This window comes from Diplotaxodon limnothrissa, linkage group LG1 (assembly GCF_057381915.1).
Source record: "Diplotaxodon limnothrissa isolate DT_005_m linkage group LG1, D_limnothrissa_male_GT1.1, whole genome shotgun sequence".
NCBI classification, from domain to species: domain Eukaryota; kingdom Metazoa; phylum Chordata; class Actinopteri; order Cichliformes; family Cichlidae; genus Diplotaxodon; species Diplotaxodon limnothrissa.
In genome coordinates this window covers 40,588,993-40,852,388 of record NC_140596.1, presented here as the reverse complement: position 1 = coordinate 40,852,388, position 263,396 = coordinate 40,588,993, and the positions used below count along the sequence as shown (strand labels likewise).

General features: G+C 42.3%; 2 protein-coding genes across 3 annotated transcripts; one reads left to right on the top strand and one right to left on the bottom strand.

The window, feature by feature from the left end:
• The first annotated feature begins 4,864 nt into the window (after nucleotides 1–4,864).
• On the top strand, nucleotides 4,865–21,021 carry cttn (cortactin). Of its 2 annotated transcripts, XM_085350388.1 has the most exons (16): nucleotides 4,865–4,989; nucleotides 7,064–7,172; nucleotides 7,285–7,358; nucleotides 7,461–7,590; nucleotides 8,503–8,613; nucleotides 9,076–9,130; nucleotides 10,222–10,332; nucleotides 10,907–11,017; nucleotides 12,091–12,201; nucleotides 13,476–13,586; nucleotides 17,098–17,153; nucleotides 17,227–17,296; nucleotides 17,398–17,639; nucleotides 18,448–18,574; nucleotides 19,017–19,085; nucleotides 19,260–21,021. In XM_085350388.1, the coding sequence occupies exons 2-16, from the start codon at nucleotides 7,089–7,091 to the stop codon at nucleotides 19,394–19,396; spliced, it is 1,599 nt and encodes a 532-aa protein (XP_085206514.1). In that variant the 5' UTR covers nucleotides 4,865–4,989; nucleotides 7,064–7,088; the 3' UTR covers nucleotides 19,397–21,021. The 2 variants fall into 2 exon arrangements, with proteins under 2 accessions (XP_085206514.1, XP_085206507.1); XM_085350381.1 differs by lacking the exon at nucleotides 13,476–13,586.
• Nucleotides 21,022–39,374: 18,353 nt separating this feature from the next.
• shank2b (SH3 and multiple ankyrin repeat domains 2b) lies at nucleotides 39,375–261,662 on the bottom strand. The gene is made up of 22 exons (XM_085358502.1): nucleotides 261,459–261,662; nucleotides 251,786–251,989; nucleotides 250,211–250,282; nucleotides 247,646–247,754; nucleotides 235,024–235,181; nucleotides 234,251–234,418; nucleotides 229,298–229,414; nucleotides 213,244–213,321; nucleotides 193,828–193,894; nucleotides 164,655–165,093; nucleotides 151,549–151,688; nucleotides 148,536–148,649; nucleotides 134,172–134,253; nucleotides 120,837–120,919; nucleotides 118,196–118,320; nucleotides 64,121–64,256; nucleotides 63,050–63,130; nucleotides 57,969–57,992; nucleotides 56,332–56,444; nucleotides 55,687–55,792; nucleotides 51,388–53,890; nucleotides 39,375–39,915 (listed from the first exon to the last, which is right to left on the bottom strand). The coding sequence occupies exons 1-22, from the start codon at nucleotides 261,660–261,662 to the stop codon at nucleotides 39,375–39,377; spliced, it is 5,664 nt and encodes a 1,887-aa protein (XP_085214628.1).
• Between the last annotated feature and the right edge of the window lie 1,734 nt (nucleotides 261,663–263,396).

The following is a 263,396-nucleotide window of genomic DNA, read 5'->3' as shown; positions in this document are numbered from 1 at the left end:
CATGTCCTGGATCTGCCCCCGACCCTCCTCCCGGTGGGACATGCCCAGAACACCTCACCCAGAAGGCGCCCAGGAAAACTGCAAATCGCTACCTTATCGTGGTGGAGGGGTTTGTGTGTCCCAGGGATCCCAGGGGCTATGTAGTCCGTCGGGGCTTTTGTCCGCTGGTAGGGCCCTCTATGGCAAATTCATCATGGGTGAGGGACCCCTATGAGTAGAACATCAAGGGAACAGTTCACCCTGCCCAGGATGGGCTTACTGAGGCCCTGCCCTGGAGCGTGCCTGATGGTGAGCGTCTGGTGGCTGGGCCTTAGTCCATGGGCCCTGGCTGGACACAGCCCAAAAAAGGAACATGGGTCCATCCTCCTGGAGGCCCACCACCCGCATTAGGCACTGTAGGGGTCGGGTGCATTGTGTGCCAGGTGGGGGCTAAGAGTGGAAGCCCGGGTGGACTAATCCCTGGCTACCAACACCAAGACCTTTCTGCCCAAAACACAAATTCTAATAAAAATGGAGGTTTACCAAAATAATTTCACCTAACTACAATGGAAGTAGTTGCTGCATCGTATATTACACCACCCTACATCAAAAAATAAAGGTTCTGCTGTTTTCCAGAAAATAGTTATTACCTAATTCAACGGTGAGCAATGTTCCCTCTAATTTTTCATGTGTCTGAGCAAACGCACAAACTCCCTGAGCGATCCCTTGGACCACTGTGAGCAACAGCAGACGTGTGCACTGTGGTGACGCCAGCATCGAATCCATGCAAGTTACATGGTTTATTAAAATAATAAAATTACAGCATTTACATTTCTGTTAGACTACTTTTAATTAACTATTTTAGCCCACTTACAATGAAAATTAAAAACAATTCTTGTTCATGACCTGTGTAGTATGTTAACACTATTGGAAGTAAAAATAACTTGAACTCCAATTTTGAAAACACAAGTTTCTTTTGTTTTTTTTTCATAAAGCTCTGACTTGTATTATGAGTCTGTGGTCTGGGAGAGAGTCTGTAACTCTGTCTGCAAAATACAGTAAATAATGACCAATGTTGGGTAATTAATTATATAGTTACTTCTTCAAAAAAGTTACTGAGTTTTGCAAACAACAAAGTTTTTTGCAGCTGTTTACCTAAAAATGCAGCCAAGGCATTTTTTAAATAAACATTTCAAACTATTTACAGAACAATCAGCTGTTCTGCATCAAATCTGATGCCACACAAATTATTTGTGCCACTCCAAAAAATAATTTCTGTCCACTATGAGATGAAGGAGAACAACAGCCTGATACCTGCAGGCCTGACAGCAGCAGATGTGTCACTGCTGTAACACCTGTAACACTCAGCAGTCGCCTCATTGTTCTGACACACACAACAAAACACGCCGTCATTCCTAAAACTTCCCACTTCCTAAATAACTAAATGCCATGTTGCCATATCATTTTTTGATTGGTCGACATGGTACATTTTTCGACCAATAGGAAAGGGTGGAGTTTTTTTGGGTTTTGTTTTTGCTCACAGGCTTTCGAGCGTTTTCCTTATAAAACGCTGTTTTTACCGTTTCTTCCCGCAGTAAATATAAACAACGACAGTATTCAGGAAGAAAACCAAACATTACAGATATTTTTATCATAACTCTGGTTTTACGTGGCCGATCAACACAATTTAAAAACTGGTATAAAGTCCACACTTTTTATGTCAATTGTTCCGTCTGTCCTGCTCACATCTCCAATGGTTGTACACGTTGTCATTAACGTGGCTTCACTCCACATCCAGGCTGTACCTGCTGCGGAGACTCAGGTCGTTTGGAGTGGAGGGCCCACTCCTGAAGACCTTCTATGACTCTGTTGTGGCTTCTGCTATCTTTTATGGCGTGGTCTGCTGGGGCGGCAGCATCTCTGCTGGGGACAGGAAGAGACTGAACAGGGTGATCCGAAGGGCCAGCTCTGTTCTAGGATGCCCTCTGGACCCAGTGGAGGTGGTGAGTGACAGGAGAACGGCGGCTAAGCTGTCATCCCTGATGGACAACGTCTCCCACCCCATGCAGCAGACTGTGACAGCACTGAGCAGCTCCTTCAGTGGGAGACTGCGGCACCCACGGTGTGGGACGGAGAGATTTCGCAGGTCTTTCCTCCCCACTGCTGTCAGACTCCACAACAAAGACTTTAACTGATCAAGCACACACATCCATACATATGCAATAATACTAAGTGCAATAATCCTTTCTGTCATCGTTGTATTTTTACTCAGTTGTATATAGTATTTGTATTTGTATTCTATTTTTATCTTATTGTATATTTATTTTATTTTATTCTATTCTGTACAGTTGTGTACTGTATTTATTCTTATTGTATCCTAATTTTTGCCTCATAACTTTTGCACTGTCCACTTCCTGCTGTGACAAAACAAATTTCCCACGTGTGGGACTAATAAAGGTTATCTTATCTTATCTTATCTTATCAGCCGCGCTGCTTTGCTCGCTAAACACCGGTGTCGGCACATAAGGATGCTGTCATAGCCTGACAAAGAAGCTGATTAGCTGCGTATATGCGAATGTGAATCGCATCATTGGCTGGACTATGGGATAAGGTGCCATCGTTCTGATCCCATACGGGAGCAGCCAGTCACTCACTGACTCACACTGCAAAACAGAATTGTTAAAGTTTTCATTTTAATTTCAATTCAGGTTCGATTTTTTTTTGTGCGCAACGCAGATTTTCTGTGCGCAGAGACCGTGCCAGCAGTGCGCAATTGCGCACGCGCGCAGCTTAGAGGAAACGTTGACAGTGAGTTCAAAGTTTATTCAGTTTTATCACAAAATGCAAATTGGTGGGGGTTTTTCACATATGGTGAATTTATGCTCAGTGTATTTCAGCTTCTCCAGCACAGTTAGCATATTTTCACCGGTTTCTTTTAACTGGACAGAATGACCAGTTGTCCCAGATGCCAATTGCTATTACACCATAGGACACATTTTAGGCTCTTGTTTGAGCAGTCAGTCAACAGCTTCCACTCATCTCCATTGCACTAAAACACTTTCAACATGAACACAAAAGAAAGTCCTCATCCATTTCAAGGAATGGAATAAGATCCTCCTCAGATGAATGAACAACTGGGGTCACAAGAGCTACTAGTAGATGTCGAATGCTGTTCATGTGGAGCAGTGGCGGTCCTAGCCTGTTTGGCGCCCTGGGCGAACACTCCCTCTGACCTGCCATTATCCAATGACACATCTGCTTACCTGCATCTTTTGCTCATTTCTCCTCCTCTTCTTTTCTATTTTTTCTAAACTGAGCACCTGATGGCTTTGAACTTTTCTTGTTCATCTTCCATTGGTTTTAATTTTGCACTCCAGTATGAACACAAATCCCCCATATCGAGGATCACCACAACATAACCTAACAGACCTACACCTTAGTTCACAGACTCGCTTTGTCTAGGGTGCATTTCTTGGATTTCGCACAACCCAGGATTCAAATCATGAATACATAATGGGCTTGGATTTACAACATTATGAATGAAATGTGCTCTATTTGGAAGCAGCCTGGTTGTGTGAGAGACTTTAAATCATCAAACTGTAAATTATACATTTTAAATTGTTATTGAGCTTTACTGATGACAATAAAGTTTTACTTTGACTTCAGCAGCGAGCAGGCGCACAGAGAGCTCTCGCGCTCACTTTTCATGTATAGAATTTAGAAAAAACATCGGTGCAAATTATAAGTCTGTATCATGATGTCTGGTGTTTTTGTGTTTGTTGTTTTGTTTTTATTTTGTTTTATTTTGCGAGTTGGTTATTAGACGCTGCTCCAGCCAGCCAGAGAATCCCCGCCGTCCCGGGGATTCTCTGGGGTTTTCAAGTTTTCCAAAAAACTTGAAAACCAACATTCTAAAATGAGAAAGTGGAAAACATTCATGCATCAGGAGTGAACATCCCAGCAAATGCACCTCAAAAGTCCGAACATGCAGTGCTCAGAGAAATTCAAAAAAAAAAGAAAAAGAAAAATCAAAGGACATAATCAAATTCAAAATTGTTTGGAAGGATTTTTTCTCTCTAAATAAGATCTATTTATAGATGTGACAAGAATAAAAACGAATAATTTGCACAAATAATTTCAGTAAATTGTTGAGAAAGTTGTGATAACCAAACAGTAGAAAATCAACGTAGTTACTGAAGAAGGGCTAACTTTCGTTTCAAAAAAGTAAACCACGACCAAAGGTTTATGGTTGGGTTCCCTCTAGTCCAAGGGTGTTCAACCTGAGGCTCCTGAGCCCATCTCTGTGCTCGATGTCCATCAGAAAAATCAGTAAACCGTGAAAAGTAACGTGGGAAGACATTTTCTGCACAAACACAGCATCTACTACAGAATATTATAGATGTGTGTGAGAAAATCCATGACAAAGAGAGCAATGAACCAGCAATAATTACTCGGTTGCTATAAGTTTGTTTGTTATCAAAGCACAGTCGTTTTATTAATTTTGGACAAACAGCGGGACTCAAAGCAGGCTTATAGTGTTTTTCCTGACTTAAAATGCGTCTTTGGGGTGACTGTAGGCACAAATGATGAAGGTATAGTTAAAATGTGACTTTAAGTCTAAAGTGCTGTATAAATGTGAGGCAAATCCAGGCAGGCTCTTCGTAATTTCGTATCCTAGCACTGATTTTATTGGATACATTCCCATGTTAACAAAATGAAAACACCAGTTCCCTGCGGCTTTATTAAGCTGCAGCATTAGAAGAAATCTGTTTTTCCACTAAATTCCATTTAGAAAACCACGAACAGGTCGCGCAACGCCCTCTTGTGACGTTGACGCTGTGGCGAACAGGACGGGATACTGGGAGAGCCGGAAGAGTCGCGCGGATAGATAAGAGGGAGCGCGAGCTGATCCACAAACGCTTCTCCGTCGAAGCTACAGCTGCGACAGGACCATATCCTACCGGAGGAGTTTTAACACTCAATTGTTCGGAGCTAGCTTTGTAGCAAACGGTGAGCATGAACTATTATTTCGGTGGAGCACGTTAACGTGTCCGCGCGAGCCGAAGCGCTTCATCATTCCAGAAGGCATGTTAGCTTTAGCCAGCCAGCTAGCTGGAAACTGGAACAGGAAATACCACAGCTAGACTGACACAATTTCCAGTTATTTAAGTAATTTATAGTTTTCTTACCGCTCTTGGACATCTAACTTTGATTCGTCGTGTGTCAGTAAGCATTGATGAGGTGTACATCTTATTCCATAGCCTGTGTCCCGGTTCAAACCGTAATTAAAGCCTGAATCACTGACAGTTGTGTTAGTGTTCCCGTTGAGACCATCAGCAGAAACACGCCACATAATTTCATTACCCGTTTTTATGGCAAAAACGGGTTCATGTTTGAGTCCTGACAAATGAAGTCTGGCCTACTTTACCGAGGCAAGGAAAACCATTAAGGTCAATGTCACAGAGAGCTTCAGGGAAATTTCCTATGTGGACTGGAATAGTCAACTGTGCCAACTGCTCCCTGTTATCTGCATTTTATTTGCACCACAGTCACACCTAAGTGGACTTTCGTGTCTCAGGCCTGGTCAAGGAGAGTAGCAGCTCGATGTGAGCAGCAGATGGGTGTGGTTGTGTTGTGGGACACAAATCACACATTTGGTGTAGGGACTTGCCAGGTTACAGTTTCCTGGTCCCGATGCCTTCCCTCTGTTCTCTGTACTGAGATGAATGGAGCCACGTCTCCCGCAGCCTCTGATTGAACACAGATGCTGATTGCCCACATGGTGCTGAGTCAGGAGTGGGGACTGCCACAGAAAGCGTTTGTTCCTAACAGATGCGCGATCACAGGCCGCATGTCATAAGCGAATTTACAGATTGTTAATCGTCCACTTTATATAAGCGTAGAGGACTTGGTGTAGTCGGGTGTCTTGCTTCGTTGTACCAGCAGTCATTAATTTGTATTCAGTCAATGCTGAAATAGAGAAATGCATTTAAGCTTAACATGGATCTTATGTGCAGCTACTTTTACGTAGTTATAAGTAATCAATGCAGCTTTTGTCAGACTAGTTGATGAGTCGATCGATTTGATCATTTATTAACTCAGAACTTACACAAAACCTCCAAAAAACAGCATTGATTGCATACTTGGGCTTTTCTTTAGTTTGATTTAAATACAAATAATTTTTTTGTCATCATTGGATAAAAACAACATAAATTCCACTGTTATGTCTTTTTGGGTAAACACAGAAAAATTGAATTGCAGAGCAAACATACTGTTCAAGTTCCAAAGAAAAGCAAGTTTATAAGAATTTTTTTTTGTTTGTTTTACTGCTTTTCAGTTGTTGCTTGGTGGTTTGTTTCAGTTACTCCGACAAGAAAATTTGGCACATCCACCCACTTAAATTAAATATCCTTATGGAATTATGGAAAGGGCATTTACCTGAATTTACAGCTAAGTGATAAAAGAATTTGAATCAGATGAAAAGTAATTGTCAAGTAAAATGACAACATGTATGGTAAAGGCCACAGTCCTAATTTATTACTAACATTTATTCACAAGTCCAACTTAAGCTCATGTGAGGATCCAGATTTCTGGATTCGCCACATCAAGCTCTTTTGACGTTAGCGTATTTTCAATGTAAAAGTAAAAAAGCTTAAATCCCAAACCTTTTACTGCAGAAAGGTGTTAGAAAATACTTACAAGTTATAAATTTACTTTCTGCAGAGCATGCAGAGATAAATGTGCATCAGTGATGCCCTGCAGACTGATATCTGCATATCTGATAATAAGGTGGTGTATGCTGGGACTGAGCTTTTGTGGAATAGGTTTTGCGCTCCTTAATAGAACTAATGTTCTCTGGAAGAAAAGTGGGGGAAACAATAATAAAATGGTAATACTGAAATAATACTCTAGTTGTGCCTCAGAATGTCAGTGGGCTCAGATGCGACTGAAATGTTGATCTGTATATTTTTAAGTTTCGTTGTTTCCTGAACTTTAGCCATCAGGTCGCTTCAAATTTGAGCCTGTCCTCAGACGCCTCTACCTCTTCAACTTGTGTAAAATATTTGTCTTTAATTTATTTCAGTGTGTGTGGCATACGGTTCACAAACATGTGGAAGGCAGCAGCTGGACAGTCAGTCAATATGTCTGTAGACGATGGAGGCGACGACTGGGAGACTGACCCCGACTTTGAGGTACCTGTATTTTCTCCTGTTTCTAGTTCCTCTTGGTTCACTTAAATAAAATCTTATTTTGCTCACTAGTGTTCTTGGCTTTGACATTATTACTCTGTTTTTAAAAAACTAGAATGATGTGTCTGAGAAGGAGCAGCGCTGGGGAGCCAAGACGGTGGCTGGCTCAGGCCATCAGGAGCACATAGAGTAAGGATGCGACTGTTTTAGGTTTTTTTCCTCCTTTTGGGAATAAATGCACTGTGGGAAATCTACAAATTGTGTGTCCTAACCGTGTTGTCTTTGGTGTAGTATACACCGTCTGCGTGAGACTGTTTCTACGGAGCATACCAACCTGAAGCAGAAGGAGTTGGAGAACATGCCCAAAGCCTCGCATGGCTATGGAGGAAAATTTGGAGTGCAGCAAGATCGAATGGACAAGGTGAGGGAGGCAGTAAGACCTGTGCAGTCGATCAAAGACACAAATTCTGTTTGTTGTCGTTTTGTTTTTCTTCTTATAGATTGGTAAGAATTACATGAACTATCCTTTACAGTTTGTATTGTAGGAACTTGTCTGTCTGTGAATCATTGAAGACATTTGAAATTGCTTTTCATTGTAAAGAGTAGGGATCAGTGTTCCCCAACTGCAAATTCTAATAGGTCTTGCTTAAAATTGTGCATAAATGGAAAACAAAGATGGCAAATTCTACTGCAGGGAATGACCCTACCTGTTGCATAACAGGTCTGTCTGCTTTCACATGACATCCAAAGATTATTGTTGTTGTTAAGGGTTTAAGGGTTGATGCTCGCCACAGACCAATTCTAATATAAGCACGTCTGGCAAGGTGAGGGAGTGTGCTGTAGTCTGAGGCTGCAGAGCTTTTTCACTTTACAACTCCAACTTGACAAAATTGTAGAATTTGATGAAAAGATGAAAACCACGTGTAGTTACAGTCAATGAAAATATGGAAACAATTTCCTAGTAGTCTGACTGATTTGTTAAAATAAGTGTAACACATTGTTTGTGTGCACAGCTGTACTACAGTGTTAATGTTTTATTTTGTTTCTTTGTTTGGAGGGTTGAAACTAGTAGTTCCTGTAGTTGTGGTTTTTCATGTAGCTGAAACCAGCCAGCTTGCTACGTGCTTTTGCAGGTGTGTGTCTGCGTGCGTGTGTGTGCGCGCTAAGTCAGTAGTTAGTGTTCCACAGTCGATACACCTCCTGCTGGCTGTGCCTAGTTTTCCTTCTATTTTCATGTTTTTTGCCATCTTTCATTAGCGTTGTCAGTCTTCTGCTTTATGCAGCATTTTAAATATCTACATGCATTTACGTTTGCGTCTTTGTACCTTGACAGTCTGCTGTTGGACACGACTACCAGAGCAAACTGTCCAAGCACTGCTCCCAGGTTGACACCTCTAAGGGCTTTGGGGGGAAGTTTGGAGTGCAGGCTGACCGTGTTGACCAGGTATTTCCTGTTGCTGACCTCATTCGAACAGTAGCACAACACCTTCTTAGACACTTTTTATTAGTAATGTTCCTGCTGTGTAAAATGAAGCCCCGCCCCCCAACACCTTCTTTTTACAAAAATGAAATGATGCATTGTATTGTATGTGTCATGTTTTGTTTTTAAGTTTGCTAAAGAACGTATCTCCTCCACATCAAGAGTAATTGCTCTACTGCACAGCAGTGTTCATGCACATTTGGCTGGAAGTAAAACTACAGACCTAAGGTTTCAGAAGGAAGCATGCTGTGTCACAAAACCTTCTCCATAAATGACAAAAACGAAGATTTGAGTTTAATCAGCCATGGCAGCCTTATTTGCATGTCATTTACACAACTTCGACAACATTGCACGCTACGAATGCAAACCTTTTAAATGCGTCTAATCAGTAGAATAACTGCTTTGCTTCTTCCTGTCTCCTTCCAGTCAGCTGTTGGGTTTGAGTATGCTGGAAAGACGGAGAAGCACGCGTCACAGAAAGGTGATGTCCTTATTTGTTATGTCTTTGCAAAACTGCTGGTTTTGACTTCTTTAGATATGCAAAAGTGTCCTGGACATGGAACTAAGGCTTTACTCAGTGGACACATTAGTAATAGATTAGATGGATAAAAAAGAAAAAATCAGGTTAAAGCTAGAATTTGAGACATAATAATGGCGTTTTTGTTAGACCCAGTGTGCTGGGATAGAGTCAAAACAAACTACAGTTACAGACTGCAGTGATCCTGCTACTCAGGAAGGCTTCGTGGCTCTCAGTGCTGAGGCTGCTTACCCAGGCTGTCAACCTTTGTTGCTCTCATTCCCTCAACAGTGCTTTGAACCACAGTCCTGAATATCTGCCCAATTCCAATGCTTCCTTATTGCTGTCCCTTGTTGCTACAGTAGGTGTACATAAGATGTACATGGCCCTCAATGAGTAATTAAAAAAGCATGATATGATTGCATGATAATCTTGTTAGTTTGTCTTTACTGTTGTGATTCTGTCTTAGCTGTTGAGTCATCCCATGAAATGTCAGTGTTTAGCCACCTGAGCTTGTCAGAATTGGTCTGATTTTTGCAAAATAACTTGAGTAGATTCAATGAATGCATTTCAGCATGCAGGAGCGATCTACGCGAAGGGTTCAGCACTAATGAGCAGAGCATATTCAAGCTCTGCTTAAATTTATTTATTTTTTAAAAAGCAACTAAATCAATTCTACACCAACTCTCTCTCTGAAGCCAAAATCTTGTTTTTGTTTCTAATATTTTATTTTTTTTATATTCAAATTCAAAGGTGCCAAATTTCAGCCCACCTTCCCATGTACTTGAAGTCTGTAATATGACTGTTTCATTAAATAGACTCAAGTTATTGTTAAAGTCAATATCTCAGCTGATTCTGCAGAGATCAAGTGGAAACTTTTCCAAATTTTAAGTTTTATAAAGTTTTTATTTTTTGAATGGAATGACCCAGAGGCTAGCACCCGGAAGTGTCAATAGGGAGTTTGGAATTGGGCTGCTCCACGATCACTGCTCCCATACTGCTTCACCCTGATCTCTGAACCTTGCCCCTTCCCTCCTCCTTGCTCTGCTATGTAGACTACACCACAGGGTTTGGGGGGCGATACGGAGTGCAGGCTGATCGAGTCGACCAGAGTGCCGTGGGCTTCGATTACCAAGGCAAAACCGAGAAACACGAGTCCCAGAAAGGTTTGTCGAGGTTTCCTGCCGTATGGCATTCTCATTAATCTGCAGAAAGATGGCAAAAGTGAAGACAGACAGACAGACACTAGAGCTGTAATTGCGCAGCAGCCTGCAGGTCCTGGCAGATCATGTTTGTTTTTGCATTTCTTCATTCCATCATTCCTCAGCCTGCTTATTTGAGATTGCACAACAATAACTTTACTGCTTTGAGCTGCATGTTTGTTTTGTTTTTTTGCCCTGGATCAAAATTCATTCTAATTAAAGACTATAAGTTATCTTACATGGTGTTTTGTACATACGATGTTTTCATTCCATGGCTCCAGTTTATTTTTTTTATTTTTTGGGGCTGGGAGGCTGTTTCAATTTGGACTGCTGTTTTTGTTTAACACCTTAACATCCATCAGGTAGTCAGCATCTGTAGGGGGGTTTTGTTTTTTGTCTACATTCTCAATAAGCACATTTCCACTTGACACAGAAGACAACATCATACGTTGAATAAACTAAACGTACTTGATGCATAAGCAAAATTAGTTTTTCTGTTTTGAACTTTGTTTTCTCCTCTCCCCTGGGCCTTTGGCAGATTATGCCAAGGGCTTTGGAGGCAAGTTTGGCGTTGAGATGGACAAGGTGGACAAGAGTGCCGTGGGCTTCGAGTATCAAGGCAAAACAGAGAGGCACGAATCCCAGAAAGGTAACAGCAGTCGGCACTCGCTGTGAACATTTTATTTTCTTAAAAAAAAAAAAGACGCTCTTATTTTGATCACGGTTGAAGCGCGTGCAAACAAACTGATGGCAGATTATTTTATTGACACAAGTGGTGTTGGTCAGATTACAAACAAACGTTTAACCCAACAGTCACACAGGCCTCAAACTTGTTTTGTAATTTTGGCTGAAAAAAAAAGTCATTAATTTGAATTTTGGGGTCAGAACGGTGGAGCATGTGACGCACAGATGGTGACATCTATGCAGAGCTGATTCTTCACACAGGGGAGTTACTGTCTCTGATTTTAATTATTTATGATATAATTTGTGACTGAAGTTTGAAGGGTGTAATAATAGGATGAGTTTTGTTATTATAAAAAAATCACATACTAGTTGTTGTTGTGTGCAGTGACCTTGTTTTCACTGCTTAGATTCCTTGTTACCGTGAAAGAACGAGCGACAGAGTAAACAGCTTTTGTTTGCTTTCAGCTCGTGCTGTTAAACTCGCGCTGCTGATGTGTTATTAGCAGCTTTGTGTCCAGAGGGTCTCAGTAGGTCACACCCTCATGTCTGTCCTGACTTGTCTGTAATTTTGCAGTTTCAGCACAGCAGCTGTGTGTAGCTGCTTGCTTGTCACGCCTCATTGGCCAACAGCAGATAAGACTCGTATCAAATGCATAAACGACCTCCACAATGCCCCGACTGTGTTTGTAACCTACGTTTGGGTATAAATCAGTCAGGCGTTTTAAAGCATCATTGTTGGAATAGGTGGGCAGCAGACAGAGTTTAATACCGCTCACTGTAATTCCTGTTTGGAACGAATGATGTGCAACATGCAGCTGCCTCCGCTGTTAGGATTGAATGAGTAAACGTTAAATAATGTTTAAATATAAAGTTTGTCAAACAAAAAAACTAGTGTCACACTGATAGAAGTGACTAAAGCACTTTCTCTGCTGTAGCTTGTAAATGGTGCAGTGTTGTTTTTTTAAAAGTAGCATTACAAGATTGTCATTAAACATTTTATCTTAGACACCTGCGTCTGTGTGTCATGTTTCCCTGCAGACTACGTGAAGGGCTTTGGGGGCAAATTCGGTGTGCAGACTGACAGACAGGACAAATCGGCTCTGGGATGGGACCACCAGGAGAAACTGCAGCTCCACGAGTCCCAGAAAGGTACTGGTGCCGAGTTGGTTTCTGTGTTTGAGCGTGACACTCGCACGGATGCACTGCCGATATGAAATAATTAAGGGTTTATTAAAATGGCCACCTTTACAAGTTTGAGTTTGGCACAAATCAACCGTGAAACCAAACTTCCTCCTCGGCCGTGTACTCGATCTCAGATGTGGTTTTGTTGTGGCTCCAGTGCGGTGTTTAAAAATTTGCCAACTTCCTCAACTAGCATGCAAAAATGGCTCAGAAAGCGGAAACGAAACCCACAGCTCAGATTTATATTTGCATGTCGGGTCTTAAGCTGATGCTGTGTTCAGGACATTACAAGCATGTAAATGAATCTAAACTAAAAGGCATTCACACAGTGAGTTCTATGCAGAGCCTGTCAATCAGATGTTCATGCAGCAAATGAATGGGAGCAGTTCAAACATTACTCTTATGTCTGCTCTCATACTTTCATTTCTTTGATGGGAAGTGGGTCCTTATCCTAAACTGAAAGATTCCAATCAATCACATGCTGTGTTCTGTTTCTGTGGGGCCTATTCCTCCTTTACCTCCTCACCCTAACCTTCATTCGATTCTTTCTTCTCTTCCTTCCTTCCTTCTTGTGTCCTGGTTCTTATTCTCCTTTACTCCTCCTTTCTCTTATTAACTACTTCTTTCCTTCTCTTCCTCCTACTCTTTGTTCCTTTCCTCCTTCATTTTTATCCTTTCCTCTTCCACCTTCCTTTGTCCTTCTAAACATCTTCCTCCTTCCATCATCTCCTTCCACTTCTCGCTTATTCTCTTCCCATCTGTTACTTGGATGGATCATCATACACGGTTCCTATCTTAAACTATAGTTTTCATATCCTTAATAACCCCTGGCTACAAATTTGTCGAGGTGCTTTTACCATTTCTGCAGCTTTTGGTAGCAGACGTCATGTTACTCAGTTTTCAAAGTCATTTCAGTTCACAAATATTCCTTTCTCCTAAAACTGAGGAAATATTAATGTGCAGAGGAGACATTACTGAAGACGAAGGTAACGAGGGAGCAGACCAGCTGAAGAGGAAAAGCCTCTTCATAGTTGTAAAAACCATTCGCAGTGAATCCGAACATTGAGTGCTGAGTGAACGGGCAAGAACACGAAGGCCTTTTCTTTGTCGTTCTGTTAGCACGCAGCCTGGTGGGTGCATCATTGTCGCTATATGTGTGTCTTTTACATGTATTCGGTGTGTATTTTGTAATATGTGTGTGATGTTTGTCTGTCCGTATATGTGTATATATTGTGTTGCAGACTATAAGCGTGGGTTTGGAGGGAAGTATGGGGTAGAGGTGGAGAGGCAGGACCAGTGTGCCCTGGGCTATGAGCACAAGGAGAACCTGGCCAAGCACGAGTCCCAAAAAGGCACAGATACTTTCCTGAGCACGTCACCCAACCCCACCCTCCCTTTTACAAAGCTCCTCCTGATCCTTCCCTTCCTATGAAAAGTCCTCCCTCTTAGCTTCTTTGGCTGGCTCTGACAGAAGCCCCTCCCACTCCCACAGTGACACGCCCACCTGTGCAGCACTGACTGAGACTTTTAGTTTACTGTCATCAATCCTATTGTAAGGCCTTGGAGGGGCAGAGGAATCTATCAGACTGTTATAACAAACAAATGTAGGCAGTAGTGCAGGTGAGTGAGAAGATGCAGTGTTACGCGTTCAAGACAGCCGTGAACGGGCACCGGCACGCCAGCCCCAGAGGCCTGTTCTGCAAAGTGATTTACTTTCAATTTTATCTGATCTCCTTGATATAGTGATCCCAAAGTGGCGCCTAGGACTAACAATCACTTAAAGTGAGTCTGCTGGTCACCAGCTGGTTTATTAGACACATCTTGCCAGAATCAGTTGGGGCCTCTTGTAAATGGTTCTTATAAAGCGCTTTACCTTCAGAATTGCTTCGATTGTCAGATTTGCCAGCTGCCCTTTACGTGAATCTCCTGATAATAGTTGCTCCATTGGAGTCTTGTGACCTCACTCTAACAGCACCCTGAACTGTTGATACACGCCATGATGCATTCCTCTGGCCTCAAAGTATTTCTGCCCAGAACTGCTGCTCAGTGGACTTTTTTTTTTTTTTCATTTTGTTTTTGGACCACATCTCTAAACTCTCGAGATGGATGTACAGGGAAATCCCAGGAGATGAGCAGTAGAGCAGGGCGATAAGACCAAAAATATTTATCATGATATACATTTGAAAATTTGCGATAACGATGTAATTGACACTAGACAAAATACTTTACGCCATGTGCGTATGAAAACAAAGGCACTGTGCATGCGCGTTTTACCCATATTCTATCGCGATATCTCATTTTGTTATCGTTGTCCAACATTATACCGGTATTACCGTGAACGGTATGATATGGCCCAGCCCTAATGAGCAGTTTCTGAAATATTTGAGCACCAAAAAGCCATGCTGGTGCCAGACAGGCACATTTGAACCACGTTCAAAGTCATGTAAATAGTCTTCCCCATTGCGATGCTCTGTTAGGACTCTAGCTTGTCTACATGTCTTAAAGCATTTAGTGTGTGATTGGCTGATTCGATATGAACAGGTGTACCTAATAAAGTTGTTTTTGTTTTTTTGTTTTTTAGCACCAACTAGTCTTGCATTAGAAAGCATACCAACAATTTAACAACAAAGCCTGTCAGTTGAGCAGAAAACACAACTGTAAATTCATATCCAATCCTCCAGTGTCTTCAGACCTTTGTGTGTGAATGCTCTTTGTAGTGAGGCATTAGAAAACAGTGAGTCTCAAACTACTTGACTCAAGTTGATAACCGCCTCTATGTGGCGGCTAAGCCTCATCGCTGATGTTGGGGTGGCTGTAGCCTGATAATATATGCATATACTGAGTATGTTGAACTTTGTAGTACAGGCCTCAGGTCTTAGTGGTGCTGCTGGTCGCCTGCCTGGATCCTCTCCATTAGACGGCCAAAGAGTTTTCACAATATGAATCCTTTCCATCAAGTCTGCACTGCTCAGGTGCCCCCGGCCTATTATTATTATTATTATTATTATTATTATTTATTTATTTTTATTTTTACATAACAGGAAAGCACTTGAATGACAGTTTGTTTGAGCTTCTGCTACCAGCTGCAAACTGCCTTCACTTTGGATGAAGTGATATCAGTCACTACATGGACGATACGCTGTCATAGATGCTGGTTTATACAGAAAATGTAGTGCGCTTATTTTTGGCATTTATAAATTCAATTTATGCAGTAAGTATATCTATAACCCAGTGTGACACATTAATAATTCAGCATTATGAATACAGACAGTAGTTTCCCAGTAGGCTGTGTGCTAGAGCAGGGCGATATGACCAAAAATATTTATCACGATATACATTTGAAAATTTGCAATAACGATATAACTGACGATATAACTGACACTAGACAAAATACTTTACAACTCCACAACTTTATTAGTGCAAAAAACCCCATCAATGTATTTTCACTTAAACAAGCAGCTGTTTTTTTATGTCCATTAAAGTTATATAAAAATGTAACAGTGCAAATTCCTCGCTGACAGTTTAACCAAAAGGCATTTCCAGTGGAAACTGGCCGACATATCCTCAGCATAACCATGTATAATATCCACAAAACTTAAAAAGAGGTTATACACACACAATACGGTAATATCATGTTGAAGCACAGTACGTATCGCTCCGCCTATGATAGCCGTAATGCTCCGACAATCCATCGAGCGGTGCGGCTTCGTAGCTTAGCAAAGTCGTACTAAAAAATTTGACAGATTTTCGAGCGCCGTGTACATAAAACCGTTTCGAGGTCAGTAAACACAACCAGAGTTCATACATAAGGCCCACGGGATTATAAGGGGCTCTGTCGACTTTCAGAAAATTCAAAGGATTGATTTTAAGTGTGCCGTATTTTCCAAACAACACGGTAATAACGACGGCCCGCTAGCATTCTCTACCATAAATAGTGCTTTGTTGTGTATCTGACGGACGAAAGCTAAACCAGTTCCACACCACTGAAGCTGCAGCATTTTACAAACCAGTTCTGGTTCATCCATTTCATTCTACAATCTGCTTTCACCCTCCTCGTTCTCCGTCGCCGAAATGCTTTTTCCACCATGTGCGTATTAAAACAAAGGCACTGCGCATGCGTGTTTACCCATATTCTATTGCGATATCTCATTTTCTTATCGTTGCCCAATATTATACCGGTATTACCATGGACGGTATGATATGGCCCAGCCCTACTGTGTGGTTTGCAGCCTGGATCTTTTATCCAGCTGCAGGAACGACCCTACGAGGATGTCTGTCAGGGGGACGAACAGCAGACTGCTTCTGTCAATCATATCAGCAAATTCCACGTAAAAGGCAGTGAAACCATAAACGCAGCAAACAAAATGTCCAAAGGGCCAATTAGGGGGCAGTTCCCGTGAATAACTTGAAAGCAGCTATCATATCGCCTCGGCCTTCCCTGTTCACCACCCCTGGCTGTTTGTGGCACTGCCGTGATGCTGTTTGTTTTGCTTATGCATATATTTTGTGCATGATTCTGTATGACCACACTGCATATTTCTGATTTATTCTTTAAAACGAAGGCTTCCTGCTATTGTTGCACGGACACAGCTCTTCTTCATTGCAGAGATTAAGCTGAGTTGGCCGCATGAACAAATGTTTCCTTGTGTCAGCATTCTCCTGTCAGCCCGTTTCGTTTTCCTCCTGCTTCTTTGATTCTTGCACATCTTCAGTCGGCCCAGTCAACCTACAGTGTGCTTCAGCTGAACTCGGACCAGAGAGTGCGTTTCAGCTCTCCTCTGGAGCACAGGCTCTGGTGATGCACATTGTGGTTGAGTCCTTAGACACAAAGTAACATTCACTTTTTCTCCTCTTTGTTGCCAGATTATTCTAAAGGCTTTGGAGGGAAGTTTGGTGTCCAGAATGATCGCATGGATAAGGTAAGGACTCCGTGTTTGTGTGTACTTTTCTGTAGAGGGCCTTGTCTTACATGTTACGTCTGACATTGAGCAGAGCGCGAGCACATTCGAGGATGTGGAGAAGCTGACTCCAGCTTACCAGAAAACCAAACCTGTGGAGGCCGGTGAGCATCGTTCATCATCAGCCGTCTGTTAGTCACAACTTGAGGAAACTAGGTAGTCGACGTCACTTTGTTTCCTCCCCGTTCCCAATCGTTCTCATCAGGTGCCAGCAGCACAGGAAGCATCAAGGCCCGCTTTGAGAACATCGCCAAGCAGAAAGAGGAGGAGGACAGAAAGAGGGCTGAGGAGGAGCGGCTGCGTCGTCAGGCCAAGGAGCAGCAAGAGCAGGAGGCAGCGCGCCGCCAAATTGAAGAGACTGCCAAAGCCCCGTCTCCTGTCCCTGCTGCAAGTCCCAGTCCGACCCCAAGCCCGACTCCAGTGGTTCAACCAGGTAGAAGCCACGGGGTGAGTCGTAGTGATTTTTGAATGCTTAGGTTTAGGCCTAAAGCTCACTGTGACGCTGCCCATGACGCAAAGAATGTTTTTTACAGGACTTGATTGCGATTGCAAAGTTTTTATACAAAGACTGTTTCCCAGGAAGAGAACTCAGCACATAAATGGCCTGGATTTGTATAGTGCTTTACTAGTCCCTAAGGACCCCAAAGCATCCAGTCATCCACACATTCACACACACAGACTGGTGATGGCAGCTACATTGTAGCCACAGCCACCCTGGGGCGCACTGACAGAGGACCCTGGCATCACTGGGCCCTCTGACCACCACCAGTAGGCAACGTGTGAAGTGTCTCGCCCAAGGACACAACGACCGTCCAAGCTCGAACTGGCAACCTTCCGATTACAAGGCGAACTCCCAACTCTTGAGCCACGATCGCCCATCAACACACAGACACTTTTGCATCACTCTTTGTGGCACCGCTGTGTTTTAGACCAACAGTGGATTATTATTGTTATCATCATCATCATCGTGTTATTATCCAGGAAAAGCTTGGATGCATGTATGTAGTATACATGACACCAAACTTTAAAACATTGTCTTCAGGTCTTGTTTTTTTTAACATATAAAAACCTAATTTGATCAGGAGAAACTGTAACTTGTTGGGACTGGAGTTGTTTCAGACGCTACTGTGTCTGGTAAACCTTACTAATACTATTACAGTATAGTTTGGCAATAGTATAAGCTAGCTCTCCAAATCAGCGCGCTCTCTCTAACATGAGTGCTGCAGTCTTTAACATGCTGTGTTTACTGTGTTAGAACACGGAGGAGGAGGAGGCCTACGACACCGCTGAGAATGGAGGGCAGCTGTATGAGGCAGAGCCACAGAGCCACTACACACCGCATGATGATCTGTACCAGAACCCCAAGGAGTCTGCAGCAGAAGGTGAAGCTCTTTATTTTATTTATTTTAATTATTATTATTATTGTTGTGTTGTGTTGCTTTTCCCCTCTGGCATTCACACAGGAATGCTTACACTGCATTACAGGACGGCATTAATGCAGTGTAGCTTTCTACTTTGGACACAGCAGCCAAGAAGGGACTAAAACCTGTTACACTCATGATTCTTTTACTTACATTTCATCTGACAAACTGCTGTTTGCTATGTAATTGTTTTTTTGTTTTATTTTATTGTCTAAAGGTAGAAAATGACACTTTGTTTTAAAACAGTATTAAACAGAAAGATTTGTGTGAATAAGGAATTAGTTGAAAAAACAACATTTATAGCACCGTCATGTCTTTGTTAATCTGTAGGTTAGAGTTCCTTGTAGTGTAGAACCACCTGATTGCTCTGTAAGCTTTTATTTAAACTACTGTTCAATTGCAGACACGCAGCAGTACGACTACGGGGAGGACCTTGGGGTGACAGCTGTGGCCCTATATGACTATCAAGCAGGTAGAGTTTATGTATATATGTGTATGTCCTTTTATAGAAGAATCAAAGTGCACTTTAGATCCTGGATGAAATTATTTAGAGGATCAGTTTTTTTTGTTTTTGACCATTATCATATCAACAGTAAGCTCTTGAGACATTTAGAGCTCCTTCTTCATGAATGTCTTCCCATTTCAGCGGGCGACGACGAAATTTCGTTTGACCCCGACGACATCATCACCAACATTGAGATGATCGACGAGGGCTGGTGGCGAGGCGTGTGCAGAGGTGCTTACGGCCTTTTCCCAGCCAACTATGTGGAGGTTCGGCAGTGATGACGATGATGACCCGTCTCCCCGTGCTTTTGCAAAAAAGGGGAGGGAGACGTTTTCAGATACTGTCCTTCTCACACCTGGGTCTTTTTTTTTTCCTCTCTTTTTTACTTTTTCCCTCCCTCTCTTCGCGTCATCTTAGTGTTCCGACACAATGCTAGATGTCTGAGCTCCTCACAGCTTTTCTTCTTCTTCTCTCCTATCTATTCAGTTATTTTTAAATCGGAGACAAAATGGAGAACCGGTTATCTGACTGAATACTCTGCTTAACGCGGCACAAAGCTTTGCACCTCTGTTTAGCAGGAGTTAAAGCTACAAGATGCAACCAATAGTTTATTTGGAGACTGAGCTGATTTCACTTTTTAACACCAGTCATGCAGTCCCAGCTTGCATTTTGCAGCTTTCAATATTTTTTTTTTTTCATGTTCAGCTTCACAAGGTGTTGATCAGGCATTGTTGCTTCTCCGTATGTCAGTGAATAATTATTGGCTAATTATTCTCCCCCCGGTCCTGTGGCCTGCAGATGGTTCCCCCTCCAGCAACATCTTCCAGCCTTAAAAGCAGCTGGAGGAGTTGGTGTGAGGAAATGCAGTGATTGCATCATGAAGAGTACTCTCAGTCTCACCAAAGAGCAGAGAAATGGCTAAATCGAGCTTATAACATCTGAAACGATGTGCACAGAGCTCAGGGTGCTCACTGTGTAGTAGCTCAACCTTAATTTAAGCAGGAGAAGTTTGAAGTGAAACAAATCTCCCTTCCTCTTTGGATTATCATGTATATTAATGGTTATATTCTGTCCAGTCCAATGACCCAATGATCCCATTTGCTTCTTGGTGTTTGTAGTTTGCGGTGTTGCACAGGAGTCCAAACCCCCCTTCCAACTGTAACTGTGCACGCTGATGAAATCTGAGGATGGTTTAGAGCTTCGTGTAGTACGAATAAGTCTTTTTGTGTCTGTTGGAGAAAACTTACCTTTATTAAGTTGTTCTCAGAATCACAGGGCCAACAACACCAGAGATTCATTTGTGCTACTTGGGTGAATCACCAGATAAAGACACAGTGTTATTTGAATTCTATTCTGCAGTGCTGAATCATAGACTTCATGCTTTGAATCATGTACATAGAGCTCATACTTTATAATGCTTGAAAGAAGTCCTAGATATAAAAGCAGGGTTTTTGTTCCGTCACTGTGTTCTTCTGTGGAGGTGGACAGGACTTTTATAGGGTTTCTTTTCTTGTCGCTGGGAATGCTTGGAGGTTTTTGTGCGTCATGTTGATATACACGTGAAGCTTTGTGATGACTGCTCTGGAGCCTAACTGACATCCTTCGCTATGACCCAGCGGTGCGTGCGAAATCTCGTTGTCGGCAGTGACGATGACCTGTGGAAATGTATCCAGCTGATGTTGAGGGACAGGGCTTCAGTCTGTTCTCCAAACATGAATAATTCCCAACAGGCAGCAGGCTGGACAAACTGCTCGTCTGTGGAGTGCAGTAGTGTAGCTTCCACAGGTGTGTGCGTGCGTGTGAGAGTTTCTTCGTTTATCCATCTTCTGGGTTTTATAATTAAAAAAGTGACCTTTTTAAATGTATTATCTGTACCTCTGTTTGCTTGAGTCACATTATTACCTGCTTGTTCTTTTTATTTTTTAGTTTCAATAAATAAACTAAATAAGCTTGTTTATGGTTTTGTTTTTTTGCCCTCAGGCTTTTAGTTAGTGTTAATTTTTAAGTGAACGTCTCGCATTCATTTAAAAATTATCGGGGGTTTAACAAATTGCAGTGATGTCATGATATCTGTAGACTATTTTGGGCAAATGCATCCAGTACTGCTGTGACTGCAAACAAGGACAGGTTACATCATTTACAGTATCATACATATTATTTTGATCTTGTGACACTCTTGGAAAATGTTGGTTGTATTAAAACTTAGTTTCCAGATGGGACTCATTTACAACTTGGAAAATAATTTTGTTAAGTGTGTGCAGAGTTCGTTCATCTCCAATTTGCTTACATTTTTATGTTTCAAAGTGTGGACATGTATATGATTGCTAATAGATTTTAGTTTCATTTATCACATTTATTTATTTTTTTGCACACTGAAAAGACCGTGCACCAGTGTTTCAGATTATCACAAAGACTTAAAAGCCTGAATTTCACTGTTCTTTTTTTATCAAAATGAATTGGGATCTGAGACACATGCATTAAAAAGGTATTGAACATTTCACAGTTGAATAGGTTAAGCTGTCCTGCAAATTACTGTATTTGAGAACACAAGAACTTCACATTGAATTTGTGTTCAAAGCATACAGAATACTTTGCACCTAGAAATTCTTAGTCACCGGCGGACTCCATATAATTAAATATATACTATCATTTTATGCCTTATTAGGATTATACATTATATTTTGCATTTATGTTTGCTATACTTGCACGTTTTAGTAAATCACTGCACCTATTTCTAAAGAAATGAAGGGTCAGTCAGACTCTTGCACCATGCTGAACAGGTGAATGTGTTATAAAGCAGCAGTCTTCTTGGAACAGCAGGAAACTTATTTTTCCGACACGACGTGAAGGCGCTATAACTGCCCGGATGCGTTACCAAGATGGCGGCTTAGTGGACTTCAGTTTTTGCAAAATCAAATGTAATTGTTGTATGAGCATTAGTTAGTACAACGTGGATACAATAACAAGTTGGCATGCCACGTTTGTGTGCTTTCTGCGGCTGTAATAATCGAGTGGGCTGTGGGCTTTCGTTTTTCGCATTCCCAAAGGACAGTACAAGGTAACTTAGTCACAAAATCACAATGTTTTTAATGACGTGTTTTCGTCAACAGACCAGTCATTAAAGACTTACATCAGCGGAGATACGCAAGGTTTCTTACTCTGTGGTATTTAATCACATCAGCTCAGTCCCGTTAGGTGATTCATCCTTATAGCAACCTCGCCACTCGGCAGCCATCTTGGTAACGTCTGCAGGTACTTACGTAGCATTTTGATTTAGCTTTCGTTTATAATGTTCACGGAGGGCGAAAAACTCCACGCACAGTCACCAGTCAAGGGTTATAAAAGGTCAGTTTACCTGGTTACTGACCTTTAAAAAAAGAGACATCCAAATTCGTTTTTCTTTAGCAAAGGTGCCTCGAGGCGTTACCAAGGTAACTGTCACATAGCAATACTTTGGTTTAAATCACTTCTGATTTTACGTAATGACGTCAGGCAGAAATGTGGCATAAGTAATGCGCGAACAGCTGTTTCTTAAACACGTGTAAAGCGAAACATGCAGAAGAAGTCTGTGAAGCTGATCTGATTTGTTTTTGAAGCAATGTGAATAATTAATACAGGAGGCGGAAATGGCTTCTTAATTTGATGAGGGCAGACTTATCCCCCGACATGACGAGAGAAGAGTCCGACAGAGCTGGGTATGTGGTCTGCGAACAACATTTCAGGCCAAAGGACATAAACTCAAAGGTAAACCCTGTTTCTCACAGATGTAGGTCAGGAAGGCAGAAAGCAGCCCATTGTTTCTTTTTGCTTCCAAGTATTTCTTGTAATAAAGTTAACAATCGATCTCCAGGATTTCAGACTCAGTTACAACACTTCATTTCAATTTTATTCCATTTATATAAAGCTAAATCAGAACAACAGTGCTTTATATTCTATGAGAAAAGACCCTACAACCCCTATGAGTGAGCACTTGGCAACAGTGGGAAAGAAAACGTCCTTTTTAACAGGAAGAACCGGCTGGAGGAGGGGCAGCCGGCCCAAGTCTCTGTGTGAAGCATGCTGTCTTAGTTTCATTTACAGATGTGAGTTTTTTTTCACAAGGCCACTATTCACCTGCACGTATTAGGCAGTAGCACATTTGCTGCTAGCTTGTAACCTGCTGTCCTGACGGTTTATATCACACAGGTGCCTTCATTTAGCTGAAAGCACCCTTTTCTTTTGTAATGGGTGCAGCATACAGACCAATTTGTACATACAGATGTTATAGAAGTTTATTACTTGTTGGTGCAGACTCTCTTAAAGTTGCACTTTGTTTTTTAAGGGTAGAAGAAAACGTCTGGCTCCTGAAGCCGTCCCCATCCTTCTGCACACTATAAAGGAGGAACAGAGAGGTACAGACATTCAGTGAGAATAATGGTTTACATTCTTTTGTCTCTGACAGACAGTTTTTAAAAACATATTGTGCGTAACTTTTCTGGTGCTGTAGTAACATTTGGAATTGTGTTCTTCTAGATTTGGAGATGCCTTCTACTGATGTTCATGCTCCAGTGCCTCTGCAAGACACACCCCCATATGAACAGGTCGTGGCAATGTTTAACAAGCTGCTGGCAGAGAAGGATGAGGTCAAACAGAATCAAAGAATCCTGCTTTTCTATTGAAATATGTTGTTTTCATAGAAACTATAAATATCTTTTAATACACTTTTAGAAAATCAAGGATCTGAAAAGCATTCTGCAGAGAGAGAGGGCCAGAATGCGGCTGATGAAGTTCCGCATGAACAGCAAAATCAGAGAACTGAAAAGAAAGTATGTAGCAGTTCGGTTATATGTGTCATTGCAGTAAAAACAGTACATTTAGTAAATATGAATGTGCTTCATTTCAGACTCGAACAGCAGCAGAACAGTAGCAGTGACCAAGGCGATCAGCTGACTGCTGCCTCCGACTGCCTTCCACAGGCAGCAAAGGAGTTTTTTGACAAGCAAATAGCCATGGCCAAGGTGAGGAAACACGGCCAGAGATATGACAAGAAACAAAAGGACATGGCAATCCAGCTGTACAAACAGAGCCCAAGCTGTTACTCTGAACTCCAAAAAATGTTTCAGTTACCGTCTTCAACCACTCTGAGGAGGCACCAGGTGGTCAGTCAGGAAGCGAGTCCAGTAAGTTTGAATGTACTAACGAAAAAATCTGGATACTTTAAAGAAGTTCTCTTTTTTCATGATTTAGTTCCAGGAGGTCAACTTTCACATATTCTAGATTCCTTAGATATTTTCAGCCTTTTTTAATTTTAAGATTTTGGTTTGTAGCTTATGAAAATCAGAACTCCAGCACCTCAACATTAACCAACAGATTCTCAGAGGGATTCATGTCAGTCAAGTTGGCTGGCCAATCAAGCACAACAATAACATGGTGAGCAAACCATCAGGTCATAGTTGTAGCACATAAACAGAGGCTAAGTCCTGCTGCAAAAGGAATCTCCATAAAGTGTAATAGCTGATGAAAGCATGAAGTCCTCTGAAATCTTCTGCATTGACTTTGGACCTGATAAAACAAAGTGGACTAACCACTACCCACACCAGCAGATGGCATAGCATCACAAACCATCACAGACCGCAGAGACCTTGGATCCTGTACCTCTCCGGTCTTCCTCCAGACTTCTGAATCCGAATTACTGAGCATGGGTTCAGTTTTTTTCTCCTTAGTAGATCTCTAAGGAAGATCTCTCAAATGTCATTGACAATCCTCTGACGGTCATCCCTGTGCTTGAGCACCTTTTCCTGCTGTATGTTCCTCTTCCAGTCTGTTTTCCATTAATATGCTTTGATCCAGCACTCTTACCTACTAATGATCATCAACCAGACAACTGTCAAGTAAGCGGGTCACATTTACTGAAATACAGTATTTCTATTGTAGTAATTCTACAGTTTAAATAGTAAATTACTCAAACTTGACATCAGATATTCTAATAATTTGAGATACCAGATTACTGGGTTTTCTTTTGATGGGGACTTGACCCGGTATACTTCTAGTGCCGGTCCCAAGCATAGATAAATCCAACATACTGAGCATTTTGGAGAGAACGAAGTTTGATATTATTATGTGTGCAAGAGATGAGGTGGAAGGGAAGCAAGGCCTGGAGCACTAGAGGTGGATTCAAACTGTTCTATCATAGTGTAGATAGGAAGAGTATGGCAGTAGTGTTCTGAAGGTGAGGACAGGATGCCCCACACGTCTGATGTTAACAGGGACAGAGGGATTCTGGAGTAAGTTGGATGAAGTGGTAGAGAATGGTGATTGGAGCACACATCAGTGGACATGTAGCTGAAGGGAACAAGATAAGATAAGATGAGCCTTTATTAGTCCCACTCGTGGGAAATTTGTTGTGTCACAGCAGAAAGTGGACAGTGCAAAGTTACAGCAGCAAAAATTAAGAAAAACACCGGATTAGGATAAGATAATAAGAATAAAACACTATATACAATAGAATAAAATACTACGTTGTCAGAAGAAAAAAAATTACTTAGTGTTATTGCACCTGTGTAGATGTGTGTGTTTGGTCAGCTGCGAAATCTTTGTTGTGGAGTCTGACAGCAGTAGGAAGGAAAGACCTGCGGAGTCTCTCCGTCCCACATCGTGGGTGCTGCAGCTGCCACTGAAGGAGCTGCTCAGTGATGTCAGAGTCTCCTGCATGGGCTGGGAGATGCTGACCAACAGCGATGACAGCTTAGCCGCCATTCTCCTGTCACTCACCACCTCCACAGGGTCCAGAGAGCGTCCTAGAACAGAGCTGGCCCTCCAGCCTCTTCGTTCTCTTCCTGTCCCCAGCAGACCACACCGTAAAAGATGGCTGAGGCCACCACAGAGTCATAGAAGGTCTTCAGGAGTCAGTCCTTCACTCCAAAAGAGCAAAACAGCCTGCTCTGCCCTTTTCTGTAGAGAGCATCTGAATTATGAGTCCAGTCCAGTTTATTGTCCAGATGAACACCAAGGTACCTGTAGCTGTCCACAGAACAGAGGAGAAGAGGAGTACCGTATTTTTCGGACCATAAGGCGCATTAAGTGAAACAAAGCAGTCAGATAAGTCAAACTTTACTCAGCTCATTCTTCTTGCTTCCTCCACTTCTGTACCATTGATTCATTAATGCTGAATTCTCTGGCAGCTGCTCTATTCCCATGTTGTTGCAGTATATTAATGACTAACCTCGTATTGTGAATGGATCATCTCAGTTGTTCTCCTGACTGAAGTTTGGTCCATTTACAGCATAGGTGTCAAACTCTGGCCTGCAGCCTAATTACATTTGGCCCGCAAAGCCACACCAAATTACTATTAGAGCTGGCCTACTGGTATTATACAGCTAATATATATATTGTTTAGTATTAAGCTTTGCTTGTTACATATTCAGTTTTCCAGCAAAACTTATTTGAGTCCATAAGAAAAGATTCATTCTTATATCTGGAGGAACATTTTTTTTTCAATAAATATTAATGTTAGCCCGCGACTTTGTTCCAGTTTTGAATTTTGGCCCACTGTGTATTTGAGTTTGACACCCCTGATTTACAGCATCCTGCCATGCGATTGCATTTGTCCCTAACCATCGGGAACCCTCAGGTTAACATTTATTGAGTGGAAAAAGCGAGTTCATCCTCCAGCTTCACTGCGTTTATGTTATGCTAACATAGCTGTGTAGCTAGTGATCACGTAGCAAATGTAGCTTCGGAGTTGACGTAACGCCGCAATGCATTGTGGGAGCGCGGCACCATTTGAGAAGGCCACGAATCAAAACAAACACAAGGGTCGTGTCCAAATTCATGGGCTGCATCCTCCTGAGGACCCGGCCTTCGCGGTGTACGTGGGCCGGGTCCTCAGAAGGTCGGGTAGGCCGGAAGTGGACGGTCTAGCCTTCTGATTAGCGTCACCGCTGTCTCGGTGGAGTTTAATAAACTCGTCCGTCTGCTCCTTGCTATCTAAAATATAACAGGACAAATTCTCGACCATCTCATACTTCTGTTTAATGAGTTTTCTGTTTGACATTTAGTCAGCTGTGTGAAAACCAAGGAGGAACCCACCAGGGGGATTAATAAAGTTTTATTTTATCTAATCTAATAACTTTAATCTCAGCCAAACCGATTTACTCACGAACAAATAAAACACTGAAAAAAGCCCAACAATAACATTTTTAGGTGATGTATATATTACGTTTAACCTGAGTAGCGAAAGTGATCTGAAAATGATGTACCGGGAGTTGTGCCGTTCTCGGCGGCTTCAGTGACCCTCAAGCTCCCGACTAGCTATCGAGCTGGTGGGTAGCAGACGTCTCCGAAAATGTCGAAGCACTTTTGCAAATATGCAATATCTTGATAAACCGAGCAGATATTTGATGTTTACACAGCTACTTTCTCGCCTGAAAATATGTTAAAAGTTTATTTTGTGACCCAGAAAGATTAGTATGAGTAATTTTAAAACTTAGCAGCGGCCGCCATTGTTGGAAACTGGAGTTTGGCTGGGCCGCGCTATGAATTCTGGGATATGGTAGGCCACGAAGGACACACCCGGCCCATCCTTCAAATTCAGCGAAAAGGAGGACGCATTTGTCGGCTGCATTCGGAAGAGTCTACGAATTTGGACAGCCTTCGTCGCGTTGCTGTGACGTAATCGGTCTACAAATGTGGCCTCAGGAGGATGCAGCCCATGAAACGACGTAATCCAATAACAACTGATGTCTTTACCCGTCGGCTTCCCATGGCTGTCATGCGACCGGCTATTGCAGTCAATAATACAACAGCTTCTTGCCATTTTTTGTATTTCTTTTTATCGCTGTGTAATGTAATTTCAATTGAAAGCCTGCGTGCGCTAGTACCTCTTGCCATGAGTTCTCAGAATCCTTTGCAGTTTTACCCCTGAATGACGTCACATTATCAATCTCTATACCAGCTAGCCCAACTTCAGTAACCCTACAAACGTCACTGCTGTTTAGTTTTCTGTCTTCATTTATGTTGGAAGTGATAGCAGAGCTGTACGTTTGAATGTTGTCAGAAATCTCTCAGTCAGAACATGCTATATCGTGCTTAGCTAGTGAGCTAACTTCCTGCTAACTTTTACATTTAAATTCTGTTTTCATGGATGCCTGGATGTTAAACTTAATTGTTACACCTGGTAAAGCAGCAACATCGATCATTTTATTACAGATGAAAGAATTTAGACAGTTTGTAACTCTCAGTGTTTGTTTGACTTTGAGACGTGAAGCCGACGGAGTTTAGGACCCAGATTACTCCGCGAGGCTCCTGACTACGGTAGCCGTAATGCTCCAACAATCCATCAAGCGGTTCGGCTTCGTAGCTTACCAAAGTCGTACTAAAACATTTTTGACAACTTTTTAAGCGCCGTGTACCGCATCAAAAAAGGTTCGAGGTCAGTAAGCACAACCAGAATTCATACATAAGGCGCACTGTCGATTTTTGAGAAAATTAAAGGATTTTAAGTGCGCCTTATAGTGCGGAAAATACGGTAGTTAGGTAGTTAAGGTAACGACCCTACAGATGGTAGTGGATTTTGTAAAAAGAATGGAAATTGCTGTGTTAAACACTTCAAGAAGAGGGAGGAACACAGAGTGACAGAGTGGAAGAAGGTGAAGTCTGAAGGAGACACGAAAACACAACGTGGTGTCAGGGGAGAATAATTACGAACGTTGGTGGGACAGGCTCAGACTGAGCAATTTAGATTTCAGGTAGCATAATAAAATGGGAATAGCACATTGTGCCAAATGACATTATCAATGACCATATGGTCATGGCTGAATGTAAAAATGTTCACTTTGTTAGACTGTACCTGGTCAAAGATGCCACACATATGTTCCAATTGAATGCGTGTCTGAGAGAGACTTTTAAATGTCTTCAGTAAAAGAATGAACCTCACTTCAGGCCATTGTGTGAATGATCACGCTGTTATTACTTGTTTGTGAATGAAACTGTATTTCTTTCTTAAAACTAGAGTGAAGAGGAGGATCGGGAGCCTTTGGGATGGCCTGCCAGTCAGAAGGTGATGACAGTAACAGTGAAGAGTGTGTTTTTAGCAAATCAAGGCAATTGAGCTGTGCATGTTTTAATTATTTATGTTTGCGCTCTCTGAGCTGAAGAGCTGAAAAAAAGTCGAGGCTCAAACGTTCTTGTGTCTGTATAAGAAAAAAAATGTGAGGGCAAAACAAAGATATGAAACCTTTTTTAAAAAAAATTAAGGATCAGCTTTAAGATTTCAGTGAGTTTTGGCTCTGAGACTGTCGACGAGAATAAATGCCTGAGATCTTCAAACACCCTCACTTGAAGAGAACCATAGCTTCAGACTTTCAGACGGTTTACTTTAAATGACTCGAACTGTAGTAGTTGGCTCGGTCACCTCACAATAAAAAGATGCTGCGTTCAAATGCAGTCTGGGACCTTTCTGTGAGGAGTTTGCGTGCTCTCTGTGTCTCTGTGGGTTCTCTGACTGGGGTTAGGAGAAATGGTGAACATGGTCAACACATTTTTGTAATAGTTCAGCTTTCACTAACGGTTCTTTTTTTTAGGACACACCAGGTGACCCAGAGAGAGGTGAGGAGGTGAAACTTGCTGATGTAGCTGGATGGGTGGTGCAGAAAGTGGCTCAAGATCCAGAAGTCAGTGCTTGTACCGAATGTGAAAGTTTGCTTGTGGAGACCAATGACACAGAGCACAACTATCACACACGGATGGAGAAGGATGCCGTCTCAGCTGTGAAGAAAAGCCCAACCTCTGCCCGGCTGCTTCATCCATCCGAAGCTTTCAAAGAATGCATTTCGAAATGTGACAGCGTCATCCAAAAAATCCCCCCAAATGCAATGGCCCCGAAGAAATTAAAGGCCTACCTCAGAGCCAGCGGTGCTTTCAGTGAGCTCCACCGCATCCATCCTGCCCACTCAAAGGCCATCGAGAGGGTCGCCGTGAATAAATATGTGATGTGCAGGGTGGTGGCCGAGCTGAAGGAAACAGCACAAAACAGAAAACGCACACATGAGAAAAAAAGTGCTGCGTGTCAAGAGCTAAATGTTAGCACCCTTGAAGTAAATCAGGACTAAATAAATATAAAATGTTGTTAATTTGATAATAAATTATTTTAGGCCATTCTAACTTGTCTGTGTTGTTTCAAGCTTTCCTCCATTTGACCTAGACGCATTTAGTTTTTCAATTTCAGTTCAATTTTACATAGTGCCGTGCCCAAAGGCACTTATTGTAAGGTAAAGACGCTGCAATAATACAAAGAAACCCCCAACAATCAGCTGTTTCAGTCTCCATCGCTGTATTCTAGCTGTCCGGTGCGTGTACGTGGGTGTGCGAAGAAACTCTAGCCAGAGAAAACATGATATAAATGATTTAAATCAGTGGAACTTTTGGTTGCTTCCTTATTCTCCTTATTTTACCACAACACACAGATCCATGTATAATTTGACACCGATTTTCCATTGGATGCTATTCCTGACACAAGCCTCCCATAAACCCAAGCTTGGGCCTGGCACTGGGTCTAGCTTGTGACCCCTGAGGTTCAGTTTGTGTCTCCTGTTCTTGCACTGGGGTTCTCTTGGCTGTAATGTGAATGTGGCAACTACCAAACTAGATAACATCCAACATTTTAGTGCTACATTGAATCTGCTGGAGTGAACCAAACGTAAAGGGATCAACTGTAGACTTGGGAAAAGGAAGCTTTAACTGATCTGCTGCTTACAACTGCTGAATTGTGACTGTAAATGAATGATGGACACAGCCACGCCAACCACTGGTTTTGGCTGCAGCCTGTACTAAAAGCACAATTTCATCTTATCCAGGTAGCTTTGGGGTTAAAACTGGATTTTCTGTACTACAAAGGTGGTTCTCTTCTTACTGGGGCATACCATCTGGTCCTAGGTAACAACACATGACTTGACTTTTTTCCCCTTTTCACTGCAAACAGTTTTGTTGTTCTATAAGCATTAACATATAAACCAGCGCACCTGTTTGTACTGTACAGGTAGACTATACCTGCGTTTGAACTCTGGTTTTGTTTTCGTGCTTTACTTGCTCTCAGACTATGAAACATTGGGGCTGCAGCTTTCCAAGAATAAAAACTGAGGCGACTGCTGTTATGATTTGGTGCTGCATAAATAAAATGGAACTCAATTAAAACAGTCTAATGCAAATATAAACATTAAATTAATGGACTGGTCGATGAGAACAGATCAGCGCGGTCGGTTTTTATTCCTACCTTTAACTTGATGACTCTTCTCAGTCTCACATCACTACTTTATCTGCAGCAGCTGGATTACTTTCATTCTCCTTTCACGTGAACAAGCTTGTACCTAGATCAGGAAACGCTGGGTTGGTGAGTTGGATCATGTGATTCTTATCCTGACTGCTGATGTTAGCGTGAAGTCACTAAATGGAAAGATTCCCCGGGCACGTTAAGCTTTGTATTCAGCCCAAGGCTGCAAAACAAGCTCAGATCACCACACGTCCAACCACCGTTACAGGTTACAGTAAGTTTGACCTCACCTGTCCAAAGCACATTGCTACAGAAGTCTTGTGGTTTATTCACATGCAGACTTGAGCAGACAGGGATTGAACCACCAGCCTTCCAGTTAGCAGGTAACCTGTTCTACCACCTGAGCTACAGCAGTAGTCTGTCTCGCTGTGTTAGCCCTGCAGACTGGTGACCTGTCCAAGGTGTACCCCACCTCTCGCCCAGACTTACACAGCAGTCTTAAATGAAAGAAACAGATGACTCACAGGTGTGCGGGGCAGGCCAGGTAAGAATGCTCCACCCAGAGGCTGAGACTGACTGCAGCCTGGCTAACGAATCCACCTGAAAGAGAGAGAACAGGAGAAACAAACAGCCCAGCCAGCTTGCACCCACCTCATTTAATGGATGCCCCCAGTTGGCCTACCAGGTGTATCTGGATGCTGCTGTACGAGGAGGGAGGGGTCGAGGATGAAGGAACAGGGAATCCAGGAGCACCCCCCTCCAGCAGCTGGAGGCCTCGGCCCAGTGACACACATCCAAAAAAATCTTTGGTCTGTGTTTATTCTCATGGAAACAGAGTAAAATAATTTCTGTTTAACTGAACAATGTACTAAATAAATACTGGAATTTAGAAACTTTGACGTGGAATTGGATTAATATATTTTAAAGTTTAATCACTCAATACTTTAGAAGATTAATATTGTACTCTGTTTGTGGCTCCATAATGTAGTGGTTCAAGCGTTCACTTGGCAAGCAAAAGGTCACTGGTTTGATTCCAGCTGGAGACACAAATCCATTGGTAGATGTTGTAAGGACAGGACACATCACATTTGGAGCTTCCTGCTGTGGTGACACGTGACAAAGGAGCAGCTGAGTTCAGTTTAATGGAGTTAGTATGTAAATCATCTCCTGGGAGGGTCCCTGTGCATCTGTGATGCAGAAACATCATCCAACTTATTCTTCATAACTACTTTTACCTCACTGCTCTCCAGCTACGTCTTCATCCATACCAAGGTTGCTAAGCACTCGCTGTTACTGTGCTTAAGTAGGAATTTTTACACAATTTTTCTGATTTTCTCAGTGAAAAAAAAGGAAACGCTCTGGTGTAATTGTCTGATTATTCTGGCGATGCACACGATTCTCAGCCAACATACCAAAAACAAAGAGACCGTAATTGTGGAACGTACAAAGCAGGACAACAAAACGCAGTTATATGAGCATTCAGCGTCTGCGTAATAAAGAAAAGATGCTTCCTGTTATTCCAGATGACGGAATTTAGTTCATCCCCACAGACCGACTACCTCAGGTGTGGCTGGCTGCTTCTTAGCTGACACACAGACACTTAGACCCACGCACCAGGCCTGTACTATAAGGACTGAGAGGGATACAGTAGTGCAATATTATATTTATTTCTTACAGTGAATTTTGGTTGCCATACAAGAAGTTTTGAGGAATTGAGGGGGGAGGGGGAAGGAAGAGTGCAGTTACAGGAAAATTCTCTCTCTTTTCATTTCAGTAATTAGTTGACTCTATGATGATTTAATAGCACAAAATTACAGCAACATAGAAAACATGAACACAAGTCTTTGCACAAATTACCGAAAACATCTTAGCCTCTATGAAGACTTAATCAATGAGTAAAATCTATTCATGGAAAAAAAAACAGAACTTAATTGATCAAAAAGAAAAGAAAAAAAAGAAAAAGTTACCCAAATGTTGGACAATGAAAGAGTGGGAGCAGTGTTTTGACGGGGAGTGGAAGTGGGTTAGTGAGCCATGCCTGTGGTGAACACGGCCCGGTGAAACGCCACGCTACGGTGATGCTCTTTAAAGATTATTACTACATCTACTCAGCTCTACATGTCCACAGATAAAAGTGCTGAGTGACCCACTGATCCACAGGAAGGGATCAACAGGCACCGCACATCTTTTTGGTGGATCTCTGTATGTATACATACACACATATATATATATATATATATACGTTTCATATAGTTTCCTATCAACATGGCCTGCAGATATACTTTTAGAAATGTAACTTTTGTGTTTTTTAACAAAAAACCCAGACTCGGGGATTTCAAAGCCTGGGTTCAGTGGTCACTTGATTGGCCAAAGTATTACTACTGCAGTAGAGAGTGCATCTATTTTAGGCAACGCTTAATAAAACACTGACAAGTGATTGCATCATGATATGTAACTTTAAAATGGCAAAAGAAAACACAACCAAGGAGATTCAGTTAGAATAAATATTGCTTCTTACATAACCCATAAGTTTAATAATATCCACATCGCATCTACGTATATATGGTATTTCTGTTTGGCAATCCACACATCAGTGTTGAACAGTTTTTGTTCAGGTAACCTCTATAAAATTTCATAGAACTCTATACAAATCTTTAAAAATACTGTGCTTTTCTACCCCGCCTGGCACGCCACTGTACGTGTTTTGAAAAGAAGTTCAAACAGGAACAGGATTGTAGCAGCATTGTCCCGTGCCGGCCTCCGTACGGCTAATGTTCACAGAACACAGAACTTGTGTATGTTTCATTTGTCACCTCAAAAAGCAGCGCCTACGTGAAGCTGTGGAGTGCGACATGAACGCAAATAAGGGCAGAAGAAAACCAGATATATTTCCAGACACTGCTTACTGTCAAGCACATATCAACGCTCTATCTAAGAGTGCTCTGAAAAAATCTACTTGGAGAGAGCGCCTTCTATCTACGGAGCTGTGTGACTGACGGAGGTGGAGGGCGGAGGGGGGCGAGCTGGTTACAGATGATGACGGGGCAAATGAGACCAGTGCTTAGGTCATCAGGTCAGCTCTGACAACAATAAATCTATCTTCTTAGAATTTTTTTCTTCTAAACATCTGAATAGATCTATACATATAATCTAATAGACATTTTAATCCATTTAAACACTCTTATATACACGACAGCGCATACTGCACTTCTACTTCCGACTAACCCGTTATCACTGCTGGCAAACGCACCGTCTGACTTGGGTTTAAACTGGATCCTCGGTCTGAATCCTGCCTCTGCTGCGGTGAAACTATGGGACTCGAATCGAGCAGCAGTTTTCTATCCCTGTCTGCTCTCACGCCGGGCTCACACTGATGACCGCGTGCTGGCTTGGTCAAGTGATTATTCTCCGTTTCTTGCACAGTGGTTAGAATGTAGGAGACGGCAATGTGAACACATAATTATGTAAAACCCAAAGCTCGAAAATGGTTCAGCGTGATTCGATGACATCTGACTCCAGCTTGCAGTTAAGGACGTTTAGAAGAAAGTGTCCTGTTACGCCCTAAAGACAAAGAGTCTGCTTTCAGAGTCTGTGACTATTAGTTTGCTTTAGTGCTGCTTGCCACCACGAAGGACTGTTCCAGTTTTTCCATTTTGAATCTGGTCAGATTTGAACTCAAGTTAACCAAATGCACACAGTTTATTATTATTTTCCTCATAAGCAAAAAACAGCATACAAAATGTTTCAATGATTCTTTTTTGCTCCATAAAAATGTTACTTATCGTAGCTTTTGAAATACCAATCACTGAACTGAAGTTCTTAAACGTTAGTTTGCTTAAAGCATTCTGGTATATTCAAACATGTAAAAGTTCAAAAGTAAACAAAAGAATGTTTGTAAAGGATTTCACACTGGAGTCAAACGCAACAAAACGCCATCCAGTGAGAACCTTAAGCAGCTCAGTATTTTGGGAAATACACACACCGCTTTCTTCCAGGAAGAAAATCTGCACCAGTCTTCTGTCTGTGAGTCGAGCTCAGGGAGAAATATCCACCTCAATAATCAAAGACAAGATAAAGGTCCTCACCAACAAATCTTTTCACAACCTGTGGCTCGACTCGATGCTAAGCTAACCTACTTTGCACTCTTTGCACAGAGAACTGCATGAACATCTCAGTTTTACCTACTTCTATAAGTCAATGCATTCTTCAACTGAGCAATTTAGTTAGTGTACCTGAGTTTGACTTTTTACTGTCTACACCTTCTAAAGCTGTAAATGCAGTTGTAAAAGAGAAACATTGTTTCTAAATGAGTGTCCTTTTCTACACGGAATCACGTGATATTCCAACCGATTATTATTGGATACTAACGTGTTGTGTCCGTGTATGTTTTGTCCGATATGTACGAAACCTTTTTTGTTTTATAATACAGAAAAAATGATCCTTCAGTGATCTAGAAACACGTGTGTGCTCTAAATAGGACTGACGTTTAAAGTAAAAATACTGATATTCACTAGTAACTGACGTGAGTGGCTGTAGCTCAGGAGGTAGAGCAGGTCATCCACTGATCGGAAGGTTGGTGGTTCGATTCCTGGCTTCCCCTAGTCTACATGCCAAATATCCTTGGCAAATTGCTCTCCGATGCATCCATGTGAGTGTGTGAATGTTAGCTATACATTCACGCACATCTTAGAAAGGTGTGCTTGGGTGAATGCACAAGTTGTGTAAAGCACTTTGAGTGCTCAGATGAGTAGAAAAGCGCTAGAACCAGTCCATTTACCATTTACTTAATCTTTGGATTAAGCGTAATGCTTCCAGCATGTCTGTCTCATAAAGCAAACACTTTACCAGACAGATGATTTACCAGTCCAGTATCTGGTACTGAGTTAGAACACCTGGGTCCTGTACCACAGCAAGTTCTACACAACCAACTTTCCATTATGTGGATTCACTCATCCTAACATTAGCAATAAGGATAAGTGGTCACTCAAAGCTGGTTATCAACTCCCAAAACTAATTTAGGGTTTCATCAGCACGGGTATATGAAAGGAGTGGTGTTGGCAGCATTTGACCAATCTGAAAGGAGCATTTCACTGGTCATATATGAGTCTTCTTCCACACAAAACGATCCCTGTGAGTGTCACCCACACCAATCAGATGATGATAAAAATCTAACAGCAAATGCAACATTGCTGCAAATAAGATGGGACAGCAGTGCTACAAAGCATGAATCTGGTGATTTCTCGCACACAGCTGCAACATTTATATTATTCCTGAATGCTCTCTCCATGCTGCTGTTTGTTTTTAAGGTGCACTTTAAAGATCTGAAACGTTAAACAGGAGTCATTTAAACATTAAATGTTACTGCCCACAGCCTGATAAAGGAGAAATGAATCTGACTGGTTGAACAGGTGCTCTTGTTGGGCGATCTTCATCCCAGTAGCTGCAAAAGATATCTCGCAGCAGATCAGAATCAAGTATAACAACATTTTACACGTTTTCTAAATCACCAAATTTATATGCGCACATTCGGGGGAAAGTTTACGCTTCATTCTGTGGTTGTAGGTCCAGCTTAACAAGCTGCACATGTAAAATGTGTTTCCCCAGCAGAGAATCTACAATCTGTAACCTTCTCCTGACAGTTTTAGTTTTTATTCTTTCAGCTGCAGACTCAGTGCTGTTTAAGGGGTTTGACAGATTAAATATAAAAACAGTTCAAAGGCTTAATGTGTGCAGAGATGTCATATGAGGACAGCAAGTACAGTGTAGGTGTCCTGTTTTAGGATGCAGCTGACGGATAAAACATTCAATTATAAAGTAATATCTACAAATCTATATTTATTTCTGATAATCATCAGGGAAGCGCAGAGACATTAGGCACTGCTGAAAGACTTTAGTCCCTCCTACTCTGCCTGTAGAGGTCAGAGGGATCCTGCTATTTTCTGGAGAATTGATTGGTCAGTAGCCAATGACTTAGGTGGACATCGTAAGTTACCATAGCGATGTACCCCAGTATGATGTCAACCACCTTTGCACTACAGAAAACCAAGAGTTAACCCAGAAGTTACTTGGATGGCCTAAAATCCTGCTGCACAGTACAGGCCTCTGGTGGCCTTCTCTCATTTTTGTGATTTAACGATGCAAACAGCCTGTAGGTGCATTACTGCTGTCCGGTGTTATATCCTGCTAAGGACCAGGAAAAACAAGGGAAATGTATATAAACAAACTACAGGATGATGTCTCCTAGCTTGGATCCAGTGTAAGAATCCTGTCAGCACTATCTGCAGTACATTTATCAAAGTAGCAAAGCCGAGTAGTTGGTACTAGTTTGTGAAAGACAGTCTCTCTCTTGAAATGACAAAGTTCCAGTTGAAAGTCAAACTCATGTGAAAAACTTGACCATCTTCTCATCATCCCACACAGTGGAAGCTTAGTAAGGTTTAGACCACCTTACATTTGGGGCTAGATTGTTGGTTGATAGTTTTCCTTTGTTTGAATAAATGCGTGTTTATGCGTATCGATGTGTCATATCTTCTGCTCTCATTGAAAGTGAGCATAAAACAGGTGGACGGATGTTTTGCATTTCACTCCAGCTCTCAGCGACCAGTAAGAGAGCGATATCGATCTTTCTATTTCACAGCAAGAAAGCGAGTAAGTGGATTTCCCAAAATAATGCACGAATGCTAGAAACACACAGTGTAATAACCACTCTGTTCTACCACTTACACACAGGGTGTCTGGTACGTTAGCGTTACTGTGGGCAGGTGCCGACCTGCTGTAAGTGAAGAAGATTTGATGGTAAAAATACAAAAAGTAACACTTTTAGTTTCCCTATAAGTGCCCTATATAGCAGATTCATAGAAATAGTTAAATGGACCTTAATGATATTTTGGGTGAACTATTAACACACACACATGCACACAGAAGTAGGAAAGGAAAAACCGAGAGAGGAGAAGGACGCACTCTCAGCGAAGCTGGCACAACCATTTTCCTGTTCCAACATCTGTACGTCCATCTTGCATCCTCACCTTGGTTTTTCTTGAGTCACGAGGTGGACATCGAGCAGGTGCGGACTGCCGCAGGACTTCACGGACCCAGCTCGGGCGCAGCTCCTCCTCTGGTGACCACCCCTCTCCACACTTTGATCTTTGTCAGGGAAGAAGGCCATCGCAGTAACTACACGTGTGTAAGTGCTCAGGATGTAAAGACTGTGTGAAATCTCATTCGTCAGCTTGTGGCACTGTGCAGAAAGTGTGTGTGTGTGTGTGTGTGTGTGTGTGTGTGTGTGTGTGTGTGTGTGTGTGTGTGTGTGTGTGTGTGTGGATATGGTTTAGTATTAGTTAAACATGTCAGCAAATGCTGTTGTTTTGACACAAACAGGTGAAAAGCAAAAAAGAACAAAAAAGAACAAAAATGAAGTCTATCTCAAATTGTTCTCTACAACCTTAGATGCACCCAGAAATATAACTCCGGTAGGACTCTAGTGAAGAAATATTCTCTGAACAAACTCTAGCAAAGATAGAAAAGGAGCAACGACCAGCTCAGCTGGGTTTTCATGCACCCACACCGGGGTGTATGGAAAAAGTCTTGAGTATCCAAAGCAGTCAGGTGACCACGAGTCTTTGTGTGAAGAAACTTCCAGACAAGTGTTTTTTCCCAGTGTTTCCAGAATATGTTGTTTTCTTTACAGTCCCACATACTGTCCTCCTTTCTCTCGCCTTGATTTGACATAGCAGCTATTCTCTTCTTTCTCCCCCTGCAGTTCCCCCAAACATCCCATGATCCCCTGATGCTCAGGACAGTGGGAAGCAGGAAGAGGGCGAACAACACTGGAGCACTGAGATGAGGCCGACAGCGGAGGATGGGAGGAGACATACACAGCAAGAGGCAGCATCAGCTTGGACAAAACTTCCACCCGGTTCCACGTCTTGAGATTATGTCTGATGAAGAGATTGGTAAAAGTGATTCGTGACACCTCCCTCTCCTTGGCCCTGACTCCACACGTCGCCAGCCCGTCACCTCGGGGCTTGTCTGTCCTGCAGCAGCTTGAGGGCCCTCTCAATGTTCATGCGGTGGCCCACTCTTGTCACGCCCAGGTCTATCAGGTCCTCCTTCTGCAGCGAGGGCAGATGAGCACCCTCGATCTCATTGTCCAGGAAAGCGTCCCTGTGCTCCCCCAGGTTGAGACTCTCCAGCCAGTCCGCCACGTCGTGCTTGCTCCACAGCTCCATGGGTTTGGAGGCGAAAGGCTTGCCTGAGGCTGCCACGGCCTGCATCAGCGTAAGTGGAGATGGAGAGCGCGAGCTCCCGCTGCCGCCACACGAGGAGCTCAGGCTGTAGCCGCCGCCGCTGCCCAAAGGTGGGGTTGGCAGGCCGAAGACATCTGTGAGGGTGGGCGACACAGAGGGAGGCAGTGAAGAGCAGGGGGTGAGGGAGGACGCCGAGTCTGGAGGGCTGCAGGGGTGCGTCTGGGATGGGAGACTGCTGGGAGGGGTGGAGGTGAGGGTGGTAGCGGCGGCAGCATTGTTACGCATTCCTGAGTCATCGGTAGGAGGCCTAAGAGGGACAAAGAAGAGATGAGCGGTTAGTTCGGGTCAGACTGAGCCAACATAAAAGCCTGACATAAATAACACAGCAAACACTTTGCATTTCTTTGGCACTTTAAGGAAACGTGCAATAAATGTGCAACTGAAATCATAATTTAAAACCTGGATTAGATCTTAGTCAGACTCTATTCAGTCCAGTTCTACGTTTACAATAACATGTGGTTGCCACAGGTTGCTAACAGAAGCTAACAGCAAAGGCTCAAAGTATCACAGATTAAGAAAAACCACTTTGCAACATGAAGGTAGGTCAGGACCCTTGAGGATGCAGGCGTATCACTGTCACAGTCTGCAGTGTAGAGACTCCATGAAGGGAGAGTTTACCACAAAGTGCAAAACACTTATTATCCTCGAGGCCAGGAAGGCCTGGTTACACTGTGACTGCTGGCGCTCATGCTGCAAAACTGACTGAGCAATGACTCAAAGCAATTCTTCAACGGCATACTTTTCAGTCACTAAAGACTTGCAAATAGTGGAATAGTGCAATACTCCAAAAGACCACAAGGTGGCACCATATGCAAACAGCAGGTACACAAAGTCTGAGGCCATTTTCCAGTTCTCTGGTTATTTAGTTAGCTACTATGAACTTGTTAGTGTATCTTTGAACTAACACACCATTATTGTAATATGAGCACAAGATGTGATCATTAAGATCAGGTGAAAAATCCAGATTTTCTTCTTCTGAAAATGATTTAATGCAGAAATATTAAAAGTACATCAGTAATGCATTTCTCTTTAAACTGCGTATCTCTGATGATTTAACGAGTATTTAGTAAAGCATTAAGAAAATAAAGAGAAGCTGAAGTGAAACTAATAGTAAATACACCATAGTTGTGGGTATGAGCTGGACCGGTAAGCTCACCACATGTAAGCTGGAACAGGTCCCGATGACCAGCTGAAGGCTGCTTACAGCTAATGGATTATTCTCACTTTTGCATTAAATTTGGGATCTTCGAATAACATTTCTTTCGGCTGAAATTCATTTTTTAAGAACAAGTAATTTCATTCAACCAAAAAAGCCCATACAGCCTTCATTCCTCGTTGCAGAAAGGATTTTCTAGGCCTCTTAATATGTATGTGCAATGGCTTATCACATGATTATGACATAATTAGTATAGCAGCTTTAATAACGAGTGAGTGCAGGCTTCAGCATTCAGAAAAAGATGCTGCATGCTGAGAGTGCCGCAGCCCGAGGGAAGCCGGCAGTGTTCACACCACCCATTGGCTCTTAATGGATGGATGTCTACCACAACAATGTGAGGAGGGGAAAGGTTAGCCACTCTCATCTTTTTATAGCTATTACAGCATGAGAGAAGCTAAAATAATAGAATAATGAAGTTGCCTTTTCGACCTGAAAAATGTACACTGTCAGCAAAGAAATATTAATCAAATTTCCTCTGAAAGAGGCACAAACATTTCAACTTGTTAGTTTCAGACACTGTGCTCCAAAACAGTCACAGGAAATTGAAACAGGGAAGCTTAATGCTAATTCTTCTTGGTGTTGTGGCTTTATTTAAAGCACATAGTTGAATAAGCGTAGACCTCATTATCCTAGTAATAATCCCGGCTGTCACAGTACTGGAAGATGGGATCATGATACACTATAGCTCACATTTGTACCATGTTTTCAGTCTTGGCTTGAGAATTGCTAAACTTTACTTTACAGAAAGTTGCAGTATAAATTGACAACTCACAGCTGAGAAAAGTGCAAGAAGGTCTTTACACAGTCTGCGGTGTCTTTCTTATCGTCACCAAATTCCATCAAATGACCAAAAACAAAGAACGCATCCCACTGTGTGTGTATCAAACCCCGCGCCCTCCCGAGGCGTAATATACCAACGATTTGTCAAGTCCCAAGGTGACCTTCTGCGTTCTTATGCTACGCGCCGGTTTATGGATGAAATCCAATAGAATGACGCTCCCGCGGTTTACACGTTCCAGCCTTGTATTCCAGCCCTAACCTTAGCCAGCACTTTAATGACGTTAGATAGTGTTTTCCAAAGTGATTTAAGTAAAACGAACATACATATGTGGGTTCATTCCAAACGGTTCTCATGTTTCCTCATTTTCCCGATCTCGTAATAAAGGGACTAGAGTCGAGGCTCAGGTGTGAAATGTATAGTTTTCAGGGTTTTTATCGGTTTTCAGCGTTATTTTGTTATCGTTTTTATCGTTAGCTCTGTTTTCCTGGGTCTTTTCATGTGTGTTATGAATAAATCTTCTTTTTTTCGGTACCGGTACTAGTTTCATTTTGTTGTATTTATCCGCGACACCTTAAAGGCCGGTCCATGAAAATATTGTCGGGCATAAGATCAGATCAGATCAGATCAGAAACTTTATTGTCATTGTCATGAGAACAACGAAATTAAGAATGGTCCCCGATCATTGCATCATCCCTAGCAATATCAAAATATAAATAAAACAATAAAATTCAATAAATAAAATAGATAGAATACTTAAAATACTAATAAGATATAACAGTAAAACATTCACATACATTCCCACACACATGCTTCAGACCGTGCATAGATTAACACAAGAGTGGCGTGATGGACATTTTTTTGTAGTATTCAGATGTGTTATTGCAGTTGGATAACAGCTGTGTTTGAGTCTATTAGTCCTTGCTCTGATTGCCCTGTACCGTCTGCCTGAGGGCAACAGTTCGAACAGGGAGTGGCCAGGATGTGAGGTGTCTTTTATGATGTTTTGGGCCTTTTTAAAACAGTGGGCGTTGTGTAGAACTTCCAGTGTGGGGAGAGGGCAGCCAGTGATCTTTTGGGCGGTGTTAATGATCCCTTGGAGTGCTTTCCTCTGAGCCCCTGTGCAGCTAGTGTACCAGATGCATATGCAGTAAGTTAGAACACTCTCAATGGTGGCTCTGTAGAAGGACACCAGCAGTCTCTGTGTGATGTTATTCCTCCTGAGAATTCTCAGGAAGTACAGTCTCTGTTGGGCCTTTTTCAGCAGCTCGGAGGTGTTCACACTCCAGGAAAGGTTCTCCTCTATATTGACTCCCAGGAAGCGGAAGCTTGCCACCCTTTCTACACAGTCCCCATTTATGAATAGTGGTTGGATCTCTGCCTTTTTCCTTCTGAAGTCTATTATGAGTTCTTTGGTTTTTGAAGTGTTGAGGAGGAGGTTATTGGCCTTACACCATGACGTCAGCTGCTCCACCTCGTCTCTGTACGTAGACTCGTCTCCCTTGGAAATGAGCCCCACCACTGTGGTGTCATCTGCAAATTTCACAAAGATGTTGCTGTGGTGGCGAGGAGTGCAGTCGTGTGTGTAGAGAGAGTAGAGCAGTGGACTGAGCACACAGCCCTGGGGTGAGCCAGTGCTGAGACTCAGGGCTGAGGATGTGTGATGGCCAACTCTGACTCTCTGTCTACGGCCCGAGAGGAAGCTGTTGATCCACATGCAGGTGCTGTATGGAAGCCCCAGGTCTTGTAGCTTGGCCACCAGTTTGTGTGGAAGGATGGTGTTAAAAGCTGAGCAGTAATCCACGAAGAGCATCCGCACATAGCTACCATGCTCTTCCAGGTGAGTTAATGCAGCATGGAGTGCTGTGGCTACAGCGTCTTCCGTGGATCGGTTTGCTCTGTAGGCAAACTGGTGTGGATCCAGGCTGCGGGGCAGGGCTGCTGTGATGTGTCTGCGGACCAGCTTCTCGAAGCATTTCATTACCACTGGGGTGAGTGCCACCGGTCTGTAGTCATTCAGGCCGGTGATGTGGGGCTTCTTAGGCAAGGGGACTATGGTGGAGGACTTCAGGCAGAGTGGGACAGTCGCCTGTGCGAGGGATTTGTTGAAAATCCTGGTGAAGATCCCAGCCAGCTGTCCTGCACAATCCCTCAATATTCGACCTGGCACACCATCAGGACCCGCCGCCTTCCTCGGGTTAACAGCCTGCAGCATGCGCCTCACCTCGTGCTCTTCCAGGGTGAGGGTGGTGCTGCTATGGGTGGCGTGTTGCTGCTGTGGCGCAACCGGTCCGTGGCGCAAAAAAGGTTGGGGGCCGCTGATATAGCAGCATATAGGAGCATTCCTAGACTTCTGTTAGCCAGCTGGTCTGGTTATGGTCGCTGAATAAGTCTTAACCCTGGCAAACAGCCAGTGTCAAAGAATTTATCAGCAAACTCACCTTAAAAACTAAACAGCACCATACAAGAGTCATTGAGCAAAATACACAAAAATAACAGCATAAGATAGAAACTGTACAAACAGGACAGATGTGAAGTGATCGTTGCTGCGTGGATAACAGTGGTAGGCTTCTGTGCTCACCCAGAGCTCCGTGCCTGAGATAATCGTATCATATCCTCTACGTCTGAAGCCGGAGCTTTTCATTCACAGGGATCATTTGTACATTTACTGGCCTCGTTATATATATGTATATGTTTAATATGAGCATTCACTACTCACACAGCATATATACATGACAGAAAATGCGACCCTTTCTGCTCAACTTTCTGCTTCACGTCTGTGCAGAGCCTGAATAATGCTGTGGGAAAAACGATGTAAGACTGTCACACAGCTGTGTACCAGTGTCTTAGACGTGCAACAAAAGCCCTCATTTTTGCACAAAAAGTAGGCGATGGATTGGCTGATTCTCTCAGCCTGCTTTGAATTGGTGTGTTCATTGTTGCCACTTTTTCCCCTGTTGTGCTAATTTGAATGAACAAAAGCAATTTTATTGTTCCTGTACTGAAGAGAAAAACAAACAAAGAAAAAAACAATTTAAAAACAGCTTCACTGGCACCCTGGTTACTGAAGGCAGTCATTGATCCACATCTTTGATTTGGCCAAGACTTCGTGCTGGATGCCTGTCCTGAAGAAACCCTCAGCATTTGGCCTCGCTTGGGTCTGCCACTAGGAATATACCGACGTATGCCTCCTTGTGACTGGGCCTTTCACATGACACCCTACTACTCTGACATCTTTTACTTCCTACATAGTAAACCTGATGAGGTTATCCATTTAGTTGATGCAATCAGTGAATTGTGGTAGATTCTAAGACTTGATTTTCATCCACAATAAACTGGAAGAAAATTTAGCTACCTGAAGCAACAGCTGGCTGATGCTCCTGAAGTGGGAATGGTATTGTTAATATGCAAACTGCCGTGACCAGTAATCAGTGGCCATGACAATTTGCCTATTAAAACTGATGAAACTGAGCTCATGGCGCACTCTTGGTTATTGGTGTAAGTTTTGGTCATTATGCAAATGTGCTGTTGAAGAAACCTGCTGTCAGCTGAGACCGAAGAAGTCGTGTGGAGGAGTAATTAAAGATTCCTCTCACTGAAAACGCTGCGTCCAGATGAACAGAATGAACTTTCTGGAATGGTTGAAGCTAGGCTGAGAAGAAGGTGAGGGTCAGTGAGCAGTAGTGCGGCTTCCAGCTGAAAATAAGCACTGCAGATGTAATGTTTGCTTTGAGAGTGTTGACAGAGAACTATGTGGATCTAGAGAAAGCATACGATAGGGTGTCAAGAGAGGAGCTGTGGCACTCCAAGAGGAAGTCATAGAAGTACGTGAAGGTCTTGCAGGACATGAGGACAGTGAGATAATGGTGACAGAAGTGACTGATGAGTTCAAGGTGGAGGTGGAATTACATCAGGAATGATCTTTGCTGTTGGAGAGACTGACAGCTGAGGTGAGGCCAGTGTAGCCGTGAAGCTGCAGCGAGCAGAGCTGCGCTGATTACAAGGAGCTGAGAATCACACGCAAGATGTGGTGCAGTGGGAATGTATATTAAGTTATTAAGTAACCCGACATCACAACAACCAAAAACAAACACACACAAGTGTGTGCTGTGTAAATCTGAATGAGTAAGAAGCATCACCATCACACATTACCTGAGGCTCCAGATGGAGGGTTGTGACGGCCATGCTGGACTGTGGAGCAGTGAGACACCCCCCACCCCCACACCTCACCACCACAGCACACAAACACACATCAATCCATGCAGAACCATCATACCTTAATTCAGTTTCCCCTGAGGATTCAGTTTCCAGTTGAGTCCTCTGCTAATAGATTGATTGAATTGTCAACACACAGTTTGTGCGCACACTGACTGACTGCACTGAGAAACTGCGCCAGGAGGCAGAAAGCAGTCCAAATCTGACCTCTGCCCTGTCAGACGGACTTTTCCCATCAATTTCTCTGTGCTATGTGTAGCCTAGATATTGTTCTTTCCTACTTGTAGCATATGGAAAGGCCCGAGGGGAAGTGAAGTAGACTAAGGGGGTCCTTCTGCCAAAATGGAACTAGGCCAAAGTTAAAGTGCTGCTTCCCTGCTTCTTAGTAAATAAAACTTTCACTTTATCACAGCGCATGTTGGATGGATGAGATGGAAACAGAGGACACCATGTTGACCACAGAGAAAACTGCACACATGAAAGACAAAAGAAGAACATGGGAGAACACCACATGTTTTAGAAACAGGTTTTACTCCACTGAAAGGTTAAAAATACTTCATTCGAAGCCTTCCCAGTGTTTCTCTAATTGCTCCTCTATCATCTGTGAAAGACTTTTTGTTGCAGGTGTTAAACTGATGTGAAAAGCATGTAATTGGCTGTTAAGGCTGATTAGCGCAGGGTCTTCTTTAGCTTCGCTGACCTTAATTCCATTTCTTGCAGCTACAAAGAGTAGCACATGAAAAGCCGAGCACAGCGCTCTGCTGTGTAGCAAAGTACTGTGGATTGCATAACCTCGGGAGCCATCCACGATTTATATAGTCCAGATTAAGTTATGAATTTTATATTCTGAGAAAGCCGGACATCACACTTCCTGTCACAAGTCCCAATAGCTCCATCATGGGTAGAATCTGGGGGCACTAAATAGGTCTAAATTCCATACAGAGGCATTGTTAAGCCAAGTCCAGCCAAGTAACTGACAACCATATGGAAGCTAAGGTATTTACTCTATTGTTGGAAAAAAGGTAGAACAGTGATCACTCCCTAAACATGACACAGAGAAATCGTGCATTGAAGAAACCTCACCCTGAGCCTGTAGGCCAGGGGTGTCCAACTCCAGGCCTCGAGGGCCGGTGTCCTGCAGGTTTTAGATCTCACCCTGGGTCAACACACCTGAATCAAATGATTAGTTCATTACCAGGCCTCTGGAGGTCATTTAGCCATTTGAATCAGCTGTGTTGGATCAAGGACACATCTAACCGGCACTCAAGACCTGGAGTTGCCCCCCCTGCTGTAGGCATGTGGCTGAAACATTACACCAGGCACTTACAGTCCAAAGACATCAGTGTTAGGTTGTTTGGTGGATCGTAACTGGCTGTAGATGTGAATGCAAAGTAGATGAAGTCCTGTGTGGATTGAATAAATTTCTGTATGAATATTTGTGAACAAAGTAATGTGGCTGGGCCCAGAGAAGCACTATAGAAATGCAGATGTTCAGGTTATATTAACTAATGTAAGTTAATGTAACCTGAATGTCTGTGACCTGTTTGCCCAACGATCACTCAATCCAGCCAAATACAAATCTTACACTCTGCATTTCTCCCCCACACATAAGCACCACGAACACGTGGCCTCTGCTGAGCACAGGGACAGTGCTTGCTTCCCATCAGCTGAGTGACTTTGGTACAAGATGATGCAGTGCTATTGATATCGGTGGTGGGAGACCTCACCTTCACCACGCCCACGCATCGCATGACACCCTTCGTCTTTCTAGCACACACCGGCTCGTGCATACAGGGTCGCGCTCACTGCCATGCACAGAAGCCTTTTATAGAAGCCTTTAATACGCGCTCTCACACACAGACTGACACGGGTTACGTAAGGATGGCCTACAAAAGCAGCGCAGCACGTGACCTGTGTGAGATGATGCTGAGCTCTGCCGAGGGTTAGGCCTGCCATCTCTTGCTCCATCTCTCTCTTACACACATGCACGCACACGCTCGCATATAAATCTGCACCCCTCCCCCGACTCAAACTGACATCACTGCAGGCCTCAAGGCTGCTCTCATCAGGCGGTTACTAGGCAACCGTTTCGTCCACAGGCACAACCAACGCACATTTAATCTGGGAGACCAGGAGAGAGAGAAGTACAAATATCCAGAGAAGAAAATCTGATGTTATCACCGCTTCTTTGGCTGATTCCAACATACCAGAGAAGACAGAAAACCGAGAGAGGGAGAGAGCTGTAGAGTGTGCACAAGAATGAGCGAGAGAGCAAAGGATGCAGTGACAGAGGGAGAGCATGTGTGAATCTAGGCCATGTTCTGTGCATTTCTGTTGCCATCTGTTTGACGGTCACAGAAACAGGAGCACCTTCACCCTCCTCGGGCTTCTTCAGATGACGAGGCGCTCTCTAGCTGCCTACAACCGTATATTCTGCTGCGGCGCTTGGCAGCCTTCTCCACCACACTAAGTAACGCAGGCAATGCAGGCAGATAATCAGAGACCCTGGTGTATACAACAGAGCAGGGTTTAAGCTGACACGAGAAACAAATGCATCGGTGCGACGATTGAAAAGCAGTTACAAATAACTCACTGACTTTGGCGAGAGCGCTCTGCAGTCACCTCTAACCGAGGAAACATCTGGCTCTTAGATCCAGTAAAGGAACTGATCTGAACACATTTAGGTTTTTATCTTGTAGAGAAGATAAAGCTCATCCTGTCTCATCCACAGATATCATCTCTAAATGCTGTTCTGTAAGTATCGGTGTTTTTGCTGATGAAGGCTTTAGTGGACCTCTGTGTAGCCACTGATGTGATTTTATAGGAATAAACGAGGTTTGCTTTTACATTTTAGAGACATTTTAAGGAATGCAAGATTCATTTGGGACATTCAGCCCCTTACATGCTGTTTCATCATTCTGCATTGAGTGGCTTTTCACCTGTGCAAGTGGTTTTTAACACAGGACATTTCTACATTTGTAGACCAATACTTTTAGTACGAAAGTACGAAAAAAAAAAGTGTCTTACCTTTTCTTAACTTTGATCTCTAGTACCTTACTGTTTCTATTGTTCAAATGACAACTGTACTTAGTTCCTCTGTTTGTCACTAACAAGCTCCATGTAGACCAACCCTTTCTGCAACTAAATACTCTACATTTTAAACAGCATATCATTTTCTATACCATGTCACATGGCAGAAATACATACGATCACATAAGTGAAAACAGGCCTTTGATGGAATGTCGGATGATGAGGGAACCTACCTGTGAGAGTGGGAGACACAGAGGGGCATGAAGAAAGGAGAGGTGAAGGAACAACGGGAGACTGGAAAAAAATGGAGATGAAGCTGGAAAGGCGTGAGCTGGAATGAATACAGAAGTTAAAGGTCAACAAACACGACTTTAAGCTGCAGAGGATGACGATGAGGATACCACGACAGCGTGTGGAATGAAGCATGAAGGGAGGAACACAGAGCTGGACCTACTGGACCTGCTGCTGGGCATCCTGCTGCAATTACCCCAAATGGACACCGCTGCGTGGAGCTAATAGTGTTTATTAAATCAGAAAGCACAAGTGCCCAGAGGAACAAAAACCTTCGTGGCACTCTCTACAAGTCTCTGATGAGTGATGGGATTGTTCATACAAAATGCATGCAAGCAGTGAATTATTTATCGTGCTTTTTATTCCCTCTCACAGGAGTGAGATGTGGGTTAAAAAAATGAAAAATGAAAAAACATGAGGTTGGCTGATTCAGGCGCAGTTTCCATCAAAATGTTGTTCCAGCTTGTGTCGAGCACAACGCTTGCTTTGCTAACTGATCATTCTTTAACCATCAACAGGTACAGCTGTGGTCAAATGTTTAGGCAGCGGCACCACTCACAAAACTAATTTTATATTTATTTGCCAACTAATGCCTTTGTGGCTGTTCAACAAACGAGCTACGTGCACGGTGCTCTGTGTTTCTCACATGGACATTTACTGTAAAATGTGCCAGCAAACAGAAGAAATGTGACATAGAGGAGGATTAAGCTAAATAGTGAAATAAATCAGGTAGTAGAGGCGTCATCTACTAACGGGAAGGTTGGTGGTTCAATCCCTTGGCTGCTCCAGTCTAAATGCTCAATATCTTTGGGCACGATACTAAGCCTACGTTGCTCTCTGATGCATCCATCAGTGTGAATGTCAGCTCAAAAGCACTTAACCATAGAAATAACTGCGTGTGTGAAAAAGGCGAGTAAAAAAGCACTAAATAAGAACCAGTCTCTTTACATTCCCAGTGAGGAATCCCACAGTAACTCTTCCATTAAATCTTCAGAAAATTCCCACTGCTACCACAATAAAGTGAAATCTCACGGTGACCAAATATTATCACAAGAAATGTTCAACATGGCTGACTGACGTCAGCAGGTGCTTTATTCTGGAATGTGATGCATCCATACATCATGCACGGATGAACAGAGTGTAAACCAGAACAGGCATACTACCATTTCAAACAACACATGTAGCAAAACCCTGCAGCCACACACAGTTCACAGAACAAGCTGATGTTCCTCCCAATCCCATAATCCTTTTGGGCTCTTCTGACAAACACAACAGCTATAATCAACAATGAAAACACAGGTAACAGCTGGAGTCACCGGACTACACAAAACCAAACTTGTCACAACAAAAACAGAAAAATGAGTTCAAATTTTCACTAATCACTAGTGCTGCCAGCGTTAAAATGACGTTAGCGCCATAACCGCATTAACGCAGCAAATGTCCGTTAGCGAGTTAGTGCAGATCGCCCGGTGCGTGGGGCTGGACAGCACATGTTAACGAGCTAACTGCGCTATCGTGTTGACGCCGTGCAGCCCCACACACGGGGCAATCCGCGCTAACTCGCTGACGGAGATTTGTCGCATTAATGCGGTTATTGTGTTAAGATCATTTTAACGAGACTAACGCTGACAGCACTACTTTTCACATATTCTTTTCACCACTTACTCTCTACTCACTGTCAAACTCAACACTGACATCATCATTCTACTCCAATTATACTCCTGCTCGCCTTCTACAAGCCAATCAGGGTTTATTCTGTGTGCCTTGTGTGTACTGTGGTCATCATCCAATCCTCCATCTTCATCATGAGCAACGTCTAGACTCTGGGGGGGGGGGGTTCTTACTTATCAAATACTGCATCTTAATAAAGCAACTTCATGTTCTTCCAAATTGTCTTGGACTACTTCGGACTATTTTCAGATTTAGCCTAAGCATTCATGGATGCCTGGTTATAATCAGTGGTGATCAATAATTAGTGGATCAGCTTATAAGCCAATATGCATGAAATTTTACAGCTTTCTAGAAGCTAAATTAGACAGAAAATGTGTTTGCTCAGACTCTACAGTGAATAAAGTTCTTACGTAACTAAGCACTAACATGAAAAAGGTGCAAAATAAACAAATGACACATGAACAAAATCTAAACAACAGAAGATAGGAAAAACTAAAGTAAGGAATGACTTCACATACCTTGTTCCGAAGCCCCCTCTGGTGCCTGTTGGGGAGTCAAGGCTTTCTCCTGGCTTGGTTGGCCTGTCGCGATTCATATGCTGTAGAATGGTGCTCAGCTCAGTGATAACTGTGTTCTTGGAGTCTGGTGTGGATGGGGGGCTGCGTAGCTCAGGGGGCTGATCACCCCACAGCTTGGAGGTCCTTTGAGTAGGAGTCCTAGGAGGTTCAGAGGACGAGGGAGGAGGGAGAGGGGCCTGAGGCGGTGACCCATAAGACTCTGGTGGCTCTTCAATGAGAGCATCGTGATAAAGTGACGTTCTATTAATGACAGACTTGCTCTTGGGCTTTGGTGGCACAGGGGGCCGATCCACCAGGAAGGCGTGACCGTCTGCAGTGGCATAGAGGCTCTCCAAAGCACTGTCACAGAAGCCTCCTTCTGATGACAGGGTGGAGATGCTAGACACTGTGCTGGTGGTCTCCATGTGCTGAGGATCCCCACTACTGCGGCTGTCCACCTCTTCAATGCCTGAGTCACCTACCCCTGATTCTGGGTCAGGTGGAGGGGCATACGAGGGGGGCATATTGTTTGCCAACCTTCTGTGTTGATCAGTGACAGGTGGTGGGGCATGAGGGTGGTATGGGGGTAGAGAAGGCCCTCCATTCCGTCTCTGTTGCTGAATCATCTCTGCAATGGCACTAGCCTGGTCATCAGGAATGTCAATACTGTTTGCAAACTCCAGAGGTGGGGGGAGGGGTTCTGAGAACTCAAATTCTTCATCAATGTCAACTGAGGCCAGAGGGGGAGGAGGGATGCGAAAGGGCAGTTTTACAGGTTCGTCCATGGATTCGCCTAAAGGAATGCTCCTCCTCCTTAATGTGGGTGGCTGTGGAGTGGACAGTGTTGAAGAACTAAGAGGATCAGGCTGGTTTGGATCTTTCAGCTCAGACGGTCGGTTGCTGTCCTGCCCCTCGGCCTCTTGGTTGTTCGCCTTGTTGCTTATGTCTGTGCTGGTGTGAACCATCAGTAATCCAGCTGACTTGGGCTGTGATGTGTCTGCCACATCTGCTGGTGCGCTTTTCCTCTCTTCAAGTGCCTGATGCTGCCGCTCTTCCCGTGCTCCATCAGACTCGTACTTCTGCTCTGTCATTTGTCTTTGAAGGCCACCTCGGCCAGGCCGTCCCATTGTTGCCGTGGAGATTGCAGCAAAACTCGTCTCGATTCCAGAGCGGAGTTTGGTGTCAATAAATAGAGGCTGGTTGAGGTCAGGTTTGTGACTTTGCTGAACTGGCAGGGACTGGGCTTCATGCTTGGGGGTTTGTTGAACCTGAGGATTATTTTGAGACTGATTCTGAGGATGGTTTTGTTGCTCTTTCATGGCCCGGTCACGAGCTGCAAGGGCCAGAGCTAGTGGAGAATTAGGGTCCAACGGCTTGCCAGTGACAGGATGGAGGTAGGTTCCATTGGCCCTGTAGTGGCTCTTAGGAGGAGTGGCTGGGAGGCTAACAGGACTGTCCAGGTTGGGACACTGCCCTGTTCTAGTGTTTAGTGGCTCCCGAACAACTGTGGGCTCAGGAGTGTTGAAATCTGTCATATTTCCACTACCGCCACCAACAGGGCGACCGAGCTGCTTTGCCAAAGGAGGGGCTAATATCCTTTGAAGACGCTCGTCGCTGCTGAACATGCCTTCATCGATGGACTTGGACTGGCGAAGGCGAGGGGTTGGCGTGGGACCACTCAAGTCATCATCCCCGATGTCTATTGACTGGAAGGCAATCGAGTTCTTTTTTGCCTCGAGCCTCTTTTCGCGGTCCCGTACTGCTCCAGCAATAGCTGCTGCAAAGGGGTTGCTTAGTGAAAGGGGGTCGTCAGGGCGTAAACCTCCACTTCCACCGACAGCAGGTGTGAGAGGCGGGTGTTCAGGGGTTGTAGGCTCAATTTCCATGCTGCTACCCTGGCTGCTCTTGCCACTGCTGCTAGTGGATGGCTCCTTTACAATGATGGTGGGAATAGGGATAGAGGAGCATGTTCTTTCTACAGGCGTAGTAGGCATGGAAACTGGGCCTGATGGACTTGTTGGCATGTGACACGTCTTCTCTGGGCTGTCTTCCACGTTAGACTGCTTTACTAACATACCCTTCCTTCGGGCTGGTTTTGCTGGCACATACAGCGTCTTATTGCCCACCTCTGAATACGGGTTCTCAGGCACTGGCGTACGCCCCCGAGTTCGTGTGCTCTCAAAGTGCTCAGAGCTCTGACGGAAATAGCCACGCCTCAACGTACCGACGTCGGTGGTCCGGCTTATGGTCGTCACTGCATTGGGCGAGTTTTGGGTAAAGCTTGGTCGTGTTGTGCCATAGCTCTTGGGTGTAGGTCCAGCAGCTGAGTTGTAGGCAGGTGGTGAAGGGGGTGAAATGGCTGGGGGAGGAGGGATGTCCTCTGAGGTGTCAGGCATAGAGAGACTGCGTGAGAACTTGAGTAGGGGAGGTGTGAGGAATCCCTGTTTCTCATCCTCCGATGTACCTTGAAGAAATGGAGCAGAAGGAATAATTATCTCAGGACCTAGGGGAAACATCCCTTTGTTTCACTTCCTGCTTGGCCCCCTAGTTCCAAAAGAAATGCCTTCTTTAGCTCTCTCTGGATTTATTTATATATGCAGGAAAGGTTCCTGAAATTTGTGAGAGGCCAGATAGATGTGAAATGTAACTGCTGTTTCGACAGTAAGTAGGAATATTCTCACCAATTGAAATGTTCAATCTGGAAATCAGGACAGAAGTTATGTAGCTGTTATTACAGAAATAAGGGCAAATGGCCTGCTACTTATCCAGGCCTTTTCCACGCTGAACACTCAAAGCACGTTTTCAGTACAAGACTCATTCACCAAGCACACAAGCACCTTTTTCTATACCTTAGCCCGCTGTCTAATGGTCGCAAAACACTCACACTCTGATGAATGCATTGGGTGCAAACCAGCATTCAATAGCTTGCATGAGTACACGCAGACTGGAGGACCCAGGAAGTGAACCACTGACCTTCCAATTAGTAGAAGACCTGCCCTACCTGCTGAGCCTCAGCCACCCAGAGGAGCTGATGGCTCAAATTAGCTCAAAAATTCACATCAATTTCCTGTTTTTGCTAACATATAATACCAGAAATAAAGGTCTATGTGGGTAAAATCTATGTCTAGTCCAGTATCCAGTTTTAACTTTTACATTAAGATATAAAATTTGCACCAGAGTTTTAAGAGTCTACTCTGTAGGTACAAACCACAAAGCACCCACCGAGTAGTACCATTGAGTACCCTTGAGGATGCAGCCTCGTGACAAGTCTCTATACCGTTAACCCTTTCACGTTAACCCTTTCAGTGGTCACTAGGGTTGGGCGATTGGACGAATATATCGACTTTTTTTTAGTGCTGTCAGCGTTAACGCGCCGTCATCACGACTAACGTGATTAATAATTAACCCATCTGGAGCGCAGACGGAGTCAAAATCCCTGAAATGTCTCTGCCAACGCATTTGGGGCAGTTTGTCCAGAGCTTGTTCATTCTGCGCTCCAGATGGGTCGAGCGCATTAAAAAATTTAATCGCCTTAATCGCGATGAATGCTTTAACGCTGTGTTAATGCTGACAGCCCTAATTTTTATAATTTATAAAATTGTAAAAAAAAAATAATTTATTTTTTAAATTATAATAAAAAATAATAATTTTTAAATTACTTTGTCCATGTTTTCTTGTAATTGTTACAGTATTGATGGTATACTTGCACATAAACCACTACATTGGACACTGATGTGCTGCTCCATGCACATCAGTGTCCAATGTAGTGGAAAAGTACATGTTTAAAAAAATGAAGTTCAAATAAAAAATCCTGTTTGAGGTTGTCATAATTCATGCATGAAAGGGTTAAAGGGACAATAAGGTCCTTAATTTTCAGAGAGTGTAGAGAAGAGTATGGCTATGCAGTTTGTAGATAGAGCCCTGAATGGATTACTGTGCAAAAAGAAGATAAAGAAGATAATTTCGTGGTAATTCTGATGGCACTGCAAGTCAAAAAACCTGAAACCAACATTAGCATGTATGACATCCCTCTAGTTCGGGAGTGAGAATGAGGTTTGAGCACATGCTTAATGACCTCCAATATTATCGCCTGAAAGCACACTTTGCTGACTGGCTCACTCTAATTTATCTATAATTAGCTTTAATATTGCTAGACCACAAAGAGCAAGTCCTCAGAGCATTAATAAAATATTATGACAAGCTAAAAGCACAGGTTACTGGACACTCACACACATATTTTTTACTGTATATACATCATACCTATGGACTTTTGCTTTTTCATAGTGCCCTTCTCAGGTATCCCCAGGAAGGCTCCTGGCACAGTGGGTGGCACCACAGCTACTCCTTGGCGGTCATGATACAAGGACTGAAAAGTCAATTGTAAATTATTAATATAACTAGGAATATATAATTGTTTCATTAGATCTCTAAATAACAATAACAGCATTTGCTTACAGGAATTCACACATTAGGATACATAACATATCGGCCAGGTCCAGGCATCACCTGCCACTGGCTGTGTTGACTGCTACTTGCAAATAGGAGGACAATTTTTCTGTTTTGACACTAGCTACTGATTTCAGGTGTTTTAAATAAAGCAAACTTTCAGAAACGGGAAGATGTTATCTTTCAAATGAATTCTCTTACATGCACTTTAAGATCAGCTCTACTTTTATAATATTTTCTTACACGTAAACTTAACCCTAACCTTAAATCGGCTGCTAAACATCAGCATTAGCCCTGAAGCTACAGGAGCTCTAAAAGGACAAACAGTTTTTCATCATGGCATCCAGTCTGGGGAAGCAGCACAGGGTACAGCCACACAACCTGATACTGAACAATCTAATTTACAGTAACAGCGATCTGAAACAATGATCACCATAAAGTGAGTTTGCTTATGCTTACATTCATATCAGTTGGCGTAACCAAGCAGCGACTGGATGGGCGTGGTTTAATTGTGGCTATCTTCATGTCAACAGGTGATGTCTTCTGGGCATGGGTCATCTCTTCTACTTTGTCTGCAAAGCAAACCAAGTCATAATATGTCAGCACTGAAAAACGCGACAAGGGGCAGGAGTGAACTTGCAAAGCCTTAGTTTCAGATCTGATGGGTCAAATGCAAGCTACTCATTCAGTCATTTACAGTGACCCTTCCTTGTGTTTCCACACCGAATTGTGAATGAAACTGAAACCAAAAACAGTTGAAACTCTTTTTTTTGTGGGTGTGGGGGTATGAGGGAGGAGGAGCAAGGGGAAGGGGAGAGAGGGCAACTTTGATGAAATGCGCCTGGCATGTCCAGCCTTGGAAGCCGTGCAAGCTCTTTCCAAACAGCCGACTCAGCAGCATCATCCAGCTCTCAGGGTCGTTCCCTCGTTAAATGTAAAATGAGCAATGGATGTGAAAGCCTGCCAAGCTTGCCATTACCTTTCTCTGTGTTTTTATTGTTTTTTTATCTTATTTTTTTACTCTGCCTGCAACACGAGAAAGCTATCAATGGCAAATTTGGCAAACCTGAACTTCCCTCTGGTGTGTGATGATGCCATCAAATAGAGTCCAGCTAAAGGGTTTTGCTCAGAGAAGCTACATGCTAGCCCTGATCTCTCCTCTTACTGTGTCACCTGCCTACAACTGTCTAGGATGTACAAAGCTTCCATGCATCAGCGGAGTGATTACTTAGAGTGACTTGGAAAACAATCCTCTTCTTCTGCGCATCTATACACAGAGGAGAGGAAAGGGGAGGAAAGGAGCATCAATGACCTTAACTACGGTTAGAGGTAAAAACCACACAAACACACAGAAATAGCAGAAAGACGCACATTCCTTTTCACTCTCTCTCTGATCTGTCTCCCAGTTGGATCGCAGCTACAACCTATCAAACAACATGCAACACGGTTGCCCTGGAAACCTATGTGTGAGTGAAACATTTCCTAGAATAAACCTCCTCCTCCTCACACGAACACACACACTAACACACACAAGTAGCTTACAGAAAAATGCACACATGAAGAAGAGAAACATGAAACTTTAAAGGTCAGGTATAGTGAAAAAACACTGACTCACACTCATTTGTAATTCCTCATTAAGCCTCTGCCACTATGTATATTTTTGTGTTTAAAGCGTAAAAAGATTCTAGAAAGTAAACAGTGTATGCTTACTGCTGATAGTGTTGCAAATTAGGTTTGTGGGTCTGCCTGCAAAGAAGCACTGTGAGGTGACATGCCCCTTTAATCAAAAGCAAACCCTGGGAATGCCCAGCAAGAAGAATCTATAGCCTGTGATTACTACGACATTTAACCATGCACTAACAACATTTAGAAGACAGAAACAGCTGCAATCAAAACACTTTGTAAATCATGCAAATGCACTATGGGCGTAGCTCCATTTGGTTTAATTCGGTCGAAATGGAGCGAGTCAGAAAAGGAATCACTAAATACAACAGTGTTAGTTAATCACAGTGGGGTGGACTGTGTGGGAAATACGGGACAGAAATCAATCACTGGAGATACTAGATCAGACTGAAAGCATGCCCGCTGTAACTTACCACCTTTCTTTTTCCTTAGAGTGGCTTAAAGGATGACAAAAAAAGAGTCTTCAGAGCATATACACAGACTCAACGCTTTTCCCCGGAGACATGAAAAGCTGCCCTCGTCCCAAAGCCCTGTGATGAGGGCGGCTCATGAAAGATGTGAGAACTTCTTATTTTGGTCGTTTGATTAACAATAATAAGCACAATTCAAGGATCCTGTTCAGTACTATTAACTAAATGCTACTCAGTCGTCTTTCTCTAATATCTTCTGAATGTCTTTTCTGGCAGCGGTCCCCGACCCCCGGGCCTCGGACTGGTACCGTGAGTCCGTTTGGTGCCAGGGCTGCGAGAGCTGAGGCTCGGGTGTGAAATTGATGGTTTTCAGGGTTTTTATCGTTAACTGGGTTTCCCTGGGTCTCTTCTCGTGTTGTAGTCGTGCGTCTTATTTTGAAAGAAATATTTACGTGTTACCATAGCGACCAGAGAGCATAAAGGGGCAGAGAGGAGGATGTTACTCTCAGTGTTGTTGGCGCATTTCAGGAGGACGCTGCTAATAAAGTTACACAATTACACAGTGAATTCACGTTTATTATTATATTTTCAAAACACCACAGTTTTTGTCTTGCTCGTATCATTTTATTTTGTCGTATTTATCCGCGACACCTTAAAGATATTATCTGACATTTAAACCGGTCTGTGGCGCAAAAAGGTTGGGGACCGCTGTATCAGGTCACAGTTCCTTTTCCAAATGTCTGACCCAGTTCTGTGCTCCAAATTTAAGCTAATTCCTACAAAAGATATAGTGATATAGTCACGTGGCCAACTGACATTGTTCCTCCTAACTTCATGAAAGAGGTTTTGCCTGTCATCTCCCCCAGCTTCTCTCTGTCATAAATAATTCTCCTTCATCAGGCTGCATTCCAGATTACTTTAAAGCAGCCAGTGTGTTCTCGCCGCTTAAAAAACAAACCCTAATCAGCTCCTAAATCTTAATCTAGAATTTGGCTGAGGTTTTTAAGGTAAACATGGGAGGGATAGCATAGGGATAGCATGCTTTTTCAGGATGTGGGCCCAAGCTCGTTTAAAACAGTCTGAGATAAAGAAGAAAACTGTCCTATCATCTGGCCAAGAGAAACTGAAATTATTATTAGGAAATTATGGAAACAACTTCCTGGATATGATGACATGATGGTGTGATCATATTCAGTTTAAATGCAGTCAACTATATATCTGTATATATAGTTTTTTTATTTGCATGTGGTAGCCAATCAGAAGAGTGTTTGGTGAGTGGGAGGTGGGAGCGAAAAAACGACTTCATTAAGAATAAATAAACTGATGCAACCCAGCATCACAGCAAAACGTGTATTCCACAGTGTCCATTTCACACTGTGCCTCTCCAAAATGTGAAATGGACACTCATGCATGCACACATGCAAATGCATTATACATTTGAAGTCAAGAAGTCAGCAGTGAGTAAAAAATGTATGAAGTAGATTCTAAGGTTCGTAATTGGCTGAAACGATGAAGCTAGGCAGCTAATGTGTATTTACATTAGTGCTGTCAGCGTTAATCTAATTAAAAAGACGTTAACGCCATAACTGCATTAACGAGGCAAATCTCTGTTAACGAGTTACCGTAGATCGCCCTGTGCGTGGGGCTGCATGGCGTCAGCGCGGTCCAGCGCCACGTCCAGCCCCACGCGAGGGGCGATCCGCGGTAACTTGCTAACGGAGATTTGCTGCGTTAATGCAGTTATGCCGTTAACATCTTTTTAACTAGATTAACGCTGACAGCACAAATTTATATGTAAATGTGTTAGTTATGCCTGTTTAAACACAAATAAAATATCCCCCCCGTGCTGTTACTGCAGCTTAGAGCAACTTCTGCACGGACACAGTGGACATGTGTGTCTACTGCACATTTTGCCATGATATCTGTCTGATGAGCTGCACATAGACCAAGTGTAAGACAAATAACAATTATTTTGGACCATGTGCGATGCTGCTTTAGTCCAAAGATTAAAAAAAAGGTTAAAAGTTCTAACAGGTCTCCTTTAACATGTGTCTGCCTAACAAGTCAAAGTAAGTTTGGGTTTGCCAGCAGATCAGTTTGAATCGAGCAGCTAGCAGCAACCACAGCAAGCTTTAAAAAACCACATGCAACAAACTGCATGTATCCACGTCCTCTGCAAGCAAACCAAGTTCAGCGTGACATCAGTCACAAGTTATTACTTCCTAAATTCTGTTTAAAAACCTTTGGCTACAGTGGAAAGAGATCCACCTGCTGCTGTTTGTTGTTTGTCTACCAAAGGATCAGCTCAACAATGATTTGTGTCATCACGGTAACGACAGGTGTCATCACCTCAGACTATAATAAGAAGGGTTACAACTTTAACATCAGGTAAAAATCAAACATCCAAAAACCTTTCTTCACCTGGGAAAGGTAGGACATTTATGCGTGTGAGCACTCATAAATTGATTGTTTGTCCTCTTCTAATGCTCCTTTCACATTTCATGGCTGCCCTCCTTTCAGGCCTGTGTCTCCTTTGAACGCATCATCTCAGAAACTCTAACTCTGCTGTTTGTCATGAGGCGTCAGGACAACACAAAACACCTCTAAAATGTACATCGTACTAGTGCTGGGCGATATGGAAAAAATATTTATCACGATATGAATTATTTTATATCACGATAACGATATATATCACGATATACCACCTGACCTGTGGTCATCTGGAAAGTACGCAGTCTGTAAACGAGCGCAGAGGTCTTTGTTAATGACATGGATGGTTACGCTCATGTAGGGCTGCGTATCTCTGCTCGTCCATATGTCAGTCGTCAAGGCATAATGCACGATACTGCAAACATCCTTCTCTACTTTGGCAACTCGACTTTACTGAAGTGCTTAGGACCGGGCATAACATACCTCTGATCAAGGACTTTGACGAGGTCACGAAAGCTGTCCTTCTCAGCTACATAAACAGGGGCCATGCCTTTAGAAATGTATAAATGCCGTCTTGCATTTATAAATGCGAGACGGCTCCTGTGATTTGTTTATGGCGCTGGGACGTTTTCTCATACGGCGTGCCTTGTGCGAAAGACTGCTGTATCTTCAGCTGGTATAGTTTTTCTTTTCCCAACTTGCTCCCGTCGTTCCACAACTTGGTTTAGCTTGGATTTTCTGATCTTGAGTATTCTTTTTCGTGGACCTTCTGTAGGTGATAGAAGAGATTTGTTGTGTTGCCATTGAGTGCAGGAACAATTTTATAGCATAGCTTGCAAATGGGCGTCTTCTGCTCTGTGTTGGTGCTGTTGAACTCAAAATGTAACCAAATCACAGACGTACCCCCTCTTTTCGGTAAAAGTGCTTCTTCTTGGGCTGCTTGTGTAGCTGTGTCTGCCTGTTGCATGTCCGGGCATGAAACTGCAACCTGTCGCTCGTCCATCGTTTTGAGTTACCTTAAAGCATGTTGCAAATCCGGGTGCACGTAAAGCAGCACCATGTCGCAAAACCACAAGAGGGAGTTTCTTTGTGAAAAATATAATTTTTTATACTTTATTTCTTCTTGCATAAAGTTAAGAGTATGTATAGTGAGAAGACAACACTAATATATTTGCCACAGGCTATTTAACCCTTTAAGACCTACCATAGAACCAAGTCTGCCAGAACTTATCTTTATATTTTTACATGCTGTAGTGCCATTTGTGGGAGCATTTCCAGTTGCTATACATCAATACAACCATTATAGCCCAAATTTTAATAATACGTATGCATTAAGTCCATAGTAACTACATAAATTGCAAAAAAGTGCAAAAAAAAATTGAAAATTGTTTTTGGGGTTTTCTTTACATATATTTCTAGTTAGAGAAATTTAAGAGGCTTATCCCTCAAAACTGCAAATACAAAAAAGTTGCACAAAATAGTTTCCCACCACAGGAAATTTATTTTGAGTGTCTTCATAGTTTTATTTTTGAGATACACTAATTTTTATATACTGCAGGAAAAATGAAAATAAATATTATAGTGCAAATTTGCAAAAAAAAACAGCATGTGCATCAAAATAAACTATTTCCAACAGCATAATTTGAGTTATAAGCGATACAGAAAAGCATAAAGTCAAACATGACTTTAAAAAAAACTCCAGCATAGGCTTATAAGGCCCTAAAGGTAAATAAAAAACATTTTCTGTGAAAATGACGTCACTTCCGGTTCTGGCCAGTTAATGGCGGACATGTGATAGTTCGCGCTGACGTCTATTCCAACGTAGGAAGTGTTATGAACAACTGATCGGATCGGCAAAGCCTGTTTCTGGAATATTATGTTTTTGTTGCTGCAAGTGCTTTTTATGCAATTTTTGCAAAGCCATATGTGGAAGGAAACCGTGACCGAGGACAAGCTGATGGCATAAGATGTAAGTACAACTCCTCCGGTTTCATATGCAAAAAAAATTATTGCGCTAGCTTACGCGGTTCCGGTTTTACAGGGATTTACGCAAAACGGAGCGTGCTGCTCCGACCGGCTTTAAAGGGTTAATGATATATTTTATGTAATAATTTATAAAATTAGGTTAGAAACGATAGAAAGGCACAATAGACACTTTTCTATTGTCCACACAATATATATCGTCATATCGCCCAGCACTACATCGTACACACGGACAAACAGAAAGACGAAGACGATACAGTCACACTAATGCTCTTTTTACTCGTTTGCTCTTTGCAGCAGAAGCAACAAGTCATGAGTGTGGATGAGTGTGGGCATCCAGAAGCAAGAGCACTTCATGCAACGGAGGAGAGGAGATGAGGGAGGAAAAGCGTTTTTCTTCTATTTTCTTCTTTAAGGCAAACTAAAGTGACCAGATGATGGAAACGCATATTGCATTAGTCTGAACGAAAGCCTCAATCAGCCACTGTGAGCAAATGAATATGAAGTTGGGCATAATGGATGGCAGAAGGTTATACAGCATTATCTGCTTACCTTTATCCACTATTGAGAGATTAACCAACCATGAGAAAGAGGTACAAAAAAGATCTTCTGTGAGACACTTGCTCCCATTTGCCATTGTGAGTTACCAGAGTCAAAACTGCAGCTCTTACCGAGTTCCTCGAGTTCAGACGTCATCGACTTTGAGCGCATTGACAGGGCTGTGGTGGGGGCTCTCTTTGGAGGTGGAGGAGCTGAGCAGAGAGAAACAGACATGTGACCAAAAGCAGGCAGGTCATCTGCAGTGATCTGGAGGCGTCACACCTTTTCAGGTAAATCTTTAATCGATCAGTCAAATTTCACTGAGGGAAAAGGATCAAATTAGAAATATTTTCTGATGATAGGAAAATATAATAGAGTATCAGAAAAACACAGAGACAAAAGCAATATTCTGATCAGAGATTTTTGACAAACATTTAAAGGTTTGCTTATTTCCATGTGTAGATTTTGTCTAGTTTGTATTAAAACCACCTGGTCTGACCTCTCGTGTTTGCTGTTTGTATCCTAAGCACAGAGTTGGTCCGGTTTCTCATGGTCTTTGAGGGGTATTATTACACAGTCCTTCTTTCCCCCCCAACCAGTTTCAGTAGATGACCTCCCTGATAATGGCTTTGTTGGAGGTCTCTTCCTGTTGACCTCTAGCTGACCTCTGTTGGTCTCTAGCACTGTGACCTCACATCAAGGAGATCCTGCTTGGAGTTTTCATGTTTTCACCATGTCTCTCCAGCTTCCTCTCACAGTCCAAACACATTAGCTAACTGGTGATTATAAATTTATAGTAGGCATGAATCTGAGCGTGACCGGTCTGTCTCTATATGTGTGCACCCTGCCTCATGCCCTGTGACAGCTGGGATAGGCTCCAGCTCCTCCCGGGACCCTGAATTGGAAAAGTGGGAGCAAATGGATGGATGTTTGGCTATTAAAAAGGATTTGCTTTACAACACATAGTGCGCTGAGATTTCTTCTAGCTATACAGATAATAGTGAACTAAATCATCAGTCAGTGTGTCACTTTAATATTTTAATACAGGAGGTACATCTGTGATCAGGTTCACACAGCACTGTACTACAGCAGGCTGTATGCTACAGCTGTGCTCTGCTGCTCCTCAGCTGAAGCACCTCATGACGATTATATTCTCGAATCCATGTCTAAACACGACTGGCAGCCATTTTCAGTCTCTGTACCTTTTTTGCGTGCTGTGTCCTCGGGGTCCAGATTCCGGCTCACTGTCACCACCTTAATCAGGAGCCGGTTGCCTCCCTGGCGGATCATGTTGACCACCTGTCGATGGCCCACCTTCACCACATTCTCCTGGTTCACCTGCCACAAACAAACCAAAAGTTTTCTTATCCTGCATCTTTGCTCATGTTATTAACTGCGTATTTATGAACAGCACAAACATGTAAACACTGGACCGACACCTCAGTTTTGTGTGGGAGAAAACTGCTGCTCATTTAAATCTGAAGATGCAAAATTCAATACAAAAGAAACTGTGAAAAGTGCAAGTATGGCTTCACAGTGCAAACCAGCATTTTCTACTGGAAACCAACCAGACTGGTAAACTGTCTCTCCAGCCACCACATCCACTAGTTTGATTTAAAACGTTACTAAAATGTATTTTTATTGAACACACTGTGTAGACATATTTCAAGCAGTTAAAGCGAGTGAGTCTCTGTGCTAACAACTGTGCCATGAGCTAGTTTGAGTCAGATGTTCTGTCTAAGGACATAAATGTATAAATGAAGATCTACAAAGTTCAGTGACTGACCAGCACTGATCTTCTCTACAGCTGTGGCCAAAACTAATTTATTTATTTGCCATTAAAAGATTTTGAAACATATTAAATCCTTGTAATTCTTCTTCACAATATCATAGAAACGTGTATATAATGTTCTAAATTAAAACCTGCAAAGTGCATGAAAAACAAACTTGTGCCGTTGTCAAAACCTGTTGAAAGACCGGCTGGTGTGAACCATTCCTCGATCACAAAAACTTTCATAGAATTATAAAAGCAGCTTTGAGACGCATGGAGCTGAAAAATGTTGTGTTAGTCTGCAAACCGAGAAGCTGTCTAAATGAAGGAAATTTAGGAATGTTGCTACTTTGCTTTAGGATTTGGAATCTGCAAAGATCACATAATTACAAAAACCACTCAAACACCTTTGGAACAAAATTCTGTTGAAAGCAAAATATTGAGCTTTGTGGATAAACGCTTGTCATGAGAAAACAAGATACAAATCCTGGTAATTACCCAGGGTTCACCCACGGGCTGCATACAATTCTGTTTACACTTAGCCTTAATCAAAGTGTCTTGATGCATGCTCAATCATCCAGGTAAGTAAATCCCAAAAGGTTGATTCTGTTCATCTGGACGTAGCTCGTCCAAAACCTCCAAAAAGTTTACATTTTGTCTCGGGGACTTTTGTCACAGATAATTTCCCCAAAAGTCTCGGTGATGATCAAGATGCTTTTGACATCTTGCCAATTTTTGCCAAAATCTCTTTCTTATTGCTGAATCATGAAAACTGACCTTAATGAATTAAATAATCATTCTGTATTCACAGGGGTTATTTTTAATGTATATTAAAGCTAGTTGGATGATCTGAAACATTCAGGAAAGGACAAATACTTTATTTCACAGCAACGTACAGGCCAGAGTTGTACAATCTCCTTCTACATAACAGTGACAGACAAGAGAACAGACTTCTTACACCTCTGTACGTCCAAATAAAAGACAATGAAACCAGGAAATTGATTAACAATTTTCAAAATAAGCAGCTGAAGGAATCAACAAAATCTTCATGGCTGCAATATTCATAAAGGAGCCTGGCTGCTGCCCTCTATGTTTCTCCATGTATACGTCATAAACATCAGCTCATATAATAATGGCTCAAGGACACGGTGAGAAATCTGAAGCTTCAATTAAAAACAAAGAAACAATTTGGACTTTTTGTTCTTGGAGGAAAGCTGTGATGTCTGTGACACAGCTGTGATGGTGGCTGTACAAAAAAGTTGGACTTTTAAAGTGGATTGTATTATTATACCAAAACCGCTAACTCCATCAGGGCAAGAGTACTGAATCACAGTTTGTTGCAATTTGTTATCGAGCACTTTAAGTCGGTATCAGTGCTGGATTTTCATTCTTCTCTTAAAGAGGAGAACGTTCCATACATCAAGAGAGATGCCCAGAAGATGGCTAGCTTTATATGTTAGTAAACATTCCCAGTGATGGATTTTGACCTTTTTATTTCCACCTAAGACACCGAGCCATGGGGCAGCATGGCGGTGGGGTTGTTATCTGTTTCTCTGTGTTAGCACTGTGCCAGGGTGTTCCCCAGCTCTTGCCCTATGGTAGCTGGAGTAGGTGATCCTGATAAGGTTAAGTGGAAGAGAATAATTGGATAGTGAACCTGACTTTTATGCACTTGTTCAAGCACAAAACCGACTAGATTTCTCTCACTGAACATTAAACTATAAGCAAAAGCAGCAATAGTAACTCTACTATGTTAAAAGTGTTCAAAACTTTGTAAAATATGCAAATATATCTTGTCTGATTTTGAAATGTTGATTAAATAGTGATAAGTTATGTTAGCATTTTTACACTACCTATTTCACTGTATCTGTAAAATCACACTGATGATACTTTGATGTATACCTAACAACTAAACACAATCATATCACAAACACCCCAAGATGTCAACTGAGCCTCCAAACTCCTCAGATCAGACTGCTCCCCTACCCATCTCTCAAACACCATCATAAAGTTTGCGGATGACACCACAGTGGTTGGACTCATCTCAAGGGGGGAGGAGTCGGACTACAGAGATGAGGTCAACAAACTGACTGAGTGGTGTTCAGTTAACAACCTCCAACTGAACACCACGAAAACTAAAGAACTTATCTTGGACTTCAGGAAGGGCAGAGCAGACCCGGCCCCACTTTACATTCACGGGAACTGTGTGGAGAGGGTACACTCCATGAGGTTTCTGGGCGTGCAGATATCTGATGACCTCTCCTGGACTGCAAATACTACGGCGGTGGTTAAAAAGGCCCAGCAGCGTCTCCACTTTCTGAGAGTGCTCAGGAGGAACAACCTGGAGGAGAGGCTGCTGGTGACATTTTACAGAGCCACCATAGAGAGCATCCTAACGTACGGCATAACAACATGGTATGCAGGGTGCTCAGCTGCAGACAGGAAAGTACTGCAGAGGGTCATCAACACAGCCCAGAAGATCACTGGCTGCTCTCTGCCCAGCCTGGAGGTCACTGCAAACTCTCGGTACCTCAGCAGAGCTGGCAATATCATCAAGGACTACTCTCACCCCAGCAACCAACTGTTTGAACTATTACCGTCAGGCCGACGGTACAGGTCACATAAAACCAGGACAAACAGATTCAGGGATAGCTTCTTTCCCTGGGCCCTGTGCTTCGTACGTCGCTTACTACATCCAAGATCAAATGAAACATCCAAGACCAAACCATCGCGCTAACCGTGAGCTCGCTAATCCGGTTCCCCGAACACACCTGTTGTTGATGATTAGTACAGCTGGACGCAGTAATGTGACATCACTGGGTGTCGTAAAAGGGGCTACGCATCGATAGTAGAAACATTGATCGGCAACCCGCTGATTGGTCGGCGAAAATGTCGAAGGAGTGCGCTCGGCTCGGTATTTTTCGGCAGCAGAGCAAGAACTCATGAGTGCGGGATTTCAGGAGTTTCAGAGTTTAATTAAAACGCAAGAGAACACTGCAAAGGCTGCAAAAGCAAGGAGAGAGGGCTGGCAGAAAGTTGCTGACAAATCAAACTCGTAGGTAATTTAATAATAATAATAATAATAATGGATTCGGTTTATATAGCGCTTTCCGAGGCACCCAAAGCGCTGTACGATACCACTATTCATTCACTCCCACATTCACACACTGGTGGAGGCAGCTACGGTTGTAGCCAGGCTGCCATATCGCGCCATCGGCCCCTCTGGCCAACACCAGTAGGTGGTAGGGTAGATCTATCATATGACACTATATTGTCCAATATCATATGGCATTATATTATATTATAATATGTTATATTATATCCCCTTTCACATTAGAGCCACAACAGGACCCACAAGAACATGGGAACAAGTAAAAGTGGAATACAGGAGTATTCTACAGAATGGTAATATTTATCTCTTAGATTGCTTTTCGTCTCTTGGCAAGGTAATACTGGCCTGTAATACTCTGTTAGTTTGTTCATAACAGCAACCAAGAAAAGGGCAGAGGAAAAAAAGACAGGTGGTGGTCCTGCACCCCCTCGTCAACAAGTTGGTTAAGTAAATAATACCCTCACGGGAATATCGATATCTCTCAATGAGCACACTGTCGCGCTGAGCTAAAGGATCCTGTCTATCCCGCAATATACGCTGAATTCTGAGGACTCTCCTTATCAATCTTGCACCTTCCGCAATGGGTTGGTCGCATATACGGACAGGACATGGCTGCGACAGACTTCCCAAATCCACCTTCGCTTTTATAGCCGTGGTCTCTCATCTTGATTACACGAAGTAATTTACAATTACTACTCTGAAATATGAATTACATCTGTAATAATCACATACATGTAATAGAATGTTAGTAGTACATTTCCCTTTTTTAGGAAATGACCTGTATGTATCTGTGTGACATCAATAAAAGGATCAGGTGCTGCATTATCTTTAGTTACATTGATAATATTTATTTATGGTGGAACAGTGGTGGAATATCGCTGTTGCTTTCGTATAAATGAAGCGGACATACCTGCGTGGCCGCGATCTAATCCTGTTTACATAAAGTAAACCTGCTCCCGGGCACAAAAAGCACATGACTGTCAATACACTACAGAAACACAAGACAAGCAACAGGGGCGGGTAAGGGTAAGAGAGAGCCGGTGTAGACAGCGCATCCGGTCCTGCAGCATGTCTGTGCTGGTCCAGTCGACCCGCCATCTGTCCCGGGAGGGAACAAGCATCGAAGGCGTTTGAAAAGGGAGGGGGATGAGTGTGTATCAGTGTATGTGTATGCGTGTGTGTGTCCTGAGTTAGCTGATAGTGTCCTTCGCCCTGCCAGGCTAAGTAAACAGTCTTCCAGCAGACCCAGGTAGCCTTGCATGGAATGGGGGGAACAGTCTAAACACAGTCTGTTATTAGGGTGAGAATTTGTTATGTTCAGCTCCAGCCTTGAGACCACAGCTGGCACCAAAATGGTAGCCGCATGAAATGATGGTGGTTTTTACTTTAGTGCGAACAACTCATGTAAATTTCAAAGCTGTTCTAGCAGTCCGACACTGGTCTCTCAATCTCCCGTTGGACAGCCGTGAGCTTCTCCAAGATGTTATCCATCTTACACTCCATGATGTTATCATTCTTGCGCTCAAAGAGCAAATTCTGAGAACTCACGACCGCTGTGAGTTTCTCCAAGATGTTATCCAATTTTCGCTCAGAAGTCTTAGTCTGAGTGTTCACGGCAGCCGTAAGCTTCTCCAAGATCTTATCCGTGCTGCGCTCAATGAGCCCATTTTGAGAACTCACGACTCGTCCCATCGTTTCAATCCCAACGGGCAGCCTTGTGGTGTTTTGAACAGCCGATTCCGCTTTCTTTAATCTTCGATTAGCCAGGGCCAAGCCAGCTCCGATCAGCAAGAACCCTGTTATCATGGTTCCGAAAAGGTAGATATCTTCAATGTCCTCGATCGACAGTACAGCCAGGCACACGACCCTCCAGTTATGCCACCCACCCATCGTGTATCCAGCAGGGAACGTCCCTCCAGGACACTCAGGCTCACCCGAGCCCAGGCTTCTCGTTGAGAAGAGGGTGTCAATTGCATTCAGGGACCAGTTGATCAAATCCATAATTCCTCTTTTAGGTTTTAGAGAACAGACTGTGAGAGAGTGTTCCAGGGCAAGAGTAGAAAATAGATGAGACTAGACAAGGACACAGAAGCTAAGCAGGGAAGATAAGGGAAGGGAGAGGAGAAAAGTGCGACGGCCTTCGTCGAGAGCCAAAGCGACGAAAGCCCTACCACTGGGGCAGGTGCCGACATTGTGGAAAACATCCCGTACTGTGCTGGTACCAAAAATAAAGCGTCCACCCGAACTGAACGACTATAGACCCGTGGCCTTCACATCGCATATCATGAAAAACTTGGCTGATTCTTCACCGACTGAGACTTGAGATCAAAGACAAACTTCCTCTGCAGTTTGCATGCAAACAGAGCCCTAGCTCATCTGGAGCAATCTGGCGCTCATGTGAGAGTTATGTTCTTTGATTTTTAAAGTCCTTTCAATACCATCCAACCGAAAAGACAAGCTCACAGAGATGCGAGTAGATTCCTTCTCTGTTTTCTGGATTACAGACTACCTAAGAGAAAGGCCACAGTTTGTCAGTTTGGGTAACTGTGTCTCTGGGACATGAATGAGCAGCATGGGGGCTTGACGAGGGACTGTCCTGGGTGTTCCTTTTCACATTGTTTACAGCAGACTTCAAATACAACTCAAATACAAATACAAGTCCTGCCAAATCCAGAAATACTTGGCTGACCCTGCCATTGTGGCGTGCATCAGAAATGGACAGGAATCTGAATATAGGGATCTTGTAAAAGCCTTCAGCGACTGGAGTCACAAAACCAACCTCATAGTGAACACCTCTAAGACAAAGGAAATGATATTTGATGATCGTTGCCTCCTTTTGTTAAGGAAACAAAGATCTCTTGACATCTGGAGTAACTTGCTGCAGATGTTCTATCAGTCTATGGTGACAAATGTGCTGTTGTATGCTGGGGTCTGCTGTTTATGCAGCAACAGAAGTAAGACTACAAGAGGACTGGACAAACTAGTGAGGAAGGCTGGCTCTGTAATTGGAGCCAGGCTGGGCATGCTGGGGTAGGTGGTGGAAAGATGCATCCTGAAGACATTAGAAGCCATCCTGAATAAGTCTGATCACCCGCTTTACAACATCTTTATGGAACAGAAAACATCAGTACTGCAAAACTCCTCTCCTACTGTTGTTAAACACAGAGATACAGAAAATAATTTGCACCCACAGCCATCAGGCTTTTTAATACCCATACAAATAGCAGGTGAGCTATGACAGACACATGAATTTCCCTCTTGGATCAATTAAGTTATTCTTATACTTAAGGACATTACAAACTAAGCACAATGCATAAAAACAGCACAAAATTTTACGGATCCAAATCTACACACACTGTTGCGGTTTTGCAGAGATTCGTCCTCAGAAAAAAGAAACAAAAATTAAGTTGACATGAAGTGATGATGTGCTGGTTCTAAAGTTCCTCAAAAAACATTTAGAGAAAAGGAAGAAACAGAGATTGTGGTTCATCCAGTTCACAGGAAGAATTGCATGGTTTGATCCAGCAGTTGAAGCTGTATTAGAATTGCTTTCATACATATATCAGGATGTCAGTGGGGCAGAACTGGGAACACATCTGAGGAGGCAGAAGAATCAGTTCAGTGAGCCAGAGCGGAGTTTATTTGTGTGTCTTAGGTACAATAGTGTCATTTTACTATTTCCACAAGGTGCACTTAAACTCCTTTAATTTTCTTAAAAATCGACAGTGCGCCTTATGTATGAATTCTGGTTGTGCTTACTGACCTCGAACCGATTTTATGTGCTACACGGCGCTCAAAAATCTGTCAAAAATGTTTTAGTACGACTGTGGTAAGCTACAAAGCCGCACTGCTTGATGGATTGTCGGAGCATTACGGCTACCGTAGTCAGGAGCCTCGCGGAGTAATCTGGGTCCTAAACTCCGTCGGCTTCAGGTCTCAAAGTCAAACGAACACTGCAGCATCACTGAGAGTTAAAAACTGTCTAAATTCTTTCATCTTTAATAAAATGATCAGCGTTGCTGCTTTACCAGGTGTAACTATGAAGTTTAACATTCAGGCATCCATGAAAACAGAATTTATTAAATGTAACAGTAGAGCTGGGCGATATATCGAGTTTTAAAAAAATATCGATATATTTTTATACGAGATATAAGATGTGACAATATCTTTTATATAGATATAGTCTATGTTACGTTATAACTATACTTGTGGAGCCTCAAGTTTGCCTCTCTTTCGTCCACTTTTGTCTTTACGCAACGTTACTCGGCCTCGCCCCTCCTTCACTGAACACAACTCCCCCTCCTCCCCCATGGCTTCACCTGCAGGAAGTGACAAGATGGACACGGCAAATCTCCGTTAACGAGTTACTGCGCATCGACCCGTGCGTGGGGCTGGACGCTGTCAATGTGTTAGCTAGCTAACCACGCTAACGAGCTAACCACGCTAACCACGCTAACGGCATACAGCCCAGAGGCGCGGCACAGCCTAAAATCCTTGCATTTTCTCAAAAGTTGACAGCGCGCCTTATGTATGAATTCTGGTTGTGCTTGATGGCCGCGAACTGATTTTATGTGGTACACAGCGCTCAGCAATCTGTCAAAAAATGTTTTAGTACGACTTTGGTAAGCTACGGTGCTGCACCGCTTGATGGATTGTCAGAGCATTACGGCTACCGAGGAGCTTCGCGGAGTGATACGTACTGTGCTTCAACGTAATATTACCTTACTGTGAATAAGGACCATAAATGGCACCTGTTAAGAGACGTGGTTACGAAGAGGATTTCAAACTCCAGGCTGTCAGTCACACAGTAGAAGTTGGGAACAGAGCAGCTGTGAAATCTGTCTTTGTTACTATGCTCAGCGTCTGTTAGGCTACGTTCACACTGCAGGCGAAAGCGCATCAAATCCGATTTTTTTGACCCTATGCGACCCATATCCGATCATGGTATGACAGTGTGAACGGCACAAATCCGATATTTTCAAATCCGATCTGGGTCACTTTCGTATGTGGTACTGAATCCGATACTAGGGGTGCAACGATATTCGTATCGATATTGAACCATTCGATACAGTGCTTTCGGTTCGGTACGCATATGTATCGAACAATACAACATTTGTAATTTATTTTATCAATTTTCCTTCTGACGATGCTGTCTGTGTTGAGCGCTCAGTGAATCTGTGTTCGACTACTCCGCCTAGGCTGCACTGTCCAGCGCAGATCCACTGAGCGCTCAACACAGACAGCATAGTCAGAAGGAAGAGCGCAGGGCAAGCTAGCGAGACAGAAGTTAAGCTCTCCTTTTAACATGGACCTCCCCCACTCTCATTCAGATCTGGCGTTTGGAATTATTTTGGTTTTCATGTGACGTATGACCCTGAAGGTAAGCGAGTCATGGACTAAAGTAAAACAGTATGTTGGATGTGCCATGCAATGCTCAATTACATTGGTGTGAACTAGTGTGTTAGCGCAGTTAGCTCGTTAACGTGTTGGCCGTCTAGCCCCATGCACGGAGCGATCGGCGGTAGCTCGTTAACGGAGATTTGCCGTGTTGTGGCGTTAAGGTCATTTCAACGAGATTAACCTGAAAGCACTAGTGGGAACACAACGAATATGACTGCACATTTACGCCGACATCATCGTAGTGCAAAGACAAGTGGAAGCAGACAAAAAAAAGCAAGCATGCTACTAACTTTAGCCGAGTCATTTAGACAGCTGTTAGCACATGATTCTCCTTATGCTGCTGAGAATATAGCCCAGAAGAAGCGGATAGTATAGCTTTTATTTTGGAAAGAGCCATTTCTCTGTAATAAACTCTCTTTTCCAAAGATGAGTGATTCCTCAATCAGATACAGGGCTTGCAATATCGCTAGCCCGACGTCCTGGAGCTAGCGATTTTTTCAGTCGGGCTACCAAAATCTATCTCTTCCCTGCCCGTCGGGCTATTGTAGGAAAAATATATGTCAATGCTTTTGCATTCTTTCGGAAATGTAGCTGGGTAATTATGTCAATATGTGACATATTGAAGTCGCGTTTGAATTTGCGCTTGTTTTTTTGCTTTCACTTTGCAATTGTGCGAACTGTGTATAGAGAGCGACAGCACTGATCTGTGAGTGATGATAATTTGTGCACCAATTCCTCTGACATCGTCTTATTAATCGTTAGCTTACTATGCAAACATGACAAGTGAAATCTCCCGCAGCAAGCTTAAACATGTGAGAGGTTGATCGTGCAGAGAATCGCTGAGCTTATGTGAGTGCGTGTGTAAAAGCATTTCAGTTCTGCTGAGCCAAATAAGACAGGTCAGGGTGAAGAAGTGACAGCCAAAGAAAAGCTTACCACAAAACGGAGAAGTTATGACAAATCAGACTATAAGGCAAAAAGAAAGTGCAGCTTTATGGTTTCATGGACAAAAGAATTTCTGTGGCTGCAATATGACGAGCTAAATAACCAGGGCTGCACATAAGTGGTCCGCAGGTGTGCATTCGCTGTCAAAATAAAAAACACGCACAAGGGTTAGGGTTAAATTTAAAAACTGTACTTTTGAGTTAAAATATATATTTATAATTTTAATAAATGACAAATTAAAAATGCTTGAACATTTTTTTGTATCGAAAAAATATCGAACCGTGACACCAAAGTATCGAACCGAACCGAACCGTGAATTTTGTGTATCGTTGCACCCCTATCCGATACATATCCGATGTTTTAGAAAGCGACTGCTGTGTGAACCGTCAGGTCGCATTAAATCCGTCTTTTACGTCACTGACACAAGACAGACGCCAATTATCAGCGCCAGAGAAGCGCCAGAGAAGACATCGCAAACGCTTCCTGGCCATCCAGTGTAGATATCAGTGAAACTGTTGGGAAGACAATGTACAAACATTTTATTTGTACTGTATAATCTGCAGATTCTGACAGAAATCTGCAGCTATCCTTTGAAGCACCGCTCCTCTAAAACAGCAATAAGGATCATTATTAGGTTATTTACATTATTATGTCAATAACAAAATAACTTAAAGCAAAAATTGGGAAATGTAAAGTCCGAAGTCTTTATATTAAGGGCCATCAGTCAAACAATACTGTTTGCTCTGGGTCTAAACAGAGCGTGTTGTGTGTGAAGTCTTCTTTTGCGCATGCGGGCCGCTTTGAGCGTTCACACTAGAGCGCCTTTGCTGTCGCATTTTATTTGTAGTGTGAACACGCTGACAAAAAAATCGGATTTGATCAAAAAATCGGAATTGAGCATCAAGACCTGCAGAGTGAATGTAGCCAGAGTTTACATTTTGACTGCACAATTGTGAGCTTTTTGTTATGCACAAAAACAACATTGTTTTCTTTTATTTATGGAGCATTATTATTTAATAAATGCTCATAATTTATTTTTGAGTAAATTTTATGTACATCTATGCTCTATGTTAATAAAAGTGCCTGTGTGACATCTGGGACACAGCTTTGACTAAGAACTCTCTTTTTGTTAAATATCGAGATATATATCTTATATCGCCATCCAGCTAAAGAATATCGAGATATGAATTTTGGGTCATATCGCCCAGCCCTATGTAACAGAGTTAGCAGGAAGTTAGCTCGCTAGTTTCCACCTAAACATGATATAGCATGTTCTGACTGAGAGATTTCTGAAAAATTCAAACGTACAGCTCTGCTATCACTTCCAACATAAATGAAGACAGAAAACTAAACAGCAGTGACGTTTGTAGGGTTACTGAAGTTGGGCTAGCTGGTATATATAGTGGTGTGCTACGTACAGGAGAACAACTGCGATAGTCCATCCACAATACGAGGTTAGTCATTAATATACTGCAACAACATGGGAACAGAGCAGCTGCAGAGAATTCAACATTAATGAATCAATGGTACAGAAGTGGAGGAAGCAAGAAGAATGAGTTGAATAAAGTTTGACTTATCTGACTGTTTGGTTTCGCTTAATGCGCCTTATGGTCCGAAAAATACAGTATATTTGGTACCAGTGTGCGATTTGAGCTATGAGTGCACTTGTTGCTAAATGCAGTCTTCCGATTGGTCAGATCTGTTTATTTGGACCAGAAAAATCAGACAAATTGAGCTTGGTTTAAAAAAACCTGTATAATCACGTTTATTATCTTAAAAAAAAGACAATATATAAAAAATATTATAGAATTCAAATAAAAAAAGAAGGAGTAGGTCATTAATTTTCCCTACTGAAGCTCTACTGTAATAGCTTTACTTACATATAAGTATTCTGAATGTACGTCTCTGAGGCTGTTTTTACACCTGAGCTCTTTAGTCAGAATAAAGTGAACTTGTTTTCTACCTTGATCTGTTTCATTTGGGCAGACGTAAACATGCTAATCACACTCGAGCTGACCCAACCACCAGGTGTATGCTGCAAGTTTGAGCTAAACACCTTCCCATGGCCAGGTATCCACTGCATACTGGAATCCAGCAGTGCAAGATGAATGTGCGCAGTATGGTTTTGGTTTTGGTGCACCAGCTGGGTGTAACTAATTATCCTCTCCTCAGCAGTGAGCTCAGCAGTCAGCAGTGAGTGGCAGCCAGGAACAAAGAGTACAAGAGTGTGGATAAAGAAGTGTGAAAAACAAAAGTGTGTGTGAAACTCTGCATTTTCACATGTCCTTACTGGGGACGACTCATGGGGGTTCGGGCAACTGCTACAATACAACACAGCAGCTTTTTTACTGTGTCTCGGGCTAAATAAGATAGTAACACTACTATCTTATGCTTAATGGACATTGCACAAGAGAGGCAAAGACGATAGTGAGGGATGCTTTGTGACACAAACGCAGCAGCAAGAGTGAAAGGGAAGGTTTAGTTGGTAGTGAGACGCACTCTGATGTTTGGTTTGGAGACGGTGGCATTAACAAAAAGACAGCAGGCTGTGCTGGAGGTGGCACAGTTCAAGATTTTTATTCGGAGTGACCAGAGAGGCAAGGCTGAGATGGTGTAGTCATGTACAGAAGAGGAATAGTGAATATATTGGTCAAAAGCTTCCAGTCAGGAGAAAAAGACCATAGACAGGATGAATGGATGTAGTGAAGGAGGATGTGCAGAGGGTGAGAGGGAGGCAGATGATCCCCTGTGGCAACCCCGAAAGGGCACAGGTGAGAGAGAAAGAAGAAGAAGAGTGAATAGTGTTCTTTCTGGTCCTCTTACATGGAAAAAGACACAAAAGAGATTTGAAATCGGAAGACCATAAACTGGCAAAACAGTCCAGGAAAACAGCAACGAAGCAGCAGCTTTATGGCTGTAAAATTAGCAGTTTAATCATTGGTACACAAACACACACAAGCAGCCAAACACATCACATATGGATGCAAAACACTCAGGGAAATCAGAGCCTCCATATAATACGCATGTAAAAGGCAGCAGATCAAGCAGAAGGGCCTATTTAGAAGTCATTATCATAACCATTAGGCATCATCCAGACCATTTAGCTGTACACGGGCTGCCCCGAGCTCTGATCGCCCAATCCAATCTCTTCTAATGTAAGTATTGCTGCCTCACTTACTGACAGCCACAAATCTGATTAACCAATTATAATCTGACCTGTGCAGACCGTGATATGATGTCACCCGACTAATCCAGATGCCGGAGTAGGCAGGGATTAACAGGCCCTCACTGAGGTCACCTGACTTGTCTTCACTGTATATACAGTAGTGTGCAAAAGCTTCGTGTTTATAATTTTATACATGCAGTAAGGGAGGTGGTTGATGGAACTAAATTAAAAATAAAAACTACTTGCGGACCATTTTTCTTGTAGCATCAAAAACCTCTGAGCAGTTGTGTGTAAACAGAGACAAATCAGCAGCAGACATGAAAGGACATGACATGCTGATGGACCTGGACATAACATTGTCCCTTCTAAAAAGCTCAGGGCCATCGCAGTCCAGCGGCAGCAGCTTTATGTCCTTGACTGAACCAAAAACAGGAAGTTAAGGTTGAATGCAAGCTAGGATTAAATGACTAGCAACAGTGAAGAAGCGGGGATCATGACAAGTAGCTAACTATGAAATACTGTACTTTCCTTTTTCAATATCTCACTTTAATTCACCAAATCTCTGTCTGTCAGTCTGCAAACGCGCCCTACACAACCTGGAGTCGAACAACCAAACTTGGCACACACGTACACATACTGCAGTCAGTCCTCATTTCTTTATGTCTTGCTTCCAAGGAACTAGACTTTCTTCAATGTTTTTAAATTGTTCTTGAACAATATTCAAAGTGCTACACTGTAGCACTTTGAAGAAAAGAAACATTTTGTTCCCATTTCTTTAGTTGAATCTATGAAAAATGCCAAAGATAACACAGTGTAGACATTTTAAATAAAACGGACCTTGTTAGGTGATTCTCAAAGAACTATTAGCTAAAAACGTAAATCTTGGCATGGTGTGCAGCGTGTCCTTAAAAGATCCCAAGAAGCTGGACAAGTAGAGGACAAAAGAAGAAGTAGCCCTCCAGCTGATGAACAGTATCTGACAACAACAACTGGAAAACATCCATGATCAAGCCTATGGGTCAGCCAGCAGCAGTAGCACTAACATACTGCTTGTACTACATATTAGAGTCCGACCAACACAGGGTTTTAAAACTGATAACACTATTAATGTTTGGTGATCTAATATTTCCATTTTATTAAATAATATTTCATCAAAATATTTATATGTGAAACAGCATATTAAGATATTTATATATTACTATATGATTTCATATTTATTATAATATATTATATATTTCATTATATACTTTTTTTCAGAAACACAAAATATAAACAGACGATTTGTTCTGACTGTTGGTTTATATATTAAGCTCAGATTCTTTTATTCCCTAAACAGCCGTGTAAGCACTCTCCCCATCAGGCCAGTGTCGGCCAGGCTCTGGTTCAAAATAGGTTCAATTCTGCGGAAAAGTTGAATCTCAGCAATGTTTCAATAACTGTGATTGAAAGACCTGACATGTGACAGGTTTCAGTGTCACTGTTTCAGTCCAAAAACTGCTTCTTTTTGCTGTAAAGGTAGGCCATGTTAGTATTAGTTACAGTGTGAATGTTATTGGAGGTGATTTTTATAGAGAAAACAAAAGGAGACCAGTGACGGCAGTACTTCTGAAAATGATTAATTGTAAGTGTGCAAATAAATCTTGCAGTATTTGGCAAGCAAACCAGTACACCCATACTGGTATGGTGGCCAGTAAGGGTATACTGGCCATAATAGTAGAAGCTATTCATGCATACTTAATTCTATACACCTAAAGCACTTTATCTACCTTACATCCTTGGCTAATTTAGTATCAACATTTAAGATGACATCCTGCAACAGGATCAGGCAGCACAGTGGTTAACACCTTTGCCTCACAGCAAGGAGGTCCTGAGACCCTCTTTGTGGAGTTAACTTGGGTTCTCTCTGGTACTCCAGCTTCCTCCACACTCCACAGACATGCAGTCAGTGGGTATAGGCTAACTAGAAACTTTAAATTGCCCATAGTGCAAATGCGCTTTTCTACTCTGAGCACTCAAAGCGCTTTATACAACTAATTCATTCACCCAATCATACCAGCACTTTTTGTAAGTGCCTATCTAACATTCACACACATTCACACTCCGATGGGTGCATCGGAGAGCAACATGGGGTTAGTATCTGCCCAAGGTTATTTGGCATGCAGACTGGAGCAGATTGAGATCAAACCACCAACCTTCGGGTTAGTAGCTGACCTGCTCTACCACCTGAGCTACAGCCACCCCAAATGGTTGCGACAGACTGGCGACCTGTCCAGGGTGTACCCTGCCTCTCGCCCTAAGACAGCTGGGGTAGGCTCTGAAAAAGGATAAGCAGAAGTGAATGGATGGTTTTCTTTGGAATGTAGAAGGGAGCCAGAGCGTCCAGAGAAAACCCAAGCACAGGTGGAAAAGCTAATCAGCTGCACCTTGTTGCTATGGAAGGGAAACTGTCCAGATAGACTAAAACTGTTTTTGAGAACCCGGACATGAAAATGCTTTTTATTGCTGTGAGGAAATTAGTTTTTTAACTAGTCTCAAGTGGACATTAGAGGAGCTGCAGTTTGTGGTATTTTTGGTAGTCACACACAGTGGCATGTACGTGTACTTGCCTTCATATCTTCATATCATGTTAAAAGCAGCAGCGTTCACAGAAACTTGGACCCTGATCTGCCTCTGCGTCTTTACCTCCCAGCACTCACGTAAGACTGAGGGCTGGGTGAGAGCTCTCTGAATTCTGTGTGTTTTTCCCCCTTGTAGGAAGCTGCTGTCTGTATATCAAAGCAGACTCATTAAACACAGAAATATACAGGCAGAAAGTGTGTGTGTGTGTGTGTGTGCGCGCGCGCGCGCGCGCACGTGTACGAGAGATGCAGGACAACATCATGAAGCAAATGAAGGTTTGAAAGAAGATGAGACGAGTTTTACTCTGATGACTCAGAGTCCTAGTTAAAAGAGTCTCGACTCTGAATATCAAACTGACGATGAGAGCGCATATACGTGTGTGCACACACATGCTACACGCACCTCGGTGTGTTCAGCAATGCCCTGCTGCCTTCAACCTAGCACATCAGCTCGACGCTGACTGTATTTTTCCTGGAAACACCCACACAAGGTCAGGCTCACTCCAGTCCCCCTGAAATCCACTCTGACTGCAGGTACACTGACACTCACTCCAGTCACTGCAGTTCAACATTTACGTCCCGAGGATGAAAGACAAACTGTTGCTGAGCTGTTTTGCAGCGGAGAGGACACTAATTGATAGTAGGGGTGGGGGAAAAAATCGATACTGTGTAGTATCGTGATATTTTGTTTGCTAATAATGTATCGATACAGGGACGGCAGAAATCGATATTTTGTTACAAAAAAAGTTTTTGTGGACTGGAACTCTGACTTCAGAGCATGTTGATCCTTTTTCTGAGCAAGAATCCTGACATTCCTTCACTGTCCAAATGTATTTAACTTGTTTTTTGGCAGCAATAAACATGACAGTTTACTTATTTTAATTTAAGACATGTTTTATTTTAATTAAGTTTAAAACTTTTTTATTTAATGTAAAATTATATTTTGTTTTAATTTACTTTCAAATTCTTCAGTTGCTGAAGGGGCTGCATAGTTTTCATAAATTGCATAGTTCAGAATAGCTATAATTGTACCAGATGGTTGCATTCAGTTAAGTTGGACTAGACTGTAATACAAACCGTTCAGTTTGTCAACAATAAAACTGACTGAAATGAGAGAAAGACTGAGTGTGAGACTTTGATATTAGATTAAATGAATATTGATAAAGTTTACCTTTATGTACAGAATCTGAATATCGCAAAATATTTTAAAAAATTGTAATAATATCATATTGTGCGTTAAGTATTGTGATAATATCGTATCGTGGGATGTATGGTGATTCCCACCTCTAATTGATAGTGTACGGTGTTAGCTACCACCCTGCCCAGGTGGTGGAGAGCCAAGCAGTCAAACAAAGCTTGCATCACACCCTGAGCTCACACCCGCTTAGCCTGACCCAGAGCATGATGCTAGCACCATGACAGCTGGTGCAGTGTTCTTAGGACTGAAAGCTGCTCCAGACAAAGCTCCTGTCACTGTGGCCAGATAACTCATTTTCTCTAGAAGGCATTTGTTTGTCCACAGCAATGTAAACCGTGGACAGTGACAGTTCAGATAACACTGAACTGAAACAACGTTATTATTGGGCAGCTTTATCTACAGTAACAAAGCATCATACGGATCATATGCTAGTAGATTCATAACTTAAAATCTGCAGAAATAAATGAAAGTAGAGAGCGTGGTGGACACTCTAAGCCCTTCTGGACACGCCCCTGGCACTGTGTAACAAACCATCTGGCATGCCAGGGTAGTTAAAGCGGGGATCTTTGTGACTTCTAACACTTTAATGGCCTAATTCTTCCTACGTGTGCGACTCTAATCAGACATTTGTAGAGATTTGTAAATGCGAATAGGAGGAAGATGTAATCTTCTAGTAAGCATGAAAAACAACTGGACACAAAAACTGTGATACGCCTAGACGAAGACGGAGCTGCACAAGATATTTTCATTGATTGCTGCAAACAAAATCTATGTAGACTGAAAATCCAATCAGTGGATCCTCTTTAGCCGGAAACATCGTTCGCTGCTAGAGCAGGGCGATATGACCAAAAATATTTATCACGATATACATTTGAAAATTTGCAATAACGATATAACTGATGATATAACTGACGATATAATTGACACTAGACAAAATACTTTACAACTCCACAACTTTATTAGTGCAAAAAACCCCATGAATGTATTTTCACTTAAACAAGCAGCTGTTTTTTATGTGCATTAAAGTTATATAAAAATGTAACAGTGCAAATTCCTCGCTGACAGTTTAACCAAAAGGCATTTCCAGTGGAAACTGGCCGACATATCCTCAGCATAACCATGTATAATATCCACAAAACTTAAAAAGAGGTTATACACACACAATACGGTAATATCATGTTGAAGCAAAGTATGTATCACTCCGCGAGGCTCCTGCCTACGATAGCCGTAATGCTCCGACAATCCATCAAGCGGTGCGGCTTTGTAGCTTAGCAAAGTCGCACTAAAACATTTGACAGATTTTCGAGCGCCGTGTACATAAAATCGTTTCGAGGTCAGTAAACACAACCGGAATTCATACATAAGGCCCACGGGATTATAAGGGGCTCTGTCGACTTTCAGAAATATCAAAGGATTGATTTTAACCCTGGAGAACCCATGGGGTCAAATTTGACACCATGGTTTCCCTAGAAAACCAATGCGGTCGGCTCTGACCCCATTGGTTCTCCAGGGTTAAGTGTGCCGTATATTCCAAAACACACGGTAATAACGACGGCCTGCTAGCATGCTCTACCAAAAATAGTGCTTTGTTGTGTATCTGACGGACAAAAGCTAAACCAGTTCCACACCACTGAAGTTGCAGCATTTTACAAACCAGTTCTGGTTCATCCGTTTCATTCAACGATCCGCTTTCGCCCTCCTCGTTCTCTGTCGCCGCCATGCTTTTTCTGCCATGTGCGTATGAAAACAAAGGCACTGCGCATGCGCGTTTTACCCATATTCTATCACGATATCTCATTTTCTTATCGTTGCCCAACATTATACCGGTATTACCGTGAACGGTATGATATGGCCCAGCCCTATTCGCTGCCAATGTTTTTGGGTGTTAAATCCCAAAAAGGATTTTCCGACTGCATTACAACTGTTTGAAGATGTCACGCTGAACCAGGATTTCAGACTGAGATCGCTCTGTGCACGGTCCTGACCAGGAGACCCAGAGCTGGTGCCGTCACCGGTCCAGTCCACCGCTACAAAGCCCCAACCGCGGCGCTGCACTCAGCAGCAAACTGCTCTTTAGTCTTTCGAGGCTCTGCTAAGCTTTACTCTTAAAAACTGCATTTCCACCGTGTACACAGCGAGGCCCAACATTCTCCCGTTGCTAAGCGACGGTTACTGTGTGATGTCACTGGATGTGGGAGTGGTACTGAGAACGTTATCTGTGGCTTAGGTTCGGGGGTGCATGGATCATACCACTCATTCTTAAATACGGATTTAATTTGATAGTGAGCTTCTTCTGTCAATGAACTGCTTTGCCAAATTTCATCCCTCTTTCTCTCTCGCCTCAGTGCAGCCATCTTAAAAGGTTTTACTTTCATGCCATATTTTGATAGTGGGCTGCGCTGTAGTTGTTTCAGAAATAAAAAGCTGCTCTCTGAGCAATGTGGGCTCAGGCACGCTGCTCTTTGTGTGATGTACCTATAAATAAATTATTTATAGGAAACGATGCTTCCTCCCAGCGTTATTTTAAGACTAAATATCACGTGACTTTCTTTTTAGTGCGCCTGTGTGTTGACTTGTGGGGTTTGTGTGCATACTGGTGCCTATCTGAGCAATTCTCCACTGAATGATTTTGATTAGAGTTAAAGCAAAAACACCAGACAAACACGAACTTGACCATTTGGCATTTACCCAACTAGTCAGTTTGCAGTTCTGTCCAGATTCATTATTATTATTGTTCATTCTTATGCATATGGGTGACTTTTCAGTACCGGTCCAATAAAGGACTTCACTCTCCTCATGCAGGCTTCCATGTGGTTGCTAAAGTTTTCAGACGTGGGAGGGAGATCCTTCAAACTGTGGAACCAGCTTCCAGTTTGGATTTGGGAGACATCCGTACTGTTAAAATTAGGTTTCAGACTAATCTTTCGACAAAGTTCATAGTTAGGGATGAATAAGGTGACCCTGAATCATCCCTTCGTTATCTCCCTTTCTGTTTCTCTCCTGTTCCTGTTTTAGGTGACGGCCAACAGCTGTACTCAGATAATGTTTCGGCAGAACAAAATCATTTGTGTGAAACTTTGTCGTTTAATTCTGAGCTATGGTTTGTAAGGTCACAGTGACCTTGACCTTTGATCAACAAATTCTGATCAGTCTCAGACATTATGTTTAAGACAATCCAGAAACATCATGTCTCTTTATGTCTTTTTATGTGTCCCGCTGTTACCACAGTGGAGCCACTGTGAAGCACAACAGGGAATCATACAGAAAGCCACAAACTTTTTCCTATTCCAACTGCTTCTCCTTGTTTTTAAGAGCCTGAGAGTCTCTACTGTGTATTCTAGTAATGTAGAATCACACAGATTCTCTCATAGTTTCTCTCCTCTGCCATCATCATGTATGCGTAACGTGACAGGAGTGTATGAGGGAAAGGAACTCATTAGCCTACTTGAATATAAGGCGTCCAAACACATGTTAAGATAACAAAAGAACGGCACAAAGTTAAGCAAATGTCTGTTACATCAGTCGATCCAAAAGTGATGTTTGACTTGTTTTCAGTATTTGGCTCAATGTTGCTGCAGAAAAAACATAGGTCGTGAATTACACACTGCGTTTCTGGCTAATATAATCCACTACAGTGAAACACCTGGTGGGAAAAAGCACGCTAAACACAAATGTACTTCCAAACCCTGTACAAACAAACTACACACACAATCTGAGCTGCACTCTGAGGAGCTGTGGGCTCTTTCTTTTCCCCTTTAACTTCACTCTGGGTTAACACAAGTCTAATTCATCACTCCCAGGTCTTAGCTTTATATCTCTCTAGTTATGCCTCCTGTGGGTTTGTTAAAACTCTGAAAAGAGGAAATGCAACAACTGCAGGATCACTACTTTTATACACTTCATATCTTTTTGTTTTTGTGTTTGCTGCTTCTTTGTCTTCTTTGTTTGCTACTTGCTGTTCAAATGTTTCAGATCATCAAACATATTTTCATATTAGACACATAAAAAATGCACTTTTTAAATGATGATTTTATTTATTAAGAGAAAAAAATTCCAAACCTGTGTGAAAACATAGCTGCACTTTAACAAAACTGTATTCAAGTGTCTCTGATAAGTGGATAACATTAGGAAAGCTGGCTCACTCTTCTTTGCTGAATTGTTTTAGATCATCCACACTGGAGGCCTTTCAAGCATGAAAGGTTTGTTTAAGGTCGTGCCAACTGGATTCAAGTCTAGACTCTAACTCCAATACCTTCTTTTTTAATGAGCCACTCAGAGGTGCACTTGCTGATGTGTCAAAACATAACGCTGCTGCTGGCACCTTGTGGCACCAGATTGACACTTTGCATTCTGATGGTTTAGCTCAGTGGGATGAGCAGGTGCCATAAGCCTTGAGGGCAGTAGACCCAGTCTGACCACATGTCTTCACTGTTGAAATAGGGCTAGAAAATGCCCCACATCTGATTAGTACTAATAAATGTTGCTGACTATAAGCTGCATAAGAATATTGTTCAGCTTTTTTTTCTATATCATTGTAAATATTATCATTGCAAATTTCCTTGAAATATGATAATATACTTCTGAGGCTATGCTGCCCACATCTGCAGAACACTACATCATTTATCACTGTATGTGAATGAGGCTTTCCTACATGCACAGCCAGCTTCTTTCTCATCCGGTCTCTAAGTGATGACATGATGAACCCTGCTTCCGGGTCCAAACTACCTCCCTCCTCTCGCTCATGTGTAGTGCTGCTGCGTGTTGTTCTAAGGTGCATTTAAAACACGGGAGAGCATGGTGCTGCTGCCAGAGAGCAGCAGGTGTTAGCACGGCCCCTCCCTTCCTTCCAACTTCTAACTATGTTACATTTAATAAATCCTGTTTTCATGGATACCTGGATGTTAAACTTCATAGTTACACCTGGTAAATGGCCTGTATTTATATAGCGCTTTACTAGTCCCTAAGGACCCCAAAGCGCTTTACACAACCAGTCATCCACCCATTCACGCACACATTCACACACTGGTGATGGCAGCTACATTGTAGCCACAGCCACCCTGGGGCGCATTGACAGAGGCGAGGCTGCCGGACACTGGCACCACCGGGCCCTCTGACCACCACCAGTAGGCAACGGGTGAAGTGTCTTGCCCAAGGACACAACAACTGAGACTGTCCAAGCCGGGGCTCGAACCGGCAACCTTCCGATTACAAGGCGAACTCCCAACTCTTGAGCCACAATCGCCCCTCGCCACACAATCTTGGTAAAGCAGCAACGCTGATCATTTTATTAAAGATGAAAGAATTTAGACAGTTTGTAACTCTCAGTGATGTTCGTTTGACTGAAGCGGAGTTTGGGCCCAGACACGGCTAATGACGTCAGACTTAAAGACCGGTTTATGCTGGAAGTAGGAAATAACTTCTAGGCGTGCCTCTTTCTATCAATATCAGCACTGGTTTTGTTTCTTGTGTTTGAGCCACACAATCTTGATTATGGATGATGGATGGCACTACTTTACAGTGAGAATGTGAACAGCATTGTTTTAGTTCCAGCTTACTGCTAAAAAAGCTTCAGGTTTGAAAGGGTTAAGTCCACCCGAACATGAAAGTCTTTGTAGTGACTTTTATACCAACAGGGGATATTAAAATTTGAATCAATAAAGTCATCAGACATCCCTGAGCAATCCCATTCCTCTAACCAAATAAAGCGGCTCTCTTGCTTTTCATGTCTCACTGATACATTTATACTTGCCCTGAATTAAGGTCCACCACAAAACCCCCTTTCAAAAAGCAATCGATAGAATGAATAAGGCGGAGATGTTCGGAAAACGTTTTGTGGTACTCTCACGGTTCAGAGTCGCCAAAGCAAACAGATTTTCCAACAAAACTGACACCTGCAAAATTCATATAGTCATCACGGCAAACAAAATTGCTCCTCTAGTAATAAAGTTATCGTAGCATTAAAAGTACTACGACCATAAAAACTTGATCATTCATGTCAGAGTTGTTCTGTGTTTTATGTACACTCTGTACACACATGACTGTGTTAGTTCCCACCCAGACAACACAGTCATCAAGTTTGCAGATGATACCACTGTGGTGGGGCTCATCTCAGGGGGAGATGAGACTGCATACAGAGCTGAAGTTCAGAGGCTGTCAGATTGGTGTGCAGACAACAACCTGGACCTCAATACCACCAAAACAAAAGAACTGGTAGTTGACTTCAGAAGGAGGAAGTCCGAGCTGCAGCCTGTCAGCATCAACGGGGAGTGCGTGGAAAGGGTCTCCAGTTTCAAGTTTCTGGGTGTGCACATAGACACAGACCTCCAATGGAGCTCTAACACCTCTGCGGTCTTAAAGAAGGCCCAACAGCGTCTCCACTTTCTGAGAATCCTCAGAAAAATGGACCTGAAGAAGGAGCTGCTGACCGTCTTCTACCGCTGCTCCATTGAAAGTGTGCTGACATATTGCATCGGTGTGTGGTTCTCCAGCTGCACCACAGCACACAGAAAGGCACTCCAGAGGGTCATCAACATGGCCCAAAAAATCATTGGACATCCTCTTCCCTCCCTGAAGGACCTGTACAGCACTCGCTGTCTCAAGAGGGCACGCAGCATCCTACGGGACTGCACACACCCAGGACACCGGGTGTTTAAGCTGCTGCCGTCTGGCAGGAGGTTCAGGCTGCTGAGGTCCCGAACAAATAGACTCAAGGACAGCTTTTACAACAGGGCAATAGCCCTGATCAATGTAAATAGCTGACCTGACTGGATACCTCCCTGGACTTTTTAGGGGGAGGTAACAATGTTTAAAACGATAACAATAATATTTATATTTATAACAAGGTGCAATAATAATTAATGTGCAATAATAACAGTGTGCAATACACATACACTTATTCTTCTTTTTTATACTAAGTTAATATACTGTGTTGTGTTGTTTGTTACGTTGTGATGTGTCATATCGTGTCGTGTTGTGTTATATGTAGTGCCGACGTAGGACAGTTTTTCCAATTTCATTGTACTACTGTACTATGTATGACTGTGCAATGACAATAAAGAGTTATCTTATCTTATCTTATCTTATCTTATGTGTTTGTACAGCCTTTTGTGTTTGTGTATCTGGACAGGAGTGAGAGAAAGTGTCTGCTTCCAGTGGTATCCTTAGGCTAAATAATATCCTAAAACAGCTGAGCACCATCACTGTGAAAAAAAAGGATAAACTGTGTGTTTGAAGGGAACAGATTTAGAGCTCCAGTGAGCAGCAGATGATGAGCAAATGACTCAAAATAAACCAAAAATAAAGGAACTATATGGCCCAGAGGAGGTCTGCAGGGTTTTCTCTACAATAATAAACACATTTCAGATCTTTGGATTTAAACTGTATCTAAGACTAGACTCAAGTCTAAGACTTGAGCAATCTTTGGGGCACTCGGCATTGAAGACAGACAATACCGAGTGCCTACACTGACAACTATATGCAAAAACTGCATAATACATCAGTGAAGGATAATCAGACAACCAAGTACAGATTCAAAATCCTTGATGTGAAACCTATGGTGCTCTGTTGGTATATGTTTGCCCTGCTCCTTATGCAAAAAGAGAGACTTTGGATAAAAATAAATAAAAATAAATAACATTTTATTTATATAGCACCTTTCTAGGACAGAATCACAAAGTACAAAGCACATAACATAACAAATAAAACAGGCAAAAATTAAGCAAAAGCAATAAAAAGGTGAGTTTTGAGTTGGTTTTTAAAAACAATTACTGAGTCTACAGTTTTTAAGCTTTGGGGGAGAGAGTTCCAAAGTCTAGTGGCAAAAGCTTTATCACCCTTAGTGCTCATCTTGGTTTGTTGTACAGCAAGTAGGCCCTGATCAGATGATCTCAGGGACCTGCTAGGGACATAGGGCTGTAGAAGATCAGAGATGTAAGCTGGTGCCAGTCCGTGCAAAGCTGTAAAAGACAGAACCAGGACCTTAAAATGGACTCTAAATTCAACAAGAAGCTAATGTAATTGTGATAGCAACGGTGTCACATGTGATTACTTGGAGGATTTGGTCAGAAGCCTCGCTGCAGCGTTTTGCACAACCTGCAGCCGACCCAGGAAACCTTTGCTTAGACACATAAACAGTGAGTTACAACAGTCCAAGCGCGAGAAAATAAATGCATGTATAGCAATCTCCAGTTCAGAGCGAGATAAAATAGGGCTTAACTTAGCCACATTTCGTAAATGATAAAAACAAGACCGAACCAGAGATTTAACATGACCATCCAATGTGAGAGTCGAGTCAAAAGTGACACTTAAATTCCTGATAGAGGATTTAACACACACTGAGAGAGGACCAAAGGGTAAAAATCTGTCAGGAGCGCATACAAGGTTTTCAGTTTTCCCCTCGTTGAGTTGGAGGAAATTTGCAGCCATCCAACGTTTGATAGAATCAACCTTTACATATGGAATATAGACACACTCGCATAAAATACTCCAAACGGCCAGCAGCATGTTGTGCCAAGGCAATGACTCTTTGCATGGGTCAGTGTTGGTTAGTTGAAAAGTTAGCTTAAAGGGAAAACCATCAGAATATAACACACAAAGTGCAAAAAAAGAAACAAACAAAAACCATGGATGACAGCACAGACAAAAGTTTTCATGGCTCTTTTTCTCAATAAAAAAGTTGTTTTCCTGCTATGACTTATGCCTTCATGACAGGGATAACCTAAAGGATCAACAACAACACAACACAACACTAGCTACATTTCTGGTGGGGTTATATGTTTTGGCATTACCACATGGTGACAGTACTCAGCTAAAAGTTCATGTGACTAAAGTCCTTGAAGCAGTGCAAAGGATAGAACAAGAGCAAGAGAGATAACATCTCAACCAACAGTGACGTCACATGCTAAACAAAAATGCAGTTTCTTAGTTCCAATAAGTAGAAGATGTGGCTCTCCATCTAAAAGAATACTCCTACATGTATTTTTGCCTTTTAAGTCTCTCTTATCCATCCATCTTCTTCCATTTTACCTGGGGCCGGGTCGCGGGGGCAGCAGCCTAAGCAGAGAAGCCCAGACCTCCCTCTCCCCAGCCACCTCCTCTAGCTTATCCGGGGGAACACCAGGGCGTTCCCAGGCCAGCCGAGAGATATAATCTCCCCAGCGTGTCCTGGGTCTGCCCCGGGACCTCCTCCCGGTGGGACATGCTCGGAACACCTCACCCAGGAGGCGCCCGGGAGGCATCCTTGTCAGATACCCGAACCACCTCAGCTGGCTCCTTTCGATGTGGAGCAGCAGCTGCTCTACTCTGAGCCCCTCCCGGATGGCTGAACTTCTCACCCTATCTCTAAGAGAGAGGCCAGCCACCCTTCAGAGGAAGCTCATTTCTTGTATCCGCGATCTTGTTCTTTCGGTCACTACCCACAGCTCGTGGCCATAGGTGAGGGTAGGGACGTAGATCGACCGGTAAATTAAGAGCTTCGCTTTTACACTCAGCTCTCTCTTCACCACGACGGACCGGTGCAGCGTCTGCATCACTGCAGCCGCAGCACCAATCCGTCTGTCGATCTCCGGCTCCCTTCTCCCATCACTTGCAAACAAGACCCCGAGATACTTGAACTCCTCCACTTGGGGCAGGAACTCATCCCCGACCCGGAGTGGGCACTCCACCCTTTTCCCTCTGAGAACCATGGCCTAAGATTTGGAGGTGCTGATCCTCATTTCCGCTGCTTCACACACGGCTGCGAACCGTTCCAGTGCGAGCTGGAGGCCCTCACCCGATGAAGCCAACAGAACCACATCATCCGCGAAAAGCAGAGATGAGATTCTGAGACCACTGAAGTGAAAGCCCTCCGCCACTTGGCTGCGCCTAGAAATCCTGACCATAAAAATTATGAACAGAATCGGTGACAAAGGGCAGCCCTGGCGGAGCCCATCACCCACCGGGAACGAGTCCAACTTATTGCCGGCAATGCGAACCAAGCTCTTGCAACGGTTGTATAGGGATCGAATGGCCCATAGCAATGGGCCAGACACCCCATACTCCCGTAGCACCTCCCAAGGGACACGGTCAAATGCCTTCTCCAAGTCCACAAAACACATGTAGACTGGTTGGGCAAACTCCCATGCGCCAAGTATCCTTGAGAGGACAAAGAGCTGGTCCAGTGTTCCACGACCAGGACGAAAACCGCATTGTTCCTCCTGTATCTGAGGTTCGACTGTCTGCCAGTCCAGGGGTACTGCCCCTGATCTCCACGCAACATTGTAGAGGCGTGTCAACCAGGACAGCCCTACAACGTCCCGAGCCTTCAGGAACTCGGGGCGGACCTCATCCACACCAGTGGCTCTGCCACCAAGGAGTTGTTTAACTGCCTCAGTCCAATAACAACACACAGCTCGGGTTCAGCTCAGGGAGGCCGTTCCTCCCAATCACGCCCCTCCAGGTCTCGCTGTCGTTACCCACGTGAGCATTGAAGTCTCCCAATAGGACAACAGAGTCTCCAGGTGGAGCATCTTCCAGCGCCCCACCCAGGGGCTCTAAGAAGGCTGGGTACTCTGAACTGCCACTCGGCGCATAAGCACAGATGACAGTCATGCACGTTCCCCGACCCTAAGACGCAGGGAACAAACCCTCTCATCCACCGGGAAGAACCCCAACGAACTTATAGTTCTCCTTTTTTCCAATTTCTAGTTGAGTATGCCGTATGGCTGAGAATTCCATATAACTGAGTAGATGTGAACCCAAGACTAGCCAGGTCAGTGGTGACCTGGTGGATGCACCAAAGCAATTTAAAATCATATCCATTGAAGAGGAGTGTACTATGAATGACATGCAAAAAGCTCATCACATGTCAGACTTGTCCTCCAATTCCACATCTGATCTAACACCTGGACGCACCCTTCAGCTGAACACAATGTGAATGGTAAATGGACTGGTTCTTCTTATACAGCACTTTTCCACTCAAAAGTACTGAAAGCACGTCATACAAGTATAAGTATTTTCTATCTAACATTCACACTCTGATGAACACATCAGAGAGTAACTACAGTAAAGTAACTTGCCAAAGGACATTTTAGCATGCAGACTTGGTCGTCTGCACCCTTCGATTAATGGATACTCTGCTCTACCTCCTTAGCTACTATCCATGTCTTAAGATACACCTGGATACCACTGAGTGGCTAAGTACATCACGATTTAATAGTCTCCTTCACAAATATTTCATTCAATTCAAAAACCTTGGTAGGCTAATAACAAAAGCTAAACATTTTATTATTTGTTCATAAAGGCTTTTGAAACTTATGAAATAATTGGGATTTTTCTTCACTATATGGTAGAATTACATGAAATATAATTTAAAAAATGAAGCCCTTTATGGCACTGCCTAAACTTTCTGACACAAGTGTAATCCTGTCAGTAGTACAGCATGTGTTCAGTTTTTAATGGAAAACCGGGAATCTCTTTTTACTTCTTTATTAATCTGCATTTCCAACAGGACAACTAAAGTCAAAGGTAGATTATTTTTATCTGCATCAGCACAGGAGGAAGGTCCAGAGTAGGGGTGGGCGATATAAACGATATACGATATAAACTATATAAATTTGGCCAACGATAGAGATTTTGACTATATCGCTCTATCGTGATAGCGCATGTTGATGATGTCATCAAGCTGCGCCTGTTTTGGTCGAAAGCATCGCAGCGGCTAAAACCATTATCATCTGCAAATTATGGCGGGCGACAGTCATAGCAAAGAGATGAAGCACTTTTGAAATATGGGGAAAGCCAAAAACTGCGCTTCCTCCACTTCCGTAACATTGATTCATTAATGTTGAATTCTTTCGCAGCTGCTCTATTCCCATGTTGTTGCAGTATGTTAACAACTAACCTCGTATTGTGGATGAATAATCGCAGTTCTCCTGACTGAAGTTTGGCCCGTGTATAGCATCCTGCTATGCGATTGCATTTGTCCCTGACCACCAGAATCCCTCACGTTAACTTTTATCGTGTGTTGGTGGTCCTTGTCGTCTGGGGCTGGGCGCTCATGTATGTACCGGCTCACTCCTGGTGGCCGATTGGCGGGGCCGGGCGCCTGTGGCCCGGCTGGGCTCCTTCCGGGGGGTGGGATGCCCTCAGGCCTCTGGGCCTGAAGCTCGGTCCTCTCTGGCACAGCTGGCTGCCGGCAGAGCCCGCGGGCACGCCACTGCAACCCCCTCTGGTCTCTGCTCCGTAGCTGCTGGATGACCTCTCCTTTGGGGCTCTACTCAGCTCTTCCCAGGAGGGTGGCACGGTTCCCCCCCCTTTAGTGGTCCTCCTCGGGTCCTTGTACTCTGGGGCCTCTGGATATCTGGGACCTGGATCTCCTCCATACCTGCTTCATACCCTGGTGGACGGGGCTATTGCTCCCCACACTCCCTAGCAGATCGTTACATGGAGAAACCTTTGGAATACAAGCATGCTGATCCACACAGGTGTACACACAGGTGTACACACGGGTGTTCAGACGCGGACTACACCTTTCTTGGCTGCTGCCTCAAAGCACATTGTGCGCTGTCTATCTTGCGTGCTGCACAATATCGTTTATTATTTAGTATCTACTGTTATCTACTGCTAGCTAGTTTATTGTGATGGTGCTGTTTTTTTTATTATGTTGCTCTTTGTTGTTTGCTTTCTCTTCTGTTTTTTTTTCTCCATACAGGTGATCCAGGTGTTTTGTTTTTTTGTTTGTTTGTTTTTTCTCTTTCTTCCCCCCCTTCTCACTGTCTCTTCTCCCCTTTGGTTTTCTTTCTCTCCCTCTCTTTCTTTCATTCTTTCTCCCTGTCCTATCCCCCAGTCATGTCTGTCCCGTTTGTAGCAACTGAAAATAAAATAAATTAATAATTATAATAAAGGTCAATCAAATGGACCAATATGGCAAGGCAGGGCCGGCCCGTGGCATAGGCCGTATAGGCAAATGCTAAGGGCGCCGTCCATCAGGGGGCGCCACGCCAGTGCCACAAATGTTGGAAAAAAAAAAAAAAAAGTTGGTACTATTATTTCTAAATACAAAAAATAATCCCACGTTAATTAAAATGCAAAGTAAAGCTTATTTAATAGAAATATTATTTGTTACAACATTACGCCCCCCCCCCTCCCCGCACGGTGCGCCCCCTCCCTTCCCGTATCATGGTTCCTTTTGGACGTCACCACATCAAAAAATCAACACAAGATGTCAAAACGGCCAAAACTGTCAGGTGCCCAGGGAAGAAAAAAGAGAAAAGAAGAGGAGGAGAAACGAGAAAAAGACAGAGGTAGGTAACGTTAGCCTACATGAAATTATTTGTCTGAATGTGATAGTAACCTAAATTTTTAGCATTAAGCTAATGTTACATGATTCGCTAATTGCTAATCAACAGTGTTGGGAAGGTTACTTTTAAAATGTATTCCATTACAGAATACAGAATACACGCCCCAAAATGTATTCTGTAACGTATTCCGTTACGTTACTCAATGACAGTAACGTATTCTGAATACTTTGGATTACTTAACATATTATCATGCTTTTTACAACAACGTGAATGTACTATTGCTGTGTGATTTATTACCATTACTGAAGGTCCGCGACTCCGAACTGTAGTAAAGGGACCTCTGACTAATACGGCGGGGTCCCTGTCGGCTCGTAGCCGAAAAATAGCTTTACTTTGTTGTGTGGGTCAACTTTTCTGGCGAGAGACAGAGAGAGGCGTTGAAAGACTGCTCCAACGGAACTTATTGTTTTTGGAGGAAAACACGAACACGGTGTACAGTCGAGTCTTAATAGCTTACTTACAACTGGGCTCGTCAGGCACTCTTCTTGGCTGAAGTGGTTATTATTATATTTACATGCTTCCAGCTCCCGTTTTTCCTCGATGACAACTCGTACCTTTCCACTCCCTTTTTTCTCCCTCCTCGCGCTCACAGACACATAACGTGTATGGCAGTCCATTCTCCCTGCAGCACGGACTACACTGCCCATGATGCTACATTCTTTAGAGCTATGCTTGTAGCATTCTGCCTGTTAGCTTAGCACAACAACAACAAAAACGAAAAGGCGCTCTCTCACCCAGGAAACACACAGTCGCAGAGAGAGAGAGAGAGAGCGTCGCCCTGTAACCATGGCAACCGTAACGCTGCTGCCTGGAACAACAGAACGTAGCTGTCAAATAAAACCCAAACAGTCCTGACCCGCGACAAAATGAAACAGGAAAGTACCGCAGTGTAATCCATTTATTTCAACAAAGTAACTGTATTCTGAATACCACCTTTTTAAACGGTAACTGTAACGGAATATAGTTACTCATATTTTGTATTTTAAATACGTAACGGCGGTACATGTATTCCGTTACTCCCCAACACTGCTAATCAATAAATAGCTAGTTAACTGTTTTAACGTCAGTTAATATTGTGGAGGGGGCTAAATTGTTATGGAAAATAAATAATTACAGTACTCCCACCTTTCCCACCATTCCTCATTTGTATTCATCTTTTAAGCAGGTGTTTCTTGTTTACATTGTTATTGCCTTCTGGTTAGCTAACGTTTACCCTGCAGGTAATAGTCACTTTTCCACCCCTGTATATATTATAGTTGTAAGCCTAGTTGTTAAAGTGCACATCATTAATGTTAATTAAGCAATATCACATGAGAGGGAATGCTGTTTTTTAATATGAGCACTGCTGTGATTCGGTCAAAGATAATCATAACATAACATTCTCATATGATATTATACTGTTACTTTGCATTCTGCTATTCAGCATTTCACTGTAATGATGACAATAAATTGAATCTAATCTAATTTGCATATCAGTTAACATCATACATATATCTCTTTGGTTTTTCATTTATATTATATCATTTCATTTTATTGCTGGAATCATATGTTTCTATTATTAGACTTTAATACTCAGTGGTGTCACATACTCCTCTCTTCAGATGCACTGTTGAAGTTTCTTAATCCCACCCCTGGGCCATCTACCACATCTACCGCTGCTGCCTCCACTTCAGCAGCACAACCCACCAGTGATGCAGCATCAGCAGCACAACCCAGCCATGATGCAGCAGCATCAAGCGGCCTTCCTGTTGCCTCCACCTCAGCAGCACAACCCACCAGTTTTGCAGCAGCATCAAGCGGTGCAGTCGCCCTCCATGCAGCTAGATGTGGCTGTCGACTTGCTGAAGAAAACCAAAGATTCCCTCACCAGCTACAGAAACACTGGATTTTCTGATGCACAGACAACGGCAAAGGAGATGTGTGAAGAAATGAATGTGGAGGCTGAACTCAAACAAAAGCGATTGAGAACCACCAAAAGGCACTTCGGTTATGAGTCTCCAGATGAGCCCATACAAGATGCACTTAAAAAAAATGGAAACCACATTTTTTAATGTGGTAGTGGATACAGCCATCTCTTCACTTGATGAGAGATTTCAGAACCTTGGAGAGGTGAATGACAAGTTTGGAGTACTCCTCAATTTCCACAACTTACAAAAAGAAGAGCTGCTACAGCAGTGCCAAACACTGAGTACTACTCTGACCCATGACAGCCAGCCGGACATTAATGGCACAGAACTTGCAATGGAAATGCAGAATTTCCCACCATTGCCATCAAAGAACATGACAAACATGGAACTCTTGACCTTCCTGCATGAGAAGAAGCTGGCAGAAATTTACCCCAACATGTGGGTTGCTCTGAGAATCTTTGCCACTCTTCCTGTTACAGTGGCTGCTGCTGAAAGAAGTTTCTCTAAGCTCAAACTCATTAAAACCTACCTGAGATCTACTATGATGCAAGAACGTCTCAGTGGACTTTCCATCATAAGCATAAATCATGTGGTCTCAAATCAGTTGTCATATGATGATGTTGTAGATGACTTTGCTGCAAGAAAGACTAGGAGAGTAAGGCTGTAGCAGGTGATGTGAGGTTGATGAGGGGGTGGTGTACAGTAATTTGTAAGTCATTCTAGTTAATGCAGTATTAAAAAGCACAACTAGAGAACTCTGTAGGATCCCCTTTTTTGTAATATAGTTGTTAAAGTCATACTGGTTTATTTAATATCTTGTTTTGTGCAGTGCCTTATTTATATTGTATTTTTAATTTATTTTATCCAACTTGTTGACACGTTTTATTGTGTTTATGTATGTAAAATTTATTGTATTTCATATATTCATTTTTTATTTTTTGTATTCATTTATTTATTCATATATTTTTTTATCTTGTTAATTATTCTGATTGTGAATTTGCTTTCTTTAAGTAAAAAAAAAAAAGGTCAAAGACAAAGCTATTCGGTTTCTTGTGAGTACATACACTACACTGCCGATGTAGGGGGGCGCCACCTAAAATCTTGCCTAGGGCGCCAGATTGGTTAGGGCCGGGCCTGCTGGCAAGGCCATGATGATCCACTTGGTAAAATAAATCCGCTTGGCATCTTTCTTGGCCTTAAGACAACAATTCTGATGGCTAAAGATCCAAACGGGACACAAAAAAAACCCAAAAAACTTTTATCGAGCGGAAAAAAAGTTGGCGTTCATCCTCCAGCTTCACTGTGCTAATGTTATGCTAACATAGCTGTGTCGATAGCAATCACGTAGCACAACATTATATGCCAGGTAGTCCAACTTCAGTAACCCTGCAAACGTCACTGCTGTTTAGTTTTCTGTCTTCATTTATGTTGGAAGTGGTAGCAGAGCTGTACGTTTGAATTAGTTTCAAAAATCTCTCAGTCAGAACATGGTATGAAATGTTTAGGTGTAAACTAGCGAGCTAACTTCTTGTTAACTTCTAACTCCGTTAAATTTAATAAATTCTGTTTTCATGGATGTTAAACTTAATTGTTACACCCGATAAAGCAGCAACGCTGATGATTTAATTAAAGATGAAAGAATTTAGACCGTTTTTAACTCTTAGTGTTCGTTTGACTTTGGGACCTGAAATGGACGGAGTTTTGGACCCAGATTACTCCGCGAATCTTTTCACTACGGCAGCATCTGCTGTAGTGTAATAAAGTTGTACTAAAACATTTTTTAACAGATTTCTGCACGCAGAAATCGGTTCGAGGTCAGTAAGCACAACCAGAATTCATACATAAGGCACACTCTAGATTTTTGAGAAAATTAAAGTTTTAGTGTGCCTTATAGTGTGGAAAATACGTTATACAGAAGAAAAGAATATATCGTGATATATATCGTTACCGCACATGCTTCAAATTATATCGCGATATGAATATTAGGCCATATCGCCCAGCCCTAGTCCAGAGTCTGACTCCACTCCACCTGGTCGGGGTATTTCTGCGTGGAGTCTGCATGTTCTCCCCATGTTTGTGGGTTCTCTCTGGGTACTCTGACTTTCTCACACAGTCCAACGACAAGCAGTTAGTTAGGTTAATTGTTGATTCTACAATGCTCATAGGTGTGAATGGTTTTCTGTCTCTCTGCATTAGCCCTACGTCTGACTGGCGACCTGTCCAGGGTGCACCCGGCCTCTCACCCTATGGTAGCTGGAATAGGCTCCAGCCCGCCCACTTAACCCCACCGTGACCCTGATAAGGATAACTAGAAGAGAATGGATGGATGAAGGCAATAAACTATATTTTTTAGGGTGCCTCCATTGTGAGGCAAGCAGCAGCAAAACACCAGACAATAGATACACTATTAAGTTAGATACAACATGAAGGGTGGAGGTGGGCTGACTATAGGTAGTAAAGTGGCTTGCAGAAGTGCAGTAACTGTGGCCAGGCTTAAGCAGCTGAAATAGCAGACTGAATGTGCAACTGTCCGGTTGGATGAGTGAAAAGTATCAAGATGGCACCGAGATCAGCTGATCTATCAAGACTGCAGTTCAGCTGAACGTCAGGTCCTGCTTGATTTACCACTTTGATTTACAAGGAAATGCAAAATTCTATAATTCTGTATATTTTTGACCATTCCACTTGTAAAAGTAGACCTTGTAAAATATCAATGCACAAACATTCTTAATATTGTTTTCTCTAACAGGGACGAACACTCGAATCTCTGCTGCTGTGAATCAGGTTATACTTCATGTACTTTAATGTTATCCCTGGAAACATAAACAACCAAGCTTTGATTTTCCAGAAACCAAAGCCTCTGCAAGGGTAGCTGGGTTATGAGATTTCTATTCAAGATAAACTCAGTAAGAATGCCTGCTGCACGGCAATGAAGAAGCCCTCCTTTTTTTAAGAGGAAGAAATGGTGAGGACTGCCTGTGCTAGTTCACTGAACAACTGACAGTTGTGTGCTGTGCTGCAGTCCTCTGAGATGCAGAGGCAGGGCTCTGACAGGACAAGTGTGCACGCACACACACACGCACGCACACACACACACACCTGGAGGTACAGGAAGTCACATGCATTTGCATGTTACGCTGGTCATACAGACCTTCCCTTGGCTCAGAGTTGTGTCTTATATAAGCTTATAAATACTTTACTTAATTTACCTCCACTGTATACACACAATTACTGACACAGAGGAACAAACAGAAGGCAGAAATCTACAGGGTGGAGAGAACTTTACATAAATTATGTAAGAAAGTCTTTAATGTGTCTATTTCATATATACATGTGAAAATTCCCAATAATTTATTACACGTCTCCAAAAAATACTTTTCTTTGATAAATTACTGTCCACGAATGAATTGCCAACATCAAAAACTACCATTTAAAGCTCACTGTATCATGTAGTAGCAAACTAATACAAGTATACTAGAGCCACACTGTGGCCAATAATAATACAAATTTTTAGATAGAAAAAATTCTGATATATATGCTTGACACTGCACAAAACATCTGTTCAACAGAGAGTGTACTTTTCTACTTATGCTGCAGACAGGATGGTTTGAACAAGAGAGCTGGGTCACTTCCTTCACCACTTCCCCACACTGGGTGGCTTGAAGTGAGCAAATGGAGTAAAAAACTCTCAAGCTGTGTCGTGGATTTTTATTAAAAAAAAAAAAGAACGTTGTGACGGTGTCAGGTTCAACGGTGCCCCGACCGGCGACCTGTGTGTGTGTGTGTGTGTGTGTGTGTGTGTGTGTTTGTTCTCCCGCTCTGTTTTTGTCTCCGTTGTAGTTGTTACGCGGTTGCGTAGCAACGGGAGATGTCCGACCCGGAAGTTCCGCCACTCTGAGTGGTCCCACCTGCAACTGATTCCTCGCCAGCTGCTGCCAATCATCCACCATTGTGACAGAACTATTTAATGGTGTGGCTGAGTGACAGACAGCGCTGGAGTATTCCACCAAGCCGGGCTACGAGTGAGACGGAGATACGAGAGGAGAGACGTCACTGTTTACGAAAGTCGTATGGACACACGAGGGGAGCACGGAAGGGACTTAGCACTATGGATTACTTTGGATTTGCTTCACTGTAAATAAAGACACTGTTCAATCTTAACGAGCGATCCGCGTCTGGGTTCTCTTACTCATCACTCCCGTAACAGAATACTCCAGCCACTTACTGCGAGAACTCTCGATTCAAGGTGAGATGTTGGAACGCCATGAAAAAATGATGAAACATGTTGTTGAAGAACAAACTGTGTTACGGCAGCTGGTTGCTGAATTAAAAGGGATTTTGCTAACTCCCCCTGGGGCTGCAGCTGATGCTCCGTCGCCCGGGCCGTCTCTCAGCACAGCCGCGGCTTCTCCTCTGCCTCCTTCCCCTCCCACACTGCAGCGCGAGCACCCGCTGCCGGCCCCTGAGAAGTTTAGTGGGGATCTGGATAAGAGCCGCGGGTTCTTAACACAATGTTCGTTCATTTTTAGAGAACAGCCTCGGTCTTATTTCTCAGATGGAGCCAAGGTGGGGTTAATGGTGGAATCAATGACTGGACGCGCTTTACAATGGGCCCAGGCCGTGGTAAGCATGCAACCTGCTATCTCTTATGAAGATTTTTTGTGCAAATTTCGTTGTGTTTTTGACAAAGGCTCCAGCGCCGACAGCGCAGCACATCGCATGTTTTCCCTGAAACAAGGATGGAGGAGTGTAGCGGACTTCTCGATTGACTTCTGGATTTTGGCCGAGGAGACCGGCTGGCAAGAAAATGCACTACGAGGGGCTTTCATAAACGGCCTGAACGAAAATCTAAAACAGGCAGTTCTCTTGAGGCCAACTCACAAGTCGCTCAGTGCTTTGGTGAATGTGTGCATTCAGTTGGATGAGCATAGGCGTGAGTTTGGACGGCGACCAGCGGGCGGCAGCAAAACCTCGGCAGGGCCCTCTCTCGAGTGGAGACGGGAGTGGGAGGAACAGCCGTTGGAGGAGGAGCAGCCCATGCAGATCGGTCGAGCCAGCTTTAGGTCTGTGGCCCGACGGAGAAGACCTCAGGGGGGTGAGTGTTTCACTTGCGGAAAGAGAGGACACTTTTCTGATAAATGCCCAGAGTCGGGAAAAGACGCTGCTCGTCAGTAGCCGTGGGCATACTGACGGGCGTTACCGCAAACATCTTGCCCCACCTCAGCTGTCCTGCCAAATTGATTTTCCAGTCCTGTATTCACCCATGTAGTGCTTTAATCGATTCGGGGGCCGAACAAAGTTTTATTGACGAAGCCCTGGCCCAGACGTTGGGCATACCTGTTGAACCCTTACCTGAGGTCCTCCAGGTGGCGGCGCTGAATGGTGCCCCCTTGGCCAGTATAACACATCGCACTACTGATTTGACTCTTTCTCTTTCCGGAAACCATGTTGAACAAATCAGCCTGTTTCTGTTCAAGGCTCCTCACACTCCGCTAGTTTTGGGCTACCCCTGGCTCGAACGCCATAACCCGCAGATCGATTGGGAGAACAGCAGGATAACTGGGTGGAGTCCTAAGTGTCATGAACAGTGTTTACGTTCTGCTACAGTTAGCCAGACGTCCACTAGCCCATCTTCACCTGACGCTCCTCCCGATTTGACTGCAGTTCCAGCTGAATATCACGACCTAGCCCAGGTGTTCAGTAAAGAAAAGGCCCAGTCTCTTCCCCCCCATCGTCCGTACGATTGTGGGATAGACTTGCTACCCGGCGCTCCCTTGCCCACAAGCCGTCTATACAGTATTTCGAAATCAGAGCGAGAGGTAATGGAGGGCTACATCACCGACTCGCTGGCGGCCGGGATAATCCGGCAGTCCACCTCTCCTCTCGCGGCAGGTTTCTTCTTCGTTGAGAAGAAAGACAAAACGCTCCGCCCCTGCATTGACTTTCGAGGTCTTAACAAGATAACCATTAAGAACAAATACCCGCTTCCTTTACTCACCTCTGCTTTTGAACTCCTTCAGGGGGCTGCCGTCTTTTCTAAACTGGACCTCCGCAGTGCTTATCATCTGGTGAGAATCCGCCAGGGGGATGAGTGGAAGACGGCGTTCAACACGCATCGTGGGCACTTTGAATATTTGGTGATGCCTTTCGGGCTCACGAATGCTCCGGCGGTCTTCCAAGCCATGATAAATGATGTTTTACGGGACTTCATTAATCATTGTGTTTTCGTTTATCTAGACGACATCCTTGTGTTTTCTCGGAACCCGGCTGACCATGTCAAGCACGTGAGAATGGTGTTGCAGCGCCTGTTGGAGAACCGGCTGTTTGTAAAGGCAGAGAAGTGTGAGTTTCACGTGCAGACAGTCTCCTTTTTGGGGTTCATCATCGAGGAGGGACGGCTGCGGGCAGATCCGGCCAAAGTGAGGGCAGTGGTGGAATGGCCTGAACCCAAGAACCGTAAGCAGCTGCAGAAGTTTCTGGGATTTGCCAACTTCTATCGACGGTTTATCCGCAATTTCAGTCAGGTCGCCCTGCCTCTCACCAACCTAACCTCTCCTAAGCAGCCATTCCAGTGGTCTCCCGGCGCTGAACGGGCTTTTGTGAGACTCAAGCACCTCTTTTCCTCAGCTCCGGTGTTGGTACAGGCAGACATCAGTCAACCTTTTTTTGTGGAGGTGGATGCTTCAGACGCAGGTGTGGGGGCAATACTATCCCAACGAGTGAATGCAAAATTACATCCATGTGCCTTTTTCTCACGTCGCTTATCTCCTGCAGAGTGCAATTACGACGTTGGAGACCGGGAGCTCCTCGCCATTAAGTTGGCACTTGAAGAGTGGCGACATTGGCTCGAAGGCAGCGAGCATCCGGTGGTTATCTGGACAGACCACAAGAACTTGACCTACCTCCAAGCGGCCAAAAGACTGAATGCCCGGCAGGCCAGGTGGGCTCTGTTTTTCACTCGGTTTAACTTGACCATCTCTTACAGACCTGGCTCCCGCAATCTTAAAGCAGATGCTTTATCGCGCCAATTTTCCCCGGATCTCGACCCAGACGAGAAGGAGAGACCCATTCTGCCATCCTCGTGCTTCGTGGGGGCTCTGACCTGGGACATAGAGCGGGTTATTAAGGCTGCCCAGCGGTCGGAACCTGATCCGGGCACTGGGCCCGATGGGAGGATGTTTGTTCCCACGGCGGTCCGAAGTAAGGTCCTTCACTGGGTCCATACGGCCAAGTTTGCCTGCCACCCGGGTAAAAATCGCACTATCGCCTTTCTGCAACGTTTGTTTTGGTGGCCGACTCTAGGGAAGGACGCTCGGGAGTATGTGGCCGCTTGCCCCGTTTGTGCCCGAAACAAGGTCTCCTGTTCACCCCCTGCTGGCCTCCTTCGTCCATTGCCTGTGCCCAGCCGCCCGTGGTCTCATATTGCACTGGACTTTGTTACCGGTCTTCCCCCCTCCTCGGGTCACACAGTCATCTTGACCGTGATCGATCGCTTCTCAAAGGCTGTTCATTTCGTTGCTCTGCCGAAACTCCCTTCGGCCCTGGATACTGCCAAGATTCTCACGCAGCAGGTGTTCCGTCTCCATGGGGTTCCCCAAGATATCGTGTCCGATCGGGGTCCCCAATTCACGTCGCGAGTGTGGAAGGAGTTTTGTAAGGAACTGGGGGCCCAGGCCAGCTTGTCGTCCGGCTTCCACCCTCAAACCAACGGGCAAGCGGAACGGGCTAATCAAGAGCTCGAAGCGATGCTGCGTTGTGTGGTCTCTTCGAACCAGTCATCATGGAGCGATCAGCTGGCGTGGGTCGAATATGCCCATAATGCTAGCACGTCGGCGGCTACTGGGGTTTCCCCGTTTGAGGCCTCCCTGGGGTATCAGCCCCCGCTTCTCTCTGTGTCGGAGGGGGAATTGTCGGTTCCTTCAGTCCAGCACCACCTGCGGCGCTGCCGGCGGGCATGGTGCGCCACCCGGACCGCCCTCTTGAGGACCGCTGAGCAGAACAAGAGACTTGCGGATCGCCGCCGTGCTCCGGCCCCTGCATACCAGGTCGGGCAACAGGTATGGCTGTCTGCGAAATATGTTCCTCTGAGGGTCGAGTCTAGGAAACTGGCTCCACGCTTTATCGGGCCCTTCCCCATCCTGGCCGTGTTGAATCCTGTGACTGTACGTTTGTCTCTTCCCCATTCCATGAGAATTCACAATGTCTTTCATGTGTCCCAGGTGAGGCCTGTCCGGACCAGCCCTTTGTGCCCGCCCTCCGGGCCCCCGCCACCCGCCCGGATTATCGACGGCTCGCCGGCGTATTCCGTATCGCGGATATTGGATGCCCGGCGCCGCGGTAGGGGCTTTCAGTTTTTGGTGGACTGGGAGGGGTACGGTCCGGAAGAGCGTTCTTGGGTGCCGCGGTCCGCGGTTCTCGATGCTGCCATGGTGAGAGACTTCCGCCGCAGGCACCCTGATAAGTTTGCTGGGTCGCCGGGAGGCTCCCATTAGAGGGGGGGTACTGTCAGGTTCGACGGTGCCCCGACCGGCGACCTGTGTGTGTGTGTGTGTGTGTGTGTGTGTGTGTGTGTGTGTGTGTTTGTTCTCCCGCTCTGTTTTTGTCTCCGTTGTAGTTGTTACGCGGTTGCGTAGCAACGGGAGATGTCCGACCCGGAAGTTCCGCCACTCTGAGTGGTCCCACCTGCAACTGATTCCTCGCCAGCTGCTGCCAATCATCCACCATTGTGACAGAACTATTTAATGGTGTGGCTGAGTGACAGACAGCGCTGGAGTATTCCACCAAGCCGGGCTACGAGTGAGACGGAGATACGAGAGGAGAGACGTCACTGTTTACGAAAGTCGTATGGACACACGAGGGGAGCACGGAAGGGACTTAGCACTATGGATTACTTTGGATTTGCTTCACTGTAAATAAAGACACTGTTCAATCTTAACGAGCGATCCGCGTCTGGGTTCTCTTACTCATCACTCCCGTAACAGACGGAGATTTTCTGACCAGAAGAGAAGACACTTGAAACTGAATGTTCCCATAAAATACGATGATAGTCATTAGGAAATATCATCATCATTACTACAAAGTCCTAAACTGTTTGAAAGACTAGAAAAACAAGTTAAATTCTTTAATCATACACTTTCCCTCTTTTTTGAAATGTGCTTCCACAGATCATCAACTCAGCATTAGGTAATTAGGAAATGCACTTAGAATTTAAATCCTATTTAAATCCAACAAACTCTGTCAGTTTTTGATAGTTTCAGTTTAAGAAGACAAATGCATCTCATGGCTAAACTTCAATGTACAACCTAAAGTTTTGTGATAACAAAACTTTGGCTGGTACGTATTTCACAGTAAACGTCCGCTGTAGCACACGTATGGCTCCAAAAACCTCCATTAGGCTTCGAATGCTCCCTCGAGATCCTGCTTTGTCTACTTGCCAACCATCAATTTCATCATACACCTTAAGGTTGAGGACAGGAAATGTCAACGTATTCAAACTGACCCAAAAGTCACATGAAGCATCAGAAATGATGACAAGACCCAGAGACTAAGCAGCAGGCTTTGTGCATCACATTTAAGCCTGGTCTGAAGGTATTAGGTCAGGTTCATGACCAGGAGCATTTTTGTTGATATTGTTAACATTCATGGGGAAGTGCTCTGTAAATCTGTGAGAAACTTACTTTCAAGGACAGTTCAGCTGTAACGCCCAAGAGCATCCTGGCCATTCTAACATAATTATCCCTCATTACTTGTTCTATTTGCCATATTTATCTTGTTAATAATTTGACTTCTTAAATCTGGATACTGTACCTACTGTGAAAAAGAAAGCCTCAGTTCAGAAGTACTTGTCTCCCTGGTATAACTCTCAAACGCGCACCTTAAAGCAGATAACTCTTAAGCTGAAGAGGAAATGGCAACTCACAGATTCAGAAGATCAGTTATCATGGAAAAGTTGTTTGCTGCTCTATAAAAAAAAGAGCTTCCCCCAATTTCCTGTTTTTAGTTTATGTAGCCTATGTTCACCCCTATATAGTTAGCTCTGAAGGCTGAAGCAAAGATTTTTAAAATGGACACTCACAGGATATATTCACTGTTTCTCGAACCTTTGCTTCTCGAACATTTTGTCACATTACAGCCACAAACATGAATCAATTTTATTGGAATTCCACGTGAAAGACCAACACAAAGTGGTGCACACGTGAGAAGTAGAACCAAAATCATTCATGATTCCAAACAATTTTTACAAATAAATAACTGCAAAGTGGGGTATGCGTAATTATTCAGCCCCTTTGGTCTGAGTGCAGTCAGTTGCACATAGACGTTGCCTGATGAGTGCTAATGACTAAATAGAGTGCACCTGTGTGTAACCTAATGTCAGTACAAATACAGCTGCTCTGTGACGCCTCAGAGGTTGTCTAAGAGAATATTGGGAGCAACAACACCATGAAGTCCAAAGAACACACCAGACTGGTCAGGGATGAAGTTACTGAGAAATTTAAAGCAGGCTTAGGCTAAAAAAAGATTTCCCAAGCCTTGAACATCCACGGAGCACTGTTCAAGCCATCATTCAGAAATGGAAGGAGTATGGCACAACTGTAAACCTACCAAGACAAGGCCGTCCACCTAAACTCACAGGCCGAACAAGGAGAGCGCTGATCAGAAATGCAGCCAAGAGGCCCATGGTGACTCTGGACGAGCTGCAGAGATCTACAGCTCAGGTGGGGGAATCTGTCCATAGGACAACTATTAGGCCAACGTTGTGCAGTGCACGACTGCACAACGTTGGCCTTTATGGAAGAGTGGCAAGAAGAAAGCCATTGTTAACAGAAAACCATAAGAAGTCCAGTTTGCAGTTTGCCACAAGCCATGTGGGGACACAGCAAACATGTGGAAGGTGCTCTGGTCAGATGAGACCAAAATGCAACTTTTTGGCCAAAATGCAAAACGCTATGTGTGGCAGAAAACTAACACTGCACATCACTCTGAACACACCATCCCCACTGTCAAATATAATGGTGGCAGCATCATGCTCTGGGGGGGCTTCTCTTCAGCAGGGACAGGGAAGCTGGTCAGAGTTGATGGGAAGATGGATGGAGCCAAATACAGGGCAATCTTGGAAGAAAACCTCTTGGAGTCTGCAAAAGACTTGAGACTGGGGCGGAGGTTCACCTTCCAGCAGGACAACGACCCTAAACATAAAGCCAGGAAACAATGGGATGGTTTAAAACAAAACATATCCATGTGTTAGAATGGCCCAGTCAAAGTCCAGATCTAAATCCAATCGAGAATCTGTGGCAAGATCTGAAAACTGCTGTTCACAAACGCTGTGCATCTAATCTGACTGAGCTGGAGCTGTTTTGCAAAGAAGAATGGGCAAAGATTCAGTCTGTAGATGTGCAAAGCTGGTAGAGACAAACCCTTAAAGACTGGCAGCTGTAACTGCAGCAAAAGGTGGTTCTACAAAGTATTGACTCAGAGGGCTGAATAAATACCCACACCCCACTTTGCAGTTATTTATTTGTAAAAAATGTTTGGAATCATGTATGATTTTGTTCCACTTCTCACGTGTGCACCACTTTGTGTTGGTCTTTCACGTGGAATTCCAATAACATTGATTCATGTTTGTGGCTGTAATGTGACAAAATGTGGGAAAGTTCAAGGGGGCCGAATACTTTTGCAAGCCACTGTATTGCAGCATAACTACGGGAGGATTCAGGGTCAGCTGATCCTCCTCATGGAGAATCCTGAGGTACTACTCTGGCCACAAGAGATATGTAATCTCTTGAGCAAGTTTCTGGCCTGACGTGGGGTCTCCTCCCAGCTGAGCATCCCCAGAAAATCTTCAGCTGATCAGATGCCTTTTGCCTGGCTCCTTTCCTACAGAAGGAGTCTCCTCCCAGCTCCCAACTCCCTCTGGATGACTGGGCTTGTCATTCTATTTCTAAGAGCTTTTCCATTTCCATCCACATTACCGGACAGGGAGCAAGTGGGAGAGTCCATACAGATGTCTGCATGCTTGTGTTTTGTTACTGGTCCGGTACCTAACTCCTTCACTTGTGGCAATGACTCTCCCAAAACCAGAAAGAGCAATCTACCATTTTCCAGCAACCATGGCTTCAGGCTCTCATCCTCGCAACTTGTCGTATAACTGGAAAACTTCAAACATCAGCTTGCTGTTGAAGACTATGTTTTCTTGAAGTCAACAGAACCAAGTCATCTGCAAAAAGCAGGAATACTATTCCCAAAACAAATGCCCTGCTTGCCCTGAGTACGGAACGAGCAACTCCTACAAATACATATGCACTATAGTGCTTTAGAAAATCCAGACTTTGTTCTTTGTAACAGTAGAACAGGGTTCTGCACTGGTGCAAACTATTAGTAAATCTGCCCTTAATTGCAGCAAACATCCCTCACCTTCCTTTGCTTTGAATGAAGGTTTCCCTCATTTTCTCTCTCTCACTCAGACAAAGTCAACTAGCTGCACTGACAGGAAGTGCAGACAGCCGAAGCATCGCAGTTATTGATGGGGACTACGACAAGCACCCACTTAAACACATTTAGACAGATGACTTGAGTGTTTGTGTACAAGTGCACAAAATGCACGCAAGCATCATCATGCCAGGCTGCTAACGGCAATAAAAGATTGATGCTCAGCCAAGCCTTAAATCATGCCTACAAGAGGATATGCATTCTGCTAATGTGGAGACAGAAACAGCACACTTGTGCATTCTTGCGCAAACAAGAATTGAATTTAGCATTGAAAGCAATGGCCAGGTATTTGGAAAATAAATTGCAGGATAATAAAAAAGGCATCAGCCCAGTGTCCACATGCAAAAGCCTGTTGTTACTACTTTAACACATTCCTCTGTTTTTCCATCTTTGCATGCCTCTGAGTCACTGCTACTGTCATTCAACCCATGAATTTAAAATCAACATGCACCATCCTCGAGAGAATTCCACTAAAAATGTGTTTAAAGACAGAAAAGTGGTTTCACAGCCCCAATGCTTCATGACTTTCCTCCCTCACATGTAGCAGAAATGTGAGCATGGAGAGTTCACCTGTCAGGCAAACATGCCAGAGACATCCCTTCACTGGAAATCTGTTTAGCAGCTCAATATTGCTGGTCATCTGTTGGGACTGTAATGGGATTAGATACAACAGCCAACAGGCTACCATGGTAACTGCATCACCACTATGTCATAACTGCTACAAGACAGCCCATTTGCTGTTAGCTTTTAATCACATATATCCCAGTTTATTTTAACAACAGCATCACCCCCTTTTTGGGAAATGGCTTTATTTATAAAGTATATTTCAGCACCACACAACATTCTTCGCATATTAAGAGCATGCCTCTGTACTAAATTGTCATTATGAAACAAAACATATGAAAATGGGAGACTTCAAACTGCTGAGCAATCAAGAAAGATTGGGATAATATCTATCTGTCAGAACATCATCAACTTTCCTCTGAACTCCCAAACACAGTGTTCTTAAAAGGATGCAACACAGTAGCAAACATGAACCAGCATGAATTTTGTGAAATATGTTTCTGGGAATAAGACAGTTGTGTGCTTCGTTGTGCAAATAAACATGATTTAAGGGCTGTGGGTTGGAGATGGCAGTGCTACACTAAAACAGCAAAACAGTAAAACAGTGACTGGAATCAGTGCAGTAATATTCTGCACACGCTCATTATAGAATATGAGCTGTGGTTGGCTAACTAGCTAGAGGCTGTACAGCTGTGAACGTGTCAAACATTTTCAAGCCCGCTGACGCATTTTGTAAAGACACTGATGCTGCTGACACGTCGGCAGCTTTGACTTTGGACCTTCTGAAACAGACTGATGAGATGATTAAAGAGGTCGCAAGAACATTTGGAGATAAAATTAATAACAGACAAGTGGAGACTGAGCTGAAGTCACATTGAGCTTCAGACACAGAGAGTCTGCTCTCTTCATTTGATGCTCCATTTAGCAGAAAGGCAGAATAAAGCAATCCCCAGTGCAGTGCTGCTTACAGACACACGGCCGTTATGGATTCGTAAAAGAACAGAATAAAAAAAGCTCGCTCAAAATAGAAGATGTGCCACTCTGATGTGATTTGTGATACGTACAAGATGAGATTCCTACAGTAGTATTCAGAGTATGAGATTTGCACTAGTATGTCAGAAATCCATAATGACTCTGAAGCATTTCGGTGAGGAGCCTTGCTCACATTAGTGAAACACCCAGCAGCACTAAAGATTATTCCAAGTCATTTTGATAAACACAAATCCTTACTAGTGGATGATAACCCCAAGAGATCAGATACTGCAGCTGCTTACACAACACAGTGTCATTTGTGCAGACTACACAGAAACCAAGATGAGTAAAGTGAGACGGAGACTCCTGATCTTAGATTTCTCTGAAAATGTTTCAACTAAATCTGTCAGGTACAAAACAAATCAACCAATCGATGACATTTTACCACTTTCATTGAATTCACTCAGCAACAGTTTAACATCTGTTACTAGGCAGCAAATCAAACAGCGGGGTCGAAGTTATCAATCATCACAAATTACAGCCACAACAACAAACCTTGTTACAAATATATATATATAAAATATAACTGCACACATCCAAAACAAAAACTGACCTAATCTTTAGTTGTATTATTAAAAACACAATATTTTGCAGTCAGTCCTTAGCAAACTGCTACTCAACATGTCTTTCATCAGTATTAATGTTTCCAGAGAAGCAGAGCTGTCAAATCTGGCTTTAAGACAATGTCCAGTGTGATGCATTCTTCAAATTCTTCTTCAAATTATTTCTCCTACAGGTAAAAACACCTGTCAGCCTCGAGTAACATTTACCTTTGGCTCACTTGGTTCCCTGTAGCTCTGTGTGTCCGATACTCCTGAGCCAGAACATTAAAGCTGCACAATCGGACATGAAGCAAAATCAATCTTATTTTTTTAAAGTGAAAAACTTCCAAACAGCAGTCACAGTTACTATTGTTGGTCAGAAGTCAGTTGGAGGCATCTCTGCTCTCTTTTCTTCATCCTCATCTGTCTTTACTGTTGTGAACTGTAACAACAGAGCTCCTCTCAGCTGTTAATACACAACACAGATGTGCAACATGCATTACGACATGCTAGCGTGTCTCAGCACGATGTTCACCAATTTAATTTTACAACTTTACAGTTATTAGCACAAACAGCACAAATTACTGCATGCCATGATTTTCTGACAGCGTGTTTGAGTGGTGGAAATAGATCTAAGTTTTCTCACAACGAAATGAATCAGTTTATCAATTACATACACTCCTGTTTTCCACTTGTTATGCGTATAAAGCACAGCTATCCACAGTTGCAATTTCTTCCATTCCAATCTCTCAACCACCTGTAGACCTGCATCAGGCTGGAATAGGCTACAAGACCATCAGCAAAAAGCTGGAAGTAGTTAAAACTGTACTTAAAAAGCCATGTCTTCACCCAGCAGTCTTAGCTAATTATAGGCCAATCTCCAACCTTCCTTTCATATCAAACATCCTTGAAAGAGTAGTTGTCAAACAGCTAACAGATCATCTGCAGAGGCTTATTTGAAGAGTTTCAATCAGGTTTCAGAGCTCATCACAGCACAGAAACAGCTTTAGTGAAGGTTACAAATGATCTTCTTATGGCCTCTGACAGTGGACTCATCTCTGTGCTTGTCCTGCTAGACCTCAGTGCAGCGTTCGATACTGTCGACCATAATATCCTATTAGAGCGATTAGAACATGCTGTAGGTATTACAGGTACTGCACTGCAGTGGTTTGTATCATATCTATCTAATAGACTCCAGTTTGTGCATGTAAATGGAGAGTCCTCTTCACACACTGAGGTTAATTATGGAGTTCCACAGGGTTCAGTGCTAGGACCAATTCTGTTTACATTATACATGCTTCCCTTAGGCAGCATCATCAGAAGACATAGCATACATTTTCACTGCTATGCTGATGACACCCAGCTCTATCTGTCCATGAAGCCAGATAACACACACCAATTAGGCAGGAATGTCTTAAAGGTATAAAGACCACAATGACCTCTAATTTTCAGGCTTGACTTTGACCTTCTGTAACACTGTGAGGAATCTTGGAGTCCTTTCTGACCAGGACATGTCCTTCAACGCACATATTAAACAAATAAGTAGGACTGCTTTCTTTCATTTGAGCTAGGGCTGAACGATATATCGCATTTGCGATAATATCGCGACATGATCAAGTGCAATTTTCTAACCGCAAAGGCTGCGATTATACTCTGGACATGTCCAAATTCATGGGCTGCATCCTCCTGAGGCCGCATTTGTAGACCGATTACGTCACAGCGACGTGCCGAAGGCTGTCCAAATTACTACCATATCCCAGAATTCATAGCGCGGCCCAGCCAAACTCCAGTTTCCAGCAATGGCGGCCGCTACTAAGTTTTAAAATTACTCATACTAATCTTTCAGGGTCACAAAATAAACTTTTAACATATTTTCAGGCGAGAAAGTAGTTGTGTAAACATCAAATATCTGCTCGGTTTATCAAGATATCCCATATTTGCAAAAGTGCTTCGACGTTTTCAGAGGCGTCTGCTACCCACCAGCTCGACAGCTAGCCGGGAGCTCGAGGGTTACTGATGCGGCCGAGAACGGCACAACTCCCGGCACATCATTTTCAGATCACCGCGGAGTTTCGCTGCTCGGGTTAAACGTAATATATAAGTCACTTAGACAACCTAAAAATGTTATTGTTGGGCTTTTTTCAGTGTTTTGTTTGTTCGTGAGTAAATCGGTTTGGCTGAGATTAAAGTTATTAGATTAGATAAAATAAAACTTTATTAATCCCCCGGGTGGGTTCCTCCTTGGTTTTCACACAGCTGACTAAACGTCAAACAGAAAACTTATTAAACAGAAGTATGAGACAGTCGAGAATTTACGCCAGTGTCTGGTTATATTTTAGATAGCAAGAAGCAGACGGCCGAGTTTATTAAACTCCACCGAGACAGCGGTGACGCTAATCAGAACTAGACCGTCCAATTTCACGCCTTTAAACTTTAAAGGCGTGTTTGTGTGTGTGTTTATACAATTGCTATTATGTTTGCACTTTATGTGTAATGTTACTGACTGCAGAGATCAGTAAGATGTGTGTATTTTTTATTTATTAGTTTTATTTATTTAATATTTTTTAATTGAATGACTGTCTAGTAGTTCACAGATGTCGAAAAACTGAGTGTGGTAAAGCCACTGATTTTTTTATGTATATTTCTGCAATCTGCACATTGTACTGACTTTCATTTTAATGTTTACACCAGGGTTCCTTGTCAGCACTTTATGCTCAGATGTTTGTAAGCTAAAAATAAACTATTGTGTATGTTCAAATATACTGTTGTGATTGAAGAAGTTAAATAAAAATGTCAGTCATCAATTCATGCATCACCTCATGTCATCATAACAGAGGTCTGTCTTCCAGGAAAGAACAGTTTAAAATTAATGTAATATAGTATTGGCCATACTATATGATGTATTGCTTGTCTTTGTTTAATAATACAGAAGACAAAGACCTTAAAAAATAATCGCATATCGCATCGCAATCGCAATATTGGGGCAAAAAAAATCGCAATTAGATTATTTTCCATAATCGTTCAGCCCTAATTTGAGCAGTATCTCTTAAATGAGAAGCATCCTGTCACTGAGTGATGCTGAAAAACTAGTTCATGCATTTATTACTTCTAGGCTCGATTGTGGTAATTCGTTATTATCAGGATGTCGTAAAAACTCCCTGAATGCTTTAATTAAAGGACTGAGAGAGAGAGAGCATATTCTCCTAAACTGGCTTCTCTTCATTGGGTCCATATTAAACCAATGACCTGAGGTCAGGTGGTCAAATGAAACCAAAATCGACTTCTTTGGCCACCTCCACACAGTCACGTGTGGAGGTGGAAACATCATGCTTTGGGGCTGTTTTTCTGCTTACTACAAGAAACTTCTTACATCTGTGCGCACCAACAAGGTTTTCTCCACCAAGTACTAAGTCATGTTTTGCTTGAGACCAAATATTTTACTCAGTGACTTGCAAATCATGTTATAACCTTCATGTTTCTTTTGTTTGTTTGTATTTTGATATTCTGCCACTCGCCATTAAAATGAAGCTGGTTTTAATTTCTCTGCTAACGAGCAAATCTACAAATACAGCAGGGATCAAATAATTGTTTTGCTAAAATACATTTACCGACTGCTTCAGTAGCCACACCTGTTCACCTGCTCATTACCCAAATATGAAATGGACCAATCACATGGGAGCAATGTATGTGTTTATGGATCTAGACATGGTCAAGTCAACTTGCTGAAGTTCAAACTGAGCACCAAAACAGGGAGGAAATGAGATTTAAGTGACTTTGAACATGTCAAGGTTACTGGAGTCAGATGGGCTGGTCTGAATATTTCAGAAACTACTGAGTTACTGGTATTTTCCCACATAACCATCTTTATGGTTTACACAGTGTACAGAGATGGCAGAGGAGAACAGCCTGACTTCTTTGAGCTAAAAGGAAGGTGCCGGTAATTCAAATAAAACCTCGTTACAACTAAAGTATTCAGACGTGCATCCCTGAACACACAACACATTGAAGCTTAAAGCAAAAAAAAAGACCACACCAGGGGTCCGTTCTTCGTACCCCGCTAAGTAAGTTAGCTGGATTTGATTGTTGACGATTTCGCATGATCCTGGATCGTTCGGTTCTCCGAAGCTCATCCGGGACTTGCTGCCATAGCAACAGATCCGTAAGCGTAAACCTGCTCGGGAGCAGGTTTACTTCATGTAAACAGGATTAGATCGCGGCCACTCAGGTATGTCCGCTTCATTTATACGAAAGCAACAGCGATATTTTACCACTGTTTTACCATAAATAAATATTATCAATGTAACTAAAGTTAATGCAGCACTTGATCCTTTTATTGATTTCATACAGATACATACAGGTCATTTCCTAAAAAAATGGAAATGTACTATTAATCATTCTATTTCATGTATTTGATTATTTCAGATGTAATTCATATTTTAGAGTAGTAATTGTAAATTACTTCGTGTAATCTTGATGAGAGACCACGGCTATAAAAGCGAAGGTGGATTTGGGAAGCCTGTCGCAGCCATGTCCTGTCCGTTTACGCGAGCCACCCATTGCGGAAGGTGCAAGATTGATAAGGAGAGTTCTCAGAATTCAGCGTATATTGCGGGATAGACAGGATCCTTTAGCTCAGCGCGACAGTGTGCTCATAGAGAGATATCGATATTCCCGTGAGGGTATTATTTACTTAACCAACTTGTTGACGAGGGGGTGCAGGACCACCACCTGTCTTTTTTTGCTCTGCCCTTTTCTTGGTTGCTGTTATAAACAAACAAACAGATTATTTCAGGGTCTCTTTGCAAGAGACTAAAAGCAATATAAGTGATAAATCTTACCATTCTGTAGAATATTCTTATATTTCACTTTTACTTGTTCCCATGTTCTAGTGGGCCCTGTCGTGGCTCTAATGTGAAAGAGGATATAATGTAATATAATATAATAAATCTACCCTACTGCCTACTGGTGTTGGCCAGAGGGGCTGATGGCGCGATATGGCAGCCTGGCTTCTGTCAGTCTGCCGCAGGGCAGCTGTGGCTACAACCGTAGCTGCCTCCACCAGTGTGTGAATGTGAGAGTGAATGAATAGTGGTATTGTAAAGCGCTTTGGGTGCCTTGAAAAGCGCTATATAAATCCAATCCATTATTATTATTATTATTATTATTATTATTATTATTATTATTATTATTATTATTATATAATATTATATAATAATAATAATAATAATAATAATAATTATTATTATTATTATTATTATTATTATTATTATTATTATTATTATTATTATTATTATTATTATTATTATTAAATTACTTACGAGTTTAATTTGTCAGCAACTTTCTGCCAGCCCTCTCGCCTTGCTTTTGCAGCCTTTGCAGTGTTCCCTTGCGTTTTAATTAAACTCTGAAACTCCTGAAATCCCTCAATCAAGAGTTCTTGCTCTGCTGCCGAAGAATACCGAGCGCGCTCCTTCGACATTTTCGCCGACCAATCAAAGGGTTGCCGATCAATGTTTCTACTATCGATGCGTAGCCCCTGTTAAGCCACCCAGTGATCTCACATTACTTCATCCAGCTATACTAATCGTCAACAACAGGTGTGTTCGGAGAACCGGAATAGCGAGCTCAGAGTTAGCGCGATGATTTAATCTTGGATGTGTCATTTGATCTTGGATGTAGTAAGCGAGGTACGAAGAACGGACCCCAGGTCCCAATCCTTTCAGCTAGAACAGGAAACAGAGGCTACAGCTCGAACAGCATCAACAAATTGTAGCATGTAGCATTTTTAAAACAATAACAGGATCTGCTGGATTTTCATAATTGAAGTTAAAAAATTTTGTTTGTTTTTTGTTACATGGAAAATTGCTCAGTGGGATTCTGGTGAATGGTTGAAATTGGGTTGAATTCATCTCTCTGTTATGCCCTAAAACCACCACATTTCACTTTTCAACCAAAGACAGGAATATTTCTTAAAGGGACATAAATGTCTGGTGTGTTGAGGGTGGTGGAAGAAAAAGCCTAACCCTGTACTGGAAGTCAAATCAAATGAAATGCATTTCCATATCATATTTGAGTGCTTGATACAGTTCTGGGACAGGCAATCCAGTCAGCAACATGTGTAAATATCAACTCTCACTATAGACCTAATCAAAGCTAACCTGGTGTTTTTAAAGTTGGTGAAAAATGCTCTGACAACTCGCAGTAATATCACACCTTATGGAGGACAAACAGATACTGTTTCATGTTATACATCATGCACCAGGCTCTTAATCAGGCCAAATATACTCTCAGTGACCCTCTGCATCTGGTACAACCCCAAGTGCAGGAATATAATGATGCATCGTACAGCTGCTGACTTGCACCACAGACAAGGGAGAAAACACTTAAACAGTGTAACAATTCAAAATATTGTTTCCAAACAAATCCCAACAAAAAAAGACCCAACACATGAATGTCTGTGCTGGCTGCTTCAAGCAACACTTCTAAACTGATACATGCAGTTAATGTTGTCTGTATATTTTATATTTCATCAAGGATTGCACAAAGCAAACATGCTGTGGATTCACATGCTAGCATCAGTCCCGTGTCAACTATTCAGGCGTGGCTCAGTGGCACTAAACAGGAAGGACAGGCCTTAAGACTCACTCAGTGCTCTGTTAATCCCATGACAATGTCTACACTCACCAGACGACAAAATGTTTCACTCCATAAGTCACCATACCAATCAAAAGTGGCAGGAGTCAGCTGTCGGTCTAATTGCATGCAAACTGATGATTTCACAGTGAAGTGGCTCCCAAACACTTTCAAACAGAGTGAGGTCTTATTGAAAACGTCTGCACGATCAAGCCAAATTTTCTTTCAGAAGAGTTTGCTGAATAAGCCCAGTCAAATGAGGGGACAAAAAGATGAATGCAGCACATGCTGTACACACTTTGCTTATTCACACATAAACACAGCGAGCTCTGAGTGTACGCAAACCCTTTTATAAGAAGGGTAGCATGTCCCACTGCCAACATGACAACCAGGAGCACTGAGGTAAAATGCACCAAAAACCACACAACAAAACCAACATTTTCAACCCGTGTTACTAAGCAAAACTCGTCCAGAAACTTCAGCTCCGTTAATGTGTCTGACCAATGCTCGGTCACCGAATTGCATACGCAGGAACAGCAAAATGATTTAATAATTGCAGCAGCTCTTACTTCGATGAGGAAGTCCCCCGTCCTAAGTCCTGCTTGCCATGCCACTCCTCCCTCATCCACAGACTCCAGGTACTGCAGGGCTGGAAAGGCAGGTGTGGGAGTAAACTCCTCAATGGGCGTATCCGCTGGACATCAAAGAGAGAAGAGCGTGGTCCCATAAAATAAGGCACAATGCAAGAAAGCAGTTTTAAAAAGGGACAAGATCTAAACAAACAGGTATATGTTAACACAATGACACAATGAATCTAAGACGTAAAACCTTTTTAAAACCTGATTTTAAAATGTCAGTTAATTCTCTGTGCACGGGCAGATTAACCCCAGCGTAGTATAAAAACCTGTAAAACATTTAAACAGAATGTAACCCATTTGTTACATTCAGTTCTGCAAGCTACAAAATACACAGCAGCAGATGAACAACCACACAGTCTATCAGCGTGTGTAATTTGCCCTGTTAATACTGTCATGGTTTGACTAGAGGGTTAGCAATAATTGGTATGATTAAAGCATGAATGCTCCCATGGCAGAATTAAAAGGGGGATTTTAGCTTCACCCAACGTTCACGTGTGCCTAAAGTTACTTCCTGGCTACCATGAGCTGGACCCAGATTCTTAGCTTTTTACATGTTCATTACAAACGGGTTTGTATATGTCAGCTAAGGATTTAAAATTCTTTTAAGACCATGAAGCAGCAAAACTGACAGTTTGATGGACTTTAAAACAGTTTTACCCAGAGAATTAACTCAGTTCAGGTTTATTTATACAGTGACAAATCATAACAACAGTTGCCGCCACCTTACACTGTGAGACCCTACAATAACAATCAGATGACCCCCCCTATGAGCTAGCACCTGGCGACAGTGGGAAAGAAAAACTGCCTTGCATGTAGGCATTTGTCCTGCTTTGCAGCCTGCTTGAGCTCAGCATAGTAGCATGTGAACCACTTTTACCAGCTGCAACAGTTTAGAATGACTCTCCATTTCACTGCACAGCTCAGGAGCAGTTCTTGCTCTGCCCTGGAGGTCTGCTGTGACCTCGATTATTATCACCGGCTGCAGTCCATAGCAGTGGAGGGGGGGCGAGAAACGTTCTTGAAAGGCAGGTGAATGACATCAAGGACCAGCACAATAGCGACTCGGTCAGCCTGCCGGTAGGGAAGCAGGAGTCAGGAAACTAGATGGTTAGTAGTGGCTGAACAAAGTACGAATAAGGAGATTATTCCGTGCTAAAGTCATTCTCTCAGGCTTATGATAAGAAAGCAACATAAAGCACAACATATACAACTATTAATATAGTCTGGCCATACTCCCCATGTCAAGTCTCTGTGTGAGCAAGACTTGTTCATTAATTTTAATAATAAAGCAAATTCGTAAAATTCTTTGTTTCTCGGGAATAAAGTGGCAAAAAAGCATCCCTCGTTTTAAGAAAAGTTTACCATCTCTCCTGTTCTCTACTATCACTTTCATCACGCGCAGCCGCGGCACGCGCTCCCTCTGTGGCGGGAAGGGAGGTTAGAAAATACTGGACTGAGAGAACGCAGCGGTGACAAGTGACGTTTCCTATAACTCACCCTGCACAGCACTTATGAGGGGATTTGCATGATTGTGATGACTGTGTTTCTTTAGGTGTCTGTCTGTGTGTGACACAGTGACAGAGGAGGACGAGAGACAGCGAGCGCAAGGGAGAGAGAAGAGAGAGGCTGAACTGCAGAGCACAAAAGAGGATGTGAGCTTATGTGACAGCTCGAGCATCAGCGCATGTTTGTGAGTTTGTGTATGCCTGTTCACCCCGTGCAGTGCAGGATAAGCTCAGCTGGGTCAGTTCCCCCGGAGTGATAGCAATGTGTGTTAGGATGACTAGAACATTCCTCTTGTTTTTCAAGCCAAATCCCTCTTTCCTCTCCCTTCATGTCAGTCCCTCTCCTTTTTCTCCCCCTCTCTCTGTATGTGCCTTAAAAAAACATGAACATACTAAATTTACCTCTCGACAGTAACCATGGTGTAGACCAATGGAACAGCGGCGCACAGTTGTAGAATGCAAACGTGGATTATGACATGGCGAGAATCGTCATAGAAACCGATGCAGCAGCTCAAACTGGCTATTTTTAGTGCCAATCTTACAGCCTGGTGAAACGGCAAACTGCATGGGTAGGCCACTCTTATCACAACAACTCCTGGTGTGGTGGAAAGAGGTGAAGGATGGCGGACACAACAAAGACGGCTACACGCAGACTTACTTAACCAAAAAAAAGAATAAAAAAGGCCTTCAGTCTGATGTTGTTACAGATGTTGTTACAGATGTTCACAGACCTCTGCAGCATGCATGAAAAGACATTAAAATGTAGGCAGACTTATGTGCAATCAAATGAGTGCTGGCGTGCAATCACTCCTTATGTGCATTAAAGTTTCTATAAGTATATTTCTAGTGGAACTTATCTGCATGTTTTTGTAGTGCCACGCAGACACACGCCTCTGAGTGAGAAGGCTTAAACTTGAAATTTAAATGCAAATTGACATATATTGGTGAATAGTTTCATGAGGCATGTCAGTGTTGATGACTTATAAGGATCCTTCGGTTTGGGGAGAAAGGGAGAACAGATCCGAATAACAATCACAAAAAGTAGCTAAGTCGATAAATGCTCCTACCTTTTGCCCCACGCAGGACGAAGCCAAATCCCTCATTCTCCTTTTTCTGCAGCACCACCGTCTTCTCGTCCACCACGCAGTCACTGTGGAGGAGATGCCGAGCAGAGCGCCCGTTAGCACAACCCATCATCCGCAGCATGGCCACGGACGCCCTGCCCGAGTGGAGGTTCATACTGCTGGTGGAGCGCTAGTCCGGCCAGGGCAGGGCAGGGCAACCCTGACCCCACCCCACCACCACCACCACCGCTGCCTCCTCCCCCCTCCTCCTCTTGTCGGCCTCTGTCTCTATCAAACGGTATGACAGCGGCCCCGGGAGCCCGGCGACATCATCTCCGAGAAAAAAACAGCAGAAACACAAACCGGGGGTAGACGACGCACGAGAAGCGCCTCCCTGCCCTCTCCCCGCCGCAGTCGCTCCCTGTCCGCTTCTCCTGGTCGATGGCGCGGTTACCTCCGCTGCTGCTCCCGTTGCGCAGGAGGAGGAGGCGGCTCTGACCCGGCGTGCGGGAGTGCTGCGCCGCCGAGGAGACGCGACATCAGGCTGGTGGTGATAGCCTCTAACGGCTCATCATGAGGCGGGAAGGAAGGCTGGAGCTCCCCGGGTTGGGAGGTGGAGGGAGAGAAAGCGAGAGAGAGACAGAGAGGGAGGGAGGGAGCCACGCTGTGGACGGAGAGATGTCTAGGTGTGCTGCGCGCTGCACCCGACAGGTTGGTGGGGAGGGAGGGGGGCAGCAGCAGTGAGGCGGTGACGGCGGACTCACTGATTGATGACCCAGCGGAGGATCGGATCAGTTTTATACAGCGCTTTATTAGAATCACATCTTAATTAAAAAACAACAACAACGACTTAAGGGGACACCGGAAACAGTTTTTATAATCAGAGCAGTAACAAACACTGATGACTGAATGAATAAAGTTGAATGTTTGTTTGTTTGAAGAGCTGCTCAGATCCTGATCTTTGTATGAAGTCAGTCTGAGTTAGTGGTACAGTCCTGGGGAAAGGAATTGCTCCGAGTTGTACTGGGACGACTTAAAAATCATTATGTTTTATTTGTGCCTTTGTGTTCTTTCTGGCCACGGTAATAAACCATGAATGCCATTTTTGCCCAGTGTCTTTCTTATCTTTCACTGACTTCATTGAAACAAGTGAGACGTGAAGTTCTTTCGATGATGTTTTGGGCTTTTTCTTGACCTCCTGAATCAACATGAATGCACTTTGGTAGTAACTTTGGCCACTCCTGTTCCAGGTTTTCTCCATAGATGCCCTCCCTGTGGTTTGTTGGTCTTAAAGCTTTAGAAATGACTTTGTAACCATTTCCATCTGCATTGTTTCTTTAAATCTCTGGTTCAAGAAACCAGTTTGAAATTATATGAGCTTTGTGACAATCTCCTGTTGGAAGCAGCAATCAGAAGATTGGTGCACTGTGGTCATGACGGGATGGACATGGCCAGCATCGATACTCGGGTAGGCTGTGGCATTTAATTGATGCTCCCTTGTGGTTATTTGAGTTACTTTTGTCCCATTATCTTTTTAGAATGAGCCATTCTAACCTCTAACATCAACACGCCATACTCACTAAGAGAACTCTTCTTTTTTAGACAACTTTGAGATGTTTGTGTGGGATCCAAGTAGATGAGCAGCAGGTTCTGAAATGCTCAGACCAGTTCATCTGGCATGCACAATCATGCCACAGTCACTTCAGCCACCTTTGTTCCCAATTCTGATGGTCAGTTTGTACTTTAGCAGTTCATCTTGACCATGTCTACATGCATAAATGAACCGGGTTCCTGCCATGTGATTGGCTGACATATATATTTGTATTAACAAGGACCAAAACAGGTGTACCTAACAAAATGGCCAGTGAGTGTACATGTACACTGTAGTAAAAAAAAAAGAAAAAAAAAGAAAAAAGTTGCAGTTGCTCTGAGTCTCCCCTACTTGTCAGCTGAATAGCTTGAAATAGAAGTTAAAAGAAACAAGCATGAAGTATCATAAGCTATGTGCTTTGTCCTTTAGAGTACTCCTCAGTGAGGCCATGGTTGTGGTAATCTGCACACAGAGGTGCATGAGACTACAATTTTAAAAGCGTGTTCCCCCATAAAGTGGGGGATCCTCCCCCTTTTTGCATGTTAAAAAAATTGATTGTATATAAAAAAAAAAATTTAACATGCAACAACTCCTCTGAGTGAAAAAAGTAATTTTTTCAGAAAGGTTATCTTAATATCGGACCTTCTCTTCCTTTGTTGGTCTAGCCTTGCAAATCTGTAGACTTTGCTTAAATGGCTGTTTTCATAAACACATGGATTAATAGTGTTTAATAGCCCTTTCTTAAAATGACTCTGTAGCATAAGGCTACACTCATCAGCCACATCATTGAAATAACTGAGAGGTGAAGTGAATTATATTGGTCAGCTTGATATTATGCGGTGTTGTGCTGAGAAATCTTGACCTTCAAAGTCCAGTTTGTTTGCAGATACGCCCTGGACACGTCACCAGCTCACCACAGGGCTACAAAGAGACTGACAACCACAAATTCTCACATCCACAGCATCATTACAATCACAAATTCATTTAACATGTACATGTCTTTGGGCTGTGGGAGAAAACCCAAGCCAGAAAAGATAGAACATGCAAAGTCCACACAGAAAGGCCGAAGCTGACCAGTGGGTTCAAACCCAGATATTTCTTGCTGTGAAGTCATAGTGCAGAGGAAACCATCAAACCTTCTGAACCGATAACTCGGAGAGGTTTTGATGGTCCAAGAGGTACCCAGACAATATTAGGCATGTAGTTTTAATGCTGCGGTCAAATGATGTACTAGTAGGTTGATATTCTACTGAAATCCTCTGTTCTTTTTGCTAATTAATGGCAATGCTAAATGTCTAGTGCAGTCATACTGCAAATGGTGTTTGATATGCATATATCTGCGATGTTTAGCATCAGCGTCAGCTATGATTGCTAGTCCTAACCTAAACCGTTACACTGCACTTGTGTTTGAGGAATCCTCTACAAGGCAATGCAGCATCTCCACAAAAACAGCAGGATTGCTCCAAATACAGAGGCACCCCTTTATGTAAACGGTCTAATCAGACATCTTCTCCTCAGCTCTGCATATATTAACTACAACTATTTTGTTCTTTTTCTATATGCATGCAACATTCAACCTCTCATTCCCTGCAGTGATCGTGGCCGAGCCTGCTGTGGTGAGACTGACCAGCATCATCTGAGCTGCCAAGCAGAACTGACCATGAAACTGGCTGGGGAGAGGTCCAAGTAAAAGGCCAAGTTTGCTGCTCCAGCCTGAGGTGTTTGTTGAAAGTGCATCATTCAGCTTATATTAGGCACAAGGATTGCAGTGAATAGACATGTGGGATGAGAGAGAGAAGGAAAAGAGAGAGGGAGAGAGAAGGGAGAACAAAGAAGGAGAGAGAGGAGCTAGTGCCATCCTAGCAACAGTTCCCTTAGCAACGCAATCTGTCTGGATAGGAAGGAGGCCGGCACTGCTGACATACTGAAGGTTATCTCCCAGCATTCCCTTACACTTGCTCACTCACTCGCAGACACCCTCCAGCCTAAAGTAGGCGGTCACTGGTAATCACACCATGATCACCTAAATCTTACACGGTGGACATTTCAATAGGTCAGCACAGCAGGGTACGGGAAAGGGCCTGACAGGAAGTGTCCTATTCGATAGTTAATGAGAGGGGGACATCAGGCTGAGGCTGTTTTATCAAAACAGAGTGGGAGATAACGGGTGTGCGACACGCTCCCCAGGATGTATGGGATAAAGTGCTGGCTTACCCCAGTGAGAACGCTGCCTTGGTCTGGACTGTGGGAGGCAATGATGTATTTATAGTCAGCATGAGAGGCTCTATATGTTATGCTATGATATCGCTCTTCTGCTGTCTACATGAAACTTTTTATTGGGGTTTGGAGTTCTGGCTAAAGAGCACAGCAATAAGTTGTTTCCTTACATGACTGATGGCTGCTGGAGAAAATGATGTAAGCTCATGGTGGTTAGAATATGTGGGCGTGTACTCCTAGTCATCATTTCATTACTTTGTGCATTATCATCTGTGACATATGACTGTGAAATTGACTCTTTGGGCACCAGCATCATCAGCGTTCTATTTCAGACAGCCAAGAGTTGATGCATCTGACATCTGGCTTTCTTTCTACTCCAATTCCATTGCAGTCTTTATCAGCAAGGAGCGATTTCCTGTTTACATTTCAGATTTGAAGAGTAATGGAGTGGAAGAAGAGAGTACCTGTGGATTATGGTATCAAAAATGGTGAAATACAGCAATAAAAACATCATTGTAATGCTTGTAAAGCAATCCGATATGGTTTGGTGACCAATCACAGCGAGTTTTTGAGAATATGCTAAACTTTTCTGTTGGTGAAACTGCTGTTTTGCTGCTATTAGCTAGCGTTAGCCACTGTTAGCCAATATCTTGGAAGTGGATGCAACTTTGTTTGACTCTGATGCTTAGTGAAAAAAACTCATTTGATGTTCGAATCATACCTTACTTACATACTGTAAGAGGAAAAGTTTGACACTAGCTGGCAAAATGTTAGCTTACAACCAGCTGTCGTTGTTGTTCAGACTGCTAGCTCTACGGAGACGGTAGGGTCGCATGTCTAACCTGCTGATAACAAGTAATTGCAAAGCCAGTGTGGCTGTGTCTTTCTTTGGTGTAGGGGACTCCTTTGATGATGTAAAGATCTGTATGATGACACAATGACACAACCTGAAATGTCCCTGCATGCCCATGACTACTCTTCACCTCCACATTTTATAAATTACAAATCCTGTTTTAGGTATATTGCTAGATTTACTTTTTAACATTTTGATGTGCTGCCTTAGATATTTTGGACATGAAATAATTATTTCTGTAATGGAAAAATTGCCCTAATATGTGTAAAATCTAGATAGTCATATGTCTCTGTATTTCTTGTACGAATTTGCCATATTGCTTTTATTCTAGTGTGACTGAACCTTTAATTGCTGAACCATTTTACACATAGTGGTGAATCATTTCTGGGATGGGATTCTTTTTATATCCAAACATGTTACTGAGCTGTTGCCAAATAATCTAATTAACTGCGAGCTGTTCCCCCAGTTTTTAAAGCTTTCAGATCGTAACGTATTGAAAACATATGGATGGATTCAAATGTAAGAAAAGACTCAGATTTAACATTTGATATGTTTTCTTTTTACTAGGGTTTTATAGAATACCTGCATTATACTATTCAGGCTGCCAGTCATACTTTAGTGCTACCTTCAGCTTAGTTTAGTTTGAGCAGTGTGGCACCTTCTTTCTGTCCACAAACACACAGACCAAGAAAACTCTTCCTGCCTCATACGGAATTTATCAGCCCCCTCTGCCAGTTAAAAAAACAAATATGAATTTTTAACAAGCCCAGAAGGACGGAGTGCCTTAGAAAAGTCAATCTTCCAACAAAAGGGAAAAAGTGCAACACGCCAATCGTCGAGGTTGAGAAAAATATTAGTTATGACACAGTTTGTTCCATTAGTGAGCACAAAAGCTGTCAAAGCTCCATCGATATTCAGGTTAAAGTTTAATTTAAGATTTCCATTGGACTTAAATGTCACATGAGCCTTCAGTCTTTGCCAACTGGTCTTCATCACTGCGGTGTAGACATGATTCACCTTGACCCATATTGGGGGGGAAAAATCCATCGGCATGTTCACTAAATCGTGCCAGAGGAAATCCAGCAGAGCAATGAGAGAAATGTCATTGTGTCCTTCACAGCTTCATCAGCACAGACATTCCAGCATGTCTTTATGTAGCAATTTAAAACTAGCGTCTAGTGGTTACAGTCACTAGAATTATTTGAAACTCTTTGCTTTTTATAAAATAACTGATAAATAGTAATAATAATAATAATAAGTGGGGATAGGTTAATTGGTTAATCCAAATTGCCCATAGGTGTGAATGCGGGAGTGAATGTGAGTGTGAATGGTTGTCTGTCCCTGTGTGTTGGCCCTGCGACAGACTGGCGACCTGTCCAGGGTGTACCCCGCCTCTCGCCCTATGACAGCTGGGACAGGCTCCAGCGCCCCCCGTGACCCTGAAAAGGAGGAAGCGAATGGACGGATGGATAATAATAATAATAACTAGAAAAATTTGCATTTCCTGCGAAAATGCAGTGTGGATGCTTAAAGCTGAAGCTGTATGCAAAAAGTAGCTGAAAAAGCTGAAAAGTTGCAGAAATTGTAAAAACTTTGCAGAAGCAAAAGAAGTTTGCTAAAATGGAATAACTTAGCAGAACTGCAATATCTTAGAGGAAACATAATACTTGGCAGAAATACAATAGCATAGCAGAATTTAGCAGAAATATTGTAACTTACCAGAAACATGATAACTTCTCAAAAATACAAGAATTTAGCAGAAATAGTATAAGATAACAGAAAGAATATATTTAGCCAAAAATACTTAAACATTACAGAAACACTATGATTTAGAAAAATAGTACAACAGAGCAGAAATATTGTGATTTACCAGAGACACTGTGATGAACTATGAATATTGTAATTTTAAATTAAGACTATGTTTTAGCACAAATATTATAATTTGGCAGAAATACTATAATTTAGCAGAAATACTATATTAAGCACAAATCCTATAAAAAGCAGAAATGGTATGATTAAGCATAAATACTACATTTAGTAGAAATACTTTGTTTTAGCACAAATCCCATAAAAAGCAGAAATACTGTACTATGATTTAGTAGAAAGACTATAATTAATCAGAAATACTAAATTTAGCAGAAATACTATATTAAGCACAAATCTTATAAAAAGCAGAAATACTATATTAAGCACAAATCCTATAAAAGCAGAAATAGTATATTAAGCACAAATCTTATAAAATAGCAGAAATAGTGTGATTTAGCACAATAGTAATAAGTTAAACAGAAAAATTGGAAAAGCAAAATGGACAGCTGAAAAAATGCTGAACATGCTGAGGTTCCCTCAAATATACTTGTTAAATGACAAAAATCAGCAAAAAAATTTATGACTGCCACACAATTACAAATATGTACACATGAGGAAACACACATGCACAGAGAGACACACACACAAGATCCAATTCAGTCAACCAGTCTAAATATATTGAATTTGAATCTTACAATGGGATCATCCCATTAAAAGGCTTTCTCTCTCTCTCTCTCTCTCTCTGTCACACACACACACACACACACACACACACACACACACACACACACACACACACACACACACACACACAGGGAGAGAGAAGTAAGTTTCTAGGTCAGCCTGGGAGCTGGTGAATTTGAATCCACCAATCAGAGAGGCTGTGCACTTTTCCCCACCAAAACAGGTGCATCTGTTTACACACGCAGCAGCACAGAGAGACACAGGATTTTTGCAGTCTATTTCTCATAGTGACGACTCCCCTCAAACAAATGACCGTAATTTCCTAACCGTAGGGGCTAGAACGGTCATTCTTACACCGTTTTGTTCAGAAGAGATGGGGGAATCTTCAAGTGTTGACAATTTAATATTAAAATATGAATTTTTAGAGATATATGACATGGATGACTTGTTGACTTAGAAGCCACGAATTCCCCAATATGCAAATTTGAATGCCTGAGACCACATATGTGATTGGCTGGCTGGGAAGCCGTGCAGGCCCTGATTTGTGGATTTGAATTCCTCAGCCCTCAGATATGATTGGCTGGCTTAGAAGCCACGAAGGCCCCAATATGCAAATTTGAATGCCCCAGGACACTTATTTGATTGGCTGGGAAACTGTGCAGGCCCTGATTTGAAAATTTGAATGTCTCAGTCCTCACAGAGGATTGGCTGCCTGGGGACCTGGCAGAAATATATAGAAATACTATTATTAAGCATAAATACTACATTTAGTAGAAATACTATGTTTTAGCACAAATACTATAAAAAGAAGAAAAACTATAATTTAGCAGAAATACTATATTAAGCACAAATCCTATAAAAAGCAGAAATACTATAATTTAGAACAAATAGTATAAAAAGCAGAAATACTATAATTTAGCAGAAATACTATGTTAGGCACAAATCCTATAAAAAGCAGAAATACTATAATTTAGCAGAAATACTATGTTAGGCACAAATCCTATAAAAAGCAGAAATACTATAATTTAGCAGAAATACTATATTAGGCATAAATCCTATGAAAAGCAGAAATAGTATGATTTAGCAGAAATACTGTATTTAGCACAAGTACCGAAAAGTACCAGAAATACTATGATTTAGCAGAATAGTAATAACTTATTGAAACACAAATGCACAGAGGGACACACAAACACAGGCTCTAATCCAGTCAACCAGTCTAACTATGTTCAATTTAAATCCTACAATGACATGCTGCCAAATAAGGGCAGGGTCCTCTCTCTCCCACTAAACACACACACACACACACACACACACACACACACACACACACACACACACACACACACACAGGGAGAGAGGACTAAGTTTCTAGGTCAGCCTGGGAGCTGCTGAATTTGAATCCACCAATCAGAGAGGCTGTTTACGTTTTCCCGCCAAAACAGGTGCATCTTTTTACACACGCAGCACAGAGACATAGACCTGCTTCTTTCAGTTTATTTCACATAGTGAGGATTCCCCTCAAACAAATGACCATAATTTCCTAACCATAGGGGCTAGAGCGGTCATTCTTACACCGTTTTGTTCAGAAGAGATGGGGGAATCTTCAAGTGTTGACAATTTATCATTAAAATATGAATTTTTAGAGATATATGACATGGATGACTTGTTGACTTAGAAGCCACGAATTCCCCAATATGCAAATTTGAATACCTGGAGCCCACATACATGATTGGCTGGCTGGGAAGCTGTGCAGGCCCTGATTTGTGGATTTGAATTCCTCAGCCCTCAGATATGATTGGCTGGCTTAGAAGCCATGAAGGCCCTAATATGCAAATTTGAATGCCTCAGGACACATATATGATTGGCTGGGAAACCGTGCAGGCCCTGATTTGAAAATTTGAATGTCTAAGTCCTCACAGAGGATTGGCTGCCTGGGGACCTGGCAGAAATATATAGAAATACTATGATTAAGCATAAATACTACATTTAGTAGAAATACTATGTTTTAGCACAAATACTATAAAAAGCAGAAATACTATAATTTAGCAGAAATACTATATTAAGCACAAATCCTATAAAAAGCAGAAATACTATATTAGGTACAAATCCTATAAAAAGCAGAAATACTATATTAGGCACAAATCCTATAAAAAGCAGAAATACTATATTAGGCACAAATAGTATAAAAAGCAGAAATACTATAATTTAGCAGAAATACTATGTTTGGCACAAATCCTATAAAAATAATAAATACTATAATTTAGCAGAAATACTATATTAGGCACAAATCTTATGAAAAGCAGAAATAGTATCATTTAGCAGAATAGTAATAACTTACAAAATTACAAATATGGAGGCATATTGAAACACAAATGCACAGAGGGACACACAAACACAGGCTCTAATCCAGTCAACCAGTCTAACTATATTCAATTTAAATCCTACAATGACATGCTGCCAAATAAGGGCAGGGTCCTCTCTCTCCCACTAAACACACACACACACACACACACACACACACACACACAGAGGGAGAGAGCTGCCGAATTTAAATCCACCAATCAGAGTGGCTGTTTACGTTTTCCCGCCAAAACAGGTGCATCTTTTTACACACGCAGGACAGAGAGGCACAGGATTATTGCAGCCTATTTCTCATAGTGAGGACTCCCCTCAAACAAATGACCATAATTTCCTAACCGTAGGGGCTAGAGCGGTCATTCTTACACCGTTTTGTTCAGAAGAGATGGGGGAATCTTCCAGTGTTAACAATTTATCATTAAAATATGAATTATTAAAGATATTAGACTTCTAATGCACCATAACTGAGCAGAGCGAAGCAAAAACTGCCTTGACTTGCCCTCAAACAACGCTTTCTAACTCTAAATCTATTTGGAGTATCGATATCATTCTTTCACCGTAAGAGACAGCAGGCTTTGGTGAACAGTCAGAGAAATTTTCAGGTCTCTGTGGAAATCCAACAAAAAGTTATGACGAGAGAAAAAAGTGGTTCATTTCCACAGTTTGAAATCTGAAGAAATCTGAGCGAAGGACAAATTTCCTACCCTCAAACAAGTCCAACTCATTTCAGAACGGTAATAGGTGAGAAAGAAATTCTTGAATTGTGAGCGTCAGGGGTGTCTGAAGATATTCGGGGACAAGCCTCATGTCTTAACTTTGCTTTGTTAAGGAGATATGACGATTCGAATATGCCTCTCATTACAGAAATCCAGCGGTGATTTTGAACAAGCTCTCCATTCACTTTATATGGAGAGTTTTCTGACATTGTGTTGGTCTGAGGAGATTTGCGAAAATTCTATAAATCCCACAACAATGATAGTGACATTTCCTGAAAGCCAGCAAAAATACCTACGTTTTGATGTATAATTTGTGGAAGTTGAGTGAAAATTGAGCAAGTAGCAAACAGTTGTTCGGACATGAAGAGAAGACTGCAAAACCTTCAGTGACACACTGGAAGCCAAGAGCATAGCAACCATAACAACGCATGTATTTTGTGAAAAATCACAATTTTGCAACTCAAAACTTTAAGAGGCATAAAAGTAAAACAGTAGAAGATTTGAAAAAGCTGAATCATACCTGAATAGCCCAATAATTTGTGAACATTTTAAAATTTGAATGGTTGTTCTAGGTGAAAATATGAGGAAGTAGTTAAGTTTCAAAAACAAGCAAAATTTAGCAGAATTGCAGAAGTTTCCCATTCATTTCAATGGGACAAATTAAAGGAAAAAAGCTTAATATTTTAAAAAGTATAATAGTTAAAAATAGCAAAAATCGTAGCAGGAATTAGCAAAAATAGCAGAATAGTTTAAAATTTGAACGGTGAAAATCGGCTGAAAATTGTGGAAGTAGTTTAACGGCGAAAAGTGTACGGAAGCAACTAGAATAAAGTATAAAGAATAAAGAGAAACAGGAACTCAATAGTGTGGATGCTTAAAGCATCCACACAATAAAACCAAAACAAGAAGCATCAGTGATATTTGCTCTCATTATGTGCTTTAGATTTATGAATAAATAAAAAACACTGAAGCATCTTTAAAATATAAAATATCTTAAAATTGTGAATTGGCACTATAGAAATAAAACAGAACTGAAACGAATAGTTTTTCTTTGTTTGCGTTTAAGTTCTATCTACTTTAAAGCATAACATCCACATTATATGACAGACTATTCATCTCTTATTGATGCATTGATTTTATTTTGTGTTCAATTCAGAAAAATGTGATTGTCTTTACTCCTCAGTGCATCTGCTGTAGCTTTTCCTCCTGGACAGACTGACATAGTTTAATCTTTGATACGTATTGTTGGTCGTTTCCACGTAGCAATTTATATCACTGCATATGTTCTGCTTCGATGGATGAGCCACATCTCTGCGAGGACATTCAGCTCACCCGTAGGATTGACTGTTTAAAAAATTGATGTTCAAAGTTCCCGCAAAGCATATCAAGCCCTCTTTCTCTGTCTGGCTCTCTCTCACACACAAACACAAACATGGAAGTGTACATCTTTCTTCATTCCCAACCAACCTTATCTTGAAGTAGATGTGACAGGAGAGACGAGTAAAGGAGACAAGATGGTAAAAACCTTGGGATTCGATGTCAGGTACCATTACACAGAACTTTTCATTTAGCTGAAAGGACACGGTTGCATGCTGATTCCATTTTTGCTACTGTGGCTTTGCTTTTCTCTGAAGAACAAAATGAAGTTTTCTATCCAGAGCTTACTGAAGATTTGTCCACACACTGAAAATACAAATAATGACTTTCTTTATTAGTAAGTTTACTTTTTATACTGAGGTGTTGCTTCTGTGATGGCAAACAGTGAATTAAAATTCATAATTCATTTATGCTGCAGTGCTTGTGGTATCAGGTACAGTGTATAGGTTTACCTATAATAGACCACCATGAGTGAGAATCCTGTAGTGATTATTGATTTCCAGTCGGTGGGCATTTGTTCAAATATTAATTCAACAAGCATTTTTTTTAGTTGTGACCAAAACTAAAATGTCTGTCTTTCAAAACACAATGTAAATATGTCCTCATAGTCTAACCCGAACTTTTTTAAAGGACAGTGTCACGTAATAAATGAATTAAGCCTGTAACTGTGAGTATGACAGAAACTACAACCTCTGAAACCTATACAGACATGGTGGACAAGTGCACTGTCTACAAAAAACTCTGGGCAACTTTCGAACTGTATTTATTGCATAATTTGCCAAATGGTAAATGGACTGGCTCTTCTGTTGTGCTTTTCTATGCAAGACTCAAGGCACATTATCGATCATGTCTCATTCAGCCAGTCACACACACATTTTTTACATTTTAAGTGCTTTCTGTCAACATTCACGCACACATTTAAACTCCAACGAGCGCATAAGGAGTAACTGGGGGTTCAGTATTTTGCCCAAAGATACTTTGACATGCAGACTTGAGCAGCCAGGGATCAAACCACCAACTTTCCAATTAGTAGATGGCCATAGCTACGCCTTACATTGAAGCTTATGCACGAGTTCAGTGCGTATTAGTAAGGTGTGGCTGGTTTCACTCATGTGGCTGGATTCCTGTGTATTGTGTTCATTATACTCATCATATCATACTATTCAATATTTTCCCGCACTGCCAACTTTCATTCTGCCATCACCGCTTTGGCCCAATCACTTTCTGTCTCTATGAGCCAGTCAGCTGATGTCCTGTGCTCTTCTGTCATTCTGTGTTTCAGACTCTTATTTGTGCCACTTTCCTCCTACACCCCTCCACCTCATCCTGGTGAATTATACATCTTCCTCCAAGTCTCCACCAGCTTCACCTTTGCTACTACCACTGTCTAGACTTCTGGTGCTGTCCTGTTTCATACCACTGCTGGACTCCATTTGGCTACATAGCTTCACTGGAGCCTAATAAGTTAGTATAAATAAATTAAGTTGGCATAACTTGTATTTCTTAAATTGACAACACAGAATTTGGATGCTACATTAACATAAAGAGATTTTGTTTCACTCAAGAGATGACAACGAGCTTTCTGAAAGAGACAGAAACATCATGCAAAAGATTAAATGGGAGCTTTGCCAAAGTGCTCTTGACTTTTTGGTATAATCCATAATACCAAAAAGTATGAAGCAAGTTCACACATCCATGGATTTTTTAGCTTGTTTTTTTTAAATGTGACTTCTTACCTTGAAGCATCAAAGCTGTCATAGGAGCCCACAGTGTAGTGCCTGAAGAGCTTCCGTCTGTCAGCACGGTCTGCTCGGGAATCTGCCAATTTACAGCAGAACAAGATCAATACCCAAATACCATTCATAGCAGTTTACAAATCAGTGACAGCTGTTAGGAGAGTGGCACTTAAAATATGGCACAATAAGCCCTGCATCCTCTAAAACAACAGCAGAGCAGCAAATATGAACGTAGTCACCTGTATTTGGTTGGAATGTGTTCTTAAAAGAAACATCACACCATCTCGTTCAGTCACATATAAACATGTAAATACAACAAGATGACCCAAAAAAGTTAAATAAGCTCCTCTTCATGACAGTTTCATGCACTGATAGAGACACGGGGGTATGTCATAATACTCCAGAGAACAAGTGCAAAAAGCATAATCAGCATGGATTCAATGTTAAATTTGTGTAATTTGAGAAAAGTTTCTTTGTCAAGATTATTTGACTAGACTTTGATTACGTATTGACCTTTCTGTGAAACCTTGATATTAACTAATGGTTTTAACTTCTCTGACACAAATGCACCGACGCATTTCAAGTGAATCCAGAAGTATTTAGATTACATTACATAGTTTTAAACAGATGGGTTACCCCAACATGTTCCCACTCCCAAAGCATAACATTTTACGCTAGGTGACAAATCGTCGGTATATTACGCTTCCCGGCACCCAGCACGTCCCTATATTACGAGAAAAATGAGTGAACATGAAAACCTTTTGCAATGAATCCCGCTTTGATATCGCTTTGGAAAACACTATGTAACGTCATTAAAGTGCTGGTTAGGGTTAAGGATAATGTTAGGGTTAGGGCTGGAATTCATGGCCGTGTATTACCGTGGGAGCGTCATTCTACTGGATTTCATCCATAACCTGGCGCATAGCATAAGAACGCAGAAGGTCACCTTTCACCTCGGGACAAATCTTCACTATATTATGCCTCGGGAGTGAGAACAGGGTTGCCATACTAGAAAAATCCTTTAAAAATCCAATAATAACTGGCTATTGTTAAAAACAATCTGACTCAGGTTGGGAATATCTTCACCTTTAAAACAAAAAAATACTGCGAGGTCTATAATTTTCTGCACAACAACACAATGTTTGCAGTTTTGATCTATCAACTGAGCTACAAGTACAGAACTACACACTTTCACCTTTCATTAAATTGTGTAATTTACTTTTTAACCTCTGAAATTGCACTTCAAACAGTATAAAGACTGTAATTCCTAAGAGTTTGTAAAACCTCCTAATTTGGAAGTTTGATATTGATTACTTGATTTACAATCCACTGTATTTTTCTCCAACAAATTATAGATTTACTTTAATTCATTTTTTTTTAAATCACAAAAATGACTTGTGGGAAAATACAAGATTACAGAATACTGCTCTTACCATCACAAAGAATATTACCATATGGCCAGAGGGTGCCTCTCAGCAGCTGCAGGACTGTTTTGACAGGACTAACTGGGATATCTTTGAACATCAGGACTTGGAAATGTTCACAGACGGTGTCCTCTGCTATATAAAACACTGCATAGACACTGTTACAGCAGTCAAACGGATCCGGGCTTATCCCAACCAAAAGCCCTGGATGACCCGGGAGGTCAGGCAGCTGCTGAAGGAGAGGAACATTGCGTTCAGGTCTGGCAACAGGGATTACTACACCACAGCCCGATCCACCCTGAAGAGAGGCATCAGAGAGGCAAAGGGGGACTATAGGAGGAGGATCGAGGACCATTTGAAGAGTAATACCAGCCGGCAGGTGTGGCAAGGCATCCAGCACCTAACCAACTATAAGATCAATCTCGGAGCTGCGGACGGTGACCTGGAGCTGGCAGAGGAGCTGAATATCTTCTTTGCCCGCTTTGAGACCAGGGTACCGGAGGTATTGGAGCCACAGCAGCAACACGCCACCCATAGCAGCACCACCCTCACCCTGGAAGAGCACGAGGTGAGGCGCATGCTGCAGGCTGTTAACCCGAGGAAGGCGGCGGGTCCTGATGGTGTGCCAGGTCGAATATTGAGGGATTGTGCAGGACAGCTGGCTGGGATCTTCACCAGGATTTTCAACAAATCCCTCGCACAGGCGACTGTCCCACTCTGCCTGAAGTCCTCCACCATAGTCCCCTTGCCTAAGAAGCCCCACATCACCGGCCTGAATGACTACAGACCGGTGGCACTCACCCCAGTGGTAATGAAATGCTTTGAGAAGCTGGTCCGCAGACACATCACAGCAGCCCTGCCCCGCAGCCTGGATCCACACCAGTTTGCCTACAGAGCAAACCGATCCACGGAAGACGCTGTAGCCACAGCACTCCATGCTGCATTAACTCACCTGGAAGAGCATGGTAGCTATGTGCGGATGCTCTTCATGGATTACTGCTCAGCTTTTAACACCATCCTTCCACACAAACTGGTGGCCAAGCTACAAGACCTGGGGCTTCCATACAGCACCTGCATGTGGATCAATAGCTTCCTCTCGGGCCGTAGACAGAGAGTCAGAGTTGGCCATCACACATCCTCAGCCCTGAGTCTCAGCACTGGCTCACCCCAGGGCTGTGTGCTCAGTCCACTGCTCTACTCTCTCTACACACACGACTGCACTCCTCGCCACCACAGCAACATCTTTGTGAAATTTGCAGATGACACCACAGTGGTGGGGCTCATTTCCAAGGGAGACGAGTCTACGTACAGAGACGAGGTGGAGCAGCTGACGTCATGGTGTAAGGCCAATAACCTCCTCCTCAACACTTCAAAAACCAAAGAACTCATAATAGACTTCAGAAGGAAAAAGGCAGAGATCCAACCACTATTCATAAATGGGGACTGTGTAGAAAGGGTGGCAAGCTTCCGCTTCCTGGGAGTCAATATAGAGGAGAACCTTTCCTGGAGTGTGAACACCTCCGAGCTGCTGAAAAAGGCCCAACAGAGACTGTACTTCCTGAGAATTCTCAGGAGGAATAACATCACACAGAGACTGCTGGTGTCCTTCTACAGAGCCACCATTGAGAGTGTTCTAACTTACTGCATATGCATCTGGTACACTAGCTGCACAGGGGCTCAGAGGAAAGCACTCCAAGGGATCATTAACACCGCCCAAAAGATCACTGGCTGCCCTCTCCCCACACTGGAAGTTCTACACAACGCCCACTGTTTTAAAAAGGCCCAAAACATCATAAAAGACACCTCACATCCTGGCCACTCCCTGTTCGAACTGTTGCCCTCAGGCAGACGGTACAGGGCAATCAGAGCAAGGACTAATAGACTCAAACACAGCTGTTATCCAACTGCAATAACACATCTGAATACTACAAAAAAATGTCCATCACGCCACTCTTGTGTTAATCTATGCACGGTCTGAAGCATGTGTGTGGGAATGTATGTGAATGTTTTACTGTTATATCTTATTAGTATTTTAAGTATTCTATCTATTTTATTTATTGAATTTTATTGTTTTATTTATATTTTGATATTGCTAGGGATGATGCAATGATCGGGGACCATTCTTAATTTCGTTGTTCTCATGACAATGACAATAAAGTTTCTGATTCTGATTCTGATTTTCATTAAGGTGACAGTAAGATTTAAGAGTAAACAATTCCAGTTGGTAATAGATTATAGAAAATAGTCAGCGATGGCTGATCAACTATGCTCCTTCTTGCTAGTAGATACACTATCATAATTCACAGGGTCACAGGAGGTCTCTGTATGTTGAATATACGTATATAACACCACAAATACAATAAGCAAGCAGTATTCATAAGAAAGAGGCAAATCAGTTAAAATCCCAGCTATCCCAGGGTACACCTGGGACAGGTCGCCAGTCTGTTACAGGGCTAATGCAGAGAGACAGGTATTTGCATTCACGTTCACATCTATGGGCATTTTAGAATCAGGAATTACCCTGACCCCACTAACTGCATGTCTTTGGACTGTAGGAGGAAGCCAGAGTACTTGGAGAAAATCCACGCAGACAAAGGGAGAACATGCAGAGTCCACACAGAAGGGTACAGACCAGATGGTGGAGTTGTGGAGACCTTTCTGTGAGGAAACAGTGCTAACCACCGTGCCACTTTATGTATTTAGCTTAATTGGTCCTGTATATCTGTCTATCAAACTGTGAAGTGAGGATCTCTGACCAAATATTGCACTGTAGGTCTGTCCAGAAAGTCTGTACTCAGATATTAATTGATGCTAACAAATGATATCAATTTAAGATACTTGGTAACAACATCAATACCAACAGTGGCATGTTGGTTCCTTTCAGCTGGCATACAACTTCACACAGCACATGCAGACAGACTCTCGTCTCCTCACTAGCAGATGAAGTAGTTAATGTTCATACGACTCAACAACACTTTAGGTGGAATCTCAGTTCAGTAAAGCTCCCATTTCAAAAACACTGAAGTATTAACCAGCTATCACACATGCTAACCTGGCCAGCGTGCACGTGAACACCATTTAACTACTAGCAATTACCCGACAGCCACATCAGCCAGCTGTTATCATTAACGTAGTAGCTTGGACCTTAGTGAGATAAAAGCAGAGTAATTATTGCAGGCTGAACACATCCTGCATTTAATGCTGAGACATGAGCCACAATTACTGCATGGAAACATGGAGACCTGGGTGTGTTGCTGGCTGTACAGCTTTACCTGAACTGTGCATAGAGTCCAGAGTGTGGAGAACGTTCAAGCAAATAAAGAGTAAAATACAGAGGACAGCCAGAGAAGAGAGTTTTAGTCCTGATGACGAGGGTTGGCTGTGAGTGATGGATGAAAGAGAGTAAAGGTAAACGGACTGGTCCTCATATAGCGCTTTTCTACTCTGAGCAGTCGAAGCGCTTTATACAAATAATTCATTCACCCAATCACACCATTCACACAAGCACTGTTTTCTAAACTGTTAAGTGCTTACTGTCTAACATTCATACGGCTGCATCGGAGAGTAACATGGAGTATCTTGCCCAAGGATATTTGCCATGCAGACTGGTGGAGCCTGGCATCGAACCACCAACCTTCCGGTTAGTAGCTCTACCACCTGAGCTACAGCTATACATGTAGCTGCCATCACCAGTGTGTGAATGGGTGGATGACTGGATGTGTAAAGCGCTTTGGAGTCCTTAGGGACTAGTAAAGCGCTATATAAATACAGGCCATTTACAGCCACCCCCAGAGTCTGCAGGGAGATGTGGACAAGATGTTAAACTTTGTTTTTTCTACTAATAATTTGTGTTTCTTGTTTTGTTGTAGCTGTGAATTTAGCTTTAAAATGCAGGAAGTGACTGGTTTAATTTTTCACTGCTAGTACTGTTTTCACATCTTCTTTAATGTAACATAACTAATACCACAATTTATCCAAAGTAATTCTTTTAAAAACTTTTTTCATAATTTACAATAATTAAGTTACTAATCTTAAACATGTATTATATTAAATCAAACCTATAACTGGAACAAATTGTTGACACTTAACAAGTTAAGTTATTTGAATATGACTTCTTCACTATTGCTTTTCTTGGTGTTAGGACAGGGATAGGGTCAAAATTGCACACTCAGTCAATTAGTTAATGAACACACATCTAAACTATACTACACATTTTGCACATTTTGCATCTTGCACATGTCTTTGTCATGTCTCGTCTATAATATCCTGAAAATAACTTGAACCTGGTATTCAATATCACTGCACAACCCACTTTGCATTGTCTCTGTCCTGTCTTTGTTTATCGTACAGTTAGTATTGTATAGTTAGTAATTAGTACCTTTTTATCCCTTATTTTTAACAACATTTAGCGTGTTATTTATTTGTAATTTCTAGTTTTATATCTCTTGGAGATATATCTTTTATATACTTATATATGCACGAAGGGGGACTTGGGGTGAAACAGCATTTCAGTACACTGTACACTATGTATACTGCTGTATTGACAATAAAGCTCTTGAATCTTGAAAATCAAAAGGCCTCTGCAAAGCCAGAACATCTTACTATTCATCACTGATTGAAGAAAATAAGAACAACCCCAGGTTTCTCTTCAGCACTGTAGCCAGGCTGACAAACAGTCAGAGCTCTGTTGAGCCAACAATCCCTTTAACGTTAACTAGTAATGACTTCATGAACTTCTTCACAAATAAAATTTTAGAGAAAAATAATCATCCCACAGATGTAATATTATCTACAGCTACTCTTAGTACCATTGATGTTCATTTAGACTCTTTTTCTCCAATTGATCTTTCTGAGTTAACTTCAATAATTACTTCCTCCAAACTATCAACGTGTCTTTTAGACCCCATTCCTACAAAACTGCTCAAAGAAGTCCTGCCATTAATTAATTCTTCGATCTTAAATATGACCAATCCATCTCTAATGATCGGCTATGTACCACAGGCCTTCAAGCTAGCTGTAGTTAAACCTTTACTCAAAAAGCATCTCTAGACCCCGCAGTCTTAGCTAATTATAGGCCAATCTCCAACCTTCCTTTCATATCAAACATCCTTGAAAGAGTAGTTGTCAAACAGCTAACAGATCATCTGCAGAGGTTTATTTGAAGAGTTTCAGTCAGGTTTCAGAGCTCATCACAGCACAGAAACAGCTTTAGTGAAGGTTACAAATGATCTTCTTATGGCCTCTGACAGTGGACTCATCTCTGTGCTTGTCCTGCTAGACCTTAGTGCAGCGTTCGATACTGTCGACCATAATATCCTATTAGAGCGATTAGAACATGCTGTAGGTATTACAGGTACTGCACTGCAGTGGTTTGTATCATATCTATCTAATAGACTCCAGTTTGTGCATGTAAATGGAGAGTCCTCTTCACACACTGAGGTTAATTATGGAGTTCCACAGGGTTCAGTGCTAGGACCAATTCTGTTTACATTATACATGCTTCCCTTAGGCAGCATCATTAGAAGACATAGCATACATTTACACTGCTATGCAGATGACACCCAGCTCTATCTGTCCATGAAGCCAGATAACACACACCAATGAGTTAAACTGCAGGAATATCTTAAAGACATAAAGACCTGGATGGCCGCTAACTTTCTGCTTCTTAATTATTTCTTCCATTTGCACAACATCTCAAAAAATTCGAAATATCCTGTCTCAGAGTGACGCTGAAAAACTAGTTCATGCATTTATTACTTCAAGGCTGGACGACTGTAATTCATTATTATCAGGATGTCCTAAAAACTCCCTGAAAAGCTTTCAGTTGACCCAAAATGCTTCTGTGAGAATGCTGACAGGGGACAGAAAGAGAGCAGATTTCTCCTTATAATGGCTCCGGCTTCACTGGTTACATCCAGTAGCAAATTTAAAATCCTTCTCCTCACATACAAGGTCTTGAATATTCAGGGACCATCTCATCTTGAAGACCTTATTGTATCATATCACCGTTCCTAGGCTATTTAAAAGTAGTATGGGAGGCTTCAGCTTTCAGGCCCCTCTTCTCTGAAACCAGCTCCCAGCTTAAATTCAGGAGACAGATACTCTCTCTACTTTTAAGATTAGGCTTAAGACTTTCCTTTGTAATAAAGCATATAGTTAGGGCTGGATCAGGTGACCCTGAATCCTCCCTTAGTTACAACAAGACTTCTAGGAGCTTTCCATGATGCACTGAATGTTTCTCCTTCTCCCACCTTTATCCTCTCTCATGTGTTAAGTCACCACTCTGCATTCAATTATGAGATATTATTAATCTCTGGTTCTCTTCCACAGCGTGTCTCTTGTACCGTCTCTCTCCGCTCACCCCCACCTGGTCAGGGCAGATGGCCGCCTTTTCCTAAGCCTGGAGGTTTCTTCCCTTTTACAAAAGGTGCTTGTTCAAAGTAGGCCGTTTGATTGCTGGGGTTTCTCTGTATTATTGTGATTCTTTGCCTTACAATATTAAGCACCTTGAGGTAACTGTTGTTGTGTTTTGGTGCTATATAAATAAAAGTAAACTGAATTGAGTTGAATCAAAATTGCACATTAGTATTTTCCCAGGTTTGACATTCTAGTATCTTGTTTCTTACTACAGGGGTGGGCAGCAACATTAATATTTCCTGGTAAAGTGCTGCCCTGCGGTGGTGAAAGTTTCGAATGCATATTTGAAGAGGATAATTGCCATAAATGTACCACGTATCATAAAAAGGTTCATGTTACCTTGTTATTTTTAAATCCACTTAATCTTGTAGAAGTCGATGAGAAATTAACTGAATATAGTTCAGGTGTCTGAATAAGTACTTTAGATAGTAATAAAAATATGAAAATTATGACAACTTTAAGTTCTTTAAGGCCTTTAAGTTCACTTAACTATATGAAGGCAGCAAGCTTTCTTAACTTTTCAAGTTCAGTTAACATTTTTTTGTTTGCAATACATAAGAACTAAAAGCAGTGCACAGCAGGCAGCACATACAGTTTAAAAAATATATTTTCTGGAGTTCCAGAGGGTGGCAATATTGGCTAATACATGCACTAATATAAGAGCTGACCGGTAAATGTAGAAATTCAAAAGCAGTGTGTTACATAGTGGAGGCACAGAAGATAAAACAGGAAACATTTTATCGAATGCTATCATTAAGAAACACAAACCTTAAGCTGTAAGAAATCCTGTTAGAAATGCTTTCTCTGTCAGGTCTATTACCCATATTCACACTTGTGGAAGGTGTGCATTAGCCTCCACACTCTACTTTAGTGGACTTTAGAAAATGGTGTTGAAAAAGAGCTTTAAAAGAGCTTGATTTAAAAAAGAAGTATTGTGGACACAGGCTTGAGTAAAGCTGTCTTACTCTCTCAGCAGCGTCTCCTCCCCCTTCTCTCTCTCTCTCTTTCCTTCCTTCACACACTCTCTCTCACACCAGCTGTCACACTTTCACAGAAACTCCATCTCCTCTGATCCGGCTTAGATCTTGTCATTTTTACAGGAACACCCCACCCCCCTCCCCCACAGACTTTATGTCCACATTGTCAAATTGGAAGAGGGAAAATGTGGCTTGAAGTAGGTGATTGGCTGATAAGAGATTAACAGTGTTTATACAGAAAAGAAAGAGGACGATCAATAAAGCAGAGTTAAGAAAAAAAATCATGGAGGAAAGCAGAGAAAGAGGGAGGAGCAAATCTACAACATAGTCACACTCCATAGCAACTGCTGTGTGACTCGGGCCAGCTGGTTTCTATGGCCACAGATCAAGAGATGGTGTGTGTGTGTGTGTGTGTGTGTGTGTGTATTAATGCGTGCTTGTGCATTACCATTAAGAACAGAAAACATCTTTTTCCTTGACTACATTTATATTGTTTTTCCATAAGCTGTTTTTGCAAATGTTTTCTTTTTCTTAACCTAGTCTGTGAGGTAGGAATGTGAAAATGAGACGGGGGAATTGGCACATTTATCCAAAGAGACTCAGCACAGCTTTATTTGGTGACAGCATCATTACCTACACTGTGACATGGAATTACAGGGGAAGTCCCTGTTTTAAGCTGTCGACTTAAAGAGTTTGCTTTCTCTCAGATTATGTGATTTGATTTGTGTTTTTATATAATCACCATCATCCATCTGGCACTTCTTGCACATCCTGTGACTGTGTATTGTCGTCTTTAGTGCACTTAAGCAAAAACCCTTGCAAGCGCTCAAACGCAGGAGCTGGGAGTTTACCTGGACATGAAAAAAGGAGCGCACCTGATTTTAAAATAAAGCCCGGTTGTGAATGACTCTGCACTCTATTTCAGGTCTTTTAATTGTATTGCATGTTTCCAGAGGCCCGTAAACTTGTCAGACTGTTACTAAATACAAAGCAGACAAATATTTAAGACTCAGAGCTCTTAGAGTTTTTAAAACATGCTTGAAAAGATGACAGAATGATCTCTTCAGGGAGGTTTTTCCAAAGTTATCATTTACCAGTTTGCCAGTTACCCATTTAGTTCATTCATTTGTGCAGATGTTTTCAGGGGTCTGTAATCCAGAAAATACTGCAAGTTGTTGAGGTTTAACAGTTTCCCAACAAAACTTAAAGTGTGCTGAAATCTAATATCTGCTAATTAATACTAGAATTTCACTCACCACCTCTACCACTGTAACTATGATTTAGCATGTAGGCTTCAGGTTTGGTGTGCTGGCACAGTTAAGTGTTTGATGTCTGACTTCGTCCTTGCCAACTTCAGTCGATGAACTGGACCCATTTACCGTGTTGGTGGTGTTTGGGGCGATTTTAAATGGAGCTGACAAATTTTATGACTTGCTGAGTCATTCAGAGGTTTGAGCTTCAGTTTGGTTGGAATTGTAACATTTTATTAGTCTGATACCTAAAAAGCAAAGCAACAAAACAACAACATAATAGCAACCAGTTGAGTGTCGTCACAGAGGATAGATGGAGAAAGATTACATTCTCATTTCAACCCTCATATATTCAAAACAAAATACTGCAGCCAGTTTTTTACGTATTTGTCAGATTTAAATGTTTCAGATCATCAAAAAAATGTTATATTAGACAAAGATTGACCAAAACAAATACAAAATTATGATTTCATATACTGGTGACCCCTTTAATTATGCCACACTATTAGTGTTAGTAAGGCTTTATGGAATGTATAAATACAGATACATTTATCCATCTGTTACTGTTACACTATGTGTTGCTATCACTGATACTACATCACTGCTAGTAATAATCATAATCAGAACAGTATAGCTGTATTTATAAATGGCACCCAAAGTAATAAATTAAAATATAAATGATGAATTAAGCACTTTCTAATGCCTTAATAATGCGTAATAGTGTGACATTATTATAAAGTGCTACCAATTTATTAAGAGAAAAAAATGTATCCAAACCTAACTGGCCTTATGTGAAAAAGGAGTTACTTTGGACTTTTGGGAAAGCTGAGCTCCGTTTCACTACCTGTACTCGTGTCTCATCATTGTCAGACCTGTTATGTCAAGAAATCACTTAAATAAAAGCTGTGTGACAAAATGAAGGAGGCTGAAAGGTCTCAAAAGCAACACTTCATACAACAATCTAAAAAAATCATCTGAGAAACAAAGACACCAGACAATATTCCTAAATGGAGAAAACTTGGAACAGTGGTGAACTTTCCCACGAGTTGCCTGTCCACTAAAATAAGTCCAAGAGCAACTTATCCAAGAAGAACATCTAATAAGAAAGAGACTGGGCATGAATTGAATGCATGGGAGAGTTCAACAGCTGCTGAGCAAAAAGGTCACTGAAGCTTGTCTCACATTTGTCAAAACAAACATTTTGCCGATCATCAAGACAAAAAAATGACAAAATGGCAGCAGATGTCACTCTTGGACAATAATGTGTTAAAAGAAAACAGTTAAATTAACCAGCATTCTTCAGTTAATCTGACTTAATCGCTCGATGTGTTGTTTTACAATTTGGTTCAAAATTCCCTTTAACTTTCTTAAACCTAGAAAGTCTAACTTAAGTATTTCAGAAAACATGTTGGGGGATGAGAAAGAACATCATGTATGGGTAGAACTTCACTTATTCCAATTCAGTTTCTAATGGCACAAAGTTCAACTCATAACTATGACAAATTCTGGATATGATGTGAACAAAAACACCTGAAAGCTCAGTTTGAGTTTGGTGTCATTGGAGTTTTCTACAGTACCGCTGAGAGAGCTGGGGCTACAGTCATCGTTACTCTACAAGTAAAACTTTGGAAAATGATAAACAAAAACATTTTTGGGGAAAATACTGTCTACCTTTTCTTTCTCCCCTAGATATATTGTATATGTCATTTTGTTGTTATACGTTTTTTTCATTCAAAAAAAAGTTCTTTGCCCTCGTAAACATGAAGCAATCTTTTTGAGTAAAATGTAACTTAAGTATAAAGAAAACGAAAGGTTTATTTACTCAAATCATCATTACAGCTACAGAAAAGATTTCGATGTCAGTAGATTGTGGTCGAGTTCTGCTTTCTTACCCGTCCCAGTTCAAGTACATAATACTAGCTACCAAGGCTGCTGTAGGACAAACATCTCAAGATCTCTGTCTAAATAAATAAATAAACCTGGGTAAATTCCCAGATGATTAAACATGCAACTATTTTGCTGGTAGTAACTGAAATAAGTTAAGAAAATCAACAGCCTATGTATGCAAGATAATTCATAATTTTATTGGGGGGATTATATTGGTTGGGTCCGATTATTGGGGCGGGCACAACCCCCTAACCACCCTGGAAATTACGCCCCTGCTGAAATGAGATGTCGGTAACACTGCTGGTTTTGCAGTTAGCTCTTGTTAGCCTGTATTGGTGAAGCTGTCTTCGAGGTCGGTGATACTTTGTTGGACTGACAGTTGGTAATTTTTAGGACTCTCAAGCCTAACATTAGCTGTTGTATATGAAGTGATCACCTCTACAAAAGCAGAATTTTCGACAGTTTGCTGTTTTGGAGCATTGAGGAGGAAAGAGAGGAAAGTAATTGTTGCTCCCCATCAGTCTATCTGGGAAGGGCCATTTCCAAAGAAGTCCAAACATTTTGAAGTTCATCATTCTAGAGTGAGAAAGATTATTCACAAGTGGAAAACATTTAAAATAGTGCACATCCCAGCAAATTAATCCAAAATCAGCTGTGCAATGCTTAGAGAAATTGCAAAAATCTCAGCAGCTACATGTTACACTGTACAAGCCTCAGTTAGCATGTTAAATGTTTAAGTTTAAGACAGAGTGAGTATGGCTTATTTGGAAGAGTTTTCAGGGGAAAGTCTTTCGTGCTGAAAGAACATAGCACGGTGCATTAGGGTTGCACAAACCCCAGGAACTGGAGCAATATGTAACAGCAATAAAGTGCTTTGCCAAGTGGACCACTGCAGGTGAAAACCAACACAACATATCAGCACACAGCATTCCAGCTTTCAAGCACAGTGGTGGAGGGGTGATGATTTGGTTTGGTTTTGCACCCACTGGACACTTGAATGGACCAGTCTGTGTACTGGAGTCAGATATGAGCCCATCTGTCCAACAACTAAAGCTTGACAGTGATCCAAATAACAGCAGCAAATCTACAACAGAATGACTGAAAAAGAAACTAATCGGTGTGTCGCAGAAGCCCGATCACAGTCCAGACCTCAACCCGATGAAATGTTGTGGTGTATCCTTGAGAGAGTGGTGCATAAACAAATGCCAACAAACTTCAATGAAATGAAGCTTTGTTTAAAACATTGTGTAAAACCTTACATTTGAAAAAGCCAACTGTCCGTCTGTATCTGTGCAGGTCATGTTTTAACTGTCAGGCTAAGTCAGGTGGGAGGGTACCAAGCAAACTGGTGTTGACTTGGAGTTGCAAGTAAATACCAAATAATAAGTTTGCACTGCCAGATTGATTATTTCACTTTGACTCTGGTCTCAGCGCTAAGTTAAGCTAATCAACTCTAAGCAAAAAAGTTCTTGTACTCTTTGATTTGATTTTTGATTGCTAATTGGTGTCTTTTGGTGCCTTTGAGTAGAGTTGGAAAGATGGATATATATACTTTGGAGACCTCTGTGATGACTTGTGAAATGGTAATCACTCCGGCCAAAGAATGTACTTCTCTAAAGGCCCCAATCAGCCCCAACTATTAGGCTTCCTGCAGGCATTCAGTGTCCCTTAAAATGACCAATGGCCTTGGCCACCTCCCAGTGAGTCTTTGCAGGCCACTATACTGTGCTCCCATTTTTTCACTGGCTTTCTTCGCCCTGCCTGCTTTCTTCACAGGCAGAGCTGGGGGCAATTTAAATGTGGCACAGTGTGAGAAAAGCGTCCTCTGCCAATGGCCTTGGGTTAAGCTTTAAAAAAAGCCACACAGAAGAAGGCAAACAGCCACAGCACAGCAAGAGGAGGACAAGTTGCTTCCCATCTGCCTCTTGCTGCTGACATACTCCTAGAACTATGGGAGATTGAGAGTAGGGGTTGGAGGGGGGTCTCATAGACATACTGAGGCCATTCACTACACACACAAAGTAAAAGTAGGGACGAAGAAACACTGGAAATTTACGGGGGATGGAGCATGGCACGATATGTTCATTAGCTCGCACCCAGAGGACATCAGATCACAGCTGAGTTAGCAGGGCAATGTAGCGCTAAGCGTTGTACGCCATTGCCTGAGGAGACAGTAAGACACAGAGATGCTAGTAGATAGAGGAGCAGAGACACATACAGCCAAGACCTGGGGTGGGGGGAGCCACGTGCCATTACACTGCCTCAGGAAACCACAGCATTTAGCCTCAGCTTTGTTCTTTAGAACTAACCTCCTTCCCTCCCCACAAAAACGCATGATGGCAAACAGAACATGTCCTACATCTTGGTTCCACCTCCAACCAACACGCAGCCGCAGGTGATTAGACTTACAGTTCCTCTCCTCTGTGGCTTTGGCGGGGATCTCCTCCACGCAGTCGGCTGGAAACCAGCCCACCTGGCCACGGGCACTGCCCTCCCAGAAACCCCCCTCTCCGATGCTCAGAACTGGACCAAGTGGTAGGAGAGAGAAAATTGGGAAAGTTAGAGGACAGTGAAAAAGGGACATGCTTTTTACTGTACAGATAATAGGACCCTCAGATCATTTAATCCATTTAAAGCAAAGGCACCAAAGGTATGTGCTTATACAGACTCATGCAGAGACTTGTGTGTGGACATGTCTGTGTTTTGACTGACCTTTTTTTAAAATGTTGCTATCTCATTATCTTATCTTATTGTCTCCATCTCTCCTCCACCTTTCTGTCACCTTTTGGTTTCTGTCCATTTTTCCAAGTGAATTAAATATGCAGTTCTTTCTCGTTTCCTCTTGCCTGGCGGCTCCATCTTCATCACCCTTTGCCAAATGCTTCCGCTGTCCCTCTTCTGCACATGTCCAAACCATCTCAGCCTTTGTCTCTAAACCACTGAATCTCAGCTGTCCCTCTGATGTAATCATGTCTAATCTTGTCCATTCTGGTCGCTCCCAATGAAAATGTCAAAATCTTCACCCTGCCACCTCCAGCTCTGCCTACGGTCTTTTTGTTAGATTTAGAGAATGACTGAATGAATGAACTAATTCAGGACGTTTGTAAAGCCACAGTCTGGATCAATTAAATATTCAGACCTAGAACTTGACCATTTTAAATGGCTAGACGAGCACATCAAGTATAAATATTATAGAGATCTTGTGCATTAAAATAAAGTTATTTGACTTGAAGAAAGTTTGGCTCGACAGGATGAGTTTGCAATAAAAGCAAAGCTTTGTAAAACTAAATCTTTGATTATTGTAGACAAATACTTTCTCTCTGCATTTAAAAGTAGAGACGTTGCTGGTTTGAAAAGTCACAGTATTCCACGCAAACATTAGTAGTGGCTTAAAACATTGATGTGTTGGGCTGGTACACATCCTGTGTGATTGCTTACTAAATAATGCATTTTGTGCTCATTCATGCAAACCACAGAGATGAAGCGTCTGACTTAACATGTGCAGATGAAGATGATGTTAGTCCCCTGCATCGCCACTCTGTGGAGTCTAAATACAGATGCATCGTATCTGATGAAGTCATTTTCATCAGATATGGTAATTCGCTGTTTCCAGCTGTCTCAGACACAATTTTAAAATAAAGGAATCGGTTTTTTTCTTGTCTTTTTTCAGTTTTAGAATTCAACATTTGTTCAGTTAGGATCGGTGGTGGGCTGTAACCTCTACTCTGCAGCTCATTCTTATATAAAGGAGTTAAAATTTTTATAATATTTAACATTTGCAGTCATTTCCAAACATTCAACACATGGTTCATTTTATACTAATTTCCAGCTCCATAATTTTTATTCTTGGTCTCTTATTGAGTAAGACTTCAGACTTAGCTCTGCTCTACACAGCAGAAGATACAAGCAGGTGGGTGGAGCTTCTGTGCTCACAGCCAGAGCCTGAGACGACCATATTAAAGAAAAAGCTTGTTTTCACTTATTTATTTACTTATTTTCGGCCATGTTTAAATCGACGGTACTTATATGACCCCTTTCTACTCATTTTGAGCAGATGTATTTTCTACTGCAAAACAACATATAAATGTAAAAATACAAATAATTCAAGTTATTGTAGTAGCTGGTGTTGCTCATGTCAGTGGGACTCAAACCGACGTTAAACAATGTGCTCCGCTGAATGTCCACTAACATGTACTGTACCTCGAGGGCCGGTGTCCTGCAGGTTTTAGATGGGTCCTTGATCCAACACAGCTGATTCAAATGGCTAAATTACCTCCTCAACATGTCTTGAAGTTCTCCAGAGGCCTGGTAATGAACTAATCATTTGATTCAGGTGTGTTGACCCAGGGTGAGATCTAAAACCTGCAGGACACTGGCACTCAAGGCCTGGCGTTGCCTACCCCTGATGTACACGTTCACATAAAGAAATAAAGGCTGGCCTGTAGTAACAGTCTGGTCAGGCTGTTGCATAGATTTCACTTGGCCTGTTATAAAAGAACTGCTCTCCATTTACTGATAATGTGTGTCGTAGCAAAACTTTGATATTAGCTTAAACATTTTTCGCCCATCTCTCTTAACTACTAACTGTATAACAGTGTTTGGATTATGCTCACTTATGGATGTCAGACAAAAGGAATTAGCATTAAAAGTCTGACTGCTTCAAATAAAGAGATACTACAGTTGAGGTAAATAAAAGCCACAGTCACTAATTTAAGAAATACAGTGATTTGACTTCAGACGGACCCAGCAGTGGTCGTATGTCTTCCGTTGCAGTTTCACACATGCTTCAGCAGGTGTAAGTGTGTATGTGTATCTGGAGCTTAGAGTCAGATATGACAGGCGGGCTGATCTTGGATGGAAACAATTACAAATTCAGAACAAGTCATTTAATAATTTGCATCATGTTGGACTTTTCTTTGCAGTCAGGCTGTGCTGCTGCTTGCTCTTATGTTTACTGGCTTTTGTGACTTTTAAGAAAAGACAACACACTCAAAGAAGGCAACGGAAATCTCTGTGGAACAGGAAACCTGCCATGTTATTTTAAAACAACATTTCTATACACTCAGCTTAGACATAATAGAATAGAATAGAATTCAAATTTATTGTCATTGCACATGCACAGGTACAGGGCAACGAAACCTTTAAAAACATCAACTCATTCAAGAATAACCAACCAACAGCCAATCCTGTACAGATCTCCCCTCTTTTCTTTTTCTTAAATCTTTCTCCATATCCGAGTGTTTCGTTGTTTAACATTAGTCCTCCAAAACAGACCAAATGTACACTAGCTAGCAACACAGGCCATGTGCCAAACTACAGCGAGAAGCAGCTTGTGTATTTGCTGTGTATTTGTTCAGATGGTTGAAATACTAACTTCAGAAATAAACTCCATCTATGTTAGTCTAGAAATTCCCCGTCTCACCTTTGACCCTGTCGCCCTTGTAGAGGTTGATCTCCCCCTCGGCCTGGGCTGTATACGAACGAACCACTACGAAGTGTCTTCCTGGAACTGCACTGTACAGCTTCCTTCTGGTTCCAACTGCCTCTCCACGACTGCTGGGGCTGGAAGAAAGAAAAAAATGTTTTATATGAAGTGGGTATAAGGACAGACATACCTAATTCTACAGGTGTGCAGGAAATTGTGGTCCTCGTGATGTATTACATCACACATGTTGTTTCTTTAGTTAAAAAACTAAAAAACTCACATGTGAAAATGCACGTGATTTAAATTATGCACAGGCGGTCTAGAGATTACCAACTGATATAATGGTACAGTTGTAAAAAGACTCATGTCAGCAAGTAACTCAAATATCACTACATTATTTGCAACACAAGAAAACAGGGAAACATACAGATGGTGCGGTCGCACACTATGGAAAAATGTGCCCACTGTCATTTAAAAGCTACTTTAGGAGAAACACTAAAGGTTAAGAGGTAAACAATATTTTAAATACATGCTCAAAAGTATGAACAAATCACCGGAGGTTACATGAAAAACAATAACGGCAGAGGCGACACTGGGAAAGCTGCTGGCGTGTGTCCCACACTGGTAAGTGGGGCAGAATGTGGGCTGGCTCTGACCCACGGAGCTGCAGTGGCTTCCAGGTAGGAGGCCAGACTCGCTAAAGACCACACAGAGAGCTAGCCAGGATTTGGCAGTAGTACAGAGGAATAATAACAAACTGCTAAATTAAGACAGCTAAAAATCTTTGATGTGCGTATCAGCGTGACATTTGAACAATCGGCTCCTGCAGAGATATCACTATTCTGCACTGGTTGTTAAATTTGAATGCACAAAAAAGGGCAGCATTTATATGTGAGGAGATGGGACCACAGAGAGAAGAGTGGTTGGTGCTGGTAGATGTGTCTGACATGATAACACAGTGCCACATAGTGGGCAACCTTTGTAACCACATCCACGGAGCAGAAAAGGGAAATAAAAGTATGATACTACTATTGACTATTTAACTTGCCTAATTGAGGTGCATGAAGCTGTAAAATTATGTAAAGTAGACTTTAGAGTACAAAGAGCAAAAAACAGTTATGACAGGTGTTTTCATTTTAGCATCTTGCACTTGCTCACCATGTGAGAGGGTAGCAGTGAAGGAGAGGCTATAGGATAAAACCACAGTGAAAGAAAAACTAGGAGTGCCGGAGCGATAGATTGAGAGAGAGGAAGGAAATAGTTTTTTCAAGTAAGTGGGTCACCTTGTCCTGTAGACTGTACTCCTCTTCAAACCTTCATGGGCCTTTGGAGAGCTAACCCCATTCAATACCTACTGAGAGTGCTCACACATTTTTCCGAGGGAAAGCTGTGGACCAAACTGCAACTGTGCACTGTAAGTGTCCTGAAACACTGTGTATACCACCGAGAGGCCGATACTGTAGTATTCAGACACAGCAGTTCACAGCTGACATCATGACTGAATATCACAGAACAACTTGAGCTCGCTGTCGATGATTAACGCAGTGCTGTGAAAAAGTATTTGTCCCCTTCCTGATGTCTTAGCTTTCTGCATATTTTTCACTAGTAAATATTTTAGATCATAAAACAAATTTTAATATTAGACAAAATGAAATGTTTAAATTAAGGGGGGAAAGTACCTTAGTGTCCCTAGCTCTATGTGAAAAAGTGTGACAAATATGCCAAAAACTAGGAACTTTTTCACAGCACTGTGGTATTTAACACACACCCTAAATCTAACAGGCATAAAAGAGGACGACCCAAACGCACCAGACATACTAAGCACGGTGTATGAGTGTCGTCTTCTCTTTCACAGACTGCTGCATGAAACTAAGAGTCCAAAATAAGTTACAAATAGAGTTGGATGTCTCGAGACCACTTTTACGTCTCGCTGTCTCAGATCGACATAGTGGTCGGGAGATTTGGAGTCAACAGTATCCATGACACACAACGTAACGTTCGATAATGTGTCATGTGCAAAATCATCAGCTCTAAGCGCCGTGCTTACGGAGTGCTTTGTAGTGAATCAGAAGAGTCGACTGCCATTGAGCGAGAGCCGCTCCTCACTTAATTTCCTTTCGCTGCTCAGCTCTCACACAGTGGCTCAGCTATGCTCCAATCTAATATCATTATGTGAAAAACAGAGAGGGTGATGGACGCGACAGTCAAGTGGAGCGTGCGTCTGTCCTCTCAGTGAGTGAGACAGTAGACAGCGGTGAGGAGGGCTGTGCGACAGCAAAAACACATAAATATGCCTGATACCCGTAAACGAAGCAGCGTCTGGCTGCAGTTTAAAGACTTTTTTGTCTCGGTCTCGATACCCTCTGGTCTTGGTCTTGTTTTGGTCTTGGTTTAGGCGGTCTTGACTACAAGTCTAGTTACAAAAACCTTCATGTATTGTAGAAACAGTCACCCTAACCAGGTAAAGTGCATGACATATTCATGAGTATCCAGCTAAAACAACTCAAGTCTCATTAAAATATTTACTTCTTAGAAATAATGAATAATATATTTATAAAAAGACAGCAACCGAAGGCGTTTTTGCTGTTGTCTGTGTTACGTAACTGCAATGAATTTGCGCTTCTCGAGTTATTAATAAACAGAACTACAGTATCAAACTGCATCTATTTATAATTGAACAGATTATAAGAGTTTTCATTATATGTTAATCTCACAGTTTTATCTGAGAACCAAAGTCTAACTTTATTCATCCAGTGTACTTTTTCCTTAGTAATGGATTTTTTTTTCAATCATTATATTGATTAAGTGTGAAATCTATTACTTAAACTACCCGACGCTGTCATAAATGAGTGCAAACCTGGGCACGCCAACTATCTGTTTTTCCCCAAGTGTCTTATTGACTCATGCTGCCAATAACGAAAGATGTGCTGATGGGTGAGGAGTGTTGTCTTTGTGTTTTTGTTGGAACGTCCACTCAGACTTTGCATACTGCATGGAGATTATAGTTTTCAGTCTTTATGTTACTTTAACAAAGATTCTGCTCTTTTTAGCTTGTGGTAGCCTGACTGAAGAACAGTTTACGTGTCTCTGACTGAATTGCTGTCCATGGTGCTGAGAGAGACAATGTGAGAGTGTGTGTTTGCTCTCTAACGTCAGTTTGGAAAAACATACTTTATAGCTACTGTTCTATTAAATGCTGTGTCATCAAAGCAGATGCTTTTATTGTGAGAATTCAAAAAGTCTCACACTCATGTTCCAAATTCTTATGCACTGCACAAAATGCTAAATCTGTACTTGTTGGTGATGTGAAGGAGGCATTTACTACTAAGTCAATTCAGAATTAAATCCTGGTCTCCAAAATCAGCAGGCCCACTGAGAAGGGAAAACTGTCAGCCATGTTTTCCCTTTCTTTCTTTTTTTGGCAATTACCCACGTGGCTTTGAGGTGCTAATTAGACAGTGTTGATTAATACCAGCTGTGCATAATTTGTGCTATTATTGGATGATCACCTGAGACCATGGGAGAGAGGAGAAAAGGGAGAGGGCAAGAGGGTGGGTAAAGAGTGAAAAGAAAACATGCAGCAGTAGGCCCTTCCAGACGGACAGTCCTCTCCATTAATGTGACGTAAGAATCTCGGTCACTTGAGTTAGGGTTATCACTGATGATCACTTGGACCTCCGATGGTTGATGCCCCCACTTACATTACGTTTTTATATCATTTTATTGCCTACTGGGGGCAGCAGAACAAAACACACAGCACAAATGTTCATCATTCCACTGAGTGCCTTTAAAAGCGCTATAAACGTACACTTTTACTGTAGGGAGGATTAATATATATAAATATGGACTGATTTTTCTGCGTCATTCAATACCAGCATCGACATATCACAGAAGTAGGAGACTGAACTGTGTGCACACTTATGCCTCTAAGCCTGCTTTGCTGAATGCACTGGGCTTCAACTCTCAGGAGGACCAGGACAAGCTCAAACAACACTTAAGCACACTGCACCCTGTCAGTTGCCATTAAAATGAAAGACAACATAAAAACTGCCTGTGAGCGTTGAACAGAGCTTTGATTAACAGTTAGCAGGAGCCAAGTTAATTGTCTGTCAATAAACTCATGTCAAACAACACAATAGGCTAGAGATTTCAAATAAACAAAACTGACAGAGAAAAAAATTCCCCGCTCGCCCCTGCGGGCGGTCTATCCTTCAAGCTCGGGGTCCTGCGCAGTATCTTAGCTGTTCCCAGGACTGCGCTTCTCTAAACAGAGATCTCGGATGTTGTTCCTGGGATCTGCTGGAGCCACTCGTCTGCTTGGGAGACACTGGACCTAGTGCTCCAATTACCATTGGGAGCACAGTCACCCTCCACATCTTCTCGAGCTCTTCTCTGAGCCCTTAGTACTTCTCTAGCTTCTCATGTTCCTTCTTCCTGACGTTGCTGTCATTCGGTATCACTACATCGATCACTACGGACATCTTTTTCCACTTGTCTACCACCACTATGTCCGGTTGGTTACCCACCACCATTTTGATGGTGATCAGTCATTCTCCACCAGCCTAGGGGGCGTCTCCCATTTTGACCTTGGGACCTCTAGCAGAGGTGGAGGATGAACTCAACTGGGGTAACTGTTGTCTTATGTAGTCTGGGGATTGATTGAATGTTGGGGTTGGTGTAGTTTTTCTTTGGGTAGGCCGCCCGGGCTCTCTGGGGCTTGGTGCTGCTGCTGCTAGGGGCTCCAGTCTGGATGGACCTGGCCTTGGTGGATTACGGGGAATGGGAGTGTCTACCGGGGTCAGTGGAGGAGCTGGCTGCAGGGAGGGGGTACTGGACCTGGGAGTATAGAGAATATCTGGGGAGTGTAAGTGTGTGTACAGTGTTCATTTCTGTTTGTCTCCATGTTGGGCGAGTTGAGTATCTGTATATGTGTAGATGAGGGTGGGAATGCATGTTTGTGTCTATGTGTGCCTCTTCGTCTCTCTTTATGTGTCAGGTCGGGTCTTAGACTTCACCTCTTTGGGAACATCATAGGCCCCCTCAGTGGTGGGGGCCTATCTCCCCCCCACCACACTCCCTGTCGGTGGCAGATGCCCTCACTCGCTGGTGCCTTGGTGGTTCTCGGTGTCTGGGTGCTCGGGTGTGTACTGGCTCACTCCTGGCAGCTTCTTTGCAGGGCCCGTTCCCATGGCTTGGTCAGGCTCCTTCTGAGGTGTGGAGGACCCTTGGATCTCGGGTCTCTGGGCCCGGGGCTCAGCCAGCTCTGGTGTAGCCAGCTGCCGGTGGAGCCTGTGGGCACGTTGCCGCAGCTCCCTGTGGCTTCTGCATCGTGGCTGCTGGGTGACACCCCCCCCATCTAGGGCTGTCCTCAGCTCTTTTCTAGGTGGATGGGGCATTTGCCCCTTCCAGAGGCCTTCTTGGGCTTTCGTGCTCTAGGGGGCTTCTAGATGTCTGGGGCCTGGATCTTTTCCATGCCTACTTCATGTCCTGGGGGATGGGGTTATGGCTCCCCATGCCTATTATTAGATAGTTACATGGAGAAACCTTGTGAATACAAGCGTGCTCACGCACACAGGGTGTTCACAAACACACACTATCTTCCTTGGCTGGCTCTTATGTTGGTTTTTGCTGTGGTTTCCCTCCTGTGTTGTTCTCTTTTTGCTTATTTTCTTCTTTCTTTCTCTCTGTCTCTCTTCCCCTCTGTTTTTCTTTCCCTCTTCTTTTGTTGAGCCTCTTTCTAACTTCTCTTTTCTTCATCTTTCTCTTTCCTATCCCCCGGTCCTGTCTGCTTCGAATCTAATAACTTAAAAGTAAAATAAATAAATAAATAAACAATAAAGATCGAACAAACTATAGCGATCAAGTGGACCAGTATGGCAAAAGCTGTAATGATCCAATTGTCAAAATACATCTGTTAGGAATCGTTCTTGGCCTTCAGACAAAAATTCTGATTGCTGCAGTGCCGGACAGGACAGGCATAAACTGCAACCACTTAATGCTAAATGTCACAATTAAGCTAGTATATCTGTTTTTTATGTAGATTAAATGAGAAGGCAGTTTGAGTAAAATGCTATAATGTTTTATTTTTGAATGTTTTATCTTTTATCTTTACATATGCACTCATCTCTCGCTTTGCTAGGTATACCTATTCAGTTACTTGTTAATACAAATCAAAACCAACAAATCACAAGGTGGCATCTTATTACAGTTAGGCACGTACACACGGTCAAGACCCACTGAAGTTCAAACTGAGCATCACAAGGCAGAAGAATGATTTAGGTGACTCGGAATGTGACACGGTTGTTGGTTTCAGATAGAAATTGATGATCTAATAGAAAGCGGATCATCAAGAAGAATGGGCAGACTCCTTCAAACAAATGGAAAGGTAGAAGAGCATCTCTGAATGCACAACACATCAAACTATGACGCATGGGCTGGAGCAGCAGAAGATCTCGCTGGGTTCCCCTCTGGAAAAATGTTACGTGGTATTATGAGCCTTGACTTCTGCTGTGGCATTTAGATCATAAGGTCAAATTTTGGCATAAACAACGGGAAAGCATGGGCCCACCCTGCCCTGTACCAATTACTATACTGATACTATAAAGCAGGGGTATCCAACTCCAGGCCTCGAGGGCCGGTGTCCTGCAGGTTTTAGATCTCACCCTGGGTCAACACACCTGGATCACATCACTTCATTACCAGGCCTCTGGAGAACTTCAAGACATGTTGAGGAGGTCATTTAGCCATTTGAATCAGCTGTGTTGGATCAGGGACACATCTAAAACCTGCAGGACACCGGCCCTCGAGGCCTGGAGCTGGACATCTCTGCTGTAAAGTATTCCACAGTCATCAGATCTGTTGCAGTGTGATGGAACAGGAAGTTTGCATCAAATCTGAAGCAGCTACGTGACTTTATCATTTCAAAATGGACTAAAACCTCTGACAAACATCTCCAGCACTCTGTTGAATCTATGCTATAATGTATTAAAGCAGCTTTGAAGACCAAAAGGGGCCCAAACCAGAGTAGCTAATAAAATGTCTGGTGAGTGTAGTTTCTCTTACGTAACATTTCGCGTGTATTTTATTTTTCTCATTTTTTGGTTTTGTTTATTTGTGTTCTGTTGGCTTGAGGGTTGTTTATATATGGAAACTTTTCCTTTACATCTGAAGTAATTCAATTCAAATCAAATTAAGGGAACTTCATAATTGCATCACACTCACAGAGCAAATCTTTGCTGAGGTATAATGTGATTTACTTTGCAGTGTTAGCCTAGGAGTTTTTCACAGCAATGTGATTTCTTAATAAGATGAAGTTCTCTATGTTTGCTTAAGCTGAAAAGCTTCTTAACCAGATAGAAAACTACTAATAACATTTTTGCAGCTGTGCACACCTCTGTTCTCCATCTTGGCTCATTTTGCCCCGAGAGTTCATTTTCTGTTTATGGTTTCATTTTGCTGAGCGTTTTCAGCAGCTGTCACATATTTCACCACCATAATTGGAATCACTGCCAGCCTTTAACCATCCGCAGATCTGTTAATCAGCACGACACGGTATACATGGTAGATTTCAGGTCTTGTGATAATGTATGTCGGAGCCCCGTGGCCACACTGTTTAGACAGCACTGGCCTGTCCTTCTATTGGACGAATCTCATTTCCCACCACATCTAGCTGTTGCCATGATACCCCAGGGCTAACTGACAGCTGTCACTGTGTGATAGCTTGTGTGTGTGAGTGTGGGAGTTTGGTCTCACTTGTGCATGTGTGTTGCATTCTGACAAAGGACATGTCAAGTGGGAGCAGAGGGATGCTACACAGACGTTGTCATGTGTGTGGGCTGAGGTTGGATTGGGGGGTGGGGTGGTGGGTGAGGAAGAACGCGTGCGAGCAGAGGCAAACAGAAAGTGCTGGAATTGGGAGCTTTAAAGGGCAGCTGGGTGGGAATGAGCTGAGAGCTAAAGTTCACACTTATTGGACATGGACTGTGAGCAACAACATGATATTATCATTTCAGCTGGCTTATTGCAAGGTCATTTCCAATGTGCCATGAGCTTCAATCACTGCCTATAAGTGATGTTAAAATTGTTAAAACAAAACTGACATTTGATAGTGAATTGGTTCTAAAAATGAGGGCAATTATCCAACGAGGTGCCTCAGGAGCTGAGCACACATAAATAGGTCTCAATGAGAGTCCTAACCTGAATGTCCTCTATATATATACACACACTGTATGTACTGTATGTACACATGTGCAACACGATACTTTCAGGCAAAGATTATACTGTTACACACAGCATGTTTATACCTGCTGTGGAAAGGTCAAAAACAACAATGCATCCTTGAGTTTCTCTTTTTTTTCTAGCTTTGCTGTCTTTGGATATTAGTCACATGCTGTTTCTACACACGACACAAATTGTGTTGTAGTTTGGAACCAACAGATTAATCCACACCATTGAGCCCTGCTCCCAAAAACGGACATTTTTGGGCTTTTTGGGCTGTCGCTGGCTGCAACATTGAGTTTGATGTGAAGAAACCAACTCTGTGTCTCTTTAGGAGTATTTGACTGTTTGCTGTTTGGCTAGCTGCACTCAAATGGAAACGCCGCAATGATCAGGTTTGTAAAGCACTTTAGAAATAAACACGGTGTTGATTCTGTTCATCTGGACATAACGAGTTAGCTCTACATCCAGATGAACAGAATCAACTTTTTGGGATTTCCTTACCTGGATGATTGAGCATGCATAGAGACATTTAATATGTGGGACTGAGATGAGCTAAACTTGACTATAAGAGTTCACAGTAATAGACGAACAACAGCTAGTGTAACAGTGCGCCTCACTAATGTGCTTTTATACGTTTTTTTACATAAATAATGGAGCTCTAATGTAGAACGCAGCGATTACTGTTGAAGCCTTTTCATGAGATCTGATGACGAGAACAGAAGACTTGAGAACAGAAATAAAATTTGTTGTAAATTCCCGACATTTGCAGTACATTTTTTTTTCCAAATTCATAGCTCATTTTTTGTGCCCAAACAGCTGTAATAAGTACCTTTGAACTATTTTAAAATAAAGTTAACACAAATTATATTTCATTTTTTAAAGAATTGGCAATTTTGGCGTGTGTAAATCTGATCTGATTTCAACTTTTTACAAATCTTACAAAGGGAGACTACAGTGCTGTATAACACAACCAAGACTCCTAACGATACTACGGAAACACAGTTCGAGAAACATTGGTTATCCATCCCTCGAACAGAAAGTGCTCATTATAAAAAACACAATAACTAAATTAGGAAAATAACCACACCAAAGTCATGGACTGTACCGCAGAGAGCTACATAAGTGTTTTTAAATGTGTTATTGTTAATTTGTACTGAATATCGACTTTCAGTCATATAAATGTGACCAAGGGGAAATACAATAAAAGGTCATGGGCTGCTTGGTTTCTAGAACTGGGCCATGAGGAATTCTACTGAGCCCAGGCTATGAATGTCCCTCATTACTAACCCTGATGGAAAAAATACGGATTGGGTCACAGACCAACATTATTAGTCATTTTTATATTGTAATTATTACCCAGCTTATCCTTTTCTTTTGGTTCGAACCCACTTGCCTTCCTGCACCAGCTCAAACCACAATGACTTTTATATAGTCTTATATTAAGTTAAAAACAAACAAATACCTGATTTTTAATTGATCTCGTCTTTTATCAGAATCTTTAATTATTATATCAGAACTCTTGCAGTGTATATGTATGCATCTTATGATTAGGATCACATACTACATGTACATATACTACATTATAGGGTATTTATTAGTCACACGTAAGGTCCTATATTTCCTCTTAGTTAACCCTCTCTAACACAGTATATTTTGTACATTTTGTATACTCCAAAGTCATTTGCAATTCAATAAATAAATAAATAAATAAATCAAATGTACTTGTTAAATATGTATTTATTTTATTGTTTTTTTAGGCTGCACTTCACAAGGCTTCAAATGCAACTGAGGCCTGAGTATATGCCTTAAATACCCATTTATTTCTTCTTCTGGATGCGATACGCAGTGTTTTACACAATCATCATTACATTATAAATGTGAACTTTTCACTTATTTCATACTGAAGCATGAAGTTATTTTACAAAAACTAAAGTACATGAAATTCATGTACTGTGTGCTCTATTTCATATTTTTTATGGCACAAAACTATATACAAACTGATTTTTAAAATATCTATAATAACTAATATAAAATATTACTAATATTATTTATTAATCATGAAAATTACTTTTTAATTTTGGTGTTTAGGTGACTCTGAAGCAGCCTAATGACTCAGAGCACAAATGAGACCAGTGTGATTAAATTAGGTGAATAATACAATAAATTTTAAGTTCTTTCCTGTTATCATCTTTTAAAATCTCACTAAAAAAATACCAATTCAGTAAAATTATATTTTGATTTACCAACTTTGGAAGTCAGTGTTTAAATTTAGTCTAACTGATTAAACATGAAAAAGAGACAGAGAAGTATATCAGATACTTTTTTCTGCAAAAATGTCACGTGTCCCTGTTTTTTTAATAGCTAATAATTGATAAAAAATGTTGTGTTACATGATTTTGGCATATAAGTAGGGCAGGCCGGAAAAGGTTGACCTATATAAAGAGCAGTTTCTGCCAGATTTATCCACCTATGCACACACCTGGCCACACCTGCTAAAAGAAAATGAGTTGGATATTTTTAATTATTAGACCTATTAAAACACTGCGTTTCGACAAAATTCTAAAAACAAATGTGTGGCAAATCTGGTAGACAATAAAGAGAGAGCATTTCTAAGTACTCTAATGAAACCCACCAAATCTAGAATTGGAGAAAAGGAACCTCTCCTCTCAGTAAAAGTGCACATACTTAAAACTTCCTCATCATATATTCATGTAAGCCTTTCGAAAGCAATCACAATCAAAATCAAATGAAAATCAACCACGTTAAATGAAACAGCTGAGAACTTCTGCTTGATTGCTTGACAGCATTATATTATCTGTTCATGTTCATCGGCTATCAGCAAAGCAAACGTGAGTTTAGTAAAGTTAAACACATGAAAATGTTGAGAACAGCAGCTACCCTGCTTTTCCTCTACAAGCCGCATGAGCGTCTTATTGAAAGTATGTCAAAAGATGTGATGGTGATGTTCATGTTACTGCGGAAGCAAAGACAACTGTCCTCCTCCACTGCTCTTCCCCTTCTTTCATCTCCCCCATCACTTTTCTTGCCTTGACTCAATCCCCTCTGCCCTCACTCTACATGCCATAGTTTGAACTTCCTTTCTCTCTCCTTCAGCAACCTCTGCCTCCTCCTCATTACTCTGTTCTTCATCTCATCCCATCGTTACACTACAGCTTTGTCTTCACATCTTTTCTATAACGTGAAGTGCATCTCTTCTTTCCACTTCTCTCTCTGACATCGGACATGGGCTGAGCTAGACAGTGTGGGTAGTGATGGTGTGGCAGAGTGCTTGTAAATGTGTCCATCTGCCAAGAAACAGGAGGAGGAAGAGGAGGCAGGGGAAAAGACCACAGAGCATGTGTTTTAATTTGGATTGATGGTTACCCATCACATGTTAATCATGTGCTCCTGCAAACACCACCACAAAAAGATGTGCAGATGCATGGTGGCATTTCTCAGTGAACTTCTGTGCAGGTGTGTAGGTGTGCTCACACACACACACACACACACACACACACACACACACACACACACACACACACACACACACACACACACACACACACACACACACACACACACACTAAGCCAGATATGTGAAGTGCACCAACTGCATACATACAAACTTGCATACATTAGCAAAGTGCCTGCAGGCAACCATAGCAACGGTTGCCATAGTTGCTGTAGGAAGCCAGAGTGGTTCCAGGGGAACCAGTGATACATATTTTTCAGTCCAGTAAAATGAAGCCGATGTGAAAGCACCAAAAACTGCAATTCCTCAAATGGCCACATGATGCTTACTTGAAAAGTGAGTCAAGCCCCCTGTTGCACTTTTTTAAACCGTTAATACTCCAAATACAAATCGACACTTCTGTCCTTTCTTGTTGACACCAAAAATATCAATTAAACAGTTACCTGTTGGTTCTAGTAGGTTAAGCAGCCTCCCACTACTAGCCAGCGCTGCAGCCACGGTACATGGCTTCACTACCCTTTCTATGTGAAAGGATAGGTCATAATTTAGGGGAGTTGAGAAATACTCTGGTTACCTATTGATTTTTGATTTAGTTGTATAACCCAGTGGTCCCCAACCCCCGGGCCATGGACCAGTACCGGTCCGTGGGTCGTTTGGTACCAGGGCGCGAGAGTTGAGGCTCGGGTATGAAATTTATGGTTTACAGGTTTTTTATCGTTAACTGGGTTTCCCTGGGTCTTTTCTCGTGTTGTAGTTGTGCGTCTTATTTTGAAAGAAATATTTACACATTACCATAGCGACCAGAGAGCATTAAGGGGCAGAGAGGAGGATGTTACTCTCAGTGTTGTTGGCGCATTTCAGGAGGACGCTGCTAATAAAGTTACACAATTACACAGTGAATTTGTATTTATTATTAAATTTACAAAACACCACAGTTTTGGTTTTGGTCGTATCGTTTTATTTTGTTGTATTTATCTGCGAATATGTCTGACATAAAACCTGTCTGTGGCGCAAAAAAGGTTGTGCTCCACTTTCGTTAACCAACCTTACTGATAACTTAGCAATGCAGCATCTTATCACATGGAACAGCCATAGTAAACTGTAATTTTACAGCTGTATAAAAATTATGGTTTAATGGCGATTTCAATCTATTTCAATAGGAGCATCATGCAGGTGTAAAATGACAGTAATGGCTTTTGTATGTTGTCATTAAAGAGATCAAACCCCAGTCCCGGCGTGTTGCAGAATTAATCAGCAAAATACTGAAATTTAAATCTTTGTGAGTTATTTTTCGACCCCCAACCTTCATGTCTGTCAGCCTAGATCAGGTGAAAAGAAAAAACATGAAAATTAAAGTGTGTGTTTTTCAAATACAAACAGCCCATCACTTCAGTGTCCTGAAGAGGCTCACCTTGGTTGGCGCTGTGAAGGTGCAGCCCGTCTGGCCTCCTCCCCCAGCCGGCTGAGGGAGGGTGACCGGCTCCTTGCACCTCTCCCCATGGTCCGAACCACCACATTTCCATTGGGGCTGCCGCTGGGCATCTGCTGGAGCAGCTGGGGTGACAGGCTGCGATGTAATGCTGAGGAGCCAGGCTGTGAGTGACCCTGCTGGGGCGCCCGGTGTGATTGGTGCTGGGCGTGTTGGTGCTGCTGCAGATGGGGGGCCCAGTTGCCAGGAGAACCGTGCTGCTGCTGCTGGTACTGACTGACTGTTAGGTTGTTATCGCTGTTGGAGCGCAGAAGGACCCGTGGCGCTGATAACGAAGAGGCCGACTGGCCGTTTCCACTGCCGTCGCCAGAAGATGGACCCCTTCTGCGTTTGGAGTAGGCTGGAGCCTCACGGAAAGGCACTGCAAAGAAACGAGGAGGGAAAAGTCTCATTTCAAGCAGATGCTGAAGAGAGTGTTTTGGACTGAGAGACAATACTGTTGAAAGTCAGCCAAATAGGATCAGAAATGTGAAATCTAAAAAGAAAGACAAACGCTTACTAGATGGCTTCATTTTTTTAGAATGAAAATAACATATTAGACAGACAAACAAGAAAGGTACATGTATGTTTGAAAAGAAGTGTTTATAGGAACTGCAGCAAAACCTTCGAGCTACCTCAAACAGGTACTGCATCACGCACGTCCCTAAAACTCCTTCCCAGTGGTAGTCTGTTTGAGCTTTACATGTTTCAGTTTATCCCATGTCAGTGCCACTGCTGCACTGCTGATGCTTAAACCCCTATAACAGCGGTCCCCAGCCTTTTTTGCGCCACGGACCGGTTTATGCCCGACAATATTTTCATGGACCGGCCTTTAAGGTGTCGCGGATAAATACAACAAAATAAAACCAGTACCGGTACCGAAAAAAAGAAAATTTATTCATAACACGCGTGAAAGACCCAGGAAAACCGAGTAAACGATAAAAACGATAACAAAATAACGCTGAAAACCGATAAAAACCCTGAAAACCAAACATTTCACAGCTGAGCCTCAACTCTCGCGGCCCGGTACCAAACGACTCACGGACCGGTACCGGTCTGAGGCCCGGGGGTTGGGGACCGCTGCCCTATAACACCTGGAGGTTGGTGTGATAGTGCAATATAAGTCATTCGAATGTGAATTACCTTGTCTGATCTGGAGTTGTCACTGAGTTCATTTTTCACCTGTGTGTGGACAGCTATCTGCAGCACATCAGTAACCTTGAGGTCACCCTCATTCTTAAAAAAGTGCCAACGTGACCCTGGATATGGTTCATTCTTTGAAACTCTAGTATTGTGTAACCTTTTGTTGACACATGGGATCACATCAGACGGCAGTGACCAAACCATGATATTGTGGCTCCTTATATTAAACTCGACTGAAAGGGATTTACTGCCCAAGCTCAGAGTTAATGGTGCAGGCTGAACTACATAGTTTGTATCAAAAGAAATCGATTTCTATATGTTTGCAGCTTTAAGGAGCTCTTACAGTATGCCCATTTAGAAATACCGCACAGAGAGCCAAATAACTTTGGAAGGGCTCAACCTCTGGACCTCTCTGGTGTTGGATTTTGGAGGTTTTGTGTCACTCTTCTTCACATAAATGATCCACTTTATTGTATTTATTTTGAACCTCTTAATCCTAGATGGGCTACCAGTGTCCTTAAGATAGGTCTCCTCTTGTTGTATTGCTTAGTGCTTAAGTATTTATTAGATTACATTCTGGTCTATCTGACATTCATCATGTACAGTATGTAGGTAGCATCTCTACATTTTCATGTATGAAACATAAAAGGAATCATCCCATGATTGATTCAGACGTCTCATTAATGACACAAAGAACCAGCAGTCAAATAGAAACTTTACCTTTATCGCAAATTTGACAGCATTAAGCTTAAACAACAAATCCATATAATCACAGAAGTCCCCAGATTAAAAACATAGAACTTTCACTTTATATGAATATTTTAAAGAAAAGTTTTAAGCTCATGTGAATACAAATATTTAGAGGAAGAGGCTATTAAGAATGATAATTACAACAGTTAATCTTTCAGTTTTTACAGTAAGGTAAATGTTAATATCCCGATAAATGTGGGTATCCTGCTAATGCTTATTGGCTGATTGAGGAAAAAGTAGCAGAAAGTATATAAGTATGAGAAAAGCTAAAACCCTATGGTTGCAGGCTCATCTTTGCCGTTTGGCTCTGAATTTCTATATTAAACTGTACAATCAAAACATAATCCTGCATTTGCATCTGTGATGGACAGGCAATGTATTCTAAAGCATCGTGCTGTGCAATCACAGTGTGTATGTGAACATTAAATAGGGCTATTAAGTCTGAATTGCATCCATAGGTCTGCTGACATTCTGATTCTTATTAATCCTCTCCAGCTGAGCGCATGCTGTACAATTTGGGGAAGAAAAGGGGCAATTACGCTTCTTGCCATTGTTGCATTTTATTCTGTGCTGATCTTGCACTTGGCTGGTCACACTTTGTTTTAGTGGTTCTCTTGACCATAAGAAAGCTTCATTTGTACTAACATATATGCAACGTCTCTGTTCAGCACGGCTGTAGAAAAGAACCTTTGCACTGAACTTTTTTGTGTGATTTCCTTCCTCTTTGGAGCTAAAACAGCCCATCCAAACACATGAGATATCAGTGGAAAGCCCAGGATGTCCTCTATTAAATACATCAGGGCTTAGTTGGGTAGCTCAGATAAGTCAAAAGATATAGACCCAAAACAAACATCCGTTAGAGAGCACATAAATGAATAGGCTGGTTCTCGGTAATGAGATCTGGGGGTGGTTGGCTTGGGCTTCTTGTATTTTCTCCTATGATACCATATACTACTGTATAAGTTCAACCAGGTCCTGTAAAATGGCTATTCATCTTAAGAAAACATAGAATAAAGCTTTGGAAGATGTTTTGACGGTAAAAACTGTTTCTAAAAATGCAACGCAGTCAATGAGATAAAGCAAAAAATGAAGTGTGAAAGATAAAAGATTATAAACCTTCAGTATGCTGTGCTAGTAACTAGGAGCGTACCAGCTATGGTTTTCTCTGTCAGTCTTATTAGACCTGATGGAAGCACTGAGCAGCTCCAACATTCATTCATTGCAATGTTCGGTGGTACACCCAACCCTGGGTCCTGCCATTCATTAGAATGTTACCACATAAAGTCCTCAGACCCCAACAGTCCAGTCTGCATGCTTCACTGTTGGTTTGGTAGGAGTCGGGGAAACTACACAAAATCAGAGAGGTGCTTTTATTTTTTATACATAATTTTCTTTGGCAAATTACACAGATCGTCCAAGTTCATACATTTCAAATATTAAGTTTAGGTTTTATAACCTAAACTGCAACTGATCTGCATCCGATTTACTGGTACACAACTCCACTACTCTCATCTTTGTGTTTTAGTGACTGCTAAACAGTAAGTTGCAGCACTTCCTTTCTCAGGTCTTTTTCATTGCTTCGTTAGAGCAACAGACAGCACCACTGCCTTGGAAGCAGCTGCTGATGGAAGTTCTGATTCTGGTGTCTCTGTGACCTGCAAAGCAGCCAAACCTGCAGAAAGTGGAGAAATAGATCACGTGGCAGCATGTGGAACTGACTGAGGCTGCAGAGCAGAGCAAAGACTACAGTCATCAGTAGGTGAAGCTGAATTACCGCTGCATGAAGAGAAAGTCACGAGAGAGTGAGCTGATTACTATTTACTCGTCATAAAGCACTTAGAAATGACCTTTCATGCAGAGGACCACATAAACTGTATTTTACTCATTTAGTCCCGCTCAGTGTTAACCCTGAGTCCAACGTCACCACTAACCCTGTCACACTGTCTGTTTTGTTTTAATGAAATTGTTCTCCAAGTCTTTGCAATCAGGGAACAAAGAAAATAATCACTAATCTAAGTAATCCATATCTTGAGCATGATGGAGAGAACATACAGTCCACCAAGAAGATCAGCTGTGCACAAACACTGAACCAAACCCGATAGCCATGACCTCCACTCTAAGCCGCTCTTCCTCTGACCGTCAGTACATGATAGTCCACTGCACTGTCTCACTAAAGCAGCAATCGAAGTTGGCCTTGATTTCCCCCATGGATTCTTTACTCCACACACTGTGAGATGAGAGCCTACAGCTGCCATCGCCAACTCTCCTCGCAATTATGGTGGTGCAGGGAAAGCCGAACAGAACAGGCCCGCAGCCATTTCAATAAGCATCTCCTGATTTGGAGATGATTAACACGGTGGTGCTAAGGAGGCACTGTGGCCTGTTAGCTGTACTGTAGCTTCGTGCTCAGCACTTCCCAACAGCCTGAACATCTGAAGGGGGATTCACTGAGTCATTATCACTTTCCAGGACTAATATCTCAGACCTCTCTCTCTTTCTACAACAGACGTGTTGATGAAGAGATGCTATCGTCTAATAATCTAGCACATTTAGGAGCCACTGGGCTATCTGTGTGTGCCCCTGAGGTGTGTGTGGCCTCCTAGCTGCTGAGGCTGGTATTAACTTCTAAGCACGCACACAAATATGCGTTCATCCCAACTAACCTTGCAACATCTACCAGAAAAGGAAGTGGTAAGTTAGCTATGTGCTAAATAAGCAACAATTCAGAAACTAAGACCTTTAAATCAACTCTCCCACAATTCTTATCTTATAAAATTCCCTTTTTGGTATCTCATACAGGCAAAAGCTTCATTTAAACCTAAACCTAACCAGGCCACTGGACGCTGGAGGTCAAGCAAGCATCTTATGTAATACTTCTAAAAGTGGAATCTATGTAGGTGAAAGCTCTTCATGCATATCAAACAAATGAGAGTTTAGAAGCCCTCAGCCAAGCTAAATAATGTTTTAGACTTTGTGCTAAGACACCAAGTAGTTAGATGGATGCAGTATAAATGCTGTTTGTGTCTTAGTCCAATTTGTGCAAAGTAACTTTGTCGGTGTTCCTTCAAAGGTCACTCCTCACTAACATTCAATGATGTTTTGAATCAATCCTTCAGTTAATAAGACAATTTTAACTCTCCTTGCTCTGCTTCTTCATGCTGTGAGCCACACAGCAGAGGAAAAGGTGAGGAACTCAGCCAAGAACAATAAACACTAAAAACTATCAGATGAGATGGTTTAAAATATCCACAGTGCAAATCTCAGTTTCAATGCCATTTACACATAATTTGAATTTTTTTTTACAATTATTTCTCTCACTCAGACGTCAGAGTCTCACGTCCAGTCATAAATAGCAAACTACTGACTGAGTCAAAGGGCAGATTATTTGAGTCATTAAACACCAACACCCAAAAAAGCCCCAACTGGAACAACTAAACGTCTTTCTGCAAAAATCCATCACATATGACATCCAAATCATTTTAATAATAATAATGAGTCCAACATTTAATGTGCATTCCCATCATTAATGTAGTCTGACAGTGTCATAATACCACAGAAACTCTTAGACAGGCAGTGTTTAGTGTTGACATGGAAAACCGCTGTTAGCCCTGTGTCTCCCATCAACAGTCAAGACCCGGATATTTCTTAATAAAAACACAAAAAGTTGAACAATTACTGTAAATATAGCAAAAGTATCCTCTTTGAAAAAACCTCACAACTATCAGAACTTAAATGAAGACTGCATAGAAACACAAGCCCTGAATTATATGGTAATTCATAGCTATAGCTCGTTATAAACTATCATCTATTAAAAGACACAAGAACAAGATTCTCGTGTTTGCCGAGAACAATCTACAACTGAGCTATTTATGAGAAAAAGATTTACACAATGCAGATGATATAAATAAACTCGGAAAGTATATTTCTGGCTTCGTTTTGTTAAATGTCACCCATTCAGTGATCATTCTGAGATATCCCCAGTACTGGTAACATAATATAAGATCATAGATATAATCTGCCATTGTATCCTTTAAAATAATCTTCCCGCTCACCTCTGTTATATGTTTGTATATTTTTATTACAGTGACTGAATGTGACAGGATACATAGCTGCATTAGATTCTAATATGTAAATCTGAGGTGTGAATTTGCTTTCTGAGCAGAATTTACAGGACAAACTTATTTTCAATTCCATGTTGAAATTTCAGTTTCCAACCCTCCACTCCATAAATGTAGCGTGTTATATGAGCTCTCTCACTCCTAGGGGGTAAACAGCTTTCCCAGATAACGCACTTTCTTAAACAGTCATCATTAGCTCATCGTTAGTTTGTGGGGGTGTGAAAAGTGAATTACACTGATGTGCTTTTACAACATTTCTCAGCTGGAGGAATTAAAGATTTAATTTATGTCTTATTTCGTCAAATGACACGATAACATCAGAATTGGGATGATACTAAGTCCTTAAAAGGCCTAAACGTTAAATACACCACCCCTCACTGGACTGTGTTATGGGACTATACTGTGACTGTATTGACTCTTTAAAATACTTTAACAAATTGTACGTATGTGAGTAACTTATGAAACTCATGAAAAAAGCATTACCATCAGCTTTTGGTATTATAAATCTGTAGTTTTAGTTAACTCAACCATTCAACTTTACTGTTATTTAAATTTCGGAAGATAGATATATTTGTCAAATCAGAAAAAGTGATGATTATGGACTTTTTTTCCCTTATATTTTAAATTCTGAAGCTGTTTTCTTTCTCTTTTCAATTTAGCTAATATTGCATATTTAGGCCGAACATGCTACATTTGCATTTTCCATCAGATGGAGCTATTCAGTTGAAGCGAATGAAATGCTTGCACCTGGTTATGGTCATGCACAAGTTACCAGCAAGATGCTCTCTTTTTAGGAATACTACAACAAATTCAACAAGGGCACCTAAACTACTCACCTAAGCTAAGTAAACATGCACAACACTACAGGATCTTTACACATGGATTAAAAAAGAGATTTAAGTTGAACTAACTGATATTGGTCATACATTGTCGACTGCTAAATCCAGCACATTATGATAAATGATGGTGCTCACATACAACATGATGTTCAAGCATAGGGACCTTTTCTTCAGTGGTTTTCATGTATATGAAATCCCTCCCTAACTTTCTTTGTAGTTTCTGAATTATAAAGGCATTTTTTTCATTTTCACTTGAGTTCAGTGGAACAAGAGGCCGAACGCCCATCACTTTATGAAAACGCCACAATGACAGATGGGTAAATTGCTGTTATCTGACACTACCATATCAGTGGTGACGCAAAAAGGGGCTGATTCATAATTCCCTGAAACCACACATTTACTGCTCAAGACAAGTAATTTGTAGTTTTGTACAGTACTTTTAACTAAGCCCAATAAAGGGCTGATTTCAGATTTGATATATAAGTTTAAATGTAAGTAATAGAATTTAGCTAAATGTTTGCTGCAAGAGATTTCAGAAAAGAACACTGCGCATATTGATGCTCAGAAAACACATGTTCTGCAACACCACAAACATTTATGATAGACCTGAAAATACCTGGAATTATTGCCCATAATAATAATAATTATATTTAATAACAATAATTTTTATAATGTTATTTTTATGTATATTTTGTCTTACACTTTATAGATGCAGAGAACCTAAAACTATGCAAGTAAGGCAGTTAAAATAAGTACTAGATGGATATTATGTTCTGTCACCGAAGACTTATTTTCAATTAATAATCTTTCATTTAGTTATGGCACTTGATTTAAGCTTCCAGCCTGTGGGCGCATGACTCTGACATGAGCTGTACCACAGCAAACCAATTCACTCGCTCATTAAATGCAATGGCATCATTAGTGCTATTTATATTTAATCCTTACTAAATGTTAATAGTAATGACATTAGGATACATTGAAGTCCGTCTCTGCTTTGTGCTTGTATTCGCTGAGGATGCTGATTTTTGGCATCCTTTCTCAGCCTATAGGCGACACAGCCCGACGCACAGCTCCGCTCGCGAGTCTTCATTGAGAAAATAGCAGCGAAAGAATAGAAAACGTCAACCCAGCGACACTGTTTCACACACAGCCAGATGGATCGGCTGCCCGGGGTCTGCTTGAGTGAGGGGAACGACGCGCAGTCATGTCTGTGCGTGTTTTCTCCACCTTTCAGTCCCATTTTCTTCTCTTTTCTGTGACCTACAAACTAGTCCAATGTCGGGCGCTGTCTCTTTTTTTTCTTTGTCGCCCGAAAAAACCCCCAGACAACTCGCAGATTTAGGTTCGTGTAACCTAAATACGCGCCGACCTACCTACAGCTTGACAAACGCGGTTAAAATAACCCAAGAACGAAGACAAAGCGAGCAAAATTCCTCCACTTTCTCCACTAAGTTGTGTACTGAAGGAAGTCTCAATGCCCAGAAGCTGAGCGCCTTATTTGAAAAGTAAAGAAGAGAGTGCGCAGGCTCTTACCTTCCTTTTTTAAGGCATTTATGATCGACTTCATGTTTACTCCCTTGCTACTCCGACTTGGCGTCGCAGTTCGTGCATATCACAGGACTTTTAAGACCCAGAGTTTTCCTTTCAGCACCACGGAGAGCGACTCTACAGCGCACATGATCCCGCTCGCACCCTCATCTACCACCGCCTCCCCGGTTACAGTAGCACGACCCCTTCCGCAGACACTCGCGCACATGAATCCCTAAACTCCGCCCCTCACACACTTCCCTTTCATCCTCGTCTTTCTCACTCTCGTGGGGCTGAACCGCACTGCATAACCTCACACTGGAGCTGGAGCAGAGAAAGTCATTAGTGAGAATGGAATCCAAGTAATGCTTTACTGCAACAACAATACACCGTAAACAAAAACAAAGGCAGCATCAAAGCAGCTCATTTTCTGGGCACTATTTACTTTTAAGGGAATATTATTGTTATACTGTTACATTATATATTCCTTGTATTGCATTTGTTTTCTTTCTCTTGACAATAGTTTCATTAAAGCACATTTTGAGGTCACTTTGAAAGAAGGGCAGATGTGAGAGTGAAAGTGAGGTCAAAGGTCAAATGTGATGGATATTTAGACTCTTCATACACCAGTATCATTTCCTGTATGTTGCCAGTACAAATAAAGACAAAGGACTTTTAGTCTTAAAGATGAAAGGCATTTTATAAAATTTGACTTTATTTGACTCAGTCTGTCAGTCGGACATCCAAAGTGCCTGCATGCCATCAATACAAACAACAGAGCATTATTATCACTTTATTATCACTCTAGCTTATGATCACTCTATTGACCTTTTCAATCTGTACACGGTACTTTCTTTATGCTTACCGTAAATACCGCAGTTGTAGGAAATCATCATTAAGTTGACCTTGATAACCTTGGTGGATGGATTGTTAACGGAATTCATCCAAAACTTTTTGAGCTCTTGTGTTTAGAGACAGAATGATGATGAAAACACAAATGTACTGGCTGAGGTAAAAAGGGAGGAACAATTACTTTTATTTCTTTCTTTAACCTAATCTGTACTAATTATACTGAGTTATCTGTGTTTTGCCTTCATACTGAGGACTGTAGTTGCTTCATTTATTAATTTTTAGTTTGTCAAAACAGAACATTTTAGTTGCAAACAGATACACTTGGGACTATTGTAATGCATTATTATTAGGTTGTCCTGAAAACCTTTCACTTGATCCAAAATGCTGCAGCTAGAGCACACACAGGGACTAGAAAGAGAGCATATTTTGCCCATACTAGCTTCTCTTTATTGGGTCCCTGTTAAATCCACAGTTAAATTTAAAATCCTGCTCCTCACATAAATTCTCCTATACGTATACTACTACTACACTCTACTTTTAAATACCCCAGGAACCACGAGTAAAGCAGCAGTATAAGAGGAAGTGCTTTATTGAGCCCCTCTTCTGTGGAACCAGCTCCCAGTTTGGATTTGGGATACACACACTGTCTCTGCTTTTAAGATTAGGCTTCAAACTTTCCTTATTGATAAAGCATATAGTTAAGGCTGGATCAGGTGATCTTGAACCTTAGTTGTCATATCTGACATTGCAGTAGGCCAGGCTCAAAACTCAAAACTTTTTAACTCTCTGTGTTAATGCACCATTTTGCATTTAATCATCAGTTATTATTAATTTCTGTCTCTCTTCCAGAGTGTGTCTTTTGTCCTGTCTCCCTCCCCTCACCCCCAGCAGACAGCCATCTGCTGGGGGTGAGCCTCCCTGAGGCTGGTTCTTGAGGTTTTTTCCTGTTAAAAGAATTTTTCCTTCCCGTTGTTGCTTGGTGGTAGGTGTGTTGTAGAGATATGTATGTTGTCAGCGAGTGCTCAATAAACTCCTTAGATCAATAAACTCCCAACCCAGACGTGTGAGAATAAGACTGATATGTCCTACCCTGACAACCCACAGATGCCAGTATCATTTTACCAAACACCACAGGACACTGCACACTTTTGATGTTCTGGTGGAGGGTCTCTCTTTCACACATTTATTATATACATGTGTGTTTCATTATTTGTGCATATAGTTTAAGCACTAATGACTTTGTTAGGTTTAACAAAGCTTGTAACAATGTTAATTACACATGAAAAAGCGTGCTTTTCTGAAAAGGACAGATACCCACTTGCTCACATGACCCCGAGATGCCACCTAAATAGATAGTCATCTTTTTAATTCCTTTAAATAAATCAGCCATGGTTGTCAACTTTCTGGTGATAGGGACGGTTTTAAAGTAAGCATTTGGTTTGGTCACGTTTGGTTTTTGACTCAGTTCAGTCTCTGGCTAAACAACGAACTTCAGCAGCATGGGAAAATGACATGAATAATAAATCAGAGTTCCTGAGAATGAAGCATAAGCTAGATCACGGTTTGATGGTGGAAATGTTAGATGCTGTTGATGCATAGTTGCAAGAGGTTGCAGCACATGCTGGATTTCATATTAGCCTGTTTTGGGGAGCAGAGGCTGAAGGGTTAAAAGCATGGGATGTGCACTGGTGAGGGGTTCTTCCAGAAAGAAATCCCTTGTGTTGCTAGGCAACTCAGAGGGGGGCAGTTCTATAGATCATTAAGGCTACGGTTCCACACCACTGTGCCTACCTGTCTTTTGCATGATGAAATATTTCCACATGACTCCTTTATCTGTGGCGGCTCCTCTTTGTTCAAGCTCTGCTGTTGTGTGAAGTTGTGTGCTTACACGCTGCCCTTCTCAATGAGGGCTCGTTAAGACTTTACAACTCGATTTCCTTATCCTCCATCTGTCTAAGCACAACTAATACAAATTCATTCAAGAAGTGACCCTGCAACATAACAGATGGATACATGCAAAAGCATATGTTGTCATAAAATATGCAAGCAAACAATTACCATGCTGTGCTCGCCACATCACCCAAACCACCCGAGCATGATATATAATCCAAGCCATACGCAGACTGTTCCAGAAGTTTCAGTTTCAAATAAAAAATCTATTCAGCCATAAAGACTCCTTTAACTAACAGACCTTCTGTAACAGTCTCCATTTACAGTAACTGAGAAAGACGTTAAATCACAATATGCACTAACATGGCTTTATTTGGATCTTTCTAAAGCTATTGCATATACACCAACGTTTTTATGGACCTTGCTTATGAAAGCTATTGTAGAGGCAGGAAAAGGAGCCAACTGTACATTTATTCATCATTCAGTCCTGGTGATTATCAAGGTGGTATCACAGTAAAGATTCCACTAATGAGACTTAATTCATCCACTGTGGCGACTGACAGAGGGCTTGAAAGATCCATCAAAGATCAAATAGCTCTGTGATTAGGCCTATGAAAATCAAAAACCATACCTGATTTAAATTTGGCTGATCTCACATTGAAGGTTATCCTTTTCTGCTCCACTGGACCATTTTCAGTGTGGCTGCTATTTTTACATCTCTCAGTAGAGCCCCATCATGTCCCCTTGTACTTGTGCCTCTGTGATGGGTGCCGGATTTTCCAGTGTGGCAAAAAAGTAATCCTTCAAATAAATTTTCATTTTTGGGAAGTGAAGTCAAGAGGTAGCAAATATGGTGAGTGGGCCAGTGATGATGATGCAAAGACTATAGGCCAAAAAAACAAACAAATTAAAAATTACCTGCACGGTCTCCTTCAAATGCCATCAGCCTTTACATTAGAATCCAGTACTAACAGCTTCAGTCTGGGGAACCAGACTGGGAATCCAGTATCATTGAATACTGGAAGAAAAAACTGATGAGCAGAGTCCTGTTCTTACTCTTTGCCCAGCATTTCATCTTCAAGCTTGCAAACGATTCAGCCGAACACTGCTTAGTTGTACATGTCATCACCTACAATTATCACTGGTATGAAATTCATTCTCATGACCAGTTAAAGGTTGGTGGTGAAATCAGGGTGCACAGTGCACGTCAGAGCAGAATCAAATCTTTGTGGTAGAAGATTCTGACATGTTTGAGAAATTATTATTAAAAACAGAGATCAGTCAGACTTAAGCCAAATGAAATGTTTAGATTTTCATGGCTCTCATCTTTTGATCACTCCTTGAAACACAGTAATCAAATACATTATGCGCACGAGGGAAGCTCAGTGCAGCAAAATTATTTATATGTAACAGCAGAATAAGATGTTGTACAGTTATGAAAAGCTCTGCACTAACATGCAGTTCTTAGTTACATGGTAAGTCAGGATGTGGACTGTATTTCTCTATCCTAATGACACAGTGCTAATCACGCTGGCTGTATTAAAAAAAATACCCCAAATTCTCAACTTTCTTAACCTGTCATTAAAAAGAACTCTAATCTGGCAACATTAGGAGCGTGACATGGTATAATACCAGAGGAGCTGTGAAAGCCAGTTATAAACACTGGGAGACAAAAATCACTTTTAATAGAACAGAGTTACTAAAATACTACAAAATGCCAGATCAGACCACTGAATGTAATTATGTGAGAAATCATCACTAATGACTAGTTTACCTGTTTGGCATCTACCAAAAAATAAACAAAAATAAAAATCTCCACATAATTACAGTAGTACTGTAATAAATCACACTGATGAATAATGATAATGATAATAATACAATATCAATAAATAAATACAGCACTTTAAGTACGAAAAACATTTCAAAGTGTGAAATAGCTTAACATATAGCCATGATAAATGTATATACTGTCCACTAATGCTATACAAACACAATTTCCAATTCAGATTTTAAGAACTTTTTTAAAATTGAATTTGATCAGGAAAAGTACACAGGGGGTAAACACTGGTTAAAAGGAACTTTCTTTGGCTAATTGTTGCGTCTATAAACCACAGAAAAAAGTGCTAAACATCTATTGTTAGGGGTTCATTTATTTATTTAATCTGACTGTACGAATGTAAGAAAATCCAGCAGTAGTTTTATGCCGAGGGCTGAGTGCTTTTAACTCTTCCTAGAATTTGTTTAGCATGTTCGCTGCATAAATAAAGCTGTACTTTAAACTGGAGTACATTGGTTTAATATGTAAACCAGAAAATACATTTTTATCTGTCTGAAAACTAACATTTTTGCAAAAAAACATAAAAACTGCCTTGTTTCAGGAATCAGTCAGACGCCTTCAGTCTCGTCTTCATAACTAAAAAAAATTGTATTACTTACATTTTCTCTGTGATTATTTGTAAAATGACTGCGTCGTGGAAAATGACCAGGTTTCTTGTTCATTGTTAAAACTGAAAATCACATTGGAAAAAAATCTTAATTTCTTATGTGATTTCAAACAGTTTGGGCACCAATAAACTGACTTCACTGTGGGATCTTTGTGCACATAAAAATAAGCCCTGATGCATAAACATCAAGTCCCTTCTGCCCTGCATGACTTTTGCCAGCTGACAGTAGATGTCTGTTTTCCTGCAGCACAGACCCTGCTGTGTGTCAGCCAGCTCAGAGGTTTTTGGAAGGATTTCTAAAATTACTTTTTCAGGGCTTTGGCAAAAACTGACTTGTGTTCAGGTGCAGTTTAGGATGGAGCGTGGAAGCAAAAGGACAGCTAAACTAAAACCTGCAGCAAAAGCGAGAATAGATAAGCTTCAAGTGGTTGAGGTGTGCGTGTGGATGTTTGTGGATTTTTAAAAAAATGTTTTGTGTGTTTGCTCAATGTATGCACCCTGTGGGATTATCACACTGTGGCAGCGGATGGTCTAATATGCCCATCTGCCAATCATTCTCACATAAGCTTACTGCTGTATGGAGAGAGAAATCCACAGAGACTCTCACAATACTTTGTGTAGTTTTTGTCATTTTTAGAATCAGTTTGAAAGAGAACATAACCCGTGGTGAGAAACATTTTCCAGTATTAACACACTGTACTCATTTATTCTTGAGTAACTTGACTGTGTAGCTGAGACTGTTAAGTATTGTCTTTAATACCAGTAAAAATCGATTGTACTGTGCAAACGTCTTGTACTACACATCATTTCTTTCTATTCGGCTTCCAAGGAGCCAGACTTTCTTGTAATGTTTAAAGTGGACTTGAGCTCAGTTTTTCATTATATATCGTTGGATTTGTCTGCTTTTCAGTCTCATTTTCAGTCCAGTCCTTGTACCTGACCATTTTCAGTGGAATGCTTGAAAAGACTTATAACTTAAGACATGAACCACTGAAAATTTCAGGCGCAGATTTAGGCAATAGCAATGTATCTATACACACATAATTTGTCATGTTGTTTCTTTCTTTATTGATATGAAAAAATGACAAAGATTGCTCGAGTTTTACCGGCATAAAACAAGAACTGTAGTGATAGTCAGTGGAGCAGGTCTTATGAAGTGATGAATCAATATGAATAGACGAGAGAGGTACAGCAGAAAGTGTCTACAGCCATCTGAAAACATGGTGGAAACTCTTTCATGGTCTTTGAGCTGCATTTTAGCCAGTGGTGTTTGGGAAGTGCAGTCAGATTTCAATCTAACATGCAATACCATCTGAAAAGCATCTGATTGGTAACAGCTTGATTTTTCACTATGACAGTGATCCCAAACACAGTGCAGATGGAGTAAAAGCAGACCTGGACAGAAAAACACACAATTGCACACAGACTGCATCCCCCCAGAGCCTGGACCTTACAATTTTGAAGCAGTGTGGAATTACGATGACAGAAAGTGGAACAAAAGGCAGCAAACATCCAAAGAAGAGCTTTGAAATGTCCTTCAAGAAGCCTGGACAACTATCTGCAGACTGTTTAATGAAAGCTTGCTTAAAGAGAGTTCAGACTGTGCTAAAGAATAAAGGTGGGCAGATCAAATACGGACTTTCAAGCTAGTATAAACTATATTTTTGCTCTATGTATAATTGCACATATTTCAACAAATTGCTCCTATTTGTCATTTTCTTAGAAGAAAGAAATGAGGAATTTTAGCACAATAGTGGCTTTTTACAGGCATAGGAAAGGTGATGCGATAGTGCAGCAGTGGACAAGTCGTGGTGGTCAGTTTCTCGAAGGAATTTAATGAAGTGACGACTGTTAAGTCCACTCTATTTGCTACATGATCAAGCTGCAATTTAGACTTTCAGAGGACTTCCTGGTGGATTATACAGTGCAGGAAAATTATATCCAACTTAGGGTTTTGCTTCCTTCCTGGTTTCTCTTTAGCAGTCTGACTTTTTTTCCTTTTTTGCAATCCAGGAGAAGTAACATTTGAAAGGTGACGTCACGTTAGCTTAATCCTCATAATGACACCAGAAAACCTGGTTTCCCCTTTAGGGCCGTAGCCTTGTGACTAAACTAAACTAAACTAAACTAAACTAAACTAAACTAAAATAAAATAAAATAAAATAAAATAAAATAAAATAAAATAAAATAAAATAAAATAAAATAAAATTAAATTAAATTTGGGGCCAGGTTTTGTTTGTTTGGTTGGAGGAGGTGGTAAAAGTTGGGTGTAAGTTTAAATTGGGTTAAAACAATTTATTTGTGTTTGGGTCCCTCCCACTGTACTTTTGTTTTTTTTTCTGTCTTTTGACAGGAGAGACTAGCTGAAGAGACAAAGACCAGGTTTAAATGATGTCAGTAGATCCAGAGCAACAATATCATGGACGGACTTCATTTTAATAATAAGCTGAATAAAAACCTACAGGCTTTGAAAAACAGACATTTTTATTCTTGGTAAAATCTAAAGTATCTATGGAAACTGTAAAGATTGACCCGACACTCTGGTATGCTGTATGCTTGCGAGCTGTTTATTGAAGCGCCACACACATGTGGCTCTACGTTTCAGCACACACACTCTCCTCTGGTCTCCGCCTTCACTATATATAAAGGGAGAAACCTCCACCTCTCCCTCCAAGCCTCCTTGGCACCGCCCCCTCGAGCTCACCATCCCACTCCCCCCCTGCAGCTGAGCCAGGGACCACACCACCGCCACAGAAACTTAACTCTGTAAAAAAAATCTATAATAATTTGTTAACTATGATTTGGCAATTTGTTAATTTTGTCACGGCCAGGCGGATCAGCTGCATGCTGATCAGCACGCTCTATCTGTTTGTCTCTCTCTCCTCTTCTCTCTCGCCAGGGCGGAACTCACTGTGGGTTCACGCCCTCGGGTCTCATTAAGATGATCAGCATTTAAGCCAGGAGGTGACTGCTGTTCGTTGCTGGATCGTTGTCTACCACGCGTTAGTGAAGCCAAGCTACTGCAAGTCGAGTTAAGTGTGTTTCCTTTGTGCGTTGTATTTAACCCTGTCTCCCTGTCTACAGAGCTCCCTGGATTTTTCCCCCCATGTGATTCCCGAGTGGGAAGTGTTAGAGTGAGAGCCAGTGATCGTGTGTGTGGATGATATGAAGAACGCGTGCTTTTCCCTTGGACTTCCCTGGAGCCCCTTTTCCCTCACGCAGCGCTTGAGTCCTCCTCCAAACTGTAACAATAACGATCCAGCCATCATGGACTCAGTGGACTCAACCCCCACCCAGCAACCCGTCCTCACTCCGGAGGCAATTCTGGAACGCCACAAACACATGCTACAGCACATTAACCAACAGCTGGCTGCGCTCACCCAAGCCCTCGCTCAACGCATACCGTTGGTAAGCCCACCCTCACCACCTCCGTCTGTTTCTCCTCAGTTACCGGCTCCCGACCCTTCAGCGGCCGCTCCATCTGTTTCCTCCGCGCCGGCTCCCGCTGAGCCTCCGGAGCGATCGTTACCAGCGCCAGAGCCTTTCTCGGGTGAGTTCCATAAATGTGCTGGATTTTTGACCCAGATCACGTTACAATTCCGACAGTTACGAAGAACGTATGACACTGACGGGGCCAAAATTGCCTTTATTGTTCAACTATTACGTGGGCATGCATTGAACTGGGCGCAAGCCGTTTTAAGAACAGCCCCTGAGATTTCTTACGAGGACTTCCTCACCAAGTTTAAAAGTGTTTTTGAAAGAGGCACCAGAGCAGAGGCGGCCGCCCACAGATTGTTGAATTTGAAGCAGGGAAGGCGGAGTATGGTGGAGTTTTCGGTCGAGTTCTGGACCTTGGCTGAAGAAACGGTCAAGTAAAGCAAGCAAGCAAACGGTCAATCAAGTATCGGGCAGCATGGAGGAGAGTTAACAGCCCATGCAACTGGGCCGCTCCAGACTGTCGCCCGAGGAGCGGCATCGTCGGTGGAGGGCCGGTGAGTGTTTTTATTGTGGCCACAAGGGCCATATTGCCACGGATTGCCCGTCGTGGCCAAAAGACAGCGCCCGCCAGTAGTGAGGAGTGTATGGGTGGGTGAGGTCTCCTGTTCTCAGTCTCCTCCTCGTCTGATGGTTGCAGTCACGTTAATGATTAGGCTCGAGACTCATTCTCTTGATTGGAGAAAAGAAAGTATTTCGGGGTGGGGGGAAGAATGTCACATGTCCTGTTTAAAAGCCGCCACCCCCGCCATGAACCCACCAACCAATTCAGCGATCTCCGAACCGCCAGATCTGTCCTCCGTGCCGTCTGTTTATCACGTCCTGCCACAGGTGTTTTGTAAGGATAAGGCACGCTCCCTTCCCCCTCACCAGCTGTACGACTGTGGGATTGACCTCCTCCCAGGCGCACCACTTCCGACCAGTAGGTTGTACAGCCTGTCCCAACCTGAGCGTGAGAGCATAGAGAGATACATCAATGAATCCCTTGCCGCGGGTCTCATTCGTCCCTCGTCCTCACCTGTTGCCGCCTGTTTCTTTTTTGTCACTAAGAAGGACAAGAGTTTATGGCCCTGTATCGACTATCGTGGCCTCAACGCCATCACAGTTAAAAACAAGTATCCCCTCCCTCTGCTGAGTTCCGCGTTCGAGCTTCTCCAGGGGGCCACTATCTTCTCAAAGCTGGACCTGCGCAACGCCTACCATCTGGTGAGAATAAGGGAGGGGGATGAGTGGAAAATGGCTTTCAATACTCACCTGGGCCATTTCGAATATCTTGTAATGCCTTTTGGTCTCAATAATGCACCAGCTGTGTTTCAGGCCCTCGTGAACGACGTTCTTTGGGATTTCATTGACCACTTCGTTTTCGTCTACTTGGATGACATCCTCATCTTCTCCTGCTCCGTCACTGACCACCAACGCCATGTCAGGCAAGTTTCAGCGTCTCCTTGAGAATCGTGTCTTTGTTAAAGGGGAGAAGTGTGAGTTTCATGTCTCAACTGTTTCCTTCCTGGGCCACATCATCGACCAAGGTAACCTCAAAACTGATCCCGCGAAGGTTCAAGCCGTTGTTGACTGGCCGACCCCCTCTAACCGTAAACAGCTTCAAAGCTTTCTGGGGTTTGCGAACTTCTATCGTCGCTTTATTCGCAACTACAGTAAACTTGCCCTGCCTCTGACCCGTCTCACTTCTCCCAAGGTTCCCTTCTGCTGGGATGAACCGGCCCAACAAGCATTCGTTCATCTAAAAGACCGCTTTGCCTCGGCGCCCATCCTCGTCCAACCTGACCTCAACCTGCAGTTCGTTGTAGAGGTGGACGCCTTGGACGCTGGAGTGGGTGCGGTGCTTTCCCAGCAGCATGGTGGTAAGCTTCACCCCTGTGCCTACTTTTCACGCCTTCTCACCTCCGCAGAGAGCAACTATGATGTGGGACCTGCGCTCAAAACAAGAGCGTCCATCAACCACCCTCTGGCCTCCTCCAACCTCTGCCGACTCCGAGCCGCCCCTGGTCACACATTGCTATTGACTTCATCACTGGTCTGCTTGTCTCGTCAGGTAACTCTGTCATTCTCACCATTGTGGACCGTTTCTCCAAAGCTGCTCATTTTGTCGCCCTCCCTAAGCTTCCCACTGCTCTAGAGACCGCCCGGCTACTAACTAACCACGTTTTTCGCCTCCATGGAATCCTCTCGGACATTGTGTCAGACAGAGGACTGCAGTTTACGTCACGTGTCTGGAAGGAGTTCTGCAGTGCCCTCGGAGCTCAGGTCAGTCTCTCCTCTGGTTTCCACCCACAGACCAATGGTCAAACGGAGTGTGCCAACCAGGAGCTCGAAGCAGCTCTCCGGTGCCTGGTGTCCACTAACCAGTCAACTTGGAGCGAGCAACTGTCATGGATTGAGTATGCTCATAACAGCCTTACCTCCTCTGCCACCGGTGTGTCCCCTTTTGAGGCGTCCCTGGGCTATCAACCGCCACTCTTCCCAGTTGTCGAGCACTTTGTTCCCTCTGTCCAACAGCATCTTCGGAGGTGTCGGCGCGCCTGGAGAGTGACTCGGGCTGCCCTTCTCCGCACAGTGGAACGCAACAAGCGCCTGGTGGATCGCCACCGGACCTGCTCCCACCTACCTACACACCTGGACAAAAGGTTTGGGTGTCTACCAGATTCATCCCACTCAGGTCTGAATCCAAGAAACTGTCTCCCACTTTCATCGGTCCCTTTGAAGTCGACTCTGTGATTAACCCTTTCTCTGTCCGTCTTAAACTGCCCCGGAATATGAAAATCCATAACACCTTTCACGTGTCGCAAGTGAAGCCTTGCCTCTCTAGTCCTCTGTGCCCTCCTTCCAGGCCCCCTCCACCCGCCCGGGTCATTGATGGCCACCCGGCTTTCACCATTTCGAGACTCATGGATGTCCGGCGCCGGGGGCGCAGCCTGCAGTGACTCATGGTTTGGGAGGGCTAGGGGATGGAGGAGCGTTCTTGGATCCCGCGGCCCTCCTGGATCGGAATATGGTGCGGGCGTTCTATGTGGCTCACCCTGACAAGCCTGGGGGTCGCCGGGAGGCTCCCGTCGGGGGAGGGGGGTACTGTCACGGCCAGGCGGATCAGCTGCACACTGATCAGCACGCTCTGTTTGTCTCTCTCGCCTCTTCTCTCTCGCCGGGGCGGGAGAGAATGCATGCGTTCTAGCAAATGTGGTATGCAGGGTAGCTTCAGCCACACAACTAATGCTGATCACAAACTGAATCTGAATGTATGGTATGAAAATGAAAATGATTGTCAAGAATCCATTTCTAAGAAAATGCTGCCAAGCTCCAAAATTATACAAGAAATGAACTGAAAATCAGGCAATCAGCAACAGGTTTGATGGAGTGATTAATCCAGATGGAATTATCGATTAAAATCATCTACAGTTGTGTTTTGTGGATGTTTCAGCCAGTGTTGTTGGGGATCTTGAGAAAATTGATGATGATCAGATGTTGATTCACATCCAGTAACATTATTAGAAATGTCTCATGGCAACATCTTCATTAGTCAGTATGAAAGTGGTGCCAAATACCGTGCTGTAGGTGTGATTGCTGTCAACGTGAATTATAATCTAACCAAATCTTTGTTTATCCTTTGCCAGCAGTTTCAGGGTTCCTTCAATGCACTGCTACCCCTGGAAGATGATTAGCATGGTCGCTTCTGTGTCTAGCTTCATGTTTCTCAGAATAGAATCACCAATAACCAGTATAACCACTGATGACAGTGTTTGCCTTGGCAGGTGTGCCACAGAGTGGGGTATTCCAGGGTCTTCTGTTTAGAGCTACACTTTCTCGGTCACCCAGCCAGGCTGATATCCCCAATCTGCTTGGGAACAGCTAATGGTGGCTATGCCCACACGACTACAGGGGTCTAGCTAACTAAAGGCTATTCCAGAGCTACGTTTTTTTGTACAGGTATCAATATTACTAAAGCAGGTTAAGGAACATCTAGACATTTGACACATCTAACAGGTAAATATGGGAAGGGTGAATAAAGAACCCAAGCTAGTAGTGATTCATTTAACAATTAAGCTAATAGCTATGCCAAGCTAGTTGTTATGTACAGGTTTATAATTAAACAAGCCTCACAGATTAACCTGCAGAAAAACACTAAAAACACTAACGTGCAGTGATCCGTATGGGTGACTACGTCATTTTTTTAAACGTCTTTTTATAAGATGGAAATGTGTCAGTTGTTTAAATGCTTTTGTCATTTAATGTCAGTTAATACTTTACCTTTGTGCTAAATATTTTAAAACACTGTGTCAGATAAACTATGTGACTTTGACCATTTCAGGGTCTTGGGCCTTTGTTTCTATTCACTTGCCCCAGTTGTTAGTCAAGCTTCAACAATGCAGCGAAGTATGGAGAAAAATGACGTAACACAGTGGTAGATTTGTGTAGCTGAACTGTTACATCATCTGCACCGAGTAAGCAAGAAAATCTGTAAAAGCCACAGGGCTGATTGTGAATCTAACACACACACACACACACACACACACGCACGCACGCACACACACACACACACACACACACACACACACACACACACACACACAGTCTCTGTGATCAACATTAAAATGCACTAAATCTGCATATAGCCAGCAAGCGACTCAACATGATACAAGCTGTGCCAGACAAAAGAGGGAGAGCTGGGCTCTGAATGGGCTCCAAGTGTGTGTGTGTGTGTGTGTGTGTGTGTGTGTGTGTGTGTGTGTGTGTGTGTGTGTGTGTTTTAAGTCAAAGAACTTGGGATTAGAGGTTAAGGGAGTAAAACATGGGAATCAAGGATGTGAGTAAAGGATGGAAGCAAAAGATGGGAAGAGTGGGTGTGGCACCAACCTCTGCAGCAGGCTGAACCCATGGTATCCAATCCAGTTGTCCCATCCCAAAGTCCACAGCTCAAGTGTCCCCCAGGAGTTGAAAACAGATAAATACACACCCGAAATCTGAGGCTGACTGACTGGCCAATCCTAGCTACCACTCATAGATGTAGCTGAGCGCTTAAGGTTGAGTAAGAAATGGTGTGAATGAAGGGGAAGAGGGAGGGCGTGGTGGGGAGGTAGCAGATGTCAACAGTGCTGAGGTTCTTTGTTAGTAATCCTGCTTCGCTGCCGTGTTTCATTTAGACCTTCACCGGGTCGCTGCTGTGCTCAGGCTGCTCACTGATGGGTGGCATCCATGAGAAGAGGTCAACAATTGCAGGATTACATCTTTAGATTAGATTAGATTTCTCTCTCTCTCCATTCATCTGCCTCTCAACCTCATTTTCCCCTGTTCTCTGTTGTATTTTTATTTATTTATTTTTTGGTTTGTTTGTTCATCTTTTCTCATTTTCTCTAAGGCCCGTTAATCCCTGAGCTATCTGCGCTCTGCACAAACTACTCTAAAGACCAGAGTCACTATCCAAGTGATGCTTAGTGCTCATTTCAGTTGTTGATTTAACCTCATAGCATTCACCCCGTCACCACAACTGTACAGGGTTTGGGTTTTGCTTTAACCAGAGAAACAGTTTCAGAAACTAAAACAAGCTACATTTTTAAAAAAATTTCAGCTTGGGTGTTCCAAACAGGCAAAAACTCGATCAAAGAAGAGACATTGCAGATTAAGATACGATTAAATATATGTTGAAGCTGTAAATGATTTGTGGTTGTTTGCTTCACTTGAAAAGTGAAAATGTCACTTTATCAGGTGTTAAACTGAAGCAGAGTCTGTTGCTTTCACCAATCTGCCGCTCCAGCGTGGCAACTAAGCAACAAAGGTAATAAATAGATAGAGATGGCAAGATGGAAAAAAAAAACATGGAATTTGTTCAAAAAATACTTCTGATCATGTTTGAATGTTTGTGAAAAATTGTTCTCATCTTTCTCACCTCCCTCACACGTGAACGCGCACACACACACACACACACACACACACACACACACACACACACACACACACACACACACAGAGAAATAATGCTATGCCTTTTACACTACATATCTCTATGAAGCCATTTTATGTAATTCCACCTTATCAAGCATTCCAGGCTAAGGATCGCTGCTATATTTGGGTTTGCACAAAGTGAAGGCTCACTCAGCTTTAATATTTTATGTGTGAAAGCACATCGACATTCACTTATGTTGGAATAAATCATTTCCAAAATCAATGTGACAGCAGCGGCTTATTGTGCTGTGACAGTGCATGTAAATATGAACAATACATTGTTTTCTGTTATAGTAAACTATTTGTACATGTCAGATCATGCTGGGGTCATCACTGGTCCAGCTTTTGAGTTTGTTATAGACTTTTGGTTTGAGTTAACTTATGTTCTGCTGCTGTTTCGGTTAATCTTGAGGTCCTTTTTTCCTTTGCCTCTCAGTTTTCATTATTTATTTTCGTACTTTTTGATTTCTTGTTTTATTATGTGAGTGCCCCTCTTGTGTCCTGTCTGTCCCAGTCTTGTCTCTGTGTTGTCCTTTGTCTCTCTGGTCATGCTCCCGTGTCTGTCTGGTCTCTCTGTGTCCTGTTTTGGTGGCTCTCTACGTTCCCTGTCTTGTCTAGTTAATATGTTTGTAGTCCTGTCCCTGTGCTTATCTCTCTGTGTTGTGTCCCTTTGTCTCCCAGTCTGTCCAGTCTCCATGTTTGTTTATCCCAGTTCCAGTCTGTAAAACGCGTGTTAGTCTGAGAGCTCTGGTTCTTCTTCCCAGTGGTGTGGTTAATTTGTGTTAGTGATGTCAACACAGTAACACACACTCCAGAGCAGTTCGTTTATGGTGTGAATCCGACCTCAACCCTAACCAATTATAGAGCTGCTTTTCTTCTAAATGTGGCGAGGTACTCTAGATGTGCAAAGGTCTGCACGAGCTAGCAGCTAGCCATGAAAACAACGTAATTTCTCGGTGCTCTCCAAAAGTCCAGGATACACCACCTGTGTTTACTTTTGTTGCTGTCAACCGAGACACATCTGGTCAGTGAGCGGGCTGAACATTCTCACATGGTTTGTAGTGACACATTGTGTCTCTGCTTCCCTTAGTCGCCCTCCTGCGTCTCCCTCTGTTCTTTGTTGTGTTGTCCCTCATGGTGTGTGTAGTCTCTGTCTGGTTGACCCTGCCCGGCTTTACCTGTTGTGTTTTGCTGCCTTTTTACCAGCAATAAAGCAGTGGTCTTTGGTTTTATAGTCTTTCTGCTGAGTCCTGCATTCCCGGTCCACTCCCTGCCTGTCACTGTCATGTCTTGGACTCTTGCCTCAAAAGGCGTTCAGTGTGAGGATTTTATCCAATACTAATGACTTAATATGCTCACTCCAGTAAATCATGAAATTTCCCCTTTTAAACTCCTGCAAACAAGCAGAGGCTGGTTACAGTCTTTTGTATCTTTTCAGATGTTTAAAGGGAAGCAGTTTTTCCTCTAAACCTCTTAGGCGGCTGGTGGGCCTTTGGAAGTCTTGTGACTCTAGACTGGCAAACTAAGACTACAGTTCTCAAGCTGCATGCACACTGGAACAGATTTTCTTGTCACACATTGCTTGAAAACTGACGGCTGGACATTTGAGGCTCTATTTGTCTACGTAACATTCTAATGTATTCACTACAAGATTATATGTCAAACGGCAATATTCTTCCCTCTCATTAGTAGTCGCTTGTCTCAAGTTGAGAAAAGTTTATAGAATAGAATAGAATAGAGTAGAATACGCCTTTATTGTCATTGTACGTGTATAACGAAACTGTGGGTGCTCCACACCAACTGTGCTGGAATAAAATATAAATAGTAGACAGCAGGAATAAATAGCAAACATGAGAAATACAGTGGGGCAAAAAAGTATTTAGTCAGCCACCGATTGTGCAAGTTCCCCCACCTAAAATGATGACAGAGGTCAGTAATTTGCACCAGAGGTACACTTCAACTGTGAGAGACAGAATGTGAAAAAAAAATCCATGAATTCACATGGTAGGATTTGTAAAGAATTTATTCGTAAATTAGGGTGGAAAATAAGTATTTGGTCACCTCAAACAAGGAAAATCTCTGGCTCTCACAGACCTGTAACGTCTTCTGTAAGAAGCTTTTCTGTCCCCCACTCGTTACCTGTATGAATGGCACCTGTTTGAACTCATCATCTGTATAAAAGACACCTGTCCACAGCCTCAAACAGTCAGACTCCAAACGCCGCCATGGCCAAGACCAAAGAGCTTTCGAAGGACACCAGGAAAAGTATTGTAGACCTGCACCAGACTGGGAAGAGTGAATCTACAATAGGCAAGCAGCTTGGTGTGAAAAAATCAACTGTCCATCAGAAAATGGAAGACATGTATTGTGAGATTTTGAGCCAAAACCTCCTTCCATCAGTGAGAACTTTGAAGATGAAACGAGGCTGGGTCTTCCAACATGACAATGATCCAAAACACACCGCCCGGGCAACAAAGGAGTGGCTCCGTAAGAAGCATTTGAAAGTCCTGGAGTGGCCTAGCCAGTCTCCAGACCTCAACCCCATAGAAAATCTGTGGCGGGAGTTGAAAGTCCGTGTTGCTCGGCGACAGCCCCAAAACATCACTGCTCTCGAGAAGATCTGCATGGAGGAATGGGCCAAAATACCAGCTACTGTGTGTGCAAACCTGGTAAAGACCTATAGTAAACGTTTGACCTCTGTTATTGCCAACAAAGGTTATGTTACAAAGTATTGAGTTGTATTTTTGTTATTGACCAAATACTTATTTTCCACCCTGATTTACGAATAAATTCTTTACAAATCCTACCATGTGGATTCATGGATTTTTTTTTCACATTCTGTCTCTCACAGTTGAAATGTACCTCTGGTGCAAATTACTGACCTCTGTCATCATTTTAAGTGGGGGAACTTGCACAATCGGTGGCTGACTAAATACTTTTTTGCCCCACTGTACTTTATATACAAAAATAAGAGAAAGTCACACATTAGAGTACAAAATAGTTGCAAAGTGACTGGAAGTAGTGCAAAGAAAAGACTTGGTCTGCATAGAGTCTGTGTGAGTGGAGTTACTCAGACCATGGCTCAGAGGTCAGAGGTGAGTGGGCAGGGGTGGGGCGTGGGGGGATAGTGTATGTTAACAGTTCTAATGGCCCAGGGGAAGAAGCTGTCTGTGAGTCTGGAGGTGTGGGGTCTGATTAACCTGAGGTTCTGAGCAGAGGGCAGCGGGTCAAACAGGTGGTGAGCGGGGTGCAAGTGGTCACGTATGAACGTCCTGGTTCTCCTGTGACACAAGGATTGGCCTCCAGGGGTGGCAGAGGGCAGCCAATGTGTTAAGTACCTTCTGTGTAGCCTTCCGGTTCTCAGTAGTGCCCCCTGCGTACCAAACACCCAGTCAGCAGGAGAGCACGCTCTCCACTGAGGAGCGGTAGAAGGCCAGCAGCAGCTTCCGGTCCAGGTTTTTCTACCTCAGGATACGGAGGAAGTGCCAATGCTGGGCCTTCTTTACCAGGGCGATGGTGTTGTGTGTCAAGGTGAAATCAATGGAGATGTGGGTGTCCAGAAACCTGAGGGTGGAGACAGATTCCACCCATTCTCCATTTATAATGAGAGGGGAGTGGACCTGTCTGTGTCTCCTGAAGTCCACAACGAGTTGTTTTGTTTTACGGACGTTCAGCGTCAGGTTATTTTCTGAGCACCAGCAGGACAAGTTCTCTACTATGCTGTCTCATCTCCATCAGAGATGAGCCCAACCACAGTGATGTCATCGACATACTTGATGATGACGTTAGTTGGGTGGGTTGGTGTACAGTCGTAGATGTACAGGGCATACAGAACAAGGGGCAGGCGGCAGGGGGGATGTTAAGGTGGTCCAGTTTGGTTGTGAAAAGTCTGGGATTCTGGTGCTGATTGCTGAGCTGTAGTCCATGAAGAACCTCCTCACGCAGCTCTTCCTGTTCTCCAGGTGGTTAAGCGCTCTTACTATCCGCTCTTAGCACTTAATGACTACAGACACGAGGGTTATAGATTAATAGTCATTGACGCTGCCTATACCAGTCTTTTTGGGTATGGGAATGATGACAGAGGCTTTCAGACAGGTGAGAGCGGTGGCATGAGTCAGGGAGAGGTTGAACAGCCTGGTGAGGATCCCTGCCAGCTGTTCAAAGCAGGCTTTAACCACAGCTCCTGGGAGGCCGTCAGGGCCAGCAGCGCTCCTAGGGTTCACCGCTCTCATTGTTTTCACCAACTTCCCATCTCCAGCAGTTATTTAACATGTCGATGAGTGTGATTCATTTTCTGCGGTTTCTGGTCACCTCATTGCTACAAATCCTCTCCAGCGTGAACACAGCTTCAGGCTGTTACTCCCAGTGTTTTGTAGTAGGTTTGGTGAAGTCTACGTTTTACTGTGGCTATAATTTACCTATTTCTGCTTCTTTTGCAAAGGTTTATTTAAATATTTAACACAAACTCTACGTTTATGTTTGAGTTATTTTGAGTTATTAGTCTTTTGATTATTTACTTGTTTAGTTTTTTTTTGCATGATTTTTCATTTCACTATAATAAACTGTGATAGTACCGTATTTGCTAATAAAATAAACTGGACACATCATCTTGACTTTGAATGTAAAGCTTATAATATTTGGATTAATATTAGCAATTTAAATCTGATACAGAAATGATGTCGTCTTTGTTTCTATAAAATTAAAAAAGCATGTTTGTTTGCATTCAGAGACAGCATGTGCTGTAGCGGATGGTTTATTACGAGGATGCTTTTAGTGGGATTTTCACTCACTCTTTGTGGGAGAAAACTGTAGGCATAGCATTTGGGTTTTAGATGTTGCTATTAACCAGCAGCTCTTTTGAGCTCCATTAGTGGTCTAAATGCATCAGTTAGCTGAAGTACCGTACAAAGACAGCAAATCTGTAGCAATTACACCGCTATAGACACAGAGTAATGCCAGCAATGGAATTGATTTCAAAATCCTGCTCCTCACATACAAGTTCTTGAATAATCAGGCCCCATCTTATCTTAATGACCTTGTAGTACCATATCACCCTATTAGAGCACTTGGCTCTCGCTCTGCAGGCCTACTTGTTGTTCCTAGAGTATTTAAAAGTAGAATGGGAGGCAGAGCCTTCAGTTTTCAGGCCCCTCTTCTGTGGAACCAGCTTCCAGTTTGGATTCAGGAGACAGACACTATCTCTACTTTCAAGATTAGGCTTCAAACTTTGCTTTTTGCTAAAGCATATAGTTAGGGCTGGACCAGGTGACCCTGAATCCTCCCTTAGTTATGCTGCAATAGGTGTAGGCTGCCGGGGGATTCCCATGATGCATTTAGTTTTTCTTTCCAGTCACCTTTCTCACTCACTATGTATTAATAGACCTCTCTGCATCGAATCATATCTGTTATTAACCTCTGTCTCTCTTCCACAGCATGTCTTTATCCTGTCTTCCTTCTCTCACCCCAACCAATCACAGCAGATGGCCCCGCCCCTCCCTGAGCCTGGTTCTGCCGGAGGTTTCTTCCTGTTAAAAGGGAGTTTTTCCTTCCCACTGTTGCCAAACTGCTTGCTCATAGGGGGTCATATGATTGTTGGGTTTTTTGCTGTATGTATTATTGTAGTGTCTACCTTACAACCTTATGTTGTGATTTGGCGCTGTATAAATAATATTGAATTGAATCTTAGAATAGTAAATATATATAAAATAAAGAAATCTTACAAGCTAAAATAATCACAATCAGAGTAAAATAAAAGTTAAACCCATATACCGGGTTTATCAAATGCTAGCACACAGATTATTTAACACCTCTAAACTGACCAGATTTGATCCAGGAAAAGCTTCCCTGGACCAAAGTATTGATCCTTTGTGTTGGCTCAAACAGCCCTGGATTGTCCTGACATAAACGTACACTTTCATCCCTTTGGCAGTCATCTTGTAATCCAGTGGAAGGGATTATTGCAATAAGTCATTTAGGAGGATCTAACCAAATGTGAGGATTTGAAATGTATCCCAAGAGAGATTCGGGAATATGCACTTGGTGACTGAAGAAAAATAGATGCGGTTGGACTGAGGAGAAGAAAATATGCTTCTTTGTTACTCACCTATATCAGACTCTTTGTGGTTCTTGATGAGCTCAGCAAGCTCAAAGTTTCCAGCAATAATGGCAACCTGGTGAGAGAAACAGCCAAGCACAGACACGACAGAGAGTGAGTGTGAGACGGAGAAAAAGAAACAAGAATTTACACGTGGATTTTTTTAAAACAAAAGTAGCCTTTTGTGAACTGCTCTGAGAAACAAATCGTGAAAATGAAGCAACTACATGACGATAAACTAACTGACATTTTGGTCCTTTGTGAAAAAAAGCAATGCAAATTAGCCATATGGTGTGATCTTAGGAGCTTTCTGATTGGTTAATGTTTTCTTTCCTTTCTTTTCCATTTGAAAGACAGATAAATAGTTCATTTATAAATATATATTCATTATCCTTCTTTTTACTCTCCAATAAATTATCAAGTAATAAATTACTTTATTAATGACTAAACATAAGAATGCTTTCTTTCACTCCTGGCCTTCCATGCAACATGAGGCTCTTACAGAATAATTCACAAGGGAACCACAAATGATTGTCTCTAAAAGCAAGAACACATAACAGAAGAAAATTACAAAAGTGCAAGCAGGAAAAAGCGTTAATCACAATAATGAGAGTCTTTTTTTCCCTTCAAATTGGTAAGATCAAGCTGGAGAAGCCTGGAATCTACTTACCTATTACACACATACACTGATCAGACATAACATTGTGTCCATTGAAAGGAAATAACACCGATTACCTGTTTATTATGTCACCTGTAAGTAGTTAGGGTACACACGGAGCAAGTGAAGAGCTGTTCCCAAAGTTGATGTGTTAGAAGGAGGAAAACTGGGCAAGTTTGAGTTTGAGATGGCTAGACGACTAGATCAGAAAAGTGCAGATCTGTGGAGTGGTCCTAGTCTGCAGTGGATAGCATCTATAAAAAGTGGTCCAAGGAAGGAACAATGGTGAACCAGTGGCAGGGTCAAGGCTTGCTGATGCATGTGGTGAGCAAAGGCTTCCTGTGTGGTCGGATAAAACAGATGAGCAACTGTGGCTCAAACTGCCTCAAAGTTAAAGCTCGTTCTGATAGAAAGGTATGAGAAATCACCGTGGATTGGGGCTGCATAGCCGCAGCGCGGTCGGGGTGCCCATGCGACCGCACTCCATTGCTGAAAGCACCAACAATGGGAGCATCACATGTGAGCATCAGGACTGGACCATGGGGCAATGGAAGAAGGTGGCCTACTCTGATGAACCACGTTTTCTTTTACATTTTTTGGCTGGCCAGATGCATGTGCGTCACTTACCTTGGGAACACCTGGCACCAGGATGCTCTGTTGGGAAATCTTGGGTCCTGCCATCTATGTGGACGTTACTTTGACACATAACATCTGCGTAAGCATTGTTGAAGACCATGTTGATCCTTTCACTGGAAAGGTATTCCCTGATGGCAGGATAATGTATCCTGCCACAAAGCAAAAATACTTTGGCGATGGTTTGAAGAGTACAGGGTGGGCCATTTATATGGATACACTGTAATAACATGGGAATGGTTGGTGATATTAAAGTCCTGTTTGTGGCACATTAGTATATGTGAGGGGGCAAACTCCTCAAGATGGGTGGTGACCATGGTGGCCATTTAGAAGTCGGCCATCTTGGATCCAACTTTTGTTTTTTCAATAGGAAGAGGGCCATGTGACACATCACACTTATTGGTAATGTCACAAGAAAAACAATGGTGTGCTTGGTTTCAACGTAACTTTATTCTTTCATGAATTATTTACAAGTTTCACTTTGTTCACAGCCACTGACATGTCGAAGAGGTTAACACGTGAGGAGCGGATGGAAATTGTGTTGATATCTGGTGAACGCAGTAACCGGGTCATTGCAGCAGATTTCAATGCAAGACACCCAACGAGACCACCCATCTCCCATGCTACAGTCAGCAAACTGCTTGCTAAGTTTCGTGAAACTGGTTCAGTGTTGGATTTGCCAAAATGTGGACGCAAGAAAACTGTCACTAATGAAGAAACATCAGTGGCTGTCCTAGCTTCATTCGGCAAGAGCCCACAGCGTAGCACTCGCCGCATGTCACTGGAGAGTGGCATTAGTCGAACATCCCTTCAGCGGATATTAGCTACTCACAAATGGCACCCTTACAAACTCCAGCTACTGCAGCATCTCAACGAGGATGACCCAGATCGGCGCACAGAATTTGCAGAATGGGCAAAACACTTTTATGTGAATGGTGACGTTAACAAACAAAACCACCGCTATTGGTCTGACACTAACCCACATTGGATGGATCCCTCCAAGACTGTTGGAACAACAAAAGTGATGGTTTGGTGTGGTATATGGGGTACAACGATAGTGGGTCCATTCTTCATCAATGGAAACCTTAAGGCCACTGGATATTTGAAATTGCTACATGATGATGTGTTTCCCTCTTTATGCACTGAAGCTGGCACGTTCCCTGAGTTTTTCCAGCAAGATGGTGCACCACCACATTATGGGTGCCAGGTCCGAGCATTCCTAGATGAACAGTTTCCTGGAAAGTGGATTGGTCGTCGTGGGCCAGTTAAATGGCCCCCAAGGTCTCCCGATCTGACCCCCTTAGACTTTTGTCTTTGGGGTCATCTGAAGGCAATTGTCTATGGTGTGAAGATACGAGATGTGCAGCACCTGAAACTACGGATACTGGATGCCTGTGCTGGCATTTCTCCTGCGGTGTTGCTATCAGTGTGTGAAGAGTGGGAGAAGAGGGTTGCATTGACAATCCATCACAATGGGCAGCACATTGAACACATTTTATAAGTGGTCAGAAACTTGTACCAAGCACACCATTGTTTTTCTTGTGACATTACCAATAACTTGTGTCACATGGCCCTCTTCCTATTGAAAAAACAAAAGTTGTATCCAAGATAGCCGACTTCTAAATGGCCACCATGGTCACCACCCATCTTGAGGAGTTTGCCCCCTCACATATACTAATGTGCCACAAACAGGACTCACCAACCATTCCCATGTTATTACGGTGTATCCATATAAATGGCCCACCCTGTACAACAATGAGTTTGAGATGTTGACTTGACCTCCAAATTCCTCAGATCTCAATTTAATTGAGCATCAGATACCAGAGCACACCTTTAGTGGAGGTCTAGTGGAGTCCATGCCTCCACAAGTCGAGGCCGGTTTGGCAGAAAAAGGGGGACGAACAATATTAGGAAGGGGATCATAATATTATGTCTGATCAGTATACGTACATATTTCAAGTCAATATTCACTTAATACCTGTCCATAAGTCCCGTTTGTGGTTCTCTTGATGCATTTACTGTTAAAAATGGAAAGCTAAAGCTACAACTGAAATGAGACTTTTTTGAAATTTTATCATGTAAGGCACAAGCACTAGCTCCATGAGTTGTCATTTGTGGTGATGAGACATCCTGGCCATAACCCTATCTTATTTTGGGCGGGAAAAAACCAAAAAGGCTGACACCCAGTGTTAAAATATTGTGATTTTTAATTTTCTGACCATGTGAGAATTAGGTAGTTCTGTCAATCCGAAAACTTGACTGAAGCACTAACTCTAAATCTTCAGCATTCCTACTTAAGGTGGCTCAGAGCTCGGAGGGTTAAAAGAAAAAAAAACACCGATTGCACCATTACTCATGGAAACGGAAGGTAGAGTTTTGGAGAAGTGACGTGAACCACATATTGTAACATTTTTGTGTATTTATCTTAATTGCTTTAATGTTTAGATAATACAACAAACTGTCAAGCCCACAAATTAATATTGACCTTCATTCTTCAAACTGACAAATATGAAGTGTGATTGAAAGTTCTCAGAATTGATCCATAAAAATCAAACACCTTATCCAACTTACATTTGGCTGATCTTCAAGTCAGTTTCAGGCATCTGCACAGATATCGGTTTCTGTTCACACTGGTCTTCAGTAACTGTTCCTTACAAACTTTCTGACTTGCCCTCTTCAGTGAAAAATAGTCCTTCAGTTTAGTTGCTCTTTAGGTTGTACAATCTCTTTTTCTTCTTCTATTTTTTTTGGTTTTCCCCCTTTGTCTTCTTAGCTGAGAGCATTTGACTCCTGCATTTTTGTTCTAGATACACTTTCAGTGGCTCTGCGTACATAATGACTCATTATTCAAAATAAAAGCTGACAATTCTTGTTGTGCAAATGCCACTTACATACTTTCATTTAGACTGCCATCCTTCAAAAATAAATATTTCATTTGATAATAATTAATGTTCAGGTTCATAGTTGGGGTCCTAACTTACCTACAATACTGGAAAAGCTTTTCATTTCTTTTTAACTCTTATCTTGTCAACAAGTAATTAACTGGTGACCTGGTGGATGGCATAACATCATGGTGTCTTGCACTATTTTCTTCTAATGTCTTGCTCTTATTCTTTGTATATTACAGTCACTTCAATCGTTCAAATCAGTGGACTTCATTACACAGAAGTGTGATCTGTATGTGGCCACCAGAGGGCAGTAACGCGATTTCTTGCTGAGCTGGTTAAACAGGTTGTTACACTGTCAGTGACCCAGATCGTGCTGCCTGTTATCGTGCTGTTGCTTACAGTCAGCTCTGCAGGCACAGTGCTTGCTGAGTGTTACAGGTTTACAGCACAGCTGGAGTCAAGCTCACGGCAGTAAAAATAGTCAGATTCATTTTCCCGCTGCACATATGCACACACACACACACACACACGCACACGCACGCGCGCACACACACACACACACGCACATGCACACACACACACACACACACACACACACACACACACACACACACGCACGCACATGCACACACACTTCATGAGAAGCCTAGAAGCATTATATAAGTGTGCCTCCTCTGATTCTGAGAACAAATATTCAGTAAAGAAGAGAAGAGTGAGCATGTGTATTATCAAAGCATTGCTGGCTTAAGTAGTAAACTGTGCTCCTTTTTTGTTCTTTATATATATATGAATCAAAAAAGAGCATTTTTGAGACACACTTAGGAATTTCAAAAGGAAATCTTTTACACCACTTTGACTCCTTTTCACATTTCTGTTATCAACCTGCATTCAGATACAAAAGGGAAAAATGCTTGCTTTTAAATAAGATGTGAGTCACTGAATGTAAATTTAGGCTCATATTTTTGGTAACAAATGTGATGTTTCCTGTTAAGGAGATGGGGGAGGGGGTGCTGAATGCTGGCTGGATTGCCCACTCATTCTGAGGATCTCCCAGAGCGCATGCCACAAACTGTGACAAATCTATCAAAGCCTGTTCTTGAGGAGAAACTGTTGGATGGGAAGAGATGAGGCAAAGAAAAGAGATGAAGACGTCATTTCAACTATGACCTAGAATGAGGTAGCCAAACCTAATGTATTTGTAAGATGTTTGAAGCACTGAGACATGTACTGCCCATCAGCAATGTAATAATAGGATAAAATATGTCCCCCCTAAAACCTCTGTCTTATTGGTTTTTCTTTATCAATAAATGATCAGCTGTTTGGAACAGCATATGTTCCTTGTTTCCATTTAGGCTTTTAGGTAATTTCAAGGTCAAAAGATCTTTTAGCATCTAGGTTAAAATGTGAGGTTAGAATCACTTATTGACAGCTTTGAAAGTCTAGAGTGACATTAATGTTTCTGACCTGATTCCCACTGTAATATAGTCATACAGTCCCATCACCTGTATTTACACATTTACACCTCTGCTAATTACTATTTAAATTCTGGTTTGCTAATGGAATCAAGTGGCTCTGGGAATAATTTATTTTAATTTATTCAGCTACACTGAGAGTTAAACATACAATACACACTTCTTTCAGCATCTTCAAATAAGACACTTTACTCAGCATTTCGTTTCCAACACAAATTTTCCTCCAGAATCTCAAATTAATAGCTTTTAATTGATACTTTGATACTTAATACCTAAGCCCAGCTTATATAATCAGTGGAAAAAGGGCAGCAATCGCCCAAAGAGTCCAAAGCTCACCAGAACATAGTTGCTTTTGACCAGCAATACTAACCAAGCTATTGCTGCACATGGACCAAAAAGCTACTATAAATGGGCCTGAACAAAACTACAAACAAAGGCAGAAAACAACAAAGACTAAACTAACAAAACATAAGCTGGGAAAAGGCTAAAAAACAAGTACAAAGAAACTAACTAAGAAACGAGCTCTGAAAAAACACCCAAATGACGTGGAGGTAAAGGAGTGTCATTAGGAGGGGTTGATCTGTATGAACACAAACGGTCAACTTATTTCTGGAGGTATGGATGCTCGTGCTCCTCAACATTTCCTGAAAAACATATTAAACAAAAATGATAAATTGCTTCAAGCTCACGTTCATGTGTGAACACTCAAGTCAGGCACTCTGAGCCAATGAGTCATGGCTCTGGGAGACACGAAGACAAACACTTTTTGCACCTCTTGCATGTTGTGCAATAAACTGCACTGGGAATCTTCAGACGTGACCTTGTTTTATGTCATCGGCAGTTATAGGAGCTTGTAGTTCTTTGTTCTCCGCTGATACTGGTCAGAGGTAGTCACAATGACTTCTGTGTGTCCAGGATGTAACAGTGGTACCCAGTCACCATCACACTGTTGCATTTCATTTGCTGGTTTCCACTGAGTAGGATAACAAATTCACTTTTCAAAAGCTATTTTTCAAAAACAAACGCAAAAGATTTTCTTGGATTCTAGAAAATATTTAATGTCTATAACATAGCAACAGCACTGTAACATATAAACAGCTAAATGTGTTATGAATAACGTTGAGATCACACAAACATGATTTCTGAAATGTTGCTAAAGTTGATGTTTTCCCTTTTCCCAACTGCACCTGAGCTTGTGTTTGTTGGCTCAGTGACCTTAGCTCCTTTTTGCTTCCAGCGTGGAAAGTGAAAGTCTCCAAACTAAATGGGCGCTCATTCACTTCACAGGTACAGGTCCAGCATTTTACAACACACCAGCTCAACATTTTGATAAGTTTCCAAATATTCACAATTTACCTTCAGACCCCAAAGCAACATCTGCCTTCCATTATCAAGCTGAACTTGAACAACAACCCCATAATGCATTGCGTTGGTGATGGCATGACCCTGAGCTTTACTGGGGATTTATTTATTTATTTTTTGTTTTTACTGTTGATTTATGCTTTAGTGGGAATTCTATTGAAGCAAAATCTATCTACATCGTAACCTGATGGATCTACGCGCCAGTATTCTGAATGTCCTGTTCAGTAATGTCAATTCCTCCTGTGCATTTCTGCCATTTTGCCACAGTTTTTGAATTGATGAGTGACAGAATGGCAATCATCCTCTTCATATAAGGAATGATAATCACGGCATCAATATAAGGACCCACAAATGTCAGTAAAGTCCTGGAAGTAGATCATCATCATCTGTCGCGAAGGATACATCTGGCACAAAGTGGGCCTTTAAAACCCAAACAGGAGATATAGAGGAGGTGTAAACAATTGTTTAGCATTGTTTATACTGTAAATGCTATTTATGTTACAGGCTACATTTCGAGTGGCTCTGTACTGTTTATTTTAGACCCTTGGAGAAACCCAGAGTTAAGGAAGCTACAGATTTGGAATGGGATTAGCAAAAGCTAGTCTAAAATGGAGCTTACAGAATCCAACAGAAGACAGTTTCAAGTTTAACTGTGATCACAAACCAGGTACCAAACAAGCTACATGGAGTCACAATTTATCTCTCATTATCATTCTACCACCCACTATCACCACCACTACTGCCATCACCACCATCACCACCCCCACATCGATTCTTTTCCTGTTCTCCCATGGTTGTCATGGAGACAAATGGTTGTGTATAACACAGAAGTAACCGGGGTGGGGGTGGGAAGGATGTGGAGCCACTTAAAGCCGAGTGGAAATCAAGGCAACGGGTCGACCAGACCAAAAGAAAGAGATGGTGGAAGGACACCAGAAAAGGAAAATCAATCAAAACAATCACTGAAACACAAAAGTCCAAACAGGAAGGAGAAAGGATTCGATCTACACTGCCCTTCAATTTTAAATTTAGTCATTCCCCAGCACTGAGTAATTTGAGGGCCCAAACTTTTCTTTATACGTTTACATTTTGCCTTCATTTTCTTCCCATAGAGTTAGTTTAAATAGACTCAAAGTGAAATGTCAAAAATATGACCTAATAAAGTGAAATTAATTAGTGCAGTGTTTTAATTGATCCAAAATAAATTAAAGGTCTCTAAAAATGACAATATTATTCAGGAACTACTTTAACAAATTTCCTTTTTTCTTTCGATAAGTCAGTCTGTCCTATAGGTTAGCCTATTGACCGCAGACTGATCACTGATATCTGGGCCAAGACGTCCACTTTCATTCATCATTCATTGATTACAGATGGAGTAAAAAAGATCAGATCCACATGGTCTTCAGATGCAATTTGGTGAATGTGACTCCTCGTTTTAGCTGCATGCAATTAAAGCCTGCTAGAATGTGACTGATCAATAGAACGTATAATGCTAAGACAGATGCATTGATGTTTGCATCCAACTCCATCCAGACTAATAGTAACAATATGTTGTTAATGTTAGTCTGCTTGTAGTAAAACGTTATTGGACTTCACATATTTTTACTTTCAACATACTAAAGCCTGGTTTTAAATAGTTTCACCCCTCAGGACGCCTCTCACAGTTTTCCATGGTGGCTTGCTTTTAGAAAACCCATCTAGAAAGCTGTTGGCCATATGTAGGCACGCCTGCCCGGGGTTTGCCCTGTCCACACAGCCCCACAGTTCATCCACACCTATCCATCGTGTGCTAACACAGGCATGTTTGCACATTATTTATAATAATTAAAGACCATACAGGGAAGTATGACTATTGTGGAGAAGATGAAACCCCAGAAGATACTTCAGTGTAGTGTCAGAAATATGAGGCTGAGAGAAGGTGATCTATTCGAACCTGAAGTAGGAAGGATTTTTATTGATTTACAGCAAAAGAATTCAGGAAGTGAAAGATATCAGGCCATCGTCCATTTCAAGATTAATTTGTTGGATAGGAGCTGACTCTTTTTCCTTTCAGGACAAATGGCTACACAGTGCAGCAGGTTACATGTTATCCAAACCTACCTGGCCCTGTGTGAAAAGTACTTGTCTCCTAAACCTAATAAATGATTGGGCCAGCCTTGGCAGCTAAAACCGCAATCAAGCGTTCAAGAGAACTGGCATTGAGTCTTGTTGTGGAGGAATTTTGGCCCACTCTTCTTGCAGAATTGTTTTAATTCAGCCACATTGCAGGGTTTTCAAACACAAACGGCCTGTTGAAGGAAATGCCAAAGCATTTCAATCTGATTTGAGTCTGGACTTTGATGAGGCCGCTCCAAAAGGCTCATTTGTTTTGTCTTTTTGAGCCATTCAGACGTGGACTTGCTGGTGTGTTTACAATCAATGTTCTGCTACATAACACAAGTGATCTTAAGCTTCAGGGCACAAAGTGATGGCCCGACATTCACCTTCAGGATTCAGGAGAGCAGTTTTTCAGGTGACCATTAATTATGGACCCAGAAGCATCAAAGCGGTTTATGATGCTCATAAATGACCTTTACTGAAGCAAGTGAGACCTCCGGATTTTTAGATGTTGGCCTGAGTTCTTTCATCACTCCTGGGAAAGTTCACTATAATATTTGTGGATGATGGCTCTCACTGTTGTTTACTGGATTAGAAAAGCAGCTTCTATTTAAGTGATTTTGTGATTTAACATATGTGACAGTTATGAGGCCTGAAACTGAACTTAGCTTTCCAGAAAGTTTGGTTAATGACAATTAATTCATGATTTAACAAGGGACAATTAGATTTTCATGGACATGTTTGGATTGCTCTCCTCCCTTAATAAATGAAATAATCATTTAAGACCTGCATTTTGCATTTACAAACAAACTATCTTTGATGATCTGATACTAATATGGAGAAAAAGACTAAGAAATCATGAAGGAGGCAAATACGTTAAACACAGCACTATAGTAACCCTGTGTGATTAAGAGCATGGCTAATGAGAGGAGCTGTCTTTCTTTCTTTTCTTTTCTTTTCTTCGAGTGGTGTGGTTATACAATAAGGGGCACATTTGTCCCCACACTGTGGGGCTAGCTCATGAGTCCTCTGTGAGCCTGGGGGAGGCCTGGGTGGGGCCCCAGCAGTGTGGCCCACATCTGGGCCCCTCTCTGCTTAGTGTGAGGAGACCAAACTACAGGCTACCTCACTGAGGCCCACTGTGGGCTGTGTGGGTCTGTCTGCCATTCCCCCACATGGGTTGGGTTCCACAGGGACATGCTTCAGGGGTAAATTTAAATGCACTGGGCATCATCTTAGCTGGTTTTGGGCAAGAAAACAACTTGTTAAGATTTACTCGACCATCATGGCTTTAATTTAAAATACATCGTTTTACAACCTGTGCCATCTGCAACATGCTTCTTTATTATTTTACTGGCTACACCTACAGTAACAACATTATAGCAGAGTGCTGTGGATGTGTGCAAAATGTTGCTAAAGGGGTCAAATATAAGATTTAGGGGTGTTTAGAAAGTATGACTACAGATGATAAAACCATGTAGTTCAGCAGGATTAGATAAGCTTCACATAAAACAGGGACAATAGCTAGACTGGCTTTAGTCAGTGTTGCTGTTAGTTCAGCTAACTAACACATTAAATCCATATTCAAACATAAGGTACACATGAAACACAGCTCCTGGTGGTTAAAAGGATAGAATGGTTTACTTAGCCTGAGAGCTGCAGGTGATTTCAAGTTTTGATAGATTTACTTTCAATCATCCAGCAGATAAACAGCAACATTAATTTATAGTTACATTTCTGTCTAATCTTCACTCTCGTTAGCACTGTTTTTGATCTACTCTAAGGGTAATATCAGGCTCGTTAGCTGCTTCCACTCTACTCACCCACCCTCAAACTGAGTGTTTTTGGTGTGCTGGGCAGTATACACTGAGTTTATTGAGCTTTTCCACTGAGAACTAATACAAATTACATCAGTTATGATTTTGCTATTAATTCCCACAGAGGAACATACAGCGCTTGGAATGTTATCATCTAATTGCAAGTTTTAGTTAATACTGTTGTGAAAACAGATAACTGTTGATATCAGTGACCATCATGTCATGATTATCCATCAAACCGGGCAAATTGCACCCAAAGGAAAGCAGGAAGGTGTTTATGACTCTTGCTAAATGAAAGCATGAATCTTCCCAATGTATTCATTCATCTGGCCGTAAACCAAATTCCAGTAATGCCAGTTTAAAAAGGCAGCACGAACACAAACTTTCAGGAATAAGACGACAACTCTGTTTCACCAAATCATTCAGGACATGTCAACAAATGTGAAAAAGGTTTTGTCACAGTGGCCTCCATCAGAGCATGTGCAATCCCATTATATTCTTAGAGTAAATGGTAGCTATAATTTACAGCAGAGGTCACAAAACCATGTGTGCTTTACAGTCTGTGCTAAGGGTGCATAAGAGAATGTGTGGGGGCATGGTGAACAGGAAATAGGTGAGGAGGAAGGGCATACAAAATAGACTGAAAATAATAAGGAGTGAAGAGGGGAATTAGATTAAAAGACTGGCCTAGAAAGAACGTGCAAAAGAAAGATAACGAATGTGAAGAAAATGAAAAGATAAAAGAAATGAGGTTTTACAGAGCGCGTGAAAAGGTTACAGCTGGGCACAGGTCAGATTGAAGAGACAGAAATATGGTACACACACACACACACACACACACACACACACACACACACACACAGAACTGACAAATGATATTATCAAATGGCACGACCACAGAACACCCACACAGTGTTCAAATTAAGAGCACATGCAGCAGCAGCGGAGGCACAACGTAAGCACGCCTCATTCAACTATAGCAATCAGTAGTTATTAACACTTGCACTTTCCAGTTGTTAATTTGGCACCTAATGATGATGTTTTCAAGCACATCCCTTTGCTGAATTGACAAACAGGCCTCTCTAGTGAGATGCACGTATAGGTTTGACATCGGCTTGATTCTTCACAACAGGACTTTGCTGTCTACAGTGTTGGGGGGTAACAGAATACATGTGTTACGTATTTAAAATACAAAACATGAGTAACTGTATTCTGTTACAGTTACCGTTTAAAAAGGTGGTATTCAGAATACAGTTACTTTGTTGAAATACATGGATTACACGGCGGTCTTTTCCTGTTTCATATGTTAGGCTATGCTCGCTCTGTTTTTGGTGATTCCACGCTGGTGGAAACCCAAACAAAACACGCAATAAGAGGATCTAATGCCTGTGTCTCAATCTCACGGCCCAAGTCACCTCTACTTGCAGCAGCATAATCAGGTGAAAATTTATTATTCAAAAAATGATTTAATATGAAGGCAATAGGCAGTGTAGTCCGTGCTGCAGGGAGAATGGACGGCCATACCCGTTATGTGTCTGTGAGCGAGGAGGGAGAGTGGAAAAGTACGAGCTGTCACCGAGCAGAAACGGGAGCTGGAAGCATGTAAATATAATAATAACCACTGCAGCCTGACGAGCCCAGCTGTAAGTAAGCTGTTAAGACTCGACTGTACGCTGTGTTCGTGTTTTCCTCCGAAACAAAAAGTTCCGTTGCAGCAGCCTTTCAACGCCTCTCTCTGTCTCTCGCTAGCAAAGTAAAGCTAGTTTTCAGCTACGAGCCCGACACGAACCCGACGTATCAGCCAGAGGTCCCTTTACTACAGTTCGGAGCCGCGGACCTGTTTTATATACGCGAGGAATAGTTTTCTATATGAGATCGCTGCAAAAAGTGCAGCCTTACCTAAAGTCCACCTACTGTTACTCATTTATATTAAGGTTTAAACATCTAGTTGGTGTTGGTGTGGAGAGTAACCTTCAGTAATAAATCACACAGCAATAGGACATTCATGTTGTAAAAGGCATGATAATATATTAAGTAATTCAAAGTATTCAGAATACGTTACTCTCATTGAGTAACGTAATGGAATACGTTACAAAATACATTTTGGGGCATGTAATCTGTAATCTGTAGTGGAATACATTTTAAAAGTAACCTTCCCAACACTGTCTGTCTACATCCATATTTTACACAGTCTGTGATAATGACTTTCCTGTATTGAAGGCCAAAGTTAGTTTCATAAAAGAGGCAGGAAAGGATGAACTCTGACTCTGAGCCAAACACACACCTGCTAATTAGTGCTAAGTAACAGACTAATTAGATACCAGAATTTTGCTGGACTCTGGGCTGTCTGTACCTCTTATTACAGCATCCAAATAGTTTATCCAAGAACTACGCATAAATGCCAGGTTGTAAATATGGCCTTTAATGCTATAAAGGTGGACATTTTCCTACGGATGTCTACGGTGACTAGCAACCTATTCAGGGAGCACCACACCTCTCACTATATAGCATGTGGGATCTGCTCCAGCCCCCCGCGACCCTGAACTGGATGAGTAGAAAATGGATGGATGAGTATCGATGTACTTTTGGCTCGTGACCCTTAGAGGAACTGCAATGTGGATGCTTCTGGGACAGCGACACCGACACTCCAGAAGCAGCCAGTGGGTCTAAACAGATGCTCTACCTCCTGAGCTACAGCCAGGACGTAATCAGGACGTTACAGCTGCAGATTTATGCCCATTTAAACACATGAGACTTTAGGTGCCCAAGTACGTTTTAGAACTCTTATCATATAGTTTTGTGCTTGTAATAAGTTTGACCTGCTTTTTGTTTCCCGAGGTCATGTGCTATAGTTAATGCGATGTTGCTTTATGCCTCTGATGTACTAATATTTCTCCTTCAGTTTCCCAGATGTCTGCTGGCCAGAAAACAAGCATAAACTTGTTTGATTTATCTCTTGGCTTCATGTGTAGGTGGAGAGTGCAATAATGATAAAGATAGTAAGAGCAAGAGAGTGAATTTTTTCCACTTGACAACAAGTGAGAGTCCAACATGTCTAGTGGCTGCTTGTTGTTTTACTGTTAAGCCTGCTGTCAGAAGAGAAACTGCTTTTACAACAGATTTCTGCCTGTATGTTTTCCTGATATCTGCTGGAAAGCTACAGAAAAAATTCTAGCTCTGGAGCTCTGAAGGAATTACACCAAAACCTGACAGCTGAGGAAGCATGATATCATGCTGCTATTAAACAAAGTCGCCAAATACAATCACATGAGACTTAGTGTATTAGCTACACAAGAGGTTTGTCTGATGTATTGGCTAATGCTGAGAACAGCTCATGTCACTGTTCTGCAAACCCCAAATATTTAGTTTTAGGTTTTTCCCCCCGCATATATATTTCTCAGGATCAACTTCGGTGTCATGGTCCTGGGTCATTTTGGCCCAGCGTTTTGTGTTTCCTTGAAGTTCATTTTTGTGCTTTGTGTTTATTCTGATTTTGTATTGGTTTAGGGTTGAACCTGTAGTTTGGTGTGTGTATTCAGCCCTACCTGTGTCTGTCCTTGGTGCTCTGTTCATGTCCCCGTGTTGTGTTGTAAATCAGTCTGTGTGTTCCTGCTTTACTTTGAAGGCTCATGTTCTGGATTTCCTATTCTATTTTGAAGGTCTGTGTCTGTTGTCATTGTGTTCAGCTTGTGTCCTCCGGTCCTCATGTGTATTAGGTTCAGCTGTTCTTCCCTCCTGTGTGTGATTACCTGATTACCTTGTGTGTGTATATTTAGTGGGTGTCGGTCTGTGTTCATTGTCGGCTCGTCTGTGTTCTATGGTGTTCCTGTCTCTGCGTCTCTCTGCCCCGCACCCCTTTTGTATGGTCTCAGGTTTGTCATTTAGTTCTCCCAGTTTAGGTTTCTTCAGTTGTTTTGTCATGCCTCACTGCCTGTTTCTGCCATTGTCACTTTGTAAATAAACATCACTCGTATCATCAGTCACTGCTGCATTTTGGGTCCTCCCTTTCCTCCACACCACACGGCTCACTCCGCCAGCCGTGACAGTACGAGCCGACCAAACATGGACCCAGCAGCTTTGTCTGGAGAGAGCGACCTCGCACGCATCCGACGCCTGATGGACTGGGTAACCCACACCACCAACGCAAGGGCACAAGTGGTGGGGTTAAAAGCCATCGAAGCAATCCTGGAAGAAAATCCCTACCTCTGCCAGCTTAAGGGAGTTTCAGGCTTAATTTGCAACCTGCATAAAGCCCGGGGGGTGGTGCGAGCTCGGGAATCCACAGACTTTGTCCAGCAGCAGCGGATTACGGCCGCCCCGGAACAGCCACGTCAGCTTCTCCCGCCGGAGGTTTTGCCCGGCCCGCCGGAGGTTTTGCCCGGGAGGAAGCGACGATCGCGCCGTCGGCGCGTCACCCCACAGCCGGATATTGGAACTTCAGAACTGCCGGCCGTGGTGAGTGAGAAGGACCCTTTTTCTGTCTTGGACTGTGGAACAGTTTATCCAGGGACTTTGATTGGTGCAGCAGACGACAAGGAGAACGGTGTGTTGCTTGCTCATTCTCCTGCTCAGCTGTCTTTACCTCGTTTAGCTGCACAGCCGCAAGCAACTCGGACTCCGGTATCTCCGCTAGCCCAGTCATTCATGCCATCTCCGTCTTCACAGACTCCCTCTGTACGGGAGGCTGCGTCCGTGCCTCCCATTTTTGACTCTTTTTCTAGTACGTATTATTTGCAGAGAGACAAACACGTTAAAAATGCAATCGTTCCTCAACAGCTGGCTAGTTTAGAGACTGTTACTTGCTCCAGGGCCTCCCCAGAGGCTGGGTTCCAGCCCCCAGCCGACTCTGGACCCCTGGAGGTTAAGAAGCCAGCTGAGGACTGCACCGGACTGTCGCTGCCTGAGCTGAGTCACTGCTCAGTGCAGCTGCAGTCTGCTTTGTGTTTGCCAGAGGCCCGTGTGCCTGCTGGTTCTGTTGCGTCCCTGCCAGAGGCCCGTGTGCCTGCTGGTTCTGTTGCGTCCCTGCCAGAGGCCCGTGTGCCTGCTGGTTCCGACCTGTTCCTGCCAGAGGCCCGTGTGCCTACTGGTTCTGATCCGTCCCTGCCAGAGGCCCGTGCGCCTGCTGGTTCCGTTCTGTCCCTGCCAGAGGCCCGTGTGCCTGCTGGTTCCGTTCTGTCCCTGCCAGAGGCCCGCGTGCCTGCTGGTTCTGTTGCGTCCCTGCCAGAGGCCCGTGTGCCTGCTGGTTCTGTTCTGTGTGTGCCAGGGGCTCCAGTGCCCACTGGGTCTGAGACTGTTTTTGCTGGGGGGCCCCGAGGAGCCCGTCCAGCCATCAGCTGCAGTCTCATCACCAGCTGCAGTCTCATCACCAGCTGCAGTCTCATCACCAGCGCCTGTTGCGGCCTCAGTCTTCGGCCTCGCCTGGTCCGGTTTCAGCCTCTGCTTTGGCTTCATCCGGTCCAGCCTCTGCTTCATCCTCGTCTGGTCCAGCCTCTGCTTCATCCTCGTCTGGTCCAGCCTCCGTGTCTTCATCATCATCCTCGCCTGGTCCGGCTCCAGCATCCTCATCATCATCCTCGCCTGGTCCGGCTCCAGCATCCTCATCATCATCCTCGCCTGGTCCAGCTTCTGCTTCAGCGTCCTCATCAGCTTCGTCTGGTCCAGCCTCCGCTTCGCCTGGGGCTGCAGGGGCCACGCAGCCTTCAGGTCCCCTACTACCACCTTCACATCGTCGGTCATCTGCCAGGCCGCTTGTTGGGCATCTCCGCCACCGTGGACGCCCTCCAGAACGCCCTCCTGAACGCCGCCACTGCCTTCCACGTGGCCGGCCTCCGGACTTGTTTCCACGCCGCCGTTGCCGTGTGCACGGTCGGCCCCCAGAACTGTTTGCCCGTCGCCGCCGTTGCCGTGTGCACGGTCGGCCCCCTGAACTGCCTCCACTCCGCCACCGCTGCCTTCCGCTCGGTCGGCTTTTGGATCTGTGTCAGCCTCCGGGCCGGCCTCCTGAACTGTGTTTTGTCCTTGTGCTCCAGCATGTGTGTTTGTTTTGGACAGGTCACTTGGTTCGCTGGGGCTTGTTTTTGTTCGGTGTTGGATAAGTAAATCCTTTTTGAAAATAAACCCTATACCTACTAAATTGTGTGTTTACTTTCCACCGTTGTGAGGAAAACGTATTTGTTGGTTGAGCAGCAGAGATAGGTGTGTGGTTTGCGCCAATGCCAAAAAGTTTATTCTGCTACGGACTCTTGTTTGGAGCTTCTGGTGCCCAGGTGCACACACTCAGGTGCCTGATTAGAACCTGTGAGCACAGACCCTGCTAGAGCGGTCAGTTGGTGTCTGCTCCAAGCACGCCACGCTTGACTGATCTGGATAGGGCCCGTGCCACAGAGCAACTTCATGTTGCAGCATTATTATTTGGAGAGAGATCCAGTACCATCTCCAAAGTGTTCAAAGAAAGAAAAAATCAACTAAATGCCATTTCCTTAGTTTTTGTGCTTGATTCTTATATTGTCTGCCTCCAGTATATTACCATACTGACTACTGTTGATGTTCTCTTAGTGATTAGATGCAGCCGGAGCATTAACAGCCCTGTGTGAAAAACAGACTCCATTTAAGTGGAAATACTCTATGGGTTGCTATTTTGAAGGTTCTTTAAAAAGGAAAAGCACAAGAGGTAATCTGATCGAGATAGTGAGTGCGGGCTAAATACATATTCTTAGCAAACAAATAAAAAAAGCCTGCCTTGTCATAACAGAGTTACATAAGTCAGAGTTTTCACATCTAGTAATGCTTCAAACTCCGTATTACTCCATGTTTGTCTTGTGCCTGAAATTCTAAGGATTTATGGTCTTATGTTGGTGACCATTTGCATAACTCTTTGGCTATGCAGACAGAAGGATTGTGGGAACCAAAGCACAACCCGAGCAGGATTCACTACAAAGAGGAAGAAACACAAAACCACCCATTAAAGGAAAAAAACAAAACAAAAAAAGTCAGACCATGGCTGCAGTGAGCCATTTTATTGTTTGAAGCGCTAAAAAACAAAGTTTATTTTATGACTTCTTTCTTCTCTGCAGCAAAAAGCTAAGCAAAGAAGCAACGACAGCACAAATATGGACAAAACAGTCTAGACCACATGTTTGTGACACTGCTCGTTCTTGACAGACACACAGCTTCACTCGGTGTTTTTGCTGGCATAAAAAAATCAAAATCATCACGTTCAGTGGAACCCTAGGCCATTTTCAAAGTTAGGATACTTGGTCCACGAAAACATATTTATTCAAGTCATGCAGCCAATTTATTGCCTGCCTGCACCGTACCAAATCTCCTCACAGGGTGAGGGTTTTCTACATGTTTGTTTCAACATGAACAACACAAACAAGCAGACACAAACAAAAAAGCATCACAAAGATAGAGAAAAAACTGCATATTAACAGCAACTCAGCTAAATCCAAAGTCTAGGCTACAAACTAAGCTTCTTAGCTGAAAGCTCAAACTCTGACTAAAAACTTCGTTCGGCTCAGCCTCATTGCCTCTGAAGTGCTCACGCTAATAAAGCGCTCCACTGGAGTGGCTTTGGAGGACAGCTGAGGACCCTGTGGGACTGCCTTTCATAAACGCCTGCCTGAATATGGCTATTTTATAACTCGGGCGTAGGTTATGAGTCAAACATACCAGTTAGACAACTCTTACTGCTTCTTGGGATTTTTTATGGATTTGCTTGCTAAGGCATATACACTTCAAACACTGCAAGCAGAAACATACAAATACACATGCGCTTGAATACCAGCTCAAGCCGCTGTGCACATACACTCCATGTTATGGAGGATAATCATTTCATCTGTCTTGAGAAAATTAAGGGGTTAAATGTTTTACCTTTGTGACTGATTGAACGAACTGAGGGATAAGTTGGAGGAACACAGACAGAGCTTGTTAAAGTTAGATGATTTTCATATTACATTTAAAGATCTCCAGTTAACCTAGTAACATGCGCCAGGTTGCCAGAGATCTGTTTAGGGTTAGGGTTGTCTGTAATATTCACATATACGAATAAAAAGAAAAGAAAATAGCAATCTAATAAGAGAAGAGGGCCAAAATGTACGAAGAGTAACATTTTAAAATTTCTGATTTCCTTTAAGGTGCAGCTAAAATGCAGTTTAATAGTAAAGCCTACCCAGGAGTTTGCTGGTGACCTGGTGGAAGTTACAAGTTTAAAGAAAAGAAACTAAATGAATAAACACGGTAAACTTTACACTGCATGCTGAGGTTTGGTTGTGCTCTGTCCTAACAATGTTTAATCACAAATGATCGAATATTGTCAAGAAAGCTATTTACATCCCTGATTGCAGCTGACCTTGACCATGTTGCACCGTTGCCATGGTAACAAATGGGATGAAAAAAATGTGCTGCTTCTGAAGACGGTTTCCCCAGGCTGAAAGCTGGAATCAATCTTCCATAATCACTTACACACAAACACTACTGAAGATTTTTTTTTACACTACCTGAAAAGGACTCTGGCTGTTGTAGTTCTTTACTTCCTTGTCAGCTCCACGAACTAGCAGCACTCTGGCACAGTTATCCTGTGGAAGGAAAAGAGAAAAATCACTCAAATGAAGCAGCTGACAACATCCCTAAGACAAGACTGGAACCCTTAAAGTCTCCTACTTTTGCTTTTTAAAAAAAAAGAAAAATAAGAAGATGATGGTTAAGCTTCCAGTAACATCAGCAGAATTTTCCAAAAGCATAGAGCAAGACCTGATCAATGACTGAGCATGCCGGCTCTTGCACAGGGATATACAGGAGGAAATAAGAAAAAGAACATCTAATACCTATCAGGAATGGAGCTTCAGTGTCTCTATGGCTCCACTCAAAGAGAAAGAGGGAGTGAGGGTGAGAGAGAGATGGAAAAACAAAAAGAGAGAGAGGAAGAGAGAGAGAAGAACAGAGATGGAGAGTGCTGAGGGGTTTGAATCTGCTGCACAAATCGCCCACAAAGTGCTCAACCACGCATGCACTGAGCACACACACATGCATATAAATACTTTTTTTAGATCCACAATAAGCTATTGAGAGTTGAAAAATCAGTCACACAGATACTGATACAGAAGCATAATCTGTACTGTAAAGTCGGCATTACAAATATTTCTCTGATTAGACGTTCAGCCTCTTATTTTAAGACATGCACGGGTTCTATTTTTACTCATTTCCATCTGGTGTGTAGTAACCCCACGACAACATCTATATAAGCTGAATTTACATGTAGCTGTACGTGTGGTACATTTTAGAGCTGTGAAGGAAAGCAGGGCTATCAGAAGACAACCAGAAGCAAGGAACGAAGCAGATGTACGGCCTGGGGAGGCAGAGGGATGGTGAGAAAGGTCACGTCGAAAGTCAATAATTCTGAGCTAATCCCGTTTGTTGCAGTTTGGATGCCATGGAAACTTCAACTACCGATGGATTTTTACTCTGCATCGCCTGTAATGTGAGGAAGATGAAGGTGAATTCTCACTTAGGTTTTAGGTTTTCATTTATGCACTGGAACCTGTTCTATCCATCTCTCGAGCAGCAGTGACAATTAATACAAACTTATGATGCACAGCATCACAGTCCAAAAAAAGATTGATCCAAATAACCCCCTCTGCTTCACAGACACTGAAGATGTTATCAATCTTTATTTTTCCAGATCCCCAGTTTTAGGAGATGAGACTGAAGTATTCTTTATTTTTATTGTCATCGACAAATAGAGAGACGACCAAAAGAATCAAATAACAATTGCTCTCTCTCTTTCTGTCTGTCAGCATCATCAGGAAGAGGGAACGTGAGAAGCTCGAGATGTGGAAGGTGAAGGCTACAGTGTTACCCACACTAAAGTGACCACTAAACTGTCCGAGTGGCTTCAGCAGATCTCAGGAATGACATCATAGATCTGTGTCCAGAAGAGAGACAACAGAGGTACCGTGCAGGACCCTCAAGCAAAAAAACCAAAAAAACATCAACAGTTTAAAAAGAGAAATAAGTAAACCAAAAAACGAGTTAGGAATACAGAATTTGTTTTCTGACAATGGTGATTCTACTCCTCCTTTTCAATTCAAGTAACAAATACTTAAAATAAATAGCAAACAGGAGAAATATATGCAAAAATAAGAGAAAGCTACACATTAGAGTACAAAATAGTGGCAAAGTGATTGGAAGTAGTGCAAAGAAAAGACTTGGTCTGCATAGCGTCCGTGTGTGAGTGGCCTGAGTGATTCAGGTTACTCAGACCATGGCTTCAGTTTATGCTAACAGTTCAAATGGCCCAGGGGAAGAAGCTGTTTGTAAGTCTGGAGGTGTGGACTAGTGATGTGTCGGTCGCGAACGAAATGGTTGTTAGAGCCGGGTCTTTGACGTGAACGACGCGAGCCGGCTCCTTATCGCGAGCCGTAGGTTTTTTGTTTTCACATTAGAAAGGTATAGTAATCATCCACAACTACTTTCATTTGCGGATGATAAAGGATTCAGAAAGTTAATTCATGCGGGCCCATATGACAGAGAATATGCATCTTCTTTTTGTTTTCATATTATAATTTATATTTAATTGTGTTGTGGTTTGCAGAGTTTTGTGTTGTTTCACTTTAAATTTGTTTAAAAGGAAAAAGCTGAAAATTTAAATACCGTATTTCCCGGACTACAAAGCGCACCTGAATATTAGCCGCACAAGCCAAAATCAGGGGAAAATCCTGTTTTGTACATACATTAGCCGCACCTGACTAAAAGCCGCAGGTGTTTCAATGTTGACTTATCATATGTAAGAGAATATGCACAAAGGGAATTGTCAGGAAAGAGATGGCTGTTTGGAGACATCACTTTTATTAATATTTTGAAAAACAAGTTATGGGTACATATTTGCACATGTAGTACATAACAGTAGCCTACAGCACACCAGAAAAATAGATTCAGCTCAGGTGCAGTGACACGGCTTTAACAAGAAGAAAAGTCAGTCATTCACCGCCATCTTTCTCTTCTTCCTGCGCACTAAAAACACCAAAGTCCTCTTCTCCAGTGTCGGATACAAACAGGCTCAGGATGGCTTCGTCATCCACTCTCCGCTTCTTTCCTTCGTTGTCACTTTCAAAACCAAAGAAATCCTCGTTGTCAGTGTCAGAGTCGAACACCCTCAGAAGGGCCGTGGCGGTGTCCTCCTCACCATCATGCAGCAGTCCAGCCCTTCAAAATCCGTTGGTGATCGTGGATGTTTTCGCACTTTTCCACGCTGTCAGATTCCACCGGTGGAGTTGGGCATAACTTGCTTTTCGCAAGTTTATCGCCGCTCATCATCCACGCCTCCCGCTGAACGCGTACCGCTACTTTGAAGTTTGTTTTTCGCGCTACTTCGTACGGCACTACGTTGCCTGGCGGACGGACATGTGACTAACATACCACTCTTGAACCCCGATCCTTCCGCCAGGCAACGTAGTGCCGTACAACAGCGGAACACACAAAACAAATCGTTTTACGATATGACAAAAATTATGGAAAATCCATAGAAAAGCCGCACCTGACTAAAAGCCGCAGGGTTCAAAGCTTGTGCAAAAAGTAGCGGCTTATAGCCCGACAATTACGGTAGTTAAAAGTTGAAATGTGAATAGTTGATTTTTGTATTATATGATTTATTTATTACATTTTATGTGGAGTGAATAAATAAAAGTATATTTACGGTGGCCCCTACAGACAAAGCACATACAAACTTCAAAACATGTACAAAAGACAACAGAAGTGCTCCAGGATGCTAGGGGGCAGTGTTGAGCTTTTGTTACCTAGTGGCTACACAAGCCAGCAAGTACCAACGACCGGATTTGGTGTGTGGTAATAACAGGTAAATGAACATTTGTTTAAATTATTTGAATATATATGAGTGCCTGTGTATAAATACACAAACCATACACATATGCTTTCAATTGTGTAATTTAAGTGATCTAGTAGCTCTGTTTTGAAGTTCAGTTAAAGCTAGAAATGTGTTTTGGAGTTTGTACGTGCTTTGTCTTTAGGGGCCACGACATATATTTATATATAAACATATATAAATAAAACCACTTTTTTACATTAGTAATTCCTTTTGTGCATATTTTTATATTATTGTTAATAATAAATTAATTAAGGCAACAAAACAACCTGAAGAGCCGGTTCGGAGCCAAAAGAGCTGATTCTCTAAAAAGAGCCGGAAATCCCATCACTAGTGTGGAACCTGATTAACATGAGGTGCTGAGCAGAGGGCAGCGGGTCAAACAGCAGGTGGGCGGGGTGCAAGTGGCCACATTTGAGCGCCCTGGTTCTCCTGAGATGCAAGGATTGGCAATGGCCTCCAGAGGTGGCAACCAATTATTTTTTGGGAGGTGCTAATTAGCCTCTGCGTAGCCTTCCTGTTCTCAGTAGTGTATATCAAACACCCAGTCAGCAGGAGAGCACGCTCCCCACTGAGGAGCGGTAGAAGGCCAACAGCAGCTCTCTCTCACATGGTAAGAAACCTCGGAGTGTTTTTGGATAGCTCTCTTAAATTAGATAAACAAGTGTCCTCAGTGGTAAAAAATAGCTTCTACCAGTTACGTTTGATATCAAAGGCGAAGCCCTATCTTCCAGTGAAAGTACTTGAAAAACGTATTCATGCATTTATCACCTCTAGACTGGACTACTGTAACTCTTTATACCTGGGCCTCAATCATTCTTCTCTCTACCGTCTGCAGTTAGTTCAAAATGCTGCTGCACGTCTTCTAACAGGTTCTAGAAAGTATAATCACATCACCCCAGTTCTAGCTAATTTACACTGGCTCCCTGTCAAATACCGCATACCGTTGCCTTTTAATGTCTCGCTGTTTTTTTGCTGATTGTTAAGCACTTTGATCAACCCTGTTGTTTTAAAATGTGCTATATAAATAAATAAACCTGACTTGATGAGGCTCTGTGTTGGACAGGTCCACGGTGGCTGTGACGCTCATGGTCAGCGTTTGGTTACATCAAATATAGAAGAATAATTTGCATTTAAGTTGATGACACTTAGACTAATTTACTAAATTCCACTGTTGTAACATTTGTATAGTGTCTAGTATAAAGACAAAATCAAAAGTATACTGTTACTGTAGGAAATGGAAATCAGCCAAGACAGCTGTGAAACACCCGCTTCAAACATGAAACATCTGCTTACATCTTGTTGAATTCAGTCTAAATACACAGAGAGCAGCAGGTCAGCTGATCACAGCCTGTACACTAAGAAAATCTACTGAAGAGCTCTGATTCTTTTCCCCACGCTGAACCACTACAACCAATACTACGCTCCCACCGCTGCTGAATGTGCGGTGCTCATTTTACTCTCTACAATGCAGGCAACAGAAAACAGTTGTTGTACTAATAGTATTTTATAATCATCTTTAATATAGCACAAGGTTCAGTTACTTTTGCATAAAAGTCGATGGTAGAAACGTCCTTCAAGGAACTACTTTTTCCTTTCTTAGCCTTTACTTTTGCACTTTTACACGAGTAAAGAAATTGATTCAGCGCTTCAGTTTTTACTGGAGTACTTTTCAACACAGATGTCTGTACTTCTGCTTAAGTAAGCATGTAAGTACTTTTTCCACGTCTGCATCTGACATGTATCGTTCCATTGTGTACTTTGCACGGTTGAAATGATGTTTTTACTCATCAGCAGCTGTGGAGTAATGCACATGATAATTTCCTTTGAAATATAGCTCAATCCTGACACGGAGAAAAAGCTGTTTTACATCTTCCATGCAACAACTATACTTAATTTTGCATATTAAAGAACATCATCAGCAACTTTATGCCGTCCTTTCTGTTCAAAGTTGATGCTCAGTTTTTTAAACTTATCAGATCCAATTAAGCCAAAATACCTTACAGAAGTTAAACATGCAAACAATAAACAAGAGTTCAGGTCTTAGGAGCATCATGTGTTATGTGTTACGTAACTAAGTAAGTTTGACGTTTCAGTTTTCAGGGGAGGAAAGATTTCATATATTTTTAAGCTCTTTAGTGACCAAATTCGGTTGAATCTACCTCGTCTGCACGTTGAAATTTGTATGACTGTAGTGATTTGATCTCTTCTCAACAACCAGTAACCTTCTGGTATTCACAACATAATGCAAAATGAAAGCAAACATTCATTTGTATCAATAACTTTAATATAACTCCTGAAACAACTAAATGTCCAAGCTGTCCAAGCTACAGACATCCGTCTTAATAACTTTATCCAGGTCTCTAGGAATTATTGTAACTGTGACTTAAAGGAGAATAAAGTCCAGGTTGCTGCTTTTCTTATGTGTGTGCCAGGTGCCAAAAGGCTGATTCATCTGCCAAAGGTGTAACACCAGAACAGATGTGAGTGTGCCCTCATCCCCCAGGGGAGTCCAATGTGACATCCACAAACAAACCTACACACACAAGATTATTTAAAAATAACAATCAATGAAAATATCATCAGTGATTTAATAACGCAACTTGTATTATGATCTCTGAAAATGATTATACATTATATATTATACATATGTACATCACAATATCCAGAAACATTATGCACACAGAGTATACAGAATTTCTACAAATTTCTAATAAAACAGTTCACTGGGTGTAGGTACAGCTACAAAACGTTACCCCACTCGTGGTATTATACCCTTTGATGGCTCGGCGTTCAGTAGTGCTTCAATCCTATTCATTGTTTCGATTCAATAATGATGAATTTAAACATATTTTGAAGAGGCCTGAAATGTTTCCAGACGAAGTTCAACAAGATAAATCATGTTATCTCTAAGTCATGTTAGTGACATCATTTTAATCATGTTATCACAGTTCTTTCAACTCCTGCAGAAAAGCTATGTGGTAACATCTGAAATGATGAGACAGCATTTTAATCATTATTATAAAGGCTGTAGTTTGTAGCCATTGCTGCAAAATGATGTCAGTGTAACAGGGCTTGTTGGTGGTTTTAACAATTTGAGGTGGTTGACGTTTTATTTATAAAGAGCACATTAGCTTACTAAAAATGGCAGCTAGCTAGTATTGCTGGTATGTAATATTTTCAAAAGCTAAAATGAGCCTACAAGAGTGGGGCTACACCAGCGATACTAGCATTAGCTGTGTTAGCACCTTCAACAGGTAGTGTCCTCTGGTGCACACTGAGAGGATCAAATGTCCTTTTAACTGCAGTGTCCTTTCATATTATTCATATATCCATGATGTAAATTTACGTGAGTGAATACTGAAGATAAATATAATTTTACAAGCACAAGGACTTTTTAAAAAAGGTCTGCTTAGCAGAGCTATGGGTGCAAAGAGCAGTGTAGAACATTTGCTTCCTCACCTTTGCTAATTTGATGCAGTGTTGCCAACTCTTCAGTAAGGAAAATCTCTAGTGGCTGTCCTAAAAATCGTTAGAAGTCGCTAAATGATGTCATTGCCTAATTTGCATAATTGGTCATGCTAATGTAATTGTAACCTATGTTGTTGGAGAGAGAAATAACATCATGGAAGAGACAAAGTGAGTAAAAACGTCCTAAATGCATTTAGAATTTATTTAGAACTACCATTTTGTCATTTTCATTACTGACACTGGATTGGCCAAACAAATCTCTCAGCGACTGGTCTCTCCCCTACCTTCGCTGCGTGCTCACGCAGCTTGTGGAAAAAGTTTAGTTTGGAAGAAGTGGAGCTGAAAAGCTGAGAGAAAACAATAAAAAGAAACTAATAATAGACCAACATGTTAACTGTCAGAACATTAGTACCGGCAACAGCTAGTAACCAGGCCTCACTGTCACATGAGTCTGTTGCTGTTAGCACTAGCTGTGGAGACATGACGAAGAGACAGAGGAAGATGAAATTAATGTGGTAACAAAACTAATTAGAAAGGAATTGATTGGAGGATTCGGGTAACATGAATGGCTACTTTGACCAACCAGAAGATGGTTTCATCCACCCCTGTTTTCCCCTCATAACAAGGGTGGTGTAAAAAATTATCATCAAACAGTCTTTCTTCTCACACCAGTTCACCTCACTGTGCCTCAGAAGTCAAAAGGTTCCAAGGTTTTCCACTTCTTTAAAAATGACAGCAGCCAGGTGAATGGAAAAGAATAAATCCACAGGTAAAGAGAGACTAAAACATTGCTTTAGTTTCTCATTTGCAGATCAATGTCATATCTGTTTCCTTTGGTAAAGATTGGATTTAAAAGGCAGTGATTTCTTGCTTTGATACAAATAAATCAGTGGGCTGCTTTTTATTCAAAGCAGTACTTCTCTGCTTAACTGGCCCCACTCCAAGGTCAATGTGTTAAATGGTCTCAGATGACTGGCTTTACAAACAAGTGTTAGAGGGCACTGCTGACCTTTAGATAAAGAGTATAAAGATAGGTTTAAGCAGAGTGGTCTTTGAAATCCAATCTGTGCACATTCAGTTAGACTTATCAACAGATACGAGCTATTTTTTGCTACTCAGTACAAATCCCACTGCACTTGGAAGATATAAACATTTAAAAAATCCTCAAAATATATTTTCCACTTGTGTGCTTTTCTTGGGAGCTATTTGTAACAGCAGTGCGTGTGTGCCTATGTGTGTATTTATGTGCAAGCAAGTCAAAATAAGCTAGAATGTGTGCATGTTCAAGCTAATGAAGAAACATGCCTTCCACTGTGCTTTGCTCAAGCCCATTCAGAAAAACAGCCACACTTGTTTTTGAAATTCAGATTATTGCTAAATTCAACTACAATTATCATCCTAGCAAGAGAACTAAAGAAACGTCTTAGACGAGGGGTGAAGTGGCTCCACATCCAAGTAAGTGTATGTGCATGCCTCAGCCAACCTATTAAGTTGCAGTTTACATCCATATCTCTTTCTGCTCCTGAGACATGATGTGGAATGATGAGGAGAACAGTGTTTTTGTAGATCATCACAGTGAAATTGACTTTTAAGCTTTTGTCCCATTTGTCATTTCTATCACATGGTAAATGAGAGACTGCCTAAACCATTGGCAATCAAGATAATAAGAGCCAAGAAAAGAAAAAGAAAAACTGAGAGGCTGCTGTCACAAATAATGTAGAGTTAAAAGTTACGATTTCAGGACGGTATACTCCTGGGATACACCAGGCGCCCATAGTTCAACATCAGAACATCATTTCCATGATGAAAAACTTGTAAAGAGACTGCTACAAAAGGGAAGGAAATCACACTGTATTCAGTTTGTATGCAGTCATAGCAGAACCGAAAACGGTGGAGTCAGCAACAAAAGCAGGAGTGCATATATTAGCACACAGGAGCACACAGCATTTAAAATAGTTAAATCAGTTCAGTGAGATACTGTAATGTACCTGACAGCAGGAAATAGAGGGTTGCATTCACGGCCACCTTTTCTTTTCTTATTTTTTCCAGTTGAAAGACTTTTATACAGTATAACAGAGAAATGATCATATACTGTATGCAACCATTAGGTTAAAACTAGTTAGGGCTGTCAGAGTTGGTAAATGGTATGATACTTACACAGGGCTTTTCTACTCTACTTGACAACATGCCTCATTCACCCACTCACACAAACACTTTTTTGTACACCTACACAACAAGTCAAAAGTTTGGACACACCTTCTCATATAACGGTTTTCCTTTATTTTCATGACATTGTAGATTCTCACTGAAGGCATATAGTAAGCAAAGAAGTGTGAAATGTTTTATATTTTAGATTCTTCAAAGTAGCCACCCTTTGCTTTGGTTTTCTGCTTTGTTGCGCTCATTAAGGGAAGCTCATGAAGCTTCATGGGTGTAGAGGTCATCTGGTCACCTTTTCTGTGTTGTACAAAGACACGGTGGGTGGAACCAAAGATCTCAAATTTGGACTCATCAGATTTTTCACTGGTCTAATGTCCATACCTCGTGTTTCTTTGCCCAAACAAATCTCTTCTGCTTGTTGCTTTTCCTTAGTCGTGGTTTCTTAGCAGCTATTTGGTCTCCTCTGAGCCATTGATGTAGAAATATGTCTGCTACTGGAACACTGTGTGGCATTTATCTGGGCTCTGATCTGAGGTGCTTGGGGCGGTCCTCATGTGAGCCAGTATTATTGTAGCTCTTGATGGTTTTTGTCAGTGTACTTGGAGACACGTTCAAAGTTTCAGAAATTTTCCAGACTAACTGACTGACCTTCAGTTCTTAAATGTAATGATGGACTGTCATTTCCCTTCACTTAGCTGATTGGTTCTTGCCATAATATGAATTCTAACAGTTGTCAACTAGAGCTGTCAGCTGTGTACCAACCTGACTTCTGCACAACACAACTGATGGTCCCAACCCCATTAGGAAGGCAAGAAACTCCACAAATGAACCCTGATAATGCACACCTGTGAAGGGAAACAATTTCAGGGGACTGCATCATGACGCTTACTGAGAGAAGACCAAGAGTTTGCAGTGCTGTCAACAAAGCAAAGGGTGGCTACTTTGAGGAATCTAAAATTTAAGACATATTTATTTATCCATTGATAAATAACTCTACATATGGAGGCAAATTGTGAACATTGTAGTGAAGACATTAATACTTTGAGTTTTTTAATAAAATGCACCCCATTACCTGGCGTGGTAATGCAAACATTATTGCACAGCAGTCAAAGTGTATACAAAGTGAAGAGCAGTGTTGGGACTAACGCGTTATTAAGTAACGCGTTACAGTAACTACGTTATTATTGTGGTAACGAGCACGGTAACTAGTTATTATGCCAAAATCAGGAACGCGTTAGTCGTTACTGGGATTTAGATAGGGTCGTTACTCGTTACTTCGTGTGGTGGCTATCGCGGAGCTTCCACAGATTCAGTAACATTAGCAAGTGGTGGAAGCCAGCAGGTGGATGAAGGAAAAGGGCCACAGAAGGAAAAGAGACCCGAGGCGGCCGCCGGTCCAAGTGTGAACTGAACTTCAGGTAAGAAGTTATGACCTGCAGTCTCTCTGGGTCAGATATAAACCAAGTTTAGGCGGAGTTTATTTTCGTTATTCTGACTTTTTCCGTACTGCGTGCTAGCTAGCATGACGGAGTTTCTATACAGCTGGGTGGTGCTATGAAGTTAATGATGTTGAACTTTTATTTTGTTCATAAGTTATTAGAGTTGCCAACCGTCCCGTCTGGTATTCAGAGGAAATATTACGCGTTTCTTATTGAGGTGAAAAGGAACAGTTTGTCCCGTAATTCAGCTACAATGAAAAAGGCACAAAGCTGGAGTTATTCTGTGTCTTTGCTGCACAGCTGCCTCTTCTTCTCTCATTCTCCCCCCTCCCTCTCCTGTTTCTACTTCAATCATGAAAACTGATCAATGATCAGCTGATCAGCTCTCTTGTTTGTTTATCGCTCACTTTGCGCCGAAAGAGGAAACCAGCGGATGTCACGCTAAACAACAGCAGCACGTTTAAGCTTGATCAGCTGTTGTTAGAATTTATTTAATATTAATTTCTAGTATCAGCTGATGTTTGCTGGAGCCACAGCTGTAAAAGCTGCTGGTCATGATATGGTTTGGTTATGTGATGAGAGGGACACATGAAGATGAAACCAGGAGATGTCCTTACTGAATCATCAGAGCTGTGATGGAGAAACAGGTTTACCTTTTAGGTGACATGAATGAGTTGAAGGGAAGTTATGAGCTGTTTCTGAGAGACAAATAACACCAGGATCCTTTTCTAAGTAGCTGACAGCTGGTAACTGTGCAGGTGCGGATCTAGCAAAGTGTTGCCAGGGGGGCATGTAGGGCATTAACAGGGAGAGGGGGGCACAAATAAATACTTTTCTTTCTTATTCTCATTTAAAATATCTAGCTTTTAAAAAATAATTATCTGAATCTTACAACAAACGATTGATAGATTGATGCATATATACCATCAAAACAGTGTACATCACTGTCACAACAGTGTTTATTTTCATTCAAAGGCTTTATGATTTTTCCTATAATGGTGGGCCATTATAGGGCCATCTAGTCAAAATGCCCGGGCCAATTTTCTGTCCCAGTCCAGCCCTGTATGCAGCTCATCTGCAGTCTGGTGTTACCTACATCTTCCTACTCAGAAGGCAGAATTTCCGAGTTCTGAGTACAATCGAAAGCACCACGACTGCAGTTTTTGTGTTGGATGTAAAAGGCGCACATGACGCTGTGACGTAGGCTAGAATCATGGCAGCAGTCAATGACGGTCCAGGCGTGGGATTTCTCTCGTGGAAATATGCACATTATCTTTTCCTTTCTATTGGTAGGTGGCACAGTGCACTTGTGGCAAGTAAGCAAGCTAGAAGACTGGCAAAGTTATGGAAGCAACACATTAACAAGAGAATTCTGAGTAAAACCAAAGTTACTTTCCCTAGTAACTAGTTACTTTGAAAGTAACGAGTAACTTGAAGTAACTGAGTTACTTTTGAGAGAAGTAACTAGTAATGTAACTAAGTTACTATTTTAAAGTAACTTACCCAACACTGGTGAAGAGTGATTTTATATTTCGACCAGATGTTACAAAAATAACTAACAATAATAATGCTACAACTGCTCAATTTCAAAAGCTGTATGTGTGAAAGTTTTTTAAGTGTCCACATGCAGTTGCTTGGGTTGGCTTAATTGGTGATTTTAATTAGCCATAAGTGTGGCATGTGAATTTGAATAGCTGTCTGTCCCTGTGTGATAATCCAGTGATGTGTCCAGGGTGTACTGTGCCTCTCACACTATGGCAGCTGGGACAGGCTCCAGCCCACCCCCAAGCCTGAATTGGATCAACGGAAGACACCAAGATCTTAAACATTTGACACCCCTACGTTATAAGTTTTGAATAGGTTTTCGTTTTTGACCCATTAGTGAGGTGGCTGTTTATTGAAATCTATTTTTAATTGTTACAAAGGTTTGGTCTGCGTCCGAGCATCCCATGACGTAATTAATATGCGACATGAACGCTGCAACAAAGGTGGACATCAAGGCAAGAATATACCTGCTGCTCGGTCTGTGGCTTCTCGTCTGACTCGGGGATCATGGCGTTGTTTTTTGTGGCCATTTTCCCCGTTTCTGGGTTTCAAAAAATTTGGTTCACATATTCGGAACCCCGGCCGAGCAGGTACTTTTTAATACGTGGTACCAGGTGGTATGACGTAATGGAAAAACCCTGAAAACCATGGTGAACCATGGCAAGTCGATCTGAGTAGGTAGTAATGGAAAAGGAGCTTATCGGGTCACACTTTGAGAACCTTGGCTAGGCTGTTTTACAGAAGAAAAGATTCCCCAACCCCCAAATTATAGAGCAAGTTAATGAGGAAATAGAATCGACATTATATAGCAAACTTTAGTCTCAGTGACTGCTCAGACCAAATTCGGACCACATGTCACATTCAATCATACATTTATAAGCTTCTTTTGGATTTTTCTCAGCACATCACCCTGCAGATGAATGTTTGCTGTGGCACTGATTTTATACCAGATGCCTTCCCATGTGTCTGGGTTTGGGACTGGCACTCAGAGTACATTGGTTTTGGGCCCCCTAGATTATGTCTTGAAATCTTTTGCACATAAAGAAAACTATCACACCACAGAGCCACACTCTATATTACTACAGCACTTTATTCTATGCACTTAAAGCACTTTATCTGTCTCACATCCAAGGCCAGTTTAGAATGATCAATTAACTTAATGTGTACACCACTGGACACCGCTGCCCAAAGGTGAACAGAGGTAGTGTATGTACAAATTTCATCTGTTCTCTGCAATCCTTCCTCCAACCACAAGCATCACCACCCCAACAACCGCACTCCAAACCCCACTGACAACTTCACTATGCATATGGTTCATATACTGATATGGAGTTTTAAGCTGTTGTCCATAAAGAACACAGTCTCTTGTAAAAATAACAGGAAAGCTGAAAGGATTTAAATAGTCACCTTTCATTTGAAAACTAACTCTTTTTAAATGCTTAGAACATATTGGTTAGGTCCAAGAACTGCTACTGAAAAATTCTTTGTAACAGAGTAGCAGAATTATTTGGAGCTTACAATTTAGAACTGATAAATGTACAACTTCTGACAAAATTCACATGTAATTCTCTGGATGTGTTGGTGGTCAAATCATTAAACATCTGAAATGTGCTAAATGAAAACTAATCCCTCTTCATAGCTTTCAGTGTTATCTGTCGTGTAATGGAGAACTGTATACCTCTCACACAGAAGTGGCAGACTCGAAAATGAACTTTTTCATCAAGACTGGAAAATGTGAAATGATTATCATTAAATTTAGGCTATGAAGAGATAAGAAGTACAATGTAACTAAATTTCCCATTGCACTAATCTTATGAACCTGTCATTGGAGTTGGGGAATGGTTCATATGTCTTTTTTCTTGTTCTGCAATCAGCTGACTTCAGTGCGTGTGCATTAAGGAGAAACGAGCTGTCTGCAGCTTCTGAGCAGTAATGAATATTACTTAAAGCTTTATTAAACGGTAAATGACCTGTATTTATATAGCGCTTTAAAAGTCCCTAAGGACCCCAAAGCGCTTTACACAACCAGTCATCCATCCATTCACACACTGGTGATGGCAGCTACATTGTAGCCACAGCCACCCTGGGGCGCATTGACGGAGGCGAGGCTGCCGGACACTGGCACCACCGGGCCTTCTGACCACCACCAGTAGGCAACGGGTGAAGTGTCTTGCCCAAGGACACAACAACCGAGACTGTCCAAGCCGGGGCTCGAACCGGCAACCTTCCAATTACAAGGCGAATTCCCAACTCTTGAGCCACGATCGCCCCAATTATTAAATGAAAGGACAACAATACGATGGTGCAAAGTACACCCAGGACATAAAGAACTATCCACTTCCGCTGACATGATATAAACTCTTTCAAGCACTAGCATGGACAGCATGCTTACACAAAATGGCAAATATTCCAGAATGATGTTAAAGCTGGAATATTGTATCACGGCAAAGCGTGTAATAAACATGCTGGTAAACCATTTGTACTTGAAATGGACATGCATACTGAATTTGCAGTACCAGCAGGGGGAGCCAATATTTAAAGCCAAGAAGTCGCTAATGACCAAGTAATGTCAGTGTCACTTTGTCATATAAACAATTATGCTAGGTGGATAATGTGTGTTTTCATGTAAATGTCTCAGTGACGTCTCTCTAAATGCTTTCCCATGGTCTTTGGAATTAGCTTGAAACAAAATAGCCACCTCCACTTGTACTGGAGCATATTCCAACTTAAGCATGCTTTCCCATCTCATGCTAATGAGAAGCAAAGCACGACACACACAGGGTGGGCATTAGACCCTTTGCCGTGATACTGAGTTGAGACCAGCCAGCTGCCAGAGCTTGAACGTCAACGGGTACAGAAGCAGTAATGACAAGTCAGGATTGTAGCTTCATAGACAACGTTTTTGTTCCTTTGCTGTTAAATATGTTTTGAGCTTGTTGCTTTTATTTTTGTGTTCTTGAACAAAAATATCCAGTTTTTCCTCATTAGGACAGAGATTTGATTCACTTAATTTATAATTATGTGACAATGCATCTCAGCCATCTTACAGAGTAATGCAAAACTAATGTAATACAACACAACAGTCACAACATTAATGCGTATTTAAAATGAAAGTTATCCAGATTCACAAACCACAAAAATGTGGGATCAACCAATCTGAATAGCAGATGGATTTCAAAATAAGCCAGGCTGTAGGTGTAGCACCAGGAATATACCAACCACAGAACACACAAAATACACACTCAATGTGTGTATATAAAATAATTAACCTACATGTTTTAAGCAGAGAATAAGACACAGAGTAAGCTCAAACTTTCAAATGATTGTTTTTATTAGCACACAGCTAAATTCAGAAGCTACTACTTCTAGTATAAAAGCTAGAGTTTTACACCAGATACCATCCCTGATGCAATCCCAAAGGATTGTGTCTTTGGCTGGAAACACAATTTTTACTCACAAATTTAACACAAATGGAGACGCCAGGCATAAAGCAAAAGTAACCCATGCAAAATAGACGACTGATGGTTTAGCTGCAAATTTTTGCAAATTTGCAAATGCCGCAAATTTTGCAGCATTTAGGTGCATTTAAATATTGCACTTCCTCTCTCTTTCACCACAACTTTGTCTCTGATCTAGAGGGTGCACGTACACATTTACTTGTGCCTCTGATGTGCCTGTTATAGAAACTGTGATGAGAGCATACTGTCTGTGAGTGAGTCACACCTAATGTGTGGATTCTGGCCAAATCACTCCTTTACTGTTTCACACAGGGAAAGAGGTTTGGAAAGTTTTTTCCCTTAATAAATGAAATCATCATTTCACACCTATTTGCATAGGTTATCTCTGACTAATATTAAAAATCAGGAACGGGGCAAAAATGTTTTTACGGCACTGTGTGCCTGCACGTATGAATAAGACACTCAGAGTGGCAAAAATGTTAAAATGCCAAAAAAATACCCTGAAAATGGATTTGAATAAGAAATCAATATTAAATCTACATTAACCCTAATAGAGCTCCAGTTCATGAACTGTCAACATATGTAATCGCCCACGGCTCACCTGGTTGTATAGGGCACAGATGTGTAGAGCAGCATTTCCCGAGGCATTCTGGGCGCCCATGTCTGCTCCATAGAACAACAGATGCTCCAGGTGCTGCACATGGCCATGACGACAAGCCTGCACATACACAAAAAAGTCAATTGACGCTTCCACTCGAGAGAAGTTGCAGTAAAATGCCTCCAACACTAGATGTCAGTGTGCTGCAAAGGAGATAACATCAAAATGAGACGCAGCTGTACCCTCAGTTTGAACCCAGTCATGAAAAGATGGAAGGATAGGATGAGAGGAGGAAGGCTTAAATAAATCCGATAGCAAATCAAAATGCAACAGAATGTACAAATGAAGCCATCTGGTGTTAAAAAACAGACTGAGGAGGAAGTTACTGCGCTCATAAACCAATTTCCTCGTCAATATCAGTGAAGTTAGGAGTTATAGTGACGGGTGCCAGTTATTGTGTGAGGAAGAGCTTATTGTGAAATGGCCTATTTACTCTGGAGCTTCTTTGAGAGACTGATGGGTCTGTCAGAGGAGAAGATCAATAACTGCTCATCAACTAAAGCATGTTACAGTGAAAAGAAATTCATTATTACAGTATTCAGTATCACGCATCTAAACCCTTTCACTGGGCTCATCTTTTTGTCGTTTTTGTAACATATAATATTGAAAAGCCTAGAGCACGTGGTCCTGTGCACGTGTTCAGAATTTTGAAAAATTGTTTCAAAATTCACCAAATTTGTTTTGAATAAAGACTTGACACAGGAGCCAACACTCATGGGAAATCCAACAAATACAATAAGGAAAATGGTCTGGGAAGCATTGGGGACTCCAGCCCTGAGATCTCATATGAAATCTGGCACTAAACAAGCTCATGAACATTTTTCTGTATTAAATGTTTTGCTAAGTGAAGAATCCTAATATTACAAGTTTTACCATCATAACATACTTACATTACCTAAAGTAGTCACTATGTAGAGTGGCCTTATTCAGAATGACACACACACACACACACACACACACACACACACACACACACACACACACACACACACACACACACACACACACACACACACACACACACACACACACACAGATACTGTGCCTGCATTAGGCTGGAGCCACTCTTTGGGGGTTATGGCTCAAAAACACTCCTATTACCAACTGCTCCTGATGTTACTTCAGCTCCTGGTACTTGACTTTTTTCCAGTGCTTCTTCATTCTGATGCTGCTGTGTAATGTCTGCTGGGTTGTCACATCTATTGCAAATTCTATCTTCTGCTCCTTGTCAGCTGCCACTGTGTTTGACTGGTTTGCCAGCAGCTCCTCTCCTGTCTGGGGTCCCACATGATCTTAGCCCCGCTGTTCTCAACCATCTTTGGTGGTGTCTCCTATCAGGAATTTGGGATATCCTAATCCACATGTGCCGCAGATGTTCCGGTGCACTTTTGCATCCACTTGATTGTTCCTCCCAGTGAACGCTGAGAGGCAGATTACATCCTACTACTATTTGCTGAATACTCTCTGTGGCACCTTTGCACAGCCTGAACTTGGGTCTGTCAGCTGTGGTAATTCAATTCAATTTCATTTATTTAGCACCAAATTACAACAACAGTTGCCTCCATGCACTTAGAGACAGACTGTAGGCAGACTCCTGCCTCTCTGGATCTGGTGCTTGGGGCCTGTTCTCATGCTGCCATGATCAGGGCCTCTGTGCTTCCCACTTCTATTTCACATCACAATTTGTCTTCAGCTGTGTGATGTACACTTTGAGCAGCTTATCTTGGGGGGAGATTTTATTCCTATTGTTTGAGCTTCCTTCTTGGCATCTATCTTAGCTTTTGTGGGTATTTGGCTATGGCTGACCGTCCATCTTCATCATGCTTCCCATTGGTCTGTGGGACACTCAGCTACTTATAACTGTTCTCTTTGTCCACTATCCTGCCACTGGACTAAATGACTACAGACCCGTGGCTCTGACATCTGTGGTCATGAAGTCTTTTGAGCGCCTAGTTCTCTTCCATCTCAAGACCCTCACGGCCCCCCTCCTGGACCCCCTGCAGTTTGCATATAGAGCCAACAGGTCTGTAGACGACGCCATCAACATGGCCCTACACTTCATCCTGCAGCATCTGGACTCCCCAGGAACCTACGCCAGGATCCTGTTTGTGGACTTCAGCTCTGCCTTCAACACCATCCTTCCAGACCGAGACAAGCTTTCCCAGATGAATGTGCCTGATCCCATCTGCCGGTGGATCACTGACTTCCTGACGGACAGGAAGCAGCATGTGAGGCTGGGAAAGAATGTCTCTGGCTCTCGGACCATCAGCACCGGCTCCCCTCAGGGCTGTGTTCTTTCTCCTCTGCTCTTCTCCCTGTACACCAACTGCTGCACCTCCACCCACCAGTCTGTCAAGCTAATCAAGTTTGCAGATGACACCACCGTTATTGGACTCATCTCGGACGGGGACGAGTCTGCCTACAGGAGGGAGGTTGAACGTCTGGTGTCCTGGTGCAGCCACAACAACCTGGTGCTGAATGCCCAGAAGACAGTGGAGATTATTGTGGACTTCAGGAAGCACACAGCCCCACTCCCCCCCATCATCCTGACTGACACCCCCATCACCTCTGTGGACTCATTCCGCTTCCTGGGTACCACCATCACCCAGGACCTGAAGTGGGAGCCCACCATCACCTCCGTCATCAAGAAAGCCCAGCAGAGGATGTACTTCCTGAGGCAGCTGAAGAAATTCAACCTGCCAACACGGACGATGATGCAGTTCTACACTGCAATCATCGAGTCCATCCTCACCTCCTCCATCACCGTGTGGTACGCTGGAGCCACTATCAGGGACAAACAGAGACTGCAGCGTGTTGTGCGCTCTGCTGAGAAGGTGATTGGCTGCAGACTCCCATCTCTGCAGGACCTGTACACCTCCAGGACATTGCGGCGTGCAGCTCGGATCTCAGCTGACCCTTCTCACCCTGGACACAGTCTGTTTGACCTGCTCCCCTCAGGCAGGAGGCTCCGGTCCATTCGCACCAGAACCTCTCGCCATAAGAACAGTTTCTTCCCCTCTGCTGTTGGACACATGAACAATAACCATATGACTGTACCCGCCACTAACACATGACCCTACGCTGTGTTCACTGCATCATTCCATGTTTGGCACTGATCACCACCTGCACTCATGTATATATCTTTCCACGTAGCACTTTTAATTCTTATCCCTACTTTTATTTTTTTCCATGTCTATTTAAGTGCTATTTATGACACTATGTTTGCACTGAAGCACCGCAGCAATTTCCTAATGTTGTAAACCTGCTCAACATTTGGCAATAAACCCCATTCTGATTCTGATTCTGGTATCTCCATATATTCAGTCCAGATCACTTTCCCTATATTTGCAACCATTTGGCCAATGCTCATGGATCAGTGAGTTGATGTCTTGCCCACTCCCGGCATACAGTTTGATGTCATCCATATACAGAAGGCAGGTGATGGTCACTCCAATCCTGAATCTATTTCCATATGAATGTCAGTCCCTGTACTTTGACCCTCTGGACTGTGGGAGGAAGCTGGAGTACCAGAGAGAACTCATGGAAACTTCACACAGAAAGGTAGAGATGGTAGAGTGAAAGTCAGGAGCTTTTTGCTGTGAGGCAACAGTACTAACCACCGGGCCACCATACTGTACACCCTGAAGGTGAGCGGTGGAGCAGATAGAGAAAGCCTCCAACTACGCCAACAGGGTGCTTCTCTTCCATGAGAAGGAGCCGGTCTCACGTCTAAGAACAATCAAACCCTACTTCCTGATGGACCTGATGGCATCGCTCATCCAGGACCGGAGGCAGTCCTGGAGCTGGCTCTTAGGATGAGCACGGCCAACACAGACCCTTTCAAAGATAACCTACTTGAAATCTATCTATCAAATTCAAAAGATGGTGATATAAACATTAGTTCTCAGGGGAAAGGGGAGTTTGTTTATTTTCCTTTTTATTCTTTCTTATTCTGGGATGAATCGAGGAAAACTTTTAACTGTGTAACTGACTGATCATTGTTTTAATGCAACTTGGACAAATAAAAGTTGCTTCAAAATAACTATCAAAAAAGCATTTCTCTGCCAAGTACCAAGAACTGGTCTAGAAGAAATGTAACATAAAGCTTTAATATCTCCCCAATAGGCTTGTGTTATTATTGTGTTAATATTATTATGCTGAAGTTAAATTATGTGATAAAAAATTACCTTTATGTGAAGAGATAATAATTGGCTTCTTGGTGGTTCTTTTGGGATAGAACTATAAAATAAAATAATTTCTTCTCAGAGACCAATACAATTCATTTCAAGATCAATTAATCTGTCAAGCGCCAACAATACAATAAAGCCATTACTGTCCAGTGAAGGGATAACATTCTTGTGTCCATGAAGTTTGTTACATTACTAACGCTCAGTGCTTTGTTTGCCTGTTAGCATGAAACATACCAGCGTATGGTGTTCGTTACGTTCCTTGATGGCATTTTCCAGAATTTTATGGATTAGTAAAGAAAACTTTACAGTCTGAGCCACCATCAGCCATCCTATACATGTAATTGTTAATTGACAGCAGAGTGTTATCATGTCTGAAATGGGACAGTTGGGGGAGGGCAGAGTTTTTGACAGCTCCACAAGGATAACGAGATGTAAGGAATCTGATAAAGCAGATGGCTTGAACGCAACCTCACACACGCTTTGTGGAGATGCTCACAGTTTGTTACTGCTGCAGAGTGGCTCTCTTTAAATGCCTTTATCTACTTCAACGGGTAACAGCTGCCAAGACAGTCGCCCACAGCCGGAGAAAGGCTATGTGTGTGCGTGCCTTACTAATACAAGCTGTTCCAAATAACCACAGAGGAATTTTTTTTAAATCTATTTTTATGTGCGTGTCTAGAGGTGCACGTCGTGCACAGGGTCGTACCTGGTGAACTTCATGCCAGCCGTTCTCGTCTTGGCAACACACAGAAGCGTGGTGGTTCAGTAGAAGCTCGCAGCAGCCTGGGTCCCCACCCACCACCACACTGTGATACAGGGGAGTCAGACCCCGGCTGTCCTTGTAGTCTGGAGAAGCTCCCAATTCTAGCAGCGTCTAAGGATGGACAGGTAAGAAAGTTAGACAGGTAGCTGCTACATTAGTATAAAGCAGATAAGCTGTGATTCTTTCTTTGCAAAGAGCTCGCAAACCTGCACACGTGCTGTGTGCAAATGTGAGTGATATTTCAGTTCACCTAAAGTCACAGGAGTCACTAAAACAGTTTTCTGGAACCAAGTTTCTTTAACATTTACATAAATTTATAATCAAAATATTTTTACAGACTCAAAGCTGTTAAAAGCTGATATAAAAGCTGATGCATGTGCACATGACACACACACACATACCATTATGAAACTGACTGTCCATTGTGAGATTTCAACGATAAAACACATTTTGTTTCTCTTGCAGAAGTCTTGTCTACACTCACCTATAGCCTTCACTTCACGAGTACAAGTACAGTTAGAGGCATCATCCCTTAATCAGCTCAACATGCTGTGAAATGACAGGTCTGCATGCATTAAGAATGCATGTCGGTTACGTTGCAGCAAAACATCTTCGAGCATGATCTATCAGCTGTCAGACTTTCATTGGGCTTCTAACACAAAGAAAGCCAGCAATGCACAAGTAAGCAAGTGCTAAACAAATGAAAGGAGAGGAACCTTCACCGTGAGTATAATCTGGTTCTTCGACCTTGCAGCTTTGTGAAGAGCAGTCATGCCATCTTTTGCCCTGAAGTCCAAATGAGCTCCTCCATTCTTCAGCACCTTTATGATCTCCCCCGCATTGTCCAGGTGAGCTGCAAATGTCAATGGGCTCTCTAGAAAAACAAGAAATAACAACAACAAATAAATATTTTAATGACTGAAATTCTGTCTGGAAAGAAGAGAGAGTGAAGAAAAAGAAAGTGCAGACTGAAAACTCAAGGGACAGCATGTGTGCTATCATTCAAACCACATTTTAAGATTTGCTTTTACTTTAACACTTTAGGACACCTGAGAAAATTAGCACTTGTTAAGTGGTATAAGCAGGCATTGTAAAGTGAAATCTGCTGCTGATGAACCCAATGAAAGTCATGAACCAAAATGCACTGATCAAATAATATTCTTCTTCTGTATACTCTGCACTTGGTTTCAGGCAGGTTTTTCCACTTATGGTTTTGATGATGAAGAATTGGAATCAGAATAGGCTGTATCCGGTCTTTACGTCTGACGTCATTAGCCCTTTCTGGGTCCAAACTCCACGCCAGGTCAAACAAACACTGCAGCATCACTCAGAGTTAAAAACTGTCTAAATTCTTTCATTTTTAATAAAATGATCAGCGTTGCTGCTTTACCAGGTGCAACAATTAAGTTTAACATCCAGGCATCCATGAAAACAGAATTTATTAAATTTAACAGAGTTAGAAGTTAGCAGGAAGTTAGCTCGCTAGTTTCCACCTAAGCATGATATAGCATGTTCTGACTGAGAGATTTCTAGAAAAATTCAAACGTACAGCTCTGCTATCACTTCCAACATAAATGAAGACAGAAAACTAAACAGCAGTGACGTTTGTAGCGTTACTGAAGTTGGACTAGCTGGTATATAATGATGTGCCACGTGATCGCTAGCTACACAGCTATGTTAGCATAACATAAACACAGTGAAGCTGGAGGATGAACGCTAACTTCTTTCCACTCGATAAAAGTTAACGTGAGGGTTCCTGATGGTTAGAGACAAATGCAATCGCATGGCAGAATGCTGTAAACAGACCAAACTTCAGTCAGGAGAACAACTGAGATAATCCATCCACAATACGAGGTTAGTCATTCATATACTGTTGCATGGGCTGGGCTGTAGTTACATCGTAAGGGTTTAAAAACAGAGCTTTAAAATGAACAGTGATGATAAAAACTGAGGGAGGTGACAGTGATCATTGACTGTTTTTAGGGGCTTTTTCAGATTAAATAGAACAAGATACAAAGCACTTAAACATGTTAGAAACACAAGTCTTAATAAACGCAGAGTAGTTTGGACCTGGAAGCAGGATTCATCACGTCATCACTTAAAGACTGAACTGACCAAGTATGTGTACAAATATGTAACAGAGTAGACGATAGACACGACTGACAGTTTGACATCAACATGACAATGGTGCAGAGTACAAAGATGCTGGAATAAATAAAAATGTGCATCAGCTTCTGCTTGGCTCATTTTTGTCCTTAATAAATCCAAAACTGACTCCCAGCTGCACGGTGCATTTTAACAAGATGTGTTTTGTGATGGTCTCGTGCATTTGGCTTCTTTTAGACTCACTCTTAGTACAAATAACACTTGACTGTAGTAAACTGGTGGATATACAAGTTTGAATGGACCTATACTTACATACTAAAATGAGGTAAATATATACGTGCTTCAGAAAGCGCAATCTGAATTTCAATGAGAGCGCTCTCATGTATACTTTCTGATGCAACATTTGGGAGTTTGTAAATTTTCATATTGCTTTTTTCACCATTCCATAATTCAAGTGGGGTTTCAGCACACCTTTCAGCGCTTACAGTCGAGGTTCAGGTTGTTACCTCATTTAAACTGACATGAAGCGGGCCGATAAAAACAGGTCAGTTCGCTGTCAAGACCAGTGTTGGTCAAGTTACTTGAAAAAAGTAATCAGTAACTAATTACTGATTACTCCCCCAAAAAAGTAATCCCGTTACTTTACTGATTACTTATTTTCAAAAGTAATTAATTACTTAGTTACTTAGTTACTTAGTTACTTTTTAAAAACACGATTTACAACCTGAAGAGGTGATAAAGTGATAGATCTTTCAGCCCAATTCTACTTTTTCTACATAATCCATCATACAAAATGTAATCAAATGGAAAAGTCTCTTTTTTTAACTTGTTTTATCAGTTTTAATCTTTTAACTTTATGCATCAAGCAAAACATTTAATTATATGCAACATTCTCTGACTTGAATAAATTAGTTTAACATTTAAACCTATTTTCTGCACATTCCAGCACATAAAATAAAATATTTTTTGTGTTTTCACTCACTCTTTCAAACAGATGCAAGTAAAACACAGCAGAAAATAAATAAAGTCAAAGACTCAGCGGTCCTTTTGCTCTATTTTCACCTGTAAAGCAGGAGCAGGGTAGGCGGAGGGTTACCCTGGTGCAGGTGTGCTGCGGTCAGTTGAAGAATCCGCGCGAGTGTCTCTGTGAGTTTCCCATTACGTCGTAGCTACTCGGTGCTTGCTCGGAAGTTTAGGGGTTTTTTTCGCTGTAAAAAGAAGTTTTCTTTCCACGCACGATGGACGCTAATGTTTTTGTCACTTTTTATGGAATCAAACTCAAAGTAAGGTCAGTACTTCCACACTTTAAACGCTGCACGCTCATACTCTCTCCCGCACTCGATATATTATCCATTGTTGATCTGCACACAGCTGCTGTCACCAACGTCGCACTTGCTTACGTCACTGTCATGAGACATTCTCGCAAAAAAAATCACGGTTTTAGTAACGCAGTAACGCAGCGTTCCTACGGGAAAGTAACGGTAATCTAATTACTGATTTTGCAATAGTAATCCCTTACTTTACTCGTTACTTGAAAAAAGTAATCAGATTACAGTAACGCGTTACAAGTAACGCGTTACTGCCCATCTCTGGTCAAGACTAATTAGAGTAGTAAGGGATAAACTTTGAGGTGATTTAAACATCGACGAATGTTTCTCAATTAGGTCATCAAAATAAGACACTTTAGCAACAGCTGTGACCCAGTTTGATGATATATCAAACAGTCATGCTCAATCATTTCTAAACTGACACAGAAATCATCTATGGAAAGCATGTATGATTTTTCTGTAGTTATGTCAAAATAAATTATTTCATTCCAGCCAGCAGCAGTTCTTTCAGTTACCTTATTATATTGAGAGATAATACTGTCTCCTGCACACTTGTGTAAGTTTAGTTTGTCATTCTTGTAAAAATGTCACATGTGAGAAATATTGTTGTGGCAGAGCAGAGCCCAGTGTAGTGAAACTGGATAAGAGCGACCAAAAATTCAGTCGCTATGTTTGTTGTGACAAAGAGTCATGAGCACTTTTTGAGAGTGGGAAAGCTATTTCTCGCCTTGTACCAAAATGAATGGCACCAAGTGGGTAAGTGGCAGCTTCTGAAGGGATGGAAATGAGGCTTGATTTGTCCTACTGTGCTGACAGTGCAGACATGGGGAGCTAGACGAAGACGAGTGATTTTATTTTGTTTCTGCGATCACGTGGAGCTTTTGCTCACTGGCTGTAATCAATAGCTGGTACGAGCTGAGTCCTGAACACCAGAGACGCCTCTTCCTCTAAGCAGCAAGACATTCATTTAACAATAGCGCCCAACAGCTCTCAAAGCCCAATATGATAACCTCAATTCTCTGCCTAATAACCTCTTCTGCTCTTCTGCTCTTCACTCCATCTTTATTTGCCTTGGTAGACCATTTTTATGGCCAGTCTGTCCACTCAATACTGACCATGTTAAGCTCTCCAGCACTGGACATATTCATTAAGTGGACATAAATAAACATAATTGTCATCCTTAACAATCAGGTGAGTCAACAGCACTTAAATCGGTGCTTACCAAATGATTGGAGAGAGGTTTTTTGTGGGGGGTTGAACAACAATAAGGTCGACAGACGTGATCCCTTCTTACAAAAGGGTCTTCTGCTTTCTTTTGTTTTTTTAAAGGAAAAAGAGCAGCTTGATGTTTCTTCCTCACAGGCGGTTCTTCTAAAGTCCTCACGGTCTGATTAGCATCCTCTCAGGGGCAAGTACAGCTGAACCATGAGTGATTCTCTGTGCCATAGTAATACATGCCCTCCAGAAGCTCAGATCTCAGTGTAAATGTCTCCTCTTCCTCCTTGTTGTTTTTTTTTAGCAAAAGCTTTGAGAGTTTTCTGTCAATCCCATTGTGGTGTGAATAAGGCACGGCGGGACCACAGATCATCATTTAGAGCCATTTATTGTCATCAGCTGCAGCTCTTAAGCTGCCAGCCGCACATCACACCACAACTTACAACACACAACCCCTGCTCCCCCGGTTTTACCACGCCGGGTGTGATTGCAGATGCCGTGCAGGTGCGTCTGCACGACATCACCGACAACGCCTCACCACGCACCCCCATCGCCTGATTGAGGCCAGGGAGCCATCCGGCCAGACCTACTCCCCCAACCAGTTTCCAACCCGGTGACAGGACTGTGTCTCTTCTGGCAAGCTGGCACAACCCCGCGGGCATGGTTGTGAGCCCCTGCTCACAGGGACCTGTGCAGATGTCCGGCATGCACTGGCCTCTGGTGGATGTGAGGCTGGTCTGGCGAGCACGCCGATCTCAAGCTTGGTGCACGCCAGCTCCAATCGAGCAGGCTCCCCTGGCTCTGGGACCTCCGTCTCCTCTGTCACCGCCGCCGCTCCCGGCTCGATCAGCCACTCCTCTTCCTCCGGCCGGAGCAGACCCCTGCTCCCCTGTATTTTACCACGGCGGGCGTGATTGCAGATGACGTGCAGGTGCGTCCGCACGGCATCGCCGACCATGCCTCACCACACCCATTAACTGTTGAATCTGTACTGAGCTGGAGAGTGGGTGATATTTTAGTGAAAGGCTGATAGGACCAGTGCTTAGAGCAGCTGGTCCTAGCACACTTCAAATCCTGTCTCCCCCCACCCTGGACCCCCACCAATTCGCATACCGCCAGAACAGGAGCACAGAGGATGCAGTCTCCATCGCACTGCACTCTGTCCTCTCACACCTGGACAACAACAACACCTACGCCAGAATGCTGTTTATAGACTTCAGTTCAGCATTCAATACAATCCACCCCTCACAACTCATCAGGAAACTGACAGACCTGGGTATCAGTTCCCTCATCTGCAAATGGTTACTGGACTTCCTGACCAACCGCCCCCAACATGTCCGGCTGGATAACCGCTGCTCATCTACAATCACGATGAACACCGGTGTACCACAAGGCTGTGTGATGAGCCCTTTCCTCTACTCCCTCTTCACCCACGACTGCAGACCTGCCGGTGGTTCTAACACCATCATTAAGTTTGCAGATGACACCACGGTGACCTACAGGGAGGAGGTGGATCGTCTGGGTGAGTGGTGTGACACAAACAACCTGCTGCTTAACACTGAGAAGACCAAGGAGCTCATCGTGGACTACAGGAGGAATGCTGACCCACATCCGCCCACCTACATTAAGGGGACGGCTGTGGAGCGTGTGAGCAGCTTCAAGTTCCTGGGAGTCCACATCTCCGAGGATCTGATCTGGACGACCAACTGCTCCAAGCTGGTCAAGAAGGCTCACCAGCGCCTCTTCTTCTTGAGGACTCTGAGGAAGAACCACCTGTCCTCAGACATCCTGGTGAACTTCTATCGCTGCACCATCGAGAGCATCCTGACCAACTGTATAACAGTCTGGTACGGGAACTGCTCTGCCTCGGACCGGAAGGCGTTGCAGAGGGTCGTGAAAACTGCCCAGCGCATCGCCGGAGCACCACTTCCTGCCATAAAAGACATCTACAGGAAGCGGTGTCTGAAAAGGGCTGGGAAAATCATCAAAGACCCCAGTCACCCATCACATGGACTCTTCCCCCTCCTGCCCTCTGGGAGGCGCCACAGGAGCCTCCGGACTAAGACCACCAGGTACCGGAACAGCTTCTTCCCCACAGCTGTCAGACTCCTGAACTCTGCCTCCTGACATCTGACCCACATTAAACTCATGGACTGAACATACACACACCCACAATGGACAACTGTACCCTCAAACACACAATAATAACATGGACTGAACCACCACTCACAACCACTAGCACTTTATATAGCCTCTGTAGAAACTATCTACACCCTCACTTATCTTAACTGCACTACTGTATAGCTCTGTGTAAATAATCATTCTGTACATTCGATAATCTTTAATCCTACAACTGTTTACAACTTGCATAGTTCCCATTTCTGTATAGCTCTATATCTCAGATTCTGTAAAGTTATTTATTTCATATTCTGTATAGTTTTTCATATTTATATCCTGTTCAAAGCCTGTACATAGCTTGTACTCACTACAGCCTGTACATACTTATAGTTATAGAATATTCACAACATACTTCATACCGTGTACATTATAACATACCATAATAGACCCATTTCTGTAATATACTCACATATCTATATTATAATATATATTGTAATATATCTATATCACTAAAGCACTTCTGGATGGATGCAAACTGCATTTCGTTGCCCTGTACCTGTGCATGTGCAATGACAATAAAGTTGAATTCTATTCTATTCTATTCTATATAAAAAGTCTGTAGCTTTTAAAAATAGATAAAGTTGTTACCGCCTTTAAAATACAAGTATGAATTATTAACCACAGTCAAGGAACAAATTTATGCTTGAACTAAGAGAACCCACCCCTTACATTTCCAAGAATGGCTTTTCACACAGTCTCTGGTGTGATGCTATGAAATGAAGGGTTTATGAGTTACATGTTGCTTGTTTAAGCATTAAAGCTTTTGGATATTAGCTAAGATGTTGGTATTATCATTATAGGAGCAGCTCTATTATTCTTCCATAATCATAAAGGGTTTTGGTTTTTTATTTCCCTGCAAACTTAGAACACTGAATGTGTGGGATTTTGTGTTTTACACCACCGCTCATCAGAATGAACAATGTTTACTGTTGTACTAAAGTGCATGTTTGGCTTCTTTCAGTTGAGTGGCACAGGTGAGTGCAGCTCCATGTTATTACAGGTCAGACATGTCTCCTAATGCATGCTTATGGGCCACACATGTTTACAACACCATAAACACAGGGACAATGGCAAATATTGATGTGCTGTTGTGGAGAACTTGGACTATCTGTGTAACCTCTCAAGGATCCAGCTATCGCCTCAGGATGTTTTAAAGCTCTCCATTATCTATCAAGATGATTCCACACTGAGTGAAAGCTCAGTGTGGAATCACTGAAATGAAAGCTATGCCATGACAAAGCCTGCACTGCATTTTATACAGTAGATGTAAATGTAAATGTTTTCCTGAACTCTTCAACAGTCATCAGTGATGATTTGATGGAAACTTTTTAAATTTGGATTTTCAGTCCAGTCCTTTGACTCTTTCGCCCTGTTTCCTTTTTTAGGTGTGGCATCTTGACAGCCACTCGAAATCCACTGAACGGCCAGATGATCTACACTGAACAAAAATATAAATGCAACACTTTTGTTTTTGCTCCCATTCCCCATGGGATGGACGTAGAGACCTAAAATTCATTCCAGATACACAATATAACCATCCCTCCCAAACAGTGGTCACAAATCAGTCCAAATGTGTGGTAGTGGGCACATCTGCCATATTGAGATAATCCATCCCACCTCACAGGTGTGCCACATCAGGATGCTGATCTGACATCATGAGTAGTGCACAGGTGTACCTCAGACTGCCCACAACAAAAGGCCACCCTGGAATGTGCAGTTTTGTCTCACAGCAAAATGCCACAGATGCCACAAGCAATGAGGGAGCGTGCAATTGGCATGCTGACAGCAGGAATGTCAACCAGATCTGTCGCCCGTGCATTGAATGTTCATTTCTCAACCATAAGCCGTCTCCACAGGCATTTCAGAGAATATGGCAGCACATCCAACCGGCCTCACAACCGCAGACCTCGTGTAACCACACCAGCCCAGGACCTCCACATCCAGCAGGTTCACCTCCAAGATCGTCTGAGACCAGCCACCCAGACAGCTGCTGGAACAATTGGTTTGCACAACCAAACAATTTCTGCACAAACTGTCAGAAACCGTCTCAGGGACGCTCAACTGCATGCCCGTCGTCCTCATCGGGGTCTTGACCTGACTCCAGCTCGTCGCCGTAACAGACTTGTGTGGGCAAAAGCTCACATTCGATGGCGTCTGGCACGTTGGAGAGGTGTGCGCTTCACGGATGAATCATGGTTCACATTGTTCAGGGCAGATGGCAGCTGAGAATGTCCCAGTTCTTGCATGGCCAGCATACTCACCGGACATGTCACCCATTGAGCATGTTCGGGATGTGCTTGACCGGCGTATGCGACAGCGTGTACCAGTTCCCACGAATATCCAACAACCTCGCACAGCCATTGAAGTGGAGTGGACCAACATTCCACAGGCCACAATTGACAATCTGATAGACTCCATGCGACGATGTGTTGCACTGCATGAGGCAAATGGTGGTCACACCAGATACTGACCGGTTCTGGGTCCCCAGACCCCCAATAGCGCAAAAAACTGCACATTCCAGGGTGGCCTTTTGTTGTGGGCAGTCTGAGGTACACCTGTGCACTACTCATGATGTCAGATCAGCATCCTGATGTGGCACACCTGTGAGGTGGGATGGATTATCTCAATATGGCAGATGTGCCCACTACCACACATTTGGACTGATTTGTGACCACTGTTTGGGAGCGATGGTTATATTGTGTATCTGGAATGAATTTTAGGTCTCTACGTCCATCCCATGGGGAATGGGAGCAGTAACAAAGGTGTTGCGTTTATATTTTTGTTGAGTGTATAAGATCCTGTTTTAGGTAATGTCCATCTGCTGTGGATTTTTTTCAAGAACATACGGCACACCATGCTGAGATGCGGCAAATGTTTGGCTAGCAGCACTTGGGAATCATCTTGTTGGTGCAAAAATGCAATTGTATGCCAATTATATGCTTGTGTTATTACTGTTAATCGATCATTTTAATCACTGCCTTGCTTGCTGTTAAAAGTGATTTTTCTGAGAACCCTTGAGTGGTGTCTGTGGCATAATTACTTTAAGGCAATAACTTGATAGTAATGGAAAGATCACGGAGCAAGCCTTTGGTAAATGAACATGACCACTCACAGAGGAATAATAATACGCATACCTCTAATGCAACTTTATTTCAGTTTTAGGTCCGTCACCATCTGCAGTTAAGGTATTTAAAGGCCTTGCCATATTTTAAGAATATATCATCAATAAAAATAAATAGATAAGCACAACCTTTCAGAATCATAGGAAACCCCAGATGTACATGATGTATTTGACATGTCCTTCATTTCCTATTTTCCCTGAACACGTCTCATCCTATTCCATATTTTTCTGTTTTCACAGTCAGCAGGCAAAATGTTTCTGGACAACCACAGGCAGCGTGCATGTGCTTCCTGTTATATAACAAACGAATATTGTGTGTATTTCGTTTTGGTCTTTTGAAGCTCCTGTTTAAAAAAATGTGCCTGTGTTGCTCCTGATAGATTTCTCATCTGTTTAACAGAGAACACCGATGATGTTAAGTGGAAGAAGAAGTTCCACAGCAAATTAAGTTGAGTGAACAACAGAGTGGTGCAGTGCATGCTTGGAGATTATATGTTGTTGTACTTGCGGCGTGTTAGTCTCCTCAGTCTGCTTCCAAGTGGTCCTGTGAGGACTCCTAACTATCATCCTGGCCTAGTGCAGCATGAAACACCTGCTCACTTTGATTTTATGGAACATTTGTGTGTTGAGTACACACTGACGTTAGGACATAACTCATTAGCTGGGTAGTAGCTGCCCACCCTCCATGTGTGGCTCCAAAGACACAGAGCCATGCCTCTGGCTGGGATAACTCTATTTGCCCAGGATGGAGCAGGCAGACCTAACCCACATTTTCCTCAAGGGAATTTCTATACACCACTCACATGTTCACACCTGGAACAAAGAAAATCCTTCACTGCTGCCCACAGGGCAGTGTCCTCCACTCCAGCAGGTTTCTGAAGCAGTGCACATGTTTGGTATTTAGTGGCTCCTTTTATATTTGGCACCAAGGCCAAACAGCTCTGTTTTCTCGGTTTAATTATAGAATACTTTCACAAGGCACTCTAGCTTGTCTTGAAGGGTGAGTTCAAAGCTTTTCTCGCTTTCTTTTTTGAGTTCAGCAGAATTGAATGGCTTCTTCTTTATGCCATAAAAATTACATATATATATATTTTAAAAATGCAGTGTCCCCAACATACATGTGAGTTCTTAAAAACAAAGCCTTCATTCCCCTCCATCCTCACAGATTTTTACATGTACCATTTCTAATTTAGAGTGCAACTTAGTGCCTTGACAGCCATTCAAAAATTGAACTGACGAATACCTTCAGAACCGATTGCATCGAACTGTTGCTTCTGGAAGGATGCTGCTTTCCCTACTAGTATTCCTAAAACGACAAGTCACTTAATCCTGTGCATGGAGCAGCCTCTGGTCATGATGGGACTGGAAGTAGACCCCTTGGCTTTGGTGTTGGCTTTTTTTTTTTCCAATGAAGGGCTCTCGACCTTGGTGGACCACATATGATATCTTACACAAATCAGTACTTTTTTGGCTCTGGCGTCTCCTCCCATTTAGCTACATTTTAATACATTTCTTCAACAACATTTTACAACAACAGTTATCTCAAGATCATTTCATTGTAAGAAGCTACAACATTACAGAGAATGATTCACAAATAATACTCTATGAGCGAGCAAGAACCAGTTCAACAGAACAACCCGGCTCAGGAAGGGTTGGTTAATGACATACAATATTGCAATTAATTAGAGTAAAAGGGTGAGTGGAGAAAAAAAGGCTCCGGGTGTAATGGTTAGCACTTAAACAGCACGAACCTCCAACAGTTTAACAAAGAGGCAGTTCAGGATCACCTGATTCAACTCTTTAGCAAAGAGAAATGTTCTTAAAGTTATACGAGGTCTCCGTGTCTTGAAACCAAACTGGGAGCTGGTTCGATGGGACTTTGCCTCTCATTCTGCTTATGTAAACTCTTGTAACCACACTTTTCCATTTGGATAATATGTTCCTGTGGGGGCTTCAGATACGATGGAATCTGATCACTCCGATCTTAATTCTAAATTAAATTCTCCTCGTGTATGCTTCAGGGAGCTTTTAGGACAACCTGATTATAAGGAAGTACACTTTGACCAGCCTAAAGTAAGAAATACATGGACGAGGTTTTCAGTATCTTTTAGATAAGATGCTTCTAATTTGGTATAAAATTAGCACACAAAATGGGGAACTTGAAGATCATTAAAGGGCTTTTGCATTTTTAACTTTTTAAATATAATCAAAGTCGAAAATAAAGGCAAAAAAAGGTGTGGGCATACTTGGGGACTGACTCTTTTAACTGACTCATGCCCGTCCACAGTCTGCAGAAGGTTGTAAAAGTGCCAACAAGAGGTCGCTGTGGAAGCATACTTGCTCACTTTGGGAGATTTACACAGATGTCCTGGTAAGAGCGAGGGAGAGCAGACGCTAACATCCAAAAATCCACATCTCATTTAGGTGCTACCATGAGATCCACTAATGATCCTTCCACAGGTTCATGAATGGTAAACCTTTGACTACCTTTGCTTCTAATAAGCTGTCTTTTCTTCATCTTGGCCAAACTTCAAATAAATGGTCGATTTTTAAGCAAGGGTTGATAATAAACTAAAAACTTCAATACAATAAAACAAAAATAAAATCCAGCCAATCCAAAAAAATCCAGCTCTATGTTTTTGTAACTGGATTCTCCAGGTCCATCCATCCATCCATCCATCCATCCATCTTCTTCTGTTTATCCGGGGCCGGGTCGCGGGGGCAGCAGCCCAAGCAGCCCAGACCTCCCTCTCCCCAGCCACCTCCTCCAGCTTGTCTGGGACCAGCCGAGAGATATAATCTCTCCAGCGTGTCCTGGGTCTGCCCCGGGGCCTCCTCCTGGAGGAACATGCCCAGAACACCTCACCCAGGAGGCGCCCAGGAGGCATCCTTGTCAGATCCCCAAACCACCTCAGCTGGCTCCTTTCGATGTGGAGCAGCAGCGGCTCTACTCTGAGCCCCTCCCGGATGGCCAAACTCACCTTATCTCTAAGGGAGAGGCCAGCCACCCTTCGGAGGAAGCTAACTTCCGCCGCTTGTATCCGCGATCTCGTTGGCGGGTGCATTGTGAGATGGGCGGCAGCTAGGAGTGGAGGTCCTGGCGGACCGATCCCCGGATACCAAGACTGGCAGTTGGGAGTCTCCAAGTGTTTTTACATTTTCTTTTTTGCAAATGAAGAAAAAAATGGACATATTCTGATAACACCTGGTGAGTTTTCTTCCTCTATTATGTGCTTCTCTGCTGTTGCTGACCCTCCTCCTCCTCAGAGTAACAGTGTGTATACATACACATTATCAAACCAGGACTTGCACTTGTGTAAACTGTAAATTGTGCTTTTAGTGTACTTGAAGTGTTTGTTGTCTGTGCTTATGAGCAGCATGTTGCCTTACCGCCAGTGTCACTATCGTGATAGTTGGGATCAAAGCCTCTTTCCAACATCTTGGCCACTTTGTCCACTTGATTATGCTGAACAAGGTCCATGAACTTCCTCAGATTGGCCTACACAGCCAGAAAACACAAAGCGCTATTAGAGTGAGGAAAAAGAACAAATGGTAGTGGGTGTGTGAGAGCGAGAAAGACAGGATAGAGGTTCAGAGCTGCAAAAAGACTGAAATAGAAGTTGAGATAAAGAATAACGAAGGGTGAAAAGTGGAAACGCTTAGGAATACATTGTTAAACTGAGAGAGGCTTGCAGATGGAGATGGAAGGAATATAAGGTAGAATACAAGGAAACTGAAAGCAGGCTACACAGAAAGGGACATGACAGGACTGAGAGTGTGGCGAGTGGAAAGAGTGGAATGGTTGCTCCTTCCTGTTCTGTCTGCTTTCTTTCCAGGCCACATGATAAAAATAGATAAGAGAGCAGCTCCCCAAAGGACAGGAGTAAAATGAGGAATGAAGAATGAGATGTCAAAAGAAGAGAAGGACAATAGGTAGCAAAATAAGAACGGACTGGAAAGAAAAGCAGGAGAATAAATGAGGAGGAGATTTTTCCTTTAAACTAACCAATAAAGAACGAAACAGTTTAAAAAACATTCCAAGCTTTATTCATAGAAGTAAAGGAATAAAATAAATAAAAAGCAAAAACAATAATCAAGCATAGATTTACCTCAGACTGGTCATGTAGTTGAGCTAAGCTGCCATTCAGCTGGATCAGCCAGTCCACATTAGCTAATGTGACAGCTGATACTGTTCTATCAGGCTGATGTGACCGAATGAAACGAAGCTGGTTTTCATCACAGATGCATAGAGCTGCTGTTTAAATCTTAACCATGATGAGTCAGTTAAATACCCAGAAATGTCAAGAGTTCATGTGTTTTTCTGGAATGTTTTATTTAATGTAGCTGATACGTCCCTTGTGTGTGTGTGTGTGTGTGTGTGTGTCTGCGTGTGTGTGTGTGTGTGTGTGTGTCTGCGTGTGTGTGTGTGTGTGTGTGTGTGTGTGTGTGTGTGTGTGTGTGTCTGCGTGTGTGTGTGTGTGTGTGTGTGTGTGTGTGTCTGCGTGTGTGTGTGTGTGTGTGTGTGTGTGTGTGTGTGTCTGCAGGCCTGATGAATCAGTCTGCAGGACGGTACCCTATCCTTCTCTCTCTCTTTCTCCTTTTACTGAAATAGTTTGGGAAATTGAAGTTTGATTGGCTCTCTCAGTGTGAGCTCGAGGCAACCGCAGGGCAGCAGACTGCATGGCAAACAGGATTAGCTCCGAAAAGTTGGGTCAAGCCAAGAAACAAACATTAGAAACATTAGAAACAGATGTCTGTCAAACGCATTTGCTAAACTGACCCTTTTGTAAACTTGGTTTGAGCACATTAACCACCGTGCCCCATATTTATTGAACATGTGCTTTTTCTGAACTTTTTGGATTCTAGTAGCCTACCACCTCTCGTCCATCCTCTCTTCCCTATAGTTGAGGTGGAGTTAGAGCAGCTGTCAGACTGTTTCCCATAATGCCGGTAACAGAGCGCTGCCAGAGACACTTATACTTTGGCTGCAATACAGGATTACAGTAGCAGTGGGAAAGCAGCCCAGAGCTAGCCTTTCACAGCGATGGAGACGCTAGAAATCTTCAATTTACTGTATACATTTATTTCAGTTCATGTGGGAGGAACAGAGATAGAGTGAGGGAGCAGTCTGCTGTTGGGCTGCCAGAAAAAAGAACAGCCTTCATCTGAGCAGCATACAAACTCACAGAGTTTTCTCGACTATCACACAGGAACAGCAAAGCCAAATAAGCATAACTGACAGGTAAGTCGCACTGTACGCTTGCTTGGACTTTCTATCCCTCACTCTTTTCTCGTCACAACTCGAGCTGCCAAGAAGCACAGCAAACAGATGCAAGCGTTAATCCAATTGAGAGAGTGATTATTGAGGCCACTACAAAGAAACGCAATCTGTGAGCGTCCTTTCTTTTCTCATTTTTATGATTTTATTTTGGCAACACCTTTGGTGTGAAACAGCCATTACTGTTGTGTTTTCACACTTCCCAGGGGTCAGCCAACAGTCAGAGTGAGGTGGGTGGAAGTGTGACATTTATTGTCGCACATTTCATTTATTATTTATTCTTGGATTTCATGATCATTTGTCTCAGCTACATGTACCCGGTTTCTAAGAGCATTTATCTGCTGTTCCAAGCACCCAGTGTCAGGTAGGTGCAAAGAGGCGCATCCTCGTTAAATATCATCTTTAATGTGTTTTTACCTCACTGGGATTTTTAAATCCATTCAGTTCAGCTGAATTGTGGGTAAAAGCTTATCGATAGTCTTATCGATGATCCTCTGTCTCTATGTGCATGTCAAAATCAAGGTGAAGTAAACATGTCAGGTCATGTGGCATTATTTGGAAAACCGGTCTCTGCTTTTAGTCAAAGTTGGCTCATCATAAATGACTTGCAATCCCTGTCTGAGAGTCAGTGTGCTTCCTAAGCATGTGACTAAATACTAACTCAACAGAAATCCTACCTTTGTATGAAGTTTGGCGATCTGTTTCTCATCGACATTGGGCTGTCTGTAGACTCTGCTCTTGTATCGGAACTGTTGAGTAAAAAAAAGTAAGCAAAACGGTTACAAATTGTAGGCATCAACAGAAATTCAAGAAAAATCATTATGACTTTATATTTAATATTTCTCCTGACAGTCAGTAACTTCTTACTGTAAAGCAACAGTTATATTATACCTCATTACACGTCTGTGCTGTACTGATCTGAGATCAGATACCACAGAGTGAGTGCAACTATGCCTTGAATAAAAGTCCCGAATCAAAAGGGTGGCTCCAGTAAGCCCTCTATTAAATTAGTACACATTTGGGATCCAGTGACCTCTAATAAGTCTCAGTCACAGCCAGTTTACTTTGCACCTCTGGGTGCATCTTGAAAGCAACTTTTCCTCTGGAAAGGAAATCACTGGGGATAATGCCTAAGATGCGTCCTTTTGATCAAGAGCACACTTCACTACTTTTACGGGCTGTCTGCTGTCAGCTGTAAACATTTTACTGCAGGATTCGTTAAAGATCCATACTAACAGGATTTTTTAAATTACTTGCAAACTTATATCTAAATCAAAGTATTGCACAGAACCTTTGAGCCACATAAGCAAAAGAATGATTCCTTCAGTCCTTCCTCACTTTTCAACGATACTGAATTTCAGTGTTGATTTGAATTTTTTAAAATATACATCTCAAAAAATACATTTGCGGTTTGAGGTTTACACACAGTCGTCATGGGCATGGATGTCATTGTAATTTGGGGATTTTAATTATTTGTTTGAGCTGTCCTTTTTCCAGGCTACAGCATATATCTTTAAGAAGAAGAATTGGGTGCACAATGTTGGCTTTATTTAGGGTTTTCTATGACCAACACAGGATAAAAATCTATATATTGATTAAATGTCTCTTAGTAAGTTGCACATTGACCAGGCACTTTTGTTGGACCATGTATTCCAGTAGTTTCCAGTTCCTGAACATCCTAACCACTTCCCTCTCATCTGAGGCTAACAGTTTGGCAAAGTGATGACACCAAATAACTTGTGCTTCGATAAAATTGTTTGAACTGATTATCTTGGAATCTGCAGCTGTGTAAAAATGGCTCCAGTAGACTTTAATGTAAATGTGAATTCTCCTTGGATCTATCCTGTTATTCTGAGTATTGGTCAGTCCAATGAGTGCTGACAAATCCTTTTTATGCTGACAAAGAGAAACTACAAGCTACAGCAAATCATGCTCACTAATGACATTTGAGCCTGTACATATATGTTTGACCATGTGTGGATTAGAGAAAATCCAAGATACATTTATGCATCTAATTCAGATTTTTTTTTAAGTGATTAAAATGTGAACTGTTTTTCATTCCACCCTGGAAAGAAAAACAGTATAAAGAAATTTACCCTGATATTCATGATGATGAGTGAATGTAAACTTCTGACCTCACCTGTATTATTTACATCAGAATTTAAACAATTTCCCGTTTGAACTTTTAGATTGTGTAACATAAAATATCCAAAAAATGTGATGTGATTCACGTAAATTTGTCAACAGTTTACCTCCAGAGCTGGGACGCCCTTGCTGATTGGCTGGGGGTATTCTCGGAGGATGCGTTCTTCATCCAGGAACTTGCCTTCTCTCCCGTTGCTCGCTGGCTGGAAAAGCCCATAGTTGAGCACATCTTTCAGGCTCTGATTAAGTGTACAAAGGATCCGCTGCTTGGCAACCCAGACCGTTGCATCCGGGTTGAAGCGCATGCATTTCTGGTTGGGTTTGGAGCGCAGCAGAGGGGGAGGGGGGATATGTGAGAGGAAAAAAATAGACAAACTGATTAGAAAGTGATGCCTGAAGTGTTGGCTGGCAGACACAAGCAAGAAAAAGTAAATAATCACCTCTGAAAACAACAAACATTATGTGACACACATTTCACTTGTACTGGACTTCCAACTTTTGACTGGCAGATGCAAATAACTTGGACCATAAGACTCAAGAGAAGATTAGACCAGAGCTAAAGAACAATGGTGCCCAATTAAAACAGTTCTAACATATCCAAACTGGTGTTTTAATAACCCAAACCCTGTCCCAGTTACGAAAACTAGACACACACATCACTGCCAAACCTTTTTTAATTTATTGTTTTATTGTTAGGATGCTAAGCGGGGCCGCTGTCCTCGCTGCGGATGTAATTGACAGAACCCTTCTGCCCCTGCTCTTTCTCAGCTCCAGCTTCTGTGAAAAAACCCAAACAAATAATGCAGGATTTCTGGTCTGAATCAGAGAGGATTACGGGCACTGTGCCGTGGCATTCAGGAAGTGTCTGTGAGACTGTACAGCTGGGTGTGCTGCTCAGCCAGTGATAGCAGGCCTGTGTCTTTAATAAAGTCTGAAGTGATGAACAGTTTGTGAACTCTGTGTAGCTTTAATCCTCTTGCCTGGCGTTGAGACGAAGACAGGAGGTGAAGGGTTGGACGTGTACAGAAACAGATGTCTGGCATCTGGCAGGGGCTGTGTGGACTGATAGGGCCTCCTGTCCTCTTCTTACAATAGCAGACTTCCATCCACTCCCATTGTTAGTGCTTCCTGAACCGACTGTGCTCAACTTCAGCATTATATATGAAACAGTGATAGTGTGTGCATGTGTTAGGGTTTGCTCTTGTACTTTGGACGTCAGCACAGAGATATACAGAATAAAAACTGACAAAACTGTGTTTTCCAGTGGTCACGCTTGAACTGTAGAGATATTCTCCTGGAGAAACAGCATCTGGCCACCTAAGACTGGAAATAAACCACTCATTCTTACCCATTGCTGTGACTTTATCCCTAACACTGTAGAAAAAAAAAAGCAACACTTTCACTTAGGTTTTTTAAATTTTTGTAATTATTAAGGACAAAGACATCACAAAAGTATGCCAAGAGGACAAAAAGGCTCACGTCCACTGAGATCTCTCAGCACCTGTAAGAACTAAATGCTGCATATGCTGACCACTGCAATGTTTAATTAAACATTGAATACTCTATACTGTTCCAGGTGAGATCCATGGCTCTGCACTTGGAGCTAATTCTTATCACAGCCACTTCACATTGGCTGCAAATTACTGCAGGAAATGTTGGAGATCATCACTCAGTAAAGCCCAGACATTTTGTGCATAAATGTTTTTAAAGACCCTAAAAAGCAGGGAAACCCTGAACTTGAACTTTTGCTTCACAAAATGGACGTTTGTACCACCAACCCTGGGCGTCAATAACTGATGGTAAAGATGCAAAACATATTATTTTAAAGATGTGACAAGACGAGCTCCAGAAGAAATGATGTGCTGGTGTTGAGGATGTGTTCAGTGACATTCTCAGGTTTGATCCTTGGTCCTTTGTGATGCTTAATTTCACCTGTCATCAAAACCAAGTAAATTCTCCCGTCAGTGAACCTTCATTACACTGGCTTACTCTCATGACTGGATGCCCTGCAGGAGGTTGTAGGGAGTCCTAGCTTTTTAAAAACTAGCTTAAACAGAAATAAGATCCCTTAGTATTTTGTGTCATCTTTGCTACTTTGGTTGTGACCATTGAAATTGGTGAAAACCTAATCTGTTATCATCTCCACTGGCACCCACCTGACTGTGAAATTAGCATGATCCACAGTGGCCAGAACTGATAGTGTAAGACCCAGACCACAAATACAGAATATTTGAAAAGATAATTTCAAACAGTGAGCATTTGCTGCAGCAACTGCTTTACATGGCACCCGACTAGGTAAAATCATCTTATTGGTTACTCCTCTTGTCAACACACATTTGATGGTGCTGGTGTCTGAGTTAATGACAGTTAGACTAAGCATATCTCCACAGCGGCTTTCTGGTGTTCACAAACCCGTCGTCTCCTGTGGTCCAAGCATTCAAATCAACCATGTTTGGAAAGCTTGCTTTGCTTGTCACTGAGTCCAGCCTCTGAATTTTTAGCAGAAATTAACTTTGAAAAGATGTTGTCTCTGTCTGGATGTAAGAACTGTGTACTGGCATTGAATGACAGTGGAGATGGATGAAATAAAGTGAGAAAAGAAAGCTTGTAAGAGAAGAACAGTGTGAAGATTGTGGAAGAACCAAGAACACAGAAAAGCATGTGGGAAAGAGGAAATGTTGTCACTCCCTACACCTGCCTTTTCTTGTCCAAGATGTTGGTTCTTTTGAAACATTATACATTGCTGCAGCTGACTTTTAGACTTTTTTGGATAAATTGCAGCGTGACAGAGATTATTACACTGTTAAATATTTTAGACAAAGTCTGGATCTCTTTTTCTCCTGCTTCTAGTCTTTTCACTCAGAAATGATATGAACGAGCACAGTTTTCAGGAGCCTGCCTCACGTGTCTGTGAGCAAGTGTGTGTTTGTGTTAGCTTGAATTATTCACTTGATTTTGATTTCCAAGCGGACTGTGTGACTCAATCATGTGATCAAGTGGCACCACTGAGTACTCACTGATGAATGTGAAATCAGAAGCACTAGTGCATACTCGTGAGAGAGCTTAGTGTACATGTGAACATGCACATACATATTTTATGCTGCAGTTCTTTTCACTTTGATAATTACGTCAACGGGTCATGAGTTTATTTCATCACTGTACATTTCAATCCACTGGATTGTACAAACTCAATGTGCAGCATAAAAGGGCATTACAAATGAGACAGAAAGGAACGAAACTCAGGAGAGGAACATCAAGTGGCTGAAGATAGAGCTTTGCCAAGCAGCAGCCCCGCCATCTTTGGTCCCTTTTACTCCTTTGTCCTTTTGCACATGTGCATCCAATAAAAAGCTATTATTCCTCAAGGACATGCACGCATCAAGCAAAGAGCTGCAGTTCAGAGCAAACTCAAACTACTGCACAGACTCCAGAAGCACCTAGCTGCTCTTTCACATTCACACTGGCAGTCTTTTATGACGACGTTTACTTACAGATTCTCACTGTGAATGAAAGGAAGGCTGCATCTATGTACAGTTAAGGTCGCCTACATGTGGTACATGGTCAGTGAGGATGTAGGCTGCTTGTACTGTATGCACATAGTTCTCACAGAGCTTTAAAGAACAAGCAGCACCATACTGACCCACAGTGTAAATGTACCAACGCTGCAGTTTATGAAAAGCTAACAGCTAAAGTCACAGTTCCCACTGTTCATGTAAAACAAACAAAACTCTGTGGAGTCACTGTTTACCAGAACGATTTTAAAAGTAGAATCTTTCTTTTTTTTTTTGGGGGGGGGGGGGGGGGGGGGGGTGATTTATTTTATTTATTGTTTTCTATTTTATATCCTTTACTTTTGTGTGAGTCCTCATGACTTGTGACTTAAATATTGTCATAACTAATTTAATCCAGGATTCTTCAATGAGTTGTTGTAGGTGCTGATGGCTGTGGGCAGGAAGCATCTCCTGTATTACAGCAGGTCTGAAGACACTCTGCTGCTGTAAACTGACTCATGAAGAGGATGCTCAGGGTTGTCCGTAATTTTCTTTTTTTTTGATTTTGTGAAGAATCCCTCTTTGCACCATCATCTCCACTGGTTCCACAGTAGGACAGAAGCAGTGTTCTTCATCAGGTTTTTGAGCCGTTTTAAGTCCCTGGCTCTGATGCTGCTACCCCAGCAGGTGATTTAAGAAGACTCTCCACAACACACTTATTGAAGGACCCAAGCTTCCTCAGGAAGTACAGTCTGCTCTGACTCTTCTTGTAGATAGCTTCACTGATCAGTCTCCAGTCTAGTCTGTTGTCCAGGTGGACACTGAGGTATTTATACTCTTCGACCACCTACACTTCTAATCCATCCATCCATTCACTTCCGCTTATCCTTTTCAGGGTCGCGGGGGGCGCTGGAGCCTATCCCAGCTGTCATAGGGCGAGAGGCGGGGTACACCCTGGACAAGTTGCCAGTCTGTTGCAGGGCCAACACACAGGGACAGACTGACAGACCATTTGCACTCACATTCATTCGCACATTCACACCTAGTGACAATTTGGATTATCCAATTAACCTATCCCCACAAGCTGCATGTCTTTGGACGGTGGGAGGAAGCCGGAGTACCCGGAGAGAACCCACGCACACACGGGGAGAACATGCAAACTCCACACAGAAAGACCCCGGCCTGATGGTGGAATTGAACTCAGGACCTTCTTGCTGTGCGGCAACAGTGCTAACCATCGTGCCACCGTGCTGCCAGGTAACATCCTAATCCCATGATGGAAATAGCGTTTGACGTAACACTTAACGGGGTTTTACATGGCCGATCAACACAATTTAAAAACTGGTATAAAGTCCACACTTTTTCCGTCAGTTGTTCCGTCTGTCCTGCTCACATCTCCAGTGGTTGTACACGGTGTCGTTAACGTGGCTTCACTCCACATCAGCCGCTTTGCTAGCTAAACACCGGTGTCGGCACATAAGGACGCTGTCATAGCCTGTCAACGATGTTGATTAGCTGTGTATATACGAATGTGAATCGCATCATTGGCTGGACTATGGGATAAGGCGGCATCGTTCTAATCCCATACAGGAGCAGCCAGTCACTTACTGACTCACACTGCAAAACAGAATTGTTAAAGTATTTCAGGTTAGATTTATTTATTTATTTTTGTGCGCAACGCAGATTTTCTGTGCGCAGAAACCAGCAGTGCGCAAATGCGCACGCGTGCAGCTTAGAGGGAACGTTGGTCAACAGGAGAATAACTTGGTGACTTTTTTCCTTAAACAATCACACAAACTTAGAATTGGGACTAACTGGATGGTCAGTCAGGTCCAGTAGTTAAGTTAAACTGAGTTGATCATTTGCTGTGAAGCGTTTGTGTGATAGTCTTTCACGCACATATGACTGTTTGGACAGTCATAGCGACAACATTAGATGACAAATTTTACACTTTGAGGTTTTGGTCCTACTGGATTACAACTTCCAAGAACTTGGAATCTTATTGGATTATATCCACACAGAGATAGGCACGTCGTGGCCAAGGCATGCCCACTCTGTCCAACCTGTCTCGTCTCTCACATCAGAATAAAATCAGCATAATCTCAGAGTAGGTTAATGAGATAAGTCCACCGATATGATTGTGTGATTATTATGATTTGATGTGGCTTTTGCTTTGTTCCTGCTGAACTGCTTTTAGTAACACGCCCTGTATTCAAAAAGTCTAAATTGTGGACATTCCCTTTTTAACTTTTTTGAACAGTGAAGCATAAAACCTGCATATTCTTATAACATCACTCGAAGGGCTCTTACAGGTTACGCTAACCTTAAAATTAACAGTTAACTTGGTTTTCAAGGCCACTAAATGTAACCCAGTTATTTACCAAGCGCACCAATTTAGAGAGCCGTAGATAACCGGCGATACGGTCTCTCAATCACACCACCACACAGTCCTGACCCACACATACAGTTCTTACACACACTGGACATTCTGGACATTGTTTCACTTCATTACTTAAATCACGCTGCTGTTATTGTGTATATATTTATTTATATTTCTTCATACATTCTTATATAGTTCTATATTGTGTATTTTGTTGTACAGTTATTTTATTTTCAACTTTAATTTATATATTTTATCTTATTCTCCCAGTTAAATTTACACTTCATTCTCATTTCATTTTTAACCTTAATTTATATTTTATTCCTTCCTAGTTAAATTTACCCTTTTTAATTTTTCATATTTATTTCCTATCTTATTCATAGCCTTTTCCTTTTGTGTTTTCTTTAGGTCACAAGCAGTTGTCCAAGCATTTCACTACATATCGTACTGTGTATGACTGTGTACGTGACAAATAAAATTTGAATTTGAATTTGAATTTAACCGGTGTGAAGGTGCACCAGGGCCACCCTGGTAAACATGCCTTCAAAGGGAGCAGGTTCGTCTCCCATAGGGACTCAGTATCAGTTAGAGCTGGGCAAGTCTCCTACCCGACTCCATCTAAGCTCTCTTTGCCTATTGGGTAATTCTTAGAGAAGAAACAGAGAAACACCGGGGACGATACACAGAATGACACGCAGACGCTCCGACGAAGAACAGAGGTAACCACACACTAAAAATACACACAGGGTAACAATCTAACTATACAAGACAACAGGGAAACAAAACAGAACACATGACCTGGGACACCTTTTAAGTAAAACAGGAAATACAACTGGCTCAAGGACACGGACTTGAAACTACACACGGGAGTACAGGGACCAAAACCTAAGAACTAGAGAAACCATCACAATTGCAGTGAAGCGCCAGATAACAACAAAGATCAATAATAATACACCCTGGACCGTGACAGTTATTGGCTTGCGAGTTGTGAGAATTTTCTGTGTCATGAAAGTAACTCTCTTTTGACCTGGCTAAATCCATGGTAACATGCTGAACACATAACCTGATTATATTCAGATTTTTACTTTCGTGGCTCAAGAGTTGGGAGTTCGTCTTGTAATCGGAAGGTTGCCGGTTCGAGCCCCGGCTTGGACAGTCTCGGTCGTTGTGTCCTTGGGCAAGACACTTCACCCGTTGCCTACTGGTGGTGGTCAGAGGGCCCGGTGGCGCCAGTGTCCGGCAGCCTCGCCTCTGTCAGTGCGCCCCAGGGTGGCTGTGGCTACATTGTAGCTTGCCATCACCAGTGTGTGAATGTCTGTGTGAATGGGTGGATGACTGGATATGTAAAGCGCTTTGGGGTCCTTAGGGACTAGAAAAGCGCTATACAAATACAGGCCATTTACCATTTACTTTAGAATCTTTAAAAGTGCCTGAGTTTAACAGATTATTTAATTTACAGCATGGTTTAAGTGAATCAGTCCTGCTTGATTTACCAGAACCATCTGAAATTTGGTCAGGAAAGCCTTAAAGAGTTGGAACAACTTTGAGTAAACTCAGTTTTTTCAAATGGCCTCAGTGTTTTGCTATGAAGCACAAAAAATACTGTAACTTAAACACGCATTTCTAATCTGTCCCAAACTTTACATTTGATCAAAGTCCCAACAAATAGGCACCGACAGCCAGAGCAGCACCGAGTGGGAATAGGAAATGTTTTTGCTTTGAGTATTATTCCTCACAGGCTGACCACATCCACTTAGAAAGAGGTCTGTATAAACTTCCAGCCTTGATGATGCCTTTGTGTAAAAATGATGGCTTTTCATTTAATGGCGGCTCTAGTAGCATGGCACGAAAAAGGAAGCTGTAATTGAGGGGTAGGATTTTAGAAAATCATAACATTATTATCATTATTATATATTATACACCCACTTATATATATATTAGTGGGTGTGTGAAACCATGAGGCAGGCCATGTGGTAGGTTTGTCTGTGTTTGAGGCTGAAACAGCCAAAAACCTTATGAGACATTTTAAATTTAAGATTGACAGACAGACATTTTATTGTCATTCAGTGAACAAGGAATGAAATATTTTTGGAGTTGGCTCACCAAAGGATGAAAATGTATCAAAAATATGTTAAATATGTAATAAGTTATGTTGCATCCCGCTTCCATCCCGCACAGAGATGCAGCTGGTCACACACTCAGTGTACAACACTGTGACATAAACTTAACATGTGTTCTTGTACAATGTCTAGCAGGCACAGGAAGTGTGCCTTGTTTATGAAACAGACAAATTAGAATTTTCTGAAAGACTGCAACAAACATCTCGAGTGAGTCGAGCCCGGCACACGTACACGGCAGCAGGCACGATGCCACGGTCCTACTGCTGCTCGCAGCTTTAATGTGGAATATGAAATAAGGGCCTAAAAATAAGATTAATTAGGCATCATTTACTTTCAGCTATTCATCTACCTGCTATTCATTTACATATTAATAGGAAATGGAAGGACAATCTAACATTCATTTACTTTCTCCTTTTGGCTCCCACATCTGGGTTCATCATCTTCTATTATAAACTGCACAGCAATATTAAATTGTATAATCAGTATTTGAGTTCTAAGGGCAAACTGTGTCATTAAATGTTGTAGTGTGACTCTCACCAAGCACCTAATCCAGTAAACGCTTTTCTTCACTAATTTTCCAAATAGCCCCGCCCACCTCATGACCCACCTTAACTTTTGATACACACTCTTACACATATGCAGCTATATATAACAACCTGCTACACGTCTCCCATTCAACAGTCACAGACCAACTAATATCATATTATGATTCTTGATGGCCAGAGCTCGTTTAAGTCCCCGGCTTTAAAACTGTAAATGAGTGAAAGATTACTGGTAAGCCTACTTTAAACAGCAGGAAGCCTCCAAGGCTGAGATTACACTCCTTTGCTTCCTCTGAAAACATCCATTTGCTTAAAGGTTAATCTCACACAAATGGAAGAGATAAGGATGTGTTATATTATCATGCTAGAGGAGTCTTATAATGAGTATAAAATAAGATAAAACAGCAAACCGATGGAATGTGCTAACAGGTGTATGTGTTTTTCAAGTTTTGGCAAAAGTCTTTGCACATTTCCTGCAAATTTCTTTTATCTCTCCAGGTATATACAACAGATGATATATACCAGCTAATAGGGATACTACTTTATACATGAAAGGACCCTTAAAGAATATTCACCCTCTCAGAAATGCCAGTGATTTCGTTGTTGGAGTTGGAGTGAGCAGAGTGCAGTGAAGCACATTTGGATCACTGTAAAACCTTTAACATCTGGAAATGCACCTGTTTCTTTCTGCCTGCATTATCAATTTTTATAAAGATTCCTATCTGTTTAATGCATGGTGACACTGTTTGTAAGCCACAACTGAAATGCCACCGACTGTACCTTTCCTGCAGGTCTCACACATTAATGGCATCATTGCGTTTGAGTTTACTGCAAGCCAGCTTTCAATAAAAGCTTTTAGATCACAAAAGAGGTTAGAAGGTGTTAGAATACACAGCATTCATTTCCAGTACATATCAAGTCGCAAGTTTATGTTCATCAGTCACGTTAATATTTCACACAGTCACAAACATGATCAATTCGAAACATTTATCGGGTTACTGGCATCCCATCTAGGGTTAGGGTCGAGGTCGTTTCCCTTACTGATGAAATCTCATACGTTAATGTTAACATTAATATTGTTCTGTTAAACGCTTTGAGCTCTGGCGTCCCAAAAAGATGAAAATTTTAACAAAAAAAGAGGTGGATGTTTGCCTAACCCTACCCTAGATGCGGGTGAGCTGGTGGATGCTACGAGGTTAACATCAGCACTCTCAAAAGCTCTGTTCTCATCCTTCACAGATACTCACTGTCTGCTGCAAGTCAGGGATCAAGAGACGGATAACCAGTGAGTTCGTGTGAATGTCGTCCATGCGGTTCTGCGATGGCTCTGCAGTGGCCCTTATAGTCTCATAGATGGTTTCTTCGCGGGAGCTCTCGGAGGCACAATCATCAGAGTAGTCGGAAAAGCTCTGGGCCATCTCATCCTCACTGGAGGTGGAGCTTTGGGGCATAGTCAGCAGGCCCGGGGAATTCAGCTGGGACAGAGAAGCAAACAGGAAATAATATCAGGCTCTTGCAAAGAGATGATTAAAGAAACTAGATATTCAAATTGAATAATCTCCTCCTGTTCCCATCAGACACCTTCTGTCATTTCAGACAGCCGTCAAAGACCACGCATGCTACTTTGTCTCATCCATCCTGTGCTAACAGCTTGTACAGTGGGCTTCAGTAAACTCCCAGAGGTACTAATATCACCTAATATATGCAAAAACATGGTCTGGCTCATTAGTGCTTTCTGTATATCACTAAATGAACTTCACGAGGGTGAAAACTGCACCTGAGAGTTAATCTATTCCCTATGGCCAAATGATCCACTGGCAACATGATTTATGGTCTTATCAGTCAGTGCCTCCAGCTGTGTGCTTGTAAGTGACCCGGGCAGAATGAAGATACTGAAATAACCCGAATGTCTGATTAAATATATTTTCAACTTTTCTCAGAAGTCAGTGTGTGGGGGATTTGGAGGTTAAATGTTTTATATTAATTAAATACTAACAATTAATATCCCCATATGTCATTGACCTTACACTGACAAAAAAGATTTCTTTTTTAAAGTAACTGATTAAAACAGTACCCAACACTCACACTGAACTATTCTCACTTGTTGACATTAGATAACAGTTAGAGGTCTAACATAAGTACTAAACACAGACAGAGATTAAATGATTTTTAGGTAAAACCTTCCCAATGTATAACTTATTCTTCATTTCGTTCATTAAATATTATTTTTCATTTTTAAAAAACTAATCTATGACCTTTTCTTTAACTAAAGAAAACACTTCAACTTGGAAATACAAGCAAAAACCGTGTAAGTCAAAATCTGAAGGTTATAGTTCAACATAGGAAATGATCATGCTAAGATGTGCGTATTTCACTCTACTTCTTTTCAGAGTGCCAGCAAGATACAATATTTCACAAGATGACTTTTCAAACATCTGTCTGTTTAACTGCGACTGCTGCAAAAACCAAACAAACAAAAAAGAAAAAACCCAAACCTGGACTCTGTCACGGGTTCATAACTCTAGGAACAACAAGTAGGCCTGCAGAGCGAGAGCAAAGTGCTCTAATAGGGTGATATGGTGCTACAAGGTCATTAAGATAAGATGGACCTGATTATTTAAGACCTTGTATGTGAGGAGCAGGATTTTGGATTCTGGATTTAACAGGAAGCCAAAACAGGAGAAATCTGCTCTCTTTCTAGTCCCTGTCAGGACTCTTGCTGCAGCATTTTGGATTAGCTGAAGGCTTTTCAGCGAGTTTTCTGGACATCCTGATAATAATGAATTACAGTCGTCCAGCCTGGAACTAGTTTTTCAGCGTCACTCTGAGACAGGATATTTCTAATTTTAGAGATGTTGCACAAATGGAAGAAAGCAGTCTTACATAATTGTTTAATATGTGCGTTGAACGACATGTCCTGGTCAAAAATGACTCCAAGGTTCCTCACAATGTCATACTACACTGAGGTCTAGCAGGACAAGCACAGAGATGAGTCCACTGTCAGAGGCCATAAGAAGATCATTTGTAACCTTCACTAAAGCTGTTTCTGTGCTGTGATGAGCTCTGAAACCTGACTGAAACAAACAAGCCTCTGCAGATGATCTGTTAGCTGTTTGACAACTACTCTTTCAAGGATGTTTGATATGAAGGTTGGAGATTGGCCTATAATTAGCTAAGACTGCTGG

What these genes read in the sequence shown, in the direction of transcription:
- cttn (XM_085350388.1), top strand. Translation starts at nt 7,089, where the DNA reads ATGTGGAAGGCAGCAGCTGGACAGTCAGTCAATATGTCTGTAGACGAT. An exon ending in AGCAAGATCGAATGGACAAG is followed by an intron (nt 7,591 to 8,502) that starts GTGAGGGAGGCA and finishes GTACCTTGACAG; the next exon opens with TCTGCTGTTGGACACGACTA. An exon ending in AACCAGGTAGAAGCCACGGG is followed by an intron (nt 17,640 to 18,447) that starts GTGAGTCGTAGT and finishes TTACTGTGTTAG; the next exon opens with AACACGGAGGAGGAGGAGGC.
- shank2b (XM_085358502.1), bottom strand. Translation starts at nt 261,662, where the DNA reads ATGCCCCAAAGCTCCACCTCCAGTGAGGATGAGATGGCCCAGAGCTTT. An exon ending in TCTGTGCCCTATACAACCAG is followed by an intron (nt 213,322 to 229,297) that starts GTGAGCCGTGGG and finishes TTCCTTCCACAG; the next exon opens with GATAACTGTGCCAGAGTGCT. An exon ending in ACAGCCAGAGTCCTTTTCAG is followed by an intron (nt 193,895 to 213,243) that starts GTAGTGTAAAAA and finishes TTCTCTCACCAG; the next exon opens with GTTGCCATTATTGCTGGAAA.